At 40.3% G+C, this 205,153-nt stretch overlaps 8 protein-coding genes across 9 annotated transcripts; 7 read left to right on the plus strand and 1 right to left on the minus strand.

Annotated features, from left to right (window-relative positions):
* The first annotated feature begins 20,344 nt into the window (after positions 1-20,344).
* LOC140994354 (aspartate aminotransferase, mitochondrial-like) lies at positions 20,345-29,754 on the plus strand. The gene is made up of 10 exons (XM_073463933.1): positions 20,345-20,470; positions 24,175-24,331; positions 24,607-24,735; positions 24,823-24,882; positions 24,968-25,129; positions 25,586-25,690; positions 25,911-26,061; positions 27,216-27,381; positions 27,518-27,668; positions 28,423-29,754. Exons 1-10 carry the CDS (start codon positions 20,388-20,390, stop codon positions 28,543-28,545), a joined length of 1,287 nt encoding a protein of 428 aa, XP_073320034.1. The 5' UTR covers positions 20,345-20,387; the 3' UTR covers positions 28,546-29,754.
* Positions 29,755-31,055: 1,301 nt separating this feature from the next.
* Positions 31,056-41,738, plus strand: slc38a7 (solute carrier family 38 member 7). Its single transcript, XM_073464107.1, has 12 exons — positions 31,056-31,105; positions 32,626-33,091; positions 34,296-34,349; positions 36,073-36,217; positions 36,772-36,913; positions 37,008-37,106; positions 37,277-37,334; positions 37,436-37,550; positions 37,861-38,008; positions 38,628-38,827; positions 38,918-38,969; positions 39,679-41,738. Exons 2-12 carry the CDS (start codon positions 32,837-32,839, stop codon positions 39,779-39,781), a joined length of 1,371 nt encoding a protein of 456 aa, XP_073320208.1. The 5' UTR covers positions 31,056-31,105; positions 32,626-32,836; the 3' UTR covers positions 39,782-41,738.
* On the minus strand, positions 41,734-47,225 carry LOC140994470 (lysosomal protective protein). The gene is made up of 11 exons (XM_073464106.1): positions 46,940-47,225; positions 46,471-46,582; positions 45,549-45,686; positions 45,309-45,467; positions 45,058-45,149; positions 44,720-44,804; positions 44,475-44,627; positions 44,241-44,386; positions 42,902-43,064; positions 42,726-42,815; positions 41,734-42,639 (listed from the first exon to the last, which is right to left on the minus strand). The coding sequence occupies exons 1-11, from the start codon at positions 47,107-47,109 to the stop codon at positions 42,556-42,558; spliced, it is 1,392 nt and encodes a 463-aa protein (XP_073320207.1). The 5' UTR covers positions 47,110-47,225; the 3' UTR covers positions 41,734-42,555.
* Positions 47,226-49,321: 2,096 nt separating this feature from the next.
* On the plus strand, positions 49,322-53,637 carry LOC140994619 (transcription factor E2F5-like). Of its 2 annotated transcripts, none has more exons than XM_073464346.1 (10): positions 49,322-49,543; positions 49,957-50,119; positions 50,848-50,957; positions 51,070-51,225; positions 51,495-51,538; positions 52,063-52,127; positions 52,207-52,522; positions 53,106-53,153; positions 53,266-53,310; positions 53,403-53,637. In XM_073464346.1, exons 2-10 carry the CDS (start codon positions 49,961-49,963, stop codon positions 53,516-53,518), a joined length of 1,059 nt encoding a protein of 352 aa, XP_073320447.1. In that variant the 5' UTR covers positions 49,322-49,543; positions 49,957-49,960; the 3' UTR covers positions 53,519-53,637. The 2 variants fall into 2 exon arrangements, with proteins under 2 accessions (XP_073320447.1, XP_073320446.1); XM_073464345.1 differs by having other exon boundaries at positions 49,960-50,119.
* A 1,290-nt stretch (positions 53,638-54,927) lies between these two features.
* Positions 54,928-58,787, plus strand: drc4 (dynein regulatory complex subunit 4). The gene is made up of 10 exons (XM_073465047.1): positions 54,928-54,984; positions 55,462-55,659; positions 56,675-56,875; positions 57,011-57,065; positions 57,157-57,362; positions 57,670-57,825; positions 58,000-58,080; positions 58,218-58,427; positions 58,528-58,593; positions 58,704-58,787. The coding sequence occupies exons 1-10, from the start codon at positions 54,970-54,972 to the stop codon at positions 58,785-58,787; spliced, it is 1,272 nt and encodes a 423-aa protein (XP_073321148.1). The 5' UTR covers positions 54,928-54,969.
* Positions 58,788-63,835: 5,048 nt separating this feature from the next.
* Positions 63,836-81,954, plus strand: LOC140995183 (stereocilin). Its single transcript, XM_073465138.1, has 29 exons — positions 63,836-63,935; positions 64,034-65,161; positions 65,840-65,864; positions 65,949-66,507; positions 66,614-67,501; positions 67,610-67,672; positions 67,762-67,887; positions 68,602-68,768; positions 68,856-69,042; positions 69,715-69,830; positions 70,131-70,263; positions 70,391-70,573; positions 71,364-71,402; positions 71,483-71,659; positions 73,958-74,107; positions 75,497-75,555; positions 75,722-75,845; positions 75,980-76,062; positions 76,156-76,291; positions 76,776-76,978; positions 77,549-77,639; positions 77,753-77,924; positions 78,064-78,233; positions 78,784-78,939; positions 79,128-79,270; positions 79,796-79,944; positions 80,171-80,268; positions 81,436-81,583; positions 81,785-81,954. Exons 1-29 carry the CDS (start codon positions 63,836-63,838, stop codon positions 81,871-81,873), a joined length of 5,862 nt encoding a protein of 1,953 aa, XP_073321239.1. The 3' UTR covers positions 81,874-81,954.
* Positions 81,955-85,662: 3,708 nt separating this feature from the next.
* On the plus strand, positions 85,663-172,115 carry furina (furin (paired basic amino acid cleaving enzyme) a). The gene is made up of 16 exons (XM_073463777.1): positions 85,663-85,830; positions 94,919-95,245; positions 130,465-130,563; positions 139,179-139,274; positions 142,172-142,300; positions 142,997-143,073; positions 149,993-150,081; positions 156,051-156,223; positions 157,477-157,689; positions 160,182-160,282; positions 162,069-162,172; positions 162,417-162,534; positions 167,012-167,191; positions 167,305-167,429; positions 168,886-169,008; positions 170,064-172,115. The coding sequence occupies exons 2-16, from the start codon at positions 95,036-95,038 to the stop codon at positions 170,669-170,671; spliced, it is 2,445 nt and encodes an 814-aa protein (XP_073319878.1). The 5' UTR covers positions 85,663-85,830; positions 94,919-95,035; the 3' UTR covers positions 170,672-172,115.
* A 5,225-nt stretch (positions 172,116-177,340) lies between these two features.
* On the plus strand, positions 177,341-191,698 carry fes (FES proto-oncogene, tyrosine kinase). Its single transcript, XM_073463776.1, has 18 exons — positions 177,341-177,708; positions 178,736-178,909; positions 181,283-181,379; positions 181,496-181,679; positions 183,019-183,156; positions 183,240-183,359; positions 183,531-183,653; positions 185,625-185,820; positions 186,788-186,865; positions 187,909-188,118; positions 188,240-188,362; positions 188,603-188,656; positions 188,848-188,966; positions 189,075-189,169; positions 189,327-189,450; positions 190,938-191,095; positions 191,233-191,355; positions 191,531-191,698. The coding sequence occupies exons 1-18, from the start codon at positions 177,484-177,486 to the stop codon at positions 191,671-191,673; spliced, it is 2,484 nt and encodes an 827-aa protein (XP_073319877.1). The 5' UTR covers positions 177,341-177,483; the 3' UTR covers positions 191,674-191,698.
* The last annotated feature ends 13,455 nt before the right edge of the window (positions 191,699-205,153 follow it).

Here is a 205,153-nt window from a genome sequence, read left to right on the forward strand (position 1 = left end):
AAAAGAGACAATGTTTCATGAGACTGCCTTAAGGCTGGCATTAGGGTTAGGGTTAGGGTTAGGGTTATGGAGCTAGGGTTAGGGTTACGGTCGTCTTTTGACCGATTGACTCGAAATTCGTCACGAATGTGGTCCTCTACTCGCTGAATGAGACACAGCAGTCCCCATCGGATTCCGGTGAAATTTGTATTTTTGGTGAATATTTTAAAGAAAAAAGTGGCCCATTTTTTCAATAGCTTCCAGGTCTTTGGACCGATTGACTCGAAATCGCTCCCAAATGTGCTCCTATACTGGCTGAACGAGACACAGCAGTCCCCATTGGATTCCGGTGAAATTTGTATTTTTGGTGAATATTTTAGTGAAAAGAGACAATGTTTCATAAGACTGCCTTAAGGCTGGCATTAGGGTTAGGGTTAGGGTTAGGGTTATGGAGCTAGGGTTAGGGTTACGGTCGTCTTTTGACCGATTGACTCGAAATTCGTCACGAATGTGGTCCTCTACTCGCTGAATGAGACACAGCAGTCCCCATCGGATTCCGGTGAAATTTGTAGTTTTGGTGAATATTTTAAAGAAAAAAGTGGCCCATTTTTTCAATAGCTTCCAGGTCTTTGGACCGATTGACTCGAAATCGCTCCCAAATGTGCTCCTATACTGGCTGAACGAGACACAGTAGTCCCCATCGGATTCCGGTGAAATTTGTATTTTTGGTGAATATTTTAAAGAAAAAAGTGGCCCATTTTTTCAATAGCTTCCAGGTCTTTGGACCGATTGACTCGAAATCGCTCCCAAATGTGCTCCTATACTGGCTGAACGAGACACAGCAGTCCCCATCGGATTCCGGTGAAATTTGTATTTTTGGTGAATATTTTAGTGAAAAGAGACAATGTTTCATGAGACTGCCTTAAGGCTGGCATTAGGGTTAGGGTTAGGGTTAGGGTTAGGGTTATGGAGCTAGGGTTAGGGTTACGGTCGTCTTTTGACCGATTGACTCGAAATTCGTCACGAATGTGGTCCTCTACTCGCTGAATGAGACACAGCAGTCCACATCAGATTCCGGTGAAATTTGTATTTTTGGTGAATATTTTAAAGAAAAAAGTGGCCCATTTTTTCAATAGCTTCCAGGTCTTTGGACCGATTGACTCGAAATCGCTCCCAAATGTGCTCCTATACTGGCTGAACGAGACACAGCAGTCCCCATCGGATTCCGGTGAAATTTGTATTTTTGGTGAATATTTTAGAGAAAAAAGTGGCCCATTTTTTCAATAGCTTCCAGGTCTTTGGACCGATTGACTCGAAATCGCTCCCAAATGTGCTCCTATACTGGCTGAACGAGACACAGCAGTCCCCATCGGATTCCGGTGAAATTTGTATTTTTGGTGAATATTTTAGTTAAAAGAGACAATGTTTCATGAGACTGCCTTAAGGCTGGCATTAGGGTTAGGGTTATGGAGCTAGGGTTAGGGTTACGGTCGTCTTTTGACCGATTGACTCGAAATTCGTCACGAATGTGGTCCTCTACTCGCTGAATGAGACACAGCAGTCCCCATCGGATTCCGGTGAAATTTGTATTTTTGGTGAATATTTTAAAGAAAAAAGTGGCCCATTTTTTCAATAGCTTCCAGGTCTTTGGACCGATTGACTCGAAATCGCTCCCAAATGTGCTCCTATACTGGCTGAACGAGACACAGCAGTCCCCATCGGATTCCGGTGAAATTTGTATTTTTGGTGAATATTTTAGTGAAAAGAGACAATGTTTCATGAGACTGCCTTAAGGCTGGCATTAGGGTTAGGGTTAGGGTTAGGGTTATGGAGCTAGGGTTAGGGTTACGGTCGTCTTTTGACCGATTGACTCGAAATTCGTCACGAATGTGGTCCTCTACTCGCTGAATGAGACACAGCAGTCCCCATCGGATTCCGGTGAAATTTGTAGTTTTGGTGAATATTTTAAAGAAAAAAGTGGCCCATTTTTTCAATAGCTTCCAGGTCTTTGGACCGATTGACTCGAAATCGCTCCCAAATGTGCTCCTATACTGGCTGAACGAGACACAGTAGTCCCCATCGGATTCCGGTGAAATTTGTATTTTTGGTGAATATTTTAAAGAAAAAAGTGGCCCATTTTTTCAATAGCTTCCAGGTCTTTGGACCGATTGACTCGAAATCGCTCCCAAATGTGCTCCTATACTGGCTGAACGAGACACAGCAGTCCCCATCGGATTCCGGTGAAATTTGTATTTTTGGTGAATATTTTAGTGAAAAGAGACAATGTTTCATGAGACTGCCTTAAGGCTGGCATTAGGGTTAGGGTTAGGGTTAGGGTTATGGAGCTAGGGTTAGGGTTACGGTCGTCTTTTGACCGATTGACTCGAAATTCGTCACGAATGTGGTCCTCTACTCGCTGAATGAGACACAGCAGTCCCCATCGGATTCCGGTGAAATTTGTAGTTTTGGTGAATATTTTAAAGAAAAAAGTGGCCCATTTTTTCAATAGCTTCCAGGTCTTTGGACCGATTGACTCGAAATCGCTCCCAAATGTGCTCCTATACTGGCTGAACGAGACACAGTAGTCCCCATCGGATTCCGGTGAAATTTGTATTTTTGGTGAATATTTTAAAGAAAAAAGTGGCCCATTTTTTCAATAGCTTCCAGGTCTTTGGACCGATTGACTCGAAATCGCTCCCAAATGTGCTCCTATACTGGCTGAACGAGACACAGCAGTCCCCATCGGATTCCGGTGAAATTTGTATTTTTGGTGAATATTTTAGTGAAAAGAGACAATGTTTCATGAGACTGCCTTAAGGTTGGCATTAGGGTTAGGGTTAGGGTTAGGGTTATGGAGCTAGGGTTAGGATTACGGTCGTCTTTTGACCGATAGACTCGAAATTCGTCACGAATGTGGTCCTCTACTCGCTGAATGAGACACAGCAGTCCCCATCAGATTCCGGTGAAATTTGTATTTTTGGTGAATATTTTAAAGAAAAAAGTGGCCCATTTTTTCAATAGCTTCCAGGTCTTTGGACCGATTGACTCGAAATCGCTCCCAAATGTGCTCCTATACTGGCTGAACGAGACACAGCAGTCCCCATCGGATTCCGGTGAAATTTGTATTTTTGGTGAATATTTTAGAGAAAAAAGTGGCCCATTTTTTCAATAGCTTCCAGGTCTTTGGACCGATTGACTCGAAATCACTCCCAAATGTGCTCCTATACTGGCTGAACGAGACACAGCAGTCCCCATCGGATTCCGGTGAAATTTGTATTTTTGGTGAATATTTTAGTTAAAAGAGACAATGTTTCATGAGACTGCCTTAAGGCTGGCATTAGGGTTAGGGTTATGGAGCTAGGGTTAGGGTTACGGTCGTCTTTTGACCGATTGACTCGAAATTCGTCACGAATGTGGTCCTCTACTCGCTGAATGAGACACAGCAGTCCCCATCGGATTCCGGTGAAATTTGTATTTTTGGTGAATATTTTAAAGAAAAAAGTGGCCCATTTTTTCAATAGCTTCCAGGTCTTTGGACCGATTGACTCGAAATCGCTCCCAAATGTGCTCCTATACTGGCTGAACGAGATACAGCAGTCCCCATCGGATTCCGGTGAAATTTGTATTTTTGGTGAATATTTTAGAGAAAAAAGTGGCCCATTTTTTCAATAGCTTCCAGGTCTTTGGACCGATTGACTCGAAATCGCTCCCAAATGTGCTCCTATACTGGCTGAACGAGACACAGCAGTCCCCATCGGATTCCGGTGAAATTTGTATTTTTGGTGAATATTTTAAAGAAAAAAGTGGCCCATTTTTTCAATAGCTTCCAGGTCTTTGGACCGATTGACTCGAAATCGCTCCCAAATGTGCTCCTATACTGGCTGAACGAGACACAGCAGTCCCCATCGGATTCCGGTGAAATTTGTATTTTTGGTGAATATTTTAGAGAAAAAAGTGGCCCATTTTTTCAATAGCTTCCAGGTCTTTGGACCGATTGACTCGAAATCGCTCCCAAATGTGCTCCTATACTGGCTGAACGAGACACAGCAGTCCCCATCGGATTCCGGTGAAATTTGTATTTTTGGTGAATATTTTAGTTAAAAGAGACAATGTTTCATGAGACTGCCTTAAGGCTGGCATTAGGGTTAGGGTTATGGAGCTAGGGTTAGGGTTACGGTCGTCTTTTGACCGATTGACTCGAAATTCGTCACGAATGTGGTCCTCTACTCGCTGAATGAGACACAGCAGTCCCCATCGGATTCCGGTGAAATTTGTATTTTTGGTGAATATTTTAAAGAAAAAAGTGGCCCATTTTTTCAATAGCTTCCAGGTCTTTGGACCGATTGACTCGAAATCGCTCCCAAATGTGCTCCTATACTGGCTGAACGAGATACAGCAGTCCCCATCGGATTCCGGTGAAATTTGTATTTTTGGTGAATATTTTAGAGAAAAAAGTGGCCCATTTTTTCAATAGCTTCCAGGTCTTTGGACCGATTGACTCGAAATCGCTCCCAAATGTGCTCCTATACTGGCTGAACGAGACACAGCAGTCCCCATCGGATTCCGGTGAAATTTGTATTTTTGGTGAATATTTTAGAGAAAAAAGTGGCCCATTTTTTCAATAGCTTCCAGGTCTTTGGACCGATTGACTCGAAATCGCTCCCAAATGTGCTCCTATACTGGCTGAACGAGACACAGCAGTCCCCATCGGATTCCGGTGAAATTTGTATTTTTGGTGAATATTTTAGTGAAAAGAGACAATGTTTCATGAGACTGCCTTAAGGCTGGCATTAGGGTTAGGGTTAGGGTTAGGGTTATGGAGCTAGGGTTAGGGTTACGGTCGTCTTTTGACCGATTGACTCGAAATTCGTCACGAATGTGGTCCTCTACTCGCTGAATGAGACACAGCAGTCCCCATCGGATTCCGGTGAAATTTGTATTTTTGGTGAATATTTTAAAGAAAAAAGTGGCCCATTTTTTCAATAGCTTCCAGGTCTTTGGACCGATTGACTCGAAATCGCTCCCAAATGTGCTCCTATACTGGCTGAACGAGACACAGCAGTCCCCATCGGATTCCGGTGAAATTTGTATTTTTGGTGAATATTTTAGTGAAAAGAGACAATGTTTCATGAGACTGCCTTAAGGCTGGCATTAGGGTTAGGGTTAGGGTTAGGGTTATGGAGCTAGGGTTAGGGTTACGGTCGTCTTTTGACCGATTGACTCGAAATTCGTCACAAATGTGGTCCTCTACTCGCTGAATGAGACACAGCAGTCCCCATCGGATTCCGATGAAATTTGTATTTTTGGTGAATATTTTAAAGAAAAAAGTGGCCCATTTTTTCATAGGCTTCCAGGTCTTTGGACCGATTGACTCGAAATCGCTCCCAAATGTGCTCCTATACTGACTGAACGAGACACAGCAGTCCCCATCGGATTCCGGTGAAATTTGTATTTTTGGTGAATATTTTAGTGAAAAGAGACAATGTTTCATGAGACTGCCTTAAGGCTGGCATTAGGGTTAGGGTTAGGGTTAGGGTTATGGAGCTAGGGTTAGGGTTACGGTCGTCTTTTGACCGATTGACTCGAAATTCGTCACGAATGTGGTCCTCTACTCGCTGAATGAGACACAGCAGTCCCCATCGGATTCCGGTGAAATTTGTATTTTTGGTGAATATTTTAAAGAAAAAAGTGGCCCATTTTTTCAATAGCTTCCAGGTCTTTGGACCGATTGACTCGAAATCGCTCCCAAATGTGCTCCTATACTGACTGAACGAGACACAGCAGTCCCCATCGGACTCCAGTGAAATTTGTATTTTTGGTGAATATTTTAGAGAAAAAAGTGGCCCATTTTTTCAATAGCTTCCAGGTCTTTGGACCGATTGACTCGAAATCGCTCCCAAATGTGCTCCTATACTGGCTGAACGAGACACAGCAGTCCCCATCGGATTCCTGTGAAATTTGTATTTTTGGTGAATATTTTAAAGAAAAAAGTGGCCCATTTTTTCAATAGCTTCCAGGTCTTCTGACCGATTGACTCGAAATCGCTCCCAAATGTGCTCCTATACTGACTGAACGAGACACAGCAGTCCCCATCGGATTCCGGTGAAATTTGTATTTTTGGTGAATATTTTTTTAAAAAAAGTGGCCCATTTTTTCAATAGCTTCCAGGTCTTTGGACCGATTGACTCGAATTCGCTCCCAAATGTGCTCCTATACTGGCTGAACGAGACACAGCAGTCCCCATCGGATTCCGGTGAAATTTGTATTTTTGGTGAATATTTTAAAGAAAAAAGTGGCCCATTTTTTCAATAGCTTCCAGGTCTTCTGACCGATTGACTCGAAATCGCTCCCAAATGTGCTCCTATACTGGCTGAACGAGACACAGCAGTCCCCATCGGATTCCGGTGAAATTTGTATTTTTGGTGAATATTTTAGTGAAAAGAGACAATGTTTCATGAGACTGCCTTAGGGTTAGGGTTATGGGGGTAGGGTTAGGGTTACGGCCGTCTTTTGACCGATTGACTCGGAATTCGTCACGAATGTGGTCCTCTACTGGCTGAATGAGGGACAGCAGTTCCCATTGGATTCCGGTGGAATTTGTATTTTTGGTGAATATTTTAGTGAAAAAAGTGGCCCATTTTTTCAATAGCTTCCAGGTCTTTGGACCGATTGACTCGAAATCGCTCCCAAATGTGCTCCTATACTGGCTGAACGAGACACAGCAGTCCCCATCGGATTCCGGTGGAATTTGTATTTTTGGTGAATATTTTAGTGAAAAGGGACAATGTTTCATGAGACTGCCTTAAGGCTGGAGTTAGGGTTAGGGTTATGGGGCTAGGGTTAGGGTTACGGCCGTCTTTTGACCGATTGACTCGAAATTCGTCACGAATGTGGTCCTCTACTGGCTGAATGAGGGACAGCAGTTCCCATTGGATTCCGGTGGAATTTGTATTTTTGGTGAATATTTTAGTGAAAAAAGTGGCCCATTTTTTCAATAGCTTCCAGGTCTTTGGACCGATTGACTCGAAATCGCTCCCAAATGTGCTCCTATACTGGCTGAACGAGACACAGCAGTCCCCATCGGATTCCGGTGGAATTTGTATTTTTGGTGAATATTTTAGTGAAAAGGGACAATGTTTCATGAGACTGGCTTAAGGCTGGAGTTAGGGTTAGGGTTATGGGGCTAGGGTTAGGGTTACGGCCGTCTTTTGACCGATTGACTCGAAATTTGTCACGAATGTGGTCCTCTACTGGCTGAATGAGGGACAGCAGTTCCCATTGGATTCCGGTGGAATTTGTATTTTTGGTGAATATTTTAGTGAAAAAAGTGGCCCATTTTTTCAATAGCTTCCAGGTCTTTGGACCGATTGACTCGAAATCGCTCCCAAATGTGCTCCTATACTGGCTGAACGAGACACAGCAGTCCCCATCGGATTCCGGTGGAATTTGTATTTTTTGTGAATATTTTAGTGAAAAGGGACAATGTTTCATGAGACTGGCTTAAGGCTGGAGTTAGGGTTAGGGTTATGGGGCTAGGGTTAGGGTTACGGCCGTCTTTTGACCGATTGACTCGAAATTCGTCACGAATGTGGTCCTCTACTGGCTGAATGAGGGACAGCAGTTCCCATTGGATTCCGGTGGAATTTGTATTTTTGGTGAATATTTTAGTGAAAAAAGTGGCCCATTTTTTCAATAGCTTCCAGGTCTTTGGACCGATTGACTCGAAATCACTCCCAAATGTGCTCCTATACTGGCTGAACGAGACACAGCAGTCCCCATCGGATTCCGGTGAAATTTGTATTTTTGGTGAATATTTTAGTGAAAAGAGACAATGTTTCATGAGACTGCCTTAAGGCTGGCATTAGGGTTAGGGTTAGGGTTAGGGTTATGGAGCTAGGGTTAGGGTTACGGTCGTCTTTTGACCGATTGACTCGAAATTCGTCACGAATGTGGTCCTCTACTCGCTGAATGAGACACAGCAGTCCCCATCGGATTCCGGTGAAATTTGTAGTTTTGGTGAATATTTTAAAGAAAAAAGTGGCCCATTTTTTCAATAGCTTCCAGGTCTTTGGACCGATTGACTCGAAATCGCTCCCAAATGTGCTCCTATACTGGCTGAACGAGACACAGTAGTCCCCATCGGATTCCGGTGAAATTTGTATTTTTGGTGAATATTTTAAAGAAAAAAGTGGCCCATTTTTTCAATAGCTTCCAGGTCTTTGGACCGATTGACTCGAAATCGCTCCCAAATGTGCTCCTATACTGGCTGAACGAGACACAGCAGTCCCCATCGGATTCCGGTGAAATTTGTATTTTTGGTGAATATTTTAGTGAAAAGAGACAATGTTTCATGAGACTGCCTTAAGGTTGGCATTAGGGTTAGGGTTAGGGTTAGGGTTATGGAGCTAGGGTTAGGATTACGGTCGTCTTTTGACCGATTGACTCGAAATTCGTCACGAATGTGGTCCTCTACTCGCTGAATGAGACACAGCAGTCCCCATCAGATTCCGGTGAAATTTGTATTTTTGGTGAATATTTTAAAGAAAAAAGTGGCCCATTTTTTCAATAGCTTCCAGGTCTTTGGACCGATTGACTCGAAATCGCTCCCAAATGTGCTCCTATACTGGCTGAACGAGACACAGCAGTCCCCATCGGATTCCGGTGAAATTTGTATTTTTGGTGAATATTTTAGAGAAAAAAGTGGCCCATTTTTTCAATAGCTTCCAGGTCTTTGGACCGATTGACTCGAAATCGCTCCCAAATGTGCTCCTATACTGGCTGAACGAGACACAGCAGTCCCCATCGGATTCCGGTGAAATTTGTATTTTTGGTGAATATTTTAGTTAAAAGAGACAATGTTTCATGAGACTGCCTTAAGGCTGGCATTAGGGTTAGGGTTATGGAGCTAGGGTTAGGGTTACGGTCGTCTTTTGACCGATTGACTCGAAATTCGTCACGAATGTGGTCCTCTACTCGCTGAATGAGACACAGCAGTCCCCATCGGATTCCGGTGAAATTTGTATTTTTGGTGAATATTTTAAAGAAAAAAGTGGCCCATTTTTTCAATAGCTTCCAGGTCTTTGGACCGATTGACTCGAAATCGCTCCCAAATGTGCTCCTATACTGGCTGAACGAGATACAGCAGTCCCCATCGGATTCCGGTGAAATTTGTATTTTTGGTGAATATTTTAGAGAAAAAAGTGGCCCATTTTTTCAATAGCTTCCAGGTCTTTGGACCGATTGACTCGAAATCGCTCCCAAATGTGCTCCTATACTGGCTGAACGAGACACAGCAGTCCCCATCGGATTCCGGTGAAATTTGTATTTTTGGTGAATATTTTAGAGAAAAAAGTGGCCCATTTTTTCAATAGCTTCCAGGTCTTTGGACCGATTGACTCGAAATCGCTCCCAAATGTGCTCCTATACTGGCTGAACGAGACACAGCAGTCCCCATCGGATTCCGGTGAAATTTGTATTTTTGGTGAATATTTTAGTGAAAAGAGACAATGTTTCATGAGACTGCCTTAAGGCTGGCATTAGGGTTAGGGTTAGGGTTAGGGTTATGGAGCTAGGGTTAGGGTTACGGTCGTCTTTTGACCGATTGACTCGAAATTCGTCACGAATGTGGTCCTCTACTCGCTGAATGAGACACAGCAGTCCCCATCGGATTCCGGTGAAATTTGTATTTTTGGTGAATATTTTAAAGAAAAAAGTGGCCCATTTTTTCAATAGCTTCCAGGTCTTTGGACCGATTGACTCGAAATCGCTCCCAAATGTGCTCCTATACTGGCTGAACGAGACACAGCAGTCCCCATCGGATTCCGGTGAAATTTGTATTTTTGGTGAATATTTTAGTGAAAAGAGACAATGTTTCATGAGACTGCCTTAAGGCTGGCATTAGGGTTAGGGTTAGGGTTAGGGTTATGGAGCTAGGGTTAGGGTTACGGTCGTCTTTTGACCGATTGACTCGAAATTCGTCACAAATGTGGTCCTCTACTCGCTGAATGAGACACAGCAGTCCCCATCGGATTCCGATGAAATTTGTATTTTTGGTGAATATTTTAAAGAAAAAAGTGGCCCATTTTTTCATAGGCTTCCAGGTCTTTGGACCGATTGACTCGAAATCGCTCCCAAATGTGCTCCTATACTGACTGAACGAGACACAGCAGTCCCCATCGGATTCCGGTGAAATTTGTATTTTTGGTGAATATTTTAGTGAAAAGAGACAATGTTTCATGAGACTGCCTTAAGGCTGGCATTAGGGTTAGGGTTAGGGTTAGGGTTATGGAGCTAGGGTTAGGGTTACGGTCGTCTTTTGACCGATTGACTCGAAATTCGTCACGAATGTGGTCCTCTACTCGCTGAATGAGACACAGCAGTCCCCATCGGATTCCGGTGAAATTTGTATTTTTGGTGAATATTTTAAAGAAAAAAGTGGCCCATTTTTTCAATAGCTTCCAGGTCTTTGGACCGATTGACTCGAAATCGCTCCCAAATGTGCTCCTATACTGACTGAACGAGACACAGCAGTCCCCATCGGACTCCAGTGAAATTTGTATTTTTGGTGAATATTTTAGAGAAAAAAGTGGCCCATTTTTTCAATAGCTTCCAGGTCTTTGGACCGATTGACTCGAAATCGCTCCCAAATGTGCTCCTATACTGGCTGAACGAGACACAGCAGTCCCCATCGGATTCCTGTGAAATTTGTATTTTTGGTGAATATTTTAAAGAAAAAAGTGGCCCATTTTTTCAATAGCTTCCAGGTCTTCTGACCGATTGACTCGAAATCGCTCCCAAATGTGCTCCTATACTGACTGATCGAGACACAGCAGTCCCCATCGGATTCCGGTGAAATTTGTATTTTTGGTGAATATTTTTTTAAAAAAAGTGGCCCATTTTTTCAATAGCTTCCAGGTCTTTGGACCGATTGACTCGAATTCGCTCCCAAATGTGCTCCTATACTGGCTGAACGAGACACAGCAGTCCCCATCGGATTCCGGTGAAATTTGTATTTTTGGTGAATATTTTAAAGAAAAAAGTGGCCCATTTTTTCAATAGCTTCCAGGTCTTCTGACCGATTGACTCGAAATCGCTCCCAAATGTGCTCCTATACTGGCTGAACGAGACACAGCAGTCCCCATCGGATTCCGGTGAAATTTGTATTTTTGGTGAATATTTTAGTGAAAAGAGACAATGTTTCATGAGACTGCCTTAGGGTTAGGGTTATGGGGGTAGGGTTAGGGTTACGGCCGTCTTTTGACCGATTGACTCGGAATTCGTCACGAATGTGGTCCTCTACTGGCTGAATGAGGGACAGCAGTTCCCATTGGATTCCGGTGGAATTTGTATTTTTGGTGAATATTTTAGTGAAAAAAGTGGCCCATTTTTTCAATAGCTTCCAGGTCTTTGGACCGATTGACTCGAAATCGCTCCCAAATGTGCTCCTATACTGGCTGAACGAGACACAGCAGTCCCCATCGGATTCCGGTGGAATTTGTATTTTTGGTGAATATTTTAGTGAAAAGGGACAATGTTTCATGAGACTGCCTTAAGGCTGGAGTTAGGGTTAGGGTTATGGGGCTAGGGTTAGGGTTACGGCCGTCTTTTGACCGATTGACTCGAAATTCGTCACGAATGTGGTCCTCTACTGGCTGAATGAGGGACAGCAGTTCCCATTGGATTCCGGTGGAATTTGTATTTTTGGTGAATATTTTAGTGAAAAAAGTGGCCCATTTTTTCAATAGCTTCCAGGTCTTTGGACCGATTGACTCGAAATCGCTCCCAAATGTGCTCCTATACTGGCTGAACGAGACACAGCAGTCCCCATCGGATTCCGGTGGAATTTGTATTTTTGGTGAATATTTTAGTGAAAAGGGACAATGTTTCATGAGACTGGCTTAAGGCTGGAGTTAGGGTTAGGGTTATGGGGCTAGGGTTAGGGTTACGGCCGTCTTTTGACCGATTGACTCGAAATTTGTCACGAATGTGGTCCTCTACTGGCTGAATGAGGGACAGCAGTTCCCATTGGATTCCGGTGGAATTTGTATTTTTGGTGAATATTTTAGTGAAAAAAGTGGCCCATTTTTTCAATAGCTTCCAGGTCTTTGGACCGATTGACTCGAAATCGCTCCCAAATGTGCTCCTATACTGGCTGAACGAGACACAGCAGTCCCCATCGGATTCCGGTGGAATTTGTATTTTTTGTGAATATTTTAGTGAAAAGGGACAATGTTTCATGAGACTGGCTTAAGGCTGGAGTTAGGGTTAGGGTTATGGGGCTAGGGTTAGGGTTACGGCCGTCTTTTGACCGATTGACTCGAAATTCGTCACGAATGTGGTCCTCTACTGGCTGAATGAGGGACAGCAGTTCCCATTGGATTCCGGTGGAATTTGTATTTTTGGTGAATATTTTAGTGAAAAAAGTGGCCCATTTTTTCAATAGCTTCCAGGTCTTTGGACCGATTGACTCGAAATCGCTCCCAAATGTGCTCCTATACTGACTGAACGAGACACAGCAGTCCCCATCGGATTCCGGTGAAATTTGTATTTTTGGTGAATATTTTAGTGAAAAGAGACAATGTTTCATGAGACTGCCTTAAGGCTGGCATTAGGGTTAGGGTTAGGGTTAGGGTTATGGAGCTAGGGTTAGGGTTACGGTCGTCTTTTGACCGATTGACTCGAAATTCGTCACGAATGTGGTCCTCTACTCGCTGAATGAGACACAGCAGTCCCCATCGGATTCCGGTGAAATTTGTATTTTTGGTGAATATTTTAAAGAAAAAAGTGGCCCATTTTTTCAATAGCTTCCAGGTCTTTGGACCGATTGACTCGAAATCGCTCCCAAATGTGCTCCTATACTGACTGAACGAGACACAGCAGTCCCCATCGGACTCCAGTGAAATTTGTATTTTTGGTGAATATTTTAGAGAAAAAAGTGGCCCATTTTTTCAATAGCTTCCAGGTCTTTGGACCGATTGACTCGAAATCGCTCCCAAATGTGCTCCTATACTGGCTGAACGAGACACAGCAGTCCCCATCGGATTCCTGTGAAATTTGTATTTTTGGTGAATATTTTAAAGAAAAAAGTGGCCCATTTTTTCAATAGCTTCCAGGTCTTCTGACCGATTGACTCGAAATCGCTCCCAAATGTGCTCCTATACTGACTGAACGAGACACAGCAGTCCCCATCGGATTCCGGTGAAATTTGTATTTTTGGTGAATATTTTTTTAAAAAAAGTGGCCCATTTTTTCAATAGCTTCCAGGTCTTTGGACCGATTGACTCGAATTCGCTCCCAAATGTGCTCCTATACTGGCTGAACGAGACACAGCAGTCCCCATCGGATTCCGGTGAAATTTGTATTTTTGGTGAATATTTTAAAGAAAAAAGTGGCCCATTTTTTCAATAGCTTCCAGGTCTTCTGACCGATTGACTCGAAATCGTTCCCAAATGTGCTCCTATACTGGCTGAACGAGACACAGCAGTCCCCATCGGATTCCGGTGAAATTTGTATTTTTGGTGAATATTTTAGTGAAAAGAGACAATGTTTCATGAGACTGCCTTAGGGTTAGGGTTATGGGGGTAGGGTTAGGGTTACGGCCGTCTTTTGACCGATTGACTCGGAATTCGTCACGAATGTGGTCCTCTACTGGCTGAATGAGGGACAGCAGTTCCCATTGGATTCCGGTGGAATTTGTATTTTTGGTGAATATTTTAGTGAAAAGGGACAATGTTTCATGAGACTGGCTTAAGGCTGGAGTTAGGGTTAGGGTTATGGGGCTAGGGTTAGGGTTACGGCCGTCTTTTGACCGATTGACTCGAAATTCGTCACGAATGTGGTCCTCTACTGGCTGAATGAGGGACAGCAGTTCCCTTTGGATTCCGGTGGAATTTGTATTTTTGGTGAATATTTTAGTGAAAAAAGTGGCCCATTTTTTCAATAGCTTCCAGGTCTTTGGACCGATTGACTCGAAATCGCTCCCAAATGTGCTCCTATACTGGCTGAACGAGACACAGCAGTCCCCATCGGATTCCGGTGGAATTTGTATTTTTGGTGAATATTTTAGTGAAAAGGGACAATGTTTCATGAGACTGGCTTAAGGCTGGAGTTAGGGTTAGGGTTATGGGGCTAGGGTTAGGGTTACGGCCGTCTTTTGACCGATTGACTCGAAATTCGTCACGAATGTGGTCCTCTACTGGCTGAATGAGGGACAGCAGTTCCCATTGGATTCCGGTGGAATTTGTATTTTTGGTGAATATTTTAGTGAAAAAAGTGGCCCATTTTTTCAATAGCTTCCAGGTCTTTGGACCGATTGACTCGAAATCGCTCCCAAATGTGCTCCTATACTGGCTGAACGAGACACAGCAGTCCCCATCGGATTCCGGTGGAATTTGTATTTTTTGTGAATATTTTAGTGAAAAGGGACAATGTTTCATGAGACTGGCTTAAGGCTGGAGTTAGGGTTAGGGTTATGGGGCTAGGGTTAGGGTTACGGCCGTCTTTTGACCGATTGACTCGAAATTCGTCACGAATGTGGTCCTCTACTGGCTGAATGAGGGACAGCAGTTCCCATTGGATTCCGGTGGAATTTGTATTTTTGGTGAATATTTTAGTGAAAAAAGTGGCCCATTTTTTCAATAGCTTCCAGGTCTTTGGACCGATTGACTCGAAATCGCTCCCAAATGTGCTCCTATACTGGCTGAACGAGACACAGCAGTCCCCATCGGATTCCGGTGGAATTTGTATTTTTGGTGAATATTTTAGTGAAAAGGGACAATGTTTCATGAGACTGGCTTAAGGCTGGAGTTAGGGTTAGGGTTATGGGGCTAGGGTTAGGGTTACGGCCGTCTTTTGACCGATTGACTCGAAATTCGTCACGAATGTGGTCCTCTACTGGCTGAATGAGGGACAGCAGTTCCCATTGGATTCCGGTGGAATTTGTATTTTGGGTGAATATTTTAGTGAAAAAAGTGGCCCATTTTTTCAATAGCTTCCAGGTCTTTGGACCGATTGACTCGAAATCGCTCCCAAATGTGCTCCTATACTGGCTGAACGAGACACAGCAGTCCCCATCGGATTCCGGTGGAATTTGTATTTTTGGTGAATATTTTAGTGAAAAGGGACAATGTTTCATGAGACTGGCTTAAGGCTGGAGTTAGGGTTATGGTTATGGGGCTAGGGTTAGGGTTACGGCCGTCTTTTGACCGATTGACTCGAAATTCGTCACGAATGTGGTCCTCTACTGGCTGAATGAGGGACAGCAGTTCCCATTGGATTCCGTTGGAATTTGTATTTTTGGTGAATATTTTAGTGAAAAAAGTGGCCCATTTTTTCAATAGCTTCCAGGTCTTTGGACCGATTGACTCGAAATCGCTCCCAAATGTGCTCCTATACTGGCTGAACGAGACACAGCAGTCCCCATCGGATTCCGGTGGAATTTGTATTTTTGGTGAATATTTTAGTGAAAAGGGACAATGTTTCATGAGACTGGCTTAAGGCTGGAGTTAGGGTTAGGGTTATGGGGCTAGGGTTAGGGTTACGGCCGTCTTTTGACCGATTGACTCGATTGACCGATTGACTCTTATAAAAAATGAACCTTTTCATAACCATTTAAGCTGGAGCACCATGTCCCACTCACCAGGCAGTGGATCGCCGGAGTTGTGTGTGTCCACAATTCAATTTAAATATTATCTTTATATCTCTTTGTCATTTTGGCATATGGCATTATGAATTCAAAATGGTGGAGGGAAGACGAGATAAACCAAGTCCCTCTGGAATAACTGTTAAACCCTCTAAACCCCTCAAAGAATCAACTAAATAAGTTATTCAAAATACTTTTATAAAGATTTAATTAACATTTCTCTTGTACATTTTCATCTGTCTACTCCAGTGGATGTTATTTGCACCAAAGGGTTTATTCTGCTTTTTCAGATCTGCCATATTTTCTAGTATTTTATTTTAAATTATGAAATAATTAACACTCTTAGTAGTTTGATAGTTGATAGTTTGATAGTTTAATCAAACACCAATATTAAACAGTCTTTAGATTTGAACTAAATACAGGCCCAATAGGCAGAATATACCTTTTGCTGAAAAATATTATTAAGAGCTGGTGAAAAACATGTCCAGCATCTTAATTAATGGAAAAATGTTGCTTTTACCTGTCTGGCTTCCTTACATCTATGTAAATGGAAAAAGAAAAGTGACCGGCATGATTTTTCATTTGTTTAAGAGTAAAAACAAACATTACAAATATTTCCTTGAGATGTAACAACTAATGCATGAAAGGGTTAATAATCTGATAGCTTGGTGGCCCTGAGGTGTATTCACACCCATGATAACACAGAAGTACATTTGCATTATTAAAACATCATGGTTTAAAGGCCCGGTACACCCTCACAGGTGTTTTCACTTATTCTGGCTGACCAGATTTTGGCTCAGATTGAGGTTTAGTGAAGCAGTTCTGATAATTACATGTGGTCACCACGGCCATCTAATAATTAGAATGATTAAAGTATAATATGTACTGCCCTAAGAGGCACAACAAAGTTAAAGAGGGAAATCTGAGATGCTGAGAGGGTCTTTTGGACATTAAGTAAGAAAAACAGGCATAAATTATCAAATTAATGATGGATGAATTCCATTTGGCTTCAGGGTCCTGTGATCATGCAGGCTGGTTCAGTGTCACACTGGCATGGCTTACAGAGACCCTTGAATACGGAGTCATTGTTTATGTTGTTACAATAACAGCTGTGCTTCTCCTGCTATGACAAGTCTGAAGTGTGTGCTAATCCAGAGAAGAGCTCTAATCAGCAAACTGTGAAAACACCTGTGTGGCTGGGTGTGCGGGGCCTTTAAAGTCACAATATTAAGTCTCAGATCACTGCCAAGAGAGACTTTCATGTTCACTATTTGACTGTACTTATTGTAAAAAGCATGATTTATGAGGCATTCATTTTAGCTTAAACTTTGCCCTAATTTCTTAACAGACACACACACATGCACTAGATGTTCTCTCAGTCATAAAATATAAGCACACATACGTCAAACCCTGGAGGCTTAACCAAAGAAACTCATCATGTCATTGTTTTATTCATTTGTCTTTGCACAGAGGACTGAACGCATTGCAGCTTGACATACATGAAGCATATGGAGGCAGATACACTGAAAATATAATCGAGATGCAGCACTTGTGAATATTTCCTTCTCATTTTTTTCCTTTCACTTGTGATCAAATCAAACCCCTTAAATAAAAATGTGCAACTTCATATTTGAGAGCTGCCATCCAAAACAAGGTGAACAAGATATTATGAACCACAGTGCGGCACAGCGAGCTGGACAGTGTTGGAGAAACAGAGCCCACACGGTGTCAAGAGTTATTACTGCAAGTGATATATGAACTTAAACGTCGGACGCTTCACTGGCACCACCTCACATCAACTCATCATCACAGCAGCCTGCTGTCACACAAACTATTAACCTATTACCTCACAGGAAGTGCAAATGTGTGAGAATATTGTGTGTTTGACGATGGCGGAGTGCACACACATACACATGGATACACTCACATATATACTCTACAATGGGTATCAACTCCAAGCTAAGCTGTGAAGCGTCACTCAGCATTACAGTCAGTAACTCTTCACTCTTATCAGTTTTCCATTATTCTTTCCTGCTGCTCTTTCATTTTAATGCTTCTTTCAGCTCTGCTCTGTTTGCTCCTCTCTTACTCATTACTGTCATCAGTTTCTTTCTAAAAAGTGGTTTAAGGACAAATGTGGATTGATTTCAGCCCTGTTCTGAATGAAAACACACATACAAACAATGAGATGTAAAACCAAATACCTACAAAGTATAATATTAAAGAAACAAAAATCACAACACGGCATGTTTACTAGCATGCCACTGAATAAACAATGGAAAAAGAATTGTATTTAGCCTCATCTCTGTTCCACTCGGTTGTTGAACATTGCATGTGAGAACTTGTGCTGTCTCTGACTCGATGGCTTTGTTGGAACAATCCATATCTCCTCCACACACAGGCAGTCCCACATGCAAGCCAAGTTGATGTCCCCCTCTGTCACTGTGTTGGGGTGCCAGGGGGAGTTGACTGTCTGGTTGCAGGAAAAAGAAATGTGTCATGGACTTCCAGGCATTGTTGTGTGATCTTCTTCCAGGTCCCTGTTCCTTCTGCTGTTCTTATAAACTTGTATGACACCATCTTCACTTAATGCAGCACTTCTGCAGAAACATCCCTCATTGTTTTTTCGAGGGATATGAAACCACTGGGAAATAACTGTTTTCTGAAGGTTGGAACCATTTTGTATCAAATATGTAAACTAATAATTCAAAGACTGTTAAGCTACTACACATGAAGCAGTGAGTGCTGCAGAGCTTTGTGGAGTAAAATGCAGAGAAGGTCTCCATCTGGTGGGAAGTTGGAGACAACAAGCGATCACGAAAAGGGGAAGAGTAAATCAGTAATGAATGCTATTTAAAAAAAAAACAAAAGTTTGGTTAAACACTGTTTCTGCTATGTGTAATTCAGCATTAAATGTCCAATGTCTTGTTACATGACATGGCCACAGATGGTTAAAGACTACTGCTGGATAAACATGCATGGAGTGACTGTAATAGCAGCTGCAGCTCAAGATATGAAGCAGTGTCCGTTGTGTGACACTGCCCTCAATAGGACAAATGAAGTAACTGTATAATGCTACTGCCAGGGAATTGCATCATTTCTGCAATCACATCAGATTAAAAAAAAGTAACCATCACTCTTAAGGCACATTATGTAACTTTTTTTTTTGCCCTAAAATAACAGCTTCAAAATCATTGTGATGATACAGTGTCTTGTAACAGAGTGAATGGCGTCTCTGTCTCAGCCACTCCGCCTCCCTCCCTATCACTTGTTTCTGCATTACGTAACTTCAGTAAGAGGGTAGGATCACAGCGTTACATACATGTTTACTTCAACATACAAGTTTTCAACACATAACATTGTTATGATGTAATCAAGGCCATAGCCAGGGTTTAGAAATGAGTGAGGTCCAGATTTTTTGTTTTTTTAAATGGAGCTAGTCTGTTAATGAGACTCTGTTGTCTTATTCTTTAGTGAAGGAAAACCACAGTCAAGCTTCTCCTCATCTCTGTTCTTGATTTAGTCTGTCCCACACAGATAACTGTCTTACGGAGAGCTGTCAGTTTAATATGCAGGGAATTAGGAGCAGACCTGGGATTTGTATTTATGATAGTGGTGTTGCACTCAAAAACTGTGCAGTGGCACCACAGCTGAGGTTCTTCTTCTTCGTCTTGTGAGGAAATCTGCCGTCTTGTGCATGAAAATAAACAAACTTTGCACACACTGTTGATCCAGTCCCATGTCAACCTGTCATGGTGGGCTGATAGTCCTGATGGTCACGCTACAGCAAAACGTCTAAAGTTTAAAACTTTGAAAATTCATAACAAATCAGTTGTTTTGAATCATCAACACATGACAATGGAGGTCACCTCTGCAGACAGGCTGCAGTCAGGTTGATAAACGGGAGTGAAAATAAATAATCTTTTCAATCCCAAAAGTTAAAAGTAATCTCTGAGCCCTCGTCCTACTGGTCAACAGCTCCAGATAAAAGCAGAATCCAGGGAGAGCCATGAGGGTGTTGACTCCTCCAGAAGGTCAGGATCTGCGCCCGATTCTCACACAGTCACACCAACACAGTCTGCAAACACATCTGACATGCTCGAAGTTAAGACACCAGTTTATTTTCACAACTTCTCCATTCACTGTATGCTCTTTATAGATATCTACTCGGAGGACAATGACAAACATTCATGTCTTTTTGCTACTTGAATTAAATTTTTGCATGTTGGCAGTGATGAATGACTAACTTAGTTGTAGACTTATTTTTAAGGTCATATAGGCTATGGGACACAATTTTAATTCCACAATGTAATTTTTACTCTACTCTTTGTCTTTTTTATTCTACATCAATTTGTACACATTCATTTATGGGAATTAAATTTCTTAATCTGATTTTTATTTATTTATTTTTTTAAATATAAATGACCTCTTGTTGGAGTCTTTTCATGGGTGGAAGGAAGGTAAATTTATTCAAATGCTGTCCAGAAGTAAAATTTTAATTTACTTGTGATTTAACTTGGATAATTTTAACCTTGGAAAATAGGGGAAGGAGGAGAAAGGAGGGAAATATTGTAATTTTTTCCTCTATTGCTCCTACACCCCTCTCAGGATTAGTCAGATTATAGCCTCAGCCCTGCTTCACCCACGTTGCGCATCACTGTACGCTGTCGTGACGTCAGCACGTACTCGATGCGTAGCGTCGTCGTCGTGCCTGCCCTTCACATCCGTCCACATCCTACCAGGCTCTACTCCCAAGCGCAGTCCAACGATGGCCCTGCTCAAGTCAAACAAGGTGATCTCCTGTCTGGGGAACATTTCCCCGGCCCTGGGAGTTCTGTCCAGCCGCAACAGGTAAACAGCGATAAAACACTCAAAGCTAACAGAGAAAGAGACATTTAGATACAGTTGCCCTGGTCGTTTAGCGGCTTGCCTCACATTAGTTTAAGCTAGCTTGACCTGCAGACAATCTGTAATTTTAAAGGTTATCGTTAACAGTTATTGCGTGATCAGATTTATGGAGAAACTTCACTGCTCTGTGATTACTTTAGCCACACCAGCTGGCTAGCTTATCGTAGACAGGGGTCAAATGGTTTCAATAGGCCCCGGTGTGCTGTGTGAAGTTAGCTCCTGTGGCGAGAGCGCAGCTAATAATCTCATGTCGGTTAGCTGGTTAAGGTGACAGGCTGCAGGTTTATGACTCGATAACCTCCCAGGTCAACACCTCTTGTGCTAGACATCCTCTCAGATTTGCACTTAATTGACCTCAGAGGTTAACTTGCTATCAGTGAAGCTCGCTAAGTTACTGATGAAAGTCACGTTGGTGTGTCAGCAGCACAAGTTCCGATGGAGCAGTCGCTGGTGTGTGCGTGAAAATAACAGCCCAGCTAACGGTAGGTTTGTTTCGTATTAAATCAATTGTTTATGATAATATTTCGTCTAAGGTGGCTGCGAGTTAGCTTAAATTCATAATTGAGCGGCAACTTTCTGAAGGATTTACACGATCGCGATGGCCTCAACTGTCAAATCCCACGCACAGTTTGAGCTAAGCGACTTGTCGTAGTTGGTGAAGTCGTGTGAGCTGATTGGCTGTCTTGTTCCGCCTTTGCTCGCTGATTGGCTGTCTTGTTCCGCCTTTGCTCGCTGATTGGCTAAGTTCTAGCGGTGAAGCTGAGATAGGAACCGATGTCCTTTCAGGGTGTGCTTGGAGGGCAAACTAGGTTACATCCGTAACTGCGCTTTTATTGTGTTAAAATATCTCAAGTGTAACCATTATAAATGTAGACGTTTTGCTCAGGCGTTTTGTACGTATCTTCATATCTTCATTCAGCCTCTGCTTCTGTTTCCGCAGGTGTAAACGAGGTTTCGTTTAGCTAGCCGGTGCTATCATATTCCTGTCTGTGTGGGTGTGTTTCTGTGTTTCTGCTTGTGTCTCATCTTGTCGTCTCGTGTTCCAGCACATTGGTCTGGTTTCAGAGACTGAATAAATGACAATAGGGATTTTCCACCACCACGCTAGTATCAAGATTGTTGCAGAACGATCACCCATTTTAACCCCAGCAGTCCTGCCCTGCAGCTTGCCTGGAAGGCCTTTGGTCTATTGATCACAGATAACTGACAGTCACTGTGATGTTCTTGTTTATATAAATGCTGAAGTTCAGCTGTTCAAAGGTTCTGTGTACATAAGACCACTTGAACCTGAATGCCCCTTACTGTATATATAGCATTTAAATCCGCTGCAGTGATACACATTATACAATACCACAAAGTAAAATAATCACAGCCTCTTGTGTTTGCAATTTGCACAGACAGTTAATATTTTGTTCCCATATCTATATCCTAACACACAATTTATACATTCATTCATGCATGCACTACTCAAAATTAGTTAGGGATATTGGGACATTTTTGTGTTTTGTGAATATTTTTGGGCCCCTAAAATAATGCGACAGATTTAATTTGACTTTTATTGCATATCAATGCACATGCATATATGCTCCCATATCCCTAACTAATTTTGAGTAATGTACATACATGCAATCTTTGTTAAATGCCCTCTCAGTTAGCTGCTTACTGTATTTCCCCTGCATTTGTGCAGTGACAATAAGGAAATCTTATCTAATCGTAAACTTCAAAAGTATATAGCATAGCTCTGATAACAGCATTTACAATACACTCATAAATAACTACACCCTCACAAATACAATGGAAGCAGTACTTCTCTGACACTGTATGAACATTTTAATCATCAGAAAGGTGGGCGTTTTATCGTATTGTACTGTTAAGTGTTGCTTCCATTGTGTCGTCTACTGCCTGTAGTATCAGGATCAAACAGCCCATTGTATCAAGTTAAACGACTGAAAGACTGGACTTAGCACATACAGTACATGCTTTTTAAAATAAAGCAGCGTGATCCTTTTTGAATTATTAGCAGGAGATTGGAGACCGTTGCCCTTTTGCAAAGTGTTCAGTCCTAAATTTAGCTGCAAACTTTAGAGGGTTTATAAAGTGGAAGAAACCTGAGACAATATATGCGCAGTGGCGCGGTGAAGGTTACAACAAGTGGCAACCCTCATTTATCAAGCAGATATATGTGTCTTACATGTATGTATTGTGTTTGTAATGTATTTAATTTACATCTCAAGTACAAAAGTTTACAGTGGCAAGATTATTTTTATATTTGTAGCAAGCAATGCATTATGATATTGCAGCCAAATATCCAGTAACAAAGCAGCCAATAAAGCACTGATTTCATCAGCCTTTAACAAACAAATGGAATCGAGTCGTCTACCACAGTTTAGTTTTCAATTTGCATTTATTTCATTTTATCTGTCTGCACATTGGAGTAGTGCAGTCCCCCATTACTGAATATAGACTTCCATTTTAAGTGCAAGTTGTATTCTAAGAAAAAGTAAAAATTTAAAACAGTGTATGCTTTATTTAATGTCTGTAGGGATAATCATTGCATTCATAGTTGCTTTGTGAGTTTGATAAAACCATTGAGGTGCCTTCAGTGGATTTCACATGATGCCATTTTATTTTTGGATGCATAACGCTCACCATGCACTGATGACTCAGCTAGTGTGATTCTAAGTTGTGGATATTTTTGTCACTTCACAGTAGATCAATATGCAGTCCCTTGTTTCTTTGGCCTCAAAGAAAAGTATTTTAAAATCATTCCTCTCTGTTAAAATGGGAGCGTCCAGTGTTACTTTCTAGAGTGACTGGTGTGTGTTTTACTATAGTACATGTTGTAGATCACCAGTCTAAACTGGATCTAATACATTTACGCAGTGTCATGTGCATAACAAGCTGTGGACTGTGTCAGGCTGAGGTCAAGAGGTCAGAGTGTATGACCTTATGAATTTGATATTCGTTCTGAATTATTGTAGCAGAGAGCGGCATGCAAAACACAGTTAGTTTAAAACTGTTCAAATACAAGTTTGACATGACATAACACTGTGTCCTTGAACTAGAAAATATAAAAGTCTTCAGCATGTTAGCAAATGATTAATAAATGATTGAAAGGTTGATGATGAGAAGAAATGAAAAACTTAAAGAAAAATTAAAGTTTCTGAGAAAGTATTGGAAATATCGCAAAAGTAAAGAAATGGTAAAAAAATACTAGCATGTGTGTTTATAATGAACATTTCTCACTCTAGAGTATTGTATTGGTTGTTGATAATGGTGGGAAAAGTGACTCGGTGAACAATCTGAGGTCCCAGATTACCTCTTGTTTTTGGACTTTGGACCTCAATGGATTATAATGTTTGTTTCATGAAACTTGTGCCCACTGACCATGTGTCGTTCATGAGTTTCTACGTCAGTGTGGTATCCTCAGGTCACATGAGGAGTTAATCTCACGCATTAGGTCCACGGCGTGTTACAGGAACATGGCTAATTAGTGTGACCCGTGTCACATAAGGCCATGAAAACTTAAGAAAGCAGCGCATTTCATCACCTTGTAAAGACACATTAGTGTTTCTGTTTGTGAGGGAAATTGACTGTGTTCAGTCTTTGCCATCTCATCCTCATCACCCAATTTAATGTTGTTGCAGCTCATGGTGGGGTGGAGTGCAGATGGGTCCCCCCGATCCCATCCTGGGGGTGAGCGAGGCCTTCAAGAAGGACTCCAACCCTAAGAAGATGAACCTGGGAGTGGGAGCCTACAGGGATGACCAGGGCAAGCCCTTTGTGCTCAGCTGTGTCCGCAAGGTACAACTGTCACCAAGCCATGCAGGGAATCCACTATATCTCTCTCATGTCACACACATGCACACAGTGATATCCCCCATGCAATTCAGGGTTTAGTGGGAAAAGCTTAATTTCTTTTGCTAATGACCTCAAGGAAAACCACAGTAATGCACTTTTAGACTGTGACATTTTTCAGATAGTATTTTGAAAATGGAAGAGTCTGTTGTATGTACAAAACAGGGAATACTACTGTGTGTTGTGTTTTATCCTTTTTGATTTTCAAACCTTCCTTCTAGGCAGAGGCTATCATTGCAGCCAAACAGCTGGATAAGGAGTACCTAGCCATTGGTGGTTTGGGGGACTTCACCAAGTCCTGCGCCCAACTCGCTCTTGGCAATGATAATGAGGTCTTGAAGAGCGGCAGGGTAAGTTAACTCCTTCAAACTAAATGAAATTCAAATCAATTGATAGTTTAAGTCCAAGTCAGTACAGCAGTCCTCCTCTCCCAACAGAGCATCACTGTCCAGACCATCTCAGGAACTGGATCTCTGCGTATTGGGGCCAACTTTTTGGTGAGGTTCTCTTGTATCAGTCATTTCAGACAAACCAACAGTTAGGTCAGGCTGGTTATCTCACCAGGTCTTTCCTTTGTCTCAGTCTCGTTTCCATGGAGGTCCTCGTGATGTGTACCTGCCCAAACCGTCCTGGGGAAACCACACGCCCATCTTCAGAGACGCTGGAATGCAGCTCAAAGCATACAGATACTACGACCCCTCCACCTGTGGCTTTGACTTCAAAGGAGCTCTCGACGATATCTCTGTAAGACATTAGGGCAAATATTTTAATAGGTCCAGTTTGACACCTTTTCATGTGTTCTGATTTAAAACACAAATACAGAGGATTTTATGTTTTTTTGTGAAGTTGTTAGTTTTTACTTTAATTAAGAATTGAGTTGTTTACCTTTAAGTTTGGGCAGAGAGGGTTTTCAACAGAGCACTCAGCCTGTGTTTATGTTTTCACGTGTATTCACCTGTATTTTTACTTGTGTGTTTATGTGACAGCCACCAGGGTGAACTTTATGTGTTTGCCCCCATTTTTGTTTATAACCAGGATATCATGAAGTGACTTTGTTGACAGAAAACTGTTTATTGTGTAGAAAATAATCGGTTATGTAACCAGTTGTATGTCTGGCAGTGAAAACACTGTCAAACAAGAGAGTCTGTACTACACATGGTATTGTAAGGTGATTAACCAAACCCTTTTCTTATGTCACAGAAAATCCCAGAGCAGAGTGTGATCATGCTGCATGCTTGTGCCCACAACCCCACTGGTGTGGACCCCAGGCCTGAGCAGTGGAAGGAGATTTCTGACCTTGTGAAGGTGAGTACAAGTCATCTCAGTAAAGGCCTGGGGAAGTTATATTTTTTTTAAAAAGTCTGCACATTTTCTTTTATCTTCAGATCAGGTCTTTGACAGTTCAAAAGCCACAATTGATAAGCACAGTACTTTATCAAGTTGTTATCACTTGAAACATTACTAACTTCTTGTCTCTGTCCGTGTCTCCCTCCTGTGTTCTCCCTCTTTTATTTGCACCTCATAGAAAAAGAACCTGCTTGTGTTCTTCGACATGGCCTACCAGGGCTTCGCCAGCGGCGACATTGACCGTGACGCCTGGGCTGTGCGCTACTTCATTGAGCAGGGCCACAACATCCTGCTGTCCCAGTCCTTCGCTAAGAACATGGGTCTCTATGGTCAGTCAGAATTCAACACAAGTTTAAAGAATACTGATAAAGATCACATAAAGATAACAGTACAGACATGAGATGAAAACTGAGGTGCAGGTTAGTTTTGCTAGTGCTGGACAGGGTCTGCCCATTTTAGCATTGACCAAACTGCAGAATCTGTTGAAATGAGTGATGCTTTCAAATTCTTAGAAACATATATATGCTGTACTGTACATACCATAAAGCTAGTGATACAGTTCTGGAAGAGGTTTTTTTTATGGAAGACAACATGAATGAATGCATTCGTTCATAGCGACTGATTGTGTGAACTGTATCTTGTGTTTTATCACCACCCAGTGGTAAAAACTAGTTGGTCACACATGATTTATTCCATTAAGGATTCAGACTCACAGGACTAAATGCAATTGTACTATTATGTGAGAAAAAATAAGTTAATGTCAGCTTTACCTTTACCTATACTACTAGTTATGTTGTGTTAACTCAGAATATGCCCCGAAGCAGTCATCTAGATACTCGTCAGTGGTTTTGTTCTTCACCAAAACAATGTTTCATAAAGTGAATGCAGCGATCTCTTAAGCTGCAGCGATTTATCAATTCATCAGTTAGTTGTCAACTATTAAATTAATCGGCAACAATTTTGATAATTAATTGGTTTAAGTAATTTCATTTATTTTAGTCAAAATGTGAATATTTTCTGGTTTATTTCCTCCTCTGTGACAATAATAATAAAGAATATCTTTGGGTTGCGGACAAAACAAGACATTTGAGAAGGTATTTTGGGGCTTTGGGTTGTTTTCTACCATCTTTTGACACTTGATCGATTACTCGAGAAAATAAATGACAGATTAATCAACAATGAAGCAGCCCAAGTGATCTCTAGTCTTCTTAAAACATGTTCTGAATGAGATCTCATTCAAATGAAAAGTTAGTTTGTGAGAATGTAAATCTCACTGAAGGAAACCATAAATGTTATATTTTTAAGTCTGTTTTGGCTTACAATTTTATGATTGTCATGTGTAACCCCTCATATCTAATTTATGTTTCAAAATACACTTTACTGGTTGCACATTTACAGTTCTCCTTTTTCACACACATTGAGTTGGTCAGATTCGCTGTAGATCACAATGTTTAACACTGAATGTGGATTTTGATATTCACAGGTGAGCGTGTTGGAGGCTTCACTGTGGTGTGTGGCGATGTAGACGAGGCAAAGAGGGTAGAGTCTCAACTTAAGATCCTGATCAGGCCCATTTACTCCAATCCACCAATGAACGGCGCCAGAATTGCATCAATCATTCTCAACACACCAGATCTGCGCTCACTGTGGTATGTGCTTATAAATGCACACATATTACCTGAACCAAATGTCAAACTTCAGGTCCAAGTCTCCATCTTTCATTTGCACCAAACTGTTCCAAAATCCATTTCCTGATCTGTTTGACCCTGCCTTCTTTGATTCCAGGCTGGAGGAGGTCCACGGTATGGCTAACCGCATCATTAAGATGAGAGAACAGCTGGTGGCTGGTCTGACGAAGGAGGGCTCCACTCACAACTGGCAGCACGTCACCGACCAGATCGGCATGTTCTGCTTCACAGGCCTCAAACCTGAACAGGTACACACACATTTTGGCCTTTGATAGTTGACATTACAGAATGAAAAACATGTTTATCATTGAAATTTAGCAAATTTTTAATTCTTACATAAAACCGACTGTATTAAATGATGCCATACAACAACGGCTAATTCCCAGAGAAAATCATGTTAAAGGAATAGTTTGATGTTTTGGGAAATAAATTTTTTGCTTTCAGGTAGAATTGGATCGAGTGTAGGTAAATTTGGTAGGTCAGATTTGTCTGTTAATTAAAAGGCTACAGCCAGGAGCAGAGACCACCAACTGCCTTGAGTCTCCGCTGGTTGCCGGGCAACTGCTTATAGCCAAGAAATAGGCTCGAAACCCTGCACAAAATGGCAGATTGTTATTTTTACACTGCGTTTTTGTACAGATTAAACAAACAAGATATGGCTAGCTAGCTGTTTTCTGTCTTGTCGCTAAACTAAGCAGCCACTGACTTCATATTTAGCGTACAGGTATGAGAGTGGTGTCGATCTTTCCATCTAAACACGGAAATGGCACAAAGAAAATAGTCGAAACAAAGAAGAAACAAAACCGTCTTGTCCGTCAAAGGTAAATTTAGCTCTGAAAGATTAAAACTTTATTGTGAATGTAAGCACTTGGTCTGGAATAAATTTGAAAATCTGTCCTCTGCTTTCATCTTCAGTAGATTCGACTACTGCAACGGTGACAGACAGCTGCAGCTGATTTCAGATTGCTGCTAATTGTGTGTGTTCATTTGTGTGTCCCGCAGGTTGAGCGCCTGACAAAGGAGTTTTCAGTGTACATGACCAAGGATGGCAGAATTTCCATGGCAGGCGTGACCTCTGGGAACGTTGGCCTACTGGCACACGGGATCCATACGGTCACCAAGTAGACTGGATGCTGCAAGGAGAGCTACGAAATCAAAGCAGCAGTGTTTGAGAGGAGCTTAATGCGTCACTAATTCTCTGTCTCCTCCATTCCACCATTTAGAAAAGAGCTCAGTATTTAGTTAGACATTTTCTTGATTGGATTTCAAATTCAACTTGGAACATTTGCTGCTGTTAAACGGTTTAATTTCTGGTTACCTTTTCTTCAACATTTCACTCAACCGGCTCCCCTGCCAAATTGTAAAAGACATGTTTGCTCCCACCACAGACGGATCATCTTTGCTTATTTATTATGTGGAATCAACTGTTGGCTGTGCATTAGTGTCCTCCTAAATGTGTGCTGTTTATCTGCTGTGAGCTCATTCACTTTAAAACATCAAGGAACCAACATCGGGGTAATATCAGCCTGTGCATTAGTGTTACATTCATGTTGAGGTCTCTGTTGCATTTGAAAGCCTGTCGAAAATGTGAGTTCTGTTATGTTTTTTTCCTTAATTTTTATGGAAGAGTCGTAGCACTTTATAAGGTGTAAGGCACTGTTTGAGTTTCAATATTAGGCTGGCACTCTTTATTTCACAATTATGTAATCAGTTGACTATCAGGCAGATCTCTGGTTTTTCATCTGAACTAATCCGTCATCCAGTAATTTCCTTATTATTTCTGTTAGGAATCTCCCTCAGTATGTTTCCAATAGGATTCATGAAGGATTTTTGGTGGCAGGGCAGCAGTCTCTCTGTCAGTCCCTTTTAATCCCAGATACAAAGAAGCACATAAGCCAAAAAAGGGTTAAACTCGGTACAGAGAAGCAATCAATATTTTGAAGGAATTACACAGATAGGAGTTTTTCTTCATATAGCACCACAGCCCTAAATCGAATGTCCCATTTATTATTTCCTCTTCATAACGGAGTCCTTGTATTTCATACAGATGTCTCTGTGTTGGGATGAGTGGGATACCTGATTTGGTTGAACACTGGACAGTTCATGAAGAAATATGCACATGCTACTCATTTACTCAGACATCATGGTTCAGTGAATGAATCTGTTCGTCAGTGAGACTGTTGGATACACGGGGAATTTTAAAAATGTGGGGTTTGCCCCCAGTCTGGTCATACTTCTGAAACTTCTGGCATGTCGCCGCCACATTTTGCATTCTGTCATAAAATAATGGATCAGTGATCATCATTGAACAAACAATAAATGGCTATAGAGTAATACGTGTTCTAATGTGTGTTTTTTCTAGTTCTTCCCCTGTTTTTGTGATCAGTTGACCCGTTTACTTACAGTTTACCCAACTTTCCGAGTTGATACGCCTACATCTTGCTTATTTAATCAGTGATTTACTTTACATCACAATGATAATGAACTTGCACTATACTGCAGGTCTACAGATCATAATGCTTGTTTCATTTTAAAAACTTACTGAATCATGATGAGTCATTTTCCAGAGTGACGTCAGAGTGAGACTGGATCTAAAGCACAGCTGGATTAAAGGGTAAATTCACCCCAAAATTAAAATTCTCTCATTATCGACTCTTCCCCATACCGATGGAAAGTCGGGAGAAGTTTCTTGGACCACAAAATATTTCTGGAGCTTCACAGTGATGCAGCCTTCTTCTAAACAACTGAAGTAGATGGGGACCAAAATGGCATACAGCTCGTCTCCAGTCTCCAGAAGCCCAGCGATCCCAAATTGATTTGAAAGGATGTTATTTCTACTTTTTTAAGGTGAAATCTTTACTGTAGCTGCTAAACTAAAAGTGTTCGCACACCCAATCTGAAGTGGGTGCACCAGCTTGACCCTAAATAAAGAATTTTCAAATCAATTTGGGATTTTAGGTCTTTTGGACGCCAGACGAGCTGTATGGAGCCATTTTATTTATTTTTCCTGGTTGTTTTTCTGACGTTTTAGAACAAATCCCCTTCTACTTAATTTGTTTAGGAGAATCCTGCAACGCTGCTTTCCCCTGAAGCTCCAGAAATGTTAGGTGGACTACGAAACTTCAGCGGAGTCTCTCAAAGAGCCTCTCTACAGGACATAACAGGGCTGGAAGATAAGGTGATAATGCAGAAATGATTCAACGGCCATAATCACCGCAGTTAATTTCCTGCTTTAGTAGTAGTGACATTCCCAAAGGAAGTTGTAATCAATCAAATCACCACAATCTTATGTGATACAGTTGACCACCAGTTGATAACCTGGCTTTGATCTACAATGCACTGATAAAAATGTTACCTTACTCCTCTTTAGTTTATCAGTCATTGAACTAATTGTACGTATTGAATGCTAAAAACCCAACATAAGACTTCTTATCTCATTTCCAAACGAGTATCCTTGTGCTAAATAGGTTTTCTCTATATAAATATTCGGGTTTGGCTTGTTTAAGGAGGAGGATGAGTCGTTTCACTGCAGATAACTACAATACCCACAATTCCAAGCAAGCGGAAGACCCAGAATATCAGTCACGTGACGCAGCGTCACATGCTCCTCCGCTTTGTGCTGGCTGCCAAAACACAGACTGTTCAGTCATTACCTGCCTGCGGTGGGGGCTGTTCAACACTGAAGGTACTGCTCCCTATTATCAGCATTTTATCCTCTTCGCACCACTTAACAGCGACGACATAACAGCGAATATAAATGATGTAGAAGTATTTAAATGTGCGGACTGTGTGGTGAAAAATGATCTCGCTTGTATTTTGTGTTTAGCTAGGTGTAACGTTTGCTAGCTAGCTATTGTAGGACGCAGAGTGACAAAGGGGTTGACTGCGTTGACAGAAGTTATTGTTGTGTTAATGAAAAGAAAAGAAAAGCAATACTCTAATCACATTAAAAGGTGAGGTGTTTAACCAGTGTTTAATGTTGGCAGCTGAAGGTTTGTCTGTGTTGAATAAGCTAGCAGTAAATTGAAATGAGGTCAGCTGGACTTCATCAGCACCTTTTCTTATTTCCTGTAACCTTTGCTTTACTTATTCTACTACAGTTTCTGTTGATGTAAAGTCATTAGTGATTTAATGAGAGGCTCACCAGGCCTACTTTTCTCCAAATGGTTTTTTTTTATTGTTTTGAGATTTCTGTTTGTTCTCGAGCCCATGATCTTTTTTGAGGACATGTAACCAAACACAGTGACATCAGATAATTGTCAGGGTCTTGAAAACTAAAAATTAATGAAATTACCTTTACATTTTTGGCTTGTGTGTAGTGCTAAACCACCTCCTACTTGTGTTTTATCTAACAAACATACACAACTCAAAATTAGTTAGGGATAGTGGGATAGTTTAGTGTTTCACTTGATTGTTTATTCTGTGACATATCTGAATTGTTATTCTGTGTTTTGTGAATATTTTTGGTCCCCAAAAATAATGCAACACATTTCATTTGACGTTTATTACATATCCATGCACATGCATATATGCACCCGTATCCCAATATCCCTAACTAGTTTTGAGTAGTGTATATATCAGTATTAAAGTCGGCCAGTGTTAATGGGGAAATACTTGTGTAGCCGTTTGACTTGAGGCTCTACACGGGTCCCTGTTGTGCAATAACCAGACTGTTAGAGCAAAGTGAACAGTCTGACAAAAACTCCACAACGAACCTTTTAACATACTCGCCAAGATCGTGTGAGATGGCAGTATGCAAGTTTCATGTTAGCCAATAAGAGCCTAATGTTGCACACTTGACAATGGAGGTGGGACATGCTCTGACATGGAAAATGTTATAATGAGCGCTATAATAGAGAAGCAACACACACCATGGGACACTGGAAGGACTTGAAAGCAAAAAAAGTATTGCACACCGGCTTCATATGCATTTTTTTTTTTTTTTTAAGTTGGAATGACATTTTGACCTTCAAGCCTTCTTTGAGATCAACAAGGCCTGACTAACCTGCCTCTACTTTTCATATATTATTTATTCAGGTTAATTCCAACAGTACAGAAAATAAGTTCCTCACTGAAAACAACTCCAGTGCCTCACATTTATTCACAGTAATCCAAACAAACGTAACAAATGACTACTTTATATTGATTTACAGTGTGTGTTGGTTTGAAAGAAGTGTCTCTAAATGCAACAATATTTCATTACAGATCACGAAACAGCTCCACCGCCACACTGACGCAGCTGGTGATCACCTTGAGAAACAACAGCTGTCTCCTGACTGTTGCGGAACTTCAGACACTGAACATAAACTGCTACCACTGCTTCTACCTCTGATCAACTTCTCTGGATCCAGAGCGTTGGAGACTGATCTTCTTAAGTGTGTAAGGCTTGGCAGGCCAAGCTACAGCCTGTTGACGCATGGCAATTAACACCGATGTGGAGGACTGGGGCGGAGTTGGGAGTAATGACTCTGGAGAAAGAGCGTGGCTCTTGCAGAGCCCCAGTGTGGATTCTGACCGGCTTCTTGAGACAGACAGGAGGAGGAACGGGGGTGTGTCGTCATTTGGAGCGGTCTTCATTGTAGTGAACGCAGCACTGGGAGCAGGCCTACTCAATTTCCCTGCAGCCTTCAATATGGCCGGAGGAGTAACTGCAGGAGTGATGCTTCAAATGGTGAGGAGATCCCAGTGAGGGATGATGAGGCACATGTTCGGTCTATAAACTCTTGCTGTAATGTGATAACTTGGCCTGCAACCCACAATTCTATTCATTATTTATTATGTAAAATGTCAATCTGATGACAAATGCTAATTAGACATTACTAGAGGCCAATAGAGGATATTTTAACTTTGGTATTTTTCAAACCACTGAAGTTTGCAGCCCTGAAACAGGCTGCAGTGTATTCCCTGCAGACAAAGTACATCCACTTAAAGTGCTTGTTGTTTTTGCCACTGACGGACTCAAATTGCCAGATGTCTGACAGCATTATGAAGAGGATCCCTACAGAGAAAAAACCTTTATAGCCAAGAGTAAAATTCCGCCATGTTGTTCTCACCGAAGCCACTAGACTCCATTTGCAGAAGCAGTAATTTTATTGCCATGAAACACACTTCATTCTAACACTCCAGAAAAACAAAACCAAACACAAAACCTTCTTAGTTATTCTCTCCACTGTTCCAACAATCACCAACTCTGGTTTGGTTAAAATAAATACCAAATTTAATGTAATGGATGTGAAAATATTGTGATTTTAGATGCCGTTCATGCATCTAACGTGGTGGATTGAGGGTTCATTTCAACTAAATGAGAGTTGTTAATTGTTGGAACACTGGAAAGACAAATCAGGATGGTTTTAATGAGTATTGTTTAGTTTTTTTGTCAAGTTTGAATGACGTGTGTTTTACAATGATAAAATTACTGTTTTTGCAAATGGAGTCTGGTGGCTTTTTCTGATCAAACAAAAATGACTTTATTCTTAATGAAAGCTTTTATCTTTGTAGGAATCGTGACCACTTTGAACGGCAATCTGAGCCTGTCAGTGGCCAAATCAAGCATTTTAAGTGTATAGACTTGGATGGTGCACAGGTATTATATTGCAGCCACCCATTGAGCTAATGACCACCAACATATTATGTCATATAATGAGAGAGAAGCAAATATTTTTGGGTTTAAGAAAAGCTGAAAGGAAAAAAAATGAAATTAATGTTTGATTATTTGATCTGGGCTCTAACGTATGTGCAGGCACACAGTGCTTGAGCTGATAACTGCTGACAGTCTGAGTGTATTTCCTGTTTCTGTCTTTTGACCAACACAAAACTGCATTAAGACAATATGAACTGGAACTATAATGTGCTGCTTCCTGTTTCTTTTGTTTCAGTTCATGTTGATCTTCATAATCAGTGGACTGGTGATCCTGGGCTACTGCTCCAAGGTTTGTGTCTCTTCAGGACTACCAGATTCTTTGTTTTCATCTCTTACCGTTCCACTTGTTTCTCTTTCAACATGTTCTGCAGCCTTTTAAATCGGACTACTTTTCTTTCACATGAGTATTTTTCCTGCAGTAGTGGTGAAATAACTGGAGTAGCCTTGTGCAATAACTTGGGTCCGTGGTTGTATTCCTGATTAAATGTGGTACACTGCAACAAAGCTCAGACTTTCACTTCCTGATGGCTCAGACTTTTGCTTACTAGTTAAAACATAAAGGAGAAACCATCCATCTAGGTTTGAGTCATTTGAATACATTCATTTTACTTTACACATGATATTTGTTCTGATCTAGAAACAGCCGAAGGATACTGCTTTAAAATGCATCAATCAGCCGTATTCACCTGTAAGATGAACTTTGTGTTAAAGCACTTGGTTCCATGAGAGCCACTGACTTCATGTGTATGATGACTCAACAGCCCTAAAACTTTACTTGGGCTATAATAACACCTTAAACTGGAGATGATTCCAGTCAGCAGTGAGGCTCCTGCTGCATGTTTTCTTGTGGAGTGGAGAGTAATATCTGAGAGCAGCAATAAGACATATACACCAGTAAATTTCATCCTTCTTTATGGTTGGCAACTTATCTGATACCTTATTTGGACTCCACTCTGTGCTGTGTCAAATCTTGAATCACATGAGCTGCATCAGCAGAAGGTTGTTTTTGGTTTTAACAACTGTCACAACTGTCAGCAAAGAAACGCAGAATGAAACCACTGTGGGCACATGATTGAAAAAATGGGTAGCTGATGATTAGAGGACTGTTCCTCGATCATTACATTTCTAGTTTTTATTTTTGTCAGAATTTTAAGCGACGCTGGTGGTGTTTTATCGTTGCAGGGGAAAGTTTTCTTGGTATCATTTCGAGCCTCGTTAACAGATCAGCATTGTATAAAAGCCGCGGGTTCTGTTGAACATTGTCGTCTCAGCTGGTATATCCCCTCAAGGCCTCATATCTTAATGTATGTTAATGCACCATCTCACAACACATCCATCATTCCAAGCTGGTCAAAGAAACTGCACAATGATTTTGATTTACTCCCAACATTTTAAAATGTAATGTCACAGGTGTGTGCATACCAGGGCCGACTATATGTAAAGAGTTGTTGTCATGTAATGTGCAATGGTCATATAGCCACGGTACACATTTTATTTTTCAATTGGTGATTCAAATGGCTCTTATAATATACGCAATATTTCCTTGGACAATGTTTAACCTTATAGATAAAGCTGTGTTTTTTGCCCTTTTTCATGGCTGTATTTCATAGAATAGCTGAAGAGGTACAGGAAAAGGGATGAGAGGGAGGCGGGGTGACATGCAGCAAGGGGCCATAGGTCAGATTCAAACCCTAGGCCTCTGCGGCGAGGTCACAGCCTCTGTGTACATGGGGCGCACACTCTACCAACTGAGCTACCATTGTGCTTGTTTAACAGTTTTCTCAGTGTTTTATTTCTATTAGACTAATTGAGTAGTCTACATTTAAACCTATCTTTCTGTTTACTTGTTTGGATCATCCCTTGTGTATATATACATATTATAAAATGAATATCAATGATCTTCGCTCCTCGGACATGCAATATTCTGTTAACAGCTGTAAGAATATTCCAGTACCTCTCCTGCTGAATCATTGTCCTCTAACTATCTCTAATTATCTGTCTGGTTTTTTTAGGTCAGCAATGAGAGCACATATCAGGAGGTTGTTCGAGCCACTTGTGGAAAAGTCACCGGTGTCCTGTGTGAAGTAGCCATCGCTATCTACACGTTTGGGACCTGCATTGCTTTCTTTATTGTCATAGGAGACCAGCTGGATCGCTGTAAGTATATTCACAGTGATAAAGTCAATACAGCCTCCCTATTTCTGTCTCCTGACAACAGACAAAATGCCATTTCCCAGAGCTTAGCTTTGTGTAAATGTCCTTACTTATTGTTCTCTCACCTACATTCACATGGACTCATTATTATGCTACATTTTAGTGATCTGTTTGTTGTAAGCTGTAGTAGGGTTGCTAACCTTTTTAAAAAGGCAGTGCCATCATTGACGAGGGTAAAGAGCATCAAGGATGACACCAGTCAGCTTTTTCACTCAATAAACGTGTCCCTCATGTGACCCACTCGTGTACTGAGACGCTGACAGTGTAGGATTCCTACTTCCAGGAAATAGACTGTGACCCTCCACCTCTGTCAGTCTTTTGAAATAAATGGAGAGGTTGTGACTTTAATTATCTACTTTGCTCAATCTCTTTCATGCGCACAGCAGTCTGCAGGAAATTTCCACGATGGCACTCCTTACTCTATACATTTACATTATCTCCTTCTGTCTATCTGTGCTTCTCAAAGTTTTTATCGTAATTCCTGTGTTTTGTTTCAGTGATAGATGCGATAGCTCATAGACAAGAGGGTGCAGACAGCTACTGGTACACTGACCGCAAGTTTACCATCGTTGTTACTGCAGTCTTGATCATTCTTCCACTTTCCATCCCCAAAGAGATTGGCTTCCAGAAGTATGCCAGGTACAAATACTTAGGTTATTTTCTCACAGAGGATTAAAACAACATTAACCTTGTACAATAATCATGTCTGAGTTCTTGTTCTTCGTCATTGCAGTACACTGAGTGTGATGGGGACCTGGTATGTTACCATTGTGGTCATTATAAAGTACATCTGGCCCGATAAAGAGATGACCCCAGGCTATGTTCCCCCCAGGTGAGCTCTGCTGCACACATTTCATGAACACTGCTCTTTAATGTATGCAGCTATAAGCTTTTTAACAACTTTTGATGAATCATTTTATCTTTGTCCACCCACTCATTCAAGCAGAAGCATCCACGTCGTCATGCTTTGCTTGAGTTGCTAAATCGTTGTGTTTGTTACAGTTCTGCTTCCTGGACTGCAGTTTTCAATGCAATGCCCACCATATGCTTTGGTTTCCAGGTATCTCTTCATTTGGTATCATTTGATATGCCTTTCTTTTGAACGGTTCAATATTGATTAACTTTTTTCGTCTGATCTTCTTCCTCCTGATCTCTCTGCAGTGCCACGTCAGCTGTGTGCCGGTGTTCGACAGCATGAGCAAGAAGGATATCAAACCTTGGGGAGTCGTCGTCACTCTCAGCATGATAATCTGTCTCTTCGTTTACACAGGAACAGGTATTATCAGCGTTTGCACTCGTTACTCACTGTAACCTGTCGATGACTCCTGCATGTATTGGCTTTTAATTACATTTAGGAAACTGCTTGTAAAGACGTGTTTGATTTTGATAACATTACCCAGACATGAAACATCTATGCAGGCTGCAAATCAGTTGTCGTTTCTAAAATTCAATATATAATTACTTAATGTTTCAGTTCAAATTGCGCTGATAGCCGAAGTCCCCTATTGTATAGTGCTGTTACAAGTAAGATGGCTCGTGACCGGCTGTCAATACTTCAATGCTTGCTGTGTTTTGTGTTTGATCAGGAGTCTGTGGCTTCCTGACGTTCGGCGCCAATGTCAGTCAGGATGTGTTGATGTCGTACCCCCCCAATGATATTGCAGTCGCCATTGCAAGAGCTTTCATTGTCATCTGTGTCATCACCTCATACCCTATTTTACACTTCTGTGGCAGGTAAGAGACACACTTCTGGCATCCATGTTCAGCATACTGTTTCTCAGTCAGTTGTTAAGATTGTAATAAAGATTTTTAAATTGCACAACCTTAAAAATATGTTGATGTTTAAATATTATAATATAGTTCTTCTACATAGTATTCGTCTCATGTATGAAATGTCTGCATCGTCACGGTGCTGCAATCTTATAAATGCATCTGCCGCCCACATCCATGTTGCTGTCTCACATCACACAACAGACTACAACTACCAAGTAGAATAGCGATGCGCTATGATTTACCTCATGCACAAACAAGCACACAAAACCTCACTTGACATAAATAAGCAAGTCGGCAAAAAAAGCTGCTATTGCACAGTGTGCTACACACCTTGTATTACTTTACACATACAAGAATGCTACAGGTCAGTTGCATGCAGTGAAATGTACAGGTTTTAATAAGTAAGTATATTAAAAATTGTGGAAAAAAGCAAACTATTAGCTAGATAACTAGTATTAGAAAACTTAATCAGGAAAGAAAACATGGAATTACATGTGATCGAGACAGTTTTCCTTATTTTCCAACACAGTCAATGCAGCATTTCCTCACTGCTCTCTGCTGTAATCGTGTGTCCTTCCAGGGCGGTTATCGAAGGACTTTGGCTGCGTTTCCAAGGCGAGCAAGTGGAGGTGTGTGTCCGTCGTGAGCAGAGGAGGAGGATCCTGCAGACGCTGGTGTGGTTTGTTGTCACCCTCGTCCTCGCCCTCTTCATCCCAGATATTGGTCGGGTGATCTCACTGATCGGAGGATTGGCAGCCTGCTTTATCTTTGTATTCCCAGGTAACACTTCCCTCATTCTTAGCAAGATCTCGGATTTCTGTGCAGTTCTAATATCATACTGTAACTTGTGATGTCTCTTTAACTTAACAGGTTTGTGTTTGATGCAAGCCAAGTTGTCAGAGACAGAAGACCGATCTGCAAGGTGAGATGCAGCTTATTCTCAGATCCCTTTCAGCTTCTCTGGAACTTCTCAAAAACAATTACATTATAATGTTTGTCTCCTTGCGTCTGTAACAAGAGCTGGTAGCTCAGTGCTGCACTGTATTGACCCTTTGCTAATGTTTACTCAGGATGGGTGAAACGGAGGACTTAAACGGATAACTTAAAGATGCATTATCACACCTTGGCCATTAGGGTGCAGAAAATCTTCAGGATAAGCTCCCACATTTTTTCTGTCTGTTTGCTGATGAGCAGGTAGTGTACAGTGAATCAGAGCTTGGAAACCAAAACAAGACTAGACGAAACGAGACTAGAGCTGCCACCATTAGTCGATATTAAATTGATTGATTAAAATAATCTGCAACTATTTTGATATTAAATAAATTGTTAGTCACTTTTTAAGCAAAAATCCAAACAATCTCTGGCTCCAGTTTCACCAATGTGAGGATTTGTTTTTTGTCACTGAATACTTCTGGGTTTTGATAGATTGATAAAAGAATCAGCAGACAAATCGGTAATGAAAAAATTAGTTGATGCCCTAAAAAAAAAAAAACAACTAAAACACAAATCTCCAGAGTTTGGTGTTAGTCTGTCATTTTGCTGCTTTCACATTAGAAACTTTTTTTCAGTGTCAACATAAAAAATGTTTAATGCAGATGTGATGATTTTCTTTGTTGGTCTCTGTGTTACAGCTGGCATGGATTGGTGGTCTTGGGTGTCGTCATGGTTACGATTGGAGCCTTCATCTTCGGCCTCACCACGACCAACTCCATTTATCAAGACGTCGTCAGCTAAAAGGAACATTTTTATCGTGGACAGTGGACTCCTTGTTAGAGACAGAGGGAGGGGTGCTTGGCTGTGTGCTGCTATTCTGAACTGCTGGATAAGATGAAGCATCTCATGACACTCATTTTAAACCTCTCTGGCATGTCACATCCCTGCTCCATGTTGAGTTAGAGCTCCACAGGTCTTTACTCCATCAGGTAGTCATCAGAGAAAACCCCGCAACGCCAAGTAACTCCGGACACTTTGCCTTTTATTTGATGTAAAGTTTTAATTGCATGTTTTATGTTTTTATGATTTTATGATTTTAACTTGCAGTGGAACCAGTTTTTGGCGGTTTAGCCGTCCCACAGGGGCACAGAATGACTTCCCTGTCTCTGGACCCTGTATGGACGACACACTGTCCTGTTTACAAGAGCTGAAGGACTTTGTACAGAAAGGTCTTACAATCAAATTGATTTAAATGATGAAATTGTACCAATTTGTGTATTTTAACTTGCACGTTAAATGTTTCTTGTTGAAAATAACATGCAGTGGTTTCCAGGTCTAATCCAGGTCCAGACTTTAAGTTGACGCTGCTGTTAGTTTGTCAACATATTAAATCTATCAGACAGGTTTGCATCGTTAGCGAGGTTTTATCTGCAGGGCTGGGCATGTGTTGTTGGTTTAATTTCAGTCAGTACCTCTTAATGAGTTGAAAAAGTTTTTTTTCAGCTATTTTGGCAAGGCAAACTAATTTTACATTTTAACACTTAGGAAATCATGAGTTATTTATTTTCTTACATATTTTCTAAAAGTTAAGAGACGTACTATGACGATGATTCTATAATTGGCTTTAAGGCTGTCATTTTTATTCAGACAAGGTTACAAAGCTATGTTCATGTAAGCCTGCAGGCCTTTTCAAAAGATTAGTTACCTTCAGACAACCAGGGTGTCCGAGGTGAGCAGCGACTCCACATTCAGGATATGTCAATTCCTCAGTGGGTTTAAAACGAGACGGACTTTGAATGTATGCAAAACATGGATGTAACCTACAAAGAATTCAGTTTGTACATAATTTACAGGAAACACTCGCTCTGGGTACATAGACCAGAGACAACTTGTCAAACTGAGGATTTATTTACTTGAATCAGTACGCACCACTGCAGATGTTTCTAGTTTTGTTTTTAAACTTAAGACCAAAGTTTGAGCTTTTGTTTTTTTATGCGGCAATATTCATTCTACTGAACACTAATTAAAATGTTCATAATCACAATTACTGAGATCATTAAATTGTATTGCAAGAACATTTAAAATATTCAAGCGCTTACAATGAGTTAAAGACTAAACAGGGAATTAAATCCCTGCTTTGGTTTATTTAATCACTATCACTAATAATCTTGGGTACGTTACGAGTTATGATCTATAATCAAAGTGAGGTTCAAGACTTGACAACCTTTGTTTTTTTTACTGTTATTGTATTATAACCAAAAAGTGTTTTATTTGTAGTCATGAGGGACAGAATGTAAAAGGGATTGCATTAGTCACACTGTTGGACTAAATACTTTTACTGTTAAATTTAGAGGAAGTGAAAGAAGCGTTAGTCAAAACAGTACTGCTGTCTGGTCTGTACAAAGATTTTAGAGACTCAATAATTGTTGGAATACAAAGACCTTGTAGTCTAATACCTTAAGGTTTGTTGTTTAAACCATTTGTGTCAAATCTCTTTTTTAACCTTTAGGTGCTGCAGACAACCGTTTGTCTGGTCATGAGTGAATGTTGGTTGCATTTATGATTTCTGTCTTAACATGTATATTTTCTTTCCAAGTTAATCAGATCATGTGACCCTGTTGTCTCACACATACAGCCGACTTGCAAATATGAAGTTCATGGAAAGTTTTTAAATGGAAATACTTAACAGTACTACCTGTGATGTACCAATAAATGAACTACGATCAAAGCTTGTGAATAAATCTGACAATCTGTATGATACTGGCAGTTCTTTAATAAAACACATGTGAAGCTGCAGTTTTGATCAAGGCAGTTTGAGCATTGTTAAGTCCTGTTTCGTAACTTTCCTGCAAATATCAATAAAAAATCACTAACACCAAGATTCAGCTTTACATCAGTGCCACAGAAATTTGCTTCATTTGATCATTTAAAGTGCAGTTTGAGTATCAGGCTGAGGACAATTTCTGTTTTGGCTTTTTATTCAGCACATTAGATATGAAATGAAACTGAAAGTCAAAGTGTTGACTTTTAAGCAGGGTTCTCATTTCTGTTGAAGGACTTGTACCCTTTTATACATGCATAGTTCCCCAGTTTCAGGACAATAATCTCATTAAGTCAAGGCCACAAAGAAGCTTTTTAAAGCTACACAGAACTCAGCAGACGCTTTTCGCTTACTGAAAATCATCCTGAAGGCACAAAACCTCAAACGTGCAAGAAGTGAAGCTGGCTGGTAACCGAATAAATTATTTTAGTCACATTTGTTGACGTGTACAATTATTTGTGTTCTTTTAAAACTGAGAGACTGTGTAAAAAAGGGTTTTAACTCCTACACTGTCAACCCAATATAGATTTGAACATTGTCAGAGCTCGTCATTGGACTTACATTGTTTCATTTCAAATCCAATGTGATGCAAAGCAAAGCCACTGCGTCCCTCTCTAAATACTCAGACTGCACTGCAGGTACGAACAACACAAATGATCAGAGTAAGTGCCCGAACAGTCCCTTTCCCTCCAAAATCATCTTCCCTGAGAAAATGTACATCTAACAAGTGAGTGCAGGTATCTGACATTTTGGCTTAGTAGGAGCCATTTGTGAGGAAAGACTGGAACATGTCGAAAGCTGGACCTGGAGCCCACTGAGGAACCATGTGACCTGCACCCTGAAACACACAGGACAGCAGTACCTCACAATAACGCAACCATATCAAAGTAAAACAGGACAATTAAAGAACACACTGATGGTTACCTTGACTGTCAGGAACGTGAGGTTTCCAAACTGTTGGTAGAAACCAGCAATCTGGTGGTCAGAAATCCATTTCTGGTACTTAGTGGTCTCCTGAGAACAACATTTATTGTTAGGAAAAGTTTTTTGAGGTTGGAAAATAATATAATTTTATAATCTTTTCTAAAATGAGTTCCTACCTTCAGGCCAAGATCCTCCACAAACCACTGGTCTCCCAGGAAGTTGCAGGCCATGTCGGTGTCTCCGTTGTAGACGAGCCCCCGCAGGCCCAGAGAGAGCAGCTTCAGATACACGTCCTTCATCGTTGCATACAGGGTGTTGTATTCCATGCCAACTTCATCACTACAACAAAAAGAGTTCATTATGATCAAGATCAACATGTCCCTGGATCTACCTAAACTGCACCGACAGGATGGGAAAATACCTCAACTACAAAACTACAGTTAGTCAACCTAATTTCAAGATTGATACATGAACGGATTCAAGACAGCCGTTTAATTTACTACTTTAACTACTTCAAATGTTAAAAACAACAGTTATTAAAAGCAAAAAGAAGAAGATATTGTCAGAGCATAGAACAGTCTGGAGTCTACTATTTTAGGCATCAAATTTCCTGTTTGGTCCAACACGTGTTGATAGGTGTACATTTCTCCTTCAGTAATTGTTTCAACAGCAGACAGAGACAGATTTTTTTCTAGCAATGCCAACTGCTCATGCAATTTCATACAGTATTTCAGTACTTTATACATTTTATCCTTACTCTTGTCATAATATCTAGCAACCGTTACATGTTTGACAAACACCTTCACATGAAAAACAAGCTGCATTTATATAATTGTATTTATACTGTATATAGGGTACTTCTCAGACAGAAGGAACCATTTCTATTGCCCCTTTATGTCATTTATTTTTTATCTACATATGTTTTCATTGATATTCTGATTGTGAAGTCATTAAATAACCCAGACCATGATTATGGTTTCTCTATCAGGCTAATGTATCAGAAAAGATTGAAATTACACAACATATCCAACCACACGCTCAAGAATTTTCAGCCCATCATGCAAATGAAGGAAATGATAAATGACGCTGCAAAGAAATGCTGAGTGAAGTTATTCTTGCGACAGTCTCTCTCTGACTTTTAAAAGTTAATGGGGAAGTAACAGATTATGAAAAGGGAAATACTTCTAACAAATGATGACAGTTGCTTGTGTTCCTGTTGTTGTTCAGACCTTCAATAAAGATCTCCAACTTAGCTAGATGGTGAATCAGAAAACAAAATATGAAACTTTTTCTTCACTCCAGTATAGTCTAAGGTATTAGACTACAAAGACTGAATATCAATGACTTAAAGACATGTAGTTATTACCTTGTACTGTTGCTTGCAGGAGCAAATGAGCCGCATTGTTATTTTGCAACTTTATGTCTCCAAACGTCACACTGTCCTTGTCGTCGACTACAGGCAAATACCTGACATCACATTCATCTGATTACTTTCATTATTTTGCTGTAACATACCTGCACAGGTCCCATGGTGGCAGTATGTCTGGTATGTGTAAGGCTTTCCTCACGTCGCCTCTGTTCAGCCAGTTCATCTGAGCCGTGCTGTTGATGCAGGGAGGGACTATACCCAGAGACACTGAGGAAGGCACTCGATCTGAAAACTTCAGTCAAGATTTTTAGCATCAACAAGAAAATGAGAACATGACGCACAGGTGCATGCAGCACTTGTTCGTGGAGGGAAACACTCACTTTGTGGGTGAGCCAGTGTTTCCTGTAGTTCTTAAACAGGTGAGTCATGGTCCTCTCATAGCCTTTGTGGGATCTTCTGCCACCCTCACAATTCAAGTACAGGGCATACTCATTAAGTCCGCTGTCATACACAATACCAAAGGCCACACCCACCTGAAGGGAGACAAGGAAGAAATTAAATTTAATGAGTTCATGAGTAACACAAGAAAGACCAGCTGAATCCTAAAGTAATAATGCACATGTACCAGAGTCTTGCAGGTCTCTGAACTGGAGTTGTAGAAGTTACAGCCTCCCTTGTCGCAGCAATTTAAATTCAGATCACGCCACAAACTGCACATAAAACACAGGTTTAAAATGACAAATCACTCTATTGACTACATGAGTAATATGTATAATATAACATGTATTACTTCTTGGCTTGTTCACAATACTTAAATGTCTTTATATCGATGCAGATCAGTAGCATAATCATTGCTGAATGGTACATTTCTATAGCACCTTTCCAGTCTACAGACAGCTCAAAGCACTTTACAACACTTGCTTCACTACAAACAAGCTTCCTCCACCACAAAGTGCCACTTACTCTTCGCCAAAGAGGCCGTGGTAGTAGCCGAAGTAGATCAAAGATTGCTCATTGAGAGCAAAGCTGCTGATGCCATTTCCCACTGCAAAGCCCTGAAAACAAAATATACTCAATATAAATCACACTGCTTTATTGCAAATGTCTTTTCCTGAAGGGTAAAATATCATCTCTTCAGTCATCAAACTGCTTTATGGTGGTGCTCCTGATGGTGCTCATCTAAGGCTCAAGATAAGCTGCATGAAGCATCTCACCTTGAAGTTGATGGTTGCAGCTCCAGTAGCCACGCGGAGGCTGAGGGTTGGTGCATAAATTCCGCCGTAACTTTCCCCAAAGATGAAGAACTCATTTTGAGCAAACTTGGGGAACTTGGCAAAGAAACTCTGCAGGGCTCTGTAGTTATCCTCAGCGACCTGAGAGAAGAAGTAGTGAAATGGAAAGGCTTCTTCTAAAGTCTACTTCTCAAAATGGAGTCAGTCACCGTCTGAACTCACCTGGTCATCATCGGTAGTGTAGTTTTTGTCATCGGAGTAGGAATATCCCACTCCTGCAGGAGATTCTACATACAGCACATTGGCAATCTTGTTCCAGCTGAACGGGTTCTCATACAGCGTGGCACCGTTATCATTCACCTGAAAAGGAAACTCCTCAATAACTATTCAGAGTTTCGTTTAGTCAGTGTACAGCAGGCGTGGGACGATAAGAAATGGCAATGATCATGACACAAGTATCCTGACCCAAATACACTACTCAAAAATTATATTTTTTATAGCCCCAAAGCTGAGCTGAAGCCGTATCACAAACAACCATTTATTCAGAACTTAGACACGCATGACTCTCCATGAGTAAAACCATTAAAGCAACAAATATACTGTTGGGCAACATATATGCACCCATATCCAAATATCCCTCACTAATTTTGAGTAGTGTCATTGCGATTCATGATATTATCCCGATAATGAAAACGTGCTTTTAACTCCAACACTGAAATATGCTGGAATCACTTTAGTTACCTTTTTAAAAATTGTATTCTATCAGATGCAGTGAAGGATAAATAAATAGTGGGCACCTCACCTCCATACTGTTCTTTAGTTTAGAATCTTCTAGTATCTAGTATTTACGCACATCTGATTTAAATTTTGTAGGGAATTCAACAGACAAACCAAACTTCAGCCATGGTGACAGGCTTGAGGTTTTGTTAGTAGAAGGGTGCAGCCTCCTTTTCGAAACAGTATAGGACTGTATGTTATCGAGCTAGACAGTTTTTTCAAGCCACTTATGAGTGATATTCACGATTATCCTGATAATGGAAACTCACCACAAGCAACTTATCCTGAGTGTTATTGATCACAATCTGCAATAAAACTTATTCTCCCATCCCTAATGTACAGTTACTCATTAAATTAGCATTCTCACATGAAACGGTCCATTCTCTGACAGGAATCCATCCAAGGAGCTGCAGCCTGGGCCTCCATTCAGCCAGAGCACCAGAGGGTCTTTGACTGGGTCCCTCTGAGAGGTCACAAACCTGCAGGGGATGAGGATTAGATGAGATGGGGGTTAGATAATGCATGACTTCAAGAAATGTCACACATAGGCCTACCTAAAAAAAAAAAAATACAAATTTGGTCTCATTCAAAATTACTTATGGCACTCCAAGTGTGAGATAAATTGGCAGTGTTAGCAATGAATTTTCATATTACACTAAAGTTTGTTAGAAACATAAAATACAATTACTTTCTAAAACAAACAAACAAAATCCCCTCCGTATTTTTGAATTTACTGACAATATAACCTCAGTGTGCAGGGTCAGAGCAAAATTTAGGCGGAGCAAGGTGGGGCTTATCGGGAAGCTGCAGAAAGCCAGTCTGTGACTGTTTCTTACCAATAATGGAGAAACTTTCCCGGCCGAGCCTGGAGGTACCCCGACCACTGTCGGTAGTTGGGTTTGAACATCATGCCTGGCAGGTAAGTCACCTCATCAGGGGCGTAATGAGCCCGACAGCCGAGCTGAAACACGGCCAGCAAACACACCAACAACCCGCCGGCGGACATCACTGTGCAACCTCACACTACACAACAGCTGGCATTAATTTAAGACGAGGTTTCTTCTTCCTCTTCAGCTGCAGCTCCGCGTGAACAAGTCGAATCTAACGTCATATGACTGCGTCTGAGGGTCACGTGACCAGCGCCTGACTCCACCCGGAAGTCCCAAACTTTTTTCTTTCTTTCTTTTTTTTTTTTTTAGTGGTTTAATCCTCGTCAGAAGCAGGTGTTTTGAGCTGTAATCAATCGATGTGTGATTGAAAGCCTACACAATCGTTTGATATTGAAATTAAGATTTACTGAACCATTAAGCATATATTCTTTTCTTATTTCTTTTATTGACATGGTCAATCTTTTCCCATTTACAAACATTATTATTAGAATTTCCTATGTTGTATGTTAATTACTTGCACCATCAAATATACATGTGTATTAAGGTTATTCATGTGATACAGATTTCAGGCTAATCTGGTGTTTAGAGGCTCTTTCAAGTTTTCCTCCATCTTTTGTTCCTCCTGATAAAAGTTTTTTTTTTCATTAAGATTTTCTCGACTGGAATCAAGGCTCTACACTCCTAGATAGGAGTGAAGATTGTACAGGTTCACTGTACAATATGTACAGTGAACAACAAGCCCACTGAGGCTCTGTGATTTGTGGCAATAAATACATTTGATTTGCTTTGATTGCAAGTTCCACTAAACAAGTCAGTAAAACTAAAAAAAAAACCTCAATGGAAAAACAAATGGCAAGAGAAAGTTAGAAATAGGCTAAATAAGGTGATTCACAATCCTCTGAGAAATCATATTCACAATATAATGGAGATTTATATAGCAGTTAATGTTATTGGTGTACAGGGAATACAAATAATACATTCTTTACAAACAACTACCAAACATAGACACCCTGAGCCTGGGGATAGGCTTTTTTCCACAGCAGACATTTTGATTTGTCATAGTATGAAAAGGACAGATGTTACTAATAACACTAACAATGGCTCTGTTCTATTCAAGTGTCCCAGTAAGCCACGTTGGTGAAACAGTGAGCAGCATGAGCAATACAGGACCCTGCTGAAACTGAAGCAGCTGCATGGATTCATCCATCGTTAATTTATTATTAACACCTGTGCTTTTCCTACTGTGACACGTCAACACGTCTTCTGTGGAAAGGGTCTGTTTAACCAAACAAGCATGACATTGTGTGAAAACTAATAGCAGTTTAAAAAACAAGGTAGCACAAAAATATTTGCTCTTCAGAATTAAACTTGCTAAGGAGCTTAGGAGAAGTTTCCCTGATTACTAACTGAGCCAAACAGGCAACTGCCCTACAGCTAGTCTGCCAGCCTTGGACCTCAAGCAGGCCTAGTCAGCTGCATGGTTTTGGCAATTTCAGTGCCCTGAGTAATTTTACTATATTGTTTTCACACATGGGGACAGTAGTTTTGGCTGTAACTACCACTGAGGGACGGTGAGGTCATACCCTTGGTATTTTTCTGTGAATGTCTACAAATATTAATCTACAAATAAAATTAACAAACACTTGTTGGATAGTTTACAGGCTGTGTATATTGGTTTAATTGTGGGCTAACATGTTTTTAAAATCCTTTAAGACTTTTTTGGGTTATAATTAATGTGTGATAGTCATAAATTCAATCCAGCCATTCTCTGAAAATGACAAAATAATAGCAAATGGACTGCTCAGTGTTATTAAACTAGTTTGATCCTTAAAGGGGCAGAATTTTAATATTTACAACATTAGAGGTAATAATACAAAACTCAGAAATATTTATATTTTCCATAACTGAATAAACAAGCTGTTCTCAGAGGAAAATAACTCCTCCAGAACACAACTTGAGAGCAAGAAAGGTGGCAGGGTCCGCCAAATATAAACAAAGTAAAACAGTATGAAATTGTGTTGTCCTTTAGGGTTGGATTGTTTGTTCAATTTATTCAGTCATGAAAACAAAGAGAGTTTGTTTATTTAGTTTCTTCAGGCATTACAAAAACAGTCGATGAAGAGCTTTCTCTACTGCTTAAAATGTCTTCCCCGAAACCACATAGTGCACCTTTGATTTATATGGAATACATATTAAATAAAGTACTGGGTTAATCCTTGTTCCATGATTACTTTTTGTGAAGTTGTATAATTTTAGTGCCAGAGGATTTTATTCTGGTCAGTTTGGACTTTTATTGTGAAGGCAGGTATAAACAACTACCGGAAAAAACACGCGCCTCATATCAGTAGGGGGGTGGAGTACCAGTAAAGTTTGGACTGAACCGTAAACATTGGCTTTAGCCTAAAAATACACTAAAGATAAATGTACCTGTCCGTCTAAACTCTCAAGTTAAAGTACCATCGGTTGACGTCGTCCGGACTGCTAACGTTAGCTTTAGCTCGGTAGCCTCGTCAGGAACTCTGCGTACCGCTGCTGCCTACATCGCTCCAGGTAACAGTAATATATCATCACATTTATCAAGCGTGGCATTGAGGTCATGTATATAGTCTGTTTGTATGCATGTTTTAGCATTTTTCCAAACAGCCCAAAGTTAAACAATTACTTCAAGGCTTTTTTTTAAAATTAACATTAGCTGTGTAGCTAGGATTGAAAAGATACACAAAATGCTAGTGTTTCCGGTACAAACTTTTCACAATAAATCCGCGGCAGGGAGAAGCGACCCGGGGTGAACGTTGTTTTTTACATCATATATTCAAATCCAAGTAAATTCACACAAGAACACCCGAACAGCAAACCTTGGCTAGATTGTATGTCGAAGTTAAACCTGTATGGTTGTGAGACGCAGGCTCTGGGCAGCTGTTAACTGAGGGAGGCTCCCATGTTTGTTCTCCTCTCACGTCCAGCAGAATGGACCCTGAAGAAAGCCCACACAGTCCAGACAGGGACACCTCCGTGCCAGAACAGAACCCCAAGTGCCACAGGAGTACGAGGAGCCTTAACCTGCTCGCCACGAGGTTCGTCCGCTTGTTACAAGACGCTGAGGGCGGTGTGCTGGACCTCAAAGACGTGAGTGAGCTGACACCAGTCAATCACACTGCACAACAAACACTGAACACAACTCTGCAGATGTTTTATCATGAGTGCACTATGAATAAAAAAATTCTCTTCTACATTCCTCTTCAAATGTGATTAATGTCTTGGACAAAGACTACACACTCCAGACAATAAAAAAAAAAAATTGAATTTAACATAAAATCCTTCATCTTATTTCCCATGAATGTCGGTGCTTACTGTTTGTACTGGGAATACGAATTGTTTTTGTGTTATTTTGGGATGCTTTATAAGAAATGTGTGATTGTTTATACATAAGTATTTCTGGTTATGTTACCAAATGTGAGACCGAGAGAAAAAAGTTAACCTAACTTAAAAGTGAACTTTTCCTAGCTTCTAGCTTCTTCTAGGAACTAAAGCCCTCAGATTTGTATTTGACGTGACATTTAGGTGAACACTTCAAAGCAACATTATATTTCAATCATCTTGCAGAAGCTGTTGTCTGAGGCCACTGTCAATAGGTGCATTTAACCTTCTTTGGAACAAAAGCATTATGTTATCAAAACTGAGCATTCCTATGATTGCTTTAAGTGCTTAATTTGGTTTCTGAAAGTGGGTTTTGGACTTTCAATATCCACTGTAAGTGATCTCTAAATGTTTCAGTACCTCTGGCAAGCTGATCCCCTGATACACCTAGATCATAATATGCGGATAAATGTTTTTTTGTACGCGTGTTCTTTCAGGCTGTCAGGATCCTGGCTGTCGGGCAGAAAAGGCGTATCTACGACATCACAAATGTGCTGGAGGGCATTGGTCTGATTATGAAAATGTCCAAAAGCATTGTAAAGTGGAAGTAAGTTTTTAACCTTCCATTGTGTGCTTGAAATTTGATATGAATGTGTGGTCTAAAAAATGTTACATACATGTTACATTACAAACATACATATGTTTTTTTTCTTAATAAGGGGTTCAATGCCTGGATCAAATGCACACGAGTCATCCAACAGAGTAATGGAGTTGAAGTCTGAGCTGGAGGATTTGGAGCAGAGAGAAAAGATGTTGGACCAGCAGAAATTCTGGGTTGAACAGAGCATCAGGAACACAACAGAAGACTGCAGCAAATATCCTTTTAACAAAAGACATAGAAAACAACGTAGAAATGTATGTGTTTATAAGAATGAACTTTAAACTGAAAATGAAATGTTGGACAGTATTTTATGCAGATTTTATCAGATCTCTTGTGGTTTATTCCTTGATGACACAGATGTTGTATTTTCTCTGGCAAAAGTAATTCTTGTAAAAATCTCTGTCATGCTACACACTACAGAATCCTTGAGGTTTCTCCTTAAAATAACACAATATATCAAATTGATCCTTAACTCAAGTCAACTCTGACTTATGTAAATCATGAAGATATCTGCAACTGCTTCAGTGGTAATGTATAATCAGTCTTTCCTTTTTCTATTGCAGTGAAAGACATCCTAGTGCTGCTCAAAAATATCTTCTAAGCACATTCCTCCCCCCATCTTTTCTCCTGTTGAGTTGCAATGATGGAAGGTTCAGAGATCCAAGATTATAACAAATATTTTTTTAAACGGAAATGTGTCAAGCCACATACTTTATTCCTCATTGATTTATTTTTCCAAAGAAATGTGTTACAGGAGAATTTTAAGCTCTGAATAGCAGAGATGTAGAGTTCATCAAACTAGGTTGCAGCTCAGAATCAGCTGATGTTTTGGGGAGTCAGTGTATTTTCTAAGTTGGAGTAATGTCAACACAGCTGGACAAACACTGCTGTAGAAGTTAAGAATGACACTTGCATCACCAGAGCAGCTAACAGAGCAAAATTTTGTTCAAAATAAATACAACAAACTTAATTTCCTTTTTCTTAAAATATGCAAAGACTTGACTAAATTATTGTGTTTTAACCAAAAATGTTCACTCTCCTCTTTCTCCAGGCCACACTCTTTTAGCAGTACGGGCACCATCTGGTACACAGCTAGATGTTCCCATTCCTAAAGCTGTAAGTGACCTGAACCTGAGTTACTTTGTCCTTTGGCTTTCTTATAGGATGATTTACTATGTTCATAAATCTTTGTCAGGTCCAGAACTGCCCGGCAAAGTACCAGATCCACCTGAAAAGCATCAATGGGCCGATAGATGTCGTGCTTCTTAACAAACTCTCTGTCAGCTCTGCTCCTGTCGTACTGCCAGTCCCACCGCCTGAAGACATTTTACGAAAAGCCAAGTTGGCCATGTCCACGTCAGATGTGACAGAAAGCAGTTTTACACCATGTCAGCCTTCAGCTAACACCAGATATAGCCCCAGTTTTCTCCGGACGGCAATGGAGGACATGCAGCGTCTTGAGTCATCAACAGCTAGAAACCCTGAGTCGAACAGAACTGAGGCATCTGGATGTGAGTATTTTAGCTTGTACAGTTTCTGAAGAGCGTTTTTGTTGATAAGCCACTGAAGCAGAAACCTCACACGCCCTTTTAGCTTCAGCTGGACCCCTCGCCATATTGATCCAAACTCTAGATCGGAGATAATGACTTTGCCTTGAATTGAGAGGTCACGAAGAACAAAACGTCACACTTACTGCTTTCTTTTGAAAGAAGCAAAGCATGCTGTTGCATTGACCACTTAAGACTGAAACCAGAGTCAGTAAACTGGACAGTATAAAATTTGAGATGTGTGACATATATGCATTTAACTTACTAAATCAAATAAAAAAGTGAATGCAATGTTAAATTAAAGCATGGCTAGTGCTTCTTATCTGAACTAAGTTGGAGATAACACAGACGTCAAGCTCTTCCGTCAGTGACTGATAAAAACAGTTTATCAGTTGTATATTATCAGTGGTTTCTGGTTTGCGGTGTCTTTTCTCTGCATCTTTGGTTATTTTTTATATGCTCATACAATAATGTGTTCCTGCCTTGTGCATGTTTCTGTCAGTGCTGACTGCTTTTACATTGATCGTTATAAAAATCTTTTTTCCAGTGCGAACTTTATCAAAAGAACTGGAGGAACTTCTACAGCCCACCAAGGGTAGAGACCTTGTTGTTTCTTGAGTTTCTTAATTATTTATGTTCATTAAACTCTTATGTAAGTTTTACTGTATATGAATGTATGATTAAGTATATCTTCCCTTATCATGTAGAACTGATGAATGCTGATCTAATCAAACAGCTACTGACCTCTGAAGGTAAGCATATTTTATTTTCTGACTTCATGTCTATCACATACTGTTACTTGCAGTGTATTTGTGTTCATCATGTGTTTACTTCTTCTTCTCAGTTCTTTCTCCTCTCCTCCGCCTATCTCCGCCCCCATCTGAACAGGATTACGCTTGTAATCTGGATGAGAGTGAAGGCCTCTGTGACCTCTTTGACATCCCTGTGCTCAATGTTTGACCATGAACTCCTGTGTTAAGACTTCTAAAGTAAATATTTTTTGTATCCAGAAATGTACATAGTTGTCTGTTTTTACATAGTTATTTGATTATAACAAATAATAAAGAAATGATTTCGAATTTTGTGTCCACCTCATTCATATATTCAGAAGCAAACTATTATAAACATCTTGCAATATCATGCAGTCCAATACGACACTTCAATACTGCATGCACACACTGAAAAGCACAGCATCAGAGTGAGGGCATGAGGTACTTGAATAAGGAAAAATATATGCAAAATTATATTTATACATCATTTGATACATACATATTTGCAGTGTTGGTTTTACTGCTGTTCCAGAAAAAGGAGAAAGGTGAATATGTTTTACAGCCTTCCAGTAAGGAATGAAGGGAACTTTTTTGATTTTGTATTATTTTTTCCGTGAGAACTGTGTTTCAGTGTAATCTGTGCATACAGCATAATTTTTTCACCAGAGGTTGAAATTTAAAAGAAAAAAGAAAACAAACACCTTTGCCCAAATGTGTACTTTATGCATTAATACAGCCAAAATGATCCAAAAATGAATGTAAACAAAAAACAAAACATAAAATGCATCAAAAGATGCATGAATTTTAAATGTTAGAGGAAGAGAAAAATAAAAAATAGAAATAGTCTAGTAAACCTCAAACCAATCCCAGTTTAAGTATTGTAATAAATGCACACTTTGTCTTTCCCCTAATGATACTGGTTGAAACACTCTCCTTGTGGTGTTTTCCTGAGATGCTGTAGGTATGACCCGCCCTACTCTGTATTTGATTGGCTTACTCTGATATTCTTACCGTAGCCCTGACCAATCACATTCCTCATGCCTAAATCTAAACGAATCAGAGGCCGAGTAGGGCGGGCCATGTCTTCGTTACGTCTCAGATTTGACAGCGTGCTGGTGTTGCTATGGCAACACATGTTTGAGAGCGGTGTTGAGATAAAAGTGGAAGAACTTCTCTGAGTTCAAGTGCGAGCTAATTTTATACTAGCTCGTCAAATCTATTGAAACACTGACTGTCTGCGTGTTATTTGCGCAGTATATACAATGGTGAGTCAAACGTTCTTTAAATTAGTTGATGACAACTTTGTGGCTTCACTGAGCTAACTACACAAACGTTACACAGCTAACGTTAGCTGTTAGCTACCTAGCAGCTGCAGGTCGGTCAGTGTCTTGGTGTGTGAATTTCATATTTGCGTGATATTAAGTGCTTCTCATTTGTTATCATTACATTCAGACCCGGGCTAGATACTTTGCCACAAATGCTATGTTAAAGAAACACTCTAGGTTGCCAGTAGGAAGCAGTTTTAACGTTTTTTTTCCTATTATATTGACCTTTGTCCAGCCGCCTAAAAAAAAAGGCTCAAGTAAAAAGCCAGCAAAGGCAAGGACGCCCACACTGATAGATGGCCTTACCAAGGAGGAGATGTCCAAGGAGCAGGTCAGAGCTAAATGTGATGTGTGTTGGAAAGTGTGGAGTGATGGTTGGATATTTTATGTCAGGAGGAAAGAAAGGTTGCCTCCTCTAGGGGCATTTCATCAAGTCTGTATTTCACTTCCATACAGCTGGGGGGCCCCCAAGAGACAAGTTTAAACAAGAATGGTTAAAATAAATGCAGCATAGGCTGAGACATCCTGAGTTGTGGTTCCCGGTATGTGTCAAGGTCTCAAAACACTGGATACTCTGGGAGCAACTTTTCATTAGCGCTCCTCTGCCTGTTATAATGACAGTTAAGCTCCAACAACCCAGTTGTTGATGTAGACTTTCGTTACAAATTTGTAGTCTCTTAGCTCATGCCCTGATGGCCTATAAGACATCACTGGAATAATTTTCTTAGACTTTTTCTCCAGAGCCGCAGAAGACATATACATCGCCTGCTTCCAATATTCCCACACTGAACACACATTTTAATTTCAGCTGGAAGAGCACATTGTGCGCCTTCGAGAGGAGTTGGATCGAGAGAGGGAGGAGAGAAACTACTTTCAGCTGGAGAGGGACAAGATCCACACCTTTTGGGAGATCACAAACAGACAGCTAGAGGAGATGAAGGCTGAACGGAAAAATTTAGATAAGGACATAGAGGAGGATGAGCGCCGCCACCAAGTAGATATCAGGGTAAGTCTAATACACAGGTATACTACACCCAAACTCACAGGCTACACTTTCCCAAGTAAATAGAGTAAATAATTGAGAATATGTCAGAACAGGTAATGTGGTTGCCCCCTTATAAAGGCCCTTCAAATGCAGGTGATATATTCAACCTCTTTTGACTGAATGAGAACACAAATAGTGTATCCTTTGCACACCTGACTTCTTCTGAGTACAGCTAGTTTCCCAGCAACGTTATGTTAATGAGATGGAATGCCCCACCGCGCACGTTGATGGGACTGGTTCCTTAGGTTTGTGACATATGAAACCCTGGCTATCTGAATCTGTTTTTTTAGACTGTGCTTGGTAAACAGCAGTTCTAAAGCAGAAATGCTCAGCCATGGTGTTGACTGGTTATTTTGCTCATTACATGTCTTGCATAATATAAAAAACACGATTTTTACAGGTTAACAAGGTTTAAAACTTGATTTTCAATGGAGGGGGTCTTTACATGCTATTTTGTTGTGAATCACAGATTGAGACCAAAAAATTGGTGTCATGATGGCGAAACTTTAGCCGACACATTTCCCAGTTTCTCAGCAGGTATAATGGAATACTGAAAAGATAATATCCCAAAATTACAGATAATAATTCTGCTCTCAGATCAGTTCCAGGATCACAGGCTTCTCGACAAATTGAGAAATACATTTCTAATCTCTTTACTTTTACAGATAATGTCACAACTATATTGTCATCCACATATAAGATGGCTGTTTTTAGTTACTTTCGGGAAAAGTTGGGATTTTGGAGATATAGTGATAAATGAAAAGGAAAAGGAAAGGATAAGTTAAAAAAAAGTATTGGGGACGCCTTCTGTTGCCCACTTAGATGACCCTGTATACTTGCCTGCACTCTTACCCATAACCATTGGAATGCTCACCAGACTTTTGGCACATTCGCTGGCATGGATAGATTATCCAGGGACAGATCTAATGGCTGAATTAATTTTATATTGCACATTTGATTTATTTTTCCCCACTAGGTGTATAAGCAGAAGATGAAGCACCTCCTGTGTGAAAAGGAGAACACAATCTCTGAGTTGAAAGCAGATGGTTTGGTCTCCACTGAGCTTGTGCAGAAAGAGCAAGAACAATTAGATAATGAGCTTCATAAGGAAATGAAGGCCATCAAGGTAGACTTGCAGGAGCTCGACATTGAAGACATTGTCAAGGAGCTTGAACTGGTTTGTAGTTCACACCTAATCATTATTTCCCCTACAATTAAAGATCTGTGGATTAAATGTTTCTCTTTAACCTGATGTATTTTCAACAAGTTAGCATCAATGCTGCAAACACCAGTTTGTTTGTCGTCTCAACAGACACATGATGAAGAAATGTCTAAAACAAGAGACACCTGGGAGAAGCAGCTCGCAGGTAAATAACTCATCACATTTTAAGTTGAATTCATCACCCTATGCGATCCAAATCTAAAACGGGAGCCATAACTGTGTTGCTATTTGTGTAGAAATTAAAGCCAAGTATGCAAAAAAGATGGAGTTGCTGCTACAAGAGCATGACAACATGAGGAAAAACAAGTTCAGTGAGGGAGAGGATCACTGGAACAGCTACATTGCCGCTCTTCATGAAGACCACTGCAAAGCTCTCAGTGACGCTGATGCACTTGTTAAGCAAATGCATGAGGATATGGAAATGGTGAATGATTCCGTCAAGGTATCAAATTGACACCAAATGTATTTGAGATGTTTTGCATGCCACTTGTGATTGTTTACATTATAGGTTAGTCCACTGATTAGTTTTTACAATTAATTGATAAAAGTGTTTAGTCTATAAAATGGGGAGAAAAAGCCCATCACACCCTCCAAGATGATGTATTTCTTCATAAGATTGATAATCAATTTTGATATCTGATTCAAAAAATATATAAAATGTAGAAATGTGACTCAAAATCATTGACTATGTATGACAAATTGTTGAATCACTTGTTTTGATCCAATCATGTTTTATTGGCTTTTCTTAGAAACAAATAGAGGACATGACGATGAAACAGGAGCAGAAGAAAAAGGACCTGGTCCCTGTCTTGCAGGATAACAAACGTCTCTCTAAGCTTCTCTCAAAAGCCTTGGAGGAAAACGCTGAAAAAGAGAAAAAATTGAGCTACAAAGGAATGACAAGAGTTGGTGTCTATGTGGATTTTTTAAGCTGAGTTTACTGTTGCAAATTGCGCACTACTATCTGTTGCTACCAGTGCCTTAAGTGCTGCCTTCTGAGCATGTGTCTCAGTAACTGACTTGGCGCATACTACATACTACAAAGGCACGATGTTAAGCTGTGGCACTGTTTTTGACAGGACTCCGGTGAAAAGATCAAGAAAAAGCAGCTAAATGATCTAAAATGGGAACACGAGGCACTGGAACAGAAATTCAGCAAGGTAAAGTCGAATGCTATCTTGATTAATTTGCACCCTGGATGTGATCCATATTTTTTGTGTACGTTTGGGTATTTATGTGAACGTTCTTGCATCTGTTTCTGCGCATGCACATGTGCTCCTGTGTACATGTGACGCAGCTTCAGCTGGAAAGGGACCAGCTGTACGAGACGTTCACTCTGAATATTCAGAAGATGCAGCAGAGAGCGAGTGTGGAGAGCGAGCTGCTGGAAAGGCAGCTGAACGCTCTGACAGACCGTCTGGAGAAGACACAGGCTCAGCTGAACTTGGTGCTTTCTGCCTCTAACGTGGACCAAACTTCCCTCGGTGGGGTCACAAACAAAGTTGAGGTACTGTTGTATATCCTCCTTTTGTAAGTTGCAGTGTATGTTTAATGCACATTGTCCTACTGTTTGTATGAGACTAAAGAAACTTGTTTTTTGTTTGTAGCAAAACCTTGACTCCAGTAACAATACCATCAAGAACTTACAATGTAAAAAAGCTCAGATTTCCAAGGTTAGTAGTTCATTTACTTCCTGAACAAATGATGATGTTCAATCTGTTTATGTAGTTTATTTGTGCAGTAACATTCATACTTGTATATGAAACAACTTTGTATCTGGCAGGCCCGCAAGGATTTGCTCCTGGCCGTTGAAGCAAAGCAGAGGGCACTTGGTGTCCCTGTGGAGGTACTGTGTGAAGCCCTCTGACAGCAGTGTAGCTGGGAAAAGTCTGGAACAAGTCCTGGATCTTGAGTTTTCCCCTAAATGAGAATCAAATGAAATGAAAGACTGAAGTATTTAGTGCAAATCTCACTTTGTATGCATCTGATCTCATGAGAATCTGACATGTTGCTCAAATATTGATCTTTAGTAACACAAATATTAACATGAAATATTGTTTTCTCTCGGCATCTTGTAATTGTGGAAGTGCAACCAGGGCAGTTTCAAGTAAAAGGTCCTTCATGCTCCTGATTCAGGCTGCCCTCCAGAGGCAGAGATCAGTAACTACAGGGACAGTGACGTTAAGAAAATAGGGTTTAAAGTTCTCATGTAACAGATAAAAAGGTTGTAATGCTTTTAGGCTAATTATTTCAGCCTTAAGATCTTTCCCATCTGACAGTCCTCAGGAACAACACAGGACCTACAAACAAAATGTGTAACTTCAGCTGTCTTCTCCATTTGAAGTAGTTTATTATTTATCATTTTTTGAATCATCATTTAGCAAATAGATCATAAGTGTGTCACGTATTTCTGTTTTGCTGTTGCTATTAAGATTTATATTGAAATAGAGATAATAAGTGAATATAGAATTAAATACATTTAAGTGTATGATTTTAAAGAAGCTTAACAAAAAAACAAATTTGACTTGGAGCAACAGAACAAATCTGGAGTGCAGTGGTGTTAGGTTACTATTTCAAACCATACTGGTGTGTCAACATGCAGCCACTTGGTTCATTCAGCACTATGTACTGTACACTGGATGGGATTTTCCTCTGTTAATGGTATTTGTCGTGTGTTTTGTCATTTTAGTGACTTGACAACAGGTGTCACTGTCCACCTACTAAGGAAAAGAAACGTAAAACATGAGTCATAACACACTAGAAACAGCTTTGACGTGGCATGGAGACGTGGACAAATTGTGTTATAATTTGTCTCATTTTGTATATCATTGAGCAACTTTCTGGTCGTTAACCATACTGTAACTCCCATATGTTGCTGTTAGGTTACAACTGAGCCTGAACTTCATTATTTTACTATTGCTAGAGATAAGAGAGGCTGTCTAAACCTTTCCCAAACTGTGAAACTATAATGTTGGGCTGAATGCAATGTGCTACCGTATTATGTTGTGAAAAATAAACAAAATTATCTCAAAACATGGTTAGGGGCAATACATGTGATCAGGTCACCCCTACTTTTCACTGAGCTTTTTTGACTTTCCAACAAAGAATGTGTAATAACCTCAAAGAGGCCTCTGACCACCTAACCACCTGGACCTGAGCCAGGTAGGCCTGTTCATTAATCCATCCCTGCATGGAGAGGGATGAAGACCTGTGCAGGTAAAGAGTGGTTCACTCTTTTTCTTTGTAGTAATAATGTCTGTATCCTATGTATCAGCATAAAGGGAATTGAAGGCCTTATTATATATACTGTAGATTCATTAATGTCTTTCACACAGCTTCAAGAAGAAAGACGATGTTTCTGTGTGTGTTTGTGTGATTTTAATAATTAAATATTTCTTCTATGTTATGCTGTTTTGTCTTTGTAAAGCACAATGGGGCGTTCTTTTAAAATATGTATGTTCATGTCATTGTTTGTGAATAAAGAATTGAGAAGTTAAGACAGTGTTATTGCAGCTTTAATAAGGATAAGCTTCTAACACCAAGCCTTGCAGCTAACTGAGCAACATGGTGTTCTTTAAATGAGTCTCACAGCAGCTTAGGCATTTCCAGAGCTTCCTTCTCTCAGGCTTGTCAGGATCTGGTTGAAGAACACCCTTTTGTACTTTAGCGTGACCTTTATCTTTAAAGAGCAGTTAATGTATTTCAATGATATGACCTAATAGTAGTAGCATTTTACTGATGCAGAGAATCTGCTCTGTTGAGGCCAGTTGTGCAAACTGTCTATTCTTTAAAGGTGTTGGTTTTATAGCCAGCTAATACATGTAATAAAGTTGAAGTCTATTCTAGTGCATTCATAATTGTTTCTGTAAATAATAGCTATATAATAATAACAAATTATTGGTTTTGATTAGATATTTTGGTATTTGGATATTCAGAATCAATGGACTCGATGATTATGAACTTGATGTCACTCTGCAACACAAGAAAACTACAGAAGAGGTCATTTTCAACATTAGGTGACACAAATATAACAAACAAACAAAACACACCAGATTAATTTGTTGTCTGATATCAGAGTTAAAGTGGATGATCTTCGTAACAATCTACTTAATCTTACTGGCTCTGAAGATTAATTCATGCAGAAAATGAGACTAAAATGTTAATTTGACATTTAACACTAAGTGCTGGCAATTACAGTCTAATGAGATTGATAGAGTATACTCGCCACGAGACAGGCAGCACTCGTCTGTTCCAGAAGTGGAACGTTTTTCTACTCATTTCCCCCCTGTTGTTCTTTTTAATGGATTCTTATAAACTTACAAGCCTCAGGCCTATAAATTCAAACATTTCTAAGAATAGCAGTAATGGTTGCCAATTGGAGCATTAGACATAATACCCAATTGAATCATTTTGGTTAAATAAATTATTTGTTTTAGTTTAGGGTTCCTTGATAGATGTAAGAATATGTGTTGAAAAACATTTAGTCTTTTAGATCACTTTTTGTGTGTCTATATATTTACATTTGTTAATAAAAAAATATATAATTGTTTTAAAAAGATATCCACAAATTTCTGTTAGCTGCAGTTGTCGAATGTAACTAAGTTACTCAAGTGCTGTACAATTTTGATGTAGTTTGTTTTTCTTGAGTAATTTCCATGTTCTCCACTACATTTATTTTAAACCTTTAGTAACAAGTTACTTTGCAGACTTAGCTCATATAATAAAATATAAATAAGATAATAAATGATTCTCTATCATTATAGATTAGGCTCAGTAGTATGTAAAACAATTAAAATAAGCGCCAGCTGCAACATTAAAGGTTATATGTAAGAATTCTGGTTAAAAATCATTCAAAACTTTCCCAAAATGATCTTATATGCATTGTGTTGCAAAGTATGTTCTGCATCGCTCTCTGTCTGCACTGTTCGCTACACAGCTAACTGAGCTAACTTGGTAACGGCAGCTAAAGTTGGCAGCAGTTAGTGGTTACTTTGATATGTTGCTCCCTATTTATGAGTATGAATTCAACAGGCGGCCAATTCGTACATATTGCACCTTTAAAATGACGCACACATGAATGAATCAGTAATTACATTCCAGTATGATTCTGAAATGGGCCAATTTGCAGAAGTACTTTAACTTTAGGTATTAAAGGCACTAACTATACTTTCATGCTAATACTTTTCTACTTTAACTTTGAATACAGGACTTTTACTTGTTACAGAGTGTTTGGACCCTGCTGTATTGCTACTTTAACTTAAGTAAAGGTTCTAAATACTTCTTACACAGCTGATTAGGTACAATTTAAATAAATCCATCATGGTTAAAACAACAAGTGAAATCAGTTCTTCAGCTTCTAATGTCAGTAGATTATAGAAAAATCCAACTCAGTTTGGGGGTAATTTGAGGTATTTCTGCATCTACATTTCCATGCGAAGATGGGGCTGAAAGTTGGACTCAAACCAAGTATTCCAATCTCAACAGCGAGTTTCACCAGCTGATTTCTGCCATGCCTGAGTTTCCAGCGGAGACAGGAGGGACGTATGGGGTGGATCCAGTTTCTCATTGAATATTCCTGTGGCGAATCGAGCCCTGCTGCACTGAGTGATCGCTGTTCCCTGCCGTATCAATAATACAGGAGGAAGTTATTGTCCCTGTGCAGGCCACAGTATCATACAGCTAAGGCAGGTGGATGGAGGGGGTGGTCCTTTCACTCAGTCCTCTAGGGTTTCAGGGCCTGCAGACAGTGGTCTGACTCTGGGGAGCCGGCTGCCGTGCCCTTGCACAGGGCTCAATTGTGAGTACGCCTGACCGAGGGGATAAATGTGTCTAAACAGTGACAGCCTGCACAGTCCCGCCGGCCTGGCCTCGTCGGTAAGACTACACCCCCAACAAACCCAGAGTCACGAGATGAGTCCCAGCTGAGAGACGACTCAATGGGGAATCAGTCAGTGGGAGACATCAGACAGTTAGAGAATGGGATAGATATCCTGGGTGTGATTAACATGATCCAGATTTTCACCTTGTTTGAGCACCTAGTTGAGTGCTGTGTCCTTCCTGTGGCCTCTTGATGATCCAAAATACTGAACTAGGAACACACCATATAGCACATCCAAAAAGGATCGAGTACATACGAGTCTAACCATACTGCTCTCTCTCTTTTTTTTCTGTGCATTGTCATAGAAAAAAGCCCACAAACACAATGCAGCATCGCAGGATAGACTGAAATATGAAGCCAAGCATCAACTCTTAAGCCCCAGAGACAATAACACAGCTAAAAGCAAAGAGAGGGATAGAGGACACAGGTGGGAGGGGTGCAGGAGGAGAGAGTGAAAGGTAGAGAAAGTCGGAGTGATGGTGAAACAGAGAGTGGCACTCAGAAAGAGGTCAGCTCCGAGTGTGTTGACACGGCCAAGTTAGAGATGCTGGCAAAAACTTGAAGGGATACTTGAATAAATGGATTGTAACTGCTGGTGAGTTCTGAATTTTTGGTCCTTAAATTCTCATTACTGTTGGTAAACAAAAAATGCTTTAAACAGGATGTATCCTTTTTTATATTTGTAAAATTAATCTCTTTAAGAATCAGAAGTTTGTGTTTAACTGTGTATTTGAATATCTTTTCTCACAGTCATAACCTGTCTTTGGTCACACTTTCCAGCATCACATGTGGACCCAGTTTTCTTACAGTTTTTATAAGTTAAGTACATGATACTTGTTTCAGTGACCATGCAGTGAAAGTGGTAAGGTGATGTGGGAGCTAGTCATTAAGGTTTAATGCGCCCTCTCCGCCAAGATACTTTACTCCTTGAGTCCATCTCATCAATGAAAATTTAAAAAAAGCAGCATGTTTAAACACGAGGTGTTGTGAAATCAATAGGAAAAACAGGATGAGGACAAAGATGTGACTGGCATGAGATGAAGATGGCAGAGAAAGGGCCAGGGATGGTCACTCTTCGATTCACAAGCATCATACTTTGTACTGTTTTACTGGGACAAGGATCCCCAGAGAACACAGGTGAGTGCACCCCCAAAACATGTTGCTAAATACAATATTTGTGTGTTTATTAAAAACATATTTAATACATGATGCTGCCTCTAATGGGACTCTTTCAGGAGGTGGTAAAGAGGACAGCAGAAATGCCATTCTTAAGGAGATCATTTCAAAATGGAGTACAGGAAGTGGTTGGAGTCCTCAGAAAGCTCCTCCAGAAACAAACGAGGACCAGCCTGTGCACCCTTGGGTGAGGAATATCATGGGGAGCCTAAAAACACTTTTTCCAAACAAGAACCTGCCTTCTTTAAACAAGCCAATTGACAGGCACCGTCTGTCTGGCTTCCTCTACAACATCTCTCTGTACCTCCAAGAGATGGGTGCTGAGCTGGAGGAGGCACCAGCCGAGCCAGATGAGGATCATCTGTGGGAGAAGGTGCTGCATTTCTTTCTCCAGTCTGAAGGGAGTGCTGCGCTGAACCAGTGGAACGGCCGGGTGCCACCGCGACCCAGCGTCAGAGTGCAGGACTGGTTTTTGTCCCTGAGGGGCAGCCCTCACTGGGACTGGCTCCTGGGGCTGCTGCAGAGTCTGCTCAGTCTATCAGAGCGTCAGCCCAACAGGCCCCTCTTGACTTACTTGTCTCAGAACTGGAGGACAGTGAGCGCTGTGCTGGAAGCTTCGCTTCAGGCTCTGATCAGTGGGACTTATGGCCAGGCCAGCGCAGGCCTGCAGGGCTTTATCTGTGCTCTAAAGGGTCGTAGTGACTGTGCCTTCAATGTTAGCTGGCTTCAGCAGCTGCTGCGTTTCCTAGAAACCCGCAACTGGAAGCCTGTGGTCAGTTTACACCCAGCAGGGGAAGGTGCTGAACACAGTAAAGCCTCAAGTGCCTTTGGACGCTTTAAGCCCTTCAGCTTGCCTCCTGAGGCCTTAAGGCAGGATGGCTTTTTTGTAAATGCATCTATGGATGACATGATGGCGACAGAGGATGATCCAGACTTCATGCAAAGTTTACTCCTACAGGCGTTGTCACGCTCAGGCGGAGGAGAGCGAGGAGGCCACCTGGCACAGAAAAATCTAGCTCTGGTGCAGAGTTTAGATGGGCTGAGGAGGGGCCTCCTGCACAGGGTGGGTAGTTCTGTCTACGACAACCTGAGGAAAAAGGTGTCACGAGTAACCATGGCGCTGCTTGATGATGTCAGCACTCTGGTGGATGTGCCACAGCCCAACACTCAGGGCCGGTGCTCTGTTGGTGAGTATGTTGAGCAGTTAGCTTCACAGGATATTTGCACAATCAAAACAGCTATGAACTCTTTAACTTTGGACAGAAAGCTGACTTGAAAAGTGTTTAAGTTACATGCAGTCATACACACAAGCTGACTATATAATCGGTATATATTTAAGAAAGAGCAGCTTCCAGCCATAGTTCACGTGGCAGATGCTGCTGTGTGTAGATGCACTCTCACATTTGGATGCTTAGCTTCAGAAGATGACTCTGAGATAAGCAATGATATTATAAGTTTTAATACCTTATTCATTAAACAACATGCCAGTTCAAACATATTTTATGTAAAGAAGTAAATCATGCATTATTTAGATTGCATTTAATGTTATTCATCCAAGATAAACCCTTGTTAAGAGCCTCCTGAGCTTGGCCCTGGTTTCACCTGAAGGATCCAGGAGAGACAGTGACAGTGACTGCCACTGCTTTAAAATCTTTGTAATCATCCTGGTCGATGAAAGCATCTGTTGTTAGCCCGGCTAATCTCTTTATCCTCTCATTGATGTCAGTAACATTATATCTTGGGCATTGTTAGCTGAGCTGCACTGTTACATCAGGCACGTACTATAGGAGTCTCCACTTGCTTTTTCCACCACTCATACACTTTGATTTTCTGTTAATATTTGCTTTTTGTTTGTCTCTTTGAAGGCGACCTGAGACAACTGATCTTATGGTAAGATATTTTAGGAATATGACCACATGTTTGACAGTAAATTGTTCGCAAAAACAGAATTCTACCACTGTTCTGTCCGTGTAGGGGGATAAGAAATAACGTGACGTGGAACACTCAGGCTTTGGGCGTGATGTCCCAGGGTCTCCCGAGCTCACTCCCATTCCTGTCCTGCCCCTCCACTGAAGGAGATGAAGTGAGATCAAAAACAGCCCCCTCTTCAAGATCAACCTCCAAACAAAACCGCCTTCATGAACTCTCCACCGCACCTGGTCGCTCGCAGTTCAACCAGCCACAAACAGGGAAAACTAGAGAGAGCATCGACCTGCAGAAAGAGATGGAGTTCTCCACCTCAATAGAAATCCTAGAAGCAGCGTGTAACGAGTCGATCCCGGGCTTGACAGGCGTCTCCAACTTCACTGTGTTCCTCTACTGCAAACTGTTTGAAGGGGAGAACGGCTCAGTTGATCCCGCAGTGGCCCAGATGGGGCTCGACCTGCACGCCACGTGCTCGGATGCGGCTTGGTACCTGTCTGCTGCTGAGGAGGACTTCCTTTGGGTTCATGTCTGCAGTGAGTTCTTCGCCCATGAATTCAACAACACGGTGTGTGCCAACTCATCTTTCTGGCTGCAGAGAGCACATCAGGTAATGAATTGCTTGCAGTGTTTTCCGGGAACTTTTTGCTAAATGTCTGTGGCATCTGTTGGTCCCTTTACTTCATTTTAACTTGTCCTTACTTTACTATTTGCAGGCTGCCTTGACAAAGGACTACCATTTTTTTAACCAGACAAGCATAGACGAGCTGTGTGTGCAGCTGTCGGTCGAGCCGATAGGAAGTCCAGAACTTGACGAGAACTGTCTGGCCCAGTTGGGCAGCAGGTCTCTCAGTGCCCAGACCTTCAGACATTGCTTTCTACCCAACAACTCCGTCCTGATCTCAGCTTTGTGTGGGAGAGAGTCCCCAGACTCGCACCAGTCCTTGCCAGAGGGCAGCTGGGCCGCGGCTTACTGCTCCAAAATACCAAACCTCTCCCATGTTGACACCATTGAGGAGACTTGCCAGTACAAGGACTGGGCTGTGCATCATTTCACCAACTCCACTCTTTTGGAGCTCTGTGGGCAGACACATGGATTGAGAGAGTACATCTGTCTAAATGCCACACTCTACCATCGACTCCTGAGATCAATGCCTCAGTTTGCTGATTTCTGTGCTGATCTGCAGGCAGAGCTGGAGGGCAGGAAGTGTCTGCTGCAGAGGTTTTTTGACATGCTCCCAGCGCCGTATGAGTTTGACACCTCACAACTGTGTGTGGACCCGGCTCCGCTGCTGGTGGAAGTCGTACACAAGCTGAGTGTGTGTGAGGTGGAGGGAGGGGAGCGTGAAGGGTTTTTAGTGGCGCTGGGATATGTGTTGCGTGTCCTGGATTTCATGGTGGGCCTCTCTTCGGGATTGGACGAGGGGGAAAGAGAGGCGAGGCAAGGTTTGGGCCAGGCCATCCTCCTCTCCACTCTCCTCGACAACACCTCCTGGGCCGCACTGCAGCCAGAGGCCTCCATGAGCGTCCTTCACACTGTGGGAGTCTTCCTCCGCAGAGAGAGGAACGCCACCCTCAAAGAGGACCTGCTGAGTTGCTTCAGTGTAAGATGGCTGAGTGACACACACACACACACACACACACACACACACACACACACACACACACACACAGAATAGAGAGTGAATAACTTGTTTGTGCTGTTACACCAGCCTGTCTTGTGGGACCTCATCCAGCGGGACGACAACTCATCTGCTCTCAGGGTTCTGCTGCAGGTACCGGCCTGTGCAGCTACATTCACATTTCAATCTTTCAGATCAGCTCACTGAACTTTACACTGAGGGGAATCACTTTATCTCACCAGGAGTACCTCCAGATGCCAAGAGACAGCATTCGCACGCTTGTGATGTCTGCAGAAAAAGATGCTGTGAAGAGATTCCTCTCACATATGCATCAGAGTTGGGACCAGCTACATGTTGAAACCGACCAGGTTTGTTCTTAAAGGGACAGTTCACCCCCAAATCAAAAATACATATTTTAACTCTCACCTGTAGGGCTGCTTATCCATCTCAATTGTTTTGATGTGAGATGTGAGTTTTGGAGATATCAGCTGTGGAGATGTCTGAGACACTCGTGACAGTGCGGGATGTACACATTATTGGCTGTGCATTACATTACAAGCTGTGTGCTGCTATTTTAGAATTAATTAATGCCTTTCCTGTCGTATAGTGTAAGACTATCAAGCAGTGACGTTAGCTAGGAAGTGGTTTAATGCTAACATTAGCTGCTGTCTAACAGAAGCTAATGGTTGTCCCTCGAGATCTTTACTATCCTCTTATCAGTTGCTTATTAATGGGGAAGTGGTGAAATAATATCATTTTGTAAGATTACCTACATTTATATGACTTGCAACATACAAAACAGCGGCATCATCCCAGCATTCAAGCTTCCCACACCGAACGTGACATCAAGTTAAAATGGCCGCTGCGTGAATATGGTCTATAAGTGACACTTTTTATGAAGCACATTTTGCAGGTATAAGATCTTTTTACAATGTACTGTGCCTCTATGCCTATAGTTCTGTTCACACTCTCCTGTGCTGTCTCTATTTTACTTGAATCTATGTCACGGCCCATGCATAGTTAAAGAGGGCCAGACTGAATACACATCAGTTTCTGTCCTGCTCTATTGTTTTCTCTGTCAGGCCTCTCAAAAAGAGCTGCAGGCCATGGAAACAATGACCGCTGCTTTCATCCATAAGTTCCCCCGAGTGACCCCAGAACTGTTCGTCGACCTGTCTCAGTTCATTCCCTTCATGTCGGTCTCTGACATCATGAGCTTCCCAGCCTCCCTGATAGTCAACGACAGCGTGTGAGTTACTGACCTACGAAATGATCGTGTTAAGTTTAATATACAGTAACTTTTCCTGACGGTAACAGCATCTGTGTTGCTCTCCAGGTTGACAGCAATTCGTGATCACAGCTCAGGCATGAAGTCCCTGCAGAAAAAGGCCTTTGTAAAACGACTCCTGCAGTCGAGTGTGCTGGGTGATGTCCCTACGTGGCCACCGTACTTTCTCAGTTCCATCCTCCCACTTCTACCTTACCTCCCAGTTAGTCATTTTCAGCAGCTGACATCACAGCAGGTAAGAGGCCGATCTGCTAATTTTGAAAGACATAACATAATTGCATTATCGCTTTCACAGATGTTAGTCATCACAGACATGATCAGGTGATTATTCAGGCCATGGATTGGGGATATTACATATGTACAGATGACAAATTAAGGGAAAAACCTAAATACATGAGTTGGGATACTTCCATGCGAGTCGTAAATACCACAGGAAGGTTTTATGGCCTTCACAGTCATCAGATCTCATTTCAGTTAAGGCCTTATAGGAGATTTAGGTGCTCCTCCACCACCACCACCGTGGCTGGAGGCATTATGTTTCGGAGTTGTCTGTCCATCTGTCCATCCCAGTCTTGTAAACCCGATATCTTAAGAAAGCCTTGAAGGAATTTCTTCAAATTGGGAAGAAAGCAACAACTTGAACTCAAGGATGAACTGATTCGAATTTGGTGGTCAAAGGTCAAAGGTCACTGTGACCTCACATAACATGTTCTGTGAACATAACTCAAGAATCAATATGCTAATTATGACAAAATTTCACACAAATGTCTATGGTCCGGGTCCACATAGCATTTTTTTCTGAGTAAACTCCAACCACTGGTCTTAATTCTAATTTCCTTTAATTTGTCACTAATCTGTGATTTTTGTTTTTAGCTTGTTTCAACTTTTAATCTGTTGTCTTCATTAGCTCACTCCCCTGATAGAGTTTCTAGGCAACGGCAGTCTGGATGGTGTCCGGGGGCGCCACGTGCTCCGGACCCTCTTCAACAAGAAGAAGAACCTGACCAGTGATAACATTCTGAGGTGGGACCGAGATACCTTCAGTTAATGTTCATGTTTGTCTGTCTTTATTAAGAGTTATCCAACATTGTTCACATACAGAGCTCCTGCGTTCACTGCTGCTTTGCGTTCGGTACTATGAACAAGTTTAATCAACTGAGAGCATACTTGACAAAGCTGTTCCTGTCCTGACGACATGACCTCTTAGGGAGTTTAGTTATTGATATACAAGATTGTGACTGATTGGCATTGACAAGTTAGATCATAGTTTGTTTATGTATTGATTTGTGTGGTTTTATATAGGAAATAAAATTGTGTTTGCAGGTTAGGAGTCCTTACATGTTACCTGGATCCAGTGGACCTGGGTTCATTTCTTCAGGACTCAGCTGCGTCTTTAGCTCTCTGGCAGCAGCTGGCTCAGTGCATGTCCAAGGGCTTCATCAGTGACAGTGGCAGGGTAAGCACTACTTGTTCAGTAAATCTTCTTTAAACCACTGACATCCTCATCATTTTTTCTGTCTGTGTTTGTTTGAGCTCTGCCCGCAATGTTTGACTAACTGGGCCGATTTGTGTCTGATGGACAGTTGTCCTCTTGGTTGATACCAGCCGTTCAGAAGCTGAATGTCAGCAGCATGGATCCTTCAGACCTGTCTGCCTTCACTGGTCTGTTACCTCAGTTAGGAGCGTCCTTCCTGCTGTCACTCCCCTCACAAAAACTCCTGGAAATCCTGTCACAACCAGGGTTACACAGATATTCTCCAGCCCAGGTCAGCAGGGAATTTATTTGTTACCTCTTGGGCGCAGTTGTTAAATGTTCTCCAGCATTTTGTAGAAAGTTATCTCGGCAAAACTTCATTTTCCAGGTCCTCAAATTTCATGGTAAGCAAGTGGTATTTACCAAGGAACATATTTGAAATTTCTTTGAAATTGTTGCCAATTTACCACAATAACTACCTGAAAATCAAAAAAAAAAAAAAAAAAGTGCATTGTTGTAATTTAGCTGCAACAACTTACAATAATTTACTGGTCTGCTGAGGAGAAGTTAGACAGAAACTAGCTGGAGGTTTTCTGAAAATGTATGAAATTAATTACCAGCTATTTATGAACTGCTTGTTGGAAAATAGCAAAATATTATTAAATCATGTTGGGGTCATTTTAGATCAGTTTTCAGGTAATTATAATGGCAATTAGGGGGTAATTTAAAAAAAGTCAAATATGTTACTTGGTAATTACCACCTACTTACCATGAAATTGTGAACCTGTTCAAATGAAGTGCTTTTTAATGAAAGTTTCCAAATTTGGTTGGAAAAAAGCCAAGGCAATCATAAATGTTTTCAGTAAGAAGTAATCATGATGCATTTTTCACAACCTGCAATATGTACTGCAGGGTTTTTTGTCATAACTGTAGATCTACAATTTATTAGCTACCAAATTTCTCAAGAAAAAAAGAGGCTGAACACTGATTAAACATGTGACCTTCACCCCAGATATCAAACTGTCTTAAAATGCCAACACTTGTGTATTTTCGTACGCCCACTCGCAATTTTTTCTCCTCAGGCTTTTCAAATGCTCTCCAAGATATCAAAGGACACCACTGTAAGTAGACATTTTCAAAATATTTTTGCTGAGTTCCAGCCAGCTGCACTTTCACCACCGTGCTTCTCTCTCCCTGCCAGCTCACCATGGAAAAACTGTGCAGACTGAAGCCATTACACTCTGGTCTCTCCCCCGCTGTGCTCAGAGACCTCCAGTGGCCTGAGATCACTGAAGCTGCCCACTGCCAGTGCTGGAGAACGCTGCTAACTGAGCTGAAGCCCGGCCATAGAGCCATGTTATACAATGCAATGCAGGAGGTGATGGTACTATCATCTAACTTTTCTTATCTGTTCATCCCTCCTCATACCCTGCTTTCACTCACCATTTTGAGAAAATGGTTTTGGCAGCTGAAATGATTCGACACCATCCAGAAGCCTCAAACTTACTGGAAAATATCTCATTAAAACAAAAAACTGCAGCATAGCATGCAGAGTAACATTTATCTCAGGTTTCCTGACAGTGTTCATTTGATCCACATGTTTGAACCTACCTTGTGTTTTCTAAAGGGCCCTATAAAGGAAAAGTTCACCCCAAAATCTTAAATACGAGTGCTACTTATCCATCTTGACTGTTTTAGTGTGAGTTGCAGAATTTTGGAGATAACAGCTGTCGAGATGTCTGCTGCCTTCTTTTGAATTATAATGGAGTTAGATGGCACTCAGCTTATCAAGCTGTAGGGGTCAGAAAGATAAGCTATATTTAAAAAACTCAACAGCAGTGTCTCTTTACAGAAGTCATGACCGGTTATTAAATATAATCCACAGACCTTGCTGTGAGCAGTTTCATATTAGGTACTATTTTATTTCTTTTCATCTACTTATGGATGAGGAGGCTAAGTACATTATGCTAACTAAGCTACAGCTCAGCCATACTTGCCAACCCTCCCGATTTTCCCGGGAGAGACTCCTGTTTTACTTTGCCCTCTCCCATTTTCCTCCCAGGGTCACAATTCTCCCGCATCTCTGGCAATTTTTCACCCTTCTTTTCCCCGTTTAGTTATCATAACCAGTTTCTGGCCGATACAGTGTGTACTCTGCTGTACTGTTGCGCCTCGTCCTCCTCTGTGAGTAAGAGATGGACAGAGAAATGGAGAAGAGACAGATTGTTTAAACAAATTTTAGATGCCCTGGAGAGAAGAATTCCCGTTTCTTACATAAAGTTTTAAAGGAAAGAGGCTGTAAAATCTACGTCAGTTCCCATCAAGAGGCTGACTAACACGGGACAGTGGCGTGCTTGGACTCTGGAAAGGGAAAGGACAAAAAAGGAATGAATGAATGAAAAGTGATAAAATATGACTTTATGCCACAGATTTACGCAAGTTTACGCTAGAGGGAAAGTTGATCTGTATTTTGGGGGGGAATTAAAAGTAAAATTTTAATTATTTGACATAAAGTGCTGTTGCATTTATTTTGTTATTTTCATTCTTTTAATGTCACCAGAAAGCAGGAAACACAGTCCTTGAATCTCACATTTTTTGTAGGTTGGACCCCAAAACCCCAGTTTGGTTTCAAAATCCTCCCTATTTTTGAGAGCCCAAAGGTTAACAAGTATGAGCTCAGCCGAGGATGCCACTGACCCTGTTCACACGGCGGCCATTTTCCTCTGACGTTGTACTCAAGGTGGGGAGCTTGAATGCTGGATAATGTTATGCTGCTCTGTCATAGGTTGCAGGTTGTATAATCTGACATATTGTTATCATTTCATCATCTACCAGTTGATTAGCAACTGAAAAGTTATCGGACAATGAAAATCTGTAGGGACATCAGGCCATATTTTGAGGTGAAACAGCATATTGGATAACCCATAAGCTAATGTTAGCATTCAACCACTTCCTAGCTAGCATTACCGTTTGATTACATTCAACGTTTCACATCCAGGCAACAATTAATGTATCCAAAATATGTGTTGATATTTTAGAACTACTTTACGCCTATTTCCTATCCTATTTAAGCTAATGGGTCATTGAAAAATTGCCTGCTGTCCCTCCGGATTTTCACCACCCATTGTCTTTTCAGTTGCTGATCAATTGGGAAGCTGTGAAATAATAATTATTTGTCAGATTCCCTGCGTTTAGGTTACACAGCTTGCAATTTGGAACACAGCAGTACAACATTAGAGCTTCCCACCCTGAGCGTAATGTTTCCTGAGGGGAAAATTGCCGCTGTGTGACTATGGTCGAGGGATACGAGTACCATCTCCTTTCATTATAATGGAAGAGAAGGCAGACATCTCTATGTAAGATATACAAAACACTGCAACTGAGACCAAAACAACAGCTCTTAACCAGCCCTGACCGGCCTTCTGCTCCTTAGCAACAGTTTAAATTTAACATTAACTCAACGTCAAACACATGAACCCACGAGTTCATCACAAGTTTATCGGAGAACAAGATGTCTTTATACATATCCAAGCAACATTATGACCATCATATGATATCTGGATCGACAGTTACAAAGCATATGCAGTACAGTAGAAATACAGACTGAGTAGATGATAAGGTTTAACAGTTCCCCTTCACAACTGACAGTGTTGTTGTTGTTGTTTTATGTCGACAGGCTCTACACAGAGACTCTCAGAACAGCACTCAGCAGCTAAACTGTCTGCTACCATTTGTCCCTCTGAGGGAGCTGAAAGAAACCTTAAATGGAGAAGCAATCCTAAGAGACATCAGCCTGTACAGAAACGTACTCTGGTCGTCACAGCAGGTGCACATTTTACTTTGATCCACCTTTGTGTGCTGTTTGAAGCTGCATTGATATGACAACAATGGGTGGAGGTTCTCTGACTAAAGGAGAAAATGTTACCAGCTTCAGTTTTCAGTCCCATTAATCCGTAACTCATTGGATATGCTTCAGGTGAGCCTTTCAGGATATTAATACTCCATAAGCATCAGCCGCCATCAAGCTAATTAGTTTGGATGTAGTACAATGGTGTGGAGGAGTGTAGCTTAAATTAATAATGGCTACCTTAAAGGGATTTTGTCACAGCCAAGAGTGTATTTCATCTTCTGTTCTCGGCCTAACAAGACCTGAGTCATATCAATAAAGATTGCCCTATTCAGTTAGTGGCTGCACTAAAATATATTGTGACAGTGAATATTAAACCTAAAATATTATATTTAAATAACCCTGAAGTTAAATGTTTCACTACCCCACGTTATGTGTGTGATTAAACATTTATAACAGTCCTTTTATTGTCAGATTGTAATTACTGGTAATTAAACTATAAATCCACCTGTCTGTACACTCAAAAAAATGATTTGGCTGAAACAGTGACTCATAACATTTACATTTTCAACCAAATTTTATTACATAAGGGTCATTCCATGCCAACTCACCCAAAATCCAGAGCTTTTCCCAGTTCATGTCATGGACTTCCTCGAAAAAATGTATGTTGAAACTCCTACATCCTATAGCTGTACTCAAAATTATTTTTAAGTTAAGAATTTTAAGTTTGGCCCTCTGAGCTAACTCTCAGCATTTTTGTGTACGTGTTTTCGAATCCTCTGCAATCACACATTTTTTATTGGACTGGGTTGAAACATCCAAGAGACCCTGAGGAAACTTGGCAGCATGTATTCATTTAAATAGTTGCTGCTGAATGGTTACAGATACCAAATTAATTAACATTTTTTACCAGAACTAAACATTCTGTCATTTTCCAAAATTCATGTCTGCACTAGTTTTTACTTTCTCGCAACCAAAATTTGGTTCTGTGTAGTATTAATGCACTTCTATCACATCTAAGAGTTCAGTTATAGGATTTTACAAGGTCCCATGAAGTTTCAACATTAATCCTTTCAAGGAAATAAACTGGGAGGCCCTAGGTACGTTGGTATAGAAGGCCCTAGAAGTTTAGTAAAAAGTGTCAGATTAAATACAGTTTTTTTCTATCATGTTGAGACAATGTGAAGGAGTTAAATAACTTTGTTTGATTAAATTAAATGAATGCAGACTTAATGCAGACTTGCATGCATAATACTGATCCATTGGTCTTTCATCATAACCGTAATTTAATTTAGCTCCTTTGATTTAAATGTTATCTGTTCAAAGGTAAAATGTTGATTCTGACACCCCATTTTTTCACGTGGACAGGCTCAGCTTTTGTTCAAAAAGATCCAGGAATTTAAAAACATCACCAACAAGATGGCGAGGTAAGTTGGATGGATTATAGCAGAACATTCAGATCTCCAAGTCCAATCATTACCTCATTTAGCCTCCAAACTGAATTAAACATTCAAAACAAACAGATCCAGTCATTGTCAGGTCAGATAGTCACTCAATAAACAATTTAAATAATGGCCACTCTGTTTCTTGGAGGGATCTGGGTCATATTGCAGGTGGAATGAGCTGTGACTTTCTGAGGCTTTGGAGCAACGATACTGATTTTGCGGAGCTGCTTCAGTTTGTTAGTGAGCTGCCTGGAGGCGTGAGACCTGCTCTGGTGAGCAACACACAGCACACCTCAATGTCTTTATCACAGCCTCTGATACAAAAGTCATTAGTTTGTTGATGAAAACAAATTAAAAGTCACATTTGAGTCTAACAAGTTCAGATGTGTTTTGGCTGTGTTACCAGCGAAAATGTATCGTGGACGAACTGAGGAAACAACCTGAACCCGACCTCAGTGCTTTGAGCTCTGGCTTTGCTGCAACATTACCGTAAATATCTCCTAATTAAACATTTGTGTTGCTCTTTACAAAAATATTTCACAGTTTATCTGAAGATGATTTACACCTCGTCTTCTTTTCCAGTGTGACGATGATAGAGAACCTCTCGAATGTTTCCTTCAGAGCCGTGCTGGAACACATTCAGGCACACTTTGCTGATTTCCTCAGGCTGCCACATTACAAGCAGACGAATTTAGCAGAGAAAGCCGTTACTGAGCTGGTAAAACACCAGCATGAGCTATACAAATACTGCATTTGCTGCGTATCCTTACATGATGTGCATGAGAAGACACATTGTTATATGTAATTTGCATGTCATTTATAAACATCATTAACTAATTAAACAGAAATCTGAAATTAATGTCTTGGTATTTAATATGATAAAATGGCACCATGAGCATAAACTGGAACTCAGAGATGCTGTTTGTGGTTGAATGAAATCAGTGATGATTGGCTCGGGTTACTGATGGTGAGTCATGTATTTGATTTGTATCAACATATAAATGGGGCAGAAAGAGCAAACTCCATTTGTTGATTCAGGCCTCTCAAGCAAGCATGAACACACACAAAAAGAAAGAAACAGATAGAAGAAGACATTCAGGCGCAACCTGCCTCATCTTTCAACAGCTTTTCACATGAGTGAAGTCATATTGGTGTGAAATCCCTCTAATCCAGGCTCACTGACTGTATGTGGTGCTCTACAGGGCTCTTCTCCGGCTGAGGGGGAGATTGATGGCACCGCTCTGGACGTCCTGGGGCCTTTACTGCCTTTCTTGGACCGGGACAGCTTGGCTCTGGTGGACAGAGGAGCTCTGGCTCTGCGGCTGGAGGAGATGAGGGGTTTCTGCATTCCCAGAGAGGCTCTGAGAGACATTAGTGCCCTCCTCACTCAGAAAGACTTGCTCGGGTAAAGCTACACATCTGCTGGAGAAAACACCACGTCTTAATAATATGTAAACAAGTTAATTTAAAACACTGTATTAGTTACACACATACAAGCGAAAACGCCTGAAAAGGTGAATTAAGTAGAACCGCCACCTCAAATTCATACACTAAACAAATAGGGGGCAGCATATTACCAGAGTAACCACTGACTGCTGCTACCCATAGCTGCTGTTAGCTAGTTAGCTCAGTTAGCTGTACAGCTAGCGGTCTGGACTAGGAGTTTGGAGAACCAGTTGGTGTTTGCACCACTAGCATAGGAGCTTTAGAACCAGGATGGGCCGGGGCTAGCTGGTTAGCATGAATATAAGCTGACCTGTACATTTTAATTTCTTATGGGAAGTATTTATTTAGAGAGTTATTTAAATTAAAATACGTTCCACACATTAGAGTAATACACTAGAAGTAATATGGAATAGTTTGTTGTTTCTGAAATACATAAAATGCCTGATAGTAGATTCCAGCATTGTTCTGGCAATAAGACGTGGATTACATAAAACAGCAGTAATAAGACGATATGTGTTGTTCTTGCCAGGGAGCCATCCAAATGGCAAGTTGGGGATGTGGAACATTTGGGCAGGCTGGTGTTTTCTCTCTCGACAAAGCAGATTAACTCCATCCCACTGGTAAGCACCCAAAAGCATCCACCCGTGCAAGTAATTCATTTCACTGCACTTGAACTGGCTTTCTTAGACATACCCTGACAAGTATGAATATATAATATGTTTCCTCTGTGCAGATGGTGTTGAATAAAGACACAGTGGAGCAGGTCCTAGTGGGTCAAAGTCGCTGGGAGGACAGTGTGATGGGTGGGGTCTGTGTTACTCGGTGTATGGACCAGCATCGCCACAGACAGCAGACTCAGAGTCTCATTCGAGGGATTGTCAAAGCACGGAGCAGGAGGGCAAAAGGTTCAATAAATATTTCCTCGACTGCTGTTGTTGTACTGTGTCTAATACTGTGGCGGATGCATTTTATCTATAAGAAAAATCTGTCACTATGAATTGTGAAAATGTTTCTGTGTACGTTTTTATTTGTCTGTTGGAGCAGTGCCAGTTCCAAGCTGTGCCGATGTCAGAGGGACATTTCCCTCAGCTTGGACGTCCACTCAGCTCAGCCGAATGTCACAGGAAGATTTGAAACAGTGTGTAGAAGTTTTTGCTCAAGATGCCTCAATGAGCTCTGAGCAGCGCCGAGCAGTGTGGGTGAAACTCAGGCAGGTTAGTAACAATATCATCTAGGGCTGAGCAAGTACCTGTCTGAAACGAGTATCTGGTTCAAATAATGTAACTTTTACAAGTATCATCAGAGTAAAATGTGTCAATATCCATACTTGTGATGAAGGGAAATCCTTATCGGGTAGCAGAGAGAAGTATAAAATGTGTTCGGTTCTCTTACTCTTATGATCAAAAGCACTGATCTGAGGCTGTTATGTTCATCATTGTCTGATAAATAATAAATATAGCAACTTCTAATCAACCATAGCAATTTTTCAGATTTAAATGAATAAGTTACATAAGTTAGTTGGTTGAACAGATAGAGATAAAGGTGTGCTCGCTCATCCCTAATATCATCCCTTTAGATTCCTTACAGTCTGACTTGTGGTGCAGCAGTTCCCAGTTATTATCTTATCTAAACATCAGAACACAATTATTGAACAGGAATTCACGTCTCCAACCCTGACAGACAAGGACAGCTGAGTAAGCATGAGTAGCATTCTAATATCAACATGATCTGTGATTCGAACATTTTCTGCTTCTTTCGATCCAGTCCTTCAGTCCGATGAGAGAGCTGAGAGCAGATCAGGTGCTGGCTCTGGGCTCAGTAGTGACTGAGATGGGAGAAAGAGAGCTTTACGATGCCAATCTCACTGATCTGGGTTTATTGGCACATCTGGGGACACTGACAGAGTGGAGCCCTAAAAAGGTGAACGTTTGAAATTTTCATTCTGATGCAATGTGTGTTTTTTCTTGCATTTATTCAAATAACATTTGATCATTCTGGGTAGAGTACAGGGACTACAACTATCATTGCGTTATGCAATCTTGTGTGGTATAATGATAATTAAAGTGAATCTTGAGGTTTGACTGTGTGTTTAATATTCCTTGTTTCAGATGAGAGCAGTGATTACAGGTGTGATGCGGAAACGCAAACTGAAAGTGGAGCAGCTATCCACCGTTGATCTGGCAACATTTGGCCATCTGATCTGTGGCCTGTATCCCTCAGAGATCAAAAGACTGAGCCCATACAACCTCAGGTCAGCCAAATACCTCATGTGTATTTATACAGCTTCTTCTTCTAGAACAACAACTCTTAACAATGGTTGTAAAAGCTACAAAAATGGCTGTTAGAAGTAATAAAGAAGGTGCACACTCGCCAATTTAATAAGTGTGTCTTCTAAGCAACATTAGAGAACCAACAATGTTCCAGACACAACAAAATGTCAGATAAATGGCATCAAAACAAAGACCAACATTAACAAATATTAGTACTCCAAAGGGGTCAACAAATACTGCTAGTTTGCATACAAGGTAGTAAGCAATTTGTGCACTACTTAGCAGTAATTAGCAACAGTAAACGTCATGATGAATCTGTCCGCCGCGTAACAGAATGACTTTCTTGTGGTTTCAGTGAGTCATTAATTGATTTCACATTCACTCGCTAACAGATGCTAACTAACAGAAGGCTGGTGCACATTTCTCAGCAGCACACAACATCATGAAAACATTTTGCTTAGCCTCAGAGGAGGATAAAGTCCTGAATACTTTCCCTCTAACTGCAGTATGGCTGTGTCATTCCTGCGGGAGACATCCCTGCCTTGCACAGAACAGCAGATGGAGGCGTTGACAAGCCGTTTGTCCAGACCTGAGGCCTTTGGTCCAGTCAGTGCTTGGGGACCAGAAGTTTTCACAGAAATTGGGACATTGGCAGGTACAGTTGAACATAATATCCCTGGGGGTAAAAACTTGTGATCAAATGTTTTTGAGTTGTTTTTTCAAAGAGGAAGGAAGCTTAGAGGAGGAAATGACAGTTCTTAGATAGATAGGTACAATTAAAAATATCCCTGAGGGTATAAAAGTTTAGGAAAACTTTTTCCTGTGATTTGATACGAGAAACATTAATTATCTGACAACAGTTTGTTTGTGTCTCTGTCTAGTGGGCATGGAGGATATGGTGCTGTCGGCTCTGGTACAAGAACAAATGGAAGGAATCACCCCTGAAGCCATCGTCCTAATGAACCCAAAGAAGATGGCAGTGAGTTTCACCAATGATTTTAGGGCCATTTAATCAGGTCAACCTACAGGACAATGTTTACCTTTGGAATAGATCTGTACGTATCACCAATAGCAAATTTGGTTCAATTGTTAAATTTTTAGCAATTATAACAATTACAGTATTTTAAAGTATAACAGATAGGAATCAGTGAAGCCATTTTCCTAGATGACATTTTGACATGCCAAATCAGGAAAAGCACAGGTGCTAACAATAAATGAATAACAGCTGGATTCCATTTAGCTGCTTTAGTTTCAGGGTCCTTGTATAGTGCATGTTAGTTCACTGTCACACTGTCATGGCTCTCCGGGACACTTGAATACAACAGAGCTATTGTTAATGTACGATATGTTAAAGATACTTTATGTAACATTTCTGCCTTTAAAGGTACGAAAAAGATGAAACCTTTGTTATATATTTTGGTGAGTTGTGTGCTGACATTATCCTGAAGTTTTCCAATAACTTTTAAACCCAGAGAGATTCTAATTCTATTCAAGGGAACGGTCCATTTCACTTGGCTTTTATAACTCCCTGGGAAACATGAACATTTCTGCCTGAGTCACATCAGATGAGTTTTCATTGGCAGTGTTGGTTGTTTATGAATGAAGATAACAACTCCCATGATGCCACACTACTTCATGACATCATCAAACTACATCTTTTGTTTTCATTGTTTTAACTAAGAGACCAACAGTGACAAAAATTGCATACTGTGCGTTTAATATCACCTGTACTTTTTTTTATGATGAGCAGTGAAAAAGTGAAAAGGCCTATATAGATTATGAACATGTATTTTAGTACATGTTTTTTTTAAATCAGAAAATTATTTTTTAATCAACTTTATGATTTTGATTTTCTTTTCTTTTTTTTCTGATATAAAAAAACAAACCATAAATCAAGTCTTTATTTATTCATTTTTTTAATTTATTTTTTTTAATCAAGTCTAGTCTTTATTTATATACAGCTGCAGTAAGGGACATGTAGAATATATGATTTGATTTAGAAAGGAGGATATGGACACTATACCCTACATATTGTACAGGTATATGTGCTGTGTGGTTTGATCAGAAAAATTTTAAAATAATTCTTCTCACAGAGTGCTTCCTCTCAGTGTCCTGTAGGTCTGAGTTAGAATTTGTGTCTTGACAGGTGGTGTTTAGTGCGGTTCAGTTGTCGTGGTTGAGTGCGGAGCAGGCGTGGGCTGTCACCACGGAGCAGTGGGCAGAGCTGGACACTGAGCAGAGACACGCTGTTGGACTCGCTCGATACGAAGGCGACATCCTGCTTGAGCAGAGAGGTGAGTCTTAAAAAAAATGAAGGTGATAAAATCTTCTTTTTAACAACCTCCTGTATAATAAGTCTGTTGTTTTTATTTTATTTCACTTGGGGAAGAGTTTGTCATCACATATACTTATTATGATAACACTTGTTTCCATCAAACACCATGATGTTGTATTCATAAGGTAATTATAGATGTTCTGTTTGTCTGCTTCCACAGGGAGAAACTCGTCTCCAGTGGCCCTGAACACAGACAGCTTCACTGTACACTCACTGGCTCTGTGCCTCTTGTTATGGCTAATAATTTAAAATGCTGGATAAAAATTAATTGTCCATTGACCTCCCTTGGTATCATCATATTTGTACTTCAAATAAATATTTTGAAATGTTCTGTTTTCCTCTGTGTGTTGGTCCTTTAATTTATGCTGCCCTTGATTGTGCTCCACTGCACACGTTTCACATTTATGTGAGCTATAAGCTTGATGGAATACAAATAAGTATATGTAATTGCACTATGAATAATAATCTTTTACTAGAAAAATAAGAGGGAGCAATGTGATAATTCATGTTTATTTGACAAAAGAAAGGGCTTTACAAACTTTACAGGATGTGTGATCACTCAAACACACTTGATATTATATTTTATGGAATCAAATAAAATTTAAAATATCTTGAACCATTTCCCTTGCGGTTTAAAAGACCGTTGAAATCTTTCCCCCATTTATTTATAACTTCTATTGACTCAGTAACCTGCCTCCTTCAGGCCCGGGGACCTCCATGGGAACCTTCTTTTGCCTACAAGGACCTAGTTTGCTAACTTCATTCTAGAAATGCTGCAGAATTGATGTATGAATGCTTTCACAGCACAAGAACTATTCTCTCTGGTGGAGACTTTTATACTTCCTGTATGTATTTTTTCCCCCTGAATATAAATCAATATTATTGAAACTTCTCTTAGAAATACTATAGTACTATAATATATTTAAGAGTAGAAAACTGACATAACAATTATGATACAATATTTTCTGTTTATTTGTTAACATAAGTGATACCAATAATATTGATTATTGCCTGCTTTGCTATATCAGTAAGTCTGAGAGTTCACTTATGCTGCTCCTTCCTGCAGGTGTTTTCCATTTCTTTAATTTGGTGCTGCATTCCAGGTGAGAATAAAATACAACAATTACAGTCAACCTGTCAAATGGTATTACTGAACTGGTATACTACATACCGGAACTGGTATATCCTACAGTAGTAGGGTTGCAGGGGCATACCAGTGTCAAGGTATACAGTGGTATAAAAACTGAAGGTTATTATACTACATACATTTGCATATCTTTATTGAATACTGCTGTATTATTGTTTTTTTGTCAAGAAATTCAAGTTTCTATCAGTTTTCATGTCTGTCAGGACAGAATATTTTGTAAAATTATCCAAAAAATTGTGATATTTTCTAAGACAATTACCTTATTGTGAAAATCTCATACTGTTGCAGTCATACTACATATTAAAACACTTTCAGCAAAACAACAAATGACCCAGCTATTCAGTAGTAGTACTAGTGAAGATACAACTTCAGTGCACCAAAGAATCAATTGGCACACTAAGATTTCAAAAAACAATTTATATCATACTTACATATATTATATCTTAAATGGGATCCGGGGACCTACGAACCTCAGTAAAATATTAGAGAATGTAGAAGAAAAGAAGCTGAATTACCAACCAGGCAGAGCGAGCAACTGCCCTGGGAAACCACACGCCACAGGTTTGCTGGCTGTTAATTGTTTTTCTGGTGATTTAATCAACTGCATATTTGTTTAGGGACCTGATTCATAAAAGTACATAATAAAAATACCAGGTGGGTGTGTAGTATTAGCTAATTTTGTGGACCTGTAAGAAAACGCAGTATATGTGCCCTTATAACACCCTTATTAGACAGATCCAGCAGAGACGTGACTGGAAATAAGGTAAGAGATGAATGGAGAATGGATGTGAATCAAGGACACTGTGAATCAACACTTCACATTACGATCATCTGATTAGTGATACAGGACTTTAAAATGAAAAAGAGCTCGCTTCAGCAGGAGTTTTGTCCCTTCTGCCATAGCAGTCCTTAACAAACTGGCTCACTGACACTGTTGTGAGCTGCAATGTATCAATGTATACATGAAGTTTTTTTTCATTGTGTGTATCTGTTGCTGTGTGTGTATATTTGAATGTTTCTGTATCATACTGTGCTGTGACAACAAATCTCCCACTGGAAAAAAACCCCCCTAATCTAATGGTCGCCAGGGCAGCTCATATGGGGCATATTTCTAATTAAAGTTGGGTTTAGCCATTAAATTATCACAAACTGTCTGAAACACATAAAACCTAGGACCCGATAGTATTATTCCTGTAGTATCAGGATGGCTAATGGTCTGGGGAAATAATGAAGCTGCCATATGTAGTCTACATTGTGGTGAAAACTTTGAGGTGAGAGGCACACTGCACAGTGGGCAGGAGGAATGTCTGGAGGTCAATAGGTCCCCAAAACCAAATTTTTGCCCAGGGGCCCCAGACCAATAGGTTAATCTAGCCTGAAGCAATATGTTCACTAACACTTTATACAAACCATCATTAATGAAACGTAAATTACATTTCTTTGGTGATCAACATTTGTATTTTAATGTTAGAATGGATGAAAAATTACAGACATACAAACAACAGTGCAGCCCACACTGTAAACATAAAATTCAATAAATGTATTGTTAATTAAACTTAAGTTATTTCACAGCTAACAAACAATAAAATGCTTTATAAACCATGTATTTAGCAATTGTTCATTGTAAAGTTGTAACTGATGTTGGCTGACTGGGACCTCGGAGCACCAGGGAAGTGTTGGTATTTATACTGCTAGCACAGGAGCTTTGGCCCAGGACACGCTGGTTAGCATGTTAACTTAAGTCGATGTCTCTGCAACACAATACATCGCCGTCATAACGTCAAAATGTATTTCTTCACATTCTGTTGATAATTTTAGCAAATTGTTTTAACCTAAAATCTTACATACTGCACCTTTAATAGATGTTTTTTTTTTACTCAATTACTTAACATTCCTAGCACCACAGAACTACTTATCCTCACAGTCATATATAGAAGGAAAGTGCTGTATTTTGAGTTCAAATGTTGTTGTTTTTTATGTTTTTCAACCATTCAAAACACCATAATGTATTTCAAATACATTACTTTCAAATATATGATACAAATGACATAACAAAATAAAATTCCAAATAAATATTATAAAATATATCATGAAATGAATCATCCCCTGGAGTCATGTTACTGGTGTGACTGTGTGACAAAAGGCACACTGCTGACATCACTTTACTTCCTCTGACCTATTTCCTGAATATCTATGAAGAAAGGACATGGTTAAGTTCACCGTCTCTTTTCAGTTATAAGAAATGTTCACATTTCTGTCAAGATTTCATAAGAAGCCTTTAGTTGACATCACAGGTGTGACCTACCTATTAGTAGGGGAAAAAGTAGAATACAAATGGATTAAATTACATGATTTAGTGAGCTTTACATGATTGACAACATGTGGTTTGATGCCCTGTAGCAGCCATTTTGTACTTTTTCATGAATATTGCCACTGGTGTTACCATCACTGGTGTTACCTTCCTTATGAGTAACACCACAAAAAAAGATTTTAAAAAAGCTACTAAGCCTTCATTTATGTGTATTCATAGAGTCAGTGAGTTATGGAATAATGTGGTCTAATTTGAAATGTTAGAAAAGGACTTTTGCCTTTCCAAAAGTGGACATTTCTGTAGACTGAACCTAAAGTGTTACCACATGTCCCTTTACTGTGTCTGTATGAGCAACAGACAGTTTCTAATAAAGACTGCATTTCTTGGTGTGCAGTCGGCATTACACAGAACAACTATTAAATGTTTTATTCGTTTTAAAACTGGTAAATCTGCCACCGCCTCAGTGTCAGGCTGCTATACCGCTGGTGACCAGCAGGTGGTGGTGTAGCAGCGCCGCTGGCCGCTAAGTAGGTGTTGCTGTAACGTCCCCACTTTGTCCACAGTCGTGACGTATTTCCTGGGGCTTGTACAGACCACTCAGCGGTACACCAGAGGGGTATCATGACTATTTATAACCAGCAATTCTCCCTTATCAATTTTTCAGTCGCTTCGCCGTGCTGTCGTCGGTTCTAACACCGCGGTGAGAGACAACAACGAGCCGGGTCGAGCAGGATGTAAAAGGAAGCTGGTAAGTTGAGCTGAACGTAAGTTTCCCGTCCGCTCCGGGTTGTATTTTGTACTTGTTTGGGCTGCGCGGTTGCCGAGTTTGCCGTGTTCTCGTCTTCAGTCCCACCGGGGACCCTGACACGGGACGGCACCGGACCGCATGTTTGTCCTATTGATCCCGGTTGCTGTCAGTTTGTGTGTATCGGCTCGAGAGACGAAGAAGAAGGGGGGTCTCACTCACACACACACACACACATGCCGAGGTGACGTCGACTGCGCCGCGTCCGGTTACTGTGGTGGTTCCTGCGAAAAAATTGTCGTGATCCACACCGTTTCTCCTCCGTCGGAATGAGTAGTAAAAACGTGAGGTCGGAAATGTTCGTCAGGGCTGGATGAGAGAGAGAGAGGGAAGGGGAATTAAAAAAAAAAAAAAAAAAGGGGGAGGCACCTGTGAGACGGAGCAGGTCAAGCCTACCGTGGTGTCAAGTTTACGTTAATCACGGCGCGGTACAGTTTCAGACATATTTGTCAAGCGGAGGGAGGGAGTCATCATCGGATCAGCTCCAGCCGCCGCCGCTCCGACACAAATTATGACTAACTACGTGTTGTTGTCACGGACTTAAACGTGTGAGGTGAGTCGACCCCAACGCAAACTCACGACTTTACTCCTATCAGCTGACATATTTAAACCTCTTAACTTCAGCTCCTAAACATTCAAGTGTTTGGCTGTACAGGCCTGAGCGAGACAGACAGACACACACACAGAGAGAGAAGTTTTCCTCCTTCCTGAACTGACACTGCAGTTAATCTTTAACAGTACGTGTTGCTGTTTACACATGCAGCCTAACGTGGACTTTTTTTAATGCTAAACTCTGATCACGAAGCGCTTACATTGCCTTAGGACTGAACTTTGACATGACAGGTAATCAATGCAGATATGAACGCTTCTTTTGTTGCTGGGCTGACCTGCTGTGGTGGACATTTGACTCTTGTACGCTCGTTGTCTGATGAGACACAATCCGGGCTGATGTGAATATGTTTTGTGAAAATCATCCTCTGCGTAACTGAGCTGTAGCTGTGTATTGTGTAGAAATGAGGCCGTTTCATTGTGGTGACTGACCTCCTTGTGTTGTTTGTGCTTCCAGTAAGCTGTAATTTTGCTTCTCCAGTGAGGCAATATTGAGCTACTGATCATTATGGATAAACAAGGTTATCGAGCCCCGTGAATGTTTGTACATGTGCCAAATGACAACTGAAATTATGTGGTGGAAGTGTAACTTCTTGCTTGTACAGTACGATAAGATGTTTAATTAGAGTTTTAAAGGTGCACTGTGTTGTTTTGGGGAAGAAAAGATCTTCACTGACTGATTTTTTTTATGACTAAACAAACGAAATAAACAAGCTGTCTTCGTTTTCCTGACTGAATAAACTGAATAAACAAACTGACCTTAAGGGACAACACAATTTCATACTGTTTTACTTTGTTTATATGTGGCGGACCCTGCCACCTTTCTAGCTTCAAACAGTGTTCTGGGGACCTTATTTTCCTCTGAGAACAGCTTGTTTATTCAGTTATGGAAGCAAAAAAATTTGTGCTGTGTTGTAAATATTAAAGTTCTGAGTTTGAATTTATGCTTCAAAACTACACAGTGCCCCTTTAAATTTGAGTTGCCATACAAGCATCTGAATGAAATGTATGTACAAGGGATTGTCTCAAAACTGAACTTTGACATGAAAAACTCCTGTTACCCACAAAGTGTTTAAATGCTGCATTCTTACTGACATAACTGCAGGAAGTCTAAAGAAGAGCATAGATGACAACACTTGGGCGAAGTAAATGTACCAGGGAATAGAGTTGTGTCGTTAATCGGGATATAATTGAAAAAGTGCAATATCCAAATCGCAAGAAGCTGCAATTATTTGCTAAAGGTAAAATGTGTGCGTAAACAGCATTATAATGAAATAATGTGGTGCTGTAGAGATTCCCTGGCCCATAATCTTGTTCTGCAGATGCAAGAAAGACATGTTTGTTTGGTACAGACCCCAACAAACAACATATCGTTACGATATTAACAGTTTTTTCCCAGTGAAAAGAAAAAAATGTAATGCAAAAATGATTTTTCCCAATAATTGTGAATGTTATCGCTATTGCAAAATCTGTCAAAAATAATTGCAGTATGATTTTTCTGAACATATTGTGCAGCCCTAGTTTGTAAGCCCTTTGAGTGGGCTAGCTTAAAGTCAAGCCATTAATTGTTACATGGGTTTTACAGTTAAATTCCCATACAAATTCCCTAACGATCAAAGATGACTGCAAAACACACTCAATACATTGTGTTTTTAAGCTCAAACCATAGCTGTGATGTCCTAAACAAGAATGCAAAATTATGATCAAAGCACACCACTGGAGAGAGTTTGGATGTTGTGGCTCAGGAGGTAAAGCACGTCGTCCACTGATCACAGGGTTGGCAGCTGGATCTTTGTGCAAGACACTGAACACCAAATTGCTTCTGATTGTCAGGGCTGCACCCTGCATGATAGTTTGCTGCCATCAGTGTGTGAGTGTGTGCTTGAGGGGCTTAATGAGTGGCAAAAACCTTGTAAAGGTTACCTGATATTAAAAGCTTTCATTTAGAAGGTCAGACAATGTAACAAATGAGGTGTTAGTTGAGATAAACACAGAGATGTTTCTGTTTTTCATCATTCTGAAGTAAGGCTGTCATACTTGTAGTTCAAGGATCTGGAGTCATACAACTTGTTGTATATTTCCACCATTTTGCTTCCTGTTATTTTCATCTTTGCTTTGAGCCCCTGTGGACTTCCACTTCCACTTTAAAGAAAAATATTTTAATTAAGAACGCAATGAATACAACATCTAATTCAAAAGCAGTCTCCATCAAGGTCCTTGCGTAGAAATGTTTGAATGCCATCAGGACTCCTTTTTTCTGTTATTCAGCTTTTGGTGGAAGCTATGTGGCATCCAGTTACAAAGAGGAATCTGCGAACAAGAAAAAAATGTTTGTGCTAAATGCAGAAGTTCTATTTTAACTGTCTTTTCGAAGACATGAAGAAAATAAATCTACACACAGTCTTACTGGTCTACATATATAATCCTCTAAGAATCCAGATCTGTAGTCACACTTTAGCTGATATGTCACAGGCTCCTTTATACACTGTTTTAAACACAGTAGACTGTTTGGGAGTAATCAGACCGTCAAGATCGTCAAGATTTAAAACATTTGCTTTGAGACCCTAATTTGAACTTCTAGAATAGAAAGTGCTGTTGCCGTGATGCAGTTTTAAAACCTAATTGGGAAAACCAAAAGACCAAACAATCCAAACACTTTAAAGCGTAATCTTTGAGATAATAATGGCTTGAATGTTAGATTACCGCTGGTTTATTATTCTAAAGACCATACTTTTTTTAAAATAGAGCCTTGGTGAGGTGTTACTTCCTGTTGTTAACAGGTTAGGTGTTACAACTCTGGCAAAAAAAAAGATTTTGCAGCAAACACAATGTGATTTTTAGTAGTTATGGCATTTTCATGAATAAGCCCAATGCTTTCTATATTAGAGAGAGATATTGATTTAATACATGTCACAATGTGAGAGTTGAGTGTGAGGAAAAGGGTCATGTGGGCTAAATGCATTTGAGTTCATTTTTATTTCATTAAAATGTAAATAATGAACCAATGAGGTGTAAACTGTTTCCTTTCTAAAACGTCCTGATGAGTTCAGTAATGAGGCTGGTATTATCCTTTGGGTTAAATGACACTTGGCTAATTATAATTTGGTGTATTTTTTTCTCTGTTATAACTTCTGTTATCACAGTCTGACATATGGTATCATTTACTGAGGTAACACTAAAGACCACTCACAGCGCCACGGTCGGCTTCTCCTTTGTCTCTCGCCAACAGTGAAGTCGTTGAGCAGTTGTTAAATTATGGCGTGTGGTTTTCACGCTGACGTTAAAGAAACTGAGTGGTTGAGCGCCCAGATGAGGTCACAGACGTCAGTACTTAAAGTCAGTGTGTGTGTCTGGAAATCAAACAGAGGTTTGGAAACATTCACGCTGTTAACCTGTTGCATCAAAGGACAGAGGACAAAGTTGAGTGAGTTATCCACCAGATTTATCTCTTGGTTTTCCACCTTTCTCATTCGGTTATTTTATGCAGTATGTTATGATTTAGATGAATTTAAATCTGGTTAATACTTTGTCAGACATTGGCTTTAATAGCCAAGCTTCACTTTTAAACCTTTTAAAATTAATTTCAGACAAGAAGATTTTCATGTTTGTCTTTAATTTCAATAGGAACTGAGATAGAAAAAGTAAACATGTAATTAATGTAGGGAATGGATCCTTGCTACTTAATGGAGGGAGATTTTTGTGTTCATAAAATAGGCTTAACTGAGCAGGAAGGAAGAATTAAAAAGGCGGCAGAGGGATTTGGGTGTTACTGAAGGTTGGCACATTTAAAAACAGTTCTACTTTGAGAGACACTTCTGGCACTTGATTTGTTCTGCTTGGTTAATATTCACAATGCTTATTTTAAATATAGTCATTTCTGTTGTCAAGTCAGTCGCTATCCATGTTACCTATTTATAAAAATGAACATTTACCATTGAAACGCCTGACATGGATTAGCAGCTTGTCGTACCGACTCCCAGCCAGGCTGACCTGTAAGCTGGCTGATCTCTAATGACTCAGTCACCTGTAGTGTCACAACCCAATGAACCAAGTCTGTCTTGACCCTTTAGACATTACTCATCACTTTGCTCGGGAAGCTTTTCAAAAAATTGCTCTTAAAAGTACACTGGTGATCCAGTTTTTCCAGCACTTTTAAATTGTGTTTTTTCTGCATCGGTTCCACACAAGCGTCAGATAACAGTAGAGGGTACAAAGGATTTAGATATAGATTTGAATTGCTACTGAAACAGGGCTTCTTTTGTAATAAACATTTTGATATTGCAAAAATGTTGCATACGTCTGCAATATCACTAAACATACAGTATATAGATAACAGCATAAATAAATGATGAATGCCATCAATAGAAGTGAGCAGGGATCTGCAGTAGCTGTATTTGTTTTAACAATGTATGCAAAAGAGGAAGTGATATTCTCAAGGGAGTTCCTTAAACTAGTGAGAAACCAGCCAGATGGGAAAATTATCCACCAAAGGGATTTTTACAGGAGCAGTAAAGTAATTCTTCTGAGAAGACAGTTTAATTAATGATTGCCAGATGAAGATCTATCGCTGAAACTTTACATTTGGTTACTTCAATTAGTTAACATCAAGTATTACATTTTTGCCCACAGATCTGTTATTTAAATGTGAATATACACAGAACACTAACTCTACTTCAACCAACAAAAAATGTATCTTGATTTGAACATGCCAGTAAATATGTAGGTAAATAAAACAAAATTCCTAGTTAAGAATGAATAACTGGTTTCCACAAGTTGCCGTTAGGTAATTGTAACAGCTGAACAACACATTTGATTAGAATAAAGCAGATGTTCATTTGGAATTTATTAGTCTGTGTCTGCAACTCAGGGAAAACAACTTTTGACACAAATAAACTCCCCTCAGACTTAAAAATCAATATAACCCAGCCCTTTTATAACCACCATTAACTGTGGTCTCAGTAATAAACCCAATTTAATTTTAGCTTTTCGACAATGTCACCCACATCTGAACTTTATGAGCTTTGTAAAGAGCAAATTTACAGCAGGGTTGTTGTTTGCACTGCATTGTATAGGTGTACCTAATAAAGTGGCTATTGACTGTATTAAGCAATTTTTATATACTACGTAAGGAAACAGACACACTAAAAGTTGTTGATCATGGTTAAACGCCGACAGTAATAAGATGCACCAACATCGTCCTTTGAGTTTCTAAGTCAGTGGATTGACGCCAGCTGGCAGCAAGTGACACAGATTATCTGCACCTAAAAGTCTTTCCAGAAGTCAATGCAGCCATTACCCCAAATTCCTTCAGTTGTATATGTAGCTGTTCAGACAGACTGGGCAACAGTTTAGCTGGCAGCCAGCGCTTTGGGAATCTATTTGTACTTTGCCTTGTCATTGCTGTCTAGATAAATGTAATAGAGTAAAAAAACTTAATTTATTGAATTATACATCCACTTTTGTAGGGATGGGTATTGCAAATTAGCTTTGGCTATAAATGCTGTGGTGTGGTGTCAATTTATGCTACAACATGTATGTTTACAAATAACATGAAATAATACAATAAAGAAATATATCATATAATGTAATATTATATTGAATATTGTAATATGTTGAAATTACACTGAAAATAAGTAGGGATGTAGCCAAGTATCGACGACCAACAGTTCAAAGGTAACTAGACAGCATCAGAGATGTTTCAGAGATCCTTTATTGATGCAAAGAGGGTTCACTCATAGAGGAAAAACTGAACTGAAATAAACTGATAGCAAGGCCACAGGCTTGAGACACCAAGCTTTGTAACAAACTGAATTTCTACCTTTTTGTTGTTTATTTTTGAACTCTTGAGTCTTTTTTTTTTTGGTCAATATTATTTGAACTTGTCTAACCCTAACCTGTAAAACGCACCAGGATAAATCTGCTGTTGTCTCTCTGCTGTTGTAAATACCCATATCTTTTTAAAGTAGAGCGTGAAAATATAAATGGCATAAAAGTCCCAGTCTAACAATAGCATAGCTGTCAGTGCTGTAAAATCTTGTAAATCGAATCGTGAGAATTGTGACACCCCTAAAAATAAATATTTCATGTCTTTAAATGTGGCGCTTTATCCAGCAGCTTGAATTGTATTGAAGTGAATTCGACTGGTGTATTTTTAATGTGAAAGTCTTGGTAATGATGCACTAAAAGACTTTCTGAGTGCACAACACAAATGTCCAACTACCCCACATCATCACTCACATAATTTTGGCTTCCCTAGGGAAAGTTTGAGGAGCTTGTTTGTTTGGACTGAGGCTTAGTGGCACAGTGAGTCAAGTTTGAGTATTTTGTTCATAAGATGACTAACATAGGCGAACGGGTCATTATAGAAGGCTGTAACACTTGCAAAAAGACAAGAAACCCTGTCCCATAGTTGAGTGGAATCAGGAGAACAAATGTGACTCCATACAGTAGGAAACATAGAATAGGAGCATTGTATTCAGTGCAGTCCAGTCAGCTCTGGGTTACAATAGAGTTAGCACTTTGGATAATGGTCTCAAGAGACTTATGGTGCAGCTGACACTTCTGGCTCGATAACAGCAGTTTAGAGGCAAAATTGTATCAGCAAACAATTACACCATGAGCTGAAATCTGTCTCTGCTCACTGTGGCTACAGTTGCTATATGAAATATTGCTTTGTCTTATTCAGAATATTGTGTTTTAGTGGTTTTCTTATAACCACAGTCAAATAATATATTGTAAATGTGTGCTGCAGTCAAACACTTTCTCTGACACTTTGAGCGTGTATGTTCTCTCCTTGGCCGCAGTCATTCAGCCACTGCTGCCTCAGGCATTTAAACTCCACCCGCTACTGGCTACTTCACCTCGTAGTGAGACTGCTGTGATCCCTCAGCATCCAGGGCGTAGTCTAGCTTTCCAACCGCACCTCTCCACCTCTGCTGCTGAACCAGTGCACCTAAGCATTTTCCTTCTGCAATCTACCGTGTCCTCCCACGGGAGTGTAAACGCCAAAATCTACTGCTGTGTGTCTGACCACAACATCAGGTCCAACCTTGACATCCAATTTGCTGCTTCCTGTGGGTTATTATACCTGCAGTTTTCATTAGTTTTTATTTTCATTTGGTTTTTAATTTTTGTTTCAATTCAGTTTAGTTTCACTTAGTTTCCAGAGTAGGTCGACTCATTTAAGGTTAGTTTTTTAGTTTCAGCATTAGTTTTATTTATTTTTTTATCATAGTATGGGGGTATTTGTCAGGGGCAAGGTTTAAGAAGTATAGGTATTACAATACTGTACACTTTGTGAAGGCAATTGACTCACATTCACGTAGGCATCTGACTCTGAAACATATGCACCAATGCATCGTCATGCTTGCTGTGTTGACAAATTTGACCAACTGACAGACTAAAACTAAAGTAATGTCCTGTATTTTTTAAATGATATTTTAATAGTTTTGGAAGTACACAATAGTGTTTCAGTTAACCTTGTTTCCCCCTAAAGTCTAGTTTTCATTTATATTTTGAGTAGACTTTTTTTTCTAACCTAGTTTTAGTTTTAAGTTTGATTTTTAATTAACTTTAATAATCTGCTTATCAAACAACTGTATATAGCTGGGCTGTAGTCCAGACTTATGTTCTTCCTACTGTACAAAACAGATTAATATATTATTTAATGTTGTTTGTCTTCATTTCAGCACGTCAGCATTGAGTTACAGTCATTGAGTTTATTCCTCAGTTCCTCTTTCTGTTGCTTATTCTACGGAACATTGAAGCAACTGCAAAGGGAAGAACAAAACCTCAAATTTGGACCAAGTGTTCTTTGTTTGGCTTCATGTGAATAGAACCAGTCACAATGTTTGAGTACAACAACGTCCAGGTAGAAAACCCATGTGTCAAGTAACTAACTTCTTCTTTGATGATGTTATTTAAGAATATGCATCTCATACACTTTCACTAACATTAGGTTGGAGACCTAATTAAGCTGTTAGGCCACAGACTTTAGAAAATGACAGCTTGAGTATATCCAAAACTAGCAGTTAGTCCAACAGGCGGTGAGATGTTGCTGATGGGCAGATTTGGTTCATCATAGACACTAGCAGAGCAACATGTTACTTAAAATATATGACAGAAACGGCAAATAGGTCAGAATACCGTCTTAAAATACAGTACATGTCTTTAAACATTACAGTTATGGCTGAACACATACTTAACACGTTTGCCGATGTTACATCGTATCATAGGGGTTCCACTATAGTTTCCCCATGGATCTTGACATGTCCAGTGTGTACAGTCTTCTTTTGTGTCATTTCTTTTACGGTCATGGTGGATCACAAGGAATGAGTCACCCGTGAAATCATCAGCAGGCTTTCTAAACTTTGTGGATATATATATAGACCTGCTGTGTTTTCTTCCCTCTTTTTCATGCTAGGTGAGCTGTGACTGTCCCCTTCTTTGTCTCTCTCTGTGCACCTGCATGCACCGCGGGCAGCCCCGGCCTGTCGGAGAGACGCTGTGCTCAGAGACTGTGCTGCACTAGGAGAAACCCATGGCTTTTGGCCCTCCATCTTCCTCCGTAGGCCGCAGGCTCAGGCTGCTGGAGGTGCTACTTGGGCCTCTGTTGGTCTTGCTGGTGTCTGGGCTGGGACCAGTGCTGACTGAGAAGGTCTTCACAAACACATGGGCTGTCCACATACCTGGAGGCCAGGAGGAAGCCGAGCGAATCGCCGCCAAACATGGGTTCATAAACTACGGACATGTAAGTTTAAAGCTTATTTTATTTCCCTGCATTTGCAGAGTTATATTGTTCAGACATGTTGAGAAAAACTAAAGCACTTTAGGTTAGGGATGATACATGGGACATATGTAAAAAATAAAACCAACTAAAGTTTGACTATGCAAATGTACGACTCTTAGGCTTCCTGACAGAAGGTGAGCGTGCTGCTAGTATACACAGTGTGCCCTTTTTGTCTGACTCATTAATTTCTTACAGTCTATGAATATATGGGTGTGTGCATTTATGATTATTATGAGTTATTTATAATTTTTGAAGTTCCTTCTATTGGGGGTTTCCTGTTATAGTGCAGTTTGTCTTCTCTTTTCCCCACTGTTTCCTGTTGTTTTCCACTTTTTCCACCCAAGCACGAAAAACCAGAATCTTTAAACAGTATGACAGTAACTCCAACTCTTATTTATCTGATAAGTCTGTTGGAAAGCCAGTTATCAGCCTGTTGTGGGTATGTAGTGTGTGATTGGGCCAACAGCTACTAAACATGTTTTCAGTGCTTCGATGTGATCTTTGACAGCTCATTCAGTTGCATATAAAGTGTTTTGTTGCAACAGTGGTATTGCAAGAAGTGCTTTTGTACCAGTCAAACTTGTTACAACAAAATATTTTTCTTTCCGTCATTGTTGTTTGCTAGTTGAACAGGTTACAACAATAGTCTAAAGCTGGGAACAGATTACTGAAAGCTACTGAAGGCTGTAGAAATAGTGAATAACTTTTTTGCTTGCCACCAACCTACACAGTACTTTTAGTGTCTAAATTCACAAAGGAGCATATATTGAGCATTTCAGTAAATAATAGGACAAAATGCTGATGTAACACTGGAATTGCATGTTTAGGGTTATGTCCCTGTGTTCTTTGAGAATAAGGATTCTGACATTAAGATGGATGTCTATCAAAATTACAATTTGCCTGCTTGAAATGTGTGTGTAAAAGCCAAAACAGATAAAAATGCCAGATTTCTGTGAAACTGTTGATAAAGAGACATGATCAACGTGGACTGTAAACACTGCAGAGAAAGTTGAAGAGTAAACTTTGGAAGAGCGAGGTCACCTGTGTGGGTGTGCACTAAAACTTGGATTAGAAGTCTATTTAGAAAGTCATACAGTTCATATGTCTCAAAGCATCTTAGTCAAATTGACTGGATCAAAATGTTATCTTCTGGCTGATAAAGTTGGAGCAAGTAGCTTGTGTTGTCAGACACAATCCAAAATGTTCCGATTAGCAGCAACGCTCAAGTCAAATTGTTGTTTGTGTCTCTGTCTATGTTCATAGAGTTTTGCAGTAACAAGCCTTTGTGTGGAGTCGGGGCAGAAAGCAAAAATGCTGTAAATCTGTAAGAGTTTGATTTAAAATACATGTTTAGTCTGCTATAGGTGGTGCTTCCACCTCGCGACAGGTTTCAAATGACGTCTTTTATGACTTCATCTGTGACCTCAGTGCAAACTGATTAGCTAACATAGTTAGCACATAGTTTTTTTTTCAATTCAGTCTTCAGAACAACCCTTTTTTATGTGCCTTTGTTATCCATATAGAGTCTTCTTCATCTTGTTTACTATTCATAACCCACCCTTATTTTGCTGAAGTGCTCAACAGTCACTTATCCTGATAAGAGAGGTGCAGGTTGTTTCAATTCTATAAGAAAAGTGCTTTTTTGGCTTTTTACTAGCACATTTTTGAGAAATGAATGTTGGTCTTGGTGTTGGATGTACTTAATTTGTACTTAAAGCTATAGTTGGTAATGTTGGAGAGCTAGCAAGATTTGAAAGTGGCACCTCCTCTAAGCTCCACCCCCTCCTCCCCCTCCCGTCAGTCTGTCCAAAGCCACGCCCCCACAAACTTGAACGCGCATCTGACAGTAGGAGTCAGCAGGGCAGAGGAGAGCCGAGTATTTCAGCACATTTTGGACATCAACCAAACTACCTCATGTACCACCAGATGCGTCGAGAATAAATGCTCAATGCTCTGTGCAGGAAGCACAGATCCTATAAGTTAGATAAGCAGTATGTACCTACGACCTGTAACGTTACTGGCTTACACCGACAGAGAAGCTAATGTTAGCATTGGGATAATACGAGCTACAAAAGTAGCTAAGTTGGCTAATGTAACATATTTCATGAAAATAACAAATCCCCCGAAGCAAAACAAATAATTAACTTTCTGACAGAAAGACAGCAACCTCACTTCTTAGGCCCTTCAGCTCCCTCAGTTGTCTCCACCATTCAAAAGCTGAACCGATGTTGACTCTGGTTTTCCCTCTGGCTTTATCCAAAGCCTTTTTCGTTGCAGCCTTCTCTGCCTCAGGCTTTCTTTTCTTAGCCCATTTAGCGGGATGAGTCGGTACAAGTAACGCTGGAAGTGCTACTTTTGGCTGCATTTTCTCTGCCATAGTTCTCTCTTGCTAACACCAGGTTCAGACAGGACGCCGAAGCGCCGCGAAGCGCCACGCTCGGAAATTCTCGCGCAAGCCACAGACCTTCTGTTCACACCAGGCGCGAATTTCTCCGCGCCGGTCGGCAAGCGGCTCTGCTCCTCGGCTGTTCTGTAGTCACACTTGGAGCGTTGGAGCTGTCCACAACTCACAATCAACTTCACATCATCCATCTTCAACAACTTCGGCGTCTCTCTGCCACTCTCTCTCACTGTCTCTGTTTGCGTGTGTATGTTTTGACACCCCACCCCCACCCCTTATAGCCAGCTCACTCTGTGTCTCTCTCTCTCTCTTTTGTGTGTGTGTGTTCATCTCATGCTCTGATTAGATACACACACACACACACACACACACACACACACACACACACACACACACACACACATCGCATTCGTCAATTTGGGTGTTTAATTATTGAAAATAGTTTTATTTTGAAATTTGTTTTATTTTGAAAATCGACCGGATTCTCTTGTTGTTGCTTTGTTTGACTTCCTGCCCGGCTTGACACATTCGGCCGCGGCACGTGGAAAAAATAGACCAGACGCCGAAACGATCGCTGCACGGCGCGTGCCGGCAGTGGAGCAGAGCGCCGCGGCGCTTCCTATGTGAACGACACCATTGGTTAACATGGGCGCCGAAACGAAAATGGCTCCGATCCTTGGCGCTTCGCAGCTAATCGCGGCGCTTCGGCGTCCTGTCTGAACATGGCGTAACTCGGTAGACTTAGACTTAGACTTAGACTTCACTTTATTGATCCCGTTGGGATAACTCCCTCAGGGAACGGTATGGAGTGTGCTGAATATTTCCGCAAAGGTGACACGTGATGAGTGCACGCAGGGAGGAGGGAAGGACAGAGGGGGGCGTGGGCAGGACGAGACATGAAGGCATCTGATTGGTTCTTTCCACTCAGACCGAGAGACAGGGATTGGTCAGAGTTTTTACAGGCCTGCAGCTGCCACAGAGGTCTGATTTTTTTCGTTCCTTTTTCTGAACACATTATGTTTTGACTACTCTCAGAATGGAAGGACCATTTCACCCAGTATAACAAAAAGTGTGAACAGGATTAACAACTATAGCTTTAACCTTTCTTCTTTCAACCACAAACTCTTTAAATTAGTATCGAAATGTGTGTCCAGTTGATTAAATCTATCTGGATAGATGTGAAAACTGAGCAGATGTTGACATTGTTCTGATCAGTGATCGACTACTTCAAATGTGACTGTTTGCAACGTTTTAGGACCATCTGCTCCTCACAACTTGTTGTTGGGCAAAAATGTATTTAAATGGAAGAGCTGTATTTTTTCATGATAGACAGTATACCTAAAGACTCTGATTTTGACTGATTGGCAGATGTTTATATACAAAATATAAATGTGAGGATAGTTTTCATGTGCATTTCCACTTTTTCAGTGAGGGAAAACCACCATGCACCATATGGTCTCACTGGTCATGACCAGGAATGTTAATTGTGCTGTGAATCACTGCAGGCAGACTAATGAGTAATCCTACACACTTAAATCCTCACACTATTGCCTGTGGACAGCGAGGAATCCAGACGAAGCAATTACACCCATGTTCTTACAAAGCTGTGTCCCGGGGACAAGGAGGATCTGTGTGGTTTGGCTGATCCCAATACTTTCTTAAAACCATTTTATGATATTTTGAGTGAGGGAAAATGGACCATTGTGTCTGACCAGAACTAGCTTGACGAGCTAGTCTTGACATAGCATTTAACATGGAAAAATGCACAGGGGCCTGTCTAATGAAGCAGCCTGAATAAAGTCTGCTAGACAAACGCTGAGTAAAGCCTTGAGCTCTCTCAAATCTGAAACATAAAACAGATGTTCCAGGTTTTTACTCTAAGCAGGTATTCTTTTTTATTAAACCTGCTTCATAAGTTAGATCCCTGATCTGGCACACGTTTGTGTGCTGCAGAAAAAGTGGGTTAAGATAACCCAGTTGGGACCCACCACATCACCAAGGAGATGAAGCCAAAAAAAGCCTGACCTGACCGAGTGTGTATTTTGTAGAACTAACTATAGACCCAACTTTGTGCTGCTAAGGCTTCCAAATATTACCTATGGCTTGATGTGCATGTGTTGGGCCGCTGGCACCAAATGAAAAAGTAAGTTTGAGGTATAGAACAGAAATACAAGAGATAGATGAAGAGAAGAAATTATTCCTCTACTTGAGGAGGCTCATTTAGTGTCCCAATGAAAAGTAGAGCAATAAAGTTAATTAATAAGTTTAGATAAATCACCATAAAGACCAGACTGGTTCTGCTCTCTTGGTCTTTTTGCCACAGGAGTTGAGCTTACAGCTGCAAAGATTAGAACTGATTAAGTCAATCGACAGAAGATTAATTGGCAACAATTTTTATAATGAATTCAAGTCATTTTTATAGAAATTCCAGCTTCTAAAATGTGACATTTTTGTGATCTCCTTTTAGGCGGTTGGTTGCACAAAATAAGTTAATGGAAAATGGACAATAGTCTTGCTCAAGGAGATGTCACGCTCTGAAATCTTGCATGATGAGTTGTCTATATTGTCAAAGTCAGCTGAATAGTCTGTCATGACTTTGGATATACTGTAAATTCTTGCTGGCAGTTCCTCTATGTAAACTCCAGACTCCTCTCTTCAACTCTTTCCTCTTTCTGTCCTCTTCCTGCAACATCTTGTCATTTCAGAGCAAGACTTCTCCTTGAACAAGACTTGTGTTCCTGGTAACCAGAAGGATCTTATAATTTAATAAAAAGGTGTATCTCAGTAGGAATTGTTTCAGACACCTACAATACCACTGTACTGTCAGTGGCAAAAATAAGCACTTTTACTGCATATAACATTTAAAATTGCAGTTGGCCCAAAGGATTACGTTGCAGCCATTGCAGCCGTCTTGGGGTTGCCAGCTGAGGCAATTTGCTTGACAGATTCCAAAACCTTTGGAAAGTATGGATCATTTAGAAACCAAAACATGTGTATATAGGACCCTATACAGAATACTGGAAATTCCCTTTAAAGTGCTTTACAACACACACCACATACACCTATTCATACGCACATTCAAACACCGATGGCAGAACCTGTCATGCAAGCCTCCGACCTTCTGTTTTGTGGAAAACCTGCTCTACCTCCTGAACCAGTCGCCCACAAACAGACATTTTATGATTTCACTTTTGGAAACTGTGACGAGCATTTTATTGTACCATTTTATAGACATAGGATTGATTGGTTATTTCAGAAAATAATTGATCAATTTTGAAAGTAATTTTAAGTTGCAGCCATAATTAAACTGACTTTGGCTTTCAACACTGACTTTAGGGGGCTTCCTGCTGGAAACATAAATTCTGACGACATGACATCGCCATGATAAACAGAGTAAATGACATGGAACAGTCACATCTGTTATGCCCTCGGTCTGTTATCGATGCATTCTCTCTGTTCATTAACTTTGAAAGGTGTGGTATAACCACAAGTGATGGCCGCCGTGACTGCATTCCAGTATACGTCACTGCTCATTGATTAAAATGAAGCCATTACCTTAGAGCTGGAAACAAACAAATCTGTTAAATCTGTTTTCTTTTTTGCCTACAGCTGATTGAGGGAATTGAGAGTTGCTTTCTGAGCTATGTGTGGCCAGGCATGTTGAGTGTGAGCTGTGGGGCTGTGCACGGCGCTCTGCGTCTGGCTCTGCTGGTGTGTGCAGGTGTTTGAATTAGGCAGGAGAGCTTGAGGGGAGGATCAAAGACTGCAGCTGGGCAGGTTTAACTGCTCTGATGATGGTTGTTTTTTTCATTCTCCTCACACTGTGGCATCAACACACTCTATACCCTAAACACATCAGATTTTATGTTCCTTCATCACGACACATGCAATCAAGAAATGTGTACACTCGTTTTTGTCAACAGAATAATTAAGTACACACTTTAAAATGTACTAAATGTATGAGACATTCTTGAATTCCTTCAAATAGCTTTTATTTGTCTGACCAACAGTCAGAAACACAGATAATCATTTTGCTATAATTTTATGATATGATAAGCATTAAATCCCCACATTTTTTACTTAAAAGAATGACCTAAACCAGAAATTGTTTATTTTATTGTTTAATTCAATACATTTTTTTGTTGATCGACTAATCCTTTCAGCTCTGTAAATACTAGTTTAAATAAATGCTCAGTGAAGTCATTATCTTTATTACTTTTCTATTTATTTAACTTACTGTCTTGCAGCTTTTAAGTTTGTGTCTGTTGATATCGAGCATTACATGAGAGGCTGAATGGGTAAAAATGTAGGTCTATAAAGATAACTTGTTGAGTGTGAAAGATTACTTAACCCGTAATCTAAAAGCCCTGCCACATCATGCAAACAGTCGTCCTTCGGGTGCCGTTGAGCTGTTATCTGTGGCCGCCTGTTGTCTTTAGTTTCACAGTTTGGCTCGAGTCATCCCTGAGGATGCTTTTATTTAATTCAGCATGTTAAATCAGCGGCAGCCTTCTGACTGGCACAACATCTTAGGAAAGTAGTTATATTCAACCGTTTAGTGTGGTTTCTCCATTGGAGGCGTAGCAGTAGCAGAATTGCTGCCTGTTGGAAGATTTTGAAACTTCAATCAGACTCACTGTGACATGAAAAGGGTTTGCTACTAGGGCTGTAGCAAGTGATGTAGCAATGTGCGTATGTGAAATAGTCACATTGCAGGATGTTTTTAAGATTAGGATCACAGATGACTGGTTGATGTGTTGGATCTGTCCGTCTTGTGTTGGCAGCCAAAACTCACTTGAAGCCTATTCCTTTTCCCGTCACAACTAATCAGTCAGGATGAGCTAGCCAGTGTGACAGTGGTACTGGTTGTTTGTCAGTGAGGAAACTTTAAAGCAATGTTGCTTGACAGGAGCAAATCATGTTAAACCTTGATGCGCTCTAAGTGCACCAACTGTCTCAGTTGAGTAACACCCCCTCTTTGCACTATCCTTTACTTAGATGTCATACGACTTTAAAATGCCTCCCCTTTTCTTCTCTACATTGGTAAAGGAGATGCAATAGATGACGCCTGTAAGGATTATTAATATTAATGTACCTCGGACGAAGCGGACTGTCTGTTTTTAGACAGTACACCTCTCACTTTGACTCTGCTCCTAGATTATGGAGCCATTTTAGAACAAGGGGAATAATTAAAACTAAGTTAAAGTAATAAAATCAAGAAACGGCTGACTCACACACTTGTAAATGGGTATTAACTGCCAACTTGCATCTCCTGATGGTTATTTTACATTTTAAAGACCTTTTCTTGCCCACATCATCAGACTTGTGCTGCAGTTTTTCAAGGGAACTTAGATTTTTTGTGCTACGTCTGGTCCAATTGCACCTCCATTACGCCGGTATTTAAATAAATTGTGAAATGGGATTGGTATAAGTAGTACGAAGTGATTTGATAAGGAGGACTGACACAAGTTAAATAAAGCTTAAGAATCATTAGAGTGTAATCTGTGAATGGGATCAAACGACCACACGATCAAAGGCTTCATTTAAAAATGTATCAGTTGTGGTCACAGCTACAACAAAGCAGATCTTTTTTGTTTGATCTGTTCAGCTCGACGGCTGGTGAGACTGCATAGATAGATGATTTCTTTTTATATTTTTTAGGTCACTTGTGTTTTAGAACATTGTGCCTTTCTGTCTGTGGCCTCAGGCTTTCACCATCTCTTCCATCTTGAATGCAGCTCATGAAAGTTTGCTCACTGATGACGAGGCTCACAGTCTCAATGCTCAACTTGATCTTTGCAATGTTGCACTGCAACTTTCTGCCTCGACCTTATGTTAAGGGATTTACTGTGTTTTACACTATAATTTACATTTCAGTGAGTAAGTAAAGCTGCACTTTCATAAGTTTAACTTTTGTGGTTAACACAATAAGGTCAATCTAACTGCACAGAGCTAGTGTCATGGTGAAGTATTGCATAACGAGTGTCATTAGCATCATTTCAGAGAAAGCCTTTTTGTTTCCTGCTTCCTCTTCCTGGAATATGAAACAGGTTCCTGGTGTTCATTCATGAAATAAATGATGTAAAATTTACGGGAAGCTATATTTGGAGGATTCAAAATACATCTGTTATTTTTTCTCAGAAGCCCTCTTTGATTGTTCACAACAAGAGGTGCAAGAAAAAAGGTGAATGATGAATAAATAACTCTTCTATTCCTACGCTCACTTCAAAGTAAAATCTCAGAAGAAGCGTGTCACTTCCCTTCTTTTGAAAAGTGGTTTCTGTTGCTGGTGGGGGATAAATACTGCTGTGTTCGTACGGCTGCTCTATTTGGAGGCCGACATGCCTTCAATGCATGTGAGGGAGGATTGTGTTTGGCATACTGTGCCCTCACTGCACTCCATGGCACCATCTCAGCCCATTTCTGTAATCTAATGTGCTGATTTCTTCCCTCCTTTGTGAAGTGGTCAGACCCTTTAATGGAGATTATTAATATTCTGTTCAGCACAAGATTAAAAAGGAGCAAATGAGACGGATATTATCTGATGAAGTACATGAGATGACACTGTCCTATCTGTAACTCATGCCATGGCGCTGCACTCAAAGGCAGCCTCTTAAAGAAGTCCGACTTTAATCTATCCCATAGTTTCTTAGGCGTTCTGAAGATATGATGCAGGAATGAACTTCTAATCTCCTACTTCCACATTCTGTTGGTTTTCCCTTGTACTTTATATAGGCTGCTTTAAAAGAAAACTCCCCATAGATCCTCACAATATTAGTTACTAATAATATATTTTACCACATGCCTTAGTATGGACATAATTTGGCAGTTTTTAACGTGTGATTTTTAATTTTTTTTTTTTTAAACTTTTAGATCATATTAACAAGCAAGAAAATGAAAGGCATTTCTCTCAGTAGTGGATAATTAAGTAAACAGATTCCTAATAATTTCTTTCATTTGGCTGTCACCGTCAGTAAGCCATTGTGCATAATCTCCAAGTCTAGAAATAATAACATTTTAGCAATATTGCATTATTAAAATGTCATTTTTTTTTACTGTGAAGCAGTAGTACTATGACTTCTGCCACTTTTACATCAAAGTTAGCAGGTATGTACAGGTTTTATTCAAAGTAGGTAACCCTCCCTAAAAACAGGCGTTTCTGCATTGCAAGAAACGAGTTTAGCTTGGTTGTTATTTATTTATTTTTTTTTCTGTGTCACCTTTTGCACAATATTTGTTGTAGGATTATTACAGAAGTCACACCCCATTGACATGAGTCATGATGAGTAATTTATTAACCTGTGTTGTCAGCGCTGAACATTTCAATTATATGTATTTGTTTGGCCGAATAATACGGTTCGAATGAGTTTGGGTGGAGGAATGTTTTGTTGACTTAATAGCACAGTATGTAATTACTACCACTAGCAGTCTCTCAGTCAAAGCAATGCAAACAAAATATATAGTTTGATGACATTGTGAAATATTGTGGGATCATTGCAGTTGTCTTTGTTTGTTAAACTATCACCTTTGCTGATGACAAGCTATCTGATGAGACTCAGGGAGAAATGTTCACAGACGAGTTAAATATAAATACATTTATAAAATAAATGTGTTATTTCACAAGAATTTGACATGCACTTTCCTGTAGAGAATGGTGGCTTGTTTTAAAAGTGCTAGTACTGGAAGCAATCACATCATGCATTTTAAAAAACAAAGCTTGTCTAATCTCAATTCTCTTCACTTTGTCATGAAGTTGTTACTTTTTATCTCACCTGCAAAAATTGGTAATTGTGGAAGGTCTCACACTATGTTACTCTCAGTCAGACGTCTGTAGCAGATAGGATTGTGTAAACTGCAACACCGCAATTTTGGAGGCTGTTGGTCCTGCCGGAGTTGCCTGATAAGAGCTAAATTATTTCTGACCCGTCTCTCAGTTGAAGCTCCATCGCAAAGTACAACCACTGTGAATTGGAAAACACCAGAAATGAGAGGCTGAAGGTATGGAGTCCATAATTGGACTCTGGAGAAGTGAAGCAATTAACTGTGGGGAAATAAGGGGGTTGAAGAAATTTGCTGGAAAATCATCAGAGAGAATATGATTGGAGCGGAGATGAGGGGAGGAGAAGCTGCCTGCTGTGCACTGAGAGCAGCCTCTCTGCATGATTTGTACAATCCCACACAGGTGCTGCCTCTTTTTTGTGTTGCATTGCCCCCAAACACAACGAGACACATCGATACCTTCATAAACCCTATCAGGATTAAATCCACGCCTCTTCGCTGGTGTTTCCTGCTTTGTAGCAAATTGTGAATAAACTTTTGAAATGTCACAAAAACTTCTCCTAGCAGCTGCATTGAGATGATTAATAAGGTCTCCTCAGCACAGCCGTGTCAGTAAACACGCCCACATGAAAAATGGAAATAGCCTTTCAGGAATTAATTAATATTGAGCACGTTATTGCTCATTTATGTCAGCTAATATTTGCAATATTTTATGCTCTGAGGATGGAAAAAGAGATGTGCTTTATGATGTTCTAATGTAAACACAAAAGGAGCCATAAACTAGGGAAGCACAGCCCATTTAATTTATCTCAGAGATGTGATGAACAGATCATTTATAGCCAGCCTTTGCAGCAAACAGCACTTAATCATTATGAATATGACGAATGCTTTTTCATCTCTATACGTTAAACACTTCCTTTGTTGACGAAAGAAAACACCCAGTGTGAGAAGAACTTTTTATGCAATATTAATACATTTTTTTGAAGATTCAATCCTCTCCATTCACCCTTTTAAATCATATATGATGTATAGTTCATCTCACACAAGCCTGGGCAGAAACCAGCTATTGACCTTGCATCAGTTTTTCCATCCATCCATGATGTTACTATACCCAGAGGGCCTTTCCAGGGTCCTTGAGTCAAACATGTGGCTCAAACACACCAGCCATGTAGACTGCCACCTCTAAATATTTGATCCTGCTTAAGCATGTTTTGTAAGCTGGTTTAGTCGTGCAATATCTTCATTAATCTTTAACGGACCACTCTGTGGCTCTGGCCTACTTCAGCCAATGAGAGCTGATGGCTCTAGTGGACTGTGCAACCCTATACAGCCAGCGTAGGATGTCCCTTTAGAGATGGCGCAGCTTTGAAGTGCACTAATGATAACGCCGCAAACAAAGCTCAACACAGTGAGAACTGTTGGATGTGGGCCCTTGTTTGGACCCATTAAGAGGCTCGGCTTTTCATCCAAAGAGGAATGTATCGTTCCTCATCTCCGTACGGTTGATCAGCAGCAGCGCCTTTGGTTCTTATGTTGCTGTCAGTGAGAGAGCCTCCTTTTATTCCACACTGTGCAACCTCGCTCTCTCTGAGCAGGACCAAATCTCACTTCATCTCAGCTGCTCAACTTTGAAAGTTAATGAAGTGCAGAGATTGACTTGTACTGTTAGCCCTGCTGGAGACTTCTGTGTTGAGGGGAAGGACTTTGGAGCCAATAAACCTGAAATGAAATCCTGAACCATCACCAAAAAAACAGTGTTGTGAAAACGATCCTCGTGCACACGGATCCACAAGGTTTAACTTTGTATTTAAACACCACAGAATAACACCACGTGCCTGAGTACAAACGTTTTCTTCTACAGAGCGGTGCGCCATCACATCAAAGTAACGGTGCAGCAAATTTAAACTTTGCCTGAGGAGCATAAATAAACTCTGGAGCTCGATAGATCGCCGTTGTTCTTGTTGTTGAAGCAAGGCCATGTCATGACAGTTTTTCATTGGAATTGTGTCTCGCCAGTTTACACAACGATGGAAAGCGTGGCGTTTCCGAAAGAGTATACTCTGGATCTCAAAAGTTTGTGATTTCAGGCCCCCAAAGACTGGTGTCATGTGAAAAGTCGCTCGATTGCAATCTTTTTTCCCCCAATTTCATAATACTCTCTTGAGAAAGTAATTAGCAAATTGCAGCCTTAAATCACATATTTGCCTTATAGATAGTTTATTTTTGGCAAGCTGTATGTCATGTTGCACTGTTTACAACGTGTCACCCAAGGAAGAGTCACGTAAAGTAAATTGTCAAATCAACATAGCCTTCTAGTTGGTTACATCACTTAGCCAGTGAGGTTATGTGAAGTTTAGAAATGGAAGTAAGAGGAATTTAAATACTGATCTCTATGATTTGCATGAAAAGTAGATTGCGGGAGCTTACATGATGCTGATGATGCTGATGATGCTGACGATGCTGATCTAAAATTGTCAAATCATCCGTCCCTTATTGAAACAAAACAATGTCGGAAACAAAAGTGTTTAATCAATCTGAGAAAGATGTGGTGTCTCACATTGAAGCTTTGTAATACAATTTACAGAGGAAATCTTTGGTAATGCTTTAGGTAAATAAAAAGATGACATTGCATTTCATAAATCCAATAACTACACAAGTTAAATGTGCTGAATTGCCGATATATTCACACATTGCGGTATTGACATGAGCAGATGTTACTGTAGGGGCATTTTCAGCAAAGATTTGGTCATAATCACGAAATCTCATCAACATCCAGTTCATAGATTGGCCAGAACCCCAGAAAAGAAAAGATTTCCGTGTGTTTTTGCAGTGCAGTATAAAGAAAGCAATACAAGATGGTGCCCTGCTCCTGAAAAACATGTATGCCACCTTTTTATACATATGAATTCAGTAGCAGTATACGTTGTAAAATCTTTGCTATAAAAGAGATCAAGAAAGAGAAATGAGCACTGAGCAGTGCTTCAGTCTGTGTGTCATCATCCATCAGTAGCAGCAGCTTTGTGGAAACTCGCCTACACACTTCTCACAGCTGCAAAACAAGTTGGGCAACCAGAGATTTGCCTTAAGTTCATGTTATCCACCTTAACACTTATTTTTATGTATTGAAGATGTTGCACCAGAATGTGGAAAAAGCTGCAGTCTGATCTTAATTATGTCCAAGTGTGATGCTTTTCTATTTTTAAAGTGTTTTTAGTTTACGAACCTTCCAGATGTTTATTATGAGGTATTTTCTGGCCACTCCTCGAGGTATTTTTTTAAGCAACATTTTCAGGCAGCAGACGTTTGTAATCTTTATTATATTACTACTAATGCAATCATATGTTTGTGCAAAACCTCACAATTGTGTGATTATATGCGTGTAGACATTGTTTTTCTCTGTAGATGATGTAGTTTCACTCCCGAAGGCCACGAAAACGATATCTGATGCTGATAGCCTCAAACACCTTCCACTACAAAAGAGATGTTTTTCTCTCAGCTCTGTTTGTCACTTCTTTCATTATAGCTGATGACATTTTGTGACCCTGTATGTGTTTATCTTTTTAGATTAATCAAAAGGACACCATGTCAGGTCAAACCAATAATTGCATTCTTGTGTAGAAACAGTGTTGTGACCTGCAGTGATAGTACTAAAGGCCAACATCCTGGGAAGACAAAAGCAGAGCATGAATCAGTGTTTCTGGAGACGTTTCCTGAGGATGACATACATGTCTGGCTGGAGCTGCCACTGGCTTTTACTCTCTCTCCTTAAAAACAAAAATCATTTTGAAGACAAAGATGGAGAGAAATAACAAACTGATCAGCAGGAGGCCATCTCCTGCCTAGAGCAAAGGAGTGAACAGCCATATTACCGGGGGTCCTGGGAACTGCAGCAGCACTCAGTCATTACTCTGCTCTCCCACAGAGGAGCGATGGGGGCTGGGATGGAGCAGAACCACACACAGGTCACAGGGGCTGTAACAAGAGCCAGATGTGCTGAGGGGACATGAAAATACATGGACAGGCACCTCTCTCTCAGCTTTTAAATATGAGTATGCTCACATGTATGTACACGCACAGACACACACTCAGAATGTTGAGATATTTGAAGAATGTTGGGACTGAGATGGAAAGAAGTACTTTTTTTGTTATGCTCATAGTTGGAATAATGGAACGTTGAAAGCAACCTGTGATCATCACGTATTTGCTCCATTCTTCTAACAAAAACTGGAGATAAAAAATCTTCACCCATAAGAGGTGTTTAAGTGTTAAAGTGAAGTGTCTACTTTTAATACTAAATATATATATATAAAATATATGTTTTAGTCTATCGTGTGGCTTAAGTGCTTCGGTGTGGGAAAGTTGTTCTTTACTGAATATGAAGTCTTGGTAAACCTTTGATAACAAACAAGTATCATCGAGCACGTAAAAAGTAGCTTTTAAATTCCAATATGAAGTGTTTGCCGTTTGATAAAAATAAGAAATAAATGCTAGCTAATTTTTTTATGTCCTATTCAACTAAAAAAAAAAGTGGTGCAAGGGACCAGACTTTTACATTCCCCATGTCTGACCTGTAATGCATTAAAGCAATACACTTTTTATTATTTATTTCTTTGTTTATTATTTTTAATAATTGAAAAATAAGCATTATATATAATTTGAAGTATGTTGTCTTGGCTTGCCTGTGTTAACACTTTTTAATGAAATAAAAGTATTTTTGTGCTCAGCAACAGACAATGAGCTCATGAATGGGCCAATTAGCCCACTAACAAAATGATCAAAGGGCCAAAATGAGGTTATTAAAGGGCTGCATTTGGCCCACGGGCCGCCAGTTGAATAGTACTGCTGTAGAGTATGTTTAAATGACCATACTTTAAGGTTAAAGAAGCAGATGATGAATTTGATCCCTGGTCTAACATCATAAATCTGTGTGGGGAAATGAACACATCACTTTAAGGGAAGGAAGCCAATCCACAGGGCCGTTAAACAACGCACTCATCCGTCTGCTCCAGTGAGCCAAGAGATAAGACTGTGGTTGTACTGGGCTGCTTCCAGGTGTGGATGTGTTATCACAGCATCCTTTCTGAATGAATTCACACAGGATTTATTTCGATTAAAGCATTCATCCTTCATGGTGTCTGATTAAATTCATATGAAGCACTTCAGCTCTGACAGATATTCCTCTGTTTAACTGTTCAGTTGCTGGCAGCTGAAGCGAGCCACTTTGTTCAGAGGTAACTGATCTGTTGTGTTTTGGCTTGTATCTAATGTCACGGAGCACATAATGAGAATGGGATGCTTCTGTCTAACCAGGCCTCCCTCCTTATGCGGTCCACACGCCCACAGACACTCACAGACACAAACACAAACACACACACACACACACACACACACACACACACACACACACACACACACACACACACACACACACACACACACACACACGCTGACCTGGAGGCGGAGCGGTCGTTTGCTGTGCAATTTGAAAAGGGTAAGGGCTTTGATCTGATAAGCCTTTGTACAATGAAAACAATGAGGTGAACGTTTTAAAGCCTGTAACTATCCTAATGGAGGAGGCAGTGTGGGAGGAATGCAGCATTTGGGTGGAGCCTTTTCTTTTATGATGGCTGCAAGTGTTTTTTTTTCTTCTTTGTAACAGGAGTCCTGCTAAGTTTTAACAGATCTGCAGTTTTCAGCTGTTTGGTTGTGCTGCAGTGTAGCAAAGATGCTGGATTTAGATTTCAGATCAGGTGTCGTTATCACCTATAGAGTAAGTTTAGCTACACAGGGACTGCCTGGGGTGGAAAAAACAGGTTTCTAATTTGAGAGGCTGTTGGTAACCATGAGGATCAAATTTACACTGCGAGACATTTATGTTTGCTTGTTGTGATGACGTGGTTTACAGTTTTGTGTATCTGTGTCGCTAAATGAGATTTGAGGAACATCTTGTTTCTCTCATCAGCTGCAGCTTTTTCTTCTTCAGCCTGAATGACCTCAAGATGTCGATATAGTTGCTTTTATTTGCATGATTAGTCCGCCTTGGAAGGAAAATCTTGTCAGAATATTGTTTGGCACAAAGTGGCTGATGAAAATAGCAAGCAAACAAACACCCCTCTCTCTCTCTGTCTCATGTGTTTTGTTGCACCTTAAATTCATTTTCTGAGCTTTTTAGCACTTCCAATCATGCAGCAGGCTGTTTCCTCCTCGCAGCGCTGCACTCCGAGTAGATGCTTATTTGTTTTTGAATGTTTCCAGTAATGTTTTGGTAACCTGCCAACTTGGCAGAAATGGTTCCTAAATGCGCTAGAGGTAGTTTTTTTTGTTTTTTTTTCTCTCTCTCACCTTTTTAAAGAAGGAGTTTTTGTTCTCCCAGGATGTCATATCATCTGTTTTATTGATGTGACAGCCTCATCAGGTCTCTGTGTTCTTCTGTTTCGGAGGAAGTCCTTAAAGTTTATGGTTAAAAATGCAGATTTGAGTGACAGCAGCTCTAAAACAAAGGATTTCTTTCTGGGTCATCTCTCCATGTTACAAAGGAAGTGTCACGCTGTGTACAGTATCAGTTGTTTGTGTGTGTGTATGTGCGTTCTGGTGTTCATGAATATTTTATTGCTGATGTAAGCTATGCATCAATGAGTCGCAGTCCTCCCTACATCCCCCTACCTCATCAGATGTTTGTGAAATTGAATCCCTGATGCCTGCTATTGAAGCCGGAGCTCATCTTCTTTATTGTGAGTGATGATTTTGCTGACTGAAGCCATGCTGACTGAATCGGATGCCTTATACAGTTGGTTTTTAACTGTGGGGGTTTGTTGGATGGAGATTCGTACAGTATACAAACAGCAGCTGTTGGCCGCTGGTAGGAACACGGTGCAGTTACTGTATGATCTTTGGTTAGGCTAAGAATAATGTCAAAGGCATTGTCTTTTGTGATGTCAAGGCAGCGTGATGTATTTTTTTCTGATACTAATTATTCTAATTTTGATTAATCCATTTTTATTTTTTATTTTATTTTATTATAACAATCTATAAAATAATAAACATGAATATAATATAAAACAGAAAAGCAGCAAATGTCACATTTGGGAAGCAATACATTTTCTGTCGATTAGCTGATCTGTTAATTGACTTTGCCTTTCAGCCCTTCATCATAAAATTTCTCAAAATGGTGTAAAATGGCCGTCACAATTTCCCAGATCTTAAGGAGACACATTGAAATTGCTTTTTTTGTATGACTGTCAGTCAAAACCTAAAAACATTCAATGTCCCTTGATAAAGAATAAAACCAACTAATTTTCACATTTGGGAAACTTTGTTTCAGTATAACAAATGACTTACAAAATTAATTAATTTTTAAAAATAGTTAACTATTAGTTTTCCTTTTTAAAGACTTACTGATTAATTGACTGTTTCCTTATATGTAAAATGACCTTTGATGCAATAAACTGGGTCCCATTGCTATGCATTATATCACACAAAACAAATTAAAGGTTAATTTATTTGTCATTTATCATACACCAGGGGTTGCAAATCGAATCTGATCAGAATCGAGTCCTTTCATGCCAGTGAGGAGGATGAATTACACCGGTAAAGTGTCGTAATGTTATCAGTTTTAGTCCCAATTTGCTTGGACAATTATTTTAGACAGCAGAAATTGAACATAATATAAAGACATTATTACCACACAATCACACTGACATGTGATCAATCATTGCCTTGCACTCATTCAGTTTGGAGTGCCTCTCAATGCCTCTCTAACTCCTTCAGCTGCGTGTGATTTTACTGAATTATGAACATGCATATGTTTAGAAATGAGAACCCTTTTACGTTACATTCTTTTATAATCTGCTCCCATTTATTAGGAAATGCTGGCTTTATTGCTTCAGTTTAAACTGTAGCAGAGTCCATGCATCATGATGTTATTACAGACTGAACACGTACTAGAGCTGATGTCAAACTGGGCTCTCACAGCCCTTAATTGCCCAGATTCTTCCTGTCATATTCACCACGATACGCAGGAAACCAACTACACAGGAAAAAGTGAAGAGGTTGTGTTGTGAGAAGTGTCCATCTGCTTGGATATGTTTCTCTGGAGGTTGCCTCGGCCCAGGGAATGTTACCAATGTTTTGGACAGGATACTGTGGTGGCTATAGTTGGTGAGCCTCAGTGACTCGTTCTCATTCCCAGGGCTGCAGTCCAGACGACTTTGGCTCTCGGTCCCCTCGGTGGAGATACTCGCAGGTTTCCCTGGGAGTCTAGTGCTGCCGTTCCTTGACTTCCATTACACAAAGTAAACCAGGAGAGCTGCAATTATGTGCGTCGGAAAAAGCTGAGTCCTGTGCTGAGCGAGGCTCTACCCAACAAGTGGGTTCAGTGTTTAGTCCACAGAAAACAGCCTCCCACTGCTTCCCAGACCTATAATACTAGCTGTTTATGAAAGAATCTCTCTCTCCCCCACTGTCTTCCCCCCACATACACACAACACAGCCTGGAACCGTTTATTATCCTTATTTTGGCACCAGGTCGGGTTGTACCTCTATTTTGGGACTGTACTCCTTTTTTCTTGCTGTCCCAGCTTTCAGTAACCCAACAGGCTGGTATGACTTGTTCCTTTAGGTTACGGGAAACTGGCATTGTTTTATGCACAGTCACAATTACAAGAGAGAAATGAAGAGGAAACTTACAGTGCCTTTGTTCATTCCACTACAGTAATAGAAACATTATATTTATCTCAAGATGGATATTAAAAATGATCAGATGTGATTATTCATATCTACCTGTCGTCCCATATATGACACGTTGAAGAGATGGTTTAACAAACTTTTATGTAACAGAGTATCATGTTGATGCCGTTGTCGGGCTCTAGGAAATGGTTGCGGCCAGCCTTCCTGTCATTGTCCCAGCCATCGTGCAACAACGCGGTCAGAGTGCTGAATCCAGCATTTGTGGTGGTCAGCTGGACATGGTCAGAGTGTTTGGAGATTCAGACCAAACTGGACACTTGAAGAGAAAGGAATGTCCCCCTCTGTGGAGTAGTGTGACCTGAAATGCCACTATAAGCACAGACACACAATCGCACATACACTTATTGAGAAACAGGGCACACAGAGAGGACAAATAACGGGACAAAAGTTTGTGTCAACATCACAAAGGTTCCAGTAAGTGAACTGCCAGTCAGTTGTGTGACCAAATATGTGTTTTTAGTTTTCTTGTGTGTAGGTGGATACATTCCGGTATGTGTCACTATGGGCAATAGTAGAACATCACTTAAGTACATTTACAAGTACTGAAGTAAGATTCAACATAAAAATAAAATATCTAGAACTTTTAAATTATGATACATTGCAAAAGAAATTAACTATATAACATTTGAGCTTAATGACTAATGGATTCATTAATTGTTTTCATGTGGGCACCACCTCTGTCGTTTGGTTTGGAGCATTTTGGAGAAGGTGAAGGGTAGGCGCGGTAATCTACAGTGTAGCTCTCGCATGTGTGTAGGATGCTTTCAGTTTCTGTTGTGTCCAGTAAAATGTACAGTATTGTAATCTAGCAGTGCATTATCACATGATGTCGTGGTGTAATTTGCACAGTGGGGGCAGTTGAGTTTGAGATTTTGATTTGAGTTTTATTTGTGCGTTACTATGCCGACACTGTGACAATCAAAACTCCCTCTGGGAAAAAATAGAGTGTCCACAGGATGAATTGATGGCGCTGTCAGGTCACGGCCGGTACCCAGCCATTGTGTTATGTGTGGCTCTGTTGTTTTCACTCTCGCCCGCTGTGAGTGAGATTGAGGAGGAGGTGGGGATGGAGAAATGCTCGGTCTGTGTACTCAGAGCACATCCTGTTTCTGTGCGGACCAATCCAGCGATGCAGTTGTCTCTGCCATGCCGTGCTGTTTAATGGCTAGCCATCTTTTCCCAGTATCCCATTTCGAGAGTGTGCCAAACACACTTGAGGCTTTTCTTCACTGTGTTATTGTGAGTTGTTTTGCCCTTCCAAGGTTTGTACGACACAATATCTAACAGCCAGACTTTGGTTATTGAAGAAAAGAACATGAGCACGGAGGACGGTTGAAGCTGCCAGAAGTTTAGTATACTTGTCAGGTGGGAGAGTGTTGTATATCGGAGCTTAAAAATCCAAACATTGCTGTGATAACGAAACAGCTGGGACAATGAACATCTGTGCATTTTAATTGATCAAATCAGGTCAAGCGCAGAGCCGCCTTCCAAACTGTAAAAAGTCATTATCTGTGGCCACTTTTATGAGGACTTCAATCTCTCCAAAAGCATCTGGCTCCAAAGATTGTTGGATTGAAACACACACCAACAAGACGTAGCTCAGTTCAGAGGTGCACACTTCATCTTTAAAGGGCCTGTGGTCCGACGCTTGAATAAGCCAATTGAACGAGATGGATACTGAGCTCTTAATTCCTTTTTTGGTAATTCATCTTGTACGCACAGCTCTCTCACCACTCGCGTTATGTTATGTAAACTGTATTGATGTAGGACTTGTTTTGTTGACGTCTCCCATGCCAGGATAACATATTATATGCAAGGCACTACACTGTCTATACACTTTCCACTGTCTGGTACGGGCGTCTGATTGATATCAGTTCTGTGCAGGACCCAGCGTAGCTTTATTTGACAGGGAGCTGAAATAAAGGCAGCCGTGTCATATGAGCGTAATGTTCCTTGACAAGGCAGTGACTGCTTTTCATTCCCATAATGTAGATGAGACCCGAGTTGTTTTGCTCCGCGCTGCTGTCTACTATGAATAATTCTATGTTGTAGCTGCATTCAATATCTACCCCCGATTGCTGAATTATTTGGTTGGAAGAGCTCATTTGTTCATGCTGCCCAGGGAATGGAAATTATGAATAATTTTTGTTGATCGACATTCACCCACATAAATGAACACATCAATTTCAGATCGGGGGAGCTAAGTGTTTCAGCGTGTGCGGCGGCAGTGGCAGCGGCCCCAGCTGGACTTGGTTCTAGTGTGACTAGTTGATTTGCTTTCATAAGATTAAAGAATGAAGGTAAAATAAACTGTGATGACCCATTGAAAGCCCATTTCACTCAAATAGACTCTGCTTTCAGCTAATTTGAGTTTTACTTAATTGCTGTTGACAGTATTTTCACTCAGCTTCATTGTAAATAAAGGAGCATCATGCTGATTAATGTTTACTCATTATTCTCAGGGCATTAGTTGCGTAATACACCACGCAGCCATGATTCGAGCTGCAAGGGCACACTGCACCTTATGTTTCATTAATTTGATTTAATTAAAGCCTCCATTTTGTAAATAGTAACTCAAAGATTCCCTTGGGAGTTTTCCTGTGATCAAAAGTTTCTGTTTAAAGTTGAGCGTCCCTCACAAAATATGTTGTTTTGTGTTTCCTTGAGGTCTTACATGTTGAATGCATTTCTTTTTAAATCATTGACAAGCTGATTTTTGTTAAAAGTCCAAGTCCTGAGTCGTTTATGTCAATGTTTACTTGCTGGCTGTATTTTTCTTCCCTGCCTTTGCTGTTGCGTTGATAGGTTTTTGGTCCTTTAATGCTACCAAAACATCAATAGAATAGTGTGGCCGGACCCATAAAGTGTAAACCCACTGTGACATTGCCCATTGGGTTGTGGAATACTGTTCTGTCATCAACCTGTTTAGTCACATTTGAGATCACACTGTATTCAACAGCGATTATCCTTAAAAGTCATGGTGCCTAAAAAGAGATTCTACAAATTCTTTATCAGATCCAGAGCAGCCAGCCATTATGTGCTAGATAAGACCTGCATGTAACAGGCTTTTCCTGTAACGCCTACCTCAAAGATGAGCGAGATATTCAGGGAAATGATCCTTTACTTACAGGATGTCCTTTTATTTCCTTCTAACAGATAAATATCGAAAGTGTTTTACAGAAATCTGTGGCTGTTTCCTGGTACTGTTCACAGTTGTGATTCAGTTCATTTATGGGGAACTTTGAAGCTGTAATCGCTACGAGGTTGCTGGAAAAAGGGTGTGCCCCTAATGTGCGTTTATGCACCCTGTTTCACTGTGCAGACTAACCTCCCCTCTCAAAAAGCCACTTATTAGGAAGTTTTGTAGAAAAAACTATTCAATTTACATTTTTTTTTCTGTTAGGTTATTTCAGTACTTTTTTATGTGAACAGTCACAGGATCATTTTTTAGGGACATCCATTTCTCACCTATTGCTGCACATTTATCTGTGAAATTGGTGTTGGGACAGATTTGAGCAGGATGAGGAGAAAGTGTGTGTGTGTGTGTGTGTGTGTGTCTCTGTGTGTGTCTGTGTCTGTGTAGTGGCCTATAAGGCACCAGTTACTCATTATTGGATCAAATTGACCATTAAGTCTGGAGAGGAAGAAGCTAGAGGATTTTGTCCAAATTAAGAGCTCGGCGATAACATTATAGAAGCAGAAAGCTCCAGCTTGTAGTCTTCCCTCGAGCAAGACAATGGCAGCACAGATAAGTAATGACTGATGAGACAGTCGGCCATTTCAGCCAGAAAGACGTGCTCCACAATTTTTTTCCATAATCATGCAAGTTGAGCTGCATGTATGCATTCCTTAACAAATCTACATCAGTTTTGTGTGGTTGGGGTCATGTTTTGAAAAGGTTTGTGGTGCTGGAAACGAACACAGGATATAAGACATTTGTTTTGCCTTCCTGAGGATAATCTCTTGCATAAATCACCTGTTTTATTGTAAAATGTTTTTCTTTTCTGACTCAACCAAATACTTTATCACAATCTCTCGCCTCTTACAACATACCACATTGTCAAAACTGAACCTCAACTGATCTCCATGGAAACAACGGTAACAAACAATCTTGGAGGGCTTCCCCTCTTCCATCTGTGCGGTGGATCTTGTTTTGTGATCCGTCTTTCTTTCACCCCACTTCACCTACAGTGAAGAGAGGAGGAGTACAATGAGTCGGAGGCTTTTTGTAGAGTGAGGGGGATCACAGGCTGTAATGTACTGTAGCCTCGGGCGTTGGCAGCAGCGGGACGAGGTGGTGGCTCAATTTCATGTTAGCGGTGTGCAGCAGGACACATTGAAATAACCAAAGCGGCAATAATGAGAAAGAGTAGGGATGTTCCCAATAACTAATTTTCCTTATGATTTAACAGACGTTTAAACTTAATAACAAGTGACTAATCTAAAAGTGAAAACAGGCAAAACTGAACACAATTTGATTTATTAAGGTTAAACAACATCTGGGAAAGTATTGCTTATAATACATATTTGACGCAACAGCTAACTGGCATTGTTATCATGTGTAATGGTTGCTCATTTTTTTTTTTTTTTATAAAGATCTGACATTTCAGTGCACATTAATTGTGTATATTAATAAAATAATGAGTTTAACCTACTAGTATTTCTGGTACCGACTAGCAAGGGAAGCAATGTTTAATCGACTTGTCGACTAATCTCAAATACTCCTCAGAATGAGATTTTTGATATGCTTGTATTGCTAAAACGTGCAAAGTTGACACGTAAATATTATCTTGATCCGTTTGATCGCTTTCTTTTTATTCAACAAAAATGCCAAAAATAATTGAAGTGTTTTTTGTTTTTTTTATCTTTACTGAAACCACTTTTCATTAAAAAGGGAAAGTCCTTCACCTACAAGTGCAGAAGGCAGTATGTCCTTTTTCTGCTGCCGCTGCTGTGCACCTTAGGGAGACCCTCGTGACAGTCCATTAAATTGAAGTGCAGAAGGGTTGGCTACCTGTGGTGGAGGCAGAGACAAAAGTGCCCAGTCCTCTGTGGAGGGAGAGGGCAGTTAATGGAAATGTTTTAGATGGAGAGTTGTTAGGTAAATTGAGAGAGTGCAGCTTCCTCAAATGGCCCCTGCGGTCCTTCATTTGGGGTCGGAGGAACTTGTTTGGTATTTCTGTCCAGCAGCAGTGGTCTATCAGTGCTCTGAGAGAAAAGAGGAGAGATAAAATTAGATGCCAGAGTTAAATCTTATTAGCCCCTGTCCCACTGGCAATCACCTTTTGCACCGTCTTCATTTTGTGTGCCTGTGAGTGTGTAGGACAGAGATATGGTGAAGAAAAACGCAACAGGTTATTAATGAGATGTTAGTTTTGACGCACTGGCTCACAAGTCCTTGCACTCTTTCCGTTTACAGTCCTTCAGCAGTTTGAATGCATTGTTAACTTTTATAGAGAAGCTTCAGGATCAGATGTCAAACTCACCATTAAGGACATCACCCCTGTGTACACTTCGTAAACTAACCTTAAAAATCTTTCGCTGCGCTTGAAACCTCTCAAGGGATCCATTTTTAAAATGAAAAACAAAAATTAAGTGATAAGGCCCCCAAATTTCTGCCTCATCATTTAATTCAGCTCCGTAATCTGTGGCTCTGCTCGCATTTGGAGACTCAGCGCTGTATTAATATCACCGCTCATGGTTATTCATCAGTGCACATTAATTCTGTCCAGCCCAGGATTTTATGCATCGTGCTTTCATGTCTACTTATATAATGACGTTTTATTCCAGCACTCCTGGCAGGGGGGCCCTTGGGGCTGAGAGGCAAACTACCTTAGTTGAAATGCCAATGACTTCACGGTAAATCTTCCCCGTCTCCTTCATCACTGTCAGTCTTAACTTCTTCCTACGTGGAGCAAAAAATAACTTCAAACCCAATCCTTGGATATACAATGTTCATTAAATATGTGCTTTCCAGGAGTTGTTCTTTTAATTCAAGCATCAACATCTGACACTTAAAAAGTGTTTGTCTACAATTCCTTGAAAATGTCTTTGAACAAACTGTGATTACTGTGCATCATAACCTGAAAATGTTAATGAAGATTTGAAAAAAAAGGAACATATTTATGTGAGTTTAGTTGTCTAACTAACACTCTGAAACCCCATATGAAACGTTTGATATAATGACACCTAGGAAATGACTGCATCAGGCCAAGAAATATGTCGTTTTACACTTTGGTTTTATGGATTAAACAATCAAGATAAACCTTTTGGGTACATTTGTTTCCTTTAGACAGAGCCACGCTAGCTGTCTCCCCATTTCAGTCTTTGTGCTAAGCTAAGCTACCTGGATACAAGATAAGAGAATCCTTTAAAGAGTAATGGATTAGTTATTGTGATATGAGGCCAACTACCATTTTGGCTTCAGCAGTGGGTTGGTTGTGGTAACTAGGATATTCAAAGTCCAACTTTGTTTAAAGTGCACACTGGGAATTTTCTGACAGCAGATTGTGATGTTATTTATTATTCATCTTAGTTGGTACAACATTGACATTTACTCTGTATCTTCAAGTTAATAAGTGGTAAAAATGTCATGGGGTTTGCCAGCATTGCATCAAATAGAAGTAGGAACGTCTGTCAACATTAAAGCTCCACCAGTGTTACCAACAAGTAAACATCATGTTTCCCTGAAATCATGAAGTGAAATCATCAACTATCCTCCTCACCCCACCTCACATCAAACACACTTAAGCCCCATTCACACTGCCTTTTTACACGCCAACACAGTGGCACAGTGGTTAACACACTTGCCTCACAGCAAGAAGGTCCTCGGTATAGGGGCAGGGCCTTTCTGTGCGCCGTTTGCATGTTCTCCGGGTGCACAAATAGTTTGATTCTCCAGTCAGTACTCTTGACCAAAGGCACTGGCTAAGATCTGGAGTTGGTCCCCGGGCGTGAAGGTTAACCCGTGCCCACTGCTCCCTCGGGATGAGTAAAATGCAGAGTACGAGTGTCACTATGTTACATGTACATACATTGTATGATATGTGATTAAACAATGATACTTCTAATTCTTCTAATAAAATCTGTAAACAGTATGAGACAATTTGGCCAGTTATCCAGAGAAAGATGTAGAAAAAATAAAAGTAAGATAAACCTTGGAGTGCAAAACGCCTCTCCAGTATCCCCAGTTTTAAACAGTATATCTTTTTTTCTTATGTTGGTCAGTTTTGCCGTACTGGTTAATACAGACACGCACAGATTAGATTTAGCATTCCCCCATGGTGTCAAAAGCAATCATACCGTTTGCTCTCCTGGGATAGAACTGCCTCCCTCGTGATAAAATCCTGCTTCCTCCCTGTCCCTCTTCAATTTCTTCCATCTCATTCAAACTCACTCTCTCTCTTACACACACGCGCGCGCACACACACACACATACACACACACACACACACACACACACACACACACACACACACACACACACACACCCACTGACTGGGTAACTAGCGATGGATACAGTTGAATTCCTCCACTAATGAGGATGAGCTCATCAAGGCAGCTGCATCAGTGTTGACGATGTGTTTGGAGAGATTATCTCTGAACTGTTAATATGACTCTAATAGGGGCAACTGTCTTTTCCAGCATACTGAACATGTAAAGTTGTTTCTGCCACCAACAGAATCACTGATCAATCTCTCTGTGATTAGAGATTCATCACGTTGGATGTTCTGTGAAACCGATCACACAGCAGACTGTTGGTCCAATTCCTTTTCATTTTAGCTTTGTAGTCTATGAACGGTGAGATGTGATGTTAGTGCTCATACTCCAGAGTTAACAGATATTTATATGCACTCTTTTTCTGAACTTGAGAAAACAGATTGAAGGAAATGTGTAAAAATATGAAAAGTTGACAACAACTTAAAAAAAGGCGTTTTTCTCCCTCTATGAACAGTCATCGTTGTTTGAACTGCGGCTGTTGATGGTAGTGTCCTCTGTAGTAATGGGATATGCAGTGTTGAACACTAAGGTAGAGGAGGTGTGACTGCCAAGCTTAACTGTCCAGGGTGTGTTTGTAGGGAAGGCCAATATCCTATTGAGTGTGGTGCTCAAGCCCAGAGTGTGAAGTTTTCTAGTCAGTTTGCAACAATCAGCCACCTGATGTAGGTCTGTGCATACTGAGTGTAGGGCACTGGATATGACATCCTTCGTGGCTCTGTTGGGTGAAGGTCCTGGTTTGCTGGGATGTTGCATCAACTCCCTTTTGAGGACCACATGAATTAGATTTTCTGTTATTCTCTGAACAGGTTATGCCTTAAGACTTAGTTTCTGAAGAGTACTGTATTGATTTAGCGGTGTTGTTTATCAAAGTGTGCAGAAGCACTGCAGCAGCCTGGGAGGTAATTAAAGAAAGATGAATTAAGCAGAGTTTGAAATATTAATGAAAGCAAAATGTTACTTGGAGAGTGATGACCAATGTTGCAGTTCCACCAGTGCCATCAGAATTAAATAAAGTACCACTCAAAGAAAGGCCAGCTGTAGCACAACCATGGGGTGAAGAAAAACTCAACCTTACCTTTTCTGTTTCCAGTGAAAATTGTTGCCTGTTGTACATCAAAACCATCAGCGTCTGACCTTTAGATTCAGGAAGCACTTGAGGAAAAGGTCTTCCTTTATCAGATGAAAAATGATGACTATCAAGACCTTCAGACTAATTCTTTGAAAGCCGCATCAGTTACAGTTAAGGTAAATTCCCTTTTCAAAGTCACCTGACTCATTAGACCTCCGCCAGATTGAATATGATACCTGAGGAATTGATTCTTCCTTGTGGGATGGATGTGGTGTCAATTATTTTTGATGAAGCAAATAAGTGATGGCTGTCTTTCTTTCTAAAGGGGACACTGAAGGCACATAAATTATATTTTAGACGATTTATGGCCTTGGCCCATTAAAAACAATTCAAGTGCATTAGTCTCAAAGTGAATAACACTAAGATCAAGACTATGAGGACCTTTCTAGCTGTTTGTTGTGTTGAGACAAAGTTACTGAAAATGATTCAAATCTGACCCATGCAGAGAAACACCTGACATGAACGTACCAGACTTTTTTCTCTGAGCTGTGCAAGAGATTGAGGGGAGTAAACTGATGTTATATTGACACGCTGAAGAGTTCCCCGCTGGTCACAGTTGCCTCTTGTCTAAAGTAGCATGTCTCTGCTCTGAGAGGTTATTCTGAAAAATACCTCTCGGACTGAGGTCAGACAGACTCGGTCAGAAAACCTTTCACTGCAGCACCTGCTGATTTAGCTCTCCTCAGGATGGACCGATTCTTTGAGATGCTGTCTGACCCCCACCTGAGGCTAAAGTTCACATCTCACACAGTTCTGGTCTGGTAGAAGAATGAGAGAATTCAATCGTAGGCCTGAGGGTCATGGCTAGTCTTTCATTTTACCACATCAATATGTTTTTTCTTGAGTCAAAGACAAATATGTAGAAAATAAAACATTGGACATTAAATAGCTAAAGGGGAGCTATCCATAAACATTACTGAATATCCATGACCTGTCTAATCGGGTCAGGGCCCTGTTGTCTGTGTGAAACAATAGATCAGATTGCGTGGGCACTTCTCAAATGTATTGACTTTTCTGTAATTTATTGTTATAGCCCGTATGAAATGTACAACTGGGGCTGTGGTGTTGTAAAGCCTACGCAGCTATGTATGTATGCAGTCTGATGTGACTTTACCCTTGCAGCACCATAAGGACCTCGCTGTGAAGAGTTAGTCATCTGAGGACAGCTCTCATCGACCCGTGAGCTTACAGCCCTGCAGCAGGTCTGCCGTGACGCTGTAAACTTATTTTATATGCTCATCCACTCCATAAAATTGAAGTGTGCTGCAGTGGACAAGATGTTGTGCAAATGCAGAGACCCAAGGAGGATGGAGCATACAATAAGTTAATGTTTGTTTATTTTTATTAGTAATTAAATAAGGGGAAGAAATAATGGCTATCTCTTGGCCATGTAGTATTTATTACTGTAACATTGTGACCTCAGAGGTTCGCCATAAAGATCAGCAGCAAGAGTCAGTGTTTTATTTGATTACATGAGTCTATTTAATATTTATCTTGGTACAACATTGACATTTACTCTGTATCTGCAAGTTAATAAGTAGTAAAAATGTCATGGGGTTTGCCAGCGTTACATCACATCGCAGTAGGAACGTCTGTCAACATTGAAGCCTCACCAGTGTTGCCAACAAGTAAACATCATGTTTCCCTGAAATTATGCAAGCACCTTTTTACCAACAATTAACAACATTTGATCAAATACGACAGATAGTTAGCAGAACCATGTCCCCCCCCTAGTTGGCAACGTTTAGATTAATTGACTCATCGTTGCAGCTCCAGTATCGAGACACCTCGTCATTTTTATGCATGTTTTGGTAGGGGACTGTTACATGACTTAGAAAATACTAACCCTACCCTATGTGATTGGGAAATGTAGTTAAACTATTGACGCACTCCACAGCATCGAGCTCACAATATACAGTATCTATGGACTGATACATAACAAGGCAGCAAATCACGTGAAGGATACTCTGAGTCTGAAGATTGCCTAGATATTGAAACAAGCTTCCTGACAGTGTGCTTATCTGAGTCAGGTCTTTCAACATTAGTTGCGGTTTGATTGTCATCTGAGAGTAACTGAAAATTAAATTTTTAGTGTAATAACTTCAGGGATTCATTCACCAGGCTGGTGGAGAACAGTGGCAATAAAAGCAGAACCTCTATCAAAGGATGCACCTTGAATTTGGGTCAATTAAGTGTCTGTAGTGGAAATTGAACACAGTGAGAGTTTAAAAACTACTCTGGAGTCCCTATTTATTCAAGAGATGAACAGGGCATGGTGGAACTGAAGGGGTTCTGCCTGAAGAGAAAGGTCCCAGGGTTTTGCAGTCTTTCTACAGTCTCAACCCGAGGGGGAAGGTTATTTGATTGGGGAGCCATGATTGCACAGAAATTATGACCGGGTGACTGATAGCAAGGTTGCAGAATTGTGAAAGCTAATCAACCGCAAACAGCTGAGCACAAAAACACTTAGTAATCTGATTTAAGTGGACACATTTTATTATCTTAGCACATCAACAAGATCGAACAAGGGTTTGGACTGAAGGAGATGATATTGTCAGGAAGGACCCAAACTGAGGTATTGGTTATTAAAAAGGTAAAAACTCCTACAGATTTAAAATATCTTGTGATAGAGCCATGATAATCACATGATCCCCAGAAGAGAAAATAGTGGCTTATGTGCACTGTAACCCTCAGGCAGCGATAAAACTGTACTGTATGTTATTGAGGCTTGAACTGAGGCCCTGAATGGTCATTCTAATCACAATGTCAACTTCTTGCTTCCCTTCCACCCTGCAGATATTGAAGTCTGTGGGGTACTTCCCAACCCGAATGCCTCGTATTTCACCATCCCATTTAATCCACTTGTTTTTGTCAACACCATTAAATGAACTAATCTGACTTCTTCAGAACAATGGAGGTAAACGGTGGACTGTGCCAAGAATCATAATCTGTATTTACTGTATAAACACACTCAAGGAATGTGGCCGGCAGCTTGTTGAGAACGGACGGTGTGTGTTGATAAATAAGGAAGCTGGACTTTTCCTTATAAGGCTTTATAAATTTAATAGTTTATTCCTGATTCATTCTGAAACATTTTCTGCAGTACTCGCCAGCACTTCACCTTCATTTCTGTGTACATTTCTGCAGTGCAAAGGCTACCAAAACTGTTGATTTAGCTTATGGTTCTTATCAAGCACATGCATAACAAAGATGCCAAATAAAACTAAAGGTTAATGAGCAAGGAGAGCCATAATGACTGCTGCAGGACAAATAATGAAAGGGGGGGGAACAATGAGTAGAGAGCATGTAATGACTAAAGCGTAGTTTGGCAGAAAGGCAGACCAGCTGTGCAAACCCATTTTCAGGTGTGTGGGGGCAGCTCCGTCGGCTCTGTCCTGCTTTAAAAGACACTGTTGGTTATGTCCAGCTGCCACTGTGGCGCTCCATGCCCCCGTCCTACCCATTCACAACACTGAGTAATTAGACTCCAGGCTCATTATATAAACAAGTTACTGGACTATTTTAGGCCCAAGTCTCATTTTCCCAATTTATCTGAACCCGCTGATGCACAGACAAAATATGGTAATGCTCTGTGTCCCAATGCCCCTAAATCAAATGCAGCTAAACGTCAAAACTGAGAGGAAATGATTCATGATTGATGTGTCCGTAGTGAAACTGCAATAACGGCCTCACCTCATGCAGAATTACCAAAATCCACAGGCTTTGTTTTTGACATTCACGGCTCCACATGGAAAACAGTTTCGTATCGTGTTACTGCAGCCCTCAAACCTATTTCCCACTTTGTCTCCAGACATTGTTTGGCTCTTTGTAAAACATAATTGTGTCAACAGTCACAGGAGATGAGACACCAGACCTTTTTGATAAGTGCTTTCCCACAAGGTAAATTTGGCAGGCGGGAAGGGAGCAAACATGCAAACAAACCAGCAGACAGTAATTTTCCACTGTCTGTCACCGTGCATTTTAATGAGGTTGATGGATTAATGCCTCACTTTGGTAATAGGCCACTTGGAGTGCACCAGTTAAGCCTGTTGTGCTCTATCAGTGCCCGGCTTATCACATCAGTAATGGTCACTCAAAGTCCGGATCCGTCCTTTTTCCACATAATTTTTCCATCTAAATGTCTTTGTCGCAAATGGACCTTTTTTCCAAGTGGAAAGCAGTTAAAGTGCCCCATAGAAACAACATGGTCCAGAGATTAAATGGTTGAATACAAACTCTAAAGTGTTGTTGCTGATTGCCAGATGATTATTGAGTGGCAGGAAAGGCATTTAGCTGGACTGGAATGGACCTCTATCTGTTAAGTCAAGCGAGTGTGTGGGTGTGTGCATATGTTTGAAACAGTTGAGCTGTTTTTAATGTGAGATGACCTGTGTCCCTGTATATATGTATACATTCATGCATATGTACAAGCAGGGGTTACATTCGGATTTGTTATGTGGAGGGGCTCACCGGCCAATGGGACTGATGGATGAAAAAATCCACTGACCAAGAACATTTTTTATGACTTTAGTATTTAATTTTAAAAAAATGCTGCTGTAAAAAACTTTTTCATAGAGGTAGTTTGGGACCTGTTGTACAAGAATAGGGATGGGTTTGCTCAAGAATGCCACTTTGTGTTGGTAAGTGGTGGGGACATAAGGGCTCAGATGGACAAAAAAATAGTCTTCAACAAATGTGATTTTGGTCAAAGCGATGTCCAAGAGAAAAAAGGAAGGAGACAACATAACCGTTTTTGTACAAGAGTCTTGTAACAAATCTATGTCCAGTCCGAGTTTGCTCTGTCTCGACAGATTGCTTGTGCTTGTCCATGCAAACTTTGCTCAAATCCTTTTTTCTCGATGAAGACGTGTAGAAATTAGTCTGCCTCTAAGTTTTAGGAAGTAATCATGTACTGTTTGACAAGTTCCAAATAAATGAGAACCCTTGAGAACTGATGTTTCTGTACATCATTAATATGTAATATGCAGTTATTTTCCAATAATTTTAAGATGGTGATTTCCTACATTACCCAGCATTACTGCTGACAACTTCCAGATGGTTATGAGCTCATCAGATGGCTGAACTTAGAAGCGAAGACGCAATTAACAGAGAGAAGGGTTGACCAGTTGACAAAAAGTAAAAGTGGCACTGTTAAAGAAAAGCCCAGCACGTGGTGTGGCTGCTTTACAATATGTTGATGCTACTGCTCTTGGACATAATGAGGTCTGTGTCTTCTGCAGTGATTTTGCATAGTCTAACTCATCACAGAAAGGATGTGTTTTGAAAAGTCGTTACTCTTTTATTCCAATTTCCTGACACCATACCTGATGTTTATTTCCCTTTGTTAAAACAAATCAATCAAGCTGCTTTATCACTTCCCTGGATACTGACATTATGCTGTCTCTGTGACATCATGTCTAATAGAAAACACCATGTAACACACATCAACAAAATGAGCCCAGAAATGTGAGATGCATCACAAATAGCTTCTTTTTGCTTTAACTGTGATAAGTTACCCACTGAAAACACTGGCTGAATGGATGGATCAACCATCAGGGCTTTGTTTAGAAGTATAACTTTTCATCTGTGATAGTGTTATTTAGAGTCACTTAATGGATCCTGCCACTCTCCACCCATGTCTTTGATCAGTGTCCCACCTCCCAGACTCTTATCTGGGCTAACACAATGGACCCACTACCTGCGCTTCTTCAGGGAAGAGACCAGCGGCTCAGCTAATGCCTTTTGGATGTCAGTTTTTTTATCCCCCTTTATGTCCTGCATTTTCTCCTTGTTCTTTAATGGCTCTACACATACACACACTCACGCACAGACGTGTGGTTGTGTTTCCACCTCTGAGCTGAGTATCACTGTAATGTGTGTCTTCCCTCTTGGTTATTGCTTCCCTATTGTCCACTGGCTTTGTGTGCCGGGGCTTTTTGTGTAAGCCCGGCTGGTATCGGCCTGTTTACGGTGATTAAATGGGAGCAGAGGAGGTTGGTGGACTGAACCGTGACTCTTTTAGAGTGAGGAAAGTTGCAGTGCACACTGCGGTAGCTTAGCTCTACATGAACCTTTGCTGGGACAAAAAACATTCTGTTGATAAATATGTGTATTTTTTCTCCTTTTTTTTGTCTTCATATACTGTATGTTTATACTGCCCATAATTATGTGCACATCTGAAATCTGTATGCTGTGGTTAATTTGTTTACGACTCACAGTTTAATAGCATTTCCTAATTTTCTCTTTAGTCTATTTGATTTGAATTTTATAAAATAGGGATGATGCAATTTTTAAAATAGTTCCAGTACAGATAATGTTACTGATGTGCTGCATAGACTGAAAACATTGATTAAAATTTCAGAGCATTTGGAGCTGTTAACACCACCTGAGTACCTTCATAGACATTTGAAGATGATGGCTGCTTAACACAGTTTAACTTATGCAACTAACATTTTAAATTCAACCTATAAATACCCATGATCCACCCATCTGAGAGACTGTGATCAGCAACTGATAGTGTTGCTTGATTAAAGTTATGAATTGATTATCAAATTGTAAGCTCTTTCAATCCTTTGATTAGTCTGTTGTTTAAGTACTTGTGTAGATTCACACCATCAAGTTATCTTTCCTCTGAAACTGCTCTGCTTTGATTCGGACCATTTTTTGCTCTGACTAGGGTTGTGCAATTTATTGAAATGTCATCGAAATCGCAGTATGGCCAAGTGCAATACCCAAATCATAAGAGGCAACAATTTTTCAAGGAAAAGATGTCCTGGCCTATGAACCTTGTTCCCCAGATGTTAGAAAACGTGTGTTTGGTAGAGACCCCATCAAATGTCACATCATCGTGATTTAATAGTTTTTCCAGTGAAAATTAAAAAGAGGTATGTTAGTCGATGTTGTAGACTGTTGGAGTTAGAGAGGATTGTTGTAAATGAAAATGGAATTAGGCTTCTCTAACTGTGAGCACACCTTTTGTTGGCTAATGCAGCCCATTAGGCCAACTTGGCGGGACTATGATTTGCAGTCACAATGATGGGGAAGGATTTGTTAAACTCATACCACCTGAGAGAAAGTGTGGCAGCAGGAAAAGGGCAATCCATTGATCAACAGTTTCACACAGGGCTTTCTGTAACTAGAGCCAAATAAAATGATGCAATCTTTGAAGTTGCTTTTGGTCAGTCGGTGCAGAGGTAGGACTGTGGCTAACACTGCTGTGGTCTCAATGAAGTAAATTCATAAATAATGCATTTGCCTTGTGTATTTATTTATGACATGTTTTGACCCAGGCAGTGTGAAGGTCAGTTGTCTGAATACATGTTTCTGTCAGGTCATTTCAGGTAGCCTGGATGTGATGGGTGTCCGTTTTTAATGCAGCGTGATCTCAGTATCCACACTGAGTACAATTAACAATTCACACAGTTTTGTGTTGTATTGTACTGTAAACCACATCGTGGGTTAATGGTAGACAAAATAATTATTTATTTATAAGCAGCATGAAGGGAGTAATTTCATACTTCATTGAACCCTTTATCACAGGTGGAGGTATTATCAGATTACACAGAGAGAGAGAGAGAATTAAATGGCTTTTGTGTGATACCTGATCATATCTCTTTGTCTTTTCAGGTATTTGGTGATTATTATCACTTCCGCCATCGTACGGTGGTGAAGAGATCGCTGTCAGATCACAGGGGGACACAAGTCCGTCTAGATAAAGATCCAAAGGTAAGAGGTTTTTTTCAGGGGCCACAGTTGATGTACTGTGTGTTCATGAATGTGGAGGAGGTTTATTGATGTTTTGGAGTGTGTGTGTGTGTGTGTGTGTGTGTGTGTGTGTGAGGTGTGTGTGTTTAAAGTGTGTTGCTGTATTTGTAGTGTCATCCATCAGGTATTCAGGAGTGCTAATTAGCAGCAATTGACCCAATAAAACAGTTGAAAGCTTGAAAACACTATTTACATATAGTTCATCACATAATCACTTGCTGTTATTTGGTAAATCTAAATGTTCATCGCATCATTGTCACAATAAAAATACAATAAAATGCAGTACTTGGAGTTAATAGGGCTTTGAAAAGGGTTTTCTGCATAAATTACTTTATTTTTTTCATTATTAGAAACTCTAAATGTACCTCTGTGTCCACATGTGATCCTTTTAAACCAACTGAACATCTTTTTTTTAACGTATGATGTTAATGTTCAATGTTATAGCCATGTATTAACTTGATTTTACATGATTACATAGGATTGATTCATTATTTCAAAGTCATTTCACTCCAAGATTAAACTTTTTTTTTTTTTACACTGATTTGATTGATGTTAATTATTGATTATTTAGTCAGTCAGTCCACTAAATGGGCTGTTATTATGTGTTGTACAGGAAGAGAAGCACAGTAGAAAAAGGCAAGGCAAGTTTGTTTATATAGCACCATTCAGACACAAGGCAATTCAAAATGTTTTACAGATTAAGAAGTAAAAGGAATAGTAAGCTAACAGGGCAAAGAGCCAAACCCTCATCCCTCATATCTTACATTTTTTTATAATGGCTGTGTCAGACAAGTATTCACACTGCCTGTTTTCCTTTCACCTGAGATGCCACACGATATGGACACTCCTCTGTTGGTGAAGCCAGTTTCTCCTCCTTTTCTGATCCAAATTAAAATTTCACTTTGTGTTTTTTTCTCACAGTTTTGTAGGAGAGTTTGAGGTTAGTTTGAAAATGAATGTGTGTCCTACCCAATCTGGAAGGACGAAGGGAAGAGTTTGAAATTAACATTCATAGCTGTGGGAATAAAAAAGTGTGTAGCTGAGAAAGCGCATGTATGAGTGCTTTTTAAAGAGCCTTCAATCAGATGAGCCTCCAACCTTTAAAATAGTTTCATAAAAAATGACAGACTGAATAGAATATAAAAACTTTAAAGACAGATGGGGTAGTTTGAAAGGCGTGTAAACTTAGTTTTTGAGGCTTCCTAACTAACTACTGAAATTGTTACTGTAACTAGCTGACAGCATCAAAGTAAAATGGCATGTAAGTAAAAATATTTTAAAGCTGAGATGAGCAAAGTAAAATGCACCATGTCAAGCTTTTTCTAAAAGTGAAAATAGTTTGTCCTCCAACATCAGAAAACTGAACAGAAATGCTTATCATAATTCCCTACAGCCAAAAGTGTGCTTATCTAATGTCTTATGTTCAGTCCAACAAACAGTCCAAAAACTGAAAAGTGATTAAAGATATAATTTGGAACATTTCTGCATTAAAATGCCAAACTACGACTAGACGTTTGTTTTATCAGTCGTTTTTGAGTGTCATCATATATTGCCTCAGACTTTTTAATTTTCACCCATTTACACACACCTTTGGCAGTGAGCTGTCATGCAAGGTGGTGGCCTATCTGGGGATCGAATCGCCAACCGAATTAGTGGGCGACCTGCTCTGCTTCACGAGCTGTTATTTTAATTTCATTGACTAATTGATCAACGGATTACTTGTTGCGGCCCTAAAGAACTACATTCAATAACAGAAGAGAACGTGTGTATTATGAACATCAAATGAATTTCTGCTCTCCCTATAACTGTGTCACTGTTTCCATATAACAGCTTTACTTTATGGTTTCCCATAACAGTTTGTGTAATGTCCCTCATTGTTCTCTATGATATGGACAAGGGAATTGTTAATCTGTTGTTGTTATGACAGGAGGGTTTACACTCAGTTCAGACAGCCTCTCTTCCTCCGCAGTAAAATAAAAAGTTTACAGTTGACGGCATCACTTCAGAGCAGCTGTATACCTGTTAGATGTCATAGTAACAAAGACAAAACAGTCACTTTTTTAAAAAACCTGCAGCAACCTTTCCTGCATCTGACACTATCTGTCAATGTGAAGATTAATTGGAACTTCTGGCTGCTGCTATGTATTTATTTGTGTTCCTCCAAAGTTCACTGTGCACATTTTAAGTGTTTTAACAGAGTTGTCAGCCAGAGTGTAGTCGGGCGCTGACATACCCAGAGCACAATAGAGTACAATGAACAATGAATTTGAATGCGCACTAGCTTCAAATATAGCATACAAGCATACAAACACGAGGCGGTAATTCTAGTTTCCTCCCTGATCTAAGTTCAGTCTTGTGTTATATTTTCTCCTTCTGAAACCCACCAGCACTTGAGAATTGTAAGAAAATGTTTTCCCTCCATTTCTCTTCCTCCTTCTGCTTTCTCTTGGATTTATAATAACATGTTTACATCTACATTGTTTACAGTCATTTCAGTAAATAGAGGATTTCAAGGACAACTATCATGATTTATATAATTCTCCATATCAAGGGTAACTGCAGGAGCATAATATATGCTGCTTTCAATAAAACCTGTCACTGGCCATGCTGCCATGCTGTGCAGCTACACAGTACAGGTGCATACTGGGAAGAGAACAGCTTCTGCTGGGTTTGTTTGCGTACATGTTAGAAACGGTGCACCTCCCTCTTTGGGATTTCCTTTAACACTGCGGCTCCATTTCCTGTTGTTGAATTCCTTTTTTCCCACAGCACCTCAGAGAAAGTGGAAACCGGTCAGGAGGGGTCAAATCAGCTTGTTGGTACCTACTGGATGCAAGATTTTGGTTTATTTGTTTGTTTTATAAGGTCAAGCTTTGGAAATGCTGCAATAGCTTGCAATTTTAACTAAATCCCCCTTGGGTTTTTATTCTCAAACTCTCTCATATGTAAACACCAACACAATTTTGAAACTGTGCTATAATTAATAGTCTGATCAAAGCTTGTATAAGGCAGCAGATCATTGCACATGTGATTCCCATTTGCATCAGCTGCACAGTTGTTATGAAAGGGAAAACATTGCAGAAATAGCCCTAATAGGAGGAATTTTGAAATCCTACAGAGACTGTCCCCGCAGCTTTTTAACTGGCCGAGATGAAGCCTGAACAAAAGGCTCAGTAAACCGTCTTTGAAGAGTGTCTAATTACTGACAAAAGCACCTGGACCTCAGCCAGATCTCATAGACTGGCTAACAGAGCCCTGTTAATAGGGTCTATTGAAGATTTAAAGCTTTGGGTCTATCCGCTCCCTCCACGCCTACTACTGTCCCGTCTTATTCCGTTGTTACACTTATGTTGCAGGCACTTTGCTTTAGTGTTTCTGTTTGGTTGGGTAAAAAGTAGAGAATTAATAGGACAGACATAGCAAAGCAATAAGTAGCTCAAATACATTGAATTTAAGTATCCATTATCATCATAGAAGCAATAACACAAAAAAGATTTAGCATAAATATAAACGATGTAGCTGCTTTGTATTGTGTTCCTTTATGTAATGATGCTTTCCGTGGGGTTTCCAGTTGGCCTCAGAGGTAGGATGCTATGTTTGTATAATGAAGAAGGACAAAGCAGTGGGTGGGCGAAATGAGCCGAGTGGGGAATCTATTCGTTGGACAGATACAGGACTCTCCACCTAAACATGAGCCAAAGCAGTCTGGTTGTCAGCAGTAGTTCTGCATTGGATCGGTCTGGATGTGTGAGATAGACAGACACCATTTTCCCATTTTCAAAACTCATTTATAATGAAAATGCTGTTTGTCAACTTCAGGGCTCTGTGCTCTGTCACAGACTATTAAAGAATTTTCAAAAGACTCCTCACATGAAAATTGCAAAATAGAAAATGGAAATGTTTGTTGTTTAACTCCTGCCAAAAGTAGGACAACTTTTCAAGATGAATTATGAGTTTTGAGCTGAAAAGTTTGACTACCATTGTTTCTTGTTCCTGTTTACTGTGAATAAGGAAAGAAAGGCTTTTGCTGGATATAAGGACTTTGATCTCAAGTTCAGTTTAATATTCAAATAAATGTTTATTTTACAGAATAATCACTGGCTTTCTGTATTAGAAATGATTGGTAAGGTGCTATAAGGGAGAAATATTCCTGTAACTCCATATAAAACTGATCAGTTTGCCTAATGATTAATTTTGATTAGTTTGTGCTGAAATTATTACTTTCTTCCCACAAATGGAACAGTGAAGTACTAAAATTAAGATAATTACTGTTCTAGTAAACATCTTTCAGGAAGTCATTTGTCACAGTGATGACTGATTGAGAATCCCTGTTGTCTTGATAGTTTGTGAACACACCCAAAGCCACAAATGGTGAGCCTTCATTTCCTAGGAACTAGGAAAAACACATATTTGCTGGTGTTTGATAGACTTTACAAAGAACTGTGAGTAACATTTAGATGATTGGCTGCACAGATTAGAGGGAGGAAAATAACTGAGGTGTCTGCAGCTAAAAGGAGCAGAAACTGCTGCTGTACTCAATCTAATGTGCATGTTTGTCAGAGGTATTTGAGGTATAATTGAATGGTCATGTTACTACATTGTTTTGAGTAGTGTATTAAAATCTGACCCTATGTTTCGACCTTAATGGTCAAGACAAAAGATTTACTTTTTGAGGATCAAATGCATCTTTATATAGATTACTGAACTTTGTGAAATTTGTGAAACATTTATAACTTGGCTTGGCTTGTAACTGTTTCTATCACCAATAATTATGTCATGATTATGTCATGACAACTACACCTTTAATCAGTGAACACACCCATGACTGCATAAGGTGCCCTAATGTTTTCTGTAAGAGTTATTGTACCAGTCTGTCTAGTCAAACCCTATATCATTTTGGCAACATTTCCCACAGAGCTCGAGTGTAAATAAAAGCTCATGTTTTCAGTAAAGGCATGCAAAAGAGTTAGAAGTTCTTATATGTGATGGTTTTGTGGGTAGTGTGCAAAACAAGGGAAAACCAAGGAAATTAAAAAGAGATAGTTTAAGGAGCATATTTAATGCAATGCAAGATACACAAGCTGTGTAGTACAGGAAATTTACCATTATCATTTACATAACTTCCTGTGTTGCTTCAGAGAACAAATATTGTGCAAACATTGAGAATCTTTTTACCAAATATATTTGAGTCAGCATGTCAATTTTCCGTGAAAGTGAGCGATCCTACGTATGTGTGAAAATGAGTGGTTTCACACAGGATTTAATGTGTGATTGAAAAGCAGGGGAGGAAGCAGAAGAGGGGAAATCACATACACCGCCTCATGACGCAAGAGAAAAAAGCTTGTTTGTATCTAACTGAAAATCACATGGAAGTTGAATTTGGTCCCTGCACACAACTGAGCCTTTGTCACCCAGACTATAGAGATGCTTTTCAGTCAATAGTACTGCCATTTTCTTTCAAACGGAAAGCCAATATTAAAGCCTGATAGAGAGATGTCAACTGCTGCCTTTCTGTCTCTGAGGCCGGCTCAAACTAATGAGGTATTGAATAATGTCGCACAGGAATGGGTTCACAATCTCTCCTTCTAAAAATATGCATTAGATACATATTTATTGTTTCAGTAATGATAGGTTTTAGCAGGGAATTTATTTTAGTTTTTTTTGTGATATGACATGGCATTTTAATAAAAATGGGAAGTATGTACAGTAAAAGATGAGGATGTATTTAATCTTTTATCAGAAAAGCCTCCAACCTTAAAAAATACTTTAATAAAAATAGTCTGACTGAATAGAAAAGTATTAAAACCCTCACAACAGAAAGGGAAGTTTTAAAGGCGTGATGAACTCTTTTTTTTTTTTTTTGAGTCTACTAACTACTGATATTCTGAAACGGTTGACACCATCAAAGTAAAACAGTATGTAAAGTGCTAAGCAGAAGTATTTTAAAGCTGAGACGAGAAAATACGAGGTAAATATGCAAAGTATGAGTTAAATTTGGTCCCTGCATACAACTGAGGCTTTGTCACCCAGACTGTAGAGGTTCGTGGAGACCTGTTCTTTAAAACAGAAAGCCAATATTAAAGCCAGACTGAGAGAAGCACATTAACTATTGCCTTTCTGTCTCTAAAACTGCCTCAAACTAATTAGATGTTGAATCCTGTCACGTAGGAAAAGGTTAGGAATCTCTTCTAAAAATGCTATATATGGATAAGATACACACATTGTTTCAGTAGAGTTTAGTTGTAGCAGTCGATATGATGACATTTAGTTTAGCTTTGATATGATTTGGCTTGAAACTGTTATGAGACTTTAGTGCCTGTACTGTAAATATTTCTTATTAGTTTCACTTTTATGCAACATGATGTTACCACATTGATTTGTCTTCTTCAAGAGAATACGAGACTAAAATGTAGAGTTGGACACGGATATTTGGCTATTTGGCTATTTGGCTATTTGGATATTCATTTGTTGGGTCGGTGTTCCATTTTCAATTTTGGGATTCGTATATTTATTTATTTAGCTAAATGTAGGCAAACTGCTGCTGGTATTATGTCATAAAAAAGTGCATACCACAAGATAGGACCTCATTTAACCAAACCCCTTGGGATAAAAAAAACCACGTCAAAACCTTTTGGGAAATGTCTCTTTATTCAATAGAAATAACAATACAAACAACAATACTATAGAATAGAATAGCCAAATCCTTTTTGTTTTTCATTTTTCGTTTTTTTGCCTTTAATTAAACAGAAAGATGCATCTTACCCGAGAATGGAGAAATGTCTGGCTCACTCCTTCATGCCTACCCCGATCAAAGCTTCAAATATTCGCTTGTTGAGTACTACGGAAGCTCCTTAGCCCAAAAAATGGTATTCGGGACAGCCCTATTAAGTTGCAGACGACGCCAGCACAAAGAAAAAGTTTACAGTGCCAGTTTTCTTTTTCTTTTTTTTTTTTATAGACATTTTCCTAATTTATATTCTGCTCGTATACAGTATAAGGATTCCCTGTGGCATGAGGATGGTTGGCTACTTTGCTTTGTTTATCTCCCTTTTCGATGATCACTGGGGTACACATACAGACAGCTGACTAGTTATTTCCTCTCACCAAAGCTCAGAGGGCACATTGAGCCTGTTGAAAGTTGGATGAGGTCTTTTAACTTTTAACTGAAAACATTTGCAGACACATCCGTGATCTGTTTGTCAGCAGTAGTTCTTTGGCTTTAAGTGTCACCCAGTTTTTGTGTGTAAACTGTTAAGGCTGTGCAGAACTGACCTCATCTTCATAGTGAGATTCGGAGGAATGCTGATTTTCACTTGAACTGATTGAGCTTCTCGCCCGTCAGGGGAACAACACCAACACGAACCTCACACACAAACCTCTCCGCTGCTCGATCTGAAATTATTCCATTATGACGTTATATTCCGGTAGTGTTGAATTGGCATCGCTTCAGTGTAGCAGCTAATGTGACCTTCATTGCTTCTTTCCTCTTTTACTCTTGTGTCTCTAGTGATCTGCAGAGGCGGAGAGGGAGAGAGAGAGGTGGGCTGTGATTTGGTTGTCCTTCACATCAGGTGCTCCGTCCTTGCGGCAGGCAGTTCTCTGTCTTCCTTCTCTGACATATTTTTTTCTTTTTTTCTTTTTTTTCCTCCTTGTTCTCATCTACCCGGGTGTTTTGTTGTGCAGCGAGCACAGTTCTGCAGAGGGAGATGCTGCCTGATTCTCACTGTATACGTTCTGCTTCTGTCAACACTTTCTGCAGGAGCTCACACTTTAGGAAAGCCTGCTGCAGACTAGGTTGTGCTGGTCGACTTGTAGTGAATTTGTAACAGTGTATGTGTTTTATAAGTGTGCATACATGATAAGGAGTGCACATAAGCATTACAGATCCCGGTGCATCCCTTTCCACACCAACCCAGAAATTTTAATTAGTCCCGGGCTGCTCTGGAGTTCATCAGCGAGTCTCATTAGTGAGGAGTCCTCGATACCCTGTGTGCCTCTAATCTCACTCTGTCTGCTGCCATCCTTGCTGAGAATTAGTATTTCTATTAATACATTTAATGTGGTGGCCCTCATGTCCACCACATTATTATTTCTTCTGTTTTTGATATGACTGTGATCAGTTTGCCGCTGGAGTATTTTTCTCTCCTGATCCTCACCTAGGGTTCAAAGTAAATGTTTTTTTTCTTCAGGCATTGTAACCAAATGACAGCAAATGAATAAAGTGAATTGTTGTGTTTAATCTTTATTTAAAGCAACATTACCTTAAAGGTCCTATTTGTAAAAGAGGAAAATTGAGTCTCATTCCTGAAGCGTCAAATACCAACACTTTGGGAAGGCAACGCCGACCCGAGGTACAATCCCAAAGCATCAGTATATGACGAGTTGGGAATGAGACTCAAAAATCAAGTTTCTTACAAAAAGAACCTTTTTTAAATAACAGCTTTAAAATATTTTTGATGGTACAGTGTCTTGTAATAGGGTGAAAGGGCAATTGTTAAGCACTGGTCACGTCACCTTGTTGTATGTTTTGCTCATTTCTTCATGTGTACTTTTGTGTTTGTGCACTTCCTGTTTAGGTGACTTGGGCAGAGCAACAGGTGTCAAAACGGAGGAAAAAGAGAGACGTCTACGTAGAACCTTATGATCCCAAATTCAGAGATCAGTGGTACCTGGTGAGTATTGGACAGAAGGCTGTGTGCGTGCTTTCTGTGTGTGTCTGTGGGACATAATTTAGCACTGCACACGGGCTGAGCTTGGTTTCGTCCAAAAGTCAATACAAGTAATTAAATTTGGGGCTGTGGTGTTTCCCTTGAGTCAAAAGACAAGCCTGTGTATGAATCCAATATACCGTCTTTGTGTGAATGCTGTTGTGTTTGTTGTTTGCAGAGGAAGTAGTCTGGGCGACTTCACCCTAAAGGATTCAGCTGCTTGAACAAAACCAGATCTACACACAGAGCTTCTTTTGAATTCTGAATTGCGTGCTTTTTCCAAACTGATGGTTTACTTTAGTCCATAAAGCACAGCCACAGAGAAGAGAAAGAGACAGAGGTGATTCACCTTGAAGCGCTCTTGTTTTCAGTTGATTGATTTTCACGTTTGACTTGAAGAATGTCACTGATACATTGGCCTGTAAAAAGCAGCAGTAACAACCCCCGAGACCTTCTGTTCGACTCCTCTTTTCCTTCAATTACTGTGTGGATGCTTCAGGCGGGAGAAGATTCATGGTGATGCAAAACAGACTTGCATCACCAGTTGTTCAAAATGTCTGCGCTTCAACAGAGGCAGACTCTTTCCCCAGTGTGGTGGAGTAGTTAGTGGCAACTTGAAAGACAAATGAGGCAGATAAAAGCCTGCTGCCTGGTTGTATCAATGTGACGAGATGTGATAGATTCTGGCATATGTTCACACACACTTATTAGTGTTTCACTGATGGTAAAAGCTGCGATACATGTGGATAAGGCAGAGTTCTGTGCACAATTAAATAGCATTTTTATCTTATCTTATAATCAACCAATGATTGTTTTCTATATTGATTAATTAATCAGTATAGAAACATATTGATTTCAGTTTCTTCTTTAAGAGAAAAGAAATTAATCCTTTAGTTTTCACTGCAATGATATCATTTAAAGAAACAACAAATTCATATTTTAACAGGAAACTGTTAAATATTATTACTAAAACTATGGTGCTACTGTTTTTTGTTTTTTTAAAACTTTTTTAAACCTTTTTAAAGCAGTGCTGAACCAGTGGAAAACATTAAAATAAAATCTGTAGGCGCTCCATGAGGCCGTAAAGCTCATTAAACACCAAAAGACGTGAAAACTGGAGCAAGACTTTTGGTGTTCTCATATTCAGCTCAAAGCTCAACACATCCTAGTGGTGGAAAGGATCCAACAGTCACCATGTCAGCAAAAAAAAAAGAGCATGTGGACATGTTAGCTGTTAACAAACCGGCCAACCACCATTTAGCATATAGCATTAATGTTTCATCATATCATAACCAGTCATGTGAGACTAGATGCGTGAGGATTACTAGGTTTCATTCATTGGATACCTGGAATGAGTGCACCAAAATTAATGGCAGATATATTTTGTCTTATTCCACTCTTGATGGACCACCTGACTTACATTCCTGGTGCCACGCCATGAGCATGACCAAAACAATCACAAAAAAAGAGTTTGATGGCTGACAGCCATGTGTAATCTGAAAGGTGTTAACAGTTAGCTGAACAACACCGTGGAGTGAATAAATGCATTAAAATGCTAAAAAATGCAAATTTCCCTGGTATTCCCTGTACTCCTTAACTCTGCATCAAGGCATCAGATTGTGTTGCTTTCATTTGTAGTTTCAGTCATTCGACATCGATTTTACTGCCTACAGCTCGTCTCTGCAATTGTGATTCAGTTTCAAGATGAAACAGTTTTTTTGGATGGGGCATGTACTGTCCACATGTCTCCACTCTAGTGATTCCTCTCTTATTATGGAAATACATTCTGTGTGTTTTAAATAATAAGTAAATCTGGTAATGTATTTTAGAAAGTGTCTGGTTATAGATATGTGCTGCCCCTCTCTCCAGGCAGTACATAAATCTGAGCCTCATGAAAAGTAAACCTGGCTGGCATGAGGAGTGTGTGGGTGTTGTCTGCTGGCAGGTTGTCCTTGGTGAAGAGATGCTAATGGTCAGCTGCTACAATGTATATTTAATATATTCTGATATTTATCTAAATAATGAGACAGTTTTTTTTTCTGACTGTTGAATAAATGGGCAGAGATCTTAAGCTATACACATGCTCACGCAGTGGTTTTTCACTTCGCAGAAGGACTGCTGACATTAAGGTAGAAAGAAAAGGACTTACGTGATGAGTAATAACCAAAATGAAACCTTTCACATGCCAGGCTCAGATTTATTATACACTCTGAATGGCCCTTTTTCAATCTGAGTCAGCATTGCACATCACAACTTTCAGCTTTAATTGATTTTCTTCTGGATGGTTTAAGTATCAATGACGTTACAAGGTTGAGGAGCAAACCTCATCCTGTGTGAGAGACGACAATTACAAGGGTCTGAAATCCAAGAGGAGAAAATGGCGGGTGGTACATCAGGCACATGACACTCTGCTTTATAAACAGGAGCTTTGAGCTAGATGAAAGCCAGACACAGCTTTAGAGCAAAGGTCAAGTTAAATGTCAAAAGCATATCAAAAAGCATACAAAATCATTACTGGATGCCATCATCCAGTTCACCGGTGCTTTTTTCGATGTTAATAATAAATGCAATAGATGCAAGCATGGCACTGATGCTCTCAGAAAAGAGATACTCCTTGTAAGCTTGCAAAACTGCCTTCCCCCTCATTGAAAAACTTCAGCTGTTCTCTAAGGAAGAATGACTGAAATTCAATAAGCAGCACCATTTTTTCCCGGATGCTTCAGTCAAAAGCTCAGTCGTCTAAAAGCCTTAAAAGATTCCCTTTTTTTAAGCCCTTCCAGATTTAGTTAAAAGCACATTCTTGTCAGCACTCAGGTGTCTCTCAGATAATTAGATTCCTTATTTGCTCTCTCCATCCTCAGTACAATGGCAACCACCGTGACCTGAATGCCAAAGCTGCGTGGCAGTTGGGCTACACAGGTAAAGGGGTGGTGGTGTCCATCCTGGATGACGGAATAGAGAAGAACCATCCTGACCTGAAACAGAACTACGTGAGTACTCCTTAATGCGCCAAAACATTTTTTCTTTTTCATGGAGATGTGTTTCTGCTGATCGAAGATAACAGTGTAACAAATGCAGCAGATTTTGAATTAAAGATAGTATCTGATGGATTGTAAGAATCTGTGATTTTCTTTGGCAGATTTTGAGGTGCTATGAATTGTCAAAGGACAGTTCACCCTAAAATCAAAAATACATATTTTTCCTCTTACCTGTGGTGTTAGTTATCAATGAAGATTGTTTTGGTGTGCGTTGCAGAGTTTTGGAGATGTTAACCGTAGAGATGTTCGCTCTACGTCCATGAGTAGATTGCTTCCTTCTGCGTCGTGATATGTTTGGCAGGTGTAGGATGGAAGAAATATAGTAGTTCTTACATGAGACTGTAGATTATCTTCAGTAACAAGGTCAGGATTTCTGGGAAAAGACATTTCTGTTGGGTTTTTCAAATTAGATAAGATAGAGCGCTTTCTAGTTCCATAACATTCAAGAGCAAGCAGACATCTCTATGGCCAATATCTCTCAGCCACTCACTCACAAAACAATCTAGATTGATAAATACCACTACATGTAATTAGAAAAATATGGATTTTTGATTATAGGGTGAACTTTCCCTTTGATATTTAAAAGAATCAAACTCAGAAAAGGCCGTTTCTGCGTCTGACTCTAACAGCTTATCTGTGTTTTCTAAGGACCCGGATGCCAGCTACGATGTGAACGATGGCGACCCCGATCCTCAGCCTCGATACACGCAGCTTAATGACAACAGGTAGAAATCTCACACAGATAACAATTTAATTTCCTCTCCTTGTCCTTTGGCTGGAACCACACGCTTGTGTTTTCTCAATGCCAGCTGTGTGTGTGGGACATGTCAGGATTAAATTGCACTTGTTCATTAATTTGTCTCCCTCACTGTCTTGATAGCTGACAGCTGACATGTAAATAGGCCCATGGCTGAGTCAAAGGACACCGTTTATGGGAACAAAACTAATTAAAGATCATAGCCTATGGGGTTTGTTTTATCCAAGACATTTTAATTTTCTGCCATTTAATGTTTTTTACTCACCACAAATGGGCAATTACTTCCTAATATGAATCCTGCCCCGACTCAGAGTTGGTGGATTTGTTTTGGCCTTCTAAATCACACAGGCCCCACCAGGGCATTTCTGTAGCCTGGGTAAGTAGAGTAAATCTACACCAGGATTAAGGTAGTGTGTGAAGAAAACAGCTTTATTGCAGTGGCCTCCGCAGATGGCATTAGGAGTTGTTTACCACCACAGTGATGTCTTGCCGAGAATTGATTGAATTAAGTTCATCAGCATTAATGAAACAGAGCAAATCTCTATGCTCTGGAGGGCCCTTGCTCATCTTATTTCATCCATGTCGCTTGCCTCCCTTCTGACTTTAATTTGTTGTAATCTGCTGTTTGTGGGCCACTGGCCTGAGAGGCTTTTTTTGTATCTCGAGGCTCACCGTGATTACGGGTGATAGGCAGAGAAGATTATAGTTGGAAGGATGGATGAAAATCAAACGTTCCCAACTCAGACAGAGGGCCTTGAGCGGGCACCATGAATGTGGTAGCTGTGGGATAGAGAGTAGCCTGAATATACAGTAACTGAGCTAATGCTTTATCAACTCCTTAAAGGCTTTGTTGAACTTGTAAGAGGCTGATTGTGGAAGGTGTGTAATTGTTTTCAAACTAAAATAATATCTACTACTTTGGGGCACAACTTCACGCACACACAGTTATCAGTAAAAGTTCTGATAAATATAGAAGCAGTCCAAACAATGTGCCATTGCCTTCTAGTACAGCCAAATTGAGTGCTTTGTGCCAGTGCCTGAAACCGTTTTCCCTAAATGGTGGAATTTCTTGCGGAGGAATGTGGGAGAACATCCCTCCAGTGCAACTTCACGGATCCAGAATCTATGCCAAGTCACGCTTAAGCTCCTCTGGTGGCTCACAGTGGGCCGGAGCCCAGCTAAGACACTTAGTATTGATGTTTCCTTCATTTCGGCTGCACCTCTTTCCAACCCTCTCTCACCTCAGCCCTTATCTCTCGCCACCCAGCTCTCCGTGTCTTCCCTGTGGCAGGACCATTTGAGAGCCAGCATATTTGTGTGTGTGTGTGTGTGTGTGTGTGTATGTCTGTTTCTCTTACTTTTACAGTGGGCTGGTGCAGATGCATGTGTAAACAAGCTGCGGGCAGGCATGAAAATGTGTAAAGTTGTGTAAGACTGTAAGTCTCTGTTCCCTGCAGAAAGCTCAACTTTGTTCCCCTCCATAAGGCTGCCTTTCTTTCCCAGCATACGGGAAGCAGAAAGGATGGCTCAGGAGCAATGTGACCATTCACCCTCATATTTATCTAAGACGGCATGTGATCTAGATGTTTCCCTTTCCAAAGTTTCCTCTGACTCCTATCAGGATGGTTTCCAAATGTGCCTTTTCTGTTTTAAACAGGCATTTTACTCAACTAATTGCCCCCTGATGAAAAGCTAGCTCACAGTCTAATGTCAAAATCACTTTATTCAACATGTGCAATAAACATGCAAAACATTTTTATTATGATGCAGCAGACTGATTGCATATTTAAATTCAGACACATTTAATGTATAGCGATGGATGAAGGGACATATTTAACAGAACTGCAAATAGCAGGTTGATTCATTTTCACCAGACCCTACATTAATCTCTCTCTAGACATTTTCTTCATCTCCCTCCTCTTTACCATGCTCTATAAACATTGCCAGACCTTTTGTCCTGAAGGCCAGCTCATTAGTAAACTGGCAGAACCATTAGCAGACTTAAGAATGAGCAGAGTGAAAACAGTTGTGCGGATTTACTTTTGAGGTTCAGTGCAGCCCAGAGACTAATGAACAGCAAACGGCGCTATACACGACTGTGAGACCCTCAGTGATTTTTTTATTTTATTTTAAAGTAATTATGACGATGCAAGAGAGAAAGAGAAAGTGAATTAAATTGCTGAATTTGAATATGGTGAAAAGTTGGGCTCGCATTTCACATCTTAGACTATAATTTTTTGTTTTTTATGTTTTTCATTTTGGTCACATGTCCTTTTATCCCTTGTTCTCATGCAGTGGTATGCATCACAAACTGCAGGAGTTAAATGTAGAACTTGTCACTCATATGGCACCTAGAGGACTGCTGTGTTTTTAAGCGGCACAAGACAACCTGCAGCATCAGTGGCAGATCTTTATATAACAAGCCAACAAGCTGCTTTTGTGCCATTTTCTGTTTTGGCAGTGCAGGTTTGGGTGGACAGTTTTCCCATCTTTGCACTACATACACAGACACAGTTTGGATACATCTGTATGACAATAGCATGTCTCTTTAGGACGTCTCCAGAGTGAGACAGTTAAAGCTTTGCAGAGTGATAATGGTTCTGCCAGCTGTGAGTATGAATACTGATCATGTTTTTGGCCTCGGGCCTGCAGCCAACTGTAGTCTGCTGTAACCTGAGTGAGGCTTTGTGTGTAGGATCTGCCATGGGGTTTCTGGCTGTAATCGGAACAAGACTTTACTGAAATTGCTCTTTGTTCACCATAATCTCCTATTATCACCATTACGTATGAAGCGAGAATGCAGGGTTATTGCACAATGTATCCGATACAAAAGGTGTTTTTAAAGTTCTCAGAGATTCTCTTGTTCCGTTTTCCAAGAATTGACTTTTTTTCAATCAAGATTGTGTTGAGAAGGCTTAGTGAAGGCAGGGAAAGGGTTTAAAATAAGAAGCAGACGTTCACAGTGAAACTGTGTGTTGAGATAAAAACTAACAGGTATGTGCCACTTAAGTCTTTAAGTGGACAGTTTGCATTATGTTGGTAATGTGGCAGACAGCCGCACTAATTGACTGCTGCTTCATTGAGTTGTTTTGGTTCGCTGGAAGCTTGTTTAAATTAGACTGGTGAAGTATTCACTCTATTAGTGTTGTGTGTGTGTGTGTGTGTGTGTAGACATGAGTGTGTCAAGTTTGATTAATTAAGACAGAGTGAAGAAGCATGTGATGAATTATTAGCTGCTTTACAGTGATATTGCAGTTCTGTAAAAAATATTACATTTGCTCAAAGCTGCTACAAGGAAGTTTCGTTTTTTTTGTTGATCTGGTGGACCCTGTGGAAAAAAGCAGTATGGGAACCATCACCTCCGATCTGGCTTGATCTGGTTAGCGCATGCATTTGTTTTGTTTTAAAGGAATAGTTCACTCTAGAATGAAATTCAGTCATTATCGACTCACCCTCATGCTGATGAGAAGTCCGGTGTAGTTTCTTATTCCTCAAAGTGCAGCTGGAGACCCGTGGGTGCACTTTGAGGAATAAGAAACTACACCGGACTTCTCATCAGCATAAGGGTGAGTCGATAATGATTGAATTTCGTTCTAGAGTGAACTATTCCTTTAAGATAATCGCATGGTCATTGCATCAAAATCAAGTAAATCTAATAAATGTTCAAACATATCTTGTTGCATAACCTGCCGTGATATCTGAGTACTTGACTCAGTCACAACAGCTCGCTTGAGTTGGTTCGGATAGTTGTGCAATGGTCGTTGAAAATGTTTAGGTTCACAGCATCAGAATGGATAATCGTTGTTTGTCTTAAGAAGTGGGAGCAATTGAGAGTGAAGACTTGCTCTGAGAGTCTGAGTCAGTGTGTCAGGCACATAATACAGCACTGATAATCAATCTGTGACTTGTTAACAACTGATTGAACAATGCTGTACTTGTAGTGACAGGAAGCTCTTTCTTCCTGCAGACAATGTCTGGATGTGGTTACACTTCCTGTGATGATCTCTTGCACCGTGCTGTTACCTCATTTAGCCTCCTCTCTAAATCCTTGGCCCCGAGGATGCATCCAGGTTTGGGTTCATGTGATGTTGCTCTCGTCGGGACATCAGATCAGTAGAATGGTGTTCATACAGACGTTCAGTCATGCCTTGCCCTCATTGTTAGAGGACTGGTGGCTCCCTCAGGCATCTCATTGTGACTGATCATCCTGTTGACAGATGAACTCACCGAGTCAAGGTTTCTAATTAACTGTGGTATAATTCTGCATTTGGGGATTTGGGCCGTAAACTATTAAGATCTTAACCATGGGAGCCATTTTTAATACTATAGTATGTTCAATGAACCATTTTAATGGCTTCAAGTTGTGTGTGTATGTGTGCACGTAATGTTTCTGTGATGAGTAAAGTCTTATTAAAGGTCGGCGCGAATCACGATTTTATTTTAGGTTGTTTAGTGCACAACATTAAATGTACAACATACTACAAATTTTGGGGAAGTAATTTTGTACTTAGGTTGGTTCAGTCTTGACATTATAATATAAAATAACATTTGACCTTTTACGTCATTTGCTGGACTAAACATTGTAGACTGGACTCACAGAAGAGTTCTGCTAATCGATAGTTGAATGAAAATGCCTTTGGTTAAACTCCTGTAAGTCATGTTAAATAAATAGCAGGGAGCAGGCTGCTTTCACAAGAGCATTTCACAAAAGTGTGTGACCGTTGATGCACTTTTCTTCACATTCTTATTGACCCGAACAGTGAGTGGGAGCAGTAAAAAGATATCTTCTTGTATCCATTTTATCACTCCCTGGAAAATCACTCCTAAAAACCTGATTATGCAAGAAGTTATTGCATAATCAGATTCAGAAACCCAGCGCTTTACCTCTGTAACAGCATTTGTATGCTGTGAAGCAGTCTACCGTGTAAGTGACTGTAATGAATGTGTCAAAGGAAGGTTTGGAAGAAGGCTTAGTCGAACAGTGGGGGTATAAGCCCGTGCATGCCCGGCATCCCACCACAGACACCTGAGCTGCTCCTGATTATCAGCTGCATCACAAACACGGATCCTAGAGGACATAATGACCCCAAAGTCAACACACTAGTCACTTCCAGGAATGTTGAGATAAAGTTCTCGGGAAAATTGTCCAGATGACATTTGTGTGTTTACTTTTGTAGATGTTTTTATTGCCCAGACGTTTGTCTGTGTAGCATCTGTTTCTGTTTTACTGACATATTGTGACACATAAGAGACACAGTGCCAGTGTTGACTGGGGCTGGACATTAACCTCCGCTCTCTCTGCTCTTCACTATGTCTAAAGAGATCTCTGGTGCCAGCAGATGAATTACAATACTCTTTTGTCATTATACCGGTGTGTTTAATGAAAGCAGAAGTCTTAAGGACTATTGGAATTAGTTAGTCAAATAAAAAAGGTTACGGCCTCTGTGACCTCTGACCTCTCTATTGTAGGAAATTCAATCCGGGGATTAATGATTTCTTTAATACTAATTTTTAACTGATACCGGCAGTTTTGGAAGGCAACTCTCGGATTGAATGTCCATATACTGACACCAGTTAAGGGATAAAAGTAACGATTGTTTTCATTATCAAGTAAAGTGTCTAAAAATGACAAGGTCTTTGTTATATATTTTGTTGAATTGTGTACTTACGTTATCCTAAATGTTTCCAACAAGTCAGCGAACAAGACTAGACTTAACATGAAGAAAACTCCAAAACTACCTTGTGTGTGAACATGTCTGCCTGAGTCACTACATGTTTTGTTTTCATAGAGATCCCCCTAGTGGAGAAAGTTACATTAGGAACATTAAATCTCCTGATTATTTTCACGATTAATTGTTAGGTTTATAAACCAATCAAAAAATTGTGAAAAATGTTTATCACAATTTCCCAGTCAAAATAACGTCTTTAAATAGCCTCTTTTGTCCAACCAGCAGTCCATAATCCAAAGACTTTTCATTTACTATCATTAATAAAACAAAGAAAAGCAGTAAATCCTTATATTTAAGAAGCTGGAACCAGCAAATGTTTGACATTTAGCTTGAAAAATGAATGAAATGCGTCAAAATAGTTGGCAACTAATTTTCTTTCGATTGACTAATCGTTGCAGCTCTACAGCAGATATATTCTTATGTGTCAGTGAAGGATATCTACTGCTTGTGTTTTGATTCTTGTGTTTTTTCTGGTTTGTCTGCCTTCATGGAAGCTTGCTGTTGTAGATAGATAGTGTTCCTGTTGTTTCCTGCTGGCACAGTGTTGCCCAGGCTCCAGCATTCCTGTCTGGGAATGGCTGTGCTCCAGCGGGAGTTGCATCAAGGTTTGAAGGGCGTTAAGGGTGCATATCCATCTGGCAGACCAGGGGAATGCACCTGACTGGAATTTGATGATCAGCCCCTCTGTAGCGGCTTCTTGGATCTCTACACTGTGGTGCCTGGAGCTAGATCTTACTACAGAGGCTCAGGCTCAGTGAAGGAGCCATTGTGAAAACGGCAAATCTAATTCACAATTTACTCTGTGTGACGGTAGTATGTCATCTTATTACCCCTTTCCCCTTGACATGATTCAGGCCTTGCAGGCAGTCCAAGGTTGGATAATGTACAGTGGTCACTCTTTGGCGAGATGTTTACCTTTTGGATAACTAAGATTTGTTTAAAAAAGAGTCAAAGCAAAGAACCTGTCTCCATGAGTTTGTTTTGTCTCAGTCTGCAGCTCAAGGGAACATATTCTTTTACAAGCAGGCATTGATAGACATGTACACTACCTGTAGGTATATATACAGCAAAGTGCTGCATCATTAAGTAAATGACACTTACAAGGATAAGAAGTTTCCCTAAAACATGCCTCTCTTTCTCATTCTTCCTCCTTTCCAGGCATGGAACACGATGTGCAGGAGAGGTGGCAGCCGTAGCCAACAATGGGATCTGTGGAGTCGGTGTTGCCTACAATGCCAAGATTGGAGGTACAGTCAAATAAAAAACAGAAATTGATTTGTTCTCACAATCTTAGTTTCATACCTTTTTGACTGCCAGAATAGCTGAAGTACATGTTCTGCAGCGCTGGTGTTATTTTTAGTCCATTTCCCGGGCACAGCATGCCACTGAATCTTTCTGAGCATCCCCACAGTTGTGATGTGGATTGCCAATGCACTGTAAATGTGTCGGTTTGGCATGGAGTAACAGTATTGACAGTGATATGCAGTCCATGAAATGGTTCGATGCTGTAGTTTGGAATCTGTGTTACCGTATTGTCACATTTACTGTTCTCAGCTCGTATACAAGTAAAAGCAAAATGGCTGATATAACTCACTTCTAATGTTCCATTCTCTGAGTATCTGCTGTAAATTGGTGGAGACAACATATCAGACACAAGTTTCAATACACAGTCAAGTACAAAACCACCTCAACGTGTAGCTACGAACATAAAAACTAACTATGATGAATTAACACTTCTTTGACAAAAACATTACGAGCTCCACGAGGACAGGGTTTATTCCAGAGCTGCTGCTCTGGGTTGCATTAGATTGCACAGATGTACCTAATAAACTGTTTCCAGAGATGTGGTTGTGCTGGTGGCGTTTCTAAAGAGGTAAAAGTAAAAGATAGATCAGGGCCTCTGTGATTCTTTGTAGTTTGTTGAAGGCAAAACGCCCACTTTAAGATTTTTTCTGAAGCCATGTCACAGACAGGCTGAAGTTTGATCACCAGAATACACGTTTGGCAGGGGCTCGTTGCCACCCTGCTGCGATGTTGCCCCCCCCCCCCGCTGTTCTCATGCGACACTTGCTTGATACTTGTGTCACTGTGGCCAATGAAATTTCATCACCCAGAGTCTGTTACAACCTTTATGTGCTTGCAGTGTGTTGCAGAGTTTTACCTTCCCGTTTGTATTTGAGAAAGTCCAAACTCCAATGAAGTAAATACTAAATACTTCACAGTTTACTTTCATCTGACACAATTTATTAATTAGTCTTTTCACAGAAAGTTAACTGGCAACCTGTGATACTTTTGGTAATCAATTATTTGCTTGTCATTTTTCAAGGAAAATGCCAAACCTTTTCTGGTTGAAGCTTCTCAAAAGGGAAGATTTGCTTCATTTTTAAAAACTATTTTCTAACACAAATTTTCTCACTGAATAATCCATTAAGTTGCAGTGCTGATAAGTGAGATGGGAAACTGAGAAAGAGATGTAGCACGCCTGAACTTAAACATGATTTTTTAACAGGCGTTTGAGCATGCTGTTCTGGTGTCAAGGTTTAAATTCGCTCAGCAGATGAGACACAGACTCAGAGGAACAGTCTTACAGATGTTTGCCTGCAGTGCCACAATAATGGCAGCGTTGTTTGAAAACATCATGGTTTAATAATGAAAGATTATTATTATTTAAGAATATTTGTCTGCGTCAGAGACGCACAAACACACAGCAGAATCTGCCAAGAAGATAGACCATCTGAGAGACGCAAAATATTGTGAAATATTAATTTGTCTGTGTTTTAAAAAAGATTTTTGCACCCTGATGGGTTGTTTTGCTTCTGCCCACAGGGAGGGAACAGTTTTTCTACTTTCTGTTCCCATTCTTCAAAAGAAGCTTCAGAGGTTTTTCGATATTAAACAAAACAAGAAAGTTGTATTGTATAAATGTTGTATACATTTATTTGAGTTTCAAATTGAGCCAACCTGAAACGGGCTCTCAAGATTAAAGTTGCTGGTATGGTCACATTGCTTTGACATGTGCACATGTGTTTTACATTTGTGATTGCTTATTTCTTGTTTCTGTGCTGAGGATGTAGGATGTAGCATAATGATGTACAGTCCTTTTAACTGTCCTGTATGCCCTCTCTCATTACCTCCCTGCTTATCTCCAAAGCCTCCTGTCTACATCTTGCTCTCATAAAGTTTAAACCCATCAGAATAGTGCCATAACTACACTCTTTATGATCAGTCCAGATGGCAAGTGGGAATATACCACATGGCATTCAGCCGTTCTATCATAACAAGTTGGCTGTGTGTGGTCATGTAGGTGGAGCAGGAGGCGGCCCGTTGTGAAAATCCTACACATGTGCTTTCATCCACACTCAAGGCTCTTTTCCGTCAGCGGAATCAGAAACTAAAACTACAACAAAATCTAGAAGCTACAAACAAAACCTTTTGAGTTTGTTTATGTTTGCTCTTTCACGTTACTTTGAGAGCGGTGAAGGTTGGGTAAAGAAAGTGAAGAGAAAGAAGTGCACTTTCTGTGGCACTGCTTGCTTTACAAAGATAAACTTTTCAATCAGAATCCAACATTTTATTGCCTTTGAGATTACCGTCACATATCAAAACATGAAGACTTAAGATAAGATTTGTAACACTGATAACATTATGCCGCGAACATTGTAAGATAATGCAATTACTTCAGACAATCAAGTCTTATTTTCATAAAATCATAATTTACTTGCTCAAAACTTAATTTCAAGCTTTCCTTGTAAGGATCAGGTTTAACATTTTGCCAAAAACTTGCCAAACATTCACTGAACATTAAACTGATGCATAAACAGCAAGTCCAGATGGTGCAAGTCCTTCAATAGCTCTAAACAATGTGAAGCCTGACAGACAAATGGCTTTCTCCAAAACATCGGAAACAATAGTCGGGGGCCCTGAAGCCAGTGCATCAGGTCCAGCTCATTCATTTTGATGGCCAGGGAGAATATATTGGAATGACAGAGTGCAGATGGAGCAGTGCAAATGCTTCTGTGACTTCTCATTTGCCCAGTTGCCCCCTTGCCACCTGCTGTACTGTAGCTCATTATTCAGCCAGAAGACTTGTCTTTGAAATATTTCCAGGGTAGCTTGAAACGCATATTGGCTGGCTTAGATCTTCAGATATTCACAAGTTTGTCTGAAGTAAAAAAAAGTCCTTCAGGTGAACCAAAGAACCTTCTTTTTCTACAAAAGTACAAAAACCTCAAGCACTGGGTGTCAGAAACATTAATTTTCCTTTTGTTTCATTTAGTGCCTCTCCCTGCAGCAGGTTGTTTCAGTCAACTTGCTGATGATATTTAAAGGAACAGTCCAAACATTTTGGGAACTATTCTTATTGGCTTTCTTGCCAAGAGTTAAATGTGAAGAACAACACTACTCTCATATCTTTCTGTGATAGAAGAATATACAGCTTCATAACAAACCACATCTAGTTGGTTTCACACTTCTGTGTTGAAAAGACAAAATAGATCTAATGTGTTAATAATAAGTGAGCTTTAGAGGTGTTTGTTGGTGGATTTTGTTACATTTGGACTAGAGCCCAACTGATACTGGATTTTTTAAGGAGTAAAGAAAAATGATGTATCGTCCTATATTCTTTTATTCACTGAATATATACACGAACACACATTTTATGCAATAATCCCTCAAATGTGTATCTCAAATACTTGTGACGAAGGTGTGTACATAATAGAGGCAGGATATTTCAGTTAAACAATAAACGCTATTGTTCAAAATGAAATCAGTTCACCAAGACAGTGAACTTCTCTTTGAATTTAATAATTACCACGAGCATCTTTTTCTACATAATGTTCTGTAAAAAAATGTTTTCATATTGGCACATATATATCTGTGATAGGCCAATATTGGCTCATAATATTGGCCAACCAATATATATCAGACGGGCTCTAATCTTGACAGAGCAGGGCGAGCCGTTTCCCCCTGTTTCCAGTTATAATGCTAAGCTAAGCTGACCTAACTGACTGCAGTTTTATATTTACGGTACAGATGTTAGTGGTATCAATCTTTTCATCGAACTCACATATGCATGTTTTCTTAAAGTTTAAACTTTTCCTTAAAAATAAGCTCTGATATCTTGATTTTTATTATTAAAAAATGTTTTACCAAGGGTACACCATTTCTAGCAGTTGTTCTAATTTTCAGTCATTTGTTAAAAATACGATATCTTAATGCAATGTGACCGTTAATGTGCCATTCGTAACTCATAACATTGACAGGTTCATGATACTGTGCTATGCATTCAACCAAAAACTGATTGAACCTTGATGTATTATGAACCTCAGTCTCGGGTTTGTGGGATATTTTGGGATGGGGACTTGAGATTCTCGAGTCTCCGGTCCTCAGCGAATCACAGAAGTGCAGGCTGCCATGGAAACACTAGCAGCTCAGTGCCTGTTTGATGCTTTTGGAGGACTTCAAAGAGTCAGTGCATGGTTGCTTTAACCCATATAGAGCAGCATTGAGCAACCTGACCTGAAATGCATCAAAGGGGGAAATTAGTTTGTTTTTTAGGTGTCTTTGATTTCTCACCACTTTGCTGTGAAGGAGTGTTGCCAGAAAACCTTCTGAACTTGAAGCAGGAATAATAGGTTAGGAAGACCTCCACACTCCCTGTTTAATTCTCCTGCATTGTTTTGTGTGTGTTTATATTTGATATCTGGTCCAGCACTTCACTAAAGACCACTTGAAATATCTGAAAAGTGAGACTCAGTTGAAACCTACCATTAAACATTGGCTGAGTTGTTAACTTCTGTTAAAATAAGAGCAAGTCTGATTCAGTGCACACTCAGACAGGTAGAGGAAGACAATTAATGTTTTCTTTGTTTCTTTATCTGAATTTGAAGTCTGCTCACACTTGGGGATGCAGTTCCCCCACAATGCAATTGATCTCATTCCATTTCTTTTTTTTTTTCCTTTCAAAACGGCTCAAGCACCAAAGCAAATCAACAGAGATAAAGTTGATTTAGCATCATAGATGGATGGATTTACAAATAATGAACACCAGCAGCATGTGCCACAAAAGCTGTACAAATACACATAGATGAGGTACAGCATTGCAAACAGTTGTGTAAATATGCTAATCAAACAACACCACAGCATTGCTTTGTCCATACACATGTCAAACTTTGCTGAACACAAGCACACAGTCAGGAAAACCTACAGAGCTGATGAGCCAAGCTCCAAAAGAACAGGAATCCTGGAAGGGTTTCACAGCCTGCAGTATATTTTGAATGTTTCAGTGAATTACTTTTTAGCAGTAAAAAAAAATACTGATTTAGCATCAGGCTGCTATAAAACTGCATTTATAGTGGTCGTTTAAAAAAATCAATGCAGCACATCCAGACATATCATCTTTTTTATTCCACACATTCCTCTTCCTTGTTAAAATATGACGCCTACATTACCGACAGTGCAACCCGACTGGGGACACTTGAATCAGAGATTTGGGTGTGCTATGCTAGTAGCGGCTAATGTAGCCTCTAGCCTCAAGCGAAGATGGGGAGTGGGCTTCAGAGGTCTGTAGCTCACTTCTCTCAAACTCTATGCGCACAGATTTTCATTTGATTTTTCGGAGCCTACTAGGTCCATCCAATCCCAAAAACAAGAGCAAGGAGAGTTTCACCTGCTAAAAAAAAGACCTGTGGGATTATCCCGATCACTTCTAGGTGTGTTTCAGGATGTTAGTGGTCCAGTTTGATACGCTGTAAACTATACTGGAACCACATTAGAAAGAAGTCCACCAAGTGCCCTGAACTCCTGAACTGCGACTGGCAGTGCATTTAGGTAGGGAGTAGGGACACATACACACATCACGTCAGGAAAGGATGCAAAAAAATGCAGAAAATCGAGCCTGATCTGAAAAAAATATTATGGCCAATGAACGTTTTGGAGGTTGTGTGTGAACATGATTGACACCACATGAGGTAGTATTTATTTAATAACCTGCAGCATTTTCGGACAAAAGAAACAGACTTGGTGTGCAAAGGCCTTTACACAGTACACCCATCAGCAACATTAAAACCATATTGAATAACTCGTTTTACAATGCAACAATGAATGCAATTACAATGCAATTAACCTTTTATTATCATAGAAATAGTATTTTAGTACTTAGAAAGCCTTTCTGTTGTGTCTCTGATGTGTGTCTGTGTGTGTATTTGTGTGGGTACAGGTGTGCGCATGCTGGACGGGGAGGTGACCGACATGGTGGAGGCCCAGTCTCTCAGCCTAAATCCTCAACACATCGACATTTACAGCGCCAGCTGGGGCCCGGAGGATGACGGCAAAACTGTAGATGGACCTGCCAAACTCGCCAAAGAAGCCTTCTTGCGTGGAGTTACAGAGGTGTGTATGTGTGTGAGTGTTTGTGAGACAGAAATTATTTACTGCCTGTGTGTGGCTTCCTTTCAGCAGACGGTAATTGAACTGTTTAAGCATGAGAGGACACAAGCAGGAAGAACAAAGCGGTTTTTGACCCTGACAATTAGGAATGAAAGGGAATGTCCTCTAAAAAGCCTCCAGGGAGGAACATCTTGCAAAATGAATAGAAGCAGCACTGACAGAAATTTTGTATGAAAAGTTTTTTATTTTTAATATATTCATTGTTAGTTGAAGGACGCTTCTTAAACCGCCAGCTCATCTTTTATCTCTCAGCCTTTTCATTCATTTGGCATGAGGTCTGAAGTGTTTTTAAGAAAAATCAAAGTTGTTTTTTTAAAATCCAATCAAGCAGTTACTGGAGCTTTTGATGGCTTGACAAGCATTCCTAATCAAATGCTCCCAAACAAATTCCTCACTATATACATATAACAGAGAACAAGAGTTTTTTTGAAGGGGGGTAATTTTGAAAGCTAGCCTGTCAGCATCTGACAACATGGCATTCTGAATATAAACCAAAAAGAGGGCCGTGCTGCCGTGTAACCAGCCCCGTTGTTGATAGCAGCACTTGTTTTAATGCATGAGACAGTGTCAAATATGTAAAATGAACAAGTCAACAGATTAATAAGCATACAGATCACACCCGAGGCTCTTACATCTGCACTCCGTGAATAAACACATCCATCCAGCTAACAGTGACTCTTGTTATAGAGCGGCAGGATTCAAGGCATGTGCCATAAAGCTGATTGGAACCGCTGACACTGACACTGACTACTAAGATAATTGCCACAGTGACAGCGCTGTCAGATGGCAGTGTGGGTGGTGCATAGCTGGGTTTGATCAATGCAGAGAGAGACGGGTCCACTCAATACAATAAAGCAGCTCTTAGATGAAAATTATTGCACTTCAAAGCCTGAGAGCTTGGATGATTTATCACAATGAGCTGTTGTCATATAGTGCCTTTTTGTATTGCATTGCTGTCATGCGATATTTGGCTCTTTATAATTTACTGACTGACCACACCAGCCTCAGTGATGTATGCTATGTTTTAATGGACCCTTTTATAAATGAGCCCTGAGATTAATTTGCCCTCCCATAATTGGGACTTCTATTAAAGATTGAATGAGATTTTGATCCAACAACCAATAGCTTGAATGAGAGAATGAAAGGATCTCTGGCTGTCCGTTTCCATTTGTCTAAATGCACTCCACCTTCTCCAGGGCCGTAATGGTTTGGGCTCCATCTTTGTGTGGGCTTCTGGGAACGGAGGGAGGGAGAAGGACAGCTGCAACTGTGATGGCTACACAAACAGCATCTACACCCTGTCCATCAGCAGCTCCACCCAGAACGGCAACGTCCCCTGGTACAGCGAGGCTTGCTCCTCCACCCTTGCCACCACCTACAGCTCGGGGAACCTCAACGAGAAACAGATAGTGAGTTGTAGTTGCATCCAGTGTCTCTTCTCTCATTCTCTTCCTCTCCTGGTGCTTTTTTCCTTATAGCAACACTTTAGTTTTAAAACAGTCTGATATTATAATTGGTGATGAATCAATTAGTAGAATTAGCAACAACAGTTCTGATTCATTAAAGGTGCCCTGTGGAGTTTTCTTTTTGAATTCATGTCCTTACTTTTCACTATTATATTTTTACTTACAAAAAAAATCATCAGCTAGAATGGCACTCAGTACAGCGCACACATCCGTCAAGGCCCAACAGTCCCCTTTAATTCAATCAAGCCGAATCCAATATCAAACTTGATAGCCCTGTATCACTCTAAATTTCAAACAACCCATAACTACTAACCATAATTTAAGATCACCTGATCTGAATCAGATTGTACTCAGTCATAGATTCCAGCCACCTTAATATGCCTGATTTTTTTCCCATCAAGATCCATACATGAACGAAACGAAAATGTCAAAAAAGAGGAATCTTTTCTCGCAATGATAAAAAAAAAACGTGAGAAAAATCCCTGGATCCGTCCCTTTACCGGGATTAGCACCAAAAGTTTATGGGGTCTATTCTGGGCAGAGACCCATCCTCCATCCAAGTTTCATGGAAATCTGTTCAGCAGTTTTTATGTAATGCTGCTGACAAACCAACCAACGAATAGACATAGGCGAAAACATAACCTCCTTAACCGAGGTAATAATGATCATAAGAATAAGCAATCAGTATTACACAAGTATGAAATTGAACCCAGTTACATTGTTACATTTAGTGAGCAATGTTTATAATAAAATACCAAACAGGTTGCCATAGATAATGATAATCTGACACGAATAGTTTATCCTTTTAGTTGCATTTTCAATGTCTATAGCCCCTTTGGGAATGTGATTTGATCATACTGTATACATGCATATCACAGCAAAAAAACATCTTAATTATCAATTCATCCACCAATTAGTTTCTTGAGCAAACTGATTCTTCTGGTCTGTAAATATTATTGTTTTAAATGTCTTGTTTTGTCCGACCATCTCTCCAAAACGCAAACATGCAGCTTACTGTCACAGACAACTGGGAAAACCAGGTGATATTTCACAATTGAGAAGCTGGAGCCATGGATTTTTATTTGCCATTTCTGCTTTACAAAAAACAACTTAAATGATTAACTGATTATCAAAATAGTTGCTGATGAGTTTTTTATTTTTTTATCTCAGTGGGACAAATTGAGTAATCGTCTCATTTGTAGCATTTGGCTCGGCAGCTTTATTCTGAATGTTGTCTGAACCACAGAACGACTCCTTCATTCTTTCCTCCTTTTCTTCAGTCTTCTTCTTCTCCACCATTCATCCCGTCTTGGACCATTAAAATTATTACGAATAGTGAACGGCTGAAACTCCATCTGTTGCTGCTTTATATTCTCCTCATAAACTCAAACACACACACACACACACACACACACACACACACAGAGTCTTTCTTTCTCGAGCATAGCTTCGAGCAGCCAGACCAACTGGACGGACAGCTTATGACATCTCTGTGACATGTGGCTGGTCCCTTAATGCTCCAGTGCTGTACTCACTTAATTGTGCTGTCACTCATGATCCCGGGAATGAAGAGATGGAGAAGAAGAGAGAGGGTGGAACCTCTGGGGTTATGCAGGAGTGAATATCTTAATTCTTTCAGTTTCTGATTTTTAATTTTTTTTTATTACACTTAAATCATGCCTCTCTTTCAATTTAAAGTGAGGGATATGGGAAGCTCCTGAATATGTAATCGGACCATTAAAGTCAGTTCTGCCAGTGCATTTAATATTCTGTTTAGTCCATGAAAAGATCTGTTTCTGGAAGCTCTGCATTGGTCAGCACAGAGCGCAGAGTTTTGAAGTCTTATTCAGATACATATATTCACTTTCCCTTTAGGATTATACCGTGGGTGAGTGGGGGCTTTTCGCGAGGCAGTGTTTTGTAACCTTTATCCTCCCCATGATGGGTTTTGATGAGTACAAACATGCCAGTTCTGCACCGCCTCGCTATGTATTCATGCAGCTACAGAAATTCACTCCCGGGAGCTGCCCAGTAGAACCACATCCTTCTGCTGAGGGCTGCTGAGGAGATCTCCACTGGAGCAGTTCGATCTAAAAAGAGTCTCGCTCAAAGACACCTCACTGCTAGTCGAGAGGGTGAGAATAAGTTATACCATTTCCCCGCTTTGATTTTGTAGCTGGTCCAGGGAGTCTTGCTGAGGCCTTTTTTTTTTTTTTTTTGCTCTCTGCTTCTTCTGACCATTGGGCGATATCTACCTCCAGCACATACAGCAGAAAGAATTGCGTGAAGCTGTCAGGTGACATAAGTCTAAGTATCTTGTGATTGTGAGAGATGGACCAAAGTTATCAAACTGAATTTAAAGAATAATTAATGTTTCGAGAATATAGTTTTGTTGAAATTGTCAATTTAAGCACCGCCGTGTTCTTCTTCTTTAGGTGACTACAGACCTCAAATCCAAATGCACGGACTCCCACACAGGCACCTCTGCCTCGGCCCCGCTGGCTGCTGGGATCATCGCCCTCGCCCTTGAGGCCAAGTAAGTGCTTATCACCCTTTTTCTGAGCCTGACCAAAGCCTTTCAATTCTCTTCAGCAGTACAGCCTCATTCTAACCTTCCCTATCTGCACATTTCACTGACTTTCATTGATTAAAATCATTTAATCCAATGCAAGAGAAAACTGTTAAATATAATTTGTACAGAACAAAGCGAGCAGTAATTATCCCAGAGAAAGATTGGTCGTTTTCAGCATATGCACATATATTCAAGTCAAGGTAGTTTGAATTAATTACCCACTATTATAGGTTTCTAGCATGTGGTTTGAAGTTTCTTGACTGTAAATTGGTCATTAGCAGCAGTAGCAACAGGTGCATAGACCTTTTAGAAGCATGATTATAAATTTAACACTGTTGTTCTAAATCAGGCTTTAACCACCCGTGCTGCATGTATATGCATCAATTCTGCTCGATTATCCCATTTTATGAATTACTTTTTAACCTTCTGCATGATAGATTTTTGCAGTGCATTTAGAATAACGGCACAATTTGATGTAAGCACTAATCACTCTTATCCGGTCAGGCAGCACTAATGGAGGGGCAAACACGGCACAGAACAGTCCTGAAAATGAGTAATTAGTCTCTTGGCTAAACAGAGCTGGGTGATAGAAAAAGATTGCAATTAGGAAGGGATTTGAGAAAAAGAGAGAGAAAAGTGACAAACTCCTATGCTTTTAGTTTACTTATCCACAATAAGAAGACAAACCATTTTGAGTTCAACTTAGGCGTGACCTCCTTTTACCCTTTTGTTGAGCCTTCAAACTGTCACAGCTGCAGGCAGGAAATGCACTCAACGCTTTGAAGGTTTTCACTTTATTTCAATTTTGCCACTGGGTAGAAATAGAGTGCAGATATACTGTAATTCAGAAAAGCATGCGAGTGGTACTTCATTGTATTCTGCATTTAAACAGCTGTCCACCTGCAGGTTAACAGGGTTTTTCCACTGGCACTTTTGTCCGCGCCGATTTGCATTTCCATGATCAGTTTTACCGGCCGAATTGAGCCCCCTATTACCTCCTGAAAGCGTGTGTTGTGATACTAAACTCCTATTTGTGCACGAAGCCTGAGAGAACAAAGTTTTTAACTCTCTGCCTGTTTAGCTCCAAGTAATTTTGTAGCTTCTTACTCAATCTCTGTGGTTTGAAGTAGTTTCCCTCCAGTGTCCTTGTTTGTACTTTCAGACATCTGCTGTATTATACCCTTCCATCTTGTTTGCTTTCAGCTATTTTGGGAGTTGTGTGAAGTTCCTGCTGGTGAAAACCATTTCCTGATTTAGGTGCTTCGTAATAAAAGCCTTGAAAGACTTAATAACGAGGGACTTTTATTGTGAAGATTTTATAGGAAATGAAATGTTTGTAACAGAATTAGCAGGGCTTTTGTTGTGATGACTCTGTGATAATGCGATGAGGTAGAGTGTTTACAGCTGCTCCGTTGACTACTGCAGAAGACAAGTACGTCACATGTTAAAAACAGACCTTCGAACAGGTAGCCCTGTTGTCATGGAAATGCAAATCCCTGCTGCGCTGGGCTGATGTGCTGAGTCAAACTGAGTCAAGCAGAGCCAGCACATGTGTATGGAAAAGCCCCAACTGTGGGACGGATTGTCAGACATGTCTGTTTGATCTGTTTGAGTGCCTCAACTTTTTAAGAGTCTCACCATGTGTTTCCCTGTGTGTGTGTGTGTGTGTGTGTGTGTGTGTGTGTGTGTCTCCTTCTTTCATGTGGCTGTGTGTGTCTCTGTGTGTGCCTGCCATATACACTTGTTCCAGTAAAAACCTGACCTGGAGGGACATGCAACATCTGGTTGTACGAACTTCTCACCCTGCCCACCTGCTCACCAACGACTGGAGAACCAATGGCGTTGGCCGCAAAGGTACAGAAACTCCTTCCAAGTTCTGCTCTGCCCTCGGCATTTTGCTGATGCCTTTGAGGCTCATTAATATGTTATACATCTCATAAACTTAAATTGGCATTGGAGCACAAAGTGGGTTGCTTGAAAGCTTAAAATGGCACACACACTGTGAAACTGCTGGTCTGTAAAGTTGGAGCTGGGAGAGTGAGGATGCTGCTCTCAAGTCGACATTCACGTTTCCTTTTTTCTCTCCCTGTCTCTGCAGTTAGCCACTCGTATGGATATGGTCTACTTGATGCCAGTGCAATTGTAGCACTGGCACAGACGTGGACCAATGTGGGGCCACAGCGGCAATGTGTGATCAGCATGGTCTGTGAGCCGAGGTGAGTCCACTACACAGACACACACACTCACACACACACGCATGCAGCTCACAGAATTTGTTAAGACCCTGATTACGAGTGTCTACACATATTAAAGCTGTCGCTTAAAAAAATGGTTAAAACTAATTAGAGCTAACAAGCAATTTGTTCGAATTAATTTAAATGCAGCACACGTAGCCTAATCCTAAACTACACTGTAGAATTAATGTTGTTCCCGTCCCTCAGAGTTCCTCCGCTGTCTCCGCTGCCACACACGTGACAAGCCAAAGTTACAGTGAGGCGGTTGCATTTTACAAACCCTGCAAACAGCCTTATCTTAACTTCATCTGTGTCGAATCCAAAATCTTTCCTCACTTTACTTCTCAGATGGTTTGATGTCATGTTTATCTTTTTTAGCACTTTGAGCTCGTTTTCTACTCTTACTGACAGAGCAACGGGGCATTCAGGGGTCAGATGGACATTTGAGGAACGCCCCCTGCTGGAGTACAAGTAACAGAATGTGATGTACCACAACATAAAATATGATTTACAACCTAATTTATAGGATGACTATTCTAGATGTTGAAACGTCTGTTTGATTGTCATCTGCAGCTCTGGAGGAAGCTTTTCTGAACTTTGACAAAAATAATCCTGAATCCGTGGCTTTTTTTTTCTTTCTTTTTTTAAATATTTAATTTAATTTAATTCGGGCAAGAACACATAAACACATGACAATATGATGACATACAATATATGTAATAGTTAGTTAATCTAATTAACAATACAAGTTAATCATAAAAATAAAAAATTCATAGGACAATTGGACTACTAGAGCATATTTTGTCCTGTTTTGTGTTGTGTGAATAGAAAATTGTCGCTGGCTTTTTGGCCAATGCACGTGTAGATGTGGTTGCGGAGCCCGTCAGGGTGAGAAATCACTCTTGATTGGCTGTTAGTAAATCAGTGCACATGAAGACAAATGGGAAAAGAAACTGCAATCCCCTTGAGCCTGTCGCTGTACTGTAGTATCCATGAACGGTTTCTGTTTTATCGCCCCCACCTCTTCGCCAGTGTCATTTTTTTTTCTCAGAATAATTCTTTGATCAACCCAACCGGTCAAGGCAGATGGCTGCCCACCATGAGTACGGGTCTGCTCTGAGGTTTCTGAATGTTGAAAGGCAGTTTTTTCTCGCCACTGTCGCCAAGTGCTTGCTCATGGGGGAAATGTTTGGTCTCTGTAAATTGATTATTTAAAGAGTTTGGTCTTTGGTGTCATGAGGTAATTTTTGTTGTGAATTAGCCCTATATCAATACAATTTGACTTGAGTAGAAGCGGCTACAAACGCCTGTTTGTATATCTTTAGTCCGGAGTCTTCTGGTTACCCCCTGAATGACAAATACAAACTACAGCCACCTGGTGGTATGGAGAGGTATTTCCTCTCATGCATTTGATCGTTGGCTGTAGTCTTTGTGGTGTTTTTAAGGGCAGCTTTTTAGTGGAGACACAGGTGACGTGATGCAACGCAACAGTCTGCCTTCGTCAGCACTTGTTCTCTGATGTCGGTTTGTTGTGTCTGTAACTCAAACTTACGATTAAAGAGATCTAATGTGAGGGGAGGGCCTGGGTGTTTAAGATGCAGTGAGCGATATGAGAAATATAACAGAACACAGGTGTGTGACTGAGCTGTTGATCCTCTGCTGCATTGACACGTTACATCTTCATCTTCAGCTTGGCTCGGGGCGCCTGTTGAAATGTTTCGTGTCACTGGTTTGTGTGTGTGTGTGCAGAGTACTTAAAAAAGAAATAGTAATTTGTCAACTCGTGTGTTCACTCCTAAGATTCAATATTTCTCCTCAGCCATTTTCTTCATCTTCCACCTAAACACTCCCTGACATCTCCTCTTCATTATGCGCACCCTGTCACTTCTCTCGCTGGGTTTGAGGTTTCTATCTCTTTTATCGCAGCTATGAGAGCCCAGAGCAGATGGTTCGAGCGTCTGGGAGCAGCAGTCGAGGCAGGTTATTCAATTTACATTTAAGGTGTTTAGCTGACTCACTTATCCAGAGTGACTTGGAATAAGTCAGCAGGTAGGCTTTCAGTGTCTTTCTCACTGTCAATTACATCCAGTGATTACATCCGAATCATGATGGGGTGTCAGAAAGGACACATTTCCAGGGAAAACTGCAGCACCACATCATTATGACCATAACTACAATCATTTTGCTAACCTCACTTGTGTAGCAGTTGGATGATAAATGAAAAGCTGTGGCGTTTTGTGTTGTTCTGTCTATCGAAATATTTGTTTGTGAATTTCAGAGCGACCGCCATTTGCATATCATTGATTTGAAGTCAACCTTGATTTTACATTTGGAAAAAGCTTAAAACATGAAGTCTTTTCATGTGTCTAACCAAATAAGTTACAGGATGCAGTATTTTAACACTGAATGTGAAAATGAGATGTGTCCACACTTTGTTCTTAAAGACTTAAAAGAGAATTTAACAAACATTTTATTGCAAACTGCAGTGAGTTCCAAGCTCAGACGCAGCTCTTCAAAAAGTGATTAATGATGTGAAAAACACCCTGTTCTTTCTCAAGTATACTCACCACCAAAAATGGATGGCAAATCCTAAGGTTTGGCTGCCTCCCAGAATATTTTTTGGGTGGATGTGTAAAGCTTTATACACCCTGGTTATAAATACACATTTGTGTCTCCCCAGGATTATTGCTGTAAAAAGATTTAATTAAAGGAATGTTCAATAAATGATTCCAAATATGTAATTGGTGCGTGATTGTGATGCACTGGAGAGGATCTGCTGGAAGCTGCTGCGTGCCAGGGACAAAACAAACTGAACCAGAAATAATGCTGGTAGTGCAATGCTGGTTTGCGCTATGTGTTGGTGATGCTAAACCGAGAAGTCTTTTACATGTTATCTATGATTTTCAGCAATAGTTTTTACCTTCAAACTGAGGCGATTTTTTTTATAGCATGTCACATGAAATGTTAATAATAGATAAAGCCTTGTTTCCACCAATTAGTCCGGTTCAGTTCAGACCAATTACTGTTCTACAGTGTTTTAACTTAGCTTTTTAGTATCGGATCAGTGTGCAAGGTACCTCAACAGAAGGGTAACGAAAAACAGGATGGTATGGAGCAGTTCTTTTGCTACCATCCACAACTTTTGTCGACGAAAACGCAAACAATTGTGTAACAAACTGAACTGAAACGGACTGCTTGGTTGAAACGGGGCTTTTGTGTTGTGTCATGATACTGGAACTTCTAACTTCGATATAATACCTTGTAAAATATCAGTTTTCAATACCATCGACAATACCACAGGGACAAACTGACACAATATTGAGGGCATAAAATGTCCTCAATAACAAGGCTTTTGAACAGCGACTAAGTTAATTTAGTCATAGAAGAGTTGGGGCGATGTGGGCAGTGAAAGTGTCAACTCGATGCAGCTGGTACTGGTGAATTGATACGGCGAAAAATTTGTATTGAAACTATTTATAATAGTCAGAATTGATAAGTATCGATATTTTGATACTTTTGACAACACAACACTAAATGGAGCCAAAGTTTTCGCCTTTCTTTCCTGATCAGTTGCCCTCTTTTACTTGTTGATTTCCCCACTGTGACTGAATAGCAAATTGCTTTTTAATAGGTTTGTAGCACATCCTTCTCTCCATCCGTTTTGTGTGTGCTTGCAAAAACAGAGGCCTGATTCCAACAGTGCCACACATTTTGCTTCACAGAACTTAAATCTCAGACAACTATGCCACAGCATTCAACTGGCAAGATAAATCAACTTCTGTAGCCGTTTATATAAATGTCCATTTTCTCCTCTCATGTTTTCTTGCCCTGCTTCAATGCACCACAAACACATGTATTAAAATAGCCCAAGCATGCAAATGTTCATGTATCATCAAAATAATGCGGGCAGTCCCTGTATGACTTATTGGCATCTCGAAAAGTGCTGCAAATTGACCTTTTGAATTTTACCATGTGAGGCTGCTGTAAAGGTCAAATGCATTTATGTAATCTTTAAATGCAACATGAAACATTTATCAGACTGAACCTTGAGGGACTGTGTGTTAAAACGGCGTGACGGTTCAGTGATCACAACGTGTTTTCTTGTCGATAATTTGGCCACCTCAGTGTCACTAAAACCTTGCCGCCTTTCTCCTCCTCTGAACTGTTGTGGATGCATGTTATCTGTTAAGCGGATTTAGGAGAAGAATAAAAAGAGGTGGTTTACTTCCACAAAGTCTGTGTCGCTTACAGGTTCTGAGACATTAATCCTGTTCAAGGCCACGAACTATTCAACCTTCGCAGGCAGGGAGCAAAAAAGTCACACTGACAGTTATCTGGAGTGTAGATTATCCTCAATTCAGATCACTGCCAGGAACGATTCCAGCAGCACACACCCTACAACTAATGCACACGGCTACTTAATGTGTCTTCTTTGCATGTCTTTTGTCTTGTTTGACAGAAACATTGGCTTCCATTTATCAATTAACAAGAGTGTGGACGCCTGCATCGGGACAGACAGTCACGTGACCTCATTGGAGCACGTCCAGGCCCGGCTCACCCTGTCCTACAACAGGAGAGGAAACCTGGCTATCCACCTCATTAGTCCTTCCGGTACACGCTCCACGCTGCTCCACCCCAGGTACACACACACACGCACGCACACACACACACACAGACACACACAGACACAGACGTACAGTACAAGTTGGCAAACACAAACTGTTGACACTGCTGTGTGTCGTTGTCCTGCAGGCCTCATGACTACTCGTCAGAGGGTTTTAATGACTGGGCTTTCATGACAACCCACTCTTGGGATGAGAACCCCACCGGGGCGTGGACACTGGAGATCGAGAACGTGGCAGGTGCCAGTGACTATGGTGAGACATTTTTGTTGAGAAATTAACATATTTGGTGAATGTTCGTGTGTTCATATCTAGAATTCTGCAGTCCAAGTTTTATTTGCCTTTTGGCCATATTTGAGGTAGAGCTGCTAACTAATGATTATTTTCATTTTTGATTAATCTGTTATTTACTTTTCAGATGAGTTGTTTTGTCATTAAATTGTTAGAAATGTTAAAAGTTGTCCGTCAGAGGTCCAACAATCCCAATTAGGCAGATTCATAAAAAGTTTATTCTGTGTTTCTCCATCCATCTCCCATTGACTTCAGTACAGCTGACTGGCACCAAAGAAAGATTCTGTGAAGTAAAGACCCTTGGCTGGAACCAATAAATATGGTGTTTTTGCTTGACAAACAACTAGAATGATTAAAATAAATCTTTCTCATGTACTTTTCATTCGATTGACTAATCATTTTATTAATTAAGCGGCAACAGCAGGAAAACAAACAGCGACAAGATCGCTCAAAGCCAGGCAAAAACATTAAATCAAACCAATAAAGTCACATAAATTCTTATATCCCCATGGCCTAATAACACAAGTACATAATTGAAAATCAATGAGACATAAAACAGAATACTAAATCTTGATTCTTATATGCAAAGCAATGGCAATATTATGACGAAAACTTGAAAAATAACTAATGGATGGGGTAATTATTGGAAGAAAATGCATAAAATCGACTAATTGGCGAATTGTTTCAGCACTTTTTTAAATAGTAGTTGAGCAATACAGACAACGAAATGCAACTTTAAGTCCTCAGGTGGATTTAAACTGGATGTGTTGCGGTCACCTCACCTGAATGTTAATCAGCATGTTGAGTGTATTAGTCTGTTCAGTCTAGAGTTCAGCTCGAGGGTTACAGGTTCGGTGCCAGGAGATTAGAAATGAAGTGGCTACTGCACCCAAAGTGCGGTGCCCTTGTTCTCTTCATAGTAGCTGACTAGCTCTGCAGCAAATAGCTTTCTTCTAGCAGAGAGCATGATAAAACAGTGGAGGGAACACTTCACTCTTCTTGTTTACACTTGGATCATCTGCATCTGGACGTAGCAGGTCCACCCACAACACAGATATGCAGAAGCCAAGAAACCCACAGAAAACAGATGCAGATACATGTGTCACACCTCCCTCCTCATTAAGGAGAGATTTGCTAAAGCGGAACCTCTCACAAGGCCTCCACACTTGAGTGAATCCTCTGGGATGTTCACTTTATAACGCTCCAAAGAGTGAAATCACACTGTCTTTAAATCGAGACTCATTTCAAGGAGTCATTTTCTGTCACTTTATGCTGAAAATTCAAGCGTCTACAATGAGAAGAGGATACATTTACAAAATCCACCCGAGGGAGTGTCGGAGTCTTACTGTTTTTGACAGGCCTACTTTTTCTTCCCGGGTTAATTTCAGTTTTTATCTCTGTCTCTATCTCCCACGCTCAGGCACCCTGACCCAGTTCATCCTGGTGCTGTACGGCACCGGCACACCATCCTCCAGCTCCTCTGACGAGCCTCAGCCTGGCAACGACAGCTGCAAGACCTTGGACCTGAGGCAGATATGCATCGGTAAGAGTGGTGTGTCTCGCCCCCAGTTTGTTCCTCACAGGATGTGATTGTCACAACAGCAGAGGAGAGGGAGGGTAATCACTGAGTCATGCTGAGATATGACATGTGGAGTAGCCTGGTTGTTTGGAGGGGAACGGGGTGAAATACTGGCATGTGTGCTGCGCTGCGTCAGACTTTTTTGAGAGTCACGCTATTATCTTATTCAAACTCTGACTGCTAATGTCACATCATTATGCGGCTTCAGTATCAGTATCCATTTTAAATGAAGATCTAATTTCTGATGGGATTGAATTAAATTCCACCCAAGGTCCCTTTTTTAATAATCTCATTCAAATTTAATGGTGTCCATACTGTTGGCTCCTATCTAATCCAAATACTGCTTGAGGCAAGGTCTCCAGATACAATGAAGTCCAACTACATGTTGTCAGTCTGACCCCTACAGGCTGTCAGAGGTACGTACACACTGACAGACAAGATCATACAGATTCATTAGCGAGTGGACTGACTTTAATTATATTTGATCATCATATGCTATGATTATAGTACACAGTGCTCTCTGACTTCGGGCTCACAGTTATAGTTTCCTTTGTTTTTGAACAAGTTGACAAGGCCCTGCAGTAAATTTGATTTTCCTCCTCCTCTTGGCTCACACTCCTGTTTTCAGCTCTGTTACCCCCAGCACCCACAGTCTGTTAAGTGCCATTATAGGCAATGGTCTGTGCATCTGGACCTGCTGCATATGGAAATTGTTCTGTTGACTTAAACATGCTGCACTCAGCATTTAAATTGCAAAGCTTTTCGTCATCAGTTTTTCTTTTTTAAGTTAACTAAAGTCGCACTAACAGAAGTGGAAATGGTGACTTTAAGGCAAAATTGCCTTAAAACTTTGTCTCAAACAACCCGTGGCTGAACACACAGAAATGTCCACGTTAACACTGTTCTCTGAGCCTTGACTGTCTGCGCAGGAATCCTGGTCCTCTGTTTTTGGTTTGTCGGAATCATATGAGGTGCGTGCGGCTGTTTATTTCACTTTCGTTTCTCTTTTTCTTTTACAGAGTGCGACACCGGCTACTACCTCTTTCAGCAGGGCTGTGTAAAAGAATGTCCAGCAGGCTTCTCCGTGGGCTCCCAGCCCCTCAACTACACAGTGGGAAACTCTATACCACCAGCTTCCGTCCCCGCCTGCCTGCCCTGCCCACCGCCCTGCCTGACCTGCAGCAGCCTCAGCCCTCTGGCCTGCCTGTCCTGCCCCCCTCACAGCTCCCTGGACCCCATCTCTGGCACCTGCCTGCACCTTAACCAGTACATGCGCGAGTCCCCCGGCAGCTTCATGGTGGGCCCAGGGAACCCGGGATCGGATCTCGAGCCAATCTCCCGCCTGCCCATAACCATCGCTGTGCTCAGCTGCATGGCCATCATCGCCACCTTCGCTGGTGTCTTCCTGATGCTGCAGCTGCGTTCAGGCGCTCTCATTAAGCTGCCCTCTCTGGAAGCTGGTGGCGGCCTCGGGGGCGGTTTCAGCCTTGGGGGAAATAGGGTGGTGTCATACCGCGGCATCCCGACTGTGTGGGGGGATGAAGAGGCAAATACAGACTCCGAAAACGAAGAGTTTGACGTCCACAATGAGAGGACTGCCTTTATCAAAACACAAAGTGCTCTTTAATGCCTCCCCACATCCCTCCTTCTCTCCGGCTTTTAAATCCTCCCTCCCCGACCATTTGTCTGATAATTCAGGGCTGTGGTAACTGTCCTTTCACAGTCTTTTCTGGTTTTATCTCTCATCCCTCTGGTTCTGTCTCTGTCTCACCGGGTTTCTCATCTGAGTCCTGCTTCAGGACCTCAACTTCCACTCTGCAGTGGGAGACCTGATGGGAAGCCGCTGTCCCTCAGAGCTCGGGATGGCCCGAGCTTTGCTCCGTTCACACTTGGGCGCATTTCTATTAAACTGGCTCTCTCCCTCCTCTCGCCCTCAATCACTAAGAGTGTCTGTCTGTGCAGAGTCCATTCCCCCTCCAGCTCCTTTTTGTTACAGCAAACAAATGATTATTATTTGCTTTCTTCCTCCTTTTTTTCCCCCTCTTTCCATCAGTCTCAGTGCAGTAGCCAGACGAGATTGTTGAATGTGATGAGTAGAGATGCGTGCGTGCGTGCGTGTGTGTGTGTGTGTGTGCGCGCGCTCATGTTTGTAAGCCTGTGTGTGTGTGAATGTGAGCGTGAAACTCTGATGAAGAGTGTAGTGCCCTTTATAGAGAAGCTAACGCTGGTCCTGTCACATTCACTACTTGAACTTAAAAGCGATGACAAAATATTGCATTATGAGGCATGAAATCGGATTTGGTAACACTGATTCTCTCCAAAGTATCATTTAGTGGCATCAACATCCCAAAATCTGTCCCGGAAAGCACCACTTATCTGCAGTGATTCACATTTTTAAAGTGCATTTTAAAAATGCACCGATCAAAAGCATAACGTGGGAAACGTTCAGACACTGACTGGTGACACACGATTATAAACCATTAGAGAAACAAAACAGACTGAGAGCTTTCTGAATATGTAATGTCGGCCTTTTTTTTACGATGAGAGAATGAATGGTATTTCCCTTAAACTATCCATCTGTCAGACAGTCAGTTGTTGATCTAGGTGTGACTTTAGTTCTCCTGTTGTACACACAATGTGGAAAGATCTCTCTCAGCTCAGGCAGAACAAACAGTGAGTCACACCACCAGCAAAGATTCCTCCGGCTTTTTGGGCTTTAAGATGGACTCTGATTTATTCTGGTTTGGAAACTATAATTTATCCCCCGCTCATAAAAGGTTATCCATCAGAAGATACATTTGGAGAAAAACACACACACACAGACCACTCGATCAACCCTGAGGCACAATCCTTTCCAGGGATATTTCATTCCTGTGTTTGATGTTCTCACATCCTGCCGCTGAGGCTGTGATGGGACCCAGAACAATATGTGACCGTTGAGCACAAGCGCCTCTCAAAACATCGAGCAGGTGTTAAGTCACCTGTGATTGATTTCTTGACAGAGCAGAAACAGCAGCAATACATCGATGCTCTCTGTTTTCATTAACATTAAAAACACATGCCTCCTATCATACTGACTTTAACTTTGTGTATGTGTGTGTGTGTGAGAGAGAAATGTTTATTGGCCCTCTGAAGTGAAGGTTTCCACCTTCGTCTCTGCTCTCTTCTTCAAATCTTGAATGCTGTTTAGAAACCCTGCGTCGAGACTCCACATCTCATCAGCGTCTCTGCACTCGCCCTCCAGTCTTCATCAAATCTGAATTTCAGATTATCTCTTCAGTGTACTTTCAAATTAATTACATTCTGAATGATACTGCAGTGACTATTTATTTTGAGAGATTTTAATCATACCTTTAGGGAAGATTGTTTGAACGTGATTCTTCTTCCGGGCTGGTTAACATCTAAAAAATGCATCTCATGATTTAATCCAGAGTAGCCATTTTGAATCCACTGATCCCTTTTTTTTGTCTGTTTCTACTACATTTTCTTTTCCTGTTCACAAACAGTGGAGCTTCCTGAGAGAGGTTGTCATGGTGATGACATGCATACAAAACTGCAGCTGCTCATCCTTTTATCTACCTCTCATATCATTCAGCAAGGCTTCATACACGCTGTTAGAGGAGCTGTTAAGTGATTATAGAGGTCAAATTATAAGTAGGCCAGATATGAAAACACGTCTCCGGGGAACGATCGGGGGGCATAGGCATGTAAGTCAAATTTATGTTTTAGACGAGAAACAAGCAATTGCAATTCAGAAACTGTAAAGCTGCTGTATAAATTCTAGTCTCCTGAAGCTCCTATCGCTCCTAAAATGTATTGCCTTTAGGATCAGCATTCATAGGCAGGCACACCTGGGCTTTAAACCCTGTTATTGAAAATAAAATGGGTTGAAGGATTGTCCATAGATCTTGTTGGCCGGCGTTTAAGTGCTATATCAACTTTAAATTGTTAAGGGCATCTGTTTCCCTCACCTCTCGGCGGCTCCATCGGGGGTGAAGACCTTTTTTGTTCTTATAAGTTTATGTCACAGACAATCAAAGAGCTTGTCTTGAGGGTGAGGGTGCATGAGCACACGGAACAAATCGATTTTAATTAAACCACTTTTGTTAGAAAGCCTTCTCAGAAGGTATTATTATTCATAAATATGCAGAGCTGAATGTGATTTAAATTGCGTGTTCAGAGAGAAAGAAAAGAAAACAGAGGAGAACAAAGAGTTTCAAACCAATACCTGCCAACATCCTGTTCAAAAGCATGGAGAAAGATTGGTATGTATGCTCTCTGCTGAGCCAGGAAGCTTAATTCAACTCAGATGGCCAGTGCAGGTGTAGCACATTTGGCTTATCACAGCAGTCTCAGCCAGGAAGCACTAAACTGGATTGGAAACGAACCCAAGAGTGTGGATTTAGAGAAAGTGCCCTCTGAAGGAACGAAGCTAATGTGGCTGCAGAGTAATGAGTGCGTGCTGCATCACTTTGTGTGATGTACATTAGTGCCTACTGCCATTTAGGCTTTGATTAGCCCCAGTTTAAGGAGGGATGCTAATTTAAAAACGTAATAACTACAGCCTCAGACTTGAGTCGCAGAATCCTATTGACTTCCCAGCTGGGTGTGAAGTGTGTAAACAACAGATAATGGGCTAATGCAGCAACAAAATTGCTTCTATCAACATTTTTCTTTAACTCTGGATGCTCAGAATTTGCATTTTCAGAAAAACAATAATGTGGACCAATTTGTTGCAATTACTATTGATTAATTGTTGCTCAGTCTTGTCCCTTCCAAAGGGAATAAATGCTTCCAGAAAGAGTAAAGTTTCTCTAGTTCAACATTTTGGGGTGTTTGCACAAGTTGATGTTGTATTCACTCAGAAAACTTTAAACTGATTAACTTGGAGCTTTGTGCATTCAGGTGTTCAGCTTTTAAGAAAATCATGAATGCAGGCAGCATTAAGTAGCCGATGCCTCCAAAGCACAGGGAGCTGCTGAAAACCATTAGCAGCCATCTCACTCTTTCACTGCGAGAATATGATGGAAACTACACACTAAAAAGAAAGAAAAAAAAAAGAAATAAGATGTTCTCTGGTTCTCTAATTGTGCCGGAAGCAGCTAGTTATTATAAGGCGACACACTTAACTGGCACTAAGTGTGAGGACTTTTCATGTAGAAAAGTAACAGGGATGTTACAAAAAAAAGTGCTTTCCAAATTGTCTCCTCTGGCTGTAAAGAAAAGACTCGCTCGTGGGAATAATGGAGGCTTTTTCTTTATTCAGCTGATTTCTTTAACGTGGAGCTCGATGTTGCTTCAGTCCTGCCTTAGGATGTAGTGTGAAGTGATCAATATAAAGTCGGATGGAGTTAATAGGAGCAATATCTTTGGCATAACCAAAGACAATCATTTTAATGCTGTCTGTTTAGTGTTACGACATGTTGCATTCAGGTCGTCACAGTCCATCGACCCCCCTTCACATGTGTGTTTTGTTTGATATCATTCAGTCATCTCTGCCTTCGTTTGAAGACCTGCAGTGGCAGCCTGTGTGTTCAGCAGCTGTGTAGGGAGGAGGTAGAATGTATCCCATCTCCATTAACTTTAAGGGCTGAAGCAGATCTGCGTGTGTCCGTGTGTGCACATGCTTGTTCGAGTATAAATGAAACACTTTGTGTCGGAGGGGAGGGGTAGCGGCGGTTGGTGGAGCGCCCTCTGTTGACCTCCTCTCGCCTCTCGGCTCCTGGCCTGTGGCTGCACACAGTACCTTACAGATTTGTGACCTATGAATAATGTACAAGAATGACTATCTTCACATGGGAAATAACTCTAAAATAAGGCCTATTTTTGTACTATATGAATGGTGCAGTGTAATTTTCTTGTAATTTAAAGATTTTTTTGCTCTTGTTTTTCTCCTTTTTATTTAATTGATGTCAATTATAGATTCTACTAAAATAAAGATCTATGCAAATTTGAACGTATTATTATTAACTTACATGCACTTATGAATATGATGGTTTGATGTGAATGTAGGTTGGTGTATAAAAACTGCACAGTGGTAAAAGATGTACTCAGATTCCTTATTGAAGTAAACTGAAGTAAAAGTACCAGAACAACGATGTATGATGTTATGAGTAAACGTCCTTCATTCAAAAGTTAAAATACTGAAGTTTTATCAGCAAAACATATTCGAAGTACTCATTCTGCAGAAAAAGTCCCTCTGACTCATACAGTACATTACATTAAAGATGCACTATGTAGTTTTGGGGACAGGGATTTTAGTCAGAAGAGAAGAATCTTCATTGACTTTTTTATGCCTAAACAAACTAAATAAACAAACTCTTAATTTTCATGACTGAATAAACAAACTGACCTTGAAGTTCAACACAATTTCATACTGTTTTACTTTGTTCATATTTGGTGGACCCTGCCACCTTTCTCGGTTCAAACACTGTTCTCGGGATCTTCTTCTCTGAGAACAGCTTGTTTATTCAATTATGGAAAAAAATTATATTTCTGAGTTTATATTATTAACTCATTAATATTATAAATATTAAAAATCTGAGTTTGAATTTCGTCTCCAAAACTACCTAGTGCCCCTTTTAAAATACTGTTAATACTGACGCATCAGTGTGTAAAAGGCTTTATAGTGTCATCGCCGGTTGAGATAGTTTTGAATATTTTATGTACAGTTATGTTGTACAGTTGAGTCCATTGTCTTCTAAGCTGAGTCCACACTGTTGGTTTGAAAATAAATCAGAGGAGTTGTGAGATGATCTGAACATTTTGTGAAAGACTGGGATATTTTACATCAAACATTAAAAAAAAAAACATCTGAAAGGTTTAGAGGAGAAATGGTGGAAACATGACAAGATGCCCTCAAGTACAACATTTTTTTTCATGATATAATATGAGTACATTTGAAGTACTTGTATTTTACTTGACTACTCATAAGCATAAAAGTTTGGGTGCCAGTAGTTTAATCTTTACCAAAGCATTGTTATTCACAAGTTAATCATAGGTTTTTATTATGAATCTTAAAGCAACATTATGTAGAAATTGGCCCCCCTGCAGTTTCTGAATGTAACACCACTGCTGTAAATACAAATCCCAGGTCTGTAACAATTTGTCAGAGGTAATGTAGGTGCTAACTACAAACAAAACTTATTACGTCATAACAATGCAATGTGTTGAAAACTTGTGTGTTGAAGTAAACGTGTCTGTAACGCTGTGATCCTACTTACTGAAGTTACATAGTGCAGAAACAAGTGATAGAGACACCATTCACCCTATTACAAGACACTGTATCATCAACATGATTTAAGAGTTGTTATTATTAGGTAGAAAAGTTACATAATGTTGCTTTAATGTGAAAAGTAGTTTAAAAAAAAATAGTCAGTAGTGGAGTACAGACTACCTTTGTTCCCTCTGAAATGTAATGGAGTGGAAGTATAACGTTTAAGAAAGGGTAGATACTCGGGTAAAGCAGAGGTAACTGAGTAAATGTAGTCGCTCCCCATCCCTGAAACTGCAGTTATGGAAAATCATTTTCATCAACATTATTGCTGCCGCTGAACTAAAAACACATAAAACATTCAGTCAACTTGACATTTGGGCGCCACTCGGCATGTCTGTTCTTTCTAGCCACAGTATAAGGTCGAGTGTTACCTGACCTAGAACTCTTTTTTTAGAAACATACCTAAACATGAAAGCAGCCATTTCCTCTGCTGTCTGTCAAACCTTTTTGAGCTGCGCAGCATTGTGTCACATCATCTTTAATGAGTGTATCTGATGATGTATGGCTGACGTAATTAAGCCAATGAGTTTACAGCTGAGAGGTTGCACGCCGACACCAACAGTCATAAATACAAGCAATAGTGTGAAACTGGGTTCACACTGTGGGGAAGAGAAAAATATAAATAAAGCTCTTTTCTTTTATGTAAAAAATGTTTACACCAGTCGTTTTTACTGACTGGTGTTGTCTAAAAGTGATACATTCACACCCAGAGAAGGCTGCAAAAAAAAAGTGACCAACGGTAAATAACATCGGGCTGTATCTTCTAATTATGTTCCCCCATGTTTTGTAGCATATCAGTAACAAACTAATTTACTTATTGAGAAATTGTACATTACTACAATAATCTGTCTGCAATTTGTTTTGGAGTTATTGTAGCACAAAGGTTGTTCCTAAATTGAAAGCAAATTTACAATTACAAGAACAACCTTGTTCAAACTGACATGAGGAAGTACTGCTCCACATGAAGCTCTGCATTTTTTTTTTTTTTTTCTCACAGGGAAATGAAACTTGTCTGTGGCCACAGAGATATAACTACTCTTGGTCATCAGCAGCTGCCTCAGCTCACGGCTCTGTTTCTGTCCCACTCATGAGAACACAAAGGTGCTCTCAGACTCACTGCTGAAAACAAGTTTCTTGTTGGGGAGGAGAGTTTAAATATTCAGATGGGTTTTGGGGAGGACCTGTGGTGCCCCCAGGCACACACAGCTGTCATGCGGCTGCTGGACTCGGAGCTTCACCTGATGGAGGTTATGAAGAAGTGGATGGGTCAGCGGGCGAAGAGTGAGCGCGAGTTTTCAGTGCAGCTGCATCACATGGCTGCCATAGTGGAGAAACTGGACCGGCCTCAGCTCGGCGCAGGATTGGACTACATCAGCCAGCTCAACAAGGTGAAGTCTTATAGATCACGCTGCACCTGAATCATCACTGCATCATGTTTGATCACCGTTGATTGCAGTGAAAGAAGGTGCGCATGATCACAGTGTGTGACTTAAGTTGATCTGAAATTAGTTTTTAAAATTTAGGTTATAAAAAACAATATGATCACCATGTAAACAATGTATTTGTGTGGCTAACTAAAACAGATTCATGTTCAACCAAATAGACAAACCTTTCCAAATTTATTATTGCAACATAAAGTGCAGGTCGACTGAAATAACTGACGGAATTATGCACTCGTATGGGGTCATAATGGAAAAAGTACTTCCCTAATCAGACGCAACCTTGTGAATTTATGTGTATTTTTTTAGTGCTTTCATTTTCAGAGGTTTATAAACCACACACATTGAACATCTTTGGATAAACAACATATATTGTAAACAACACTCTTCTGACTGCTATGGAGTGATTCTGTGCATTTGGGTGCATAATGATAGTGAAAGAGAAAGAAAGAAAGAAAGAAAGAAAGTAATTAATCAATCAGTAAAATTTGAGCCTATATTTAGTTGGATTACCAAACGCTTTCTCAAATAATTGCGATAAGCAGATAAGCCTACATTCTTAGAATTTGGCATCCAGTCAAAGGAAACATTATGACATACACAGAATTAGGAAGTTTTTTGGGGGCACCAAATATCTACCAATGATTACAAAGGTTGGTTGGTTAGATGGTGAAAAAGAGTTTTGTAAAAGAAAACAAATCCAAATGATGGATAATGGGTGTGGACAACGTGGATAAAGAAACTTTATATTACACCTCATGACTCCACGTGAGGTGAAATATAAAGTTTCTTTTTAGATAACAACTTGATGGCTCTATCCACGCCAAGAACCACTGTATTTCTTTTGGCCCATGTTCTCTCTCAAATTCAATCAAATCAATTGAGTATTGAGACATACTGTTAACAAAGGAACAAACAAAGTCCAGGTTCTCTTAATTGACCTCTCTCCCTAACTTTTCTCCCCCTGTCTTGTCAGTCATGGGGAGTTCTGGTCTCTCAGACCGACTTCCTCAGTCAGGTAATGAAGAAGTGCTCTGAGGATCTGCTGAGTGGTCCGATAAGCAAGCTGACGCTGCTCATCAGAGACAAACAGCAGCTCCGCAAAACCTACTCAGAGCAGTGGAACCTGCTGAAGCAGGAGCTCAGCAAGGTGTGTTGGCTAACACATGTACACACACACACACACACACACACACACACACACACACACACACACCAAACCAATTAACCCTAACCTCAACCTAACCTCAATTCATACCTTACCACAAAACTTAACCATGTTCTCAGAAATTACATTTTGCCACATCAGTCCTGACATGGTCAGTGTCCATGCCAGAAACAGTCCCCGATACATAACAAAAACATGTACACACACACACACACACACACACACACACACACACTCAAATACACCACTACTTAAAGGATTTTAATATCAAGCCAGAATAGCCGTCAGACCTTTGGCAGTTCTAACACTGCTGAAAATTAACTGTTAGCATTGAGGTTTTAATACTGTTCCTCTTTTGATGTCCTTGTCCACTTTTTGTCCCGTAAATTGACACAGTAGGAAAACACGCATAAGCCAAACTAAAAGCTAACAAAAATGTCTTGCATTTATTCTAAGAGAAGTATAGTGTTGGTGTACTGTATGCATGACTGACTACAACTACTGCTTAAACATGGGTGTAACACCAATCTAAAGTATGTACGGGCCTTCATCAAGAAGTTTTTTCTGTAGCTATCATTTCCTGTCTTCCGTTGCCATTTGATACTTTAATGCTAGAATGACAAACATTGTTGAAGCTAATTTCAGTTAGAGGAAGTGGTTGGTTCCTGATTACACATTTGAAGATATTACAAGCTGAATATAAGACTACAGGAACTACTAATTCACAGCCATTTTTAATAATAACCAGTGATTGCACATTTAAACTTGAGGATGTCTGTATACTATTTCTGTTAAATTAATTTCATGTTATCAAATCAGTGAGTAAAGAGGATAGGTCAGTAGTCAAAGTGCCCTATGCATTCTCCAATAAACTACATTCATCTTCTGGTAATGCTATAATCTGTGAAGAATCACCAGGACCTAAGGCTTGTGTCTCGCAGCTAGATTTAGTTGTTAGTCTTGGTGGTGCACAACTCCTCTACTGCAAGCACTCTAAGTAACACAGAAGGTTTGAGGAGTGTTTGTGGGCAAATCGAGTTTGCCAGACAACATCATAATAGCTTTGAAGCGTAGAGAAGTTGTTAACTTCCTGAACATTATGTGGTGACAGCATGTGACCAACATTAAGCATCCAGGCATAAATGACTAGCTAGTGTTAGCAGCACACACGAGTCTACGTCTGTGTGTTATATGTGAGAATCTACCAGGGTGCGGGGTAGCAGGGAAAATGTGGTGAAATGTGATTGATTTGATGTATTCTCTCTATAAGCAAGCGGATTTGATAAACACTGACTCAACATTGTAAACTATTATTTTTAAAAAGCTGTTACATTTCACATGTACATTGACTTTGATAGGCCTTTACTTAAAAACTGCCATCCACACCTCTTTTGTACAAGAGTTTGCTGTTTATTGTCAGTACCTCTACCTCTTTTTTCTGGATGCTTTGGCATTTTTAGAGGAAATTCAACTCACATTCATCAAATTACTATTATGTGCACAAAAAGGTGACAGGTGTCGTGTTCACATATATGGCATTGTTCTTTATGTAGAAGTTACTGCTTTAAGCGGCAAAATGTAACTTCCTGGAGAAAGAAATTTGTCTCATCCCCAGATCATCAAATATTGATGCTTTGGGTTGGTAGCTCGAGATGGGCACCAACCCAAGGCGTCAGTATTTGACAACCTGGGGATGAGACTCCACAATCAATTATTTTTCTCCAGGAAGTTACATTTTTATCTGATAGCTGATTTTCTTGAGTGTATCATCTCGGTGTGCAGATGAACGCTGCAGTGGCAGCTTTATAAATAGACAGTCAAATGAAATGAGGTTCAATAGACTGGAAATAGTGGCTGCAAATGCATTTTGATGCTATCTCAAACTGGAGGCTGCTCTGCACTGTTTTTATTACCCAATTACAGTACATCACGCAAATGATGTGTTCATTTCCAGTGATCCATATTGGGTCGCAGTTTGGCCGTTGAGCTAGCAGTTTGTTTATTTTCACAGACGACTTTGGTTTTCCGTGCATCGCTGTGTGGTTGTACAATAGATAGATTTGATGTTGTGATTGCAACAGAGAAGTGTTTGAACAGATGCTATCGAGCAGACTTTTGAAATATTACCACCAGCAGCATAACAAAGGTCAGATCATTTCCTTATATGTCTTCTGTCATGTATCGTGTTCCTCTGCAGTCAAACATAAAAGGGCCACTGTCCACATCCTGCTTTAAGTTGTGAGTGAGGCAGCTTTTAACCACACAAGTAGCACCTCTGACTAACACTCATCCTTGCACCATATATTTCCCATCTGTTTGTGAACCTGGTGCGTGTATATGTGTGCACTGCTTCAGGTGACCCAGACAGAGCTGGAGAGGCTGAAGAGCAGCTACAGACAGGCTGTGAGAGATGCATCTCAGGCTAAGAGGAAGTACCAGGAGGCACATAAAGGTGGGGAGTCCTGGTGATACTTACTTCTCTAATCAGGATCAGTTTCAGAATGACGGCTAACTTTAAATCGAGTGTTTTTTTCCCATCATGACTTAAAGCTCCTTTTCTGTGTGCAGATAAAGGGCGCGACAAGGTCAAAGAGCGTTACATCAAGGCTTCACTCAAACTCTACGAGCTGCATAATGAGTACGTTCTGTCTGTGCGAGCGGCTCAAGTTTATCATGAGCAGCACTACAGTCAGATCCAGCCCGCCCTGCTCAGTGCTCTGCAGACTCTGCAGCAAGAGATGGTCCTCATACTGTAAGATTTACTGTTTACTGTTTCTGTTCGCTGACCTCAGTTTATACACACGTTTTCCTCTGTTAGATTAAAATCAATTTCTAAACATTTCCCACAAACTGTTAGAGCATTTTGTTTTAATAAATGCCAGAAATAGACTAAACAACTTGCAGATTGATGTATTAATTCTCCATCAGTGTTCTGTTAACAATATGTGGTCATGCATTGAGAGCACCTGACTGATTTGGCAGCTTTTCCTTGTTTGTGCATTCAAGAAAATGTAAATATCCAAAACAAAATGTCAAAATATTGCTTTCATAAATTATGAAGATGAAAATGGGAAGATAATCTGAATTTGGTAGTTCCATTAACAGAGCAGTTTGTAAGATATGGCCAGAGTTTTAGTTTGAAACATTCAAACATTTTTCAACTTTCATCAACCGAGAGAGAAGAAACAAAGTCAAAGTCGTCTATGTACTGTGTTGCAGAGATGTCTACTGAAGATAGCATGCTAACTGGCTAGCCCTCATCCTGTCCCCTAATACAAGTTTGTACTGCAAGAGGCCAGAGTCAGATAGACCACGTAGTTTCAGCTGAGCGATGTAAAAGCGGCAAGTTCTCTATTTGGTCTATTTGTCTTCTTAGTGTACAAGATAAACTTGAAGGTGTCAAGAAAGGATTTTTACACTTATTTTCAATGCTCTTGTTGAGTGTTCTTTTAAATTGTCCTCCTGCTTTTGCTTGTTTGTCAAAGCACTTTGTAAACTCTGTTTTTAAAGGGGCTATATAGATCACTTTTATTATTATATTCATTATTAGTATTATTATTGGCTCATTATTAATCATTATAAAACACTTATTAATGCCTTATTCCGCTTGACCCTATTCTACAACTAGTAGGCCATTAACTAAGAGTTTTCCCTCAATAACCTCAGAATTACTGCTTATTGATAGCGAGTAACAAAGTTGTTTTGATGAATCAGTACGGGCCTTATATGGTGGTGGTACCATTGGAATAGTCATTCTCCCATAATAATTCTTAACACAAAACTACAAGTGTTTATAGTGACCAAATAACTCTAAATGAAGTCTCTGTGACTCATAAAATGTGTCCCACATTCTCAACTGAGGAACCTGTGTGGGTTAATAAATGTCAACCTACTAGTGAATTAGTTATGAGTTAGACAGAATGAATTTGGAGTTATTTGGTGAAATTTTTGGGTTGTGTTTTGGAAAAAAGTGTAAAATGTTCTTTCTTTGTGGTTTGAATGAGGCTAAAACTTGCAAAGATGTTCCTTGAAATCACTGAACATGCATTTTTGTATTATTTTGCTTTGCCCCTCCCTGACCTCTGAACCAGTAAGGAGGTCCTGCAGGAGTATTTTGACATCTCCACTCTCCTCCATCATGAGGTGGTGCGGATCCACAGGGAGATATCTTCTGCTGTAACGGCCATCGATCCTCAAAGCGAGTATGAGAGCTTCATCCACCAGAACAAGTAGGCTGCGCATAAACTTCCCCTCGGATGACAACAGTGCAATCAAGCTGCAGAGCACTGACATTGTGTGTTTGTGTTTGGAGGTCTGTCGGGGAGATTCCTGCCTGTGCAGAGTTTGATTGCAGCCTCCTGGAGGACACCGAGCGACTGAATCCCAGAGAGATTGAACTGAACGACCTCACTCTCGAGACAATACAGCACAAGTGAGAACAAACAACGCAATCTCATCCAGATGACTAAACTCCAATTTCCTTTTTTAATGTTTGAAGTACCTCCTCCTTATTCTCTCTGTTCTTTTTACGCCCTATTTCCTCTGACTGTTTTGCATCAGTTACTTTCTCTCCTCACATTATTCCTCTGTCTTCTTTTCCCAGACTGACTGCGGTGGAGGAGGAGCTGCTGGATCTGGCTCGGACTCTGGGCTCCCAGCAGACCTCGGTGGAGCAGCTGGAGCTGGAGCTGGAGGAAGAGCAGGAAGGTGTGAAGAAGGGCCAGAGGTGAGCTGACCACAGACTAGAATCAGTGATGCTCTGATGTTACATTCAAAGGTTAAAGAGGAGGTTTCACAATAAAAGCACACAGTATTGGGGAGGTGTGAAGTCAAATTACTGCAGTTTGCCTCTGCGGTCAGTCCTTCCCATCAGGAGAGTTCAATGTGCTCTTGGCTGGGCAGCAGCTAATAACCCCTGTGGTCTCAGGAGGCTGTAAGTGCCTTATAAATTATAATACAGCAATATGGTAAGAGTTATGGAGCTTGATTCCCTCATTTGTCTTGGTTGATGAGGCTGTCTGAAGGTGTTAGAGGTTTACAGTCCTGTGGGAGTGATGGAGTCATTAGCATCTCCTGGAGAACAAAAGGGAAACAATGTGTTTATTTGCAAAAATGTGATGCCTTTTAGGAACAGCTGGGGAGCACATATGGTGCTGGTGGTGTTAGAGAGGTGAGTGGAGGTGATTCTGCCCTTTGGTTTGTAACATGTAACACAGAAACATTTTGTAAATTTACAGTGACATGTTGTATGACGATGACCTAGTGCGACCTCCTGTAAGACTGAGTCTGCTCGCTTCTTCCTTCTCACCGTCACTTTGATTTCATTTCAAAGGTTTTCCTTGATAAAGCTTTAACTTAAAGCAGAAATAGACAACCCTGTGGTGTTACTGTTGACCCCAACATGGCTACAGCTAGCGTCCTGGCTACTGTCCAAAGCAAAAAACAACTGTAAGATTCCCAATTTGATCTCAAAACCCTGATCTCAGTGCTGTGAAAAGGCAGAGTAAAAGGCCGGTTGTATTAATAAAAAAGCAGGTTTTGCTACATACTGATCTGGTAGAAAGAACATATGAGTGGGGGAACAGACTTTGTTCTTTGTGTCCACAGTTATTCCAGTTGTTCCACCATTACCTGGGGGAGGTGACTGGGCAAAAAATGCCTCACTGTCTTGGTTGCATATTTGCAGACGTGCTTCCTCTGTGCTGTAAATCCAGTGTCTAATGCCAGTTTAATCCGAGTGATCTTTAAAGGATTGTTTGCAAGCAAAACACGAAACCGTTCCTTACAGTCGATACTTGTCACAAAACCGTGGATCAGAATGTCTTTTTCTGAGCACTTCTCGTCCGCATTGGCTTCAAGATTTTAGACATTTTGGGAAATGTAAGCCTATTTGTTATAGGTGCCAGTTAGTTCTTTGATTACTAAGATCGATACTACTCCTATGTCTGTGTGGTAAATATAAGGCTGCAGCCTGCAGCACGTTAACTAAGACTGGAAACAGGTAAAAACAACTATCCTGACTCAAGTCAAGGGTAACATAACCTGCCTACCAGCACGTCTTCACCAGTTTTTAATGATGGTTATCAAATTACATTGAGTGTTACAGATACTTCTTTATATACACGTTATGCTTTTATGTCAAGATCTTTTTTGTTGCCTTTATTATTTTTATTACACTTTTTGTTTTTATTTTCACCTGTCAAGCACTGCACTATCATTCTTCTTCTTCTTCTTCTTCTTCTGGGGTTGCTGGTTGATTGAATTTGATTTCTCTGTGAACTGTTAATGGTTAATTTGGAAGTGACAGGAGACATGAAAAATGCACAATTTGGGGTTGGGCCGATCAATAATGCTCCCTTACAGGTTAATCCAGCCATGCACTTACTTCCCTGTTCTGTTTAAGCTTGTGTTTATTAACTGTAAGGATCGGGCAAGACTCCTGGGACGTTACTGGTCTTAAATCCAGCACGAAGGCTGACTAAGCTGCCGCTAGCGAAGCCTTCTTATTGATTTGCATTAGTCAATAGGAAGCATCTGCAAACTTATTCGCACAGACAGCCTTTTTATTGACGTCTGTGCGGTCTTCTTCTGTCTATTTGTGTCACTTGTGTTGTTTTATTGACTTTTTCAACCCTTGTGTTACTCACACTGAAAAGGTCCAACTCAAATATGATTTTCCTTCCCTGACTGTGTCCAGGGTTTACCAGTTCAGTAAGAGACATGCGATGGAGGAGTGCCGGCAGCAGGTTGCCTTGTCTCTGGGCGTGAGAGCCAAGCTGGATGTGCAGAGGCTTCTTCTGAAGGAGAAACTGGACCAGCTGGGTTCCAGAGAGCCTCCCTCAGCTCTGAAGCTGGAACCAGACAGCGTCTCACTTTCATCCAACACAAGCATTGTATGTTATCTCTGGCAGAGTCTTTCCTTCCTTTGTCCTTTTTTTTAGCTCATTTAATTATTAGTTCTGTCTGTCAGCCAGGGTTAAAAAAGGGTTTGCCTACTGACTCAGAAAACAAGCCAAGCTGTGAGGAAGAAAAGATATCATGTTGGATCATGGAAAATTTAAACTAGTTTTGGTATGAAGAAGAAAGCGGTGGGTATAAATTCATCAAAACTGTACTTCATGTAAAGCTAACCACAGATGATGACTTCCTAAAGCTGGCTGCATATTGTTTAGCTAAAGCCATTGCTAGCTAAAGAAAAAATTTTAGTGCAATCTCAAATATGACAAAGTTGGAAGTTGTTGCATCTATTTGCAGGAAAATTAAGTTTATTTCCTGCACTTCAGTTTTTCATCTTTGTCTTGTGGACTATGCCAGTCCATTCAATGCAAAGTCAGTGGTGTTAAAGCCAGAGCCAAGTTGAGGGTTTTCATAAACAGGCTATATTTTACTAAAGCGACAATAATTTTAATTTGGTTATCATTTCTTATTTAAGATGAACAGGGTTATTGCTGACCTCCATGGGCCCCCCTAATAGATGGGCCCCAGAGAGCTCTGCTCTGCTCTTTTTCCCCCCTTATTAGCGGCCCTGGTTGTAGAGTCTTGTTTGTTCAAGTTGAGTCCAAAGTCACCGATACTGAAATTAATTATATCCAACTAATATGACCATATGACCAAAGTTTTTTTACTGCAGCTATTCCTGTAACACACCAGCTTCAATGAATAAGTTAACCCATAATCATACCCCTGCTTTATTTACCACAAAACAACCCTTTGTATTTGGTCCTATTTTTTAAATTTCATTTTGATAGTAACTGTCTGGAGATTAACGAGATGAGAGAAGAGAGGACACTTTATGCCAGATGTAGTCAGTTGTTTTCCATTTTATTGACTAACAGGATGTGCTCTGGATCATTTTTTCAGGACCACGGTCAACCCTCTCCCAAACTCCTCATGGACGGGATCAAAAATCTGACTGGCCTTTTCAAACCCAAATGGGAGGTGGGTGACACAATGAATCTCAATCAAGGCCTAATTATTACACACAGACTGGCATCACATTGAACACACTACACAATATCTATTTGTTGCTGGAGGACATTTTAAAAGGAAGGACACTTGTTCCAGTTGAAGGATGCTTCCCCTCCGCACTCTTCCACCTCCCGCCTTTAACTTGAACTGCAGTGCCTGTTTTTGTGCGCTCAAACCTCTCACCACACAACAAACAATTCATCATATTGTGGAGGAAGTGGCAGAGTTCACTCAGGAACATGATCTTTTTTTCTGGGCATTGTGCTCCTGAAGGCATCATTTGACTTATTGAGGTCAGCTTTGTCGGTCAAGTCACTACTTTCAGAATTGTGTCCGACCTGAAACTAAGTTTACTTCTTCAGCAGGCAGTTTACATTTCAATGTTTTATCATTGCTGACAGACACACACACACACACATAGCCAAGATCCAGCTGTACTGCGCATAAACTCTCAACAGGAAAAGGCCTGGTGCAGTCAGTCTTTAAAAGATAAGTTCGACCAAAAGTGGAAATTCAATCATTATCTCATCACCCCCAGGCTGATGGAAAGTCTGGTGAAGTTTTGTAGTCCACAAAACATTTTTGGAGCTTCACAGACAAACAGTGTTGCAGCATTCTCATAAACAACTGAAATAACAGGGTTCTTGTTTTAAACATAAAAAAGATAAATAATGACTGAATTTTCATTGTTTAGGTGTACTTATCCTTTAAGTTTTAAGATGTCTGTATTAAAACGACTGTATTAAAATGACTGTGTGCGTGGTAAGAAATCTTCTTGAGGAAATTAGATTTTCCTATATACTGTATAACACGCTGGACTTGTCTAAATTATGTGCTGCTTTTCTTTTATGTGTGAACCACTTCTCACTAACTCCTTGGAGGCATGGAAGGTGTTTCAGTTAGACTTTAAAATGTAACAGACTCCTCTTTGAAGAATATTCACATAATCTCTGCAGAATCAGTTTAAAATCCATCCTCTACGCTACTGTGCTTTTCTCTCTTCCTGCCTCCAGGTGCTTCCTGTCCTCACCCCTGTGCAGGATGTGGATCGTCCTCTGGGGCAGCAGGACTGGTACCACGGAGCCATTCCCAGACTGGAGGTCCAGCAGCTGCTGAAGAATGACGGAGACTTCTTGGTGAGGAAGAGTCAAGAGAAGCAGGGTTATGTGCTCTCTGTGCAGTGGGATGGAGCCAACAAGCACTTCCTCATTCAGAACACGGATGTAAGTAAATCTGCTCATTGGAACCAAACACAATTTTTTCATTATGTCATCAAGCCTTTCTCCTTCCTGCGTGCATGCACATCATTCACTGCTGCAAATGCTTTTCCATGTGTGTCAGTAGAATCTGTACCGTCTGGATGGAGAGAGCTTCGACAGTATCCCTCAGCTGATCCATCATCTACTATCAACACGACAACACATCACCAAGAGGTCTGACATAGTGCTGAAGAAGCCTGTACTGAAGGTACTGCTGCAACACACACACACACACACACACGCACAGACTCTAAAAATGCCCACTCACTTACTCTTTTTTCTGTATGTAAATGATGCTTTCTCACATTATTCCAGACATTAAATAGACTATTTTAACAGACTAACTGCTGTTGAAGTGTTTTCATAGTCAACACACATGAGCAGATATGCAAATCTGAAATTGCTTTTGACCCATCTATTTTCTCTCATTAATTTTTAACCCCATTAGGACAAGTGGGTCCTTGAACATGACGATATAATCTTGGGACACCTCATTGGACGGGTGGGTAAACTTAACATCTGTTGACAGAAATGAAGAAGTGAAGAGAAAAAATGCTAGAATATCTGAGCCTGTCTTTGCCTCAGATATTTCAAAAGGATGTGAACTGATTACATGTAACTTAGTGGGAAGTTTGGACAAAGGTCAGACAAGATTAAATAACATGACAGCTCTGTTGTGTTCGCACTGCACAGGGTAACTTTGGAGAAGTGTACAATGGCCATCTACGCTCTGATAACACTCCTGTGGCCGTGAAATCCTGTAAAGAGAACTTGGCCCCGGAGCACAAGAGTAAATTCTTGATGGAAGCCAGGTGAGTCCACACACACACACACACACGCACGCACACACACACACACACACACACACACACACACACACACACACACACACACACACACTCCTCTCTTGTGCTGTCCAGAATCTTGAAGCAGTACGACCATCCGAACGTTGTGAGGCTGATCGGCGTGTGCACTCAGAAACAGCCCATCTACATCATCATGGAGCTTATTCGAGGTAAATATGACCTTGCTGGACCTGTATATCTCTCAGCTTGTTTACCCGACAGCTTCACCGTTATTGTACCATTATTGCTTCCCAACTTTGATCCTCCAATATCACTCTATCTACTGTGTGTGTGTATGTTTGTGTTTGTGTCTACACATTTCATAAGGTGGTGATTTTCTAACCTACTTGCGGAATGAAAGTCACAGTCTGACGCCTAAGATGTTGGTCAAAATGACAGAAAATGTAGCGTCTGGCATGGAGTACCTGGAGAGCAAGAAGTGTATCCACAGGTTAGTCAATAAATCGATAAATATGTGTAGACCCTTATAAAGCGAGGGTCTGTTTTGTTTTTCGCAATCCATCGTGCCAGCCTTCAAGCTAAGCGCTGGCATTGAACCAATCAGCGTCCTTTGAGGACCTACTGACAGCTGTGGCCGTGGTTTAGGTGTTGTTCCAACAACAATGGAAGCTCCTCAAGAAGTTAGCGTAGATGCTGCTTTAGCACCTGGAAATTCACTGAATCGGTCAACCGATTTTGGGAAGAACTTGATTTACCAACTGGCTCAGCTGCTGGTAGCGCTCTCCTACTGTTGAGCTGATAGATGGTGATGGACAGACCATTTCCAGCGGCTAAATCACAGCTTGTGCCGTTTACCACCAGCCCTGCCAGAAGTCACTAAGTTATGAGCCACTGGTGATGAAGCATGAATGATACAGGTGATGCAAATCAGCTAACGCACAAGCTATTTTACTGCTCTGCCTAAAGTAACACAACGCTCCATATTAAAAATATATTTCTAGCCTCAAGATTATTGTATTTTTGCATACTGTTTTACAACAAGTGAATGCTTAATTGTTTAAAAAAAAAAACACTGGAAGATATCGAAGACATAACAAACAGCAAATATCATCCTTAGATCAGAGGGCAGAGCACATTACATCCAGATCCCTCCAAACTGTGAGGAGGATCTAAAGCCACCATGAATTTAACACACAGGAACATTTAAAACACAGCAGCACTGTGGGTAAGACAATAACAGCTCTGGCAAGAATTAATTAGTTGAATATTAAAACATGTTAATTTTACATGAAGTATGATGTCGTTTCTACAAGAGTAGCACAAGCTGCAGGCAAATGGATCTCAAAGCATTTACAGTACATAATAAAAAACATAATAAAACATTCACTTCATCTAAACTAAACTGCACTTACCTTGCAACACTTCCCCATATGTTAATGTGACAGTGAAGCAGTCGAAAGAAAATGAGAGAAGATTTCTTAAATAAGTCATCTGTTAGAGGAAGCTGGAAATGGCCTCATGTCAGCCAGTAGAGCAGTGGTTTTGACACATAATGCTATATGACAAACCCTAACAGTTACTTGTTTGTGAAAATACTGTGAATGATGGAACTCAGTTCAGCATTTTCAGTGTTTTCGGGCATCTGCTGTTGAGTGGGGGGTGATGGTGGTGCTGTGGATGATGCCTCAGTGGAGGCTGTGGGTGCTCTGGAGATGACATGACGTTGTGACACCCGGCTCATTACAGGAGCACAGTTTGATTTGCCCAGTGGGGACAGATCAGAGCATGCTGCTGCGGGCTGCGCAGCCTGTAACGCTGCATGTCAAACTGCCTCGCATGCAACACCAGAGACAAGAACGCCTGTTCTTGCTCTCTCCGTTTAATCCTGTCTGTTTCTGCCTCTTTTGCATCCATTTTTCATCAGCCTCTGCATACATCCCTCTTACATCTCTCCCTCTGTCTTGTCTTTTTTCAAAGGGACCTGGCAGCGAGAAACTGTCTGGTTGCAGAGCGTAACGTGGTGAAGATCAGTGACTTCGGGATGTCCCGTCAGCAAGATGATGGCGTGTACTCTACAGAGGGAGGCCTCAGACAGATCCCAGTCAAATGGACGGCTCCTGAAGCCCTGAACTATGGTATGTCACAACTTCCTCTGCCCTGCAGTCACAACCAGAGACATGTTTGCTCTCTCTCTCTGCCAACAGTCAATTAAAAACTGACAAAGCCCAATCCCTGTGCCTTTGTCAATGCTGCCCCCTGGTGGTGTTTTCAGGTCGTTATACCACAGAGAGTGATGTATGGAGCTTTGGTGTTTTACTGTGGGAGACCTTCTCCATGGGAATGACACCCTACACAAGCATGAGCAACCAACAGACACGGGACGAGGTGGAGAGAGGTAAAGACTCATATCAGACCCTCTGAGATAAGTCGTGAATATGTTTGAGTCCATATTTTTGAGACAAATGTTGCTCCTTGATTGTGCTTGATTCTGACGCTGAAGCCTTTATTGAATTCCAGATGTTTCAAAAAATGTCTCATTACTTCTTTTGAACGTCTGTGATGTGTTTCAGGATACCGTATGCCTGCTCCACACTGCTGCCCTGTGGAAATCTCCAGGATTATGAGCAACTGCTGGCAGTACGACCCCAAAAACAGACCTTCTTTCAAGAAACTCCGGGCTGAGCTCAGTACCATATACAATAAAATTGTATAATCCAAGCCTGTGGATTGGACATGAACCGTAGACTAAATGTATTTTTCTGTACTTTTGATTGTTTGTAATTTTTCATTGTTTTTTTCTGACAGAATAGATGTCAAAATCCAGTCTGAACACTGAAACAGATCTCCAGGAGACAGGCAAATTGAAAACCAAATGGAAAACTACTCAAAAATATTGGATGTCTCTTGTTTTGGAAACAAACTTGGAAATGTAAAGAGTTTTGCGAACTTGTCAGGGGACTCGATGGCAGCATTCTGGTTTGTTCCCTTCCTGCCATGTTTGTCTGCTTTTGAGTGCTCCCCCTCCTAAGAACAGACGGTTATCTCCAACACATCTGTCTCCTTTGAGACAGCATATTTTTGTGACACTGTAAACACAACATACTGTACCGTGTGCTATTGCCATCACTGTTGAAATGTATCACCCAGGTCTGTCTTAAGAAAACGACAGAGACGTGTTAAACTGACACATCCTCCTAAAGAGTGTAGAGGCAGCACACACATTCAGTTTGGGCTGGCAAAGTCTTGTGGGATGTTTGTGTCTCTTTTATTGCCTGTTTTATAGGATCCAACTGCCTACAACTGCAGAGTAGCATTACTTTTTTTGATAAAGGACAGGCCTGTTTGCCCTGTCTTTTGACTGTTTTTGCACAGGATGTAAACTTAGAGCAGGTATAATATATATTTGATGAATTAACTATGTTATTTATGATGATTTATGATGATGACTCTTCACTTCCCCTCAGCTCTTTGGAGGTACAGAATGTTTTAGCTCATTGTTTTGGTTTTATGACCTGCAGGGGTGGAAGTAACTAATTACAGCTACTCAGATTACAGTGATTAAGTCATTTTTTTGGGGTACTTGTACTTTCACAAGTATTTTTTTTTAAAGTCTGTCATTTTACTTGGGCCTAAAGGGAACTCCACCAATTAAAGTGTGTTCACAGGTCACAGTACTGCTGTACTGTACTGGGTAAAAAATGTTGTAAAAAGTATTTTTTGGCTCCAGAGGAATGGCTAAGTTGCATCGTGGGTGATGTAGGCACCAGGTTTTGAAAAGTAGTCCACTGGTCGTCATTGCACTCCAATAAGGGCCTGTGTCCACATAACTTTCTTTTGGGTGCTTGTTGTGCGTTTACAGAAAAAACGCTACATGTTGGTTTTGATTAATTGACTGCAAGATTACAATGCGCAACACTTACAGTACAGAACAAGCTTTTCTATTTTCTTGGTTACCAGGGTGATGGGTGACGAGTCCAGACCGATCTAATATATGATTAGTTACCTGTAAAAGAGCGACGGTTGTGCCACCATCACCTAACCGCACCAATTAATATCTAAACCTTTCATCTGCATTTTTGTAGCCAATAAGGCTATCTGATCACAAACAGATCAATGAAAACCCTGACATACAGGCAAAAAACACAAAACTCTGCAGCAGGTTCAGGATGGGAGAGGTGAGCACTGAGCAGAACAGAGCAGCAGCTGGGAGTAACTCGGACTGAAGATTTGGAGAAACAGAAACCCCTTTGATTGAATGCCCGCTATTGATAATGCATTAAGCATGAGCGGTTAAACTAATACTTTGAGTAACATTTGAGAAGAATACTTTGTACTTTTAGTGTTATTAAGTATTTCAGTAATGTAATATTACTCATACTTGAGTACAGATTTTCATTACTCTTCCACCACGGATGACATTTAACTGTTTGGTCCAGTCTTACCTCTCTCATGAGTATCAGTGAGATGTCTAGGAGCGGCAAGTTTGCTCAGTTCACAAGCTCTCAGCATATTTACAGAAATCCTATTAGAAACGTGTCATATTACTCTGTTACCGCTTAAGGTCATGTATTATTGTATCACCTTTTGTAGCGCCTTACCCCAACATTGGCCACAGCAAATAGTATAGTGAGCAGAAGTCAGCAGTCTATCAGGTTACATGCTGCCCCCGAGGCCTGTTTGTCTGAGTGACCTTTGACAGGTGGCCAGTTTTTACAAAACTTTTAATGCTGTGATAAAGTCAGAACCTCTGACCCTGACCACTGATCTTTGAGCTCTGACCCTGACCCGGATAAACTACTTTCACAAAAGAAAAAATGCATTCTAAACAAAGAAAACCGTGCCTATGACTCAAGGCAAATTATTTCGAACATTTTTGAAAAATTTCCATGTGTGATTGAAACATATAGAGTGCATAACTCCTCCAAGGCAAAACAGTCCCATTCAATTCAATCCAGCCAAAGATAAGAGAGAGGAACGTAGCACACCAGCAAAAGGTAACAAACAGTGTGCAAACAATACAAAAAGTAGCAGCGTGAGGTAGGAACTGACAAAGAGAAAAATTTAATAGAATACAATGAAATATTCTCAAATAAATAGAACAAGTTGAATAGAATACAAATGCTATACACACTAGATGGATAATGTCCATATGCCTGTGCAATATGCATGTAAATTTCTTGAGATAATCAATCCAATAATCCAACAATCCAATATCGAACTCAATATCCCTATTAAAGCAGCCATTACTGTTTAACCCAAATTTAAGATCACCAGATCTAGGATCCACATCAAATTGTAGAATTGTAGAAGTGAGAAAAAATTCCTAGATCTGCACCAAAACGTAATGGTCTCTCTTCCAGGCCTCGAACCATACTCCATCCAAGTTTAATGGAAATCTGTTCTGTAGTTTCTGTATTATCCTGCTGACAAACCAACCAACCAACCAACCAACCAACCAACCAACCAACCAACCAACCAACCAACCAATCAATCAACCAACCAACCAACCAACCAACCAACCAACCAACGAATCAACATACCAACATACCAACCAATCAACCAACCAATCAATCAACCAACCAACCAACCAACCAACCAACCAACCAACCAACCAACCAACCAACCAACCAACCAACCAAAGAATCAACCAACCAACCAATCAACCAACCAATCAACCAACCAACCAATCAACCAACCAACCAACCAACCAACCAACGAATCAACATACCAACCAACCAACCAACCAACCAACCAACCAACCAACGAATCAGCATACCAACCAACCAACCAACCAACCAACCAACCAATCAGCCAACCAACCAACCAACCAACGAATCAGCATACCAACGAATCAACTAACCAACCAACCAACCAACCAACCAACCAACCAACCAACCAACCAAATTAGAATTTGTGTTTTTTGAACGTCAGTCTGGAGAATCACAAACACAGAACTTCAGTTCAGTTTTTTCAGAGTGAAGTCGATGCCTAAACTGTAACATGGTGGAACAGTTCAGCTGTTGTATGTAAAACAAGAAATTATACTTAAAATTTCTGTTTGAAGAAACATTTACACCTAAATCTATAGATAAACTAGAATAATATTTTACATGTTAGTTATTTCAGTGGAGTACACTAAAGTTGAACTTTGTGTTAAAGACTGGGGATTTTTTTAAAATGACACAGTGTGTTTCTGTAATTTAAATGAAACATGCGGTGTATTCTTTGACAGATGATTATAGTTCATCTTGTGCCTGAAGTCTCCAGCAGTGGAGGGTGTGTGTGTTCACAGAGTCTTAAACTGTGTTCTTGTTTTGATTTGTACAACATATTTCTCACACAATAGACTGTTCACAGCACACACAGGCTGGTGGAGCCTGCTGACATTTATGTGCTTGTGTAAATTATAGTGACGTGGGAAACGTGGTGATGATATTTTTATGAGACCCACATACCTGTAATTACTTTGGCCCTGAACTGAAAACACTTTGCTTTAAACATAATTTTAATCTAGGAGCTGCATAACTCTGGGGTACCTCTGCATAACCTCTGCTGTACTACTGATAATGATTTCATGTCATCATCCTGACTGTATGCAAAATAGCAAGTAAAATGCTAAAGGTTGAATAGCTTTAGGGAATGGGAATCACAGTCGTTCATCAAGTGTGCAAAAAAGACAAATGCCCATATAAGAGAAGGTCTCAGCAGGGTCATGGACCATCTCCATCCGTGATCATAGTCACAAAGGTAATTTAAGGCAAACCATGATTTTTTCCTACCGAGTGGTAAAAAAGTCAACCTAAACAAACATGAAGTTTTGCAGGAACACACTTTTAAATTTTAAATCTTTGTCAGTGTGTTGTGTCATGTGTTAGTTCAGCAGCTCTTTTTGACAGGTAACCAGCCAGTGGATGGCTGACGTTACCCTTGTAGGTTAGCTAGCTTTACAGTTATGCCAATATCCTGACAAACTTTCTTTCTGTGTGGCCTCTAACGGCTGAAGGTGCTCTGACATGACTCCAGGGTGGCATGCAGTGGGTTGAGAGGTATTGTCTATTATACTGAGTAGCTTTCTCAGCATCCTCCTCTCTGACAAAATACAGGCGGCTCTGACCTTCCTTGTACAAAGCATCAGTGTTTTTAGTCCAGTCCAACTTATTGCCTATGTGGACTTCCCGATTCTTGTACTCTTCCACAATGTCCACCTCAGTTCCCTTGATGCTGACTGGGTTCAGACGGGTCCTTTGCTTCCAGAAGTCCAGCCCCAACTCCTTAGTCTTTGTGCCGTTGAGTTGCAGGTGGTTATACCCAGCCTCCTGTCCTCTTCTGATACAGCACACAATGGCATATTGACCGAAAACTACTGCAGGTGGCAGGACTGGTAATCCAGGTCACTAGTGGAGCATCCACCTGCAGGTCCTCCACTCCACAGTGGAAGAGTTCAGCTGTTGTAATAGTTCAGCTGAATACAGGCTGCCATATTTTACTGGTTGGAGTATGCTCAGTAGCGATCAGGCAGTAGAGACAAGTTATTGAGTTCCTATCCAAACACCCACCAGACTCAATGGGCTCAGCTGTCAATCATGACTTAACACCCATTTTTATATAATCAAAAACCAAAAACTAAAACCAAACTTATCATAAAAATTAATACTTTTACATCTTTGGGAATAATTTTACATGTCCTTCAGTTCTTCATGTCCCATCTGCTATTGGAAGGAGGCAGAGTTTGTGACCTGTACTGCGATGGAGGCGATGGAGTTGTTTTCACTTTAGGTTCAGGGAGCTGTCATGTTGTCCTTGTTTATACAGTCAATAGTTTAGCCAGCTCAGATTCAGCGACCAGGCTTTCTGTCCCACTCCTTACCAAATGTTGACTGTGATGCACAGTTTTGTTTTTTGGTGATCCAAAGAGCAAGACAAGGATATTTACCTGTTTGCCTATTGTTAATATTAATGTGGACAAAGATATTTGCTTTGTATCAACAGTTGTGTGGACGCACAATGTTTTTACACAGATTCATCTGCACAGTGAATAAATCTCTTTAGCTAACATGGCTGCTAGCAGGGGCCCATTTGGGCTGACAGACTTGTTGAACTTTTCACCTGGTGGATGGTTGTCAGAAGTACTATTACAACAAAATGAAAGTTGGACAGGACTATGGCTGGACTAAAGATAGTACATAAAATGCTTTAAAGCATTATTTGGTTATCCAACAAAAACATTGTTTTCTCGTATTTTTCCAGGCAAAAAAAAAGAAAAAAGAAAACCATCAAATATTCTGCACCTCACGCGAGGTCCTGTGCTATTGTTGAGACAAGGCGTGTGACATTGTTCAGTGACACTGACGTGTCTAATCATGACAGCAGCGTGGGTGTGTAATGTCATGGAGAGGTTACATTGAATTGATACACATCTCTTTGCATACACTGCTGCAGACGTTGTTTTCTGACTCTGACTGTCCTTGGCTCAGAGTTGTAGTGCCCCCAGGATTTATTGTAATTGTTCTTGAAATGATGTGTGTTTTCTCTCCCTTGAGCCTTATTTAAAATGGATTAGGATCGTTAGCACGGATAATCCTTTTCGTATTTCATTGATACGGCATTTTTTTCCTGCTGAAGGATTTCATGCTTACACCAATTTGAAGAATGAAAAAGAGCTACTGAGCTTTAAAACAACGTTGCTCAATTTCTATTTAAAGTTTACTTAATTAAGGTTTCTTCAAAACTGACAACAAAAATTAAGTGTTGCACATGATCAACAAAAGCTCAATGGACTGATCAGTGTCAGCCAGTGTGGTAGTACAAATACAAATGGAAAATTTAGTCAGTACAACGACTCGTTTTGATATTTTACTATTGGGGACTCAACTCCTTTTCTAAGATGAGTAACACTGGAAGCTAAGAAGGTGTGGCGCCGTCATTTGTCAGCTGAAGGTTGATTGTCATGTGTGATTCATTTTTTGTAGCTTCTCAACAGTTCATCTGTAATGTAATTGAAACCACCTCACCGGTCGAGCACGTTTTGTGGCTTTGTCACCTGAGTGTCCCATGATGTTGAAGCTGCTTGTCTTGTTTGGCTCCAAGGTGACAAAACATTGAAGACATTGCATAAACAGCAGATAGCTCTCCTTTAAAAAAAAACATCCTTTGGCCACATTTAGTTGGTTCTTACATTGGTTTGACAGTTTGACTAATTTACCCTGGACTACACGGTGTTGCCACCTTTCTTTGCAATTTTCTATTATTTAAAAATAAACTTAATCACTTACTGGCCTTTCCATAGAACAGGGGCTGAATTTCAACCACACGTGACCTGTCGTACATGAGGTCATGACATCTGAGTTTCCAAAAGTCTGACCCCATTGACCATGAGTCACATGAGAAAGAACTCCTCAATCTACGAGGATTCACGAGTCAAAAAACTTTATTGTCCAGTAATGCAGGCAATAATAGAAATGTGTTTTTCGCTGTTGCATGGTTCATAAAATAAAGATAATAATGAATAAAAAATAATGATAATAATTCACTTTAATTGAATCAAGCTTAATCCAATACCAGACTCGACAGCCCTTTATGACTCTACAATTTAAACCACCCATAAATGCTTAGCCATAATTAGGATCAGTATCAAATTGTACTCACTCATAGATACCAACCGCCTAAATATGCATGATTTTTTTCATCAAGATCCATGCATTAATCCCTGAGAAATTAACGAAAATGTTGAGACAAAATACACCGTGCCACAACATAAAAACCACTGCCAGGTGAAGTGAACAACATCGTTACAAGGCATTTATGAAACCTTGGGACCTTGCATTCATGTCGATGCCTCTTCACACACACCATCACTTAAAAGCTGTTGCAGACCAAATACACCCCTCATGGAGGGCCTCATTTTTAGTCCGATGGAGACAGAAATCACGCAACTTTTGATCATGATTTATCTTAAAAAACACTTTGATATTTTATTCACCCTTGTCCACTCATTCATCATTTACCAGAATTGAAATTAATGGATGATAAAGTGCTGGAACCCTACCTTATGTTACATTAAACACAAGAAGATGTGATGCATGAGCACAACCTTTAGCTAGATGCTACAAGTCTGTTTTCAGTCTCATGTATTTTACATTTATTTCACACACATCCTCAAAACACAAACATTATGCCTCTGATCAGAGCTCCCACAGGGACCACACCATACTGTAAAAGATCCTTCACGATCATTTATTGATTAATTACCAGTGTTACTGCTGCTACTAGCAACAGCCTTTGTTGTAATATACAGGTGCAAAATCGTATGGAGTGTGCCACTGAAGTAATGACAACTTGACATTTCATGTGTCAAGTTAAGAAGTTGAAATAAAAAGAATAAAAAAGTTTATTATGAGTCAATAATTACTATTTCCTTATTGTGTTTTAAAAATATGAATTAACAATTGATTGTAAAATAAAATGGCAAAATGATTCAGAAAGTACTATTACTTTTTCTTGTTCAATATAGTTTGTCTGCATTTTATATTCTATTTCACAATTCATTTTTCTATTGCTTTAATATTATCATTGTTCATTTAATTGTTGCTTTAATTTGAAAACTTTCTCGCTTTCATTTACCATCACCTCAGGTAGCATTAATCTCTTTAATCTGACCGTCCTAGCAGCACAAACTTGTGCTGTACAGCCGATCAATGTTCAAAGAAATATTTAAAGTCAGGTGGTGATCCCAAAGTTTTCCAAAATACTAAACATGTCTGGCTCAATTTTGGGGAAAGGTTTGTAAAATAATGCTCAAGACAGAGCGTCTGGTTTCAGCTAAAACCTGAGAATATTTGATAAGGAATATAAATGCAATGTTGTAACTACTTAAATGTGAATTAAAGAAAACTGGATGCTATGGATTAAAAGATCTGTGATATTAGTTCTCACAATTGGTGCATTAAAATTTAATAAGTCACGCCACTCAGTAAATCATGATCTTATGAGTGTATAAGGAATGGAAATATCATATAAAGCATATGTCACCATATAAATGATTTTCCTTTTAATGCAACAGTGAAATCATCTCTCACAGTTTGTTCGTCCAAACTAATGTGAACTCTCATTTGGTTTTCAAAAAAAAAAAAGCGATTTTTGAAAATCAAATCAAATCTAAAGAAACAAATAATTTGGTTTTGAACAATTTCTCTAATGCACTTAAACCAACCAGCCAACCAATAAACCAACAAACAACCAAACAAACAGGAACATGCAAATTAAATTGCCAGTTGGAAACACCCATGAATAAAGGATGAAAATAGCAGTAACATCACGCATGTAGTCACACCATGTTTCTGTTCAGCCACCTGTGTTTCTGACTGAGGCACATGAGGGCAGGTGACACCTCCAGATGAGTGTGCATGTGCGTGAACTCGGCTTCACATTATGGACCATGTGAGAGACAAAGATTGTGTTTGACAAACTGCAGATTTTAACACTGGGGCTGAGGGGTTATCTGTGTATTAGATCATCTTCAGAACATGCTGCAGTTTCTGTCACCACAAGCCAGTCGACCGCCTGACGCTCCCATATCTGTGTGGCATCTGACTGTGTGCGTACCTGTCGAGTTCTTTTCTGCTTACTCACCTCCCTCAGGCTGCTGCAGGTGGATCATATCAACCTGCACAATGTTTGATTGACGTCCTATTTCCTTTAATCAAGACATGGCATCATGAAAACAGAGTCTGTAAGGATCATTTTCATATGCTGGGCTCACCTTTCATTCATCTTTAGTACACAATAGAAGAAGAAGAAATTATGTAGTGACTAATACCCTTATTGAATCCAACAAAAACAGGCATGTAAGAAGGAAGCAATTATGCGATGCCTTTTCACTCTTAGGGTCATACAAGTTGTGGGTGTCACATTACTTCCCACACGCTGATAGAAGTGGTCAACAGCTGGTATGTTTGTGGATGTTTTATTGACTAAAATTGTGCAGGTTATGTGACAAAAGTAAACACAGAAGATGAGTACTAAGAATGTTTTACTTGAATGTTCTTTATTTGTGCTGGTTCAATACTGCTTTTTAAAGTCCTGCGGTTTCTATATCTGTGAGTGCAGACGGTATGCCATGGTAACAGTTCGCAGACAGAGCTGAAGCAAAGAGGAGGGAGGGAAATCAAAATAAGCTTTGTGTTTTGAATAGCTGCAGTGCACTGATCTGTGTCTCACTTACCTGTAGATTGACAGGAGCTCATAATATCTCCAGTGGCATCATTCCTGGCCTCTCGAGGTTGAGCATACCACACCATGTGACAGAGAACATCTCTGAAATGCTTTCAGAAGATAAGATCTAAAACCTCCATACTGTCCCCCTGTCACATGTCCAACTTCTCTGAAACGTTTTGAGTTGTCATTGTATCATTTGGCATTGATATACAGCCATTTGAGTCGACTGTTTGCAATTTTTTCTTCTTTTATATGTAGATAAAACCACACAGTCACTTCCTGTTCATCTTTCTGTCGTGTAGATTTATGACCTCTGTTTATTAAAGTATTCCCCCACAGGCAGAACCTCTTCTTGCTCAGGGGTATTTCAGCAGGGTGTATTAGGGCTTTAAATATGTCCATGTGACATTCTTCCCCTCTGCCACCTTGCTTCCTGTTTGTGTCTTTCAACTGTTGAAAACACTTTACTTTTGTACGTAGCTGCTAGAGATGTTTAATGATGAACTAGGAGACTTGTTCATGACATTAGTCATCATTTACCTCTGACTGTATTCTGTTTCACAAAAAATGGACTATACTGGACTATAAACTTTCTCCTTTGGAGTGCCAAAACTAGAACGTACATAACGACAGGGTCCGGGCCACAAGCAAACACCTATTGGATAGCATTTTAACAATGCAAAATGGTACTAGGATGCCAACTGACTCCCAAGTGTCACTCTGCCCGCCATTCTCAGATTGTGAAAATGAAAATGATTCCCCCCCCACACACAGGAATAAAGCATAAACAGAGATTTATATCATAATTATTTATCAGAGTTAACACCAAATGCTGCCAACTGTAGCTACCATTAAGCTCATCTGCTCAGGTAGAAATGCAGCTAGTGGTGTGGTCTGTGAGCTTGGAGCACCAGGGAGGTGTAGGTGCTTCCACCACTACCACGGGAGCTTTGGCCCAGGCCTGGACTCACTGGTTTGCAGACTAACTTCAGTAGATACCTCTTCACCAGGATACTTTTTTTGAATTTTTGAATGCTTCCAACTAAAATTCTAACATATTTACCTTTTAAATATATATATTTCTCTAGAAATATCAACTTTGGCCCGCCATTAGGTTTTTGTCCCAAAATAATGGAATTTTAAGATACAAAGGGTATAAAGACTGTTGCAATATTTTACAGCACAGCACTGTAATACAATACTGTGAATATATCATATATTTATTGCATTGACACAATCAGCACAAACAGTATTTGTATCAGAACAGGTTACAATGCATTTGGGCTAAACTCACAACCAGTACACTTATGGTTAAATCTTCAATATTTTTAGAGTTCAAAACAAAATATTATTATTATTTACAGTCAAAACCACTTCTGTGGTTGTTCACGCTAAAACAGGTGTCACACACACAGTCACACAGAGTCACGAGGTGACAAACATACCTGCCAAAACTGTCACAGACAGTAATCAGTCATTGGTTAAACTTGTGACATCAGGTAGAGTTATGTAAAAGAGAGTTCAAACATAGAAGGTTGGGAACATTTTCTTTAGCTAGACATTCTTCTGTATTTGAAACGCTTTCTTTGAATGGCTGCATGACCTTTCTCTGCTTGTGCTGCTGTTACACACATTTTAACATTTACTATATCACATTTGTGGCCACAGTTGTTCAGTACAAGTTACATGCACTCACTATCTTTGTTTTTGTTTCCCTGTGACCGGTGTCCTGGTTTCTTACCTGGTCAATTTAACACGAGTGACTCTGCAGGTTCAAATGGTCTTAAATTAAAATACACAACAAGACATTCCAGTTCAACATTATACAAACATCTGGGAAATCTGTGGAAACATAAATCCCTACCAAAGATTTCCCAAAAATATTTTCAGTGATGTAACTAAGCATATTTACTCAAGTACAGTACTTAAGCATATTTTTTAAGGAACTTGTACATGTGTATTTTTTCTGCTACTTTATACTATCACTGCATTACATTCTGGAGGCAAATCTTTCACCCCAAAACATTTTTTGATGGATTTAGTTACTAGTTACTTTGCAGATTTCAAGCTACATCAGAGCCAAAGTGTATTTTTAATTATTTTATCGGCAATCAGATTATGTACAATTAATGTATAATGTAATTTTGTACTTTAAATGTACTTTTAAAATCCGATCCTTTAAAACTTTTAGTCAACTACTATTCCTATGCGGGACTTTCACTTTTAACAAAGTAATCTTTTAACATGATATCTTTACTGGAGTGTGAATTTTGGGTACAGCCCTGAATATTTTGCAGCTAACCCATAAAAGTCATGCAGCATGTTTATTGTATCAAGAATCTTACACCTGTGTTTGTATCAGTGTGTGTATGCTGTAGACTTTTTCTTTATCGTTCTTAAAAACCTGCAAAGCCCAGTGATACATTACAGGTGATATCTGAAAATACAAAAAGATTTACAATGACACTAGATCTATCTATTAAAGTCGGATGAGAGCATATCACTGATTAAAAACGTGAGCACATCCTGTAGAGAACTCCGTCAGTGATGCTTAATGTGTTGCATAACGAGTTGAAGAAGTTAAATATGTTTAAAGGAGGAAAACAGATATCATCTGGAATGTACCTGGTGTCACAGAGATACAGTGGAGCCCTGACATATGATGGATCCTTAAACTGGAATCTCCTCTTTCAGATTATCATCAAGATTGTAAATGCAAAAATGTGGCGCAGTACACATGACTTGCTGGAGGAGGACAAGTATAACCAGCGGGCGTGTGATGTGCTTAAGCCAGCCTCAATGTAGCATGAAGTCGATGTTGCTTTCATATGAATGAGTGGGAAAGGGGGGTGGGGGGTCGTGAACAACTTTTTTCTGACCGGTCGCGACTCGATTCCCCGGCTCCACCGGCTGCATGTCAAAGTATCCTTGAGCAAAATGCTAAACCCTTAAATACTTCTGATGAGCAGCTCACCTCGCATCGCGGCCTCTGCAGTCAGTGTATGAATCTGTGTTTGAATGGGTGAATGTGACAAGCGTTGTGAAGCACTTTGAGTGGCCAGTAGACTGGATGATATATAGAAGTGTAAGTCCGTTAACTATTCATTGGCAGCAGAGGAGGACAGGAAGCTTGCTTTCCTGGAGAGACACTCTCGTCTTACTATAAGTTCCTGTAATTAGTCTGTCTTAACACAGAGTTCACTGTGGTACAGAAAGGCATGCAACCCTTTGAACTCTGCAATAGAAATAATCCACACTGGTATTTCTGATTATTGTAAGGTCACTTCTCGGAGTATCTTCAAATGCTTCATATCCCTGAAACCTATACAACCTAAGCTAAAAGGTTTTTTATGTCAATAAAATAAAAAAAGCTGTCATTTTTTCATCAACTTTTACTTAATTAAAAACATAAAGCTTATTGAGCCAAAAAATGTTAAAATGGAGAAAACTGAACAAGATATTTCTCAACACTACACACCTTATTTGAACGATGTGCTTATTTTAGTTTTTGAGATGAGCAGAGACGTTTTTGGTAGGCAGTCAGTCAGTGGTTAAAACTGAAAATGTACATTCATGCTTGTTAAACCCTCCGTAAAAGGTTGTAATAAAGCAAAATATGTGTTGGATATGAAATATGACTCAATTAGCAGTTCTATGATTCCTGGGAATAAACGCTGCGTCCTCAAATCAAAAGGTGTACACACCTGAATTCAGCATGCAACACTGGTGATGACACCTGAGCCTGAGGGACAGGTGTGTTCACCCAGCACACATTTAATACTTTCACAGAGCACCCGCTGCCACTTGAAAAATCATTCACAATACAGGACCAAGTGATTATACCTGTCAAGTGTCACAGGTGCTGAGCATCTTCACCGTTACACCATTCTCACCTGATTCTGTTTCTGTGTTTTCTGATTGTGCTGACCACCTGGGTAACGAGAACATTTTGTAATAATGCAGGAAGTTGCAACATCACA

The sequence above is a fragment of the Pagrus major genome, chromosome 4, assembly GCF_040436345.1.
Source record: "Pagrus major chromosome 4, Pma_NU_1.0".
Lineage (NCBI taxonomy): Eukaryota > Metazoa > Chordata > Actinopteri > Spariformes > Sparidae > Pagrus > Pagrus major.

Coding starts and splice junctions, on each gene's coding strand:
- furina (XM_073463777.1), top strand. CDS start 95,036: ATGGCTTTTGGCCCTCCATCTTCCTCCGTAGGCCGCAGGCTCAGGCTG. Junction 160,283..162,068: donor GCCCTCGCCCTTGAGGCCAA/GTAAGTGCTTAT, acceptor CACTTGTTCCAG/TAAAAACCTGACCTGGAGGG. Junction 162,535..167,011: donor AGCATGGTCTGTGAGCCGAG/GTGAGTCCACTA, acceptor CTTGTTTGACAG/AAACATTGGCTTCCATTTAT.
- slc38a7 (XM_073464107.1), top strand. CDS start 32,837: ATGGCAATTAACACCGATGTGGAGGACTGGGGCGGAGTTGGGAGTAAT. Junction 37,551..37,860: donor CTTCGTTTACACAGGAACAG/GTATTATCAGCG, acceptor GTGTTTGATCAG/GAGTCTGTGGCTTCCTGACG. Junction 38,828..38,917: donor CTTTATCTTTGTATTCCCAG/GTAACACTTCCC, acceptor TTAACTTAACAG/GTTTGTGTTTGATGCAAGCC.
- LOC140994619 (XM_073464346.1), top strand. CDS start 49,961: ATGGACCCTGAAGAAAGCCCACACAGTCCAGACAGGGACACCTCCGTG. Junction 50,120..50,847: donor GTGTGCTGGACCTCAAAGAC/GTGAGTGAGCTG, acceptor GTGTTCTTTCAG/GCTGTCAGGATCCTGGCTGT. Junction 52,523..53,105: donor CAGAACTGAGGCATCTGGAT/GTGAGTATTTTA, acceptor TCTTTTTTCCAG/TGCGAACTTTATCAAAAGAA.
- fes (XM_073463776.1), top strand. CDS start 177,484: ATGGGTTTTGGGGAGGACCTGTGGTGCCCCCAGGCACACACAGCTGTC. Junction 181,380..181,495: donor GTACCAGGAGGCACATAAAG/GTGGGGAGTCCT, acceptor TTCTGTGTGCAG/ATAAAGGGCGCGACAAGGTC. Junction 188,967..189,074: donor AAATTCTTGATGGAAGCCAG/GTGAGTCCACAC, acceptor TGTGCTGTCCAG/AATCTTGAAGCAGTACGACC.
- LOC140994354 (XM_073463933.1), top strand. CDS start 20,388: ATGGCCCTGCTCAAGTCAAACAAGGTGATCTCCTGTCTGGGGAACATT. Junction 24,332..24,606: donor TGCTCAGCTGTGTCCGCAAG/GTACAACTGTCA, acceptor CCTTCCTTCTAG/GCAGAGGCTATCATTGCAGC. Junction 27,382..27,517: donor CCAGATCTGCGCTCACTGTG/GTATGTGCTTAT, acceptor CTTTGATTCCAG/GCTGGAGGAGGTCCACGGTA.
- LOC140995183 (XM_073465138.1), top strand. CDS start 63,836: ATGAAGATGGCAGAGAAAGGGCCAGGGATGGTCACTCTTCGATTCACA. Junction 75,556..75,721: donor ATCACCAACAAGATGGCGAG/GTAAGTTGGATG, acceptor TGTTTCTTGGAG/GGATCTGGGTCATATTGCAG. Junction 81,584..81,784: donor CATCCTGCTTGAGCAGAGAG/GTGAGTCTTAAA, acceptor CTGCTTCCACAG/GGAGAAACTCGTCTCCAGTG.
- LOC140994470 (XM_073464106.1), bottom strand. CDS start 47,109: ATGTCCGCCGGCGGGTTGTTGGTGTGTTTGCTGGCCGTGTTTCAGCTC. Junction 44,805..45,057: donor CACGGCCTCTTTGGCGAAGA/GTAAGTGGCACT, acceptor TTTTATGTGCAG/TTTGTGGCGTGATCTGAATT. Junction 42,816..42,901: donor TGGAGGATCTTGGCCTGAAG/GTAGGAACTCAT, acceptor TGTTGTTCTCAG/GAGACCACTAAGTACCAGAA.
- drc4 (XM_073465047.1), top strand. Junction 57,826..57,999: donor GCTACAAAGGAATGACAAGA/GTTGGTGTCTAT, acceptor TGTTTTTGACAG/GACTCCGGTGAAAAGATCAA. Junction 58,428..58,527: donor GGGTCACAAACAAAGTTGAG/GTACTGTTGTAT, acceptor TTTTGTTTGTAG/CAAAACCTTGACTCCAGTAA.